The 288,358-nt window shown below is 40.6% G+C and overlaps 2 protein-coding genes and 1 pseudogene across 9 annotated transcripts; 2 read left to right on the forward strand and 1 right to left on the reverse strand.

Moving 5' to 3' along the window:
• Positions 1-39,962: 39,962 nt before the first annotated feature.
• On the forward strand, positions 39,963-147,963 carry ENPP2 (ectonucleotide pyrophosphatase/phosphodiesterase 2). 8 transcript variants are annotated; one of them, XM_047725974.1, is made up of 27 exons: positions 39,963-40,094; positions 68,563-68,665; positions 78,626-78,781; positions 82,860-82,985; positions 84,990-85,050; positions 87,160-87,257; positions 87,481-87,560; positions 88,595-88,714; positions 97,445-97,500; positions 103,318-103,383; positions 104,068-104,140; positions 108,574-108,729; positions 110,740-110,848; positions 113,599-113,724; positions 117,313-117,344; positions 118,047-118,174; positions 120,272-120,359; positions 120,526-120,613; positions 121,739-121,923; positions 124,616-124,667; positions 134,121-134,195; positions 135,488-135,624; positions 136,710-136,845; positions 137,509-137,586; positions 140,571-140,703; positions 142,425-142,581; positions 147,363-147,963. In XM_047725974.1, exons 1-27 carry the CDS (start codon positions 40,089-40,091, stop codon positions 147,531-147,533), a joined length of 2,796 nt encoding a protein of 931 aa, XP_047581930.1. In that variant the 5' UTR covers positions 39,963-40,088; the 3' UTR covers positions 147,534-147,963. The 8 variants fall into 8 exon arrangements, with proteins under 8 accessions (XP_047581930.1, XP_047581924.1, XP_047581922.1 ...); XM_047725968.1 differs by lacking the exon at positions 39,963-40,094 and adding an exon at positions 41,205-41,474 and having other exon boundaries at positions 121,739-121,911; XM_047725966.1 differs by lacking the exon at positions 39,963-40,094 and adding an exon at positions 41,206-41,474.
• Positions 95,338-97,320, forward strand: LOC125097852 (U6 snRNA-associated Sm-like protein LSm3; annotated as a pseudogene).
• Positions 147,964-220,986: 73,023 nt separating the features above from the next.
• On the reverse strand, positions 220,987-228,694 carry CCN3 (cellular communication network factor 3). Its single transcript, XM_047728108.1, has 5 exons — positions 228,456-228,694; positions 228,099-228,324; positions 226,734-226,985; positions 225,540-225,754; positions 220,987-222,493 (listed from the first exon to the last, which is right to left on the reverse strand). Exons 1-5 carry the CDS (start codon positions 228,525-228,527, stop codon positions 222,197-222,199), a joined length of 1,062 nt encoding a protein of 353 aa, XP_047584064.1. The 5' UTR covers positions 228,528-228,694; the 3' UTR covers positions 220,987-222,196.
• Between the last annotated feature and the right edge of the window lie 59,664 nt (positions 228,695-288,358).

The raw sequence follows: 288,358 nt of genomic DNA on the forward strand, positions 1-288,358 counted from the left end.
GGGAGCAGGCTCCCCGCTGAGCAAAGAGCCCAACGTGGGACTCGATCCTAGGACACTGAGATCATGACCTGAGCCAAAGGCAGAAGCTTAACCCACTGAGCCAACCAGGTGCCCCGATAAATTTAGTTTTCTAATTTATTTTTTTGTCTGACTTCTTTCTCTTGCTGAAGTGGCCTGAGAGTTGCCAGGATGGCATAGTCTCTGATGATCTCACGTCCCACTTCGCGTTCTCTGCTTCATGGGTTGTGGATTGTGTTTCACACTTCTTCACCTTCTTTGAAGTTGAAGTTTATGATATTTGTTTCCTTTGGGTGATTATCAAGGAGAGAATGGAGAAACTACCTTACTACTGAAGTCTTAGAAAATCCTGAAAAAGACATTTTGATCAAAGTATCATTGTTCCATTGAAATCCTTGTCTGGTAAATAGTTGGAAAGCTACTTCATTTCCCCATCCTCCTCTCCTAACTCATCTCTCCTGTTTGCAACCTTTTACTCTATAAAGAAATGAAATCTCAACATATCTCATGTGCTCCAACCCAGGTGGAACTGTCCTTTCAAAACTTTCAACTTCTGGCAACCCTGCCTTTGAGTGCAAGCAGGACTGAGTGACTCACTTCCAAAGGATAGAGTATGGAAGGGGAAAATAGTAACTTTCCAGTTAAAGCTGACAGACACATCATTAGCCAAGTGACCATGGTAAATAGCAGTAGCGGTAAGTCATGTTAATATGTCCTCATTAGTATGATGTGGTGAGAAGGACACCTCTGTGGATATAAAATCCTACAGTGCCAGTCTGTCTGGTCTAATCATGAGAAAAACATCAGACAAACCCAACAGAGGGACACTACAAAATTCCTGACCGTTATTCCTCAAAGCCCTTAAATTTGGGGTTGGGAGAGGGTGGTGGGGTTATGGACATTGGGGAGGGTATGTGCTATGGTGAGTGCTGTGAAGTGTGTAAACCTGGAGATTCACAGACCTGTACCCCTGGGGATAAAAATATATGTTTATAAAAAATAAAAAATTTAAAAAAAAAAAAACAAAAACAAATGACAGAGAGACTGTCCCACCAGAGGCGATGAGGGAGACATGACAAGGCAGTGAGTTTTCTTGGATCGGATCCTACAACAGAAGAAGAACATTTGTGAAAAAACTAGTGAAATCCAAGTACATTCTGGAGTTTCATTAATGCACCAGTATTCGTTCCTTAGTTTGGACAAATGAGCTATGGTGATGTTCGACCTTAATGGGAAACTGGGGGAAGGGTATGTGGGAATACTTGCGAGGAAGGAATTGTAATCTTGGAATTGTATTCCTTCTAGGGTATGAGTGTGTATTTTGATCATTTTTATAACCTAAATTATTTACTTTTTGAAGAGCTAAAAATTCATTCTCCTCACCTCAGCATTTTACAAGAGAGGAATATTTGGAAAGAGGTCAAAGGGAGCAAGGATAAAAGACCCAAAGGTGACAGCTGGAAAGCTTAAGAGCAGAAATATAAAAGAAGTTCTTACAAGAAGAGAAGAACAGGGTGAGGGCCTAACCATAAAAAAGGAAAAAAATTTTTTCCCTAATTAGATACTGTAAAAAAAAAAAGAATTTTGTGATTGGAGATAATTGAGAAAATGCATATGCCCTCTTAGAGTTTCACAAGTTCCAAGAAGTTCTGTAGTAAAGAGACCTGTTTAACACAGTATTTTCCCAAACTTACCTGACTGTGGAACTTTCTTCTGTCACATCTGTGAAAATCTAAGGAACATCTACTATAATCTTGGAAAAAGCTGTTCCATAAGTCTGATTTTTTTAATGTTTCCCTGGTATTTATACTATTTGGACTATATTATCACTGAAATAGAGGTTTCTCAACCAATTATTCTAGAGCATTTATTGTCCCTTAATGGTCAGACCTTACTTAAGAATATCCTTACTGTTTAATAAAACAAAGTGTAATTATTGAGAGCATCCTCTGTTCATCACAGACTTAAAGTTCTTGGCAATGATCCTTTAAAAAAATTTTTTTAACTCTATCTACATGACTTAAACATAGTAATTGAATGGTAATAGACCCAGCACTGTTTTTTGTTTTGTTTTGCTTTGCTAAAATAAACATTTCTCTTGGTTTAGCCCAGTAATCTCTAAACAGTTTTGGTTGTTTACTCCATTAGTTAAAAAAAAAGGTACATGTATCTAATGTGTATATATTTATAAGTATATATTAGTGTATAACATAGTTTGGTTTTGGGTGGTGGTTTTTAAAATCTGTGCTGACGATCTTTGTCTTTTCATTGGTGTATTTAATGTCATTCACATTTAAAGTAATTACATTGTTTATATAGTTGGATTAATAGCTACAATATTCATCATAAAATTATACAAGGGGGGAGCCTGGGTGGTTCAGTGGGTTAAGCCTCTACCTTCGGCTCGGGTCGTGATCTCAGGGTCCTGAAATGGAGCCCTGCATTGGGCTCTCTTCTCGGCAGGGAGTCTGCTTCCCCCTCTCTCTCTGCCTGACTCATGATCTCTGTCAGATAAGTAAATAAAATCTTTAAAAAAATTATACAAGGAAGGATAAAGATGAGATAAATTATTTGTAAATGTCCTGAAGTTTGTGATATCTTCATACTATTTAATAACTTACAGCCCACTATAAACTTTGTTCAAGGTTCATTAGTACTAAGCATTTGTCAGTTTGTATTTCAAGTGAATTTCTTTTTTTCTTCTCCAGTCTGATTAAGGGCCAATAAAAATGTCCTATATATGACGCAATATTCTAAGTACTATGCATTAACTAACTTAATCTTAATAACAACTATATGACATAGGCAGTATGATTATGATGAAGAAATTGAAGCATGGACAAGTTAAGGTAAAGGTCACACAGCTTGTAAGTGGCAGCATTTGGATTCAAATCTAAGAACTTGGCCCTATTTATTACCTCTTAGACTTGCACTGTCCAGGATAGTAGCCACTAGACATTTAAATAGCCATTTAAATAGTGGCTATTTAAGTTTGAAAAATAAAAATTTTTAGTTTTTCAGTGTCATGAGGTATATTTGAAAAGTTTAATAACTTTTTTTTTAAGTTTAATAACTTTATCTGGGTGGTGGCTACCATGTTGGACAGCACCACTCTAGAACATTTTGTCATCAGTCCTATTAGGCAGCACCGACGTGGGCAACCGGTTATCACGTTTCTGTCTTGTGGTGTGGCTTTGGTAGAACTCATGCTATGAAGCAAGCATTGGTTTAGCTCTTTCTCCTTTGTTTGCATGTGCTTGCCTGATTGGTATGGTCTTCAATCTGGTGTGATTTGTAGAAATCTTTGAAAGACCATTGTCTACTTCGCGGTGTTTGGTTTAGTTAAAACAGGTAACATAACCCATAAGTCCATTTAACTGGACACAATAAAATGCGATATGTCAAAATAGAGGAATGGGTGAAGCGCCCCTGTCCCCAGTCCCTTGATGCTATGAAATACCTCACAATATTGTCTGACACAGGGTTCAGGAGATGATCTCACTGTCCATTTATATGTAGAGAGATACATATAAGTAGAGCTCGAGTACAGTCTTCTATCTCTTGTATGCTCTTTGGAATACACAAACCCTCTACTTGGAAGGTCCCTATTCTAGATCTCCGACCTCACGTTTTCGAGCTGTTTCTCCCTCTTCCATGCCTTGCTCTTGTATCATCGCTCCTCAATCTTCCTCTTTTCAAAAGAATAAGCAAAACTTAGGCTTGAGACTGGCAAGACTGTTGCTCAGCAGGGGAACTAAAATCTTAACGGGACACAGATGTTCTCTCTATGGAATACAGGGCCAGAAGGAGGGAAGTAAGAGTTCTTCAAAGTGGTTTTCTTTGACTCTTATGAAAAGTCTCAGTTGCTTCTTTGACAAGATAAAATCCTTAATATCTTTTGCAAACACATTCTCTGCTTTTAGTGCCGTGTTCTTTGACTAACTATTTCACGAGAACTTTTTTCCTTGGTGCAATCATAAAAAATGATTATGACATTTTAACTGAATTTGTCGTATAGTGTGATAGAACCTGATACGTCTTTGTGTACATGTGAGACAACAAAATAGGGATAAATGTAATTTCACTTGCAAATATTTTCATAAAGTTGTATACATTTTTTTTAAGATTTTACTTATTTATTTGACAGAGTAGCATGGTGTACAATTGTACAAAATTGCATAAAGGATATTATTTTGTGCCTACTTTCCAACACTGAGAAGTAAACACTGGAGGATTTTTTGTTTTGAGGTTTTTGAGGGAACACAAGAGGGGACGTGGGAGAGGGAGAAGCAGGCACCCTGCTGAGCAGGGAGTCCGATGCGGGGCTCAATCCCAGGACTCTGGGATCATGACCTGAGCCGAAGGCAGACCCTTAATGACTGAGCCTCCCAGGCACCCCTACACTGTGTTTTAAAGTGAAAGGTGGCAGGAAACGAGTAACTGCATTACCTCTCAAGATTACACCGTGCTTCTTAGTAGAAGCACGATGGGGACCGTTGGGGTATTTTGTGCCGGACTGTCCCACCTGTTACTGGACATCTGACACTCTGGTCCCAGCATGCTAACCAGGCCCAGTCACTGCGACAATCAATCTCCTGGCCTATCTCCAGTGCTGCCCTGGAAGTGGGTAGTACCCCGGTTGAGAATTCTCGGGCTAACTATTCGCTCCAGACTCTCACTACTGTCTCTCATCTTACAAGAGAGAATATTATTATAAATCTCTAATTAAAATTAGATGAAAATCCCCATTCAAGAAAGTACAAAGCCTTATTGTCTCTAATCACAGCTGCTCATTAAGCATTTCCCACGAGCCTGGCACCGTACTACCTACCACGTGTGCATTTGCCCATTCCAGACTCATTACACCCTGTGAAATGAGTGGCAGTATCCTTTTTTGACAGGTAGAGAAACTCTAAAGTGCCTACCGTGATTAAAATCTATCATCCATGATTTTGTAGGAACATTCTGCGTCTCGGCACTGAGATAAATTCATGAAGAAGAGGGACACAGTTTTTGCCCTCGCTGAGCTTGCATTTTAGTTTATGCAGCTAAGTAAGCAGAAGCAACAAAGTTTTAACCCCAATCCGTCATTTCTAGAACTGCCTCTCTTTTCTACCACTACCTCTACCCAAATTATCTCCTGAAAGAAGAATTTAGTCCACCAAGCTAATCCTAGTCGATGAGCTGCATATATATGGACAGACGTCCAGCAGGATGCAATGCATTTTATGGCCTTTCTCCTCCTAGGGGCTGCTAGAATTTTTCATATAGTTTTTGAGGTTCTGTTGTCTCTCTCTCTTCTGTATCTCTCTTCAGGGCTTTTACTGTGATGGTATTCGTTTGGAACATGGATGTGCATTCACTTGAGTGACAGTCTTATTTTGATTGGTGTTACAGTTTTAAGTCTGCATGCCAGAGGATAGATCAATGTGCAGAGTTTTGTACAAAATTGCATAAAGGATATTATTTTGTGCCTACTTTCCAACACTGAGAAGTAAACACTGGAGGATTTTCTTTTCAACAGGGCTACCTGGTTGCCTCTACCAGATAGTCTGTGTAACACGCACATGTTAGATATTAGGAATATAGTAGGAAAGAGGAAAGGAGTCAGCAAACTGGGTGGTTTGAAAAATTCAACAATTTTATTATTTCTCAAGATAAACTTTTACCCCAAAAACATGTTACTTGGGTGTGTGAAGTCCTTCCCGTTTAATTGTGACTCACTGAGGGTGGAGGTCATGTCATTATCCTGTTTATGATGCTTATTGTCCCTTAACTATCTACTGCCACTGCGAGTCACTCTTGGCACTCACCATGGGCTGTTTTGATTGAATTGAATATGAAAGCAGAAGGTGTTTTTATCACCCAGAGAGTCGGTAATACTGTAGAAAGATCATCGTTCTGGAAAACAGGAAACTAGAGTTTTATGTCCCAACTTCTTCATGAGAGTCTCTTGTGATGGCCTCAGATAAATCAACCAACCTCACTGGGGTCCGTTTCCTTGAAAAATGAGAAGACTGGTTAAGACGGTCTCAAAGTTTCCTGCCTGCACCAATCTCCTGTGATTATTCTGTTACCATCACACAATAAATACCTGGAGAAGGTCACACGTGTCTAAGAAAATGTAGCTTATAAGCTTATAAAGTCCTTATTTCGGCTTTTTAATGTGGATAGCCTGGAACAGTTTTATTTGAATTTTCTAGAGAGAACTTCTTTGTCAGCCTCAGACCATCTGCATATGCTCGGTCTATGCATGAGACACCATGGAGCTGGGTGTGTGAACATGAAAGTTTTCCATGGACAGTAAACAGTTTTCTCTTTCCTTAGCTCTTTGGACAGACCTGTATTTACCCCAGACCCACTTACAGGGACATTCATCAGCTGCTATGATGAGCTTTTAGAATTTCTGCAGAACGCACAGTCATCAAGCTCACACCAAGTCAGTAAGTAGATATCATTGCATGTATATAAGTCCGCTGCCTCAAAGGGTCTAGGTTCTAGGCATAGAATTAAAATGAATATATAAGGAACTTGAACCCAGAGTCTAAACAAAGTATGGCACTACTTTAAGGCAGACCCTGAGGCGCATGGGGGAGCCTTGCCAAATTCTCTGCTCCGGTTATGGATAAACACTGTCAAAATTTCCTAGTACAGAATTTTAATTGCTTGCATCCTGAAACTCCTGGGCCCTGCCTATAATCCTACCCCAGAGATTGTCCTTGAAACCCAGTATCCCGATAGTCCATCCGAGAAAACAATGCCAGGACGGACTCTGTGACCTAAATGTTGATGTGTGGCCTATCAAGAAAAATTTGGAGGAGGCAGTAAGACTTCAGTAAAACTCATTCCACGTGAAGTACTGCCTTCTGCTTGGCACATAAGTATGTCCACCCTAATAGCATGGTGTTCAAAACGACCTTTTATGAAATGTGATGGCGGTGGTCAGTGGTTTGTTGTGTGGGTGGTTGATTGTTGCTATGATTGTCAGTTTCATGTTCCTACTTGGCAAGGTCAAAGTTGATGGTCCTTGAACTTCTTGAGAATAATAAATGTTGCCATTGGTGCCCTGTGGACATAGATTGTGTCTTCGAGAAATTTATCTTCTGCTCTTTCTCCCTATGGGAAGAAGTCGAGTCAGCAAGACTCTGCTCATTTTATGGTTAAGCAAACAGACTTGGAACCATGTGTTCTACATTTTCTATTAATGCAATGCAGGCTTTTCCTGGCATTGATTAAAAATCTGCTCTCCAGACACCTCTGTACACAGTAATTATATGTGTGGGGTTATTATATATGAGGTCACTAGACCTCACGTTCTCCTTACACCTTGCAAAGACGGAACCAAGTCTTTCATGCGGTAGGGGAGGCATCGACTTCAATATTGTGGTTTTAATTAGTAATGGTAAGTTTCTGTAACTGAAAAATGGAGATGTCTGTTTTCCTGGCTAAAGCTTCTAACATCTTTCGAATATCTTGCTTTGAGGGGACACTTTACACATCAGGTTTTGATTCTCATGTAGTTGTTTTCCATTCGGAGAGAAGCCAACTCTTATCCTAAAAGGTCAGTGTTTGGCTTCCATGCTTAATCAAACAATCGAGCTTCATGGCAATTTTTCTATTAAATACAAGAGTTTTTTGTTAAATGCAGATGTCTTTCTGCTTCATCTTAGGTAGTTGTCTGGTGATTCAAAGACTTAGGACAAGAGCTGGCTACACTGCTTCTTTTTCCACTAATGACTACAGGGGCTCTGGCTGAGCTGTACCTTAGCCCCTCTACGGAGGAAAAAAAAACATGACTGTTAAGTAGAGCACAAAAAGGAGTTCGGGAGGGAAATAACTCTTTATTTTTTATTAATTTTTTATTATGTTTGGTTAGCCACTATATGGTACCTAATTTGCTTTTGATGTAGTGATCAGCGATTCATTAAGCGTAACACCCAGTGCTCGTCACAGCACCTGCCCTCCTCAATACCCATCACCCTGCAAGGGCTTCTACGCAGTTGCCCAATGACTTTTTTTTTAAATTGAGGTATCATTACCATACAATGCTATGCTAGTTTCAGGCATGTAACATAGTGATTCAACAATCCTATACATTTCCCAGTGCTCATCACGCTAAGGGCACGGTAGACACCCTTTACCTACTTGTTACTGCATAGGCTTTGGCGTCCACAAGGCTGCCTTTAAATCTTGTCTCTGTTGTAGAGAAACTGTGACTTGAAGTAAGCTGTTCAACCTCTTCATTTGCAAATAAAATAGCTAACCTCTATTGGCCCTGGATGAGGACCCCAGATTGCCTTAAGTTTGCCCCATGAATTCTCTCAGTCCTCCGTGAAATGGTGTGGTGGACGCTTGTTTGGGCGCTCCTCCCATAGTACTCATTCTCCCCTCCCTTGCTTCTAGAACCCCGATGTTGTGGGGGTGACAATGTGTCTCTTAGGTATTTGCTTTTCAGGCTTCACTTGTGGCTCGAGTAACCATATAGGACAGGGTTCTGGCCATGCAGATGTAGCAGAAATCTGCTGGTTCTGCCTTAGTTTTATGGGTCAAAGAGAACCGTCATGGCTGGTCCCCTCTTCTGTTCTCATTCTGCCCTAAATACTGACATGATGTCTGGAACTGAAACAGCTAGCCTGTGCTCCCAAGAAAAGGCTGAAAAACATTGCAGATGCCAGCCCTGACATTGTGGAAATGCTAAGCCAACACCTATAGTCTCTGTTTCTCAGGCTTTCTGTTACGTGGAGTAGACCCTTATTTGTTTAGGCCACTATTATCAGATATTTCTTTTTTTTTTTTTTTTTAAGATTTTATTTATTTATTTGACAGACAGAGATCACAAGTAGGCAGAGAGGCAGGAAGAGAGAGAGAGAGAGGGAAACAGGCTCCCTGCTGAGCAGAGAGCCCGATGCGGGGTTTGATCCCAGGACCCTGAGATCATGACCTGAGCTGAAGGCAGAGGCTTAACCTACTGAGCCACCCAGGTGCCCCTATTATCAGATATTTCTTTACTTGCAGTTGAAATACAATCCTACCTGCTACAAAGTATTATTATCTTCAGTCTCCAGAAAAAGAAACAGGCCCGGAGGTGTTAAATAATGTATCTGATTTGCACAGCTAGTCTCTGATGGAATAGGAATTCAGACCCACCCCCAAGGCTGACTTACAGTCTGAGCTCTTAACTACTTGTGGTTTTTGGAGGAAGGACATGAAATTACTTACATAAAGCATTTTAGCTTAACATGGTGCCTGGCTTGTAGTACACGCTCATTAAAATCTTAAGACCTTTTCCACAATCCCAGCTATTGCTTCACAGTGTGACTTCTGGGTTTTGATTCTCATGAAGTTATTTTCCATTCTGAGGAGTCAACTTTTCTTCCAAAAGGTTGGTATTTAGTTTCCGTGCTTAATTGAACAATCCAGGTTCTTGGCTGTAATAGGTGCTCAGAAAAGTTTATTGAATAAGTGAATATTTGTTGAATAATTTCTCTCTTAGAGAAATTTTCCTAAGCACCACTTTTAGGAGATTACTATATCCCTCTTTGGTAGTGAAACATTTTTTTTTTAAGTATTAGTATAGTCCAAAGCTTCAGTAAAGTTCTAGAAACTAGTCTGTCTTGTTTCAGATCTAGCCTCACCACTAACTGATAAACTGTGTGATATTAAGCAAGTAACAACCTCTCTGTGCCTTAGTTGCTTCATCTATGAGATGGGAACAGAATAATCTAAACTCCCTCATAGTAATGTTATCAGAATTGATTGGAATAATAAATTTAAAACAGTTTTTAAAGGATTTGGCATATGCACTCAACAAATGTTTGCTTTTACAACAGTAACATTTTTTTTAAAGATTTTATTTATTTATTTGACAGAGAGAGATCACAAGTAGGCAGAGAGGCAGGCAGAGAGAGAGGAGGAAGCAGGCTCCCTGCTGAGCAGAGAGCCCGATGTGGGGCTTGATTCCCGGATCCTGAGATTATGACCTGAGCTGAAGGCAAAGGCTTAACCCACTGAGCCACCCAGGTGCCCCACAACAGTAACATTTTTATTAATGCACATGTACCCTATTCAAAGTGGTTCCAGTTAGTGAAACCATGTTGAAAACAAGATCATCATGGAGTAGATGCAGCAATTCATATGTGGATTCATAGTGATTGGCTCACATTAAAATGGATTAGGGTCAGAATAAAAACGGGGGTCTCCTCTTGGTAGCCGGTACCTAAATGCTTGATTTCCTTCATAAATTGTAAGTTCACTTTAGTCTTGGTGTTTGCCTTTTAAAACCAGAAAGGAAAACAGAAAAAAACATTGTATACTTTTTTTTAGATTTATAGAAATTTTATTTATATATATATATTATAATATATATTACAGAGAATTTCCATCTAAGTCCCCCATTGTTAATATTTTCCATAGTCGTAATATATTTGTCAAAACTAACAAATTAACACTGATAAACTCTTATTATCATTAACTGAACTATAGACCATATTCAGATTTTACTAGTTTTTTTCGTAAATGTCCCTTTTAATTTTTTTAAAATTTTTTACTTTTTCAGCATAACAGTATTCATTATTTTTGCACCATACCCAGTGCTCCATGCAATGTATACTTTTAATAACAGATTATAAAATGTTGTTCCCACTTGCTTCCCTTCCCCCACTACCCCTTTCCTGTTTCAGATTTGCATGTAAGTTAGTTCGTTTGAAAGGAATCAAGTCCACTTGATCAGGAAAAAATAGCATCTCTCTATCTTACTAGCCGTTATTATTACAACTTGAAATCAAAGTCAGCAAAGAGAACCAAAACTAGCAATTATAATGTTAGCTTATGGAATTCTGTGTTTTAAAAGGGGCTAAGACTTTTGGAAGGTGTTAAGAGATTGACAGACGTATTCTCCAGGGCTACAAAATAACTAGTGAAAGTGATTTAAAAAAAAAAAACAACACCAAAACACAACTCTTTAGAGTTTCTGGAAATTGTCCTGAGAACATACAGCAAAGGGAGAAATATTTATTCAGCAAAATCTACTAAATATGTAAGATCAGTGAGACTCGGTGGTCCTTGAATCATCACCCTCTTCCTCCCTGTCTCTTCTTACTAGCTGAGCTTGGTAGAAGCTCTGCTCTAGGCAGGTGTGGCCAGAAAGAGCTGCCATTCTGCTCCGTTCCCAATCAAAGGGTACAGTATTTTACCAGGAGCAACAGGCCAACATTTCTAATCACGTACAACTTCAAGTTACAGACACTAAGTTCTTGGTGGGTGCTTCAATGAGGCTGGGTACTCCTCTCCTCCATCCAGCCCCTACTCATAGGTTGGAGGCTTTACTCCAAACATGGTAGTCTGAGAATAATGGGTCCCTGATTACCCTCACCCCAGCTGACACAGGGTGAAGATTCCATGCCAGCGGAGGCAAACTGAGAAGGATAGAGGCTACTACCTCTCCCCAGGTCTCTGCTTATAAAGCAGAGGTGTCTCTCTAAGAGAAGCAGGCCCCTGTCACTGTCTAACACCTGGTTCAGTGGCTCAGAGATTTTGCCCAGGGGGTGGGATGCAGCCAGTAAAAACATAGAGCTCTGAAGCTCACCTCCCAAAGGAACTGACTTTATTTGAAACAGAAGAAGGGGAAGTTCAAACCTAAGGGCATTGTCTAAAGCAATGAAGATCTGGTAGAAAGAAATTAAGAGGGGGTGGTAGTTCTGAGCATCAAACTAAACCTAAGCCAGCTAGTTTACAAGAAAGAATCAGGAAAACACGTAGCTTCTATGAGCCCCCTGATGTGAGAAAAAAGTTTCAAAGGTTGGACCCCAACTACCCCAGCCTGCATTTAATTAGATCAACCCGAGGAGCAATTTATGGTGAAGAGAGAAAGAAGAGAAAAATCACACGCAGTCAATGGAGTCTAATAGCTGAGTGGGATATAAAAGAGGCAGACAACTAAACAGAGAAGTCAGGGAATGAGAAGGTAAAAAAAAAAACCTGCTAAAACCCCTGCCTTTCCAGGATGACTGGGTATATGCTGGGGCTTCATACTGTCAGATGCAGGAGGAGGAAATTACATTTCATTAAAATAATATATGCAAATGACTAAACAAATATATGCTGCATGCTCACACAAAAGCCCAGAAAGGGAGGAGAGAAACATTACCCAGAATTGCTGCTATACATTACCTAAAATGTCCCATTGGAAGAAAAAAAAAAAAAGACAGAAACAGGAAAGTCTGACTCATACATAGAAGAAAAACAGGCAACAGAAACTATGAGGGGGGTTAGTTGTCAAATTAGTGGGCAAAGACTTCAAAGCAGCTGTTTTAAGTATGTTCAAAGAATTGAAGAAACCACGCTTAAGGAAATAAAGGAAATTATGGTGACACTATCTCAGCAAAGAATATCGATTAAGAGAAATTACTTCAAAAATAACCAAATGGAAACTCTGGAGTTGAAAAGTCTAGCTGAAATGAAAAATTCACTAGAGGAACCAACAAATTTAAAAGAATCAGTGAAGTGGAAGTTAGATGGATAGAGACTTTGCAAACCAGAGGACAGAAAACAAAAAGAATGATGAAAAATGAACAGAACCTCAGAGAAATGAGGAACACCATTACCCATACCAATAGAAGTGTCATGTGAGTGCCAGAAGAGGTAAAGAGAGGCAGAAAGGAGCAGAAAGGAAAGGGCCCCCTGCCACAAAGAAGCTGAAAACATTACAAATTTGATGAAAATCAATCTATGAATCTCAAAAACTCAGTGAATTGCAAGCAGGATAAACACAAAGAGATCTACTAAGAGACACATCACAGTAGAAATATTGATATACAAAGGCAAAGAGAAAATTTTGAAACCATCAGAAGAAATGGGGCCTACACACACACATACATATATGAATCCTGCTAAGAGTGATAGCTGACTTCTCAGAAACAATGGAGGAAAGAAGGCAGTGGAATGACATATTTGGAGTGTTGAAGGAAAAAACCCGCCAACCAAGAATCTTGTGTCTTACAAAGCTATCCTTCACAAATGAAGGCCAAATACAGACATTTCCAGATAAAATCTGAGAGAATTTGTTGCTAGCAGACCCACCTTACTAAAAATAATAAAGGAAATTCTTTAGGATAAAGGCACATGACTGCAGATGGTAATATGAATCCTTGAGAAAAAACAGTGAGCACTGGGAATGGTAATTACATTATCATAAAAGGCAATATAAATGTATATTTCTTTTCCTTTCTGTTCCCTAGTTTAAAAATCAATGGTATAAAACAATATCTATACAATTATACTTTGGGGCCTAAAACATATAGAAGTGTGATATATCTTACATGACAGCACAATGGGAGTTGGTGGGAACAAAGTTGTATGGAAGTAAGGAAATGACACTGGGTAGTAAAAAGAGAGGTGAGGGGTGGGAGGGAGCATAATGGATATTAAGATTTGCGGAAATGCAAAATAGTCCCCTACAGGACCTACAGATGCTTGCAGTCACAATGCTTTAAATTGCATGTTTTCCTCTTTTGTAAACTGGAAAAATTCATAGTTGATTTAATATCTACTTGTGTCCCAAAAGGCACACTTATTTTTTGACACTGAAATGCGGCCAGTTGGAATAATTGGTTGCTTAGGCTCTGTGATTGCATCAGACCTTGCTTTTCAACTCAAGGAGAGAAACTACTGGAAATTTACTGACCTCAAACCATTTTTTTTTTTTTTTTGCAAAAATGAATTAGAATATTTTAAAAATCCTTCAATGCGTTATGAATTTCACAATTATCAAGCTTTACCTGTCAAAATATATTCCTATGATTTGATCCTTGTTGAGATTTATTTAAAATTAAAGGCATTGGTTGGCTATTTTTGGGTGGTTTTGCTTAGAAACCTTTCAGCAATTCCATTTTCGAGAATTTTATTCTCACTGAGTCAGCTGAACAGTGATTGTGATATAATTTATTACTTGAGTTTCGTAGTTTCCACTTTCAAGGTGACTTGATTTATTTGACTGATACCTTCTAAAGGAAATGGAAGAGTAATTTAGACCCTCTACCACAAGGTCATGAGAGTGAGTTGTGGGTACATATTTGCAGCATCAGGTTTAATGTAAGCATAACTATATGCCCAGTAGTGAGGTAAGTTCTGGGCAAATGAAGATATGAAGGTGAATAAGATAGGATAGTCCCTTGTCTTCAAGGAAATGGTCATCTCAAGGGACAGTTTGTGCTGGAAACAAGTAATTTCAGTGCAGTGTGGTATTGTGTTGAATGGAATCCCAGGTGCTCTGTGACAAAGTAGAGAGCATCAGGCAGGCAGGGGTGGGCAGAGAGAGTGGAAAGGAAAGCTCAGTCAGGGGGAGTTTTCAAAGGAGGCAACCCAGACTTCAAAAATGTGTGTTTGAGGTAGAAATATATACACTTTCCTTTTCAGAAATTAATCATTATTAGATAGTAAATAACATTTTAGAATAATTTTAAAGAAATCATGTCAATGATAGACATTTCAGTCAGGAATTTCAAATGAAAGGGACAGATACCCAACAAAAACCAACTTAAGCTGAAGAGGGAATGAGACATTAGGCTTCAGGCACACTTGGATCAAAGAATTCAAATGATGCCATCTCTCTACCCTGTGGATCTGCTGCCTTTTGTATGGTGGCTTCATTTCCTCCTATTGCCGATAAGAGCTTATATGTAGCTGAGGTGAAATGGAGGTGAGTAGACCCAGGTTCACTAATTCCCAGGTTAGGAATCCCAGGGCGTAAGAGCTTTTCCACTATTTGTATATACGTCTTAAAGAACCTTCTATCTGGCCACGTTTTGCCCATCCCAGACCTTGCATGGGTCATGTGCTCATCTCTTGACCAATCAATGAGGTGAGGATAGACGGTCATGACTCATCCAACCTGAGTCACATTCCCACATCTGGTAGAGAAAGTACTGGATAGACCATATTTCCAGGGCCACAAGAAATGGTATAGGCTGAGGCAGTTTCTTAATAAAAAAGGAGCTCCTTTCCCAGGCAGGCTCCAACAATAGCTACTGTAATAGAGCCTGCTAATGGTCCCTCCATATCTATTCCTCTCTTTCTCTTTAAGTGGCAACCCCCAGTGGTACCCATGTAGTGTCCACCTAGAATACAGGCATATTTCTTAGACTCACCTGCAACCGGGTGTGGCCATTTGATGAAATCTGGCAACTGAATGTATGTAAAGTTGCTGTGTAACATCTTCTGGAAATCCTTCTTTAAATATAGCTATGCACCCTTTGCTTCACTTTTCTTGTTAGTCTTTTCCCTCCTCTCTTTTGGAATTAAGATGGGACGGCTAGCGCTCAACCTGCCAAATTGGGCCAAGAAGAAAGGTCCGTGAGTTAGAGTCTCTGGGGGCTTTGTCAAGCAGATCTGCCACACTTCACTGAACTGCCTAGTTCCAAACTTTGAGGTGAAAGAGAAATAATGATCTCCCTTGCTTAAAGCAACATGTTTGATACAAACACATCACAATCCACTTCAGGGCAAGTCAGTACTTCCTCCCTGATAACTGCTTTCTCAAACGTTAATTATGATCTTTTTAAAAAAACATATTTTATTTATGTATTTATTTGTCAGAGAGAGAGAGAGAGCACAAGCAGTGGGGTGGGCAGCAGGCAGAGGGACAAGTAGGCTCCCACCGAGCAGGGAGGCTGATGTGGGGGTCAATCCCAGGACCCTGAGATCATGACCTGCACTGAAGGCAGGCACTTAACCAACTGAGCCACCCCGGCGTCCCAACCTTAATTATGATCTTAAGTCTATCCAGAGAGTGTGATGTAGTTATTCATCTAGTCAACAAATATTTACTGAGACCTACTATGTGTCAGTTCTAGGCAGTGAGGCTGCAACAGGGAACCAAAATGTTCAACAGACTAAGAAGCTTACATTGTAGTTGGACAAGGAGAAATAAAAGAATAGGTATATCATTTATAAGGGGTAAGACATGCTAAGAAAACATGAAGAAGAAGCATGGTTAAAGAGATAGAAGGGATATTGGAGTGCTAATACTATTTTACATAGGGTGGTATAGAGGAACCTCTTTCTGATAAAATAATGTTTGAGTAGTGATTCAAATCAATGGAAAGTGTGATGGTTCATTTTATATGTCAACTGGATTGGGCCAGATGTCTGCGTGTATTTGTGGTGGTGTTTCTGGTTGGGATTAACATTTGAATCAGTAGATGGAGTAGAGCAGATTGTCTTCCCTAATGTGGGTAGGCCTCACCCAATCTGTTGAAGAAAGACCTGAATAAAATAAAAGGCTGACTAAGAAAGAACTCTTTTTGCCTGGCTGTCTTCTAGCTGGGACATCAGTTTTCTCTTGCCTTTAGTCTCAGACTGGAACATACTCCATCATCTCTCCTGGGTCTCCAGGTTGTTGACTACAGATCTTGAACTTGGAATTCATGTGAACCAATTCCTTAGAGCAAATCTCTTTTTGGCACAGGAAGGAACAGTGGGAGATCCAGTGAGTTTAGAGCAATGGTTCTCAAACGTTTTGGTCTCAGGACCCCACTGCATTCCTAAAAATCATTGAGGATCCTTGAGAGTTTTGGTTACATGGATTCTATCTATATTCGACATATTAGAAGTTGAAACAGAAAATCTGAAAATATGTATTAATTCATTTAAAATTACAATAATAAACCTATCACATGCTGATATAAAAATTTCATGAAAAATAACTATTTTCCAAAACAAAAACTAATGAGAAGGGTAACATTGTTTTGCATTTTTGCTACTCTCTTCAATGTCTGGCTTGCTAGAAGACAGCTAGATTCTCATAGCTGCTTCTGCATTCAATCTGTTGTAGTATGTTGTTTTGATTTTAGTGTATGAAGAAAATCTGGCCGCACACAGATACATGGTTGGAAAATGGAAATATTTTAATAACCTTTTAGATGTTTGCAGTTGCTCTTCTTTGCTATGATAGCTGACCCTTGAACAACATGGGTTCAAATTTCATGGGTTCACTTACACATGGATTTTTTTTCCAATAAATACAGTCTAGCTCAGTAAATGCATTTTCTCCTCCTTATGATTTTCTTTTCTTTAAATTTTCATTTTTTATTTTTTAATTTAGTTTAGTAAACTCTAAATGCAACATGGGGCTTAAACTCATGACCCTGAGATCAAGAATCACATGCTCTTCTGACTGAGTCAGCCAGGCACTCTCCCGCCCCCCCTTTTTTAAGTGCATTTATTTATTTGGTTTAGTAACTCCTTATAATCTCCTCAACAACATTTTCTTTTCTCTAGCTTAGTTTATTGTAAGAATACAGTATATTAATATAACATAGAAAATATGTATTAGGGGCGCCTGGGTGGCTCAGTCCATTAAGTAGCTGCCTTCAGGTCAGGTCATGATCCCAGGGTCCTGCGATCGAGCCCTGTATCAGGCTCTCTGCTCAGCAAAGATCCTGCTTCTCCCTCTCCCTCTGCCTACTGCTCCCCCTACTTGTGCTCCTTCTCTTTTTCTCTGTCAATAAATAAAATATTTTTTAAAAAGGAAAATATGTATTAATTGACTATTGGTAAGACTTCTGGTCAACAGTAGGCTATCAGTAGTTAAGTTGTTGGGGAGTCAAAGTTATACACAGGGGCCAGGGCCCCTAAACGATGCATTGTTATAACTGTACATCAAAATTCAACATGTGGTAGTCTTTAGAGGGTAGTTGCAATGTGGAATATGAAACTATATCAAGAAAGTATTTGTTCCGTATACCCCTGTGACAAAATAGGCATGAAAACAACATCTTAGTATTAGAATAAAAGTAACTGTGACCTCCAGACCCCTGGAAGGGTGTCAGGAACTACAATTTGAGCACCGTTGCTCTAAGAGAAGAGTAAGTGAGGAAAAATGGGTGAAGAGGCCATCAGGGAGCACATGTAGGAGCTTGTAGCTCATGGTGAGTGCTTGGAAATTCGTTCTCAGTCAAAGGTGAAGTCCCTGTAAAGTGCTGAGTGGTGAAGTGTGTTGGTCTGACCTTTAGAAGACCTGTTCTCTGTGGAGGACAGACTTCAGGGGCCCAGCGTGAGCAGAGAGGCCAAGGAGGACGCAGGCCCAGTAGGTCCAAGTGAGATAATGACAGCTGGGACCGCACAGGTGGTGGGACTCACCACATAAACATTTGTGGAATGGAGGAAATGGAAACCTGTCTTTGCCTGAGGTCATTTCACCACTCTGTTAAGAATGATTCAATGGATTTCAGCTAAAGCCTCCATTTTTCTTTGTGGATGCTTCTGACGATCTATAAGAGCTCTGGGTGTCTCAGGGAATCACAGTCAGCGCATAAAAGAACCCTGGAGAACAATCTCGTCAATAATTTTTAAATTATTCTTGAAGGAGCCACAGGATCTCTGTGAAAGTAAGATGCCAGTAATTATAGGAATTCAAGGAAGCCAATAGCGTGTGCTTCAGGCTTCTCAACTCTCCTTGGGTCTGAGCAAGTCCACTTTTATCTGTCGTATTAATGGAGTCTTTAAAAGCTTTTGTTCCAAGAAAGGGTTCTGTGGCTAAATAACAAGTTATGAATAAATCTTGGCAAATCTTTGCACAGTGGGGGGAAGCCAGAGTCCTCAACACAATATTCCACTCACGTTCTAATAACAGGTCAGAACTGGCCCTTCCCAAGAACACTCCCTGCCATTCCTCCTGTAAGCCCAAGCTCCCCAGCTCATCACACGGCCATCAGTTACTTGCAGAGCCTCTCCAGCTTCACTGGTTTCTACATCGCACCCACCCTGCCTCCATGGCTGCAGACGGTCAGCCATGTAGAGATCATGCAATGGTCAAGCCAAGGAAATTTTTAGAGATTCTTCAGGGACTCAAAACTCCAATGCCTTCAGAAGACAGACGTGTAGGAGGCTAAGGGCGCGGCCAAAAGTGGGAAGACAGAATGTGGATGTCCTGACTACAGCATTCCGATTCAAAATTTAGAAAAACTTCTGGCAAACAACGATAAAGCACAGGCAAAGTAAAGAAACAAATCACCTCCCACAATGCCTTACAGATTCTGATTTGGCCCTTTAAAATCTCAAATTGGTTTGATTTACCCATTTTTCACACGAGGTTCTCTTGTGGAGGGGCCGTGACTTGGGAGGTTATAGAGGTTGGGAATGGAGAGCTTGGGTTTTGCGTCAGATTCACCCAGCCTGTACCATCGGACCACCACTGGTGAGATGCGTGATCTTGGAAATCACTTCTGTAAGTCTTCCTTCCCTCAACTACACCCCTCCAGGAAGCTCTTGGCCCAGGCGGCCTGGCATTAAGTGCTCAAAAACCATAGCTGTTCATGTTGTTCTCGGATAGGGTCCCATGCAGCAAACTGGGTACAAAACTAGAAGGTTCTGCATCATCTGGAGATTTGCGGTTGAAGAAATCTGCCACTGGGACTTCTGGTCCCTTTGGTGCACCTGCAGACACTGCCTCCAAGCCCTCAAAAAGAAGAGGACTGGAGAAAGAGGGAGACTTGGAGAAGGCGATGAATCAAGGCAGAGCTTGTGGCAGGACACGAGCTCCCCGTGAGCCAGATGGTGATTCTCAGGAGCAGCTGTTTTGCCTTAAGCATGGGGTCCCTTTAGGGGACGTTGTTAATGGAAGATGATCTTTCCCTCAGGTTTCCCCAGCTCTGCCCTGGGCTTTGGCAAAGGCCAGTGGCAGTCAGCTTGTGTGCAGGACACTCTGCCCCCACCCCCGGGAGCCCCAGTTTCCTGAGAGTCCACCGGGACTGCCGAGTGGCTGCCAGGAGGAACCACCTTCGGTCAGGTCAGATCGCGAACAGATTTGAACTGATGCCCTGGGATTAAAGAGCCATCCCGTCTCTGGCTGAAGAGAGACTGAAGTTTGCAAATGCAATTTTAAGCTTGTTGTTTGGATGGGTTTTATGTTGCCACATACCCTTCTCTGGAGTGTTAAACACTTCACGAATGTCTGTTGGGTGTTTGGGCACAGTATGGTTTTGATTATATTATATTCACAGTTCTGGGGAAACGTTGTACCTAACATACCCTCAGAGTATGGGTTTGGGGGACTTAAAGGGACATGATTTTGCAGAGCACCCACTGCCCTGATTCAGGACATTGGAACTTGCAAAGGAACCACTTTTATTCAAGAATTCTCAGTGGTGCCTGGGTGGCTCAGTGGGTTAAGCCTCTGCCTTCAGCTCAGGTCATGATCTCAGGATCCTGGGATGGAGTCCCAAATCAGGATCTCTGCTCAGCGGGGAGCCTGCTTCCCCCTCTCTCTCTGCCTGCCTCTCTGCCTACTTGTGATCTCTGTCAAATAAATAAATAAAATCTTAAAAAAAAAAAAAGAATTCTCAGTTTGCTTAAGGATGCGAAGTCTGAAGAACAAGTTCCAGCTGTCTGCTTTCCAGGCCTTATCAAGGCCACTTGAATCTCCCTGAACTCCTCTTTCTTCATCTGTTAAATGGGCATAATATCTCCCAGTCAGAACAGGGCAGCTAGGAAATTCAGACTGCATCATGGGTGTTTCGTACTTAGCCCAGTGTCTGGGGATTGATTAGTGGATGCGCTGGCACCAGAATCGCCATGCCTTACTCTCCTAATGGCCTTGGTAAGCAAAAACAATGAATCAGATTTGGACCTCCTGCATCAACAATGCATGCATTACGTGTCTTGGGTTCGGGAGGAGCAATCTCCATTTTCTTACCACGTGGCAGGTGCTGGGAGGCAAGTGCCACAGAGAACTGAGGTTATCATTTTCTGCACTTTCCGGGGCTTTCCAGAGATCAGTGACATTCCGCATTGGTAGAGTGCCAGATAAAACACAATCGTGAAAGAAATTGGTTACCGGTGATCCCAATAAAGCAGGTGTGATTCACAACTCTGGCGGGTAGAAGGTGGGATAGGAGTCTGTTGTACTGTGAGCTTAGGTCTCCTGAGAAACTCTGAGAATGAGGAAAGAGAGATTTCAGATTTCGGAACACATAGGTAGAAATGCCAGGCACAAAGGGCCAGGCACAGTGTCTCCCTCGGGGTTACAGTGGATGAGACCGCCGGATAGGATCACCAGCCCTGGGCTCACCCAACAGAGCCAGACATGGGCTTTCTGGGTTCATCTGTTCTGCTAGACAGGGCTGCACCTGCGGTGACTTATGAGCAGGTGTCCCTCTAATTAATCAGCTCAAGCCTAAACTGCCCCCTTCTTTCACCTGCAAAGAAATGCTCCTCATTACCTTGGGTGTCCACCTTTCCTTTATGTGAAGGTGGTTTTTTTTGTGTTGTTCTTTTTAAACCAACCAACCAACCAACCAACCAACCAACTTCTCTCTCTCTCTTAAAATAGATAACATTTCTGGGAGAGGATTTTTCCAGCTATTATGTCCTTAGCTGTGTCAGACTACTGATTTCCAATGAGACAACAAGTTGAGAGTGGGAGTAAGGACTTGGGGCTCATGAATTTTGAAAGAGGAGGACACACTATCCTGGGAAGTCTTTCAGTAAGTACGCTCTAAGCACCTATATCATCATTCTACCTCGGCCACTTACAGAGAATTCAGATTTTTTTTTCTACAGATTTTATTTATTTATCTAAGAGAGAGAGAGAACATGAGTTGGGGGGGAGGGATTGGGTGGAGGGAAGAGGCAGAGGGAGAGGGAGAAGCAGGCTCCCCGCTGAGTAGGGAGCCTGATATGGAGCTCAATCCCAGGACCCGGGAATCACGACCTGATCCAAAGGCAGATGCTTAACCAACTGAGCCATCCAGGTGCCCCAAGAATTCAGATTTCTTTGCCCCACCAAATCAGTCTTCAGGGGCAAGATCTGGACATCTTTGTGTTTAACCAACCCTTAGGATAATTTTATCACAGTTTTGTTTCAGTCCTTGCCCTTTGTGGAGAGTCCATGGGGTGAACCACGTGTTGTTTTAAGCTGCCAAATATATGATAGATCTGCTTATGTGATTGCACCTGAAGACGAAATTCATCTACTGTGCCCCAACCATGTTGCCGGAGTACATCCTGCTGTAGGTCTGTAGTGCTTGGGGGTTCAGTGCACTGACTGGTGGAGATGGAGAGGTGGGAAGAGAGGGGAGGATGCCCTTTCTTGTTCCCTCTGCTCCGACTCCTTATTCTACAACAACTCCCAGGTAGGAAGACACATGTCCTTTGATTTCCATTGTGTTCCTAGGATACCACTGTGAGCATATCTGGATTGTTTTGTTTGGACTTTCAAGGAGGAGAGAAAAAGCATTTAGCGGTTTCTTACGAGATCCTCGGTACATGGCAAAAAGGTCTCCAGTGAGCTTTAATACAATCTGCTCTAACTCAGAAACTCACTCAATCCCTTTCCTGGTATGTGTACTCCTTATGTTCTGCGGCAAACCTTTGCTTTGCTTTGCTTTGTTTTGTTTTGTTTTGGCAGAGCCGAAGGGAAACTGTAATGGGAGTTATTTTCCATACTTTTACCATAAATTTTTATTTCTCCATCAGGAAAGAAAAATAGCAGTAAATCGAATGTTCTACTCTTAAGAAGGACACATGCTAGGGAGGAAGGAAACTCACAAGGCTCTTAATGACATCATCTACAAAAGAAAGTCCTTAGAAACCTCTAGCGCTGGCAGGCAGACTTGCCTGGTTGATGTCTGAAGGAAATTAATTGATTCCTGTTTTTGTATTGAGTGGAAAGGGCATTAGATATGATGAATAATGGCTTTCACCTTAAATGCCTGCCCTCCAATCCTGCAAACACAAACGCCCTCCCTGAAGAATTTTCTGAGAGCACTAGTTTAACTAAGTGACAGGACCTCTCTAGTGGTCTTGGTTTCTGGTTGGAAAGGCAGGATTTTTGTATCTTTAAAAGAATTTGTTTTTAGAAGAGTAGTCCTATATGAATGCTGAGGTTTGAATTGTATAACTGCATACAAAAGGTTTACATGATCATCGTGAGCTTTCTTATCATTTTTATCTCTACTTGTCATGTTCATCAAGTGAAGATTGTATCAAAGGATCTGCATCTGATTTCATAACATTTGTAGATGTAAGGAGCATTTACTTAGTCCTGAGCGTACCAGTGCTTTGGGCATCTGATCTTGTTAAGAGATCAAAAGAGGTAGGTACTGTCATTTTTATTTTATAGAGAGAAAACTGAGACTTGGAGAAGTCCGAAGTTAACAAGAACAACAAAAGGCAGTTGAAAATATGTGATAGGAGCCAAAGACGATCTGATTTCAAAGTCCGTAGGGTTAAACACAACCCTAAGCTTGTAGGCATAGCATTTTGCTATGTGCCCACACAGACGGATGATTATTAGGGACAAAATATTGCTTTATTTCATTTTATAGGGATCAGGTTCAAGAGAGAGAGGATGGTAGAGGAAAGGAACACCCCCCCCCCCCCCCCGCCAATCTGTTGGCCCTTGGAAAAAGTAGTCAGGACTCTCACTCAGCCTCCTAATAACTGTTTCAAATCATTTTGACTTTGCATTTTAGTTTTGTTCTTTCACCAACTCTGTATGTTCATAAGGGCAAGTGTCAGTGTCCTTAACTCTGGGTTCTCTCCCCTGGGAAAGATGGAGTTGGATCAAATAACCATGAAGTTCATTGAGTTTCTAACATTCTACGAGTATACATGGTGCCTGCTTCAGGAAGCTCGCGATCTCCCAGCAAGTGTGAAAAACACAAGTAATGCATGGTGCAAGGTAGAAGTTCAAGTGAATAAGTGAAGTATCTCTCTAGGTGGTCTGAGAGTCAGTGCTAAATCAGTGAGAAAGACTGTAAGGAAGGCAGAGAGATAACATAATCCTGGTGCCATCTAGGATTTCCCCAAGGGGATAAAACTTAAGCTGGGCTTTTTAAAAGTTCAGACAATTGGACTTATAAATATTTCTAAGATGAATCCATGCTCTCTGTAACGAGGCAAATACCAGGGGAGTATTGAAGCTGAAGGACAGCTAGGATAGATAAGGAGCAAGAGGGGAGCCCTTGCCCTTGTATCATCTGGTTTTTCGTTTTGCTGCGTTCCCTTTAACACTGCACACACATTACAGGTCGCTTTGTGTCCCATCAGGACCTTTCACTTAATGGCACTTTCATGAGGTCTGGAGTTCCTCGATGACACTTGTAGATCTCCATATCTGGCACAGTGCCAGCACTGATGACGCACTTAATAGATGATGGGTTGACTGAATGGTTGACATATTTTGGAGATGTTCATTCATTTAAACAACCACTACCACAACAACTCTATCGGTCCCTTTGGGGGCCAGGCACTCCTCACAAAGATGAAAATGATCCTGACTCTGCTTTCACACAACTCCATCATCCCGTAGAGGTGTAATCATAAACAGCGGAAATGCAAAGTGGGAAGGGAAGAATGCCTCAAGAGAAATGTAATTGAGGCCCTCCCAATTTGGGTGGACCGGAAGGAAGAGTACAAGTAAATGCTCAACTCGATAAAACCAAAAGGAAGACATAGAATGGGCAAATATGGCCCCAGAGAGCCAGACGATTTTTTTTCTTTTTTCCCTATCAGCCCCTCAACTCTCAAAGTGGATCATTTTCCTTAGGCCTTGGATGCTGGTTCTTGGAGTTCCTTCACTCCTCTGGCATCTTATCCATTTGAGAGGCTCAGATCACATTCTGACTTTTGGGTAGCCGTGTGTCTAGCCAGCAGAACCCTGAACATGAATGAAAACAATATAGAAAGTGTTGGTTCTCATCACAGACAGAGCAAGAACTCAAGGGCAAGAGCTGGCCAGAGACTGAGGGGAAGGGCGAGGAGGATGAAAGCAGAAACAGCCGGTCTTTTCATTGCCATGTGTCTCCTCACAGAGAAGGAAGCATGGAAGGTCTAGGTGAGTGGGGGTTCTGCTTTAAAATGAGCTAGTTACTTCGTTTGACAAGCAAGTGGAGTATCTGTGATGTCCCAGGCAATGCGCCAAGCTCTGAGAGACCCTAGCGTCTCCCCATTTGTGTAATTAAATCTGAGATAGAGAATGCAAAGTGTATTAATTTATTGGACCGCCATTACAAAGTACCACAGGCCGGGTGGCTTAAACCACAGAAATTTATTTTCTCACAGTTCTATAGGCTTGTAGTCCAAGATCGAGGTGTCATCCGTGTTTTTTGGTTTGTTTTTATTTGTTGTTGTTTTTGTTTTGTTTTTTTCCCTGAAACCTCTCTCCTTGGCTTGCAAATGGCCCCTTCTCGTGGCTTCACAGCTCCCTGTGTGTTGCCTGTGTCCTGATCTCTTCTTATAAGAACACCAGTCAGACTGGACTAGGGCTCCCCCTCATGACCTCATTTTGCTTAATTATGGCCTTAAAAGTCCTGTTTCCACAGTCACCTTCTAAGGCACTAAGGGTTAGGATTTGAACCTGTGAATTTTGAGAAGACACAGTTCAGCCCATAACATGGAACTTCAAACTCACAGCCTCAGTACAGGAAGGGGAGAAGCGTGGGGGTGTTTATTTTATGAAAGTTTACCTTTAATAGGTAAGTAAATCCATGTTCCTCAACAAAATGAAAACCAGCTTGAAAAAGCCAAAGCGTTAAAGTTTTCCATTTACTCAGGATTTTATTGTTTGATGAAGATAGTAATTTTTCAGTTTTTTTGGCACTAAGCTATGTTAACCAGCCCTGTTTTGTTTACTAAGTCCTTAGTTACAGCCTAGAGCTGACGTAGAATGTCTTGCTCTGGCAATGTGTACACAATGTACAAGCTCTGAAAGAGGAAAAAACATACTTTGCTGGCCGTAGGCTGAAATTTACTATAAAGGAGGATTTCAAGGGTGTTAAAAGAAGGGATAAATGATGCTGCATGATTTTCTTCCAGTGGACGGAGACGCATTTTTTGGACTTGGATAAGAGGAAACATTTTGACTTGGGATCAAGGGGAACAACATGACATTAAGATTGTTCGTTATGCTTATCAACAGGAACCTCTATGCTTGTTAAAGTCACTTCTGTTCCCATAGAGGACATTTTCATTTCTGACCTTAGTCATGACCTTTAAGTGCCTGTGTGAAACGATGAAAGATACTGCAAAATTCCATCCCTGAGCCAATTTTGTTATTATCATAGTGTGACAACTTAAAAAAAAAAAAATCCTTATTTTGTGCATGGAAGAGGGTTTGGGGTTATTTTAAATAGTGCCACCTACTGATTTTAAGTCTAATAATATTATCAATTTGGTTTTTTTTTTCCCATGAAGAAAACAACTTTGTATAAAGTATTCCTAGACTAGTTGAATTCTAGGAGATATTATAAAATGCCTATCTTTTTCGTCTTCCTTATCTTACAGGGAAGAACCCGAGGTTCGCAGATGTTGCCTCTCTCTCTTTCTCAGTGAAAGAATCCAGATTCAACCCAATTGAATCCAAGGTTCCCCATCTCCCTACTTAGGGTTTGTTCTAGCCTTAGAGTCACAGAGCATGTGCCAAATGGGGCCTTGGAGACCATTGAGTCAACCCCTCTTGTTACTATTAATTAATTGATTATTATTAATTAAGGGCCTGGTGGCCCAGAAAGGCGAGACAATCCGTTGAGGTCACAGGGAATTGAAGGTAGGAAGTGGGACCCACATCTTTATTCTCCAAGTTCTGAGAACACCCTTCCAGGATTTCTCCTAGCACCTCCTGTGTGTCCCCTATGCACAAAGGTACTGAAAAGGGCCCCGAGTCCTTATCTTACAGTAAGGATAGGAAGCACAGGGTTTGGGACTCCTCTTCTTGTACTATTTATCTTCCTTTTGTACAGAAGAAGGGAGATAGGACAAGGTTAGAGATTCCAACAAGGACACAGACAAAGTTCCAACTTTATTTAAGTGTGGTGGATCCTTTGAAGAATGTGTTTCTCAAGTATAGACTACCTGCTAGGAAGCAAGGATCAAAAACAAAACAAAACAGAAAAATGATTTTGTGCTCTCTTCCTTCTCAGTGTGGGGAAACTAGATTAAAAACATTTCAAAACATACCTAAAAATACACGGTGCATAAAGCTAACTCACATACCAGGTATTTCTTTTATTGTAATGTCGTGGACATGTCTCCTCCCTCCATTCACAAATTGAAGCCTTCTGGAAGCAAGATTGTATCTCAGTCACTTTTATCTATAATACTTAGCATGCCCAATACCAGTTTAACTTAATGAACTCACATTCAACGACAATAAAAGATGTCATAGTGAACAAGATATCATAAGACTCCTACATTGGTTAGAATTAGACCCAACGGGGAGGAACAGGAAATAAAGGCAGTCCTTAAACAAGTAGAAATGTTTTCTACCCCACATTCAAGATGTTCATAGGCGGTAGCCACCACTTCATGGTGCAAGTGATCAAGAGACAATTCTTTCTTATAAACTGTGGAGTATGGCTTCCGCTCCAAAATGGCTGTGAGAACTCTAGTGATTACATGTAAATTCTAGCAAATAGGAAGGGGGGAAGTGATGAAGAATGATGTGCCCTCTCCATTTAAGAATACTTCCAAGAAACTACATACACAACTTCTGCTTATAACACAATAGCCAAAATTCAGTCATGGCCATAGCTAGCTGCAAAGGAGGGTGGGAAATGTAGTCTTTTTCTCCTGAGGGAGTCACAGGCCAACCTTTAGAGGGATTTCATTAGGGAAGGAGAGGGAGGGTCAGGAAGAAAACTGGCAGGATCTGTCACAACTCCAAGCTCTTGAAAGGAAAGTTTCACTGTGGTATTTCAGATTTTTGTTTCTTTGGTTGGTTTTTAGCTTTGGTTTTTTTATTTTTATTTATTTTTATTTTTTATTTATTTGACAGAGAGAGAGAGATCGATCACAAGTAGGCGGAGAGGCAGGCAGAGAGAGAAAGAGAGAGGAGGAAGCAGGCTCCCCACTGAGCAGGGAGCCCGATACGGGGCTCGATCCCAGGACCCTGGGATCATGACCCGAGCCGAAGGCAGAGGCTTTAACCCACTGAGCCACCCAGGTGCCCCGCTTTGGTTTGTTTTTAATGGGGGCCAGTAGTCTTAGGTCTCATGATAAAGATTGTAGGTTTAGTAAGAAACAGATTGAACCCTGGCTCTGCCTATTACTACATGTGTGTGACTTTGGTTAAGGACCTTAACTTGTAGGATTATTGGATGAGTGAAGCCACAGTCCTGGCACATTTGCCATAGGCAATAAATGATGGTGTTTATTGTCATTTTTTCTTATTAATTTCCCCTTTGAGAACATGTATACCCCAAAACACATCTATAAAATATGTGAGGATTTCATCATTCTCCCATCAGCTGGAGGATGCATTACAAACTCACTCACCAAAGTGCCAAAGCAAGGAATTATTCTTTCCTTCTGATGAGCTGGCATGGGGAATTGTTTCTGAGAATATTCTGTATATATGGGTCCTGACCTGTGGCCCCATGGGAAATGTCATTACATGTGGGATTCTGTGTATTTGGGAGCTAGGTGCTCTGGATAGAAATGGCATAGAGGAATTCCAGAACCCTTAAATATGTTCCCCTTATTAAGTATGTCCATTAAACATCTTTTTCCCATAAGGAGAAAAACTATAAAGTTGCTGGTACCCCTTCCAGCCAGTTTTGTTGGTTGGTTGGTTGTGAATTAGTGGAGCAATGAACTTGAGCACCAATTATGTGCCCCAACCTTGATGTTTTTATACTTTTTTAAAAGACAGGCAAATGGGTTAGAGAACCACCTGCAGTGACCTCAGCCTGGAAAAAAAAAAAAAAAAAGAACAAACACACAACCCTCAGGAGAACAAACATTCATTGAACCCTGCTATGTGTCAGGCACTGTATTAAGCCCCAAAGAGCACTGATGTCTTGTAGGAGAGACAGAATCCAAGACAGATGATACCCTGAGAAAGAGGAATTACAACATAAGCTCACGGGTCAAGAAAGTTTACGTACTCATCATTCTATAACATAGCTGGAAATTATACAGAACTCAGGATGGAGAAATTTCTACTAAAGAACGGGCAGGGGAAACATAGAGATATTTGCCTTGTTGCCTTTGTTTGGACACTAATTTTGTGACCTCTATTAGTCTGTTCTCATTTTCTGGGCTCTCCTCATTGCCAGGATGGAAGCCAAGGCAGTCTGCCTGATCAGCAGGGAGCCTGGTGTGCTAGCCTCGTACCAACACAGTGCTGAGCGCCGCGACTGTGTTTTGCATGACAGCCGGAGTCCAGCAATAATTTTCTAATAGAAGTCACTAGGAAACGATGCTCTGAAACACATTTCATGTTTTTAGGCTCAGGTATTCGTTGATTTACCATAATCTGACTTGAAAGATAACATAGTGGAGACAGGATTGTGCTTTGACTGCAGTTTTTGGGTGTAAATCTAGCTGCCTCCTTGGCTTCCTTGTGATGGTGCCAGAGTTACTTACTGTTTGTTAGCTTCTGTTTCCTCTTCTGGGGGATTTTTGTGAAGATTAACTGGAATGACATATGCAAATCAGTGGATTGCCTGGGAGGTATTAGGTCCTTAATACTAGTTTACATCTTCTCCTCCACTTGCCTTCCTTGTCCCCCAGATTGCTCTCGCCAAGGACCAAATTCTGTGGGCGACTTTTAGTGCTTGCCTCCTAAGCCTTCTCAACATTGGACATGGCTGACCATGCATCCTTTCTGGGCACCCTCTTCCATTGTTTTGCACAAGGCCACCATCTCTTGTTTTCTTCTTACCTACCATTCTTTCCGTGGCTGGAGCAGCTTTCTGTACCAGCTCCTGAAAGACTGGTATTCCCCAGTGTCTCTCTTCACCCTCTTACTTCATCCTGTCTTTCTTGGCAAGTTAACCAATTTCATGGTTCCAGCCAGAGCTTTCAATCTGCTGGAGACATCAATCCATACCCACTGCCTTCTTTCCCAAAGCTTGGTTTCCAACAGCCTGCTTTGTATCTTCCTCTGAATGTCCAGCAACTTCGGCATACGAAAGCATGAACTCTTCCCTCTGCTAGATTTCCTCTCTCAATGAATGCATGGCCATCTACTAAGTTACCTTTCTTTAACTGTCCTTTTTAATCAAAGTCCTGCTGATTGACCCACAGGATTTCTCCCAGACTTGTCTTCTTCCCCGTACTACTTTAGCCCAGGTTAGCTTTACCTCTTCCATTTTCAATGACCATGCTAGCTTTCTAACTGGTTTCCCTGCCTCCCTTCTCTTCTCCCCTCTAGTCTGCCTGCCAAAATCATAATTAAATTTAGATCGATATATTCTCTCCTGCCTAATGATCTTCACTAAAGAAGTTCTGGCTAAAACAGGGCAGTAAAGCTGTTTCTACCCCAACTCTGTCTTCTAAAAGCAACTGAAAAAAAGGAAAAGAAAGTTTTCATCTTCAAATAACTTAGAAAATACCCACAACCCCAAGCTCTGAAAAATAATTGCTGAACACAGTCAATAGTTGGATTTAACTGAAGGAAGACACTTAGAGTAAATCCACTTTTCCACAGTGGTCTCAGAAAGAGACAGCACATTGTTGAAGAGACAGTTGTGCCTGGAACAGCATTATGTGGGGTTGTGGGCAGCCTAGGTAAGTGTCCAAATCCCTGTTCTGCCCTGGGAAATGTCATGAGAAGCAGAGCCAGGAGAGAATCCTGCAGACGTGCCATCTTTACAAGAATTCTCAGAGAGAGTACAGTAGAGATGGTAGGTGGCGATCCCATCCGAGCCATTTGTTATATATAAGCAGACACACACAAAACACTTCTCACATATGTGAGGCTTCATATGTGTGCCCAGTCAGACCTTGTTCTTCCATCCCATAGTTCTCCACAAAGAAAAAGAAAAAAAAAAGTAGCTATATCAAAGAAGATAAAAACAGACCATGTAGTAAAAATTAGAAAACAAAGGAAGCATTAAAAATAGAAAACACAACTAAGAGAAGGCAACAAAGAACAAGCCCATCTATTGTCAATAAATTGAAATGGGGCTAAAATCATCTATTAAAAGAAAGACACAGAGAATGAATAACAAAACAAAATCCATATCTGATACCTTGTAGCAAAATGAACTCTTTGTTGATCAAAATCGGAAACATAAAATGGAAGTCCTAGAAGTATGAAAGAAAACATGGGTGGATTTTAAAATAATATTGGAGTGGAAGAGACATTTCTAAGACCTGGATGGGGCCCAGAACCCATAAACAAAATCATGGTCAATTTGCTTATTTTCCCAATATATAAAGAGCTCTTATAAATCAGCAAGGAAAAGACCACAAACTAATAGAAAAATTGGCAAGGAAAATAGAAACCCATTCCCAGAGAAAAAAAACAAAAATGGTTTATGAACATAGAAGCCGTTGCTCATCTTCACTCAGTGAAAGAATTATAAGTCAAAACAGGAAGTTAAAAAAGGTCAACTTACTAGAGTGGCCGAGATTTAAAAGTTTGATAACAGAGTAATGTCAAGGATATGTGGAAACAGATACAGTCATACTCTGGTGATGGGAGTATAAATAGGTACTTTTTCAAATGGGCAAGCTGAAAGTAGCTCTCAGATTTTAAAAGCCACATACCTTTTGATCCAACAATTTTGCTTTTAGTGGGTTTTTTTCCCCCTATAGGAATATTCTCACATACTTCCGAAGATATGAGGATGGATTGCAGCCTTATTGGTAATAAGAAACCATTGGGAACAGCTTAAATATCTACCAGCTGAGAATCAGTTAAATAAAAGATATGCAACAACTAAAGTATGGAATACCTTACTGCTATTCAAAAAAATGAGGTGAGGGGAGTCTGGGGGGCTCAGTCACCCAAGTTGAGTATCTGACTCTTGATTTTGGCCCAGGTCATGATCTCAAGGTCAATCCCAGCATCACCCTCCACACCCAGCCGAGAGTCTGCTTAAGATTTTCTCCCTTTCCTTCTGTCCCTCCCCCTTCCCTGCTTGTGCTCACTCACTCTCTAAATACATACATACATACATACAATCTTTAAAAAAATAATGAGATGGAATTATATATGCTGAATTATAAAGATCTCCACAATACATCACAAAGCAGGAAAAATAAGCACATACAATGAAGTGTGTTTAAGTATTTGCTCACAGGCAAACTTTAAGAGTATTTATATGTATTTATATGAAAGGAGATAGAATAAGGAGTAGACACAGTAATGTGGGATAAGGACAGAGATTCACTTTTTATTATATCCCTCTGTACTGTTTGAATGCTTTCTAATATATCCTTGGTTTTCATAGTGAGAATAGAAAAATGCTAAAAACAAAATACCATGAGATGCAAAAGAGAAAATTTCAGATCCCTTTAATGCACCTGCATTATTTATAGGATTAAGTCCAGAAGCCCCGCCTACCATGGTAAACACTTAACCACCTAACCCAGTGGATCTTGCCCATCTCATCTACTGGCATTTCTTTCCTTTGTCTCTCTTCTAGCCATAACTAACCAGTTATCACTTCTTGAGCACATCATGACCTCAGTGTCTTTATTTTCCACTTTTGTATGAAATCTCTGATTCTATCCCAGGAAATGGTACTCATCCTTTAAAGCCAAGTTCAAATGACGCCTCATCTCTGAGGTCTGACCTGACTGTTCAGATGCTGTAGGAGCTCGTCCATCCTCCTTGCCCTCACAGCACTTTCATCTGAGGGAGGCTAGGTTTGTTGTCATCTCACCTGCTCTGTGAGTCCCAGGAAGACTAGATGAAGCTGATTCTCTACAGAACAGCCTGATCAGGTCTCCAGTTGCTGTGTGCATTGGAACCATTCCTCTGAGACTCCCGTGAGCGAGGTCTGTGTTGAAGGACAGTTTGGACTTCACATTTGCTTGGACAGGTCTTCATACAGAAGGAAGGGGCAGGAAGGCTCCAAAACATGTTTGCTGATACCACACACATGTATGTGTTTTACACAAATTACCTTGTTTGGTCTTGACCCTTCAAAGTCGGTCTTATTAGCCTTGTTTTGTAAATGAAGAAGGCTGAGGCTCAAAGAGGTTGGGTGAATCACCCAATGTAAATGGTAGAGTTTGGTTTCAAATTTGGGACTTTCTGGCTGCAAAGTTTTTGCCTGTTCCTTTCTGGAATCTGTGTTCTGTGGAGGGAGGGGGATTCAGGATGAAGTAACAGTGTTCTCATTGAGAGGCTATATCCCAAAGTCTCTCTTCGTTTGTCATATGGAGGTGAGCATAGACTGGGCTGAGGGCAGAGGTGTGGAGGATAACATAAGGAGTAACATTACGGCAGATGGAGAAAGTTCAATATGGCATTTATTTGCTAATTCCTTCCCTCTGGAAGTCCCAGATTTGTGGATGTTCTCCTGACCCAGGTCCTGTCCTTCGAAAAGGCCAGCTGGAGCGATTCTGTTTTCTGGAATAACACAGGGAAGATGATGATTAATACTTGGCCAACTTCAGAGTAGGAAATGTGAAACACGTGCCTGTTCGGGGTTCCTTCACATGTTTCTAATCAACCAACCAGATTTTACTTGAATCTTTTATGGCTTCTCTGAAATTTGTAGTGAAATTGCAAGCCAAGTGTAGCCCGGGACCTATTTGCGGTTGCTATAATATCCCCTTTCCTGACTCCTTCCACCACTTAGTGAAAATTATTATTGCAGTAAAATCTCTTAGTCATACTTTCCAGGGGGTTGAAATTTCTTCGCTTGTCATATGGATAAATGTTATATTATGTTAATATAGAGCAGTACGGTTAGATGGGTCTTTGCTTGGAATTTGACAAAACACACAGTTGAAGTTAGATATTGAGAATTCTGTATGTAGGATGTATTATAACTTAAAGAAATGTTATGTGTACCTACCATATATAAGGTATGTGGGAAAATGGGGATACAGAGATGGTTTCTACCTTGATTTTGTATAAAAGTCCATCACTTAACCCGGACACATCTGACAGTGAACTCACTATCTTTACCGACCTGAGTTTCGATGAGGACACCAGTAGGAACCCAGTTGCTGAAGCTCAAACCATGGGAATCATCTGTTATTCTTCTCCCTCATTTATAACCATAATAATAGAGCAAATCCAAGCGATACATTTTCTCCTAAAGATTTCTTGATTTTGCATCCTCATCTCCATTGCCATGGTCTTTTCTCTGGTTCAGGACTTCATCTCTTACCTTGAATGTTCTAGTAGCTTTCTCTCTCAGCTCCCTGCCCCCCAAGCTCTTGTCTTCCTTATCCCTGCTTGAGCAGTTACTCAAAACACAAATAGGATATGTCACTCCCCTGCTTAAAACACTTCATGAACTCACTATCGCCCCGAAAAGATTTTTTTTTAAAACAACAACAAAAATGTTAAATATATTTCAGTTTATAACTGATGTAAAAAACCTGCCTGTAGGGGCGCCTGGGTGGCTCAGTGGGTTAAAGCCTCTGCCTTCGGCTCAGGTCATGATCCCAGGGTCCTGGGATCGAGCCCCACATCAGGCTCTCTGTTCAGTGGGGAGCCTGCTTCCTCGTCTCTCTCTGCCTGCCTCTCCGCCTGCTTGTGATCTCTCTCTCTCTGTCAAATAAATAAATAAAATAAAATCTTAAAACAAACAAACAAACAAAAAACCCCTGTCCGTATCTAATGAATGGGATTTGGGAAGTTTGGACATATGCATACACCAGTTGAATAAATCTATCCATCACCCCAAAACAATTCTTAACAATTAAAATTCAACGAAGGAGTAGGAGGAAAAGCAGAATGAGATTCTATTTGTCTCCCAAGCTGGCCCCAAATCAGTGCCCCCTACATCTTTTAATAGGAGAATAACCTCACCAGAGCCTGACAGGGACATTTATGTTTGTGACAACGTGTTCTATATTTCCTCCCACTGGAAACCTTTTCACGAGGCAATTAGAGAATCTCATTCATTACCTCAAAAAGCAACTTGGGCTTTCACGGTTGTGCAATCACATCAAGTTAAATTTTTACAGGCCCTCAGTTGGCCTGGCGTGGGTGAGATGTGAGCCTGCAGGGCGGGGGTGTGAGAAACACGGAGAGTCAGACCCTAGTGCCATTAGCTATATGGCAGTTTGGGTTGGTCTGTGTTAATATCCTTAGTCACCAACTTGGGGTGCTTTGAGGGCTAATTCTTGAGTTTAAAAAACCATTAATGAGGGGTGCCTGGGTGGCTCAGTGGGTTAAAGCCTCTGCCTTCGGCTCAGGTCATGATCCCAGGGTCCTGGGATCGAGCCCCACATCGGGCTCTCTGCTCTGCAGGGAGCCTGCTTCCTCCTCTCTCTCTCTCTCTCTCTGCCTGCCTCTCTGCCTACTTGTGATCTCTATCTCTCAAATAAATAAATAAAATCTTAAAAAAAAGCCATTAATGAACAAAATAATCATTCATATTTTCTCTGGTTTCCTAAACGCATTAAAAATCTGTTATTTTAACCAAAGGGGGAAAAACTATCATACAAGAACAAGGTGTCAGGAGAGCTAATTCTATCTCCAACATCGTCCTTACTCAGGCACCAGGATGCTTGATAAGACACGACCTTTCCCGGGCCTCATGGCCTTGTCTCAGAATTCCTTTCAGAGTGAAAATTCCATGGGTCTGTGAATGTTGGCATTTTGAAGTATCAGCACCGAGTAGGCTCTCAATGTAATATCTTTAAAATGAAAGGAATGTCCGTTGTGTGCTTGGCCCAGGGCTATGCATGGGGGACACAAAGATAAGTGAAAAAATGTTCTTGTGTTGTAATTGTTCATAGTCATTTGTCCAGGTGATAACTGGAATTAGAGAGCTGTCCCACAGGCACATACAGAGAACTGTGAGATCACAGAGGGGAGGAAGGCAAGAAAGAGACAGTTGAGTAGAATCTGAATGGAGGCTGGCCAGATGTAAAGGAAAGACCATGCAAAGCAGTGGAATCAGAGAAGGATCTAAGACCCTTAATGCTTCCATGAAAGGACAACTGCCCTTAGAGCCAGAAGGATAAGTGTCAGATCAGCTGGTAGTAAATTCGGTACAGCCTGTGTCTACTTGCTACCAATGATTGTGTCTGTCTGGTCATGAGCTTGGCCACCGAGGGTCAGCCACCAAGTGCTGATTTGAGGTGTACTGAAGAGACACGCCAGGAGGGCTTAGCAGAGGATGCCACAGGCAGGCCCATATGTAAGAACAGTAGAAGGAAAAGAAAGAAATCACTACAGAGTGTAGTCCCTCAGGTCCATGAAGCCTATAACCCCTGCTTGCTAGAGGAACTGATATACATTTGGTGGGAAGAACGAGGTTATTTCTGTCAGCTTCTTATGCCAAGAATGGACCTAACCTGCTACCCACCCCCCCTCGCTATTTGTAATTCCTCTTCGGCTTCAGCTAAATCTTGCCACTGTCCCCCACTCTCACCAAGCAGAACGCAGATGACCATCTGGGATTGGGTATATGCATGGTGTATGAAACTATCCTGGAAGAGTGACTTGCATTATTTTTTACAGCAGTAGAACCATCTTTCTACATTAAATTTTACTTAGAAGAACAGTATATAAACAGCTAGGGCCAAACTTCAAGAGCTACAGCAGCATAAATATTTATGAGGCACTGATAATGTCTCAGGCTCAGTGCTATGCACTTGATCTTCATCCCCTCATTTACTCTTATAACAATACTATGATGTGTGGCTTTAAGACAGGAATTATTTTTATCGTCTTTTTTAGAGATGAGGAGGCAGGGAATGAAGAGTTATAGCTAATGTATCACAAAACTCAAGTCTGACCTAGGCCATTGGCCCTCAGTGGGGACTCTCTATGGCACAGAAGGTCCTGCCCCAATGGGGGAGCTCAGACAGGGCTGGTGAGGCACAGCTGAGCCATCCCAGGATCTGTCCCCTTTCACTTTCTTCTGTGGTAGCAGGTGTAGCTAAGCTTCTATATCTCCTTTCTCCCAGCTCAGGAACGGTTAATTGGCCAGACTGCTGTGTAGTAGGGTCTAAGAAATACTGCCTTGATTTGTCCTCTAAGATCTCTTCCAGAGTCTGTATTCTGTCATAGCAACTCAATGTGAAAGGAATGCCTGAGGTTAAAAAGGTCTTCAGAAGTGGAAGTAGATGCCAATCTCTCTCTCTCTCTCTCTCTCTCTCTCTCACACACACACACACACACACCCCAAACAGTTATTACATGATTCCATTTATATGAAGTGTCCAGAGTAGGCAAATCTACAGAGACAGAAAGTAGGTTAGTGGTTACCTGGGGTTGAAAAGCTGGGGAGACAATAGGGGTGGGGTTGGTGACTGTTAATGGATATGAGGTTTCATCCTGAAGTAATAAAAATATTCTAGAAATATCAATTCTAGAATGGATTATTCTAGAGCTCTAGAACCTAGACTCTGTAGATAGAGATCTATATATAGATTCTAGAATCTAGACTCTAGAATTCTAGAATCTAGAGATAGATTGTTCTGGAATATTCTAGAATTCTGTAAATATCTGGAAAACCACTGAGTTGTATGATCTAAATTGAGGAATTGTGATGTTATCTGATTTATAACTCAATATAGCTCTTAAAAAACAAAAATCAACAAAAAATAAAAAGTAAGCCTAGGGCTTATCTCTCTAAAAATTCATCCATGTGTGATCTGTTCATCTGCGAATTTATTCTGCAGTGTTTGTGGAGAGCCATCTCTGGCTGAGGAATCTGCTACACAGGTGTAGACACGGAGGCCTGTCACCCCTCCCCGGTCAAGAAGGGTCCTCACACAACAGCAGGCAGTGGTAAGCCTTGCCTCACAGACATATATGCAAGAAGAGAGGAGGCTCAGAGCTCTGTGGGTGCACTGGGATGACCTGGGAGAAGGGTAGTATTGAACCCAAACCTAGACCTTACCAGGGAGACCAGCAGCAGGTAGCCAAGATGGCATCTGGGTGTTCTAGGTAGAAATAGCTGCATGCGAAAGCTTGGAGAAATGAGAGCACAGGTGAGTATCTGGTGGTTTATGTGCCTGGATAACAGCCCATTGTGTGGGAAGACCGGCAAGAAGGAGATTGCAAGACAAGCAGGAGCTAAGTGACTCCATTCCTTCAATATTCATTCATCCATTCATTTCTTTATTGATCAACACCTGCGTCTAAGACAGAGGTTAGGTCATAGTGGTGTTAAAGTTGGCTCTGGGAATTGCCTGGAAAGCTTACAAAAACTGATAGCTGGGTCTCACCCTAGGAGTAACTGGTGTTAGGGTGCTTTGGACATCAGAATTTTTAAAGCTGCTCAGGGAATTCTGTTCGCAATCAGCCCTGGAAACCAGTAGCGTGTACAAGGGAGATGAAACAAAAACAAAAACTAAAGATCAGAGCAACGATGGTCCTGGCACTTGCGAGTTTACACTCAACAGATGTTTTCTGAGAACCTATCAGGTACATCCTGGACACTGGGAATACAGCAGTGAATAAGAGCACCAGACCTCATAGAGGTCAGACTAGTGGAAGGAACAGAAAATAGGCAAGCCAGCAAACAGAGGAGTCTCTCATCACAATGTGAAATAAATGATACAAAGTAAATAAAGATTAACAGCCAACCCTGAGGGAGAGGATGGTTCATTAGATCAGCCAGTCAAGGGTGGTCTCTTTGCGGTGACTTTCAGATGGGTTCTAAAAGAAAAAACTGGCCTTAGAAGATTCATGAGAAGTATGTTCCAGGCAGTGGGCACGCGTGCGTGCACGCGCGTGTGTGTGTATGTGTGTGTGTTTATGTGTGTTATGTTCATTGTTGTTTTCATTATAAGGAACAGGCACATATTCAAATCCCATTAGGAGAAAAAGGAGTTCATTGTATGGAAGAGACTTGAATGTGTTTATAGGTTATGGTGTTTTATTTATCCTTTTATGCCCAGAATCAAAGGTGCTGACTGCATGTTATAGTTGTTTTGTAAATATTTATCGAATAAATGAACTAATGAAATCAGTAGAGAAGAAACTGAAAGATAGGGTGATGGTTGATCAAAGAATGTTCCAGAGGAAATGAGAAGAGGGGGATTCCAAAGCATACAGCGGGAGGGGTGCCCCTGAGACGGGAGTGAAGGAGCCAGGGCAGGAAACACGATTCCTGGTGCAGAGACAGGAAGTGGCATTCCCTCCTGAGATCTAGTGTTCTGCTGGGGGAGAGGAGGGTGTTTGCTCAAAGGGAGCCAGGTGGACGTGAGCTCAGAGTTCTAAGGAGGTGGGAAGAGTGACTTTGTGTAACTGGGGAGGTGGGATGGTCAGGGACATTTGGAAAGATCACAAGCATGGGTGTGTGTGCCCAGCCGAGGCTGCGGACCACACGCAGATGGTGGTAGCAGTGGACATGACCGTGGGACAACGTGCCGTGTTAGCAGATAACTGCCTCTTGGGGGTTGCTGGTGGATGGGTGTGACAGTTGTGTAGGACAAGGAAATGAACAAACTCTGAGTTTGGAGTGAGAGAAAGATTGAAACTGTTATTAAGGAAGTCATGTAGAAGAGCTGAGAGATAACAAGAGGAGGGAACAAAGGGCAAATCTTCATGAGTCAAAGGCCAAAGTGCGGTGGAGAGAAGGGAATGAGAGAACTGGAAGGGACAGAGATCCTTGCTTTCTCCTCGTTTCTCCACGGGAGGCACTGCACACAGCCAAGTACTATAAAATACAACAAGAGCTACTTTTTATTGAGTGTGTGTATCATAAGAAAAGGGAAGATTTCATTCTCATAGCAGATACCATAATCCCCATTTTACTGATGAGAAAACTGAGGCATGGTGAGGTTGAATAGCTTGCTCCCGTTCTTGTAGCTGGGAAGAGGAAACCATGTGTGTCTGATGACGCTAAGGCCCCTAACTTCCAAGCTGGGTTGATAGAGATTGTTTTCTTATTGTAGAACACCTCTATGGCTCCTGCATCCTTTTCATGTGAGCTGATCACCCAGGCTGGCTGTATTTATCCATTCGGCACGCAGGATGATGTCCAGATTCCCTGGAGTGATACAGGTGCCTGGCCAGAGTCCAAACCCACACCCTCCTCTCGAGGCTTGGCCTCCCACACCCAATGCGTGTGCCTGCAGGAATTATTTTCAGTCTCCCAAGGCACTGGGACAGCTTTTGTAGGTGTTGGTGTCTGGCTCAAGTGATGTCCTTCTCCTTCTTCTCCTCCTGGCTGACTTCTTAGAGTCCTTCCAAAATGAGTGTGAGTATCACCCGCTTTCCCCTCCCCTAAGCTGAAAAAAAAAAAAAAAAAATGAGAGCGATACCACCTGTCTCCAGGCCATCGCTATAGACCATCACAGCATCACAGCTCTTTTCTGCACAGTAAAATTGTGGGATGCTGACTCCTTGTTCAGGGCTCTGCTCACAATCCCACACACCCATCCCCTTTCATCATCTAGAAGGACCCAGAAAAGAGAGGGGGAACAGGCTCTGATCATCACCAGTGATGGCCTCTGGTAGCAGCCTCAGGAACCCCTGGTTTGTACCCAGACCTCAAAGTGGCCAGGCTGGTCCCTTAGCCTCCTTTTAGCAGCTGCTAAAGGGGGGCAGGGGGAACCAGACAATTAAAAAAAAAATGTACTCAATAAATTTGAGACATCTGTGGGTATCATGATATGGGTATGATATCACAGCTATTATACTAAAGCAATTTCCAACCCTTTCGTAATTCAAAAACGAAAATAGTTGAGGCCACGACTATATAGTACATGCTACAATTATGTGTTCCAGTGTGAGTGTTTGTGCCGTAACTGACTTCCGGCTCTGGGCCACCCGCAGGGAGGTGGGTGCTTTGTGGAAGTGGCCAGGCCGCCAATTCAGAGGACGGAGATTTCACTTTCTGGTTGGGTGATTGGGGTAAAGATCTTATTTCTCTGGAGCTCTTGTTTCTCTCTGTGTGTAAAATGGCAGGCATGGGAGAGCCTCCCCGGCATTGTTTGAGGCCAAATGACAGCACGATTGTGAAAAGCGCTTTGTAAACCGTAGCATGCTCTAAAGGAGAGGGGGGTTAATGGTATTATTCCGGACACCGTTAGAGGCGCTTCTCCAGCAAACCGCCCCCCAGGTTTCACCTGGAGAGGCTAATTCTGGGAACTCAGCAGCAGCACGGCAGGAAACTCATGCAGCAAAATCCTTTTGGAAGCAGGGGAAGAATCCCACCGAACGAGATAGAATCGCAAATCAAACCTCGTGGAGACTCTCCTTGAAAGATTATGGGATGAAAAATTAACTTGGCACTGTTGGGGGCGGGAATGTGGACGGCTGCCCTGGATGCCCCCATCTTCAGCCTCCGGACACTTTTCCTTCCCCAAAGCCATTTTAGTCAAAGGTCATGTGTGAGTCTTGTCAAAGGCCAGCTTCCAATGGAATCATTGTCCCCCGGGACAGCGGCCCCCTGACTACATCTGCATTGGAGAAATCCCAAAAGCAAACGGCCCAGTGCAAACAAGAGCAGCCCGGGGCAGCCGTCCTGGGGCAGAGCTCACAGGTCCGCCGGCCCCGCAGCAGAGGCCGCGTCCGCAGCGCGGGGGCCCGGACCAGGCGCCCAGACGCCCGCAGCATGGCCCGCCGCGCGGATCGGGTACGGTAGGCGCCCCGCTCTCTCTCCCCGTCCTCCATTGCTGGGGCTCCCGAGTCCAAGCCGCTGTTCCGTCCGCCCGGGAAACCTTGCAAAGGGCCTCCAGATTTGCCGGAAAACGGTCCCTGTTGGGCTGCTTTCCCGTGCGCTCAGCTGGAGCAATTTCCAGGCGCACAAGATGCAGAACTTAACTCGGTCGAGTTCTCGTGGCCAGGGAATGTTTGGGTTTGTAAACACTGTATCTCGTTTCTGGAAAAAGAGCCGGTGGAACTTGCGGAGAGGGGTCGTGGACGAGTCTCCGTTCACCCAAGTGCTCGAACCGGTGTCGGATGGAAGCTCCCCGGGCCGCAGCCCGGCTCAGGGTGCTGTGAGCCGTGTGCTCCCGGGGCCGCGGGACGCTCCGCGTTTTGTTTATTACCTGTTGCACAAGGGCTTTGCAGGAAGGATGGGGATTTTTAAAGCCATCTGTTTCGGCAATGTTCTCTGGGATCCCACACTTGTGTCCAGAGGAAAGGGAATCATTCTCGCAGCTGGAGGGAGCCCCTTCCGCAGGGCCGGGGCCCCTCCCGGGCTCCACAAAGGAAAGATTTGATTGGCGTGCACGCAGCCGGGCAAGCCAGTCTCTGGGCCCTTTGAACTTAACTATTTGAACAGGTCTTTCAAATGGATCCGGCTAATTTGGGATAGGAGTTGAGGGAACCTGGGGTCTCCACGGAGCAGGCGTGCTTTTGATCCGGACTTGGCCATCTCCCAGGGCAGACAGAGCAGGTGGGCACAGCCCGTGTGCTGGCGCGAGCGCTGGGTCAAAGGGTTGCCGTTGCTGCCCTGCCACGCTCTGGTTTCATTTTAACAGGTTAAGCCCAGAGCCATTTCTCCCTGATAAAGGGAATGAAAACAAAAGCCTTTCTCGCGCTCAGCAGGAGCTCAGCAGGACGGAGAGGGAAGCGGCCGTGGTGTTTGTTGGTGTGTTTATCGCCAGTGCCACAGAGGCGGGGAGGTTCTCCACTCTTCAGTCCCTTAGATGTTACTGGAACTTCTGCTCCTCGCCATCTCCATTTTGTCCTCCACCTTCCACACCAAACTTCTTGAGAGTGGGTGACACCGGCTGTCTCCATTCCCTCACCGCCCAGTGACGGCTTTGCTTTGTCGGCTTTGTCAGCAGGCCGGCCTCTATCATGGCTTTGAAGGCGCAAAGCTTGGGCAGGGCCACCCAAGACCTCTGTGAGCCCTAGAGCAAGTTCAGCTTTCTTGGGGCTTCTCTGCGTGGTTTTGAACCATTGGTTATCCTCTCCCCCGCCCCTTCTCTATCTCATGACTCTGTCCTGGATCCCCTCTGACTTTCCCAGTGAAAACTGAAGACCTTGAAAGGTCTCCCCTTCAGCAGTGCTGGTGCACCCCTAGAATTCTTCATTCTCTTCCCCTTTCCTCCCTTGGGAAATCTCATTGGTTCCCAAGGCTGCAACCATTAGGTACAAACCCATGGCTTAGTCTGAGCTTTCTCCTAAGTAGCAATCTTTTATAAGGAGCATCTTCACTTTAACCGGGGCGGGGGGGGGGGGCTCCGTGTGTGGGGTCTCAGATCAAGGTGTTCTAAACTGAGTTTGTCTTCTCCCTCCCCCTTCTGGGCCTGCTCCTCCTCTTCCATTCGCCCCTACTCAAATGGCCTGCCCAGGGTCCAAGTGGGGCATCCCAATCTCATCCTGAGTGACTGCCTCTGTTTCATTCAACCCGATCAGTCTCCAAGTCCCTACTGTACCAAGTCTCTCTTCTACCCACGTCATACAATTCATATCCGTCCCTGTGTCTCCATCTTACTGGGCCTTGTCTTAGTTGAAGTCAGTACCTCCCCGATTCCATTTGGGTCACAGTTTCCCACTCGGGAGCCAGTCCTACCTATCCTATCTTACCCACCACACTACGTCCAATGATCTTGCTAAAATATAAATATCATCATACTTTTTTGCAGTCTTCAGTAGGTTCCTCTTTTTTCCTGTTGAGTCCGTGTGCACAGGTTTTTCCAGGCCTTGCCTTTTACCCTGCCCCACAATCTCATCTCTTATCCTTTACTTCCTCTCCACATTTTATGCACGTTGCTTGCAAATTGAGACATACTAAACTATTTAGGAAACGTGACTTTCCTCCTTGCCCTTCTCTTGGGTCTGTGTCTATATTTTTCCTTGAAGAATCAGCTGAGAGCAACTTTCTCTTGGAAACCACCCAGACCATCTGCTCCCCATCCTCCAGAATGGATGAGGTGGCCCTCCCATATTCTTCCAGATCTTACTCTAGTCCTTCTGTCAGTGCATTTACCAGTCCTCTTTCACATATCTCTTTATCTGTCTGTTTCCTACCTGCCTGGGAACTCCTCAAGGGCAGGGATCAGCACTTTTTGCCTTAGCGTCCTCGGAGCTGATAACCTGGACCCGACTGGGTTGCTGAGTGAATTTGTTTGAATTCTGGGGCAGTTCTTTTCATGACTATTATGTTCAGGCCTTGAATAGAATGAGAGAGATACAATCTACAAATACAGTATGGTAGAGGATGAAGAGCGAAGGTCAACTGTGATTATCAGGAAAAGGCATGGTCTTCACCTTTTTAACAAAGGAAGGGTTTAGACTTTCTGGGTATTTGAGATAATCCCCCAAGTCTCCCAGATCACTCTCCAATCCACATCTCAACTTCTGAGTTTTTCTGATTATTCCCTGCATCTATCCTAACCTTGTTCAAGACCGGGAAGAGCTGCAGGAAAACCCTTTTGCAGGTTTGCTTTGGCTTTGTGAAGGCGAAGGAATCCTTTTCAGCTGGAACCTGGCATGGCAAGAGGGTCCTGAAGGCCAAGACGGGCGGGCTTTTAGGAGAGCCTTCTGTTAAGCTGCTTCTGATACCAGGTCTGCAAGGCCTTGGGAGGGACCAGAAGATAAGTTAAGTGTGGCTCGAGTGTGGTAGAAGTTTGGGGAGACTAGAGAGCAGAAAATGCAGCTTTGGTTTTCCAAAGAGAGAAATATGTGCGGCTGAACCTCTAGACAGAGGTGAGTGATGAATGGGTTCTATAAAGAATTATTGAAACTGCAAGTTGTTTTTGTTAGAGCTGTGGTACTTTCGAGATCTGGATGGACCCGACTCTTCTTAGCAAAAATGACAAGATGCAGCACAGGCCACTTTCTGTAAACTCTAAGAAAGTTCGTGCAAGTCCACACTCTTGGATTCCTTTGAGTTGACATGAACCTCAGGTTAAGAATCTCTAGTCAAAGGTTAAAAAAAAAAAAAAAAAGAAAAAAGCATCTCTACTCAAAGGGTTAATTCATTGGATATTTGGGAGGGTAGGTGGTGATTAGCAGGAAACAGCATACGTCCAATTAAGCATATTTTCTCTTTTGAGAGGACCCCAGTGTAATGTGTGGTATTGAACCTGAGTCACAGGACCTGGGCTCACATTCCTGCGCTGGCACTCACTAGTTGTGTGACTTTCTCTCTGGATCGTGGTCATATTTTGTATTAAGGAAGGATAATAGGTTTCGGAAATTTTTATTAAAATAAGGCACCTGGAATATGGCTATACCTAATGATCACCAGTCAGTTCAAAACCTTGATTTCAGGAAGGGCCCAGATCTTACCTCTTCTTCTGGATTAGAAGGAGGCATGTGGGCTAAATGACAACCTGGTTGAGTGTGTTTGTTAAAGGCTACTGGATTAACAGGTGGATGTCTTTGCTGGTATGCTCTGGGCTCTGTCCTTATCCCTCTTTTAATTCAATATCACATAAAGGCATAATACATTGATCACATTTGCTTAGGAAAAGGCATCAGGATTAGGAGTCCAAAAACTAATAATCAGTTAGAGTCTATTTTGGCTTTTTACATTGTGGGGATGTACGCAGAAATCGATATAAAATGTATTGTGCATGAGTCCTAAAAGTCAATTGCAAAGGATTGGGTGTATCTGTGTGAGAGGAAGAGGGGTGGGGGAGTGAGAAGTAGAGAGAGGAAGAGGAAGAGGGACAATGAGAGGGAAAGAAAGGAGGGGCTAGAGAGGCAGGGGGCAGGAAGTGACAGAGAGGTAAAGTTCAAGATAAAAGTCATGGCTTTGTGCAATTAAGGTTTAGGAATTTGACAACAGAATCAATAGTGAGATGTAGCCTCTAAAATAATGTTAGGTTTTATTTAAAAAGGTATAGAATATAGAACAAGGAAGGTGACAGTCATTCTCCTTTGTATTGTGCAGACCATATCAGAACTATTGTTTCTAGTTCTGGTTGATACATATTAATCCATTAGCATTTTTAAAGCATTTATTATGCACCAATCATTGTGCCAGATGCTGATAATGGTGCTAAAAAATACAGACTTGCTTTCATGGAGTTCAGAATATAGCAAAGGTACTAGAAGAATAAGCAGCTAATTCAAGTCCAGTGTGATACTTGCTTTAATAGGGGAAACTTAGGTCCCTGTGGAACCACCTAACAAGGGATATTTAGTTCAGACTTTGTGGGACCAGGGTAGACTTTTTAGAGGAAGTGGTATTTAGGGTGAGTCAGGGTTCTCAAGGTGCAAGTGATGGAGGGAAGAGATTTCCAAACATAGGAGACACTGCCTTCGGTAGGCTGAACTGAGACAGGGGGAACAGAGAGATGAGGGGATGAGAGAGAGAAGAGATAGAGGGGTGGGAGGGGCTGGGCCTTCATGTAGCGCAGCTTTAGTTGATCCCTGGGAGGGATTCATTAAGGGAATCATTAACACTGTGAGCAAGGCGCAGTCTCGATCAGTTTTAAGTTTCGGAAAGATCATTCAGGCTGCAGAATGGACAATGGGCTGGAGGGATGGTTGAGGAGGGGAGGTGTTGTGATAACATAAACAAGAGAGGATGATGGCCCCAACCCCATGGTAGAGAGAAGAGGACAAGAGTGGAACGATTCAGAAGCTCGCAAGGAGATATTAAGCAGAGTGACCACCTGCGGGAATGCTGTAAGAAGGTGGCCCAGGACCTCTGCCTGACAAAGGGAAGACTTAGAGGGGTCTGATGTCTGTCCTTCCATCTTTCATTCTCATGTGGAAGGGCGATTAGCATTGTGCTTGTCTCTCTGAGATGGCAGAGCTGGGCCAAATGGGTGGGAGATACAGGGAGATAAATTTCAGCTCCATTCAAGGAGGAATTTTCTAACAGACCTCTTCCAAGGCAATGCGCATTTTTGTCACAGAGGTATTTGAACAAAAACAAACACTAGGTAACTATTCTTGTGAACTATATTGTCAAGAGGAGGCCGGGCTGGGTGGGCACTGACATTTCTTTCCAACCCCGAGATTCCAGGGTTCTGTGTGTGAAGTTCCACTATCTCAGCCTGGCATTTAAGGGCCGGTGTGATCCGGGCCTTTGTGTGGCACCCGTAGGTCCTGGTTTCCCTGAGCAGTCCTAGTGCTGGCCTGCTGTCTCCTGGTAGCTCTTGAGAATTCCCACATTCACTGTCCAAGGGTCTTAGCTGGAACAATAAATTTTCTGACCATTCATCCCCCTGATTTAATATTCCTGCCTGGTCCCCTGGCATCCTGTTAGAAACCCTAGAAATGAAGCATACTGAACTATTTGTTACTCTCCGAGGAGACTCAGCATTTTGCTGCATGTTTGTTTACTTTCGCCCTTTCCTATGTCAGGAACACCCCTCCTCTGCCCAACCCCTTTACCTCATTGAGAAGATACTTTTTTCATCAAGGCTTGACCTAAATCAAATGCTGAGTCCTTCATCAAGGCTTCCTTTAGCATCCTAGGCTGAATTATAGTGTTGAGTACCTAATTATTTTTATACGTACCTGGGCTCCTTCTGTTATCCCCTAAAAGTCCAGTACTGACATCTATGAAACATCCAGTAACCCTGTGGTATGTACGGTGCTAGGTCTAAGGCAAGAACCTTTCAGAAGGAAATTTCCACTTGTTGAAAAAGTCCTATTTTCATTCTATAAGGGATGCATGCATTTTGTAGGAAAAAGCGAAATAAGGAAAGTATCCAGAAGAAACAAAAAATTGTCTACAGTCTCAGTACCTGGAGATAAGCATATGAACACATGGGTAAACACCCACCTATGCTTTTATGCACATTTAGTCTTAAAATCCTGCGAATCCTTCTGTAGCCTGTTTTTCACTTAATAATATACCAAGAGTATTATCCCATCACACTATATATTTTTCAAAAATGTGATTTTCAATGGGTGCATTGTGTTCCATTCTGCTGTCTCATGATTTGTTTAACAAACTTCTCTTGGTGGACATCAGGCTGTTTCTACTTTTTTGATAGCACAAATGATGTTATGATTACCCCCTAGACAGGTCCCCATGCACCCACATATCTGTTCTATATGGGATGTTTATAATTTCTCTAATGACAAGACATTTTATGACTAAAATAAGGATACTGAGTTGCTAAGAAAGTAAGAATTTTTAAAAAAGTTTACTTTAATTTTAAAAAAATTTTATAAAGATTTACATACTTATTTTAGAGATAGAGACAGAGAAAGCACAAGTACAGGGAGAGGGGCAGAGGGAGAAGGAGAGAGAGAATCTCCATCAGACTCCCCACAGGGGCCAACTGACATGGGTTGTGATCTCATAAACCTGAGATCATGACCTTGAGATCATGACCTGCGCCCATATCAAGAGTCAAGCACTCAACCGATGTAGCTACCCAGGCTCCCCTAATTTTAATTTAAAAAACTTCTTTCCTATTCCATGCTATATAGATATATAATATATGACATTTTAATTAATTAATTTATTTATTTTTAAGATTTTATTTATTTATTTGTCAGAGAGAGAGAGAGAAGAGAGAGAGAGCACAGGTAGGCAGAATGGCAGGCAGAGGTAGAGAGAGAAGCAGGCTCCCCGCTGAGCAACAAGCCTGATGTGGGACTCGATCCCCAGGACCCTGGGATCATGACCTGAGCCGAAGGCAGTGGCTTAACCAACTGAGCCACCCTGGCATCCCAAGATTTTTAAATTTTTATGTGAGTATATATTTACTAACGTTTTAGAAAGATTTAATGAAAGCTTCTGATTTGGAGAGGTGGTAACAGTAAGCTTGATGCAGAAGTGAGAGATAACCAATAAATACATTTTTTAAAGAACTGAGTTTGAAATCTAAAAACTTCAACATCTCTGTGAGTATCAGTGTGACTAATTTTTATTTCTATGCTAAATATAAGGAAAAATGATAACAAGTATGTTACAGGATAAAGATAATTCTCTAAAACGAAGGACACTACCTAATATTTTGTTGTCTAGAGAAGGTATATGGCCATGGCTTTAGATCCTTATTCTGAAGTAAATAATTTATCATCTTAGACATTCAGCAAACAGGTAGGTCTCCACTGTAGAGTGAAATGTGTTCATCTGAAAAGCAGGCCTTGATTAGGAAACACTGTGAATCGGTTTGGTACTTCTTAACAAAATAAATGAAAGATGTTTTCATGGGTTGAATTGTGCCTTTCCTTTACCTCCCATGTGAAATTCTAACCCTTGAGTACCTCAGAATTTGACCTTATTTGGAGGTAAGAAATGGCTCACATGATTATGGAGGCCAAAAGTCCCAAGATCTGTTGTCTGCAAGCTGGAGAATCAGGAAAACTGGCGGTGTAATTTAGTTTGAGTACAAAGAATGGGAGGCTGAGGGTGTAAGTCCCAGTCTAAGTCCAAAGTGTGAGAATCAGGAGCATAGATGCATGAGGGCAGAAAAAGAAGATGGATGTCCCCGCTTAAGCAAAAAGGGCAAATTTGCCCTTCCTCCACCTTTTTTTATTCTATTCAGGACCTCAGTGGATTGGGTGATGCATTGGTGAGGGTGATCTTTATTCGATTAGATCCAAATGCTAATCTCTTCCAAAAACATCCTCATAGACATACCCAGAAATGTTTTACCAAGTATTGGGTCATCCCTTAGCCCAATCCAATTGTCACATAAGACTAACCATCACAGGGTGTTCACAGAGGTAATCAAAGTAAAGTGAGATCAACAGGGTGAGTCCTAACCCAACAGGACTGGTGTCCTTACATAAAGGGGAAATTTGACACAGAGATACACATAGAGAGAAGAGGAAGGGAAGAAACACAGGGAGAATATGGCCATCTACAAAGCCAAGAAGAGAGTCCTGGAACAGATCCCTCCCTCACAGCCCGTAGAGGGAACCTACCCTGCCAACACCTTGATTTTGGACTTCCAGCCTCCAGCACTGGGAGTTAGTAAATTTCCATTACTCAAGCCATTTGGTATGTGATACTTTGTTATGGCTTAATACAGACTTAAATTAGTACAGATTTCATGAGTGCTTAATTCCCCGGCATGGTTTCAGCTAGTAACACTCATTATTATTATTTTGCTCTTCAGTCACTATTATTTATTTATTTATTACTGAGATTCTGCTGTTATTTGCAGGAATGATAGATGACAGTGTATTGCTGTTCTTAGTTAGCAAAGCATTTCCATATTCACAATCTCCTTTGACCCCAACCAAAGCATAAGAGATGATAAATCTTATATTTCTGTTTTAGGAATAGGAATTGGAGGTTCAGAGAGATTCAAGGTTACACAGGTTAGATGTGGTAGAGCTGAAACTCAAACATAGAACTTTTGATACTAAATACTAAATACTTTGTTGCTTTCACCTTCATGGGCATGTCAAATACCATCTTTTGTCTTAAAGTTTGAAAAGACATGGGTTGTGGCATGCTGAGTCACATTTCTCTCTCTCTCCCTCTTTTTTATTTCTAAATCCCCTGAGAAAGATTTTATAATCCCACTTGTTAGACCATATCTGATGCCTAAAGGCACCTACTCCTCCCACATCTTCATTATCAAATATTTATCAGGACTTGAGGCGCCTGTGTTTATGCGTGCAGAATATTTCTTCTCCACTCAGAAGCTTTGTTTGCTGACAAACTGGGCTTTCTTAGTGCACAGTTTGATTGCTGACAAATCCAGTTGCAAAATTTGGACATGTTGGATATAATTGGGTTTTTCCATCATTAATATCACTCAGATATTAATTCAACAGATTGTCGTGAGGGGTGCCTCACAGTTTCCAGAAGCTGCTTGACTTTAATCAACAGGAACAAATGCAAGATTATTACACTTTTTCCTTGGGTGACCTAAGCTTGTTCTTGGCACCCGTGAGCGCAGAGCACTGGTTGTCTCATAGTGTTTCAGTGGCTTCTACCCAGGGGACTTATTAGTTTTGAACCTTGGGGATAATTCCATAAGAATGTAATTCTTTTCCTCCCTGAAGGAACAAAATGTTGCTTGTGTTGGGTTATTCTTGTTATGGGACAAGACCAGTAGCTTCCAAATTGTGGAATCATAGAGGTCCATAGGTAAGTTTGTCAGATTTAGAAAAAAACAAACCAAAACAGGCCACAATAACAACAGAAAACCCCAAGATTCTCTGGTTAAACTTCAATTTTAAATAATCAATGAATACCTTTTTACTGTGAACGTGTCCTCAAAATTGAAAATCCTAAAAGATGATGGTCTCCAGCAGCCCTACTTATAAAGTGATGTTAGGGGTAGAGTATTGGTAATTTTTCAAAAAAGTCTATGAAAGTTATCCATTTACCCAAGTAAGACTTCAGAAGTTCCTAACAATGTTAAATTTACTTGATTTTGAGGTTGGGATTTTTTTTGACCCAAGTTGAAAGCACTGGTCATCTCATGCTGAAACCATAATTATACTATCTTTTTTGATGACTTGTTGTATGCTGGAGATCATGCAGAGCACATACATTATCTCGTGTAATCTTCAAAACCAGAGGCTGGCAAATTATAGCCTGTAGGCCAAATCTGGCTGCTGCCTGTTTGGTAAATAAAATTTTCTTGGGACACAGCCAAACCCCTTTGTTTCTGGAGAGTCTGTGTGTGCTTTCACGCTATAAAAGCAAGTTGGGTAGTTATAAGAAGGATCACTGCGTGGCCTGCAAGACTGAAGATATTATGATCTGGCCCTTTACAGACAAAGATTGCCTGCACCTGCTCAAAACCACCCTTTGATGGACTTACTGATATTCTCATTTTTAGAATGAGAAAAAATGAAGGCCTCAAGAGGTTCAATAACTCAGCAAGGTCTCTCAGCTCTTAGGAGTGCCTTCGACATGAAGCGATGGGGGCTTCTCACAGCTCTTCGAATTCGAACAAAGGTCTGCTGAATTCCAAAACTTCTACTCTTTCTATGGCTGATCCGAAGGCTGATTTTAGATTGCATCTGTCTTAAGTGGGCGTAGCAATGCAGAATATGATTTATGATTTGATAACAATTAAAGGCCATCCATCTCTGAGACCAGGAAGACGGGATGGGTAGTGGTTCAAGCACTCAGGCTCTCATTTTACGCCCTCATTTCTCTATACCCCTGTTTCTGTCCTTGTAATTTACAGATGATAATAGTACCTATAGGTGTGATTGTTACCCAGATTCAATGAGATGATGTCTAAAAAGAAATTAGCAGAGTGCGTATAGTCCACACAACATCTGTTATTTTGAGTTCCAATGACTATTATTTCAAACTCGGGGTTAAAAAGAGTTTGGGAAAGTTGGGAACATTTGCCATGGTTGAGAACACCTCAACCAGGAAGCCTGCCTAGCATAGCTACCCCTGAGGGCTGGATAACAGCTAGGAAGGATGCTCTTCCAGCTTCACTGGCACAGACGTCTTTGGTCCATGCATGTCTTTTAGTTCTTGGCTGGCCATGTTTGCCTTGGGAATGCGTGTTGTGAGATGTTACAGGATGTTCATCCCGAGCTCGCTGGATCCTAAACCCCTTATTACTATTACCCCCGATTATTTATAGTCTTACCATCCACTCCCAGTGGCTCTAAACTGACTAAAAATGTAGTCAGCCTGCCAGGGAATGACCTTCCTAAATAACACAAGACAAGCAATTTTCCTAAGAAACACCTCAATCTATAATTTGATCCTTAGGCAAAAACAAGGAAAAAAAAAACCAGTTTTTACCAGTATTCTCACCCTCCAAAGCAAATTTTCTGTGTGGAATCACTAGGAATAAAATTTGTAGGTAGGATGTATTGAGCGTCTTAGAATAGCCTTTATCTGTTGAGGAGATGAGTGGATGAAGTTGTTCCCTGAGAGGGATGGGAGTGGCAGGCTTGAAAAGCCTAGAAAAATTTTTGATGCAGTGTACAGACACTTGATGGCTAGTCAGTTTGAAGTAACTGAAGACACAGCTGAGGCTCCTGGAGGCCTTGTTCCAGTGAAGAGGCGTACGTGTGTGCGGACATCAGCAACATGGGTTTGGAGTTTCCCCAGCCTGTCTTGGGTGTGGGGACAGGGACAAGAAAGTGGCCGTATTTTCTAAGGTTGAGCCTTAGCGCTCCCCTGGGATCTAGAGAATTCTTGAGAACTCCAGCCTTGGGGACCAGGCTGGGGAAGGACAGAAGGAGAAGGCCCCGGCCAACCCTGCTGCCATTTCACAGAAAGGGGCAGTGCTGAAGGTTGAACCTAGGTTCATGCCTGACTCTAAGAACTCTCTACTTTTCCCTAAATTATAACCAAAAGAAGAATCATACTTGCTCTCAGAGTGTTTCCGTTTGGCTGTGTTGGACTGCCACAAAGCAGCTTGAACCGCACGAAGGAAATCATTCATTCACCCAGTGTGATCATCGACGAGGGGTGAGCCACACGGCGCGTGGAAGTACAAATTGCAGCTGTGAGCACCACGACCTCAGGTGCTGAGGAAAGCCTTGTCAGGCTGGAGCTGACGTGATGCTGCCAGTCGGCATGCCCTTCGAATTCTTCACAATGCGTCCTTGACTCCATAGGATCGGCCCTCATTAAAATGCAGGCCATGTGCCTCCCACTTGTGTATTCCTTTCATTCCTAAACAAACACCAGTCTAATAAAGAGGCAAGCGAGGCAATGCAGGACACAAGTCCGCCTGGGAATGCAGGTGTTTCCAAGATGTTAGGCTGAGCCTAGCCAGCTGCCGTTGCACCATGAGCTCTGAATGTCCCCCGGCACTCTGGGGTTCAAGGGTAGCATTGCCCGCCATGCTAATTACACACGGGGACCCGCTACCAAGCGAGGTTGCGTGGGCAGCTAACTTTCTATCTGTCTGGGGAATGCGGCCGGTCTAGAGGCAGGAGCTTCAGCTCAATGCTGGCGAACTTTCAGGAGGTGGTGGAGATGCAGTCCCCGTCCTCAAGACACTTTTGGTTCAGGGAGAATTTTGGACAGAACGAACACAACAGAGAGGGCAAGGTGCGGTGGAGAGATCGGGGACTTTGAGCCATTCAGACGAGGTGCAAATCCTTTCCCCACCACTTCCTGTGTAGCTGTTCTTGGTTCTTCGCTCGTAAAATAGGACTCGATGATAGAAGGTCATGCGATTATATAAGGTCATTATATAGTACCTTCACAGGTGGTTAATTATAATCATTGTTATATCTATTATTGTCATTATCAGAATATGGCAGATCCTTGTTTTAACAAGGATGACTTTTGGATGACTTTTGGCAAATTACTCAAACTCTTCATCTGTAAAATCGGATAATCTGAACGGCTTTATTTGTGCAGTTCCGGGGCTGGCTGTGGTCTTGCATCATTCCCACCATCCTGGTTTATCCTTTACTCAGAGCTCTTAACACTAATTGACATATTTGTATATTTTATGTCTTTTCCATCCAACAAAATATAAGCTCCACGAGCAGGCTTTCGGGTTCTTTTCTTAATTGCTGGTGCCTTTTCTGCCTAAAAGAGTATTTGCTGCCTAAATGGAAGAACGAGCGAGAGCGTGCTGACCCCTATGTTAAATGTTTGGCCCATGGTTTGCTCCCGGTAACGGTGACTGCACTTGGGGCCATTATTATGATTAGAATGTGTTGTGTGCAGTGAGAGGAACCAATACACAGAGTTTGCTCCCAGCTCCGTCAGGCGGCGATCTTTGGCCTTACCGCTGGCATCTCATCAACGGTGTTGTCATTGGGTAAAACAACTGGGTCATTGTCAATAGTAAGGTCATATGAGATTAACTGCAAAAATAAGAGTTAGAGCATTTTGGTCAATTCTCAGGAAGCAGGGGAAGCAGCAGCCAAAAGGGAGAGCAGACTGGGAAAAGGAGAAAACGGCATCTTTTGCAAAGTGCTCTGTGACCTGAGGCCATCAGCTACATAGCTGTGACTGAGCTCAGCCAGCTCCAAACCTTGAAGGCATGCAAAACCAGCTGCCTCAGTCAGGGGACACAAAAAGAAAGCATCGGTAGAATCGTTCCAACCAGCAGTTGGTGCCAAAATGAGAAACTTCTTTACAGAGTCTGTTCTGTATCTGAACTTTAAAAAAAAAAAAAAAAAGATTTATTTATTTTAGAGAGAGATAGAGAGAGTGGCAGGGAAGGGGCAGAGGGAGAGAGAGAATCTCAAGCAGACTCCCCACTGAGTACAGAGCCAGATGCGGGGCTCAATCCCACAACCTTGAGATCATGACCTGAGCTGAAATCAAGAGTCCAATGCTTAACTGACTGAGCCACCCAGGCGCCCCTGTATCTGAACTCTTAAAGGTACCAAGAGAAAAACCCCTCAACTGCCCTCTACATGTGAGATTGGATGACTTTTTTTTTTTTTAAGTAATAAACTCAATGTATCAAAGCATAGTGGACTATGTTCTATATTAACTAGATGGTTAATAGAAGTTCTTAGAAGCTAGACTCTGGTTAGGCAGACCTGAGTTTGAGTGAATTTGCATGAACTTGGGCAAATTCCTTCAACTTCTGTGAGCCTCTGTCAAAAAGAGAAACCAATATGTACTTTGCAAGACTGTTGAGAGAATCTCTGAGCCATGTCTGGCATATTCTAAGTGTTCAATAGATGGTAGCTGTTATAATTAACAATTAATGTCACAAGGACCTTTTTTCTTAATCCCCACAACAACTCTGTGAGGGAGGTGTTAGTATCACTCCCATTTTACATATTTGGAAGCAGAGGTCTAGTGAGGTTTCCTAACTCAGGCCACACAGCTAGTGAACATCTGAGTTATGACCTTAACTAAGCCTGACAGCCCAGTATTTTAGAAATTACCATGTTGTATAACATCTCTCATTAGAGCCTCTGAAGTTTAGTGGGATGCTATAAGGTTCAGAACGCCTGCATTCTCTTGCATAATGCTCTATTGGCAAGCTGAGGTCATTGTATTTCAACTTTGCAGTGGCCCTCTGTTTACAGAGTATTATAAGAGACCTGTAAGGCTAGGAGAAGAGGTATAAGGTCAGCTCATTTTATGCCTATATTTTAGATCTACCCAGAGTGGATTGCTTTATCTCTTAAGTCCATCAAATGGTTCTTCCCTCACTTTATCTAGATTTTTGTTCAGATGTCTTCTTTGCAGAGAGGCCTCATTACCATCCAGTTGAAAATAGCTGCCCCCTTTCCTCTTTGTTCTTTAGCTCAGCTTTGTTTTCCTTATCACTTATCAACTATCTGGCATTATGACACATTTCTTCTCCCACTGGAGTGTGGGATCTTGGGGAAGAGGCTTTGTCCTGTTCCTTTTGTGTCCTTAATGCCTGATGCATACTAAGGGCTCAATTAAAGTTTAAATAAGCTAATGAGTGAGTGAATTAATGAGGGGATTGGGTAACATGGACTCCTCATCATCCTACTAAAGCCTTTCTCAAGTACTGAAACAAGACATCCAAAGTAAACCCAATCCAGATGGGAGTCCAGGCTGTGCCAGGCTCAGCTGAACTTCTCTCTCCTGGACTGGGCAGTAATTGCCTTTGAAAGGAACCCAAGGTATAATGAGGTCATTGAGAGCTGTGGTCAAGCATCAACTTCCACAGAACCTGCAGGTAGCAAAAACTCCCAGCTCTCTTTTACAAAAATTGTTATCGGAGGAAGAGCTAAAAGGGCAGGAAGATGGATCGTGTCCCATTCTGGTGTTCAGATATCCTGTGCAGAAAGACAATCTCAGGAGTATAATTAGCAGAATATGTAAATTGCTTCTATAATGCCTCCAACAAAAAATCTGCAAGACGAGAGGGCTCCCTGGGAGTGGAGTGGATCAGAGATGGGGTGTCCCCATCTCATTTCTCAGTGTCAATTCTCAGTGTCCCCCTCACATACCCGTTGCATACCTCTATGACAGAACTCCTCAGAGTGTGCTTAACAAACTGTTGACTTCCACATCTCCCAGTAAAAACATGCTTTTTATGTCAATATCTCCATAGCCCTGGCATAGCGTACACTTGCGATAACCGTTAGCTTATGTTGTAGTGAGTGCTTATGAAATCTGCCTTGAATCAATATTATATGAATTTGCAAAACTCTGGATTCTCAAAGTTGAGGGCAATTGTCTGACAATGAAGGGCCTTCTCTCTGATCTCCTGGGAACCTTGAAATGACATGGTTTTGACGCCCACAGTTATGGTCAGTCACTTCCTCACTTCCAACCAATTCTTTTTTTTGGGTGAGAACTAAGTCAGCCCAGAATAGAAGTTAATCTGTGGCTTCTGATATGTTCTGAATCTGGAGACATTATCAAGTGTTAAGACTTACCAAACATTCATCAGATTCTCTACTTGAATAGACTCATGTTTCTCCCAGCAAATAGTTAACGTTCCCATTCCTTCTAGATTTTGCCAGTTTTATAATCCTCATTAGGAAATCATGGAGAACAGAGGAGTCCCCCACTTAACTGGTACTTGAACTCGGGCAGGTCTCCTGATATACTTGAGCTTGTTTTCTCCTATACTGACAATACCAATACCGTGAAAGTTTTAAAGAAGGCTAAAGAAGGCAATACATATGTATATAAATGTCTCTAGTACGTTGTCTGGCAAAGAGCAGACCTAGGAAATTACTAGCTATCATTTAAGGAGCGTCTGGTCCATGCCAGGTGTGGTATCATGCATACATGCTTGCTTTCCCCTTTCCCTCCACCCTGTCTGAGCTGCCGTGATCTCTCCCAGTCAAAGGTATGTTAGCTCTGTGATCTTGCCTATGAGTAGACTTCCGGTTTTCCTGATCACAAAGTAGGAAGAGTGAGCGGTTCTTGGTTCTTCTTATAGGGCTTTTTTTTTTTTTTTAATTTTTAAAGTTAAAAATTTAATTAATTTTTAAATTTAAAAAATGCAAGGCATTTTTAAAAATTGAAGTGTAATTGACATATAACATTATATAGTTTCAGGTGTCCAACAGAATGATTCTCTATTGGTATGCATTGCAAAATGATCACCCCAATACATTTAGTTAATGTCTGTCAGCAAACATAGCTAGAGAATTCTTTTCGTTGAGATGAGAACTTTTAAGGTCTACCTTTTTGTTGACTTTCAGATATGCAATACAGTATTATTATTGTCACTATGCTGTGTATTATATTCCTATGACTTACGTGTTTTGTATCTAGAAGTTTGTACTTTTTGACCCCCTTTACCCATTTTGCCTACTCCTTGTCCCCTGCCTCTGGGTGTATGAGCTTTTTTTAGATTCCAGCCATTAAGTGAGTTCATTCCGTGTTTGTCTTTTCTGTCTGACTTATTTCACTGAGCATAACGTCCTCAAGGGCCGTCCATGTTGTTCCAAGACGTTGTTCCAAGACATTGTTCTTGAATTCCCACAACTGTCCCACAAACTCTGATTACAGTGTGTTGCCATTAAGATCCAAGCCCCTTGAGATCTGTAGGCGAGAACTGGGTTTTCATTTTATTTTAAAGTAAAAAGGAAACAGGGAACTTGATTAAAGTATTATGACCGAGACTGAAGTAGTCCGAAAGAGATCCTCCTATTTTTAGGAATGTGAAGGGTTTCATCACACACAGGGTCTGGTTTAAATAGGTCCATACCACGACTCAAATGCTTGTCCCTGTTAATTGAAAGGTTTGGAGGGTAACTGAGGTGACTCTGTACACAGCTTGGAAGGCACTGACCTGAGAGCTGAAGGTCAGGGTTAATGTTCCTTTCCTGTGGGTCCAGATGCTTTGGAATTTGCTTCACTGCAGGGATAATCTCACTAGCTCTCTCTGTCTCTCTCTCTTTTTTTTAAGCAGCATTTTTTGAGATATAATTCATAAACCATCCAAACCAATCCTTTTGAACTGTACATTTCAGTGGTTTTTATTACTTTCATGGAGATATGCAAACATCACCACTGTGTAATTTTAGAATATTTTCATCACCCCCAAACAAAACTTCGTACCCAAAGCAGTCACTCCCACATCACCGGACAACCACTAATCTACTTTCTTTCTTTATGGGCTTGTCTATTCTAGATGTTTTATATAATTGAAACAATACAATATGTGGCCATTGTGTTTAGGTTTTTTGCCTGATTTTTTTTCAAAGTTCATTCATATTATAATGTGTTTTGGGACTTCATTCCCTTCTATTGCTAAATAATATTTAATTGTATTGATATACTTAGTTTAGTTATCCATTCATGAGTTGATAATTCTGCTATGAACATTTGTCTACAAGGTTTTATATGAGCATATGTTTTCATTTCTCTAGGGTATACCTAGGAGTGGAATTGCTGGGACATATGGGCACTCCATGTTTAACATTTTGAGGAACTACCAAATTGTTTTCCAAAGTGGCTGCACTATTTTATAATCTTATCAATAATATATGAGGGTTCCGATTATTATCACATCCTTTCCAACACTTGTTATTGTATGTTTTTAATTTTAGCCATCCTAATGGGTGTGAAGTGGTATTTTTTTTTTAAATTTTATTTATTTATTCGACAGAGAGAGAGAGAGAGAGAGAGATCACAAGTAGGCAGAGAGGCAGGCAGAGAAAGGAGGAAGCAGGCTCACTGCTGAGCAGAGAGCCCGATGCGGGGCTCGATCCCAGGACCCTGAGATCATGACCTGAGCCGAAGGCAGAGGCTTAACCCACTGAGCCACCCAGGTGCCCCATGAAGTGGTATTTTATTGTTGTTTTAACTTGCATTTCCCTAATGACTAATGTTGTTGAGCATCTTTTCTTGTACTCATTGTCCATTTATATGTCTTCTTTCTAGAAATGTCTATTCCAGTCCATTAAAAAATGTGGGTTATGTGTTTTTTTTAACTGCTGAGTTGCAAGAGTTCTTTGTGTATTCTGGGTATTAGCCCTTTAGTAGATGTATGATTTGCAAATATTTTCTCCCATGCTGTGGACCACCTTTTCCATGTTCTTGCTATCTTGACAATAATGTCATCCAATCTATGAACATGGATGTCTTCCCATTTATTTAGGTCTTCCACAATGTATTACAGTGATATTCTCTAGTTTTCAGTTTACAAATCTAATACTTCTTCTGTTAAATTGATTCATAGTAGTTTATACCTTCTGATACTGTTATGAGTGCAATTGTCTTCTTAACTTTATTTTATATTGTCCATTGCTAGTGTACAGAAACACAAGTGATTTTTAAAAGTATTTAGTTTGTCTTGTGCAACTTTCCATAATTTAGCTATTTGAAGAGTTTTTAAAATAAATTCATTGGGGTGGGAGGTAGGGGGCACCAGGTGGTGGGTATTGTAGAGGGCACGGATTGCATGGAGCACTGGGTGTGGTGCAAAAATAATGAATACTGTTATGCTGAAAAAAAAATAAAAAAAATAAATAAAATAAATTCATTAAGATTTCTACATACAAGTTCATGTTGTCTTGTGGATAGAGATAGCTATATTTGTTCCTTTCCAAGTGGAATGCCTTTTGTTTGTTTTCTTGCCTAATTGCTCTGGCTAGAAGTGCAGTGTTGACTAGAAGTGGTGAGAAAAGACATCCTTGTCTTGTTCTGGGTCTTAGAGGGAAAGCATTGAGTCTTTCAGCATTAAGTATGATGTTGGCTGTAAGTTTTCACAGAAATCTTTTCTCGGGTTGAGGAAATTCCCTTCTGTTCCAAGTTTGTTGGATGTTACCAGCTCTTGTTTGTTTGCAGGGGGAATCACAGAAAGAGCAGTTTTGCTTCCTCTCCAAGAGGGTACCATTGCGCTGCTAAGCATGTGATGATACCATTCCAGTAGCAAGCATAAACTTCCTTTGGGGTCTGTGTTCAAACAAATTTCTTGAGTTGAAGCTCAAATTCTTGGGGCTTTCCAATCGGAGTGGAGGCTCTTTGTTATTGTAATTCAAACTCATGCCTTCAAGGCTGTCCCCAGGGTCACCCCACCCTCTGCCAAATAAAAGCCGCTCATTTTCTCTTGAGGTCAGAGAGAATGTGACAAGGCTGGTTTGTAACATTTCCAACTTTAAGCTACATATCATCTCTCGAAAAGTAAAGGAATTTTCCTAGAACCTGTGTCACAACTAAGCACCTATTATGTGCTTGGATCTTTGCTGAATGCTGAGAATATGATAACAGATGTACTCGTTAGCCTCCTGTATGTAATAATAGCTAACATTTGTACATTTTCTATGTTTCAAGCAATGTTTCAAACTTACTTGCTTAATATGCATTCTTATCAGTTCGTCTTCACATCAGCTCAGTGTTATAAGAACTCACATTATTTTTGTTAATAACCCATAGCCTTGGGAAAGTCTACGAGTTGACTGAGATTTGGGTGAGCACCATGGAAAGAGGAGGATTTCAAAGCTGAAAAACAGCACGAGGAGTTGTGTGGAAATTAGCTTGAACTTGGAGAAGGGGAGGTGGCTGGTGGGACAGGATCCTGGCTCCCCCCACTTAAAGCGGAGCAGCTCCCAATTTAGATGTTACTATTCAATTTGAGATTTTATTTGAAAATAAGGTTTTAATGCTTAAAAATGTTACAAACCACTACATTCACCCAAGAGTTCTGCTTTATAGATGCAGAAACCTGGGCTTGAAGCGACCCAGGTAGTAGTTAGTAAGAGAGCAAGGGTTGAAGTTCAGTTGAAGTTCCAATTCAAAGTTCTTGACACCAAGTACTTCCTTCAACAAACGTTTATTGTCTGCCTGTTATATCCCAGGAAAGAGGCAAAGCTCTGTGGAGTGCAAGGATGACTGGTCCCTGAATTCAAAGAGATCCCAAGGGACAGAGAGGCCTCAAAAGGGAGCAGAGCTGAAGAGTCCATTGGTCTGTATAGGAGAGGCAAAATCAGGGAGGGTTTTGCAGAGGAGTGACCCCTGACCTGATTTTTCATGAATAGGTTGGAGTTTGCCAGGGAGATTTGGTGGAGAAGAGCACTCTAGGCCAAAGCAACAATCTATATTAAAGAATGGATGTGTGAGAGGGCATACCTTAATCGAGGAACAACAAATATTTCTCTAGTTAAAAAAACTTAACATTTACTAAACATTCTTCTGTGCCGGGCATTGAGCTAGGCAATTTACCCAGATTATTCCAGGTAATTCTCTTAGGAATCCTATGAGCTGGACACAGATGAGAAAACAGTCTTACAGTGGAGAAGCAGTTTGCCAAAGGTAATGTAAGGTCTCACAGTTAAACAGTAGTAGAGCTGGATGTGATTCCAGGGAACTTAATTTTGGATTTAGAATCCTATTTGCCGTGCTCGCTTCGGCAGCTCATATACTAGAATCCTATTTGCCTTGCCAAGGACTTTGGATTTTATGCTTTAGGTCAGTGGTTCTCAAATTTGCAGCAGAATCGCATGCGGGGGGGGCCTGTTAACACAGAGTGGTGGTTCTACCCACCGCAACCCCCTGAGTTTCTGATTAGGTAGACGTGAGGTAGGACCTAAGGATTTGCATTTGTGACACATTTCCAGGTGACCCCGACTCTGCTGGCCCAGGGATTGCACTTGGAGAACTGATGCAGATTTTGAGACTGGGAGGAAAATCAACAGATCTGCATTTTATGCCAGCCTCTCTGGGCACTTAATGGGAATGAATTATGAGAGGCTTAATTAATGACCACGACTCGGGTCACCTGGGTGGTGCAGTGGGTTAAGCGGCAGACTCTAGGCTTCAGCTCACGTGGTGATCTCAGGGTCAAAACCTCCCTGCGGCTTTGCACTCAACAGGGAGTCCACTTGAGATTCTCTCCCTCTCCCTCGGCTCCTCCTGCTCATGCTCTCTTTTTCAAATAAATAAATAAATCTTATATATAAAAGAAGAGAGGTCTCAAAGAAAGGGTGTTTGGAGGGGACAGAAGATGCAAACAGGTAGAACCATTTGCATGAGACAAACTGCCCATGTGTGTCCCAAAGAATGAAGATGAGGGGAGCATCTAAAATATTCACATGGGAAGACCATTTAGATATTAGTAACACTCAGCCAGCTCTGAGAAAGGATGGTAATAGCTGGAATCAATATCTAGAACCCATAGACTTGGTGTCTGATGATAAGGAACAAGGGACGGAGGGATTGCAGGAGGTTTTCATGAGAAGGAGTGAACTTGGGAGGTGAGCCCGTTGTCTGGGTGGCTGCATTCTGCATGTGTAGAGTCGAGGCCCTCATGTGGTGTAACAGAGGGACGTCATGCTAGGGTGGGAGAGGGAATGAAGCTGGCTTAGGTGACCTGGGTTCTAGACCTGTCTTGGAGATGTCACTTAATTTTGGATCTTCCACTTCTTCATCTGCAAGTGGAATGGGCAGCAGCTTCGCAGCCAGCTGGGGTGGGACATGGGAAGGCAAAGGATGAGCCTTTAGCTCGGGGGTGGACGTCTTTTCTGCAGTTGCACACACAGCCGTATGTGCAGTGCGTTCCACAGCGCTCCGTACAGAGCCGACACACCCACAGAACCTTGCTCGAGCTCCTGCACGCGCAGGGGAGCCATCTCGCCCACCTGTTAAGTCCTTCCTCCACGCACCTGGAAATTGAGCATGCGGTTTTGAGAGTAGCTGAGAATTGAGCATGCGGTTTTGAGAGTAGACAAACTGACTTCTACGTTTTAAAATGTTCGTATTATGAGCTAGAGCTAGCAAGGGAGTGGAGTTTTCCTGGCAACAGTTCCTTTTGAACCTCAACCATGAATGCGTGTGTCTTCAGTATTTAAAGTCCAAGGTAACTTTAATGCAACTGCCTTAGCTGATTTTTTACAATTACAGACAAATGTGTTAAAGCTATTAGCCATATCCCTTGCCCTTCATTTGAACTAATTCTGGAGTGTTAGCAAGCGGGTGCGTATCTCCACATCTGTTTTCTAATCTAGTTAGCACCAAAGGAGTGACTTTCCTGAGCGCTCTGTGTACTTGGTCATCATCACCCAATTTCAGCTTCATTCGCTCGGGAGTCACACTTCACACCTTCCTGCGCCTTGTTCCTTGTACCCAGTTCATTGACAGGTCTTTCCCCGACTCTCTCAGTGTTCTCTGTCCCCACCGCTACGGCCTGGCTTGGTGCCAGTTGTCACTAGCTCCGTCACTCCCAGCTGATTGATTGGATCTGCCCTTGACTCCCTCCACTTCCTGTCTACACTGTACAGAGATTTGTCCTTCAAATCTGAGTAAATCACCTGCATAAGCCCTTCTATGGTTTTCCATTGCTCGAGGGCCAGGCAATAACACCCCAAATGACAGATGTAGCCCCACCTGAGCTGGCCCCTGCTAACCCCTCGGTCCTTGTGCACTACGCTCACTTTTGCTTTGCTGCTCTAGTCGACCAGCTAGCTGTCTTTCCGTATCATGGGTGCGCTGGCGCTCTACCCTACACAGAAGCTTTGCCCGTGCTGTATGCTCTGTCTAGTATCTTCTCCTCTCTTACCTCATTGGTCCCACTTACCCTGCACATCTCCACCCCACTGATACCCCACAAAGTCTTCCATGAGCCTCCTAACTAGATCAATGCAAAATTGTATGCTCTCATAGCCACATTTACCTCTGCATTTCTACACGTAGCCAGGTGCAACTTTGCTTTTATTTCTGTGTCTGTTTGATTGATTTTAGGGGGCTCAGGGGGCTATGCTTGGTTCAGCTCCCCATATACTCCTAGTGCCCAGAACAGTGCTTGGCATGCAGTGGAAGCTAATGAATATTTGTGCAATGAATGAAGATTCTTAGAGGAAAGAGATTGTTCTGGTGTGTGTGTGGTGGTGGTGGGGCATATGCTTAGATTCCATTGGAAGTAAGTGTCATGCATAGAGATTTACTATATAAATTGTGGTCATTGAAAGATGTGCCAGTGTTGATTTCAGCTTTCAATGGTGTAATAACTAATGACATAAGTCCTGTTCGCATTTGAATAGATGTATGTTATTTCTCCACTGGAGAACCCCCTGGGGCCATAGATTACCCATAAAACCTTGCATCGGTGGTTTAGAATCTTAAGTGGTGTCTGCTTTGTACACATCTGCTGTCCCGACTTGTGGGAGCAATTGTGCCCGCTCACTCCTCCATTAGCCACCATAATTTTTTGCTCAATTTAGATTGGTAAACCCCTTTTGCAAAGACTGCTATCCTGTTTTTCTCCTGAATTTTCTAACAGCCGGCAACCGCAGCAGAATTTAAAAGCAAGACTCAGCTCAGAGAGTTTTAAATTAAAATAGGGAGAAGACATGTGGCTGCTCTTTTCGTACTTTCTGAGCATATGTGCTGTATTTATGCCAAGAGATAACCGCTGAAAAATCAGGTGGTCAGTAACTGCCCAACACCGACCTCTAAGGGAATTCCAGGAATAGGGTCAAGTCGCAGTCAAGACGCCATGATGCAGTTAATTCTGCATCACAAGAAAGTGGATGTCGATAAAGGCTGAATCAGTTCATGAACATTCCATAATTACCGCAGGAGGCAAGAATGACAACCTTCAATTATGTATCTTTCGAATCTCACTACGAACCTCAAGCCCTCTTACCTTCATCAGGGCTCGGGAACAAGGATTCACAGAATCATTTCATGAAAGATAGACTGTGCGTTAGTTAGTATAAATGCAACTACTGTATCGTGATCAGGCAACACACACACTGCCGCTTTGTGCCACCAGCAAAGTAAATAAAATTCTGTTCTGCTGCTTACAGTTTGGAGATGATTCCCATCGAGGAACAGCCACGGTGTGTCATGAAGAACTCTCGACTTTTATGTCCACTTAATAGGGAATAAATGCTCTTCATCATGTATGAAAATGACATTAGGAAGGAGACCAAGCAATTCAACACACAGGACATAAACCAATTATCTCAGAATAATTTATTCCAATGCTCTGTTCTCTCAATGTGTTTCTGACATTACTTGTGTCAGAAAAACCTACTGCAAAGTTCTTGTCTGACCTCGTTTCTTCGCCTTGCTTCCTACACCCATAAGGGTGAATCCAAATCTTGGGGAGCAGGCCACAAATCCTGGCCTGATTCTAATGCCCAATAAAGCTTGAGAACCACAGAGTGATTACTAAGGCCTGAGTCTGTCGCAAGATTTGTTATAGTTCTGGGTTTTTTTTTTGTTGTTTTTTTTTTTTTTTTTTTCTGCCAGGGGGCAGTGTTCTCTGACATATGGCTGGATTGATAAACCATTCTGGAAGTTAATTTGAATCTTTCTCCTACACTTTCTTGTTTACTGACCCAGCCACGGAGGGCGTTATTCCAGAATCTTAAACTACCAGATTAGGTAGACTTTCTTGATTGGGTTGTGTTAACAGAAGGTTTGGGACCACATTCCAGTCACTTGGTTGAGTTTCTAGACCTATGGTACATGTTTCCAGATTTTTTTGGTTTTCTGTTTTTGATAATGAAAGGTAATTGTATTTTGTAGTCGATTTGATGCCCGAGGTGGGGACTTCGGTCATCCCCCGAGAGGTAATTCATCATGAAGTCTTGTAATAAAATTCTGTTTAACTCTGTATGGTTAGATGGTGTGGGTGTGGGTGTGTGTGCGCGCGCGCGCACGTGCGTGCACACATGCACATGTGAATATGTGTGTTTTAATGGGTTCCGTGTGCACAACGACCTGAAGACAAAACTCCTTGACAGGACGGTTGATGGAAATAATGCCTGAGCTCAGTCCTCTTGGATAATTGGTAACAAGTGCTGTACAGAAGCCAATTATGGATCGACTATTACACTTAAGGCTTTTTTCTCTGCACAGCTTCACTGTATGTCAAAAAAAATTAATGGATGATGCTCAGCTTCTGAGTCTTTTTCCCCCCCCAAGGGGAGGCTTCATTATCCTCAAGCTGGGTTTCTATAATCAAATGTCAGACAGAATCTGAAGTTGTTGGCAAGGGCCAGAGAGGTTAGAGAGAAGGGGAAGCAGGGTTTTGGGGGAACATTCGGAACACCGTTGGCATACAATGCGAGGCAATCACAGGTTTGCCTTGAGCTTTTCCTTTTCCGTGTATCGTTTTCTGCTGTAAAAAGCAAGGCTGCACCTTGAACTTGAACCTGAGGAGCAGAGGACTCTTACACAGGGCGAACATCCTTCGTAAGACTTGCCAAATACCCGACTCCAAATCATTTCAGTACGGCACCGAAAATAAAGCTAGGGACTTCTGGAGAAACATCCACAAGCCTGCCCTCTCTGCGAGAGTACAAAGCTGAACGGATTCTAGAAAGGCAACTTGAAGTTTGGCCGTGCGTTTTCCTTTTCTCAATTAGCTGTTACTGAATTCTAGAATATATAATGAAACCCGGGCCTACTGTGCAACCCGTTGTAAACAAGGTCTTGCTTTTGTGCTCTCGTGTTTGATTTGAGCAGAGCTACTGCCCGGTTCACAATCTGTTACACGCTAAGTGCTGTATTTGTTAAAGTACACACATACCCTCAGCCGAGATTGATGGTTCCCCCCTCCCCCGCCCCGCCCCCCGGGCACAAGGGAAACCGAAGTCAAGTCTTCTTCCCTCCTCTGAATCTTAAAAGCAGACAATATTTAAATAACTTTCAGATTTAGAGACCTTGATTTCTTTCAGAAGCCTCCTGGTTGCCAAATGCTTCCTAAAGAAACTTAACATTTTAACATTTACGACGGCCTTAGAGGACAGCATTCGGGGGTGGGGGGGCGCCACTAGAGGACAGCATAACTGGGGAATAATCAGGGAAACAATTTTAAAGCTAACTTCTTGCTGCCATTGGGATTTCCTTCCTAAATTCAATCACTAATAAAGCTTCCCCATCCAGCCCCTTCCCCTTCATCCTCCCCTTCTCTCCCCTCCCCCTCCAAATATAAACCAAGCTGACAGTATTTTTTCAGGAAGAAGAGACAGGCTGAAGTTATTTTGTCCTTCCTCACAGGGCAGAAGGACTCTCTGCTGCTTAGCTGGCATTCCCAGCATTTTGATAAAAGTTACTTCTTTAAATGCTAACAATACCACGAGGAAAAATAATGCTATCTCTGGTGTTTCGTTACAATCTTGGGAGATTTTATCGTGAGAAATATTTGAGTAGTCGGGAGTAGCTGAGAATGTGGCAGCAGGGACAGGGTCATTTAAACTGCCAGAGAAAATAAATAAATGGGAAAGACAGGGAAAGTTGTTAGGTTCATAAATTATAAAACTTTCCTTGTGTGTGTGTGTGTGTGTGTGTGTGTGTGTTTTAAATAAAGCCGTGAGGTTGACTACATTGAATAACGACATTGTAAACCTTAAAAGCTTAAAGCTGGTGGAAACCCTTTTGCAGCTCTGTTTCATTTTGATCGGATCAAATACATTTGGTTTCTTTTTTAAAAACCATGTTTTTGTGAGGGAAGGAAAATGAACATGCACTGTTATTAACCACAGCAACATAAGAAACCCTCATGTTACCAGAGGAAACCACATGAAAGTGTGTGTGTGTGTGTTAGGGGCGGGACCGATAAGGGGGTGGAGAGAAGGAGACGGATGTTTCAAGCCTCTCGGGCTCAGAGCTGCCATTTGTGAACCAATCGTGATGAAATCAAGCTCCGGACAAATCAGAGGAGGCTGTCAACCTCCCAGGTGGGATTACTTGTAGTTAATAGACTGGACTCAGAGCCCCAAAAAGCAGTGCATTCAGTGTAGGCAAAAGAGAACGCACTGCAGAAGGCTTTCCAAGAACCCTCGGCCATGGCCAGGAGAAGCCCGGGCCGGCCCTATCAGGTAGGAGAGATTACGGCATCGCTGGGGAAGGACTGGAGGGGAGAACTGGTCCGTGATTTGGGATTTTTTTCTTTTTGTTTTTAAAACTGAAGACAGCGCTTTGTGGTGCATTTCGGAAGTCATAGGGTAGGGTGGTGATGTTGAAGTCCTTTCAGTTGCCTTCGTGACATCCGACTCATTGGTTTGACACCTCAATCTCCTTATTCCTTTAGGTCATATCCCTGTTCACTTTTGCTGTCGGAGTCAATATCTGCTTAGGATTCACAGCAAATCGAATAAAGAGGGCAGAAGGTTGGGATGAAGGCCCTCCTACAGGTAAGTGTGACCACTGCTCGTGCTGTCAGTCCTTCTAAAATACTAGGCACTGGATAGTCCATGTGAGCTGCTCACAAAATGCATCTTTAAGCTAACCTTTCAGTGTAACTAATTGAGTCCTAGATTTCTTCGGAGTAAAAGAGCTCTGTGTTTAATTCAGGTGAGAGAATGTGGTTTCGATTACAAGAACATGTAGGCTCTCTCCGTGATAACAGGCTATTTCAATCTTTGTACTCTGAAACTCACACATCTTAAGATAAAATTAAAACTCTCGTTAGCAGACAAGGCTGAGAGAGAAGTGGTGGGAACAGGTGCTGGTTTAATATGGGAGATACATGACTTTGATTTATTGTCACATGACATAGGATGTAGAATTTGTCTCCAGAAACTTCTGATCTACCAAAAAAAATTTATAAAGGGGGTGTCAGTGAGCAAAAGCAGTGAACTGTCTTTCTGAGACTTCAGAATTTAGGACTATGAGATTATGATTTACCTAGAATAGGAAAAATATAAGAGAGAGGAGATGCTTTGAAGAGCTCCCAGGATTGACTTGCACCCAGTTTTCTCTTTTGGCATAAGGGCAGGTAAGTTTTAATAGTGTACCTTGACTTAACTAATAGAACCAAAGAGAAAGAGTTTCCTTTTACAATACGCTGTGCCGTAAGCAGTGTGGGAATTCTTATAAAGGAGCTCCTTGTGCAGGCCGAGGGGGCTTAACTACCGGGTCTTAAGTAATGAGTTGGTTAATTTCCTGGAAATTGGAGCTGCTGATGGTTTTATAAATAAAAATTACATATTAAGTAATGGGTACTCTAGGGGGCAATATTTTCTTGACTTTCTCTGACATCTCAGCATGTTTGTCTGCCTTCCTGCGGATTTTGAATTTCTCTGTATGTTTTGACCTGACTGATCTCAAAGACCATCACCTGTCTCTACTGAGCCAGCATGAACTTTTATTAACCAAGTCATTGTATATATATATAGAAGGAATAGTAGGTCTTCCTTGCCTCAAGTAAGTTGCTCTTTGTGTCATACCAGAAGATTGAAAGAATAATATGAGAAGTAGTTTAGTGAGTCCAAGTGGGGTGTGGTTGGGGTGCAAAGTGAGAAAATAGATCATAAAAAAATGCACCCCCAGGGAGCCAAATGGACAAAATGAGTTGTCTTCTGTTGGGGAGAAAGAGGAGAGGAGATCACTGGGCTGGAGAATCCCGTTTTTATTAGTAACAAACGCTGTCTTCAAAGACCTCTTTTTCTTGTTCTAGACAAGTATAATTCCCATTAGCACTGACGGTAACTGCACAGACTGACAGGGGGATTGGAGCCTTAGTGTTATCCTCTGGGCAAACGAGCAGCTTGAGAGCCCACTGCTGGTTCTTTCTAGTGCATCCTAGAAGGAACCTCTTTTCTGCCTCAGAGTCCTATATTACGCCAAAACCAAGAGGACAAGCTGTTTTCTTAATAAATGTGTAAAATGAAGTAATTCATTATTTTCATAGTTGATTTTTTTTTTTTTGGCAAACAGTCATGAGGCCCTGGACTGACCACTCGGATCCTTAGAATCTGCGGTGTGGCCTTGGGCAAGTCACTTGGGATGTCTGTGTCCTTAGCTATATAACGAGAAGCAGGCCTAGATGATTTCTAATTTTCCTTCTGGATTTAAAAAAAAAAAGCTCATGATTCTATCCCTTCTGTTTCATTGATCCTTGAATTTGGATGTGCTCTACTGGAGAACGTGGAAAGTATAGAACAGATTTATTAATCCTGAAATATATTTTGTGCATAATTACTCCCATACATTCTAAGAAGCAGCTCTAAGAACTACTTAGTCTATGTTACGTCTGTAAAAATAATGTAATCTATATTGTAACGTGTACATCTAAGTGATCTTAAATGTAGTACAGAATATTTGCTTCTTGAATTATTTAATTAAATTGTGGATTATTTTATTTATGGTATCTTCTAAAATAATCTTAGTGGAAATCCTACCTCTTTGAATCTTAGTGGGGATATGATGACGTTTACGTCTGAGTTTTAGGATTTTGGTATGCCTGAACACTTCTTATTTTTAATTTATCTGTTTTGATAGTTTACCAGGGTTTGGGGCACTAATGGTTGATTTCTCCTGAATAAAGCCCTGAGATGTACTTTGGAAACCAGGATGAGTGCGTCATGCAGAGAGTTTAATCATGTTCATCTTTTTAAAATGTTCTATGTGCCCTGAAAGGGCCTCCCTCAAATAATGTATGAGGCCGGTTACTCTGTAAGCAAGGCCTTCACATCAGAAAACACTGGGAGAACTTTTATATATGTATTAGGACAAGATACTAAAAAGGAAAGGCAGCCATTCCAATTTTCAGCAATGCTTTCATGTTCCAGAGAAATCCAGAGAAGCTCAGTGCTCCAAGACAGTGTGACCAAATGGAACTCAAAGGGTATTAATTTATGGCTAGCTTCAGACTGTCCAGAGTAAGAGCTCCCATTCAAAAGCATGCACCTTCTTGCTTCGTAAACGTAGTTTCTCAGAGTCCTCAGGAATAGGTGAGAAAGTTCTACACATGGGGCAGACCCTCACTGCTGTACTCTGGACTGGGATGTTAGTTTCAAGGCTGTGGCTGTGCAAACAGACTGTTATAATTAACTAACTAGCACACTTGTTGGCTGGTTTATTGTTAGGGCCTAGTGACCCATCGGAAGTAATGGTAGAATGGGATTTCTTCTACCAGATGGTAAGAGATCCATGGATTTCTTAGGAGATATGAAACGAGCAGAGCTAAGTATAATTCTCTTGGATAAATATAATGGGCAATCAGGTGCACGGGATGGACGGAATATGTTTTCAAAGAAAACGTAAATAGGAAGTGCACATCCGTTTGACATCTTTGTTGCATATGTCTGGGGGTAGCCAGCTTGATTTACCTTTAAGGTTGTGAGGGAATTTGTATGCATACGTGTGTGTGTGTGTGTGTGTGTGTGTGCAGTCACAGACATATGTGTATGTGTATGTTTGTGGTGCGGAGTGGAGGCGATTTCATTGAAATCTGTGATGGATTCCCTTTTAGTCTCCAGATGGAAATGGGCTATCCTCTGAAACACAAGACACTTAATACTTGCAAGGCACAGGGAAGTTTGTGAGCTTGTGAGTAACTGGCAAAGAGATACTCGAAAGCCCACCCAAATCGTCATCATTTTTAGTGACTCCAAAGCTTAAAAGTATGTGAGTGTGAATGAAATTCGTGGGCAGATAGACAAGGAGGAGTGTCTCTCACAGCTTTATGAGGAAAGTGAGTCTTTGTGAATCGCAGAGAAGACAACCATGGTAAGAGGGACGAGAAGGTTCGTGTTCGTCCATTAAGTCTGAGAATCACCTTCTACAATAAAAAAACTGTCTCGATGATGGCAGAGCAGCATGTAGGAAACTGCAAAGCAGACAGATACAACAGCCATGATTCTGGAAGGAAGACCCTGTCATGACTAAGATCATGTTTTGGGACTTGATGTTAAATAAAATGTGGAGTCAGGGGTGTTTGTTTATTGAGAGAAAGACAGACAGAGAAAGACAAGGAGGGGAGGGACAGTGGAAGAGGGAGAGAGAGAATCTTAAGCAAACTCTGTACCCAGGATGGAGCCCGACACAGGGCTTGATCTCACAACAATGAGATCATGACCTAAGCCGAAATCAAGAGTTTGTCGCTTAACCGACTGAGCCACCCAGGCACCTCAAGTCATGGGGTGATTTAAGTAAATGGAATAAAACTTTGCAGAGTAGAGTCTAAGGAGAGCACAGGTCATTCAGGGCTTTGTTAAACGAAGCTCTGGAATAGGGTTTTTTCATTTATCTTAAAACTATACAGAATTCTCTATCTTGTTGGTATACACAGAAATCTTAGTCCCCCATAGTTACCACACAGATTCTCAAACCAAAAACCTTTCCAAATCATGTCTTCATCAGAGTCATAGACTGTGTACAGAATTTGAAAAATCCTTTGTGAACAAAAACAGTGCTATAGCTGTATTCAGATGATCTAAAATTTTAACCAGGCCCTTTTTAGCTCAGATTAGCCTGAGGGTTCGGATTTTCCAATCAGGTAAACAGGGATAATGTTGCCTTTTTATCGGAAAAGGTTTTTGAAAACAAAATGCCATATTAGGGGTGATGAGAATATAAGGTGTTAAGTATATGATGATACATTTAATTTATCTTCACTTATGTTTGAAGGCCAGTGTCTAAACTTTTACCTTTTCAAGTTGCTAGTACCTGTGATTTCAACGACAATATTTCCTTGTTTGGGGGCAGATTTGCAAACCATTCAGACATACTCTACTGACTACCATCCTAAATGCTACCTGAGGGGTTCAAAAGTTGAGCTAAAGTTTTTAATCTATTTTATTTATGTCGCATAAATCAGTTTTCTTCTAGTATATGAGAACTTTCTACATGAGAATGTTATGTTTATAAATTCTTTAAAAGTGCAGGTGTCTGAAAACTTCCCAGGTAGGCCCATTTACTGAGAAAGTTGGTCCAGAATCTGACAAGGAGGAGAGAATAGTGGTGCCGCCAGAGTGGGCATCTATAGGAACTGATGTCTTTAGGAAGCAGAGATACTGACATGGAGACTTGTCTGTAAGGGCTACTCCCTGTGGGATAAGGTCAGTCATATCAGGAACACATGGCCACGGCAGTATGAGAGAGTATGACCAGAAAGGATGAATCATATACTCCAGAAGAGGCGTAAGACAACATGAAATGCTAGAGTTGGTCAGCATCTTGAATGTCGTCCATGTTGACAGCCTCCTTTCCCTGTGGTTTCTACTTCAGACACGGCAGGCAGACAGAGGAGAACCAGTTCTGTGTCAGTGCCCTTAAACAGGAGGCCGCATAACCACAGCCCACAGCCCCTTGTAAGGCTTCCCTCTCACTTTCAGGAAGCACTCGGGCTGAGGACCTCAGAGAACGGGAGGAAGAGACAGGGCGCCATCTCTCAGACCCTGGACACAGGGCCACCGCACAAAGCTTGAAGAAAGAGTCTTCCAGCTTTAGGAAATGAAAGGTTTTCAAACTTCTCTACTGCTTCCCTCACTGATCAACATCCAAATCTGAAAATTTCTGTTTTGCAGAGGGATTTAGAGGATTGATGGGGATTAGAGGATGATAGGATTGGTCGTCTGGGATGAACTCATGGGTAGGTCACCACTCTTGTCATGGATTACGTCCTTTCCCAATGGCCTATTAAATTATCGGTAGTTTTTCCCCATATAAATGGCACCAGAATTCTATGACACTGCCTCTGTGTGGTAAGATGCCTATGTATGGTAAGATGGAACATTGTATTTGTTTTTAAAAGATTTTATTTATTTATTTGACAGACAGAGATCAGAAGTAGGCAGAGAGGCAGGCAGAGAGAGAGGGAGGCAGTCTCCCTGCTGAGCAGAGAGCCCGATGCAGGGCTCGATCCCAGGACCCTGGGATCATGACCCGAGTCAAAGGCAGAGACTTTAACCCACTGAGCCACCCAGGCGCCCCCATTGTATTTTTTATTTTACCCTTTTAGAAAGACTTCATTTATTTATTTATTTAGAGAGTAGGTGGAGGGGAGGGGTAGAGGGAAGAGGAAGACAGAGAATCTCAAACAGACTCTTGCTGACGGTGGAGCCCAGTGTGGAACCCAATGACCCCAAGGTCATGACCTGAGTTGAAAACAAGAGTCAGATGTTCAACTGACTGAGTCACCCAGGTGTCCCAATGGAATGTTTTAGAAATAAGATTTTACTTACCTAAATGAAAACAATTTCACTTGGGTCTATCAGAATTATGAATTTGAGTGTAATAAATCACATTTTTACATTGGTATTTTTTAAATCACGAAATGCTTTTGTGAAAAATAAGGAACGTGTAACACGTTTATGCCTCTCATATATGTACATATATACCTGACTTAAAATTTGAAGTCCCTATTTTAAGAAAAGGGTCTGTAGAGACTGTAAGAGTTATTTTTTAAGATTCTGGAACTGAGTTGCAACTTTAAGCAAAATAGCATTATTTAAATATGTAACAAGGAAGGCAGCAATAGAATTTAATCTCACAAAAGCACCGGCAGATGTCTCGTATGAAATTCTAAACCTCCGTACTTCTCCCACATTTTCGACTTGATCCTTTCTAGGTGTTTGTTTTTGTCATTTGTCTTCCTTGTTGGTTCTGAACTTTTATGGGCGTCTCGGTAATTATGAGACACCACAAGTCCTCATCACACTGATCCTGCAGTTTTTATCACCCCATTCAATAAGGTATGGAACCTGAGCGCTCAGACTGATGTACTCCTGATTTAGGTCACGTAAAGGAAAGCCTTACAGATTTTAGAATTTAGACATATAATAAGTCAGAGAATCTTTCTGTGTGGGACCGGGTTAACATTTTCCAATAAAAAGCCAAGACCTAAGATCTGTCCTTAGGCTGGTGTGGGGCGGAGGGAAAGACATGAGACATGGGTATGGAAGGAAAAAGCCAGAAAAAAAGAGCATGGGGATCAGAGCTTGTTATGGAAGATGGCGGGGATGGGATGGGCCCTGGAAAGGCAAAGTGAATGTGGCTCTACTCTATCACCTGATTTGACTAACAGAGGTGCGGAAGTTCAAATTCTTCAGATTATTGGACTGGAAGGACTACATGGATCCATTCATCTTCCCACTTCTCTTGCTGCCATTGTCAGCAGAGTCCAAGCCAGCCAAGAGTGAATTTGGCATGTGTGTCCCCAGTTTGTACTGGCCCCCGAACTTAGCCTTACTTGCAAGCTGTTGGTAAACCTTGAGTCCAACACTTTTTACCATTTGTATATTTGCATGATGAACACAAGAGCAACGCTTCCTTCACAAAGCTGTCTTCCATTTAAGGCTTGGCAAAGAAGATTATCATTGGGGGAAGTGACTGAGAGAGAATCAATTATTTTCAAAAACAAAGTGGGGGATACAGTCAGAGAATAATCAATCCGGTAGGGATACAGTAAAAAATCACGTGACTGACATGGATGGAGAAAGGCTTAAAATGGCTAAAATTCCACACAGATGTTTTAAAAGTAAAGAGAGAAACAGGGAAGAGATTGTGATGCAGGAAAAGCAAAGGGCATGCCCAGAGGAATATTTCAAATGTGGGCTGGACGCCATAAAGAAGAGAAGACGGGATGAGTCAGCAACTACGAACAATGTGCCTTTGGACCTTGTAGCATCATCTCAGTGATAAGCCTAGCTGAGAGTATTTGTGTATGTAGCTTGTGGGAGTGAATTCTGCTCAGAATTTATTAAATGGCCACAGGGTCTGTCTAAGCGGTACCCCTAAATAAAAGAATAATTCAATTATAAGTGTTTTTCTTATCTTTATTTTTATTATAGGGCTTTCTCTATTTTTACTTTTTGCACATCTCAACCTCTCCTCCCCCTGCAGTTTCTTATGGCCCAGCATGCACTGTTGCTAGGTTGGCCAAAGTCAATAGAAAAGTGTGGTTTTTGAACCAGAGGTACGGCACTGCATTGGAAACCCGACATTATTTCCTAAACTGAGCTGGTGCGGTTTGTACGTGTTTCAACATCCCAGAATCAACCATGCACAAGCGTTTCACATCTCATGGTCTAGTGAATCTGTTTGCTTTACTTGAACTGATCTGATGCCATAAAGGCTAGGATTGGGTGACTCTGACTTTTAAAAGGACAAACGACTGAGGGATGGGCGGGATGTTCAGATAAATGGCTTCAGTGAACCTGGAAATGTTATTTAACTTCTGTTCTCTGCCTGCTTCTTCTGTTTGCTTGTTTTCAAAAGTAATACATGCCAATTGTAAAAAAATGAAAAATTCAGACACAGAAATAAGGAAGTAAGAGTATACATAGCCTGTCATCAATAACAATTGTTAAGCTATTTCTATATAATATATATTATATAATATATACTTTATACATAAATACGTACACAGGGATATAAATATACATGTTATATGTATAAGAGGGATAGAAATAAGCAAACAAAAGACATTTTTAAAATCCTAGAAGTTTCAAACTACAGAAAGGAAAAAAAAATCCCTCCGCTTCTCTCTTTCTCAGTCATTTTGCTCAAATATAATTCCTGTAAAGAGCTTCTTATGAGGAGAGTGGTGGGGGGAGGGAGGAAGGTTATTGACACCTGTACCTTTCCTCAATGCCTCCGCACCCCCTTCTCTGGCTCTGTTTTTATTTTTATATTTATTTATATCCTTATTGCTCTCCTTACCTCTATTTATGACACAAAATATGATGTTTAATACTATCATACTGTTCTGTTGCTTTGCTCTTAAAAAAAACACATTAATATAATTTTATAGCTCTTTCCATAGTACCCTACACAGCTCTAACTCATTCTTTTTAAGGGCTGGGCAATATTCCATTAATGGATACGGTGATTCTTTTACATATATCTTGGTAAACTTGTACAAATATACATGAGAGGTGAATTCCTAGTAATGGAATTTCTGGGTGAAAGATTCATATGCATTTCCAAAATGTGTTCTATTTTACAAAAAATTTCATTCCTAGCAACAGGTAGGGCACTGCTTACACTTTCCATTCATCAGAAATTAATTATTTTGTAAGCTATGATGACAACAGAGTTGAATTTTTTCCAGTCGGCCAGTTATTCCAGCACTACTTACTAATTAATCCTTCTTTTACCTCCTGATTAATGCCTCTTTCTCTCTCCAATTGCTTCCATTATAAATAAATTCTCATATATTTGACTCTATTTCCCATTCCCACCTTCAGCATTGATCTACTTATTTCCTGGTATAAACTGTTTTAATTATTTAACTCCAGAATATACTTTACTATCTAGTCTTCACCAAATTACTCTTACTTTCAATTACTTTTCATTTCATTTATTCATTTTTTATAAATTTTTAATATCCTCTCCAGTTTAAAAAACTCCTCTTTATATTTTTATTGTGGTTGCATTGAACCTTTAGGTTCATTTAGGAAAAACTGATATTTTTATAATATTATTTTTATCTCCAAGATGTTATATCTTTCCATTTAATGAAATCTTTTGAAATACCTTTTTGTAGAGTTTTAATGTGTTCTTCAGGTACGTCCTATGCGTCTGATGAAATTTATACCTAATATCATATCTTTTAAGAACTATGAGGAATGGAACTTCCATTGAATTTTTGAACTTAATTCCTTATATAATACAAACATGTAGAATTTTTGTCTCACCTATTTTTTCCCTAAAATTTTAGTTGATCCTGAGATTTCTAGATATATAGTCATATCATAGAAAATAAAAAGGATTTATTTTTGACAAGCTGAGATTATGGTGTTCATGTTTGTGTAACTCCAGTTATAAGTGTAGATTTAATGGCTGGAAGAGGTCTTACAAGTCTTCTATTTCAGTTCTGTATGTTCAGACTGTTCTTCGATCATTTAGGCTCAAATCTCTCTTACAAAAAGTTACAGCTTTTCAAAGAGGGACATGAACTCTTGTTTCTAAGTGTGTACATCAATGTTCTCTTCTCTGTTGGCATCATTAACATCCGCAGAGACACTAACCCTCCCAGATTTGTAGTAATAATAATTGTAAACAGTAAAACAAACAGTAAAAAATAATAATTGTAAACAGTAAAACATCAGCCAACATTCATTGCACTTACTGTGTTTGACAGACTGCTAAGTGTTCTGCATGGATTGTTTCCTTGAATTCTCATTATAATCTCCATTTACTTTCGTTAATCCCCCCACTTTACAGATGAGGAAAACTGGCAGGAGGTTTGGCGACCTGCCAAGGGTCCACAGTGACCTGCCCAGGGTTCACAGCTAGAAGGTGATGGTGCCAGGCTGCTCAGCTAGAGCCTGTGTCACCATGCTGTGCTCCTTCCCACTGCCACTTCTCCATGATGACAGGACCCATTTCCCAATCCCATTGCCGTTGCCTCTTGTATCTTGCAGTGTTATCGGACTCCCCCTGGACCAACACTTCTGGATCATGCAAGGGCAGATGCTTTGAACTTCAAGAGGTTGGGCCCCCTGACTGTCGTTGTGATAACCTATGTAAAAGCTACAGCAGTTGCTGCTATGACTTCGATGAGCTTTGTCTGAAGACAGGTGGGTAAATTTTGGGTCCTCTGGAGACTTGGTTGGAGAGCTTAAATGCCCTCACTGTTATTCTCCCTGGCATTTGCACCTTGCTTTAGTCAAACCAAACTGTGTGCATTAGTTTTGTTTCTTGGATGATTATTGATTGTGACTGTTGTTTGCATACCAAGCCTACCCAAAGAACGTTCTTTGCAACTGCGGTCATTATTTACTGATTTTGGAAATATTTACGGCCAGGCTTTTTTTCCCCCCAATCTCCATCATCTGTCTCTTGCTATCAATTCCCACATTCACTGCTAGGGTACATGGACTGAAACTAACAGATTCTTGTTTTTAATTTCCTGTTTTAATTTTAATTTTTAAAATTTTTGCTTTCCTGCTCAGTGTACAACATTTGCGTTATTTCGTCTTATCACGTAGTAACTATTGGCCTGCTCTGATGTAATTCCCCATTCTCTGTGCAGGTGGAAAGTTGTTATGGAGTTCTACTTGGGGTCTCATGCTCAGGGTAGCTCCGAAATATTCCTCTCAGTCATCCTGGCCTTTCTTGCCATGTCTGCTCTACTGGAACCATCAGTAGAATATACGGACTTCAGAATGAATACACTTGAGTTGAGAAGAAGCAGTTTGGAGACATTTGCCACCCCACCTGCTCTGTTTCCAAAGCCCAACCTTTTAAGTAGGACCCCAGAGAAACCTTGTAGGCTATCCAGCACGCCTCTGGGCAGCACTGTACGTAAACTCTGAGAAAGATGACCGTCAACAGTGCCAAGATCTCTAGACACAGCTTCCTTGACAAGTTATGACTTGTTTTTGGACTTTTATGGTTTAAATGATTCTTTCAAAAATCTGACTCATATTATCATTGATATTAGTCTTATATTTCTAATGATATCGTTAGAAACAGAGATGTTATTCTTCTTTACTAAAGAAATAGCCCTTGATTTATATAAAAACCAATGCCAACTCCCTTACCAGTTCTGGTTTGTTTGCTTTTCCCCCACCAAACAAGAAGAGTTTTATTAGGCTGTTTTCTGTATAATACATTTTCCAAACATGTAGCCATTTTTTTTTCTTGTTACTTTCCTTTGGAACTTCTCCCAGGTTCCTTAGCCGTGGGTCTGCAAACTTAAATGCTGAGAACCTTGTAAACTGAACATATGGATGGAACAGATGTTCTAGTAGAGCTCTTTGGCTCCGAAACATTATTTCAAACCAGCAGCCTATGATTGCTTGGCACCGGGGACCTAACCAATGCTCGTTTCCTTTGCGCCACGAGCATCTGGCCTCTGACATGTCCTCTCAGAGGTCCGGATTCTTGATCTTAGAGCTCCTTGCAAAGTTTAGTGGATGTCCCCACTCTACCTTAGCTCTTTCCGAATGTCGTTCATGCCTCTCTTTCCAGATGTAATAAATACAGATGATAACAACATTTTTGAAGTAGTTTATTTTCCTGTGTACCAAGATAACATATGCCAAATGTGGAAGAATCAAATATCAAATAATAACAAAAGGTTGAAGGAAAAAATAAAAGTCTCTGAGATCCTACAGGCCTCAGAGATGGCCTACAGGCCACTTTCCAGAGATAAGCACAATGTTTCAGTGTAGACCTTGACTACTATGTGTGTGTGTGTGTACATGTATTTATATGAGTGTATATATGGATATGTCTGGGAGGGGATGTGTCTATACTCATATATCTCTTTACACACCATCCTTTTGAATGTCTAAATAGTATTCCATTGAACAGATGCAACCTGCTTCTTGAGTAACTGATCATTATTTAGATTTCCCCCACTTGTTGCTATTATGAAGAATATATCAGTGAATGTGGTTCATGATTATTCAAATTTTGTCTGTTTTCCATAAGACAAATTCCTAGGAGCGGGATTTTGAAGCAAAGTGTACATTTAAAAAATATAAATATATGATACAAAATTAATACTTCTCAAAGTTTATATTCCTCTCAAAAGGCACAGAGCCTTTCAGCACTCCCTTTTCAACATATTCTCACTTTTAAAAATACATATTTTCACTAAAAAATTGCTTTTTCTGATCTAATAGGTAACTTTCTTATTATTCCATAAGGTTAATTTTTTTTCTATTTATTTCCATGTTTGTTTTCAAAAATTATACAACTGACTGACTCCTACCTTGCTTGTGGTTCACTCTGAGCCCTGGCTTTTAAAAATTCCATTTTTACACAAAGCCAGTAGCTCCTCAATAAATTCAGCTTGTTAATAGTGATTTTTTTTGTAAACAAAGGGATTTTCTTATGAAACTAGAGCAGCAATAAAAGTATATGTGTTATATGAATTATCCTTGAATTGGGAAAAAAAATCAGTCCAAGTAACCTTGGAAAATTGCTAACCATTGGGAATAGCAGGTCCTGGATAAAGGAATTTTAAGCATTTCATCTGCTTGGGAAGCAAAGGCAGAGGAAGAGGGGATATCAAAAAATCAGAGAAAATTTGGATATAAATGTAATTCTAAAAGAAGGGAAATTAAACAGTAGTTGTATGGTTTTCTAGCATGGCAAATAGTACTTCTTTATTCATTTATTCATTTAGCAAAGTGTCTGTTGGTAGAATATTCCTAAGTAGCAACATAGCTTCCTAAAACCATTGCCTTCCACTTACAATATATAATAAGGGATGAAGACCTCAAGTGTCCTTAGCTCAGAGAGGGTTTTCTTGACCATTCTATGTCAAGTAGCATCCCCTTTCCACCCTGTCACTCTCTATCAGTACCATCATATTATTTCCTTCATAGCACTTGACATGAACTGAAATTATCTTGTTTCTCCTGGTCTGCTTGCCGATGGTCTGTCTTTCCCAATTGGAATAGAAGCTCCATGAAGATGTCCTGTCTTGTCTTTCTTGTTCTTCATGACCCCCTCCCCCAGCACCTGGAACATGGAAAACATAATAGAAATATGTATTGAATAAATGAATTCACTATGAAATTTCTTAGTACATCAACCCTGAATTTCAAGAGTTGTGTTTTATTTTCATGATAATTTGCAAGTAGATGGAATGCATGTTCATGGAACACCTAGCATGTGCCAGGCACACTCTCAGATACTGGAGACATAATGGGGAAGAGAGATGTGTTTTTCTTTTTCCCCCTGCTGTGGAACTTCCAGTCTAGTAGATGAAAATGCAAGCAAAAAAATATAGCACTCTCTTTTTTTTTTTTTAAAGATTTTATTTATTTATTTGACAGAGATCACAAGTAGGCAGACAGGCAGGCAAAGAGAGAGGGGGAAACAGGCTCCCTGCTGAGCAGAGAGCCTGATGCGGGGCTCGATCCCAGGACCCTGGGATCATGACCTGAGCCAAAGGCAGAGGCCTTAACCCACTGAGCCACCCAGGTGCTCCTAGCACTCTCTTTTAAATGAAAATGTTAATTTTCTTAAATATTTACTGTTGATAGAATTAAACCATGAGCTCTGAATCAAGTATGTTCAGACAGAAATCTGTAACCCATCTATTGGCCTCCTGGAGAGGAGGGGCTATGACCCCTCATTGTAGATGGGGCCATATTTTGGTTGATGGTTGGCACTATGAGTGTTTTTTCATATCCCTTTAAACTCTACAGCTCTCTGTTTAGGACTGGACCCTCCAGCTGCAACTTAGAGCAGGAGAGGATTTGGTTGCACTATCGTTTGTAATTAAATCAAACTCATTAATGTCAAGTAAAGCTACTTTGGGAAATAAAAGAGCCCAGCTGTAGTTACTCTGCCTAAGATGGTGGAAACACCTATCACAGGCTTACACACCATACATTTTCCTGTTTTTTTGTTTTTGTTTTTGTTTTTTAGTACAGTGTACAAATGGTAAGGGTTCCATTTTTCCAGAGGAGCCCAATTATGTTTGGCTTCGTACTCTGATTTGAAAAATTAGGAATTCAACCTATTTGTAAGTCCTCCAAATATCATCTAGGCCTCAGGCCAACTCTAATTTCACAAGCAGATTAAATGATGTGGGATTTTAGCTCTTTTTGTTGGCAACACTTGTGAGCAATTGTGGCCTCTTTCATTTGGTTTGTGAGAAGCAGTGACAGTGTTTTATTGTGCCGATTTCAGCGGGCGGCTGGGAGTGTACTAAGGACAGATGCGGAGAAGTAAGAAACGAAGACAATGCTTGTCACTGCTCAGAAGACTGCCTGGCCAGGGGAGACTGCTGTACTAATTACCAAGTGGTTTGCAAAGGTACATGTTTCCGTGGGTTGGCTAGAGATTTAAAAGAATAAAAACTGGAGATGCTCCAAGGAATCTTGGATGTTGGGGCTGTAACACCTTGGATATGGGTTTGGAAGGAGGGAAGGGGTTGTGTTTTTAAATTTCTCATGCTTTTTTCTTAATTTTGCTTCCCTGCATTTCACAGATCTGAAATAACAAGGAAATCGCCCCAAATACCAGAATGTAGTAGAATCCTAATAATGAAGAGTTTACTAAAGTTCCTGTCTTGGTCTTAGATCAGGTTGTCTGAAAGCAGAACCTGAGATGGAATTCCATGCGTAAAATGTATTGAGGGAATGCTCTGTGGGAAAACCACATAAGGGAGCAAGAAGGAGGTCAGGGCAGGGGGGCAGCCAGCAAGGATGTGGTTTTAGGGGAAGTCTCACCTTGGCGTGATTTACTGCAAGGTCTGGAAGGTAAATAATAGAATTATTACCCTTTGAGGCCGGGGGAACATGGCTTTTGTACCCATTGGATGTAAGCTATAAACTGAGGCACTAGCAGCAGCCTGAAGATGTGTGTACCAGCTGGTAAAGAGGGTCGGGGCACACACAGTTCCTGTTGTACCCCAAAGCTCTGCATGCATATCTGTTCTCTTGGTATGGTCTATTGTGGAATATGATGGTTTTATTCTAATAGTAAATACCAGTCGGTGAACTAACAAAAATATAAAAGATGACGTTTCTGTCTCTAAGGATTTGAAGTTACCATAGCACCCAATTACAGAGATTAATGGAAAGATCCAAGAATCTTTATGTAAACTTTGCAAGCCCCTTTATTGTCAAAATTAAGTCCTTCTTCCTAGCTGTGCCATGGAACATTTAAGAAGAGTTTCTGTGAAAAGATTTCAGGGAAAAAGCAAATCCGTTCTGAATGTGTTTCATGTTCAGTTTGTGGTGGGAAGGTATTCCATAAATCCTGAATTTGGAAACTTTCCCCTGCCCAAACAGTTATTGTAACTTTTGATAAATCATACAATCAACTGAGACTCTTATTCCTTTTCCTTCCCCACCCACCGTGTAGTAAATGTAACAATAAACGACAGAGGCTATTAGAAGAGAAAAGACCAGAAAAAGTCCTAGGTGTGGCTGGTCATTGAACCATTCAACATTGGGTTTTGCTGGTTAAAACTTCTAGTTGTAGTACTTTTGTGAGAGCCCTGGGTGAGTAGACATGTGGTAAAACTCCCCCCAGTTTAAGGACCATGTTACTAACCTACCCAGCTGTCAGGAGTCAGATTCTTATTGACCAGGGCGATTTCCGATTTCCGATGGTCAAAATACATGATGTTTATTTGCCTTAGGGCCATTTAAAGTAAATGCTTTTTGATAATTTTCATTTTCTCCTAAGGAAGCCTCGTTGTTAATGTTTCTTTGGTTTTAAACCTGAACTCTTTTCTGTTCTCCATTCTTGACGGGGTAACTCTGGAAAGCTCTTGGACCCTGGAGGAAGAGAAAAGTGAAAGAGCATTGATTTTTTTTTCCAGGCTGAATGCCCACCCAGGGGCAAATCATCTTTCTCTTGCAATCTTCCAATCTATCATTCCTGAGTATTCTAAGCCTTTCCCCACAACTGAAGGGAAGTTGTGCCATAGTTTCTATGGCTCTGAGATGTTCAGTGGTGGAGAAAAGAATGTTCCGTCTAATGACCAAATAGTTTATTTCTGGAGGGAAACAAACATGAAATTTTGTTCACTGACGCCACTGGTGTTTTTATCTACAAACCATTTAGACTTAGGAGGCTCTCATAAACACCACTTGGGGCTATTAAATATTAGCTTTTCCATTATGTATGGGTGTACTTTAGTAAGCCAAACCAACACTGGACTTTATTTCAGAGTTTCTGTTTAGATGGTGTTCCATAAGCAAGGAGTATCCAGCAAGACACGGACGGGGCCTGGGGTTGCGGTCTTTAGGGCTCTGGCTGGCATTGACCATGAGATTCACAAGTGAATTTACCCACTTTCCCTTATAGGAGAGACACACTGGGTAGATGACAACTGTGAGGAAATAAAGACCCCAGAATGCCCTGCAGGGTAAGTGCCTTTTATAAACATGATGAAGTTTTACATATTAGTTGATAAAACATCCCAGGATCCAGATAGGTAAATGATGACAAACAATGTAAAAGCTGAGATCATCTTATACAGGCAAACTTATACTCAAGTACTTGTAAGTGATTAATTCATCGAAAGCTAGAATGCACATCTTGAAGTATTGAGTTTTTTTTTTTTTTTTAAGATTTCATTTATTTATTTGAGAGAGGGGTAGGAGCCGAGGAAAAGGGAGAAGTAGTCTCCTTGCTGAGTAGAGAGCCTGACGCAGGGCTCGATCCCAGGATGCTGGGATCATGACCTGAGCCGAAGGCAGAGGCTTAACCACTGAGCCCCAAAGTAGGGAGTTTTTAAAACATTTTCTTCTATTGCCTCTGCACATATTAAAGACTGAATATCCTCTATACTTCACTGTAGCTGAAGATTTTACAAAATGTATGTAAATACCACCAGAGAAGGAAAGATACATTTCTGGCATTGATTTGTTATTTGTTATTTATTTTTTGGTGTTTTTTTTTTTTTGTTTTTTTTTTTTTTGAGTTTTTTCTGGGAAGGCTGCTTCTGCCTTTTTTGGCAGGGGGGTGGGGAGGACTACAGAACTTCTCAAAAATATCATCCAAGCTGGTAACTCCTACTGGACGCTGCAGGAACTTGACAACTACTGAACGCTGGGGTGTAGCCAGGCTTGAGTGACCCCCACAGCTCAAGTGCGACCGGCGTGAGACACTATGCCTTCCAGGAAACTGCTGAAAATTCATGGACCCTTAAAATGCCTGGCAGAAAATAAATCATCAAGTGTGTTTTCATGAATGTATTTGTTCAAGTGGATTTTTGTTTCTCAGCAGCATAGCCTGCAACGCAAAATCTGAGTATTTCGATATTGTCTTGATTTTCATCTCCTCCTTTGGCTTTAATGAGCCACTTGTACCTCTTTGGACTTTCTGAATGGAATGGCCGTCGTTTCTGACTGTTTAACATATGTTCAGTTATTTTTGGGGACAAAGCAATCTAGCAGTAGAAGCCCGTTAATGGAGAATAGTCACAACTATAATGAACTCATCGAAAGTTTCATACTATGTGCTTTATCTGTGACACATCTGAAATACGCCTTATTTGTTATGTGGCTTCAGTAAACTCAAGTCAAACTACCAGGAAAAAGTGTTTTTCTGCAATTTAGTATTCTCAAGTCTGACCGGCCAATTCTGTCCTCAGACTATAACAGAGGACCTATTTTATTAGATCCTGCTCTAGTTAAATGAATCATCTGGTCCTTTATTGATGAACTTTTTTTTTTTCTCTTTTATAAATTTTTTTATTTTTTTCAGCATAACAGGATTCATTATTTTTGCACCACACCCAGTGCTCCATGCAATCCGTGCCCTCTACAATACCCACCACCTGGTGCCCCCAACCTCCCAATTGATGAACTTTTTAAAGGTCTTTATTAATTTTGATTATTTTTAAAGTTATTTTATGATTAAGCCTAAAAGAATTCTTCTGTAAGTTTTAGGGACAAGGGTGCCACTGCTATAAAATTTCATGCTCATTTACCCATTCATTCATATATTTGATAAGCATTTATTGAAGCCCTACTAAAGTTCTATGAAATAGAAAGATGGATAAGACATAAACTATGCATCAAAATAATGTAGTATGTATGTGAATGAGAAAAGAGGTATGAATTAATATCTTAAAGGAATTCAGAAGTGTGAGCAGTAAAGTTATAGAAAAGGAAACCTTGAGGTGGGTTTTAAGGAATGAATAGGAGTTTTATGGGTAGCAAATGGGAGAACACCTGTTCTAGGCAAATAAAACAACTTTATACAGTGTGAAAAACCTTGTTTGTAGTGTGAGAGGCGGCAAGGGAAATCTGGAGTCCAGTTCCTTCCCTGGCCATTTTATGGCCTTGGTCACTTAACTCTGGACTTTGGTCATCACAAATGCCATGTGGCTGGCAGCCCAGGCCTTAACCAATAGCCTCACTTGAAGTTTCATCTTGGAAACTCCTGGTCTCAATTGTGCATAATGAGAAGGCACAATGGAAACTTTGTAGCAGGATGTTTTCTAAAGCTTAATATGTTATTCTTGAAGGTTTGTTCGCCCTCCGTTAATCATCTTTTCGGTCGATGGTTTCCGTGCATCATATATGAAGAAAGGCAGCAAGGTCATGCCTAACATTGAAAAGCTAAGTAAGTCCTTTTCATACTATATTCTCATCAGTATCCATGATCTGCCCAGTGCATGCTCAGCTATGAGCTTTGAGAGCTATGGACAAGTAGATGTAGTCTATTATTTGAAATACAGAAGTGATTGTAACTGAAGTCTTTGGTGGTTTCTGAAGTGGATGGAGTCCCCTACGTGAAGTGACTCCTGCTGGGTCTCTCGTCCTAATGTCTGAAATTCTGTCCCTAGGGTCTTGTGGCACACACTCTCCCTACATGAGGCCCGTGTACCCAACAAAAACTTTCCCTAACTTATACACTTTGGCCACTGTAAGTATTTTTTCTCTCTTTTCTTTCTTTTTTTTTTAATTTTAATTTTATGTATTTATTTATTTGAGAGAGAGAGAGAGAGAGAGCGCACGAGCGGGGTGGGGAGGGGAAGAGGGAGAGAGAGAAACAGACTCCCTGCTGAGCAGGGAGGGAAGTCCCCATGTGGGACTGCATCCCAAGACCTCGAGATCATCACCTGAGCCAAGGGCAGATGCTTAACTGCCTGAGCCACCAGGGTGTCTCCTAAGTATTTTTTCAAAGGATGTAGATTCAAAGGGTGTGGGTGTAGATTTCATCCTGAAATTAATTAATTAATCCTGAGATTAAAAAAAAACATGTTTCTCAGTGGTCCAAGAAAATCTGTCTGTTTTCTATCTCGTCTGCCTGAGCTGTTCACGGTAAGTGTCTTTTACAACTTTGTCGGGGACCAAATCTCACGGTCGCTTCAAAACGGAAAACTTTTTTTCAGGTACCGTTCTGTTTGAACATATACATTAAGCTTCTGTCAGATACCACAGGATCTGTTGTTTATTTTCTGGGTTTTCAAATAAAAATATTGACTTCAGAACACTTTGTTTTCGTTTTCAGATACTCCCAGTCCTACCTTCTTTTCTTCTTTAAAAACACAATTTGTTTATTTATTTTGTTATTATGATGAATTCGAGGGGTTCTGAGGTAGAAGTAGAACTTAGGGAAAAGAAAAAGTGTATTTATAAATAGAAGCACATAAGTAAATTTCAATCTGCAGGTTAACTTATTGCAATAAAAGTTATTGTCATCTTACTAAATAGCAACAGTTAAAAAACCCCAAATATTAGCTTTCTTATCATCATGTTAAGTCTCTCAGATCGCTTATGATTAATAAGACAACATTCATGTTTGCTCAGACACACACAGAGTCTACATGTATCTTATATAAATTTGGAAATTAAATATTGCTATACAACTTCCTATGATAAGAAAATATATGATTGAACTCATTTGTACAGATGATCATATTGGTAGTTTAACAATAAATTTTCTTTTACACAAAGGGACTATATCCAGAATCACATGGAATTGTTGGCAATTCAATGTATGATCCTGTATTTGATGCCACTTTCCACCTTCGAGGACGAGAGAAGTTCAATCACAGATGGTGGGGAGGTCAACCGGTAAGTTCTGCGTTTTGTGTGTATGTGTGTCTGTGCACTGAACCATTTCATCCCCAAATTTTTACCTGCATAAAAGATGCATATAATTTCCTCAGACTTGGCAATGTTTCTGCCCTTTAGTGTTGTGTATATATATCTGTGCACATAATACCTATATATATGTGTAAATAGTGTGTATATTTCTATGTCCATGTGTGTCTCTATATATGTGTGTGTATGTGTAGGTGAGGTTATGATTATAAATGTGCCAGAGGATAAATGTCTTCATTAGATGCTCGTGATGGAAATGGTGACAGAAAGGCAAATTTCAGAGACATTTTGAGGAAGGAATATATAGTCAGATCTTGCTGATTTACTAGGTTTAAGGGTACGATGAAAAAGAGAAGTGGATGATTAGGTCTACCCCCAAATTTTGGCCCAGGTACCATATGAAGAGAGACAGAGAAACTTGCTGATAAGAAGGAGCTCAATGAACCCACCGGAAATTCGTGAATTCTTTTGTTTAATCCATTTTTTGAAATTCTTGGAAGTTACATGTAAGTGGAACCCTATCTTCATTTTGGACCAGCAAATTAATACTTTGAAAGAACTCATCCTGTTTACTTCGGATCTAATGGATGGGCAGAAAGTAAAATAAGGATGTAGGTGGCTTTCTACATTATATTTTTCCTATGACTGTATGCGAGGTTAGGCAACTTGATTTGGTCAGACATGAGCAAAAGGGCAACGTGAGACAAGGTTGTTGAATGTGCAGAATTGAACCAAGAGCACATGCCCCAGGGTAAAAGGGCCAAGATCCCCACAGGAACACAACCCAGTGTACACAGCCAATGAAAAACATGTAGAAGAAAGACAGCAAATGGTCCCACCTTATGTCAACTCTGACTGGAGGCCATTATCCCCCCGGAGCTCTGGTTAGGACAGAGAGCTGAGACCCTTGTGTATTGGCCATGACATAGCCAGTGTCTGCACACATCCGTGAATCTACCATCCCTGAGCAGTTCCATACCCAGAAATCTTTGCTCCAATCTACGGGCAAGCTAGAGAACAAAAAGTCAGAAGAAAATGGTATTGCTTTGATTAAAGGTCATTCATGATTACAAAAATAGATGCATGCCTAACAAAACCATATGCAAAGCTAAACATGGTCTTCTCATTTAAAAAAAAAATAAATATTGGAAGACTCCTTGTATGTCTGTAGAAGTGTTTCTTTATAGTAGAGGTTCTGATTCTGCTGTCCTTGTTCAGGCTGGACTCCCAGAAGTCTGTGATGACCTGAGCTGTGAGCTTAGTGAAATTGGTTTACAGGATGGATTTCACAAAGTTTATGATAGAGGAACATTTTATGTGTAAATAAAATTATTAACATTAGATTTCTGTCAAGTATTGCTCATCGGTTTTTTATATTCATTTTGTCATGGAAGCAAAGTTGCCTGAGGAACCACACAGGAGATAGACAGAAATAGTAATTTTATCAAATTGGATCACCTTACCCAAGCATTGACATTAATTTCCCTCTGGATTGGCATAGCTCAGAAGATCCGTCCACATCTTCACTAACTTCTGCAAAAACAGAGCAGAGGGAATGCTGCTAAGTTGCCCAATGGAATGAAGTAGTTTTCAATTCTGTTTGCCTATTTCCTGATTCTCAGTGTTGACAGATTTGACCAAGTTTAGTGTTTTCCTAGTGTTGACAACGATTTACAGTGAAATCTGTACTTCTGATTTAAGCGGACACCATAAAAATTTCAAGGAACATAGTAGCTATAATTTAAACACGTATTTATTATTGAAATTAAGCATATACAAAGAATATAATGACAGAAACGGTAAGGAACTGCAGAATAAGAATATAAGAAACTAGAAATATTAGAAGAAGAGATGAGCCTTAATAAATATTTCTCAGGCTTTTATCCCATCTTCTCAGAGGCTTATGCATTTCACAAAATCACCAGTGGAAAAAAATAACTGGAGTTGAGAAAATATTTATAAAAATCTTAGGTAATGAAATTAAACTCAGTTTATTTTTACTGAATGATGAAACCATGAAAGACATTCGGCTAAATAAGAAAGGAGTCAGAGTAAATGGTAAATAAGAACCACTCTAATCCTACTTTAAAATTTAATAGATGGGATGAGGCATTTGTATATCATGCATCTGAAAATTTGAATCTTACATTAGGCTTCCAAAAATAATTTCTTTAATTTAATTTAATTTCACTTTGTTTTGTGATTTTCACTTTTTCACTTTTTTTTTTTTAATTTTCCCTTTTTTTTGTAGCACAGATATAGCCATTTTAGCCAACTCAGGTCTGCTTTTAATCTGTTAGTCCTCACAATGGGCTATTAAAAGCTGTCATTCACTTTATGATGCTACAGTTCTCATACATATTTTAATGGGATTCTTTTGTTGTCGTCATTGCTTTAAAATTATACTTGGTTCTTATTATGACAGTACGCTCCGTACTTTTACTGAAATTCCTTAAGCGTGTTCATTTCTTTGAAAAATCTCTCCGCTCTAATCCTGCAATTTCTGAAGATATCTCAGTGGGAAATTCCCTGTTTGGTTTAAATCTGGACTCAGCAAAGGGCACAATGAATGAGACTCCCTACGAGACTCCAACTCCACAAAAGATGGGGATTTGAGAAGCCCCCCCCCCCGCCCCCCCAACAATGCAAGTCCTCCGAAGCCACAGTTTCCAGAGCAAGGCGTTTCCAGGAAGAGCAGGTGCTTTCTTACCACTCCTCAAGAGGCTTGGTCTGCTGCTGCATCTGCCAGCAGGAGTCATGCAGTGAGTTGGTCCAGAGACCACCCTCGTGAATTACTGTAGTGGGAAAATGCAAGAACGACGGCAAAGAGAAGCAGGATGACATTAGAGCAGGCATGAAATTCCGGCCTTAAAGGGTTGGCTTGATGGAAAGTGCCAGTCATTGTTTACCTCTCTTTCTGCCTATCTTATTATCCTGCTTTTGGGCAGTTTTGCTGTCTTTTCAGGAAAATTTTATTTTTCATTTATTCTGTTGTTTCTTTCCTATAGATTGCTATAAATCTGGGCTTCCCTCCCCTTCTTTTTACTGTATCCTAAGGTACTTAGGTTGGACTCCGCTCTGCTCTGAGGGGTCTCTAATGCTCACTTAGCTGCTTTGCTCCTAGACTCCTAGCTATCTTTCAAATTTCTTTCTTTTTTTTTTAAAGATTTTATTTATTTATTTGACAGAGAGAAATCACAAGTAGGCAGAGAGGCAGGCAGAGAGAGAGGAGGAAGCAGGCTCCCCACTGAGCAGAAAGCCCGATGTGGGGCTCGAACCCAGGACCTGGGATCATGACCTGAGCCGAAGGCAGCGGCTTAACCCACTGAGCCACCCAGGCGCCCCTATCTTTCAAATTTCAATTGAAATATCTGTCCCCAGGTGGTCGCTAAGCTCGTCCAGCCCTGGCTAAGCTCAGGACCCTCCTTTGGGTTTTCACATTATTTCTGTCATAAATTTGACCATATATTTTTGAACTTATTCACATATCTGCTTTAGACTATGGACCCCATGGGAGTATAATCTCTTTATTCTCAGGCTGTAATCCACAGCCTGATGCATTCAGGGGCCCCACTACTGTGTCTTGGAATGAACTTGAACTGGACCATATCTGAGGCATGTTTGCCTGTACTTTTTCCTTGTAGTTTATCAGTCACTGTCGTCAGGCCCTAAGCACTTCCAAAGGGCCACACGGGCCCACAGTCTGCTCTGCTGCAACCCCAGTCCTCATATGGTAGCTTGGTCTGATCTGAATCTCAGTAAGTGATTTCCTACAGCAGATGCTACAGCCCCAGCCATCCCTCTGGTGTCTGGGAATTCCATTCATCCTGGCTCTGTGCTTTTGAATGCAAAGGAATCATTTCCCTGCAAAGCACTGCTAGAAACACTACAATAGTAGCTCATGTCTTTGAAAAACTTCTTTGCTTATTTTCTTTTTCAAAACTTCTCCCCTTCTTCTATTCACATTTAATTTAATGTGATCGTGTGTTGGATTTCACATTTAAATTCTCTGATTCCAGTGAGAAAGCATTTTTTAAAAAATTCCTAATAACCTATCAAGTAGGTGCAAAAATTTTTCCCACTTGTTCCGTCTTCAAAATGTCGTAACTAAGACATAAATGTTGAAAACTGTCTCTAGATAAAGCAGAGCAGTGGAGAATTGTTGGCATTAAAGGTGGGAAAACCAAACCAGTGTCCTGTCAGGTTATTTTTGTTGTGCTGTTTTTCCAGTCTTGGGGGAAATTTATATTCATTCAAATTCAGAGAAATACTGATTCCCTTTTCTCTGAATTAACAAGGAACTTGAAACTTCTCTCTCTCTCTCTTTCTCTAATGGCCCCAGAGGCTCAGTTTCAATATATATTTTTTTTAACCAACATTTTAGTGAGTTTTTTTCCTCTGTAATTACTAGAATTAATTTCTGTGTTCAGAAATATGATGTATACATATGACCTACAAAGGAACTTTTAGAGCTACTTATGATCTGATTTAACTTAAGAATGTCATGCTTCAATCTCCTACCATTTGCTAAACCTTGACAGAATGGCTGCATTACCACTAGGATCCCTTGGTTTGAGGTTTTTAAATGTTTTTAAATTTTAGATATTCTTCCATTTGTTCACTTTTTGCACTTTTCTGACCATGCTCCCACTTTTCTTTTGGAAAATATGGCCAATGTGATTTGTACTGAAAAGCAGGAAGAATATTTTTGCTTCCTTTTTTTTTTTTTGAGAAGGAATAAATTTTTTAAAAATGTTTTATTTATTTATTTGAGAGCGACAGAGTGTTGGGGGGGCTGGGGAGATGAGCAGAGGGAGAGGGAGAAAGAGTCCTCAAGCAGACTCCCCGCTGATCACAGAGCCTGCCATGGGTTCAGTCCCAGGACTCGGAGATCATGACCTGAGCCAAAATCAAGAGTCAGATGCTCCACCAATTGAGCCATCCAGGTGCACCAGGAAAAAAAATAAAAAAATAAATAAATAAATGAATGAATAAACACACACACACACACACACACACGCACAAAATTATATATATAAACAATTATATACAAATATATATAAATAAACAATTACCATTTTTTAAAATTTTTATTTTATTTTATTTTATTTTATTTTTAAAGATTTTATTTATTTATTTGACAGAGAGAGATCACAAGTAGACAGAGAGGCAGGCAGAGAGAGAGAGAGAGGGAAGCAGGCTCCCTGCTGAGCAGAGAGCCCGATGCGGGACTCGATCCCAGGACCCCGAGATCATGACCCGAGCCGAAGGCAGCGGCTTAACCCACTGAGCCACCCAGGCGCCCCTATTTTATTTTTTTTAAGATTTTATTTATTTATTTGACAGACAGAGATCACAAGTAGGCAGAGAGGAAGGCAGAGAGAGAGGAGGAAGCAGGCTCCCTGCTGAGCAGAGAGCCCGATGCGGGGCTCGATCCCAGGACCGTGGGATCATGACCTGAGCCGAAGGCAGAGGCTTTAACCCACTGAGCCACCCAGGCGCCCCAACAATTACCATTTAATTGTCTTCATGGTTTGTTTGCTTCTTACAGTTGGCCAATTTTTTTTTCTAATTACAAAGATGTTAATTGTCACTGTAAAAATCTGGGGAAGTGCACAAAAGTATAAAGGGCATATGACCCTAACTTTGCCCTTGGGAACATTTTAGCACACTCCCTTCTGCCACTCTCTCTCCCCGTGCTCTTTCCTTATACCATTGCAAAGATCCCTTCTGGTGCTCTTTTCCCGCATTGCTGAGCTAAAGGTTACCCATAGGGCTTCCTGTTACCCAGATAATGCCAACATCAGCATAATTCTACAACATAACTTTTGAAAGTGCGAGCTCATCATTTGGCAAAATTGCATTAAAAAATTTCCGTTAGAAAACCCCAGATTAATCTTATATTTCGCAACTGCAGGATAATGCCTAGTAAAACTTATTCGTAAATATGAAGGCACTGGATTTTGTATGCAGTTGTTTGGATAGGAAAACACTAGCGTGAGTCTCTGAAATTAAAGTAAGTTTGGAAATAGATCATTTAATGTAAGAAACTGGTTGGGGCACCTGGGTGACTCAATTCATTAAGCATCGGACTTTTGATTTAGTTCAGGTCATGATCTCATGGTCGTGGGATCCAGAAGGCAGGTGATCCAGAAGGCAGGTGAGGGCTTCAAGCTGAGACGGGAGTCTGCCTGAAATTCTCTCTGTCCTTCTGAACCCCTCCTTCTCTCTCTCTCTCTCTTTATGTGTTTTGTGTGTGTGTGTGTGTGTGTGTGTGTGTGTGAAATGGTCTCTCTGGGATCTGATGTGTTTTTGAGTCACTTGGTGGATGCCCCGCACTGAGTTTTGACTGAATCTTGACAGTAAGGGTGCTGCCAATGAGAAAGAATGGACGTGCCCAGGCCTGGACATGACCTTTCCTTATGGGTCCAGTTTCAAATGACCAATGCAAACTCTACAAAGCAAAAGGGTGCATGGCAAATTTCTTTCTACTTCCCAGACATTGCATTTTCTCAGTTTCCAGAGGCAGTTGGTGTGGGTAGAGGGTGGGCTCATGTTCTCTTGCCAGAGGTGGGATAGAGCGCAGGGTTTGAAACTTGGCAGACCATGTGGACCAGCAGCAGACCACCTACACTCTAGAAGAGTCCCTGGGTGTCATGAGGCTTGGTCTGGATGAACGAATTTATACAGAAATGAGAAAGGACAGAGAGATTTGAGGCAGATTACATGCTTATGATCAACATTTAAATATGATACTGGGGACTGTGGAAGAAACTGTGACTACTATAGAAATCGATGAGAAAACACACGGAGATATATAGATCAATAAACTGGAATATTCCCGATGCTCTTTGTCTGGGGAGATGGTGTTGTACTAGTTGCCCTCTGTGAAGAGTTAGCTGAAACAAAGAATTTACCGTGTATGGAAAATGGGAGATTTGCATGATCGCATCTTCAAGTGTAGAAGACATTCAAAAGAGAACCCTGCCCAGATTTTGAGATTAAGAAATAATGACCAAGGGTTGTTCCACTCCCAAAATGAATTGGCTTGCAGATAACTCAAAAATTCATAAACTAAAGGGCATCTTTTTTTTTCCTAACCCTTTCAGAAACATGATCGCCAAGAAAAAAAAAAAAAGAATGAATTCTGGTTGAAACAAAATGAATTTTGAATCCTGGTTGGCCTGCGGACCCCCAGCATGCCAGAGTTTGTCTGTAAAGCAGAAGGATGCTCTGAACCAAAGTCTGGAAGGGCAGTCAGAGCCATCAGAGATCCTTATCTCTATGACCTATCCCTATGGGATGAGGGCACCACCTCCCCCATGCTGGCATTCCCAAGGCAGCTCACACCTCCTCCAGTCTGAGAGAGTTCTCCAAGCTCTCCTGCCCATCTCTTACTTGCCAACTGCAAGAGCTATGATTCTTCCAGGCTGGAGATCTCCAGTCCTTCCTCAGGGGTTTGGGAATCTGAAGAATTCCCCAAGGCCAGATGTCCCAGACCCTTCTGAAGACATAGCCAACCTCACCGAAACACCACACCTCCCAATTTCCCCCTTTTCTCAAGCCCCAGAGGTTTCTCCTGGAGTCTGTAAGACCCTCTGGAAGTCTGGATACAAGGAAACCAGAAAAGGGGCTTGCTGCAATTCCTAGACCATTTCTGCTTGGGTCTTATAACAAAGCAGCCACATTTCCTGCTTGCCTCTTGAGGAGTGGGGGGAAGGTTCTTTGTACACACTTATGTTCAGTGGGACACTGGCCATCCTAAGCTGTTTTTAATGTTCCTAGAATAACTGGATTATATTTCTTTCCATTGCATCATAATTAAGATTAAAATTGATCCAGCGGTCACCAAATGCTAAGACACTGCTTTAAGGACTTTAAAAGTATTAACTCATTAAAGCTTAGAATAATCCCACGCACTTGGTAATACTATCTACCTTTTAAAGGAAACCAAAGCCCAGAGAGCTTAAGGAACTCACTAGAGGACTGCACCATTGGTGAGTGACAGAGGCAAGGCTTAAAACCCAGCGATCTGGTTACAGAGCTCAGGTTCTTAACCACGGAATCTTCTGTCTCCTACAACATTTGCTGGAAAGAATATTTTAAAAGCCTCAATGAAATGCTTGGTTCCCCTAACTTATCCCAGGAGCTTATTCCTTAAATTCTATTTATTGAAAGGCTAAATAAAAGATACATGAGAAAATCCAGAATAAAAAATATATATATTTTTTCTTTTCGCCCTTTTCATTCACCTTGTTTAAAACAAGACGAAACTAAGTTCCAAGATTCTGGCATCTGTGTACCATTGGGGTTCTCCTCTGTTGGCTTTCAATAGTACAGGAAACATATGGTCCACTCCTGGGTCCTTTGATGAGCAGAATTCCGCCATATAAGTGAAATGTTCAAAACAATGATCAGAAAAGACAGGTACAGAGAGACTTTTGAGATGAAATAAGAGTTAAAAATGCCACTAGGGTCACAGAAGAGTTTTTGAAAGCTTTTGCAGAGAATGTATTAAATGACATTTATGGAAATAATGATTCTGACTTCCAGATGTGAAAAGTGAATGATTACAAATAATGTGAAATTTATGGTGGGATGTGGGTAAAGTATAAGATATCTGACCTAATATATTTTAAAAACTTCTTCTTTGACCAAAACTCAGAACAATTTATAAGCCTCTTATATTTTCCTCATTAGCTATGGATTACAGCCACCAAGCAAGGGGTGAAAGCTGGGACATTCTTCTGGTCGGTGTAAGTTATCTTTATTTTGTCAATGTTTGTAAAATTGCAGTCATGATTTAGCTTACGAAACAGGAACTCAGTTTGGTTTTACTTCAGTTAAATATAAAAGAACTCGAGCTGTTAAATATTTTCTGATTAGAATGATCTTCCAAGTATTTTTTTAGATGTCTTCTCTCTCTTTTTCCCCCCATCGTTTCTTAACAGAATGTAAAGAATATTTTCTCATCTTCTTGCCATCCTAAAGATTTTTCTGTCCCTGTTGATTTTGGTAACTTACCACATAGGGAATGTATGTTTCTCTTAGACTATTTATTGCTGGGGTTTGCATTATCATTTTCTTTAAATATATTATAACTTGCTATATTTATTTTGGCTCACAACATTAAAAGTCTAGTGTGGTCTCAGACAGCTGATGTAGAGGACTAGAGATTGGAAATTCCAGATAGGAGACAAGGGGAAGCCTCTGTTTCCATTCCATTTTCTACCGAACACTAGGATTTCCCTAATAAGAAAAATGGAACTACTTCTCTTCCCCACAGAGGCAATGGGGTATTAGTAGTTAATGTTCATAAAATAGTCTTATGATGAAACTTACCTAATAAAAGTGTCAATGTGTTGATTTTTTTTTAAAAAGATTTTATTTATTTTATTTGACAGATAGAGATCACAAGTAGGCAGAGAGGCAGGCAGAGAGAGAGGGGGAAGCAGGCTCCCTGCTGAGCAGAGAGCCCGATGCGGGGCTTGATCTCAGGACCCTGGGATCATGACCTGAGTTGAAGGCAGAGGCTTTAACCCACTGAGCCACCCAGGCGCCCCATGTTGATTATTTTTAAGGCTCCTTAGTAAGAAAAGGAATCTGTTTCAACTTTCATGGGGATTTTGTTCCCACTGAGATGTTCTTTCCATTTTTTTTTTAACCACCTAAAGCTCTTTCCATATTTGCCTCTTATGCCTTAACAAAAATCTGACTATTCTATAATAGTAGTGTGCTGAAAGCAATCACAGGTTCACATTAATCCAGAATGGGACCATCTATATTCTCCAAATTCGGGAATAAAAGTAGCTTTTTCAGATTTGAAGGACTAAATTGAAATTGAGTGTGGTGATTTGAAAGTAAGACAGTGACCCTGTAAAAGTCTCCTTTTCCTGCTTACTTTTTTTTAAAGAGGTTTTTTGAGTTGAGAATAAGTGTGGGTATGTTAGAAATGACACGTAAATGACATGTTGCTCTACCAATTTAACCCTGGACTGTCATAGAATCTTACAGAAATGATTTCTTCTGCCCCACAACATACTTGTTTGGCAGAATGGAGAGGGGCCAATAACATAATTAATACCTAGTCCCCACCCTGGCCCCCCGAAACTGTTGCAGAGCTTCATTGAAAAGGCCCAGTGTTCTGATTTTGAATGGTAATTTTCTCCACCCATTTCAAGCCACTTCTAAGAAGGTAGCTTTTGTGTGCTCTAAACATGTCTTTAGTTTTGCTTTGCTTTCCAGGCTATTGTTCTTTTTTCTCTGTATTCTGGGAGTGACTTGGAGTCAGTTTTTTCCTTTCCTTTTTTTTTTTTAAAATCTTTTTATAACTAAACAAAAAAAAAAAACAAAACAAACCAGGGTTTTACTTTCAGTTATTTAATGAAATATACATCCGGGGAATTGACACATGGTACATTCTGAAAATTCCTAAATTTAAAACCAGATTGAGACCGCAGACTTAAACTCTGAAGGCCATCTTTTTTAACGTGGCTCTGGACTGCAACCTAGAATTATTCTTGCTTTTTATATAATAACATTTTATTTTTTAAAAATTTTTAAAGGTTTTATTTCTTTATTCGACAGACAGAGATCACAAGTAGGCAGAGAGGCAGGCAGAGAGCGGGGGCGAGGGGGGAGGGGGAAGCAGGCTCCCCGCTGAGCAGAGAGCCCGATGTGGGGCTCCATCCCAGGACCTTGAGATCATGACCTGAGCCGAAGGCAGAGGCTTTAACCCACTGAGCCACCCAGGTGTCCCTACATGATAACATTTTATTCCAAAGTCATCCTCAGCTGATGCCCCATTGCACGCACGTGCGTGCGCGTGTGTGTGTGTGTGTGTGTGTGTGTGAATTCATGTTCAAAGGCAGTAATTCCCTGAATGTACACGTATTTACATTGGTTCTAATCCCCACCTTGCCAGTTCATAGTCTGCTGACTGTGGACAAGTAGTTAAATCTCTCAATATATTAATGTCCTCATCTTTAAATGGCAATGAGAACATCTTCATCATAGGGTGTTGTGAAGATGGCATGGGCTAACTTATCGAAAGAGTGTAGGAGGGTACTTAGTACATAGAGAGTAACCGATAAATGGTATTTGTTTTCTAATTCACATCATCTCTTCCGACATTGACTGGGCAATGATGATACGTGTCCTAAGGTAATTTGTTCCCCTCGAACACTAAATAGCTCATCTAGCCCTTCATTTTCCATTCCTCCTTTTTTAAAAAGTTTTTTTAAAAAAATTTAATTTATTTATTTGAGAGTGAGAAAGAGCATGCACGTGAGAGAGAGAGAGAACAGGCAGGGGGAACGGCAGGAAGAGGGAGAAGCAGATTTTCTGCTGAGCAGGGAGACCCATGTGGGACTCAATCCCAGGACCCCAGGATCATGACCTGAGCTGGAGGCAGACACTTAACTGACTGAGCCACCCAGTCAGTTTTATCTTTTCCGACCATGTCTGACGTACTTGGTCTCATAACAACTTCTCTATCAAACAGTGATGGTGAAGACAACAGCATGAGCTCCATTTTCCCTTCTGTTTGGGTTCACAGTCTTCCTTTGCCATGTCTGTTTGCACTGTCTCTGTGTTGTATTTTAAACACTAATGGCGGGGCACCTTGTTGGCTCAGGGGGTTAAGCCTCTGCCTTCAGCTCAGGTCATGATCTCAGGGTCTTGGGATTGGGCTCTCTGCTCTCTGCGGGGAGCCTGCTTCCCCCGCCGCCCACCCCGCCTGCTGCTCTGCCTACTTGTGATCTCTCTCTGTGTCAAATAAATAAATAAACTCTTTAAAAAAAAAAAAACCACTAATGGCTAGGGCCCATGTCTTTTTGGTTCCTGGGATAATCTCATAGAGATAATCTAGAACTCCTAGGAAAGTTCAAGACACTCTGTCCTCCTCCTCATTGGAGAGATCACACTGTGGCTGAGAGAGGTAAAGTGTTGTGCCCAGGATCATACTTAGGAAGGATACTCAGTCCTCTACAGTGTCCCTCTCCGGGTCTTACCACGCACACACACTCAGCCCCTGCCCAGAAGTGACAATCCCGTCCTTGTCTTCCTTAAGCAGAGGACTGTGACTCCTCTGTAAGGGTCTTTTCGTAGCAGTATTTTGTATCTTTATTCACATTCACACAAAAACCTTGAACATCATATACGTTTAACAAGTATGTCGCGAATGAGTGTGTCGTCTCTGTGGACCAGTAAAGCCAGTACATGAAGACAAAAGCTAACGTTCTCTAAACTCAATGTCCTGGGCACTATCCGAAGTGATTTACATGTGTTCTCTCTGTGAATCCTTACAACAAACTTATGAGATAGGAATTATTTTTATCCTCATTTTATAGAGGCCCTGAAAGGTTAAGTAACTCGGCGAAGTCTCATCACCAACATACATTGGAGTCAGGATTCAACCCCACACCTTCTGGCCTTGGGGTGGACACTTTTATTCCTTGCTCACCACTGGACAAACCCCGTATCTAGCAGAGGTGTGAGCAGGTGTGTGTTGTGAGCACCACACTAGTTCCATTAGCTTGTGTTTTTCCACTGGCATCAAGCAAGTCCGTCAGAGTCCACGTTTGTGACTTAACACTGATTACACAATATGAAGCAGCTTGTAGGTAGGTAGGGAAGCGAGGTAAAATGGAAGGGCAACAGCATTTGCTTTTTTCTAAGTTAGGAAAGAATTCCAAATATGTAATTATTTTGTCCAGATACAGGGGATTTCTGAGGCTGCTGAATTAAATACCTGAAGTGATTAACGCGGCTTTGCTGTGCCTAGTTCTAATTCAATTATAGGATATAATAAACAGGGGCCCATTTATTCAAGGGCATTGGATTTTGTTTAAATTAGGACTCTTTTTCTGGGCTGGTGGAATAGTCCTAGTCTGAGAGGGGGCCAGAGGAATGACAAATCTCCTATCTAGGAGTTGGCGAGCGTGGCTAGCGGAGGGTGGACGTAGGGAAAGAGCTCCAGGATTAGAGCTCCTGCCAGCTGGAGGCTTCTGCCTTGGAGAAAGATGTGTCTTTCTCGTGGCCTGCCCTTGTTCACATCCACCAAGAGTAGAAGTGTAGATCGCTCACCAGCATCCCACAGTAAGTTTTCAGGAGAGTTAATTTTTTAGAGTAGTTTTGGTTTCGTAGCAAATTGAGCAGATGGTACGGAGAATCCTCATAGACCGTCAGTCCCCACGACACATGCTCACCATTATAGTGTCCCCCACCAGAGTCGTGTGTGTGTTACAACCCATGAACCCACACTGACACATCATTACCCCCTGGGGAACGTAATTTATCCTAGGGCTCACTCTTGGCCGCAGCCATTTTTAGTAACCACGATTAAACTTGGGCTTTAGTTTGAGTTTGTCATAAACAAGTTCTAACTCCCGGTCTCAGATGGGGAAGCAGAAAAGCCCGTGGTGCTCCTTGTTAGGAAACAGTAAGCCAATCTCCCCCATAAATAAAAACATTGCTCTGCTCATGAGCGTCTTAATGAAACTCAGCCCCAGCTACGGTGCTGTCATGTTAGCGGAGAGCTCTTAAAGCTGGTGCCAGATCTTGGGTAATTATATTTCAACAGAGGAATGAGACTTAAACACAAAAGTCATTGTGGATGAAGATTATACCCTTTTTGTCAGTCTTATAATTATATGGGCCTGTTCTTGATAGATTTTTATAGAGCTAGGAGAGAATTTTAAGACTACCTTTCCTAACCCCTTATTTTATAGAGGAAGAGTGGAGTTTCAGATTAACATTTCTAAAGTCATATAGGTCTTTAGAGATAGAATGATAACTCATGATCATTAATAAAAATTAAAGATTTTTTGGAACACACTATGTGCTAGGTACTGTACGTGCCCTTTTGCCTGGGTTGTCTCATTTTTTAAAAGACTTTATTTACTTATTTGAGAGAGAGGGTGTGCGTTTGTGCATGAGGTGTGGAGGGGCAGAGGAAGAGGGAGAAGCAGACTCCCTGCTTAGCAGGGAACCCCTTGTGGGTTCCATCCCAGGACCCTGAGATCATGACCTGAGCTGAAGGAGGGCACTTAACTGACTGAGCCACCCAGGTGCCTCTGTCTTGTCTTGTTTTATCTTCACAATCATCTTTCTTTTACCAATAAGTAAACTAAGGCCCGGAGAGGTCAAAGGGGTATAGAGGTCAAGAGCGGTGACAGCCCCAGTAAGATGCTGATTGGGGATGAAGGTTCTGGTCCCTCTGTGGCCACAGCTAATGGCTTTACTCACTCAATGGTGATGTTTCTGAGCCTGGGGTCCTTTCCACCTGTAGCAGAGTCTCTGATCAACAGGGCAGGTTCTGCATTTGACTGTGAACCAGAGTTTCTGGTCTCTCTAATGTGACAGAGGTTGAGCCATACAGTATGTTGCAGATGGATTGGAAGTTTAAACACGAATTCGAAAGAGGGCCTTTTGCAACAAGGAAGTGAAAACAGGTGGTGGTAAATAGAGAGCCCTTGGCCTGGGTACCAGAGCAAGGACTAAGCAGGCTGGAGGGTGTAGAACTGTGACCTCACATCATGTTTGCTTGTTATGATCCCCCCCCCCCCCACCAGGGTCATCCCTCATGAGCGGAGAATATTAACCATTCTGCAGTGGCTCACCCTGCCAGACGACGAAAGGTATTTATTGCTGCCCCCTGACTTGCCCTCTTTCTTCTTTCTAGCACATTTCCATCCTAGGTCAGAACAGGATGAGGACTAGATGGGCACGGTCGAGGTGTGGAATTCCTAAGTTTTGTGGTTCTCAACCTTGAGCCTTAGTTCCCTAAGAAAGATATGGTGACATAGACCATAGGGGACCCCTTAATTATGGGGGTTAGTACAACTGTTCGTCCTGGCCACTAGAGCAGAGCTCCGGGGTGGTTCCTGGCTTTGATAAATGAGCCAGCAGCAGCCTTCGGAGGACTAGGGAAGCAGTAAGACTGAGTTCTCCCTCTAATGGAGATGTTCATCCAGGCCACTGGCCCTGTGGTCCATGTGACTTTCCACTGGGCTCTATTATCTTGAGGATCAAAGACCTGAGTATGCGTTCAGATAATCCTTTGTGACATTTGCTCCCCGAAGGTGGTACCAGGCAGTTAGCACAGTGGGGGTACTGTAGGGGGTGGTAGATGCGGAAAGAATGGAATCCCCTCCCCCCGCCCGGCAAGAAACAAAAGAGATCTTTTCCGTGTCAAGATTAACAGTGGTTGGGAGATTACTTAACTAGATCTGAGAGGAGTTTTTCTCAGTGTGGAGGGATACTTGATATTCTTTGTTATCTGTGGTTTGGGGGAGATTCTGAACCTTCCAATTTCCCCGCAGGCCTTCCGTCTATGCCTTCTATTCCGAACAACCTGATTTCTCCGGACACAAATATGGCCCTTTTGGCCCTGAGGTTAGTAGCTTATCATCTTCCTGAGGAGAACCTGGGCCCCCGGGCTACTGACTGGATTTCTGGATTTGTATAAAGTCTCTTGGGTATTTGCATCTGCAGGTTTATATATAGTCAAAGAAGTACAAGATTAAAAACATTTAAAAAATATCTTAAACACACCTACTTCTTAAGCAGGAATTTCAGTTCTGATTGATTTGCTATTCAAACCTCACCTAAAGTTGGTGTTCATACGAGGGGTATATGCCATCCCTGAAGGCATCGGAAGGCAGGGGATCAGGAAAGGTTGGCATTTGCCATCCCTGAGTTAGGAATGGAAAGGCATCAGAGGTTGACACCTGCAGTACAAAACACTCAAGCTGAATTTCACTTCTCTTAAAAGGACTATGCATTTCAGAGAAGCTGGGTGAGCTAAGTAGCTCTAATAGCCTTAGCAGGTACAATCAACCTGGCATCTGTTCTAGCATTGGACAGTTTTTTTTGTTTGATAAATTTTGACACAGGGATATATACACCTGTGAAGCCATCACCACAATCAAAACTGTGAACATATCCATCACTCCCCCAAATGAAATTGATTCTTAATTAAGGGAAATGCACTACTGAACGAATCTATTTAGCAGAGCAATGTAATGCCCTTTTCTCAAACAGTCAGGAATCTCAGTTGAAAACCATCTGTTTGTTAGACGCTAACCAGTCAAATTTCAAATTCAGAGATGGGAAAAAGAGGAGGGCTGTAATTTATGATGTCTCTCAGTCATCTGGAGATGGAAATCTTCCTGGTGTTGCAGTATAGATCATTTTAAGACAGGATGGGATTTGCAAATCTAAAATGCTTTCCATCTCTCATTCTAACTAGAGTGGTGAGGTCTACATCAATGCTTGAACTTGATTGGGGAGGAGAAATCATTTAAAAAACTCTGCTGATGGAAACTGCCTCCCATTCTCTAATAGCCTATGATAGCACCATTGATGATAATTAAGTTCACTGTGTTCAGCATAAGATTGAGTAAGAAACATAGAGAAGTGTGTCTTGGTTTAAATATTTTTGAGCAAAATGCAGCATATCTAGCTAAAGGCAGTAAATACTGCATATACCAGAAATACCTAAGTATTTTTGAATGTTTGAACATCAATTCTGTGGTGATTTTTTTCAAACACTGCAAAGTAATGGCTATGCGAAAGCATTCTTGGTTTGCCTTAAATCATTGCAGCTCTGTAAGTCTGATGCTCTTTTTCCTCTCCCTTTGATGTTTAACGAGTGTCACATGATTATGAAACACAAATGATAAAATGAGATAAACATCTGTATGAAACGCAAATCTTACTCTTGCCAGTGCAAGCGTGGCTGTTTTATCTTTAGGATAACTTTCTTTGAGATTAATCTAAAGTGAACCAAAGGAACCACATTTTATTAAAATGTGAAAAAAAAAAAATCCTAAGCAGTTCCATGTGCCTTATTTAAAAGTTGAACTTTGCTTGGATAATAATGTCCCCTAGAAGATGCTATGGCTTCGTTAAGCCAGAGGTTGGTATTACCACTCTCTTAAAAGCCGGAGGTTGGTACCTAAAGAGATAGGGGGTGGCTCGGGTCACCTGGCCTTTAAGTGGACTTAGAGGCAGAATCTCAGAGCTCCTGGGTTCTTCCCATGGAATCCTTTAAACCTCCAAGAGATAAGCAGAGCAATCAGGTAAACAGCCATGTTCGATTCAGACGGAAGATATTCTTTATGTCAAAAGTTGGCTTTTTACTTTATGAACAGGTGGAACTCTCACAGTCCTCAGTTCTTTGAAAGTTATACAGCTCAGCAATGAGCATTCTTGACCCACAGACATCCCTGGATTTCTCATACACGTAGTTCAGTTGTATATAACATACTTGAAAGTGTATGTGTGTGTGTGTTTTAATCAAGAAATAAAGAGAAAATCTTATTTTTTTTTTTAAGTGCTGAGCAGTAATAATAGAACACAGTATAGAATGCTTGAATTTGTTGTAATGATGGCACTGTGCTCAGGGTTGCTCAGAAATATACAGAGATTTTTGTTCCCCTCCTCTAGAAGTTTCGAATTAAGACTTGGAAATAGTCATGCTATGTTCTTTCTAATATTAATACGTCTTGTAAGCTGGAATATTCTCATATATCCACTGGGTAAAACACTCTTAATTAGATATTTTGGAATGTATCTTCAGTTCTGGTTAACCTGGAAACCTGGCCACTTTCTTCTGGTAAGGCAAGGAATATTTTCAGATTTCAACTCTTTTTCGTTTGGTTCTAGGAATCTTATTTTTACTGAATGAAAAGCAAAACTGTTTACACTTTAAAAACATGAAACCAAAACAAGCCAGCAAAACCTCTCTTCTGTAGTCAACTAATTGGTTTCTGTCAATTATATACATGTGGTATGTGAATAAAGACTTTACGAGCCAAAATATTATTTATAAAATCAGTGACATGTCATCATTTACATCTAAGGAGAAAATACCTTGTATTTGAAGTTGAACTGAAGAAATTTAGTCTGGCAGAATGTTACGTGCTATGATGCAGTTAAAAATCTGTGCTTTATTTGCTTACTATCTGAGTATACTTTTTTCAGGACGATTCTCAAAAGCTATTAAATGAGATGACCAAACAGTGAGCTAATAGCCGCAAGAAATGGTGTATTGCTCCTGGTTTCATAGTGTAATGGTGAATGTTCAGAAACATGCTTGCTTTTGATTATTGGCGCAATCTTTTTCTCCTTGACCTTCTATGCTTTCTCTATGACTCCTCGTTCGGCTGCTGTTCCAAGCCTAGAGGCAGAGCTTTGGCTGGCTAGTTTCTACCTTCAGATGGCAAAGTATCCTTCTGAAAAGCAGGGAAATTTGCCCCTCTACCTTCCATCCTCCTAATAACCTCAGGCTAAATCTTCTAAGTCAGACTAAAGTACGGCTGGTCAGTGAAGACTTAGCTTTCGTCTACCTCTAACATTCAAAGAAGAAACTACCTGAGATGTAATCCTTGGATGAAAACTCATTTTGACTAAATTCTGTTTCTCCCACTGCTCCTCTAACCTGCTGCAACCACACGGGCCCGCTTGCGGAGTCTTTGGAATGTTGAGGTCTCTTGTCTTGCGAATGGCCGAGTGTCTGATGGGCGGACGAGTGCTAGCTGAAATGGGTTCGGTGACCATGAACTGGGAAACCCTCTTTTTCTTTTGCTTCTCTTCTCATGGAGAACTGCCTGAATACTAGATGCATTTAAAAAAAAAAACAAACCAAACTGGAGTCTGTGGGGCTGGGTCTTTCCATCCCTCTGCGGGAGAGAGAGGATGAGGTAGAAAAGCCTTTGCAGTCGCTTGCTCTAGAATCAGTGACCTGGCATGGCGGATGGCCTCCTCCTTGGATTCACTAACATTGTTCCTCCTCCTGCCCCTTCCTGCATCTGAATGGTTCTTGGAGCAGTCCCAGCGAGAGAGAGGCTCAATTAGGGAGACCCTAGGGCTTGCTGCTTTAATTCACCTTTGCACCATCAACAAATCAGGGGCCTGTTTTTCTCCAGCGTTTGGAAATCCCAAAAAGTTATCTTCCTTATTCAGCTTCTGTGTCATCTTCACTGCTCTCTAGATTTTCAAAATAGGATGCCAAGTACTGTCCTCACTCCCCACAAGAAGGGGATTTCTGATAGGAAGAGTATCAGCCCGCTGATTCTTTCTTCATATGTAAGACCAAGATGAAGAGATCTTGATGACTTTTTATATTTTACCTAATTTTACAAGATAATTTTTTAAAAGACAGTCTTATTTATGGTTATCTTGGGGTTAAAGTTCCCCTGTGCTGAAAACCCAAATTATCAGTGAGAAGTTCTCTCTCCTGCTGAAAGTCTCAATTTGTGTAAGTCCATAGCCATGACCAAGGAGGATTGCTTATTATTTATGTGTCACTCCACCCTTGGTTTAAAAAATATTTTTTCCTAATCCTCACCAATGAAGGTGACTCTTGTTTTGATATATATCGGTGGTGTGAACAGATATCCATCGGATTCTGAACTGGAGTCACCTATCTGTATCCCGCTGTCACCTTGAGATGACCAAATGGCTAGTGTTATATTTGGTTTTCTTCTAGTACTTTAAAAATGGAGAGTTTGGATAATGAAGGACCAGTCTCTCCCCAAGGCAGGAGTTATGGAATGCTGAACAGTATGTCACCCACATAACTAGATTCTCTTAGACTGTCTTGCTCTCGGGAAGAGACTGACGGCTGTGTCAAGGTGGATTGAGGAGGTTTCTCTCTATAGAGTTCCCGGAATCACTCCTCATACCCACTTTTTCTCACTTAAGGAGCCTTAGTTTTTCTAACTAAGGCTCTGCTGACCCCAGATGGCAAAGTGTGAGCTTTATTATCTGACCCAGAAGGACAGACGACTTCTGAGTCCAGACATCTCTATCCGCCAGTACAGGAGAGTAGTTATGGCTCACCTCTTACTCCGGCTAAGAGACCTAAGAGGAAGGTTATCCCTAAGAGGAGACAGGAAAGACCAGTTGCTCCTCCAAAGAAAAGAAGAAGAAAATTACATAGGATGGATCATTATGCTGCGGAAACTCGTCAGGACAAAGTAAGTTTATCTATTGTTCCAAAGCTTTGTGGCGGGCAGGTCTGAGTCAAAGGTTTCCTTCAGCGCCTTGGTTTGAAAATCAGCTGAATAAGTTTCAGAAAAACTCAGGTTGCATCATCCTTGGCTTGGAGTCCAGAAGAATCTGATACTTCAGAGGTTAACATTAAGGTGAAAACCTCCTGAGCTTTCAGCAAGATAGGAAAAAAGAACCTTCTAGAATTAGCTGCCCTAAAACTGGTATTAACATTTAGGCCTGAATGAATGTTAAGAAGGCTATTGGATTTGCTTGCACTTACTCATGGAATCTGTTACGATGCTTTGTAGCCTTGGTTCTTGAGAACAATCCAGAAAAGCAGTGAGGGGAGTCTTCAAAGACAATGTAAATTAGAACTCAACAGAAAATTGGCTTAGATTAATGGCCTGTACCTTTCAGAAAAGGTCCTAGTTTATAGATAAGAGAATGGCTAAGACAGAAGGAAAGAGAAAACAATGGAAAGTTGGCATTGTGTGTATTTTCTCATAGAGACATGAGTGATGTTTGCTCTTTTCAGTACATTCAGAATAGGCTATAGGTTGTCACTTCTCTTGAAACCTTCAGATATCTCCAAGGCACTGTCTTGCTTATGACTATCTGAGCTAATCACTGGAAGGAGGTCCTGGATTTCAGCTGGTTGTCTGGTGAGAACAAGTCATCGCCAAGGACTGATATATATGGCACTTTTTTTGTTGAGGTGAAGGTCTTAGAGGAGAGCCTGCTTTTCTCAGAAGCAAATACCAGTTAGTCCCACACGTATCAACGCTTCAGATGCTCCTTGCACGTATCATCCTGAGACTTGCACTTGTGGCTTACTCTTTGGGACAGAGTTTGAAACACTGACCCCTGTCATGAAGAAAAACAAGTTTACACCTAATTTTTACTGAGGACATGATCTGAGGAAAGGTCTTGGGTCATCTGAGAAGATGCTTATGGAAGATAATATTGTATGTCTGAAATTTAAGAAAATGATACACAGACCCCGCTGTTCTGACCAGTGTCCTGTGTGTATGTGTGTGGCTGCAGCTAAGTTGTAGCATTCATCCAAAGTACTGTCAAGTGTTTGTCTGATGAGGTGTTTCCTGGAAACCTTTCCATTGCACAGAGATGCCATGAGAGGGGAAGCCTTTATTGTGCGGGAGCATTCATGCTCTTAGATGCTTCCACTGGAAGCAAGAATATGAGAGACGGATTATGTTTCTTCAGCTTTGGAAATGTTCCTCAGGGAACTGAGTTCTTGTGTTTCCTTAGGTTGAATAAGAAATCTAGAACAAGCTCAGTGGTTCCCTTCTTGTGAAGTTAGGACTCTTATAGAATCTTTTTTTTTTTTTTTTTTTTTTTTTTTTTTACTCAAAATCAGCTTGAAAGGGACTAAATTGAGAAATAGCAGCTTGTTTCTTGGAAGAGGTTCTTCTATCAAGAATCAATTGTTCTCAGACATTGACAGTTCAATTCTTTGAAACATTAGATGGATTCTGTTGTAGTAATAAGATTCTGTTTTAGCATCCAATGGAAGGGTACCATTTTACCTCAGAACTGCTTTTGATTCACTTAGCCTCCATCTTCTCCCCATGATTCAAAACCTGATGTGATTTCACCTAATGAACAAGAGGCTTTAACTATCCATCTGACTTTCTTCTTACTCTCAAAATTCTTGGATTTAAATAACATTGTTTCATTTTAGAAAGGTCATTTTATCTCTAAAAAAGAAAAGAATTACCCTTCATATTTCTGATATTTTTGTATCACAGAATTTTGAAAGGGATTGGATGAGGAGAGGTTTTATGTTCCTGAAATAATACAAATAAAAGTGCTCAGAACAGGTTTCCATTAAGAGTGGCAGGCAAATCTCCCTAGACAAAGCTCTGCCTCTGGGCCTGAAGTTTTCTTTCCAGAATGTTCTAGGGATAGAAGAACTATGAGAAACTGGAAGGATAAAAAAATACCTGCAGGGACTAATTTGCTCCTTTTTCCAGATGACAAATCCTCTGAGGGAAATTGACAAAACAGTGGGGCAGTTAATGGATGGACTGAAACAGCTGAAGCTGCATCGCTGTGTCAATGTCATCTTTGTTGGAGACCATGGTAAAGCTTTGTTTTCTCTTTGCTAATAGGGCAGCCACATAGATCATGTTTCTGATGGTGTTTGGGGGAGGAACTCGTGCCCTCAGAATCCCAGATTGCATTCTTCACCACCTTCCCCCTTTCTTCAGGGTAGGGAAAGAAATCAGGCCATGACTCAAGGTATGAGATGATCCAACCATTTTGATCAAAATCAGGGACTTCCTGTGTCTTCCTTTCCTTTGCAGGAAAGGAAGTCTTTCTACAAAATTCTGTCTCTTACTAAAGTGTGTGTCTTACTAAAGATTTGCTTGTGGTGTTAATCACTTCCTCCATGAATGTGACATATCGAGTCCTCCTACCTCATCTCTGTTAGTCACCTCTCCCCAAAGGATCCTTTGAGTTTATGTGGCTAAAAAAATGAATCTAATTATGATAAGGAAGAAGAGACATGGGTTCTTAGCAAAGAAGAGGTGTATAAGTCAAATGATAGCCCCGTATTCACTGAGGGAATTTGAGACCTAAACCAGAGGGCCCTACTTCAGTTACAGAAACTGTTAAAGAGAGGAAGAAGCAGAGTTTTTCTAAAGCATTGTATAAAGGAGAAGAATTCATGACCACTTTTTTGAACATCCTAAACATTAGATATTAGAGAGCTGGAAGGGGGTCCTCAGAGAGCATTCGTATCTCCTAGCTGTGCATCTTGAGTTCTGGAGAGTACCTCCTGCATTCTAGAATTCTCAGTTTGAAAGAGTGACCCTGGAATGTGGTCTCACGTTCCCTTCTAGGAGAGCGTTTGGGGGAAAAAATTGGCAGACTTTTTGATATTAAGAAAGGCAGACAAGTCTCCCTAGTCAAAGGTCTGCTTTGGGCATGTAATTTTCTTCCCAGAATGTTCTAGAACATTTAGGAGAAATTTTTTAAAAAGTTGTGGGACTAACTTGCTCTTTGGCAGGGGCTAAATGCAACCCTCTGTGAAATCATGCTCTGCAAATTTGACTTGGTGGAGAGCTACAGATAAGACAGAGAATCTGGAGCATGGGACATGGCTGATTCAATTTAAGTTGCCCAGACGTGTCAAGAGCATTTGCTCACAGGCTGAAGCTTGATGTCTAAGACGTGGATGGGTCCCAGTCATATACTAGAGCATTTAAAGGTCTTAGATTAAAACCTTGTCTTACCAGGAGCAGGCTTCTGAGCTGAGTAGATCGCGTTGGCTTTGGGAACCATAAGGAAGCCATGGCATCCCTTTCTTGAAAGGTAGTGTGGTTTAGTGTTTCAGAGCCTGGGATTTGGAGTAAGAGTGGATTTCAATGGAGTTCAAATTGCACTGTGCCACTCAAGAGCCGTGAGATGTGGCCTCTTCCTATGCAGAATGAGAACACTTAACATTATCTACACAGAGTTAGTCAGGAGGATGAGAGGGGATGATGCTTGAGAAGCCCTTTGCATATGGTCTTTGAGAGCAAGAGGGATGGTTCACCCCGGGGCAGCAGAAGTGATTTCCTAGACATATAACCAACGGAAGATCTTTCCAGTCTTCCACTAATATGGATTTGGGACATCCTTTTCCTGAGTTAACAGTGTACTAAAACAGTCGCTGTTCATTGTTTTACTTTTTCTTTCTGGGAGTTTAAATGTTAAAAGACAAATTCTATACCCTTTATGCTATGTTGGAATAAGGTTTTGTCTTTTTTCATTCCAATTTGTATTGAAGAAAGAGGTAGGGGTGTCTTGATCTGGGACTCTCAAGAGGGAATAATTTGGATTTATCAGGTCTGTGCCACTCTGGGTTATATTTCTTTATTTCAAAACCTTAGGTTGTCCTTTACAGAATCCCTTATTTCTCTGCTCTTAGAGAATATCTATCTATTGGATTGTGCCAAGCAGGATATTAAATCTTCACAGTTCCATGTCACCTCAGAAATTTCAAAATGACCAGCCTCCCTAGTCTGTTATTCTGAGATTTGAGTTTGTGTTGTTATTTATTTATTTATTTTTAACATTGATCAAGACATTTTTTTGTAGGGGGGCAGGAAACAAATCTTGTATGAGGGAGGAATACTTTTTGGTTAAAAAAATTTCCTACCTAGACCCTTTTGTATTCTACTTGCTAGCCTTTAGTTTTGACTGATTACATTGTTTACAACTTGTTTTCAGCAATATTTTGTTTTTCAGTTTGGGTGGTCATTAGGGCTGACATTTTTTTTTCTCATCTCTTATTGCCAGTATTGTTTTGTCAGTAACATCCAAGGTCACCAGTGGAGACAGAGTGAGGACTGGTGATTATGTACTCAAGTCAGGAGATATATTGGAGAGAAAGAAAATTGAAAAATTACATTTTATAAAAGAGACACAGGACTATATATTCTGGTCATTTACACCACCCCCAGTGGGAAGAGTTTGAAGAAATCTAGGATTCTTTGTGTTTTGTTTTGTTTTGTTTTTTAGAGTAGATCTTTTTCATAATGGCTATGTAAGTAGCTTAAAAGAAAGATCATTATTACTTCCTTTGTCTTGCTGTTTTTGCTGAATGACTTTAGATGATCATTGAGATGATGCATTTTCAGTCTTCGAGCACTGCGAAATGATGTGACTAAATCAAAACCTGGTGAAAAGTGATATAAAGAAGCATTAAAAAATTTAAAGCCAAGAGGGGTCCTCACATTAAGTTGTGACAAATGAACTAAGGAGATGCCTGGATGATATTTTTAGTGTCTGTGTTAGGATTTTAAATTTATAATGGCCTGAAAACACTTCTTTTTCTCCCTTAGGAATGGAAGATGTCACATGCGACAGAACGGAGTTCTTGAGCAATTATCTGACTAATGTGGATGACATTACATTAGTGCCCGGAACTCTAGGAAGAATTCGGCCCAAATTTAACAATAATGCAAAATGTAAGTTGAGTCTTAAAATACTAAGTTGTGAGAATGGTAATATAGTAGAGTATGTAAGGGCTTTTTCTCTGAAGCTGGACTACTTGGGTAAAAATCCTAATTTTGCTACTTCTTAGCTAGGTGGCCTTGAATAAGTCATGTAAAGTCTAAGCCTCATTTTTTTCATCTGAAAAATGGGAAGCTTTGAGTTATTGTGAAAATGAATCTGTGCACATCCCTTAGAGTGCGTCCTGGCACATGGTAGCATTATGTAAATATTTGCTCTTGTTTTCTTTATGTGGAAAATACACTTAATTTGAGACATGCATACAACCATAAGCTTTTACAGGAGAGGACTGTTTCAACAAGAGGCGCAGGCTTGCTCTCTCGCTGAAGCTGGGGAGTCTAGGACAGGGTTGGCAGAACCACACTCAGACCCTGGATGTCCCTAGGAGCCCAGTTGAAGGGGACTCTTCACCTTTATGAAAGTGATTGACAGAATGCAGGAGAATGATGACGCCCTCGGGAAATCATGGCCGTTCTACAAGATATGAACAGGAACAATCTGGTTCAGGTTACATATGCTACTGATGAGAACTTTTATTTATAGACTAAGGTGTTTTAGGTGGTGCCCATCTAGCTTCTGAAAAGTCCACAGTTTTGTTGGAGACATGCTGCATTTTGGGGGGAAGAAAATCTTTTAGAGGTTTTAGCCTTGGAAATAAGAAACCATTGGCACAAGTGCAAAGCTTTGGAAAATTAAGTTTTTCCCGAACTGCGTTCCTGAGTCAACACGAAAGGGAACTATTCCAAGGTCAGCTCCAGGCAACGTTGTAAAATAAACAAATGATCAGTGTTTCTGCAGCTTCTCTCCATGCCCTTTCTGTCCTCTGTGTCCTCCCCAGTTCTCTGCTTACTTGAGACAGGCTGGCCCTGGCCAGAGACAGGACACAAGTCACTAGGGTACCTCTTGATTTAGTACTTCTATATTAGGGCTTAGGCAAGACAGGCTTTGTCTATTTTGAAAGGTCCTTCACACATCAGTAAATGTAATGGGAAAGCCATTTTAGGGGAAAAGGAAAACTTTCTTGGGGCCAATGAAATAATAAGCACCAATAATTAAATGTTTCATACCGTACAAACACTTGCAGATATGTGATTTCCTTTGGTGAGGATCAGTAGAGGGGGTGGTGAACAGTATAGACATTGGTGGCAGGATGTCTGGGTTCAAATCCCAACTCTGCCAGGTGGTCCCTCTTTGACCTTGGATGAGCTACTTATACGCTTCATGCCTTGGTTTCCTCATCTACAAAGTAAGGATTGTTGGAAAGATTAATGAGGGATTATCTGCATGTCACATGAATTAGTGTTTAGCACATAGAGTTGTATAAATGTTAGCTACAGTGATGACGTCTTGGTCATATCACTATTTCAGCTAAACATGCACAGTCTTCTTTAATCCTTCTAATAACCTTGTGGGCCAAGTGTTACTGTCCCATTTTGCAGAGTAGAAATCAAGGCCCAGAGAGAGGTGGCGTCACCGACTAGGAGGATGAGAGCTAGGAAGTGGCAGAGCTGGGATGTGAAACCAGACTCCAGGTCTTCAAGCACCAGCCTGTTCTGGGGGACCTCTTCCCCGCAGGCAAAGTGGGAGCTGTCAGCAAGAGAGGCCTGAGAACTTCAGGACTGAAGGGTTGGTGTCCTAAACATGGGCTTGGGCATTTGTTATTTTCCAGTCATTCTCTGGGATTTATCTGAGCACAAGATTGCCCCATGCTATTTATTTTTCTTCATTATCAAAGAACGTGAACTTGCCCACTGTGGTCCCTTTGAGGACTGTGGTTTATGAGCTCACGGAGTGCAGAGCTTTGAAGCATGGTATTGTGTTTGCTAGAGTCCCTGTGGGCAAGCCCCTCTCTTCTAAATGCCCATTGGCTTTGTGAAGATTCTAATAGCACCTGCCTCCCAGAGTAGCTGGGAGACCAGAGAAAAAGTATCTGTAAAGCTTGCACATGATTGGGACACAATTTGGGAAATCATTTTGCTACCATGATTCCTTACTTGCTTTCCATTAAAAGATGCAGCTAAGAGATGCCTGGATGGCTCAGTCGGTTAAACGTCTGCCTTCAGCTCAGGTCCTGATCCTGGGGTCCTGGGAGGGAGTCCATCTCACCTCAGGGTACCTGCTCAGTGAGGAGTCTGCTTCTTCCCTTCCCTCTGCCCACCCAGCACCCACTTGGGTTCTCTCTCTCTCTCGAATAAATAAATAAAATCTTTTTTTAAAAAGATGCACCTAAAATTGAACCCCAATTTAAGTAGAAATTTAAGTAGAATGGGATACACATTTTAGCTTCGGATTTCATAGCTTTAGAACCAAGATTCTGAAAACTGTCATTGACAAGTGTGTACTTACACTGCAAGGCAAGCTTAGTCATGCATTTTCAACAAAATACAAATATTTATTTGTATTTATTAACATGTTTATTGAGCGCCTAGTATGAATGAGGCCCTGGGGTATAGACATGACCTACTCTACTGACATGTAAATTTCAGGGAGGACTGCTTCTTGAAAGTTGCTATCTCTTCTGTATGCTGCTTTCCTTTTCTGCTGATTCTATAATGACACACTAAAGCAAATTTTTTGGAAACAAAACGAAATCCAACCAACCTACAATCTGCTGTTTCTCTCCACACCCACCCCCCAAAAGGGGCCTTCAGATAATATAATCCTGTCCACAGTTTATACATAGCCATCATTTACATAGTTTTGCTTTTAGCTCTTCCAGGGTACTGACTAAAATATCTTTTGTCCACTGGTAGTGAAAATAAAGGAGGTTTGTGTGTGTGTGTGTGTGTGTGTGTGTGTTTGTGTCTGGAGAGGGACAACTACCTGTGGAATTAGGTCCATGGTGTTACTGAGGAAACCAAACTCTCTGTAGAGAAAAATAACTCAATGGATTAAAGTTTCATCTTAAAGTTGATAACTTGTTTCCTAGATCTGCAGATAAATAGGAAGTTATGCTAAAAGCCCCAAATGCCCAGTTGGGTTCCTGACGTCAAATTGCAAATAAACTAAAGCCAAGATCTGGAGCAACCATTTGGGGGTAACTTAATGATGTTTATCTTCCATTATCCTTGTGCTCTGGGAGGAGGAATTCCCTTCCAGAAGAGGAGAACCAGATCTAGCAGGGAAATTTACCACTGGAGTATTTCTGCTCCATTTCACTGGCCAAAATTTTAAAATACCAACACACAATTTTGTGTGTGTGTGTGTGTGTGTGTGTTTTAGAGATTCATTTATTTATTTAAGAGAGAGAGAGCAGGGGGAGGGAGAGGGAGACAAGTAGATTCCCTGCTGAGTGGGGAGCCTGACGCAGGGCTGGGTCCCGGGACCCTGAGATCATGACCTGAACTGAAACCAAGAGTCGGATTCTTAACTGACTCAGCCACCCAGGTGCCCCAATTTTACATATATTTTAAACAAATCTTAAAGTGATCACTCTTCGGGGAGGGGAGAAAGAGAAAGAATTTAGTCTTGCTGTAAAAATTATTTCTCTTAGTGATTATTGTCATCTCTTTTGAAATTGTTCTCCTTCTCTCTTTGAACAGATGACCCCAAAGCCATTATTGCTAATCTCACGGTAAGTATTGAAGGTCACCTGGCCTCTGCCCTCAGAGTAGCTTCCACACGCTCACTTCCTAGGATCCCTTACCCTGTGGGGCAGGAGGAACATTTTCCTTACTGCCCAGTGATCCCATATATTTGTTTCTCTAAGAGTTTTCAAAACTTCAAAACTGTGGACAGCTGCAGGCTCCCTAATGGTCTTGGCAGTGATACAAACAGAATATTTGATCTTTCCATTAGAACTGAAAAATACTCATTCATGAGTAAACAAATCCTTGCTCTCTCTGAACCAGATCTGCCCATCACCCTATTCCATTGTCCTCCCCCAATGCCCCATACAGGATGTAATCACACAGGCCCAGGTCAGCATCCTCCTCCCTCCACCCAACCTCCCATCCCTTGACTTAAAGTAGTTGGAAAAGGCTTTAGAGTTTGAGTTGCTCTTAGTGACAGTCTCACAAGTCAAGAATGTATCTTAAAAAATTCCTAACTCCCTCTGATAACCTTCCATGTCATCTACCAAGCTGTCAAATCCCCTTTAAACCTAATTGTTTCCAGCTTGTGTTATTTGATGGGGGGTAACAAATTCCATTTATTCACTAACAGACCTTTTGTTTGACTTAAAAAACCTCCTTTGACTTTCTAGAGAGAGACAGACTATCTAGGACTTTTCCTAGAAAATACTCCATATAAAGTCCAATTTGCATTTCTGTTTCAGTGTAAGAAACCAGATCAGCACTTTAAGCCTTACATGAAACAGCACCTTCCCAAACGCTTGCACTATGCCAACAACAGAAGAATTGAGGACATCCATTTATTGGTGGACCGCAGATGGCACGTCGCAAGGTAACTTGGGGATTGGCAGGGACTGTTTTTGATCTTCGTAACCACCTCTTTGATAACTGGAGTGCTATAAGGTCCTTAGCCATTCAGAAGAAAAAATAAAAGAAAAAGAAAAAAAAATCTCTGTTGGAAATCCCACCATTTGCAAAGACTTTTTATGCTAGATAAACACTTAGTGCTGAGCCAACACATCTCTGTTTTCTGGATCCCAGCCTCTTGGTGTCTCTTTGAAGTCTCTCAGTGCATCTCTGTGTGGTGTCTCTCTCTCTTTCTCTCTCCTTTTACTTTTTAAATTTACAACCTAGTCTCTATTCTTATTACCTATCAGGTCGAAAGTGTGCCTGGGACATTGACTTACCACAACTGGACTGATTTGGTCTGGGTTGACAAGACTTACCCTGTAGCAGCATTTGTAGAAGAGTTTAGAAAATGTTGTTCATCTTAAAACTTCTGTTACTGTGGGCATGTTTTATATTGCCTTAAATATTTCAGATGTTTGCCTTCTTTTGAACTATAAAAGACTTTCCAATATTTAAAAGACTATTTCTTGCCCTTGAATCTGGTATAGGATGTGTCTGGAAATTCTAAGCACTTCCGCAGAATTAATCATTAAAAGTTTATCCATTCTCAAACAGACCTGGCAGAAGCCCTTTTCCACTCAGTCTTGCTCTGACTTTCTCCTTAAGAAAAGCTTTGTGAGCTGGTCTGTGGTAATAATTGAAGTACTATATACACTCTCGTTAGGAACTTCAATGAGTTTATAAGGGAGCGAAGATGATGAGAAGATGGTGGTCCTCTAGAAACTGACATTAGTATGAAACACCTGGTGGGACACATGTGACAAATACATAAATATCCTACGGCAATTGTCAGGGGGCTACACAGAATTAAATAGAAGGGTTATGAGGAGAGACATCTGAAGACCAGAAATTATTGAAATCATTTATAATGGATATAGAGCATCTTCATGGAATAGTTAGGAAGATGTGGAAGACATGGGCTTGGCTGAGTGTGTCCTCTGCAGAGCCTTTTACATACGGGGTGGCTTGGAAAAGAGAGCAACTTCAGTGCAATTGGTAGGCTGATAATGATGAAAAACTGGGAGTTGAGCAGAAGTAAGAGATGATAGCAGTTGACCAAATTAGAGGAGACCAAAGCCAGGTATTTTAATCATCAGCAAATCTTTTTAATTCTTGCATTGCAAACTCTTGCATTGTTGTGTTATCATATGCACATATCTCATTATCCCAAGTGGAAAGTTCTTTTTCTAAGAGTGGGGTCCCAAATGTTCAATTTGTTTCCCACCAAGCACTTTAGCTCCATGCAATAGACCCAGTAAATGCTTACAAGGATCCATAGAAATGGGACCCATGAGAAAATTGGTATTAATAAACATTAAAGTGTTTTTGGAAAAGTGCTTTGTGACACAAAGCAAAAGGCATCTTCCTGTCAGGGAGGAAGGTCAAGTGGTTTTGATGCCTAGAGAGCAATGTTTTCACTTGCTCTTTCTAAATAGAGATGTTTTCTAGGTGAGTCTGGGCTTTGGTGAAATATGTCACTATTATATGTTAGGTTTACCACTCAGTTATACTCAAGTATACTCTGTAGTTGTAGTCTACTGATAGGTAAATTTATGTGAAATATTTTTATAAAATACAGACCTCCATTCATTGATGAAGCATCCCATGTTGTAATAGCAAGACTATTATGGCCTTGGCATTGTTCACTCCTATATCTCTATCACGAGGGACAAACGTGGCTCCAGAGGGGAGAATCTTACAGTTTTGGAGCTAGAGAAGCACATAGGCAGACAGAACATGACCTTTGACAATCACTTTGCTCGGTGCAAGCATGAGGTAAGAGGAGGGTACCTGATTTCTGTTCAGGGTTCCCATTTGTTGGGGACCAATTGTCAAAATAAAGCCACTTAGGGAAAATAAATAGCATCATTTTTTCAACACTGCAAGAATGATACAATTAAAATAGAGACAAATATGCCTATAAAATCTGCTTCTGAGGGATATTTTGTGTGCCTAAATGGGCTTTTTCTGAGGGCTTTCATGAGAAATCCTGGCTAATCCTACAATTATTTCAATGTAGGAAACCTTTGGATGTATATAAGAAACCATCAGGAAAATGCTTTTTCCAGGGAGACCATGGATTTGATAACAAGGTCAACAGCATGCAGGTACGACCACAGACCTATGCATTGAAAATGTATTTTGGTGATTCTCAGGAGGGCTGGAGAAGAGGGGCATGAATGAAGTTATACAGTATTCATGAACAGGGGAGGGGTGGCTACTAGATAGTAGCAATGTCTAACTGTTTTTGTTTGTTTTCTTTTCTTTTGGAAGACTGTTTTTGTAGGCTATGGCCCAACGTTTAAGTACAAGACTAAAGTGCCTCCATTTGAAAACATTGAACTTTACAATGTTATGTGTGGTAAGTCACTTATTTAATCAAGGCCAATGAAGCAATCTGAGTTATCGTATGAACTTCCTCAAGGTCAGAGAAAGAACTGAGGTGTCTGTTTTCTAGGACCACTTCACCTCCCTGCCAAAAAAAAAAAAAGAAAAGAAAAAAAAATGGTGGTAACATGTCCATTGGTTCAAAGGACAGAATCTCATCCCCTTCTAAGGCTCCTTTGTCTTCCTTTAACAGTTGACTAATGGGGAGTTTTCATAGTGTTGCTGTTGGCAGCCTCTGGTTGATCTCACATCACATTACAATCTGACACCACTGGTCAGAGACCTGGTGAAGCAAGAAGAGTTCTTCACAGAGCTTCCCCACCTCCATCTCTCGTGCTGTAGCCCAGTTAAACTGTTGCCAGCTCGCATCCTGGCCAGCTATTTATGTGATGCTAATTATTTTTCTTCCTTGAGCTTCTAGTCGCTGAGTGAGGACAACTTTTCCTATTTAGTAAGGGAGTGCCAGTCTGGTGGTTAGAGGGGGAGTCTGAAAGTCGGGTCTCCTGGGTTCTTTTCCCATCTTGGCTGCTAGCTCTCCCCTGTCCTGCCTCTGAGCTTAGGCAAGTCACTGTGTGCCCGCTTGGCAACTGTTCACTTGCTATGAAATCAGCCTGTTCATTTCACAGCAGCCTTTCAAGGCACCGGGCCAAAGCCTCCTCTTCTCCCCATACTTCTGTGGAGTGCATTAGAGGGCAGGCTCCAGATTACTTATTGATTATAAGTCTCATTTCAAAAGCTGGGATAAAAAGTCTCAGTGCCGTAGAAAGGCATTGACCCTGACGCTGGTAGTCCCTGTAGAGGTCACAGACATAGCCATAACTAGGCAGGGCCCCGTTCCTTCCTTTTTTCTTTTTGGGGATGTCTCTCTCTATGGTCAGGCAATGACCGTGGCTATTTCAGAAAGCTGTGGCAAGACATGATCAGGCTAGCGTGGTTTGGGAACTAAGAAGAGAGTGCCTACAACTAATTTTGGCTTTATCCAATTGGGATTTGTGTTCAGAGTTTTCACATCCTTGGAATATAAGTGTTTTCTACGCTTACTGAATCTCATCAAAAAATGTTTGTAAAGCACCTGCCTTTATTTCTTTCTTCTCACCAGATCTCCTGGGCTTGAAGCCAGCTCCTAATAATGGGACCCACGGAAGTTTGAATCATCTCCTGCGCACTAACACCTTCAGGCCAACCATGCCAGAGGAAGTTACCAGGCCTAACTACCCAGGGATTATGTACCTTCAATCTGATTTTGACCTGGGCTGTAACTGTGACGATAAGGTAGAGCCAAAGGTAGAAATCATCTTTATGTTTATCATGGAAGAACTTATTGGGTGTAGAGCAGTGTTGTCCACTAGAATTTTCTGTAATGATGTAAATGGTCTGTATCTGTGCTGGCCACTGGGCAGATATGGTTTTTAAGCTCTTGGAACAAAAATTTACATTTTGTTTAATTACTTTAAATTGAAAGAGCCGTATATGGCCTGTGGCCACCATTTTGGGCTCATAGGTATAGAGAACAAAGGGAAAAAGTAGAATTCATGATGCTGTTCTGTAGAGTCACAATTCCTAACCAAAGATGCTTTCTTTTTTTAAAGCTGGATCGTGTGTCTATCTGTCATGGTCCCAATAGGAAACAGATGGCCTATTCACAAAGGATTTAAAGAGCATTTAAAGAGATTATGTGAATTATGTTTAACTGAAGGGGTTATTTACACAGGCTGGGCCGGGTAGAGGCAAGGTAGTGAGGGATGGTATAGCACCCGGGAGGCTAGTGGGGTGTCAATCCTGACCTTGAACAATAAAGGGACTAGAACATGGAGAGAGAACTATATAGGGAGTAGTTACGGGATAGATGGGTGCTTCTAGTACACCGCAAACTGGTGGGAGGGACCTGGCATTATTCACTCCTATATCCCTATCATGAGGGACAAATATGGCTCCAGAGTGGAGAATCTTACAGTTTTGGAGCTAACGAAGCACAGAGGAAGACAGAACATGACCTGTGACAAATGCTTTGCTTGGTGTAAGCATGAGATAAGAGGAGGGTACCTGATTTCCTTTTAGGTAGGAAATTGTTTCTCTGTAGTTCCTCCCCTAATGCCCCGCTGGTGCCTTGTGTGGGTGGAGGCTGACAGGGAGCTGGAGAGCAAGCTGGCTTTTTGGTGCAAGGTCAGTCTCCCGGGGTGCAGAGCAGGGTAGAGGTGGGTGCAGCATAGATGGGAAGGAGGATGGTGCAAATAGAAAACCACCCAGCACATTGTGTTTGGATAGTTTTTGAACACCAAACTGCAAATGTTAAGCAACAATTTGCTTATTGAATTTTATATTGATCAAAGACCTTTATAGTTACCAATCCGTGCTTTGACAGCAAGAAATAATCAGCGTTACCACACTGAGTTGATGTGATTCCAACGCAAAGCAAAAAAAAAAAAAAAAAGAAAGAAAAAAAATCTGTTATTTTTGCATGTGTAGTTTTATTATGGATAAATGTGTGAACCTTCTCTTAGACCTTGGAAAAATGGAACATAGTTCTCCTGCCTGCCCTATCCCCTCCTACTATTTCCTACCTTCCAGGATTCCTAGGGACCTGGGAGCCACAGGATGGGAAAAGCTCACCACTGGAGGAATTCAGTTTGCTCTTCTTCCCCCATCCCCTTTTATCTCTCCTTCCTACTTTTGCTCCTGACAAGAACCAACAAAGCTAATTACTGTAAGGCAGGTAATTTCTTAGACCTGAGCTGCAGGTGTTGCATTGCCAAAGGCAATAGGAAGTGGCCTTTGAGTTGGATTCCAAATATAACTTTAGAGGAATCTTGTAGTTGTATCTTGCTTTCTGAATTACCTTTCTTCTGGAAAACAAGAAATATTTTGCATTTGTTATCTGAAACCATTTTAGACAAATTCTGGATTGTCTTTATGTTGGTCTCTGGGTTTTTCCAAGACACTTCATTCTTTTTCTTTAAAAAAAAAAAAATCCAGACATCCTGAGAAGGTATACAGATTAATAAAATAAATACCACAATACACAATTCATGAGAAAGAAAATGTCACAGATTCTGGGGAAGCTCTATGTGTATACCCTTCCTGCCATTCCTACTTTGTTCCTGCCCCAAAGGTAATTAGCATCTTGAATATAGTGTATATAACTGCCAGGCAGGTCTCTATACTTCTACTCCATACATATAAATCTCTTAAATAATATATTAATTAATCTTTAACATAGTTCCCTAAAATAATTTATACTGTAGTTTTGTATGTTATACATTTGTATGTAAACACTATTATATGTGTCCTGCAATTATTTTGTTCATGTTTTGAGATTTATGCACATTAATACATAATTTTAGCTCATTCATTTTTACCTCTAATAGTTAACATTTAATTGTGTAAATATACCATAATGATTTTATTCATTTTCCTATTTGAGAACATTTGGTAATTTCCAGTTAGATCCTCCAAACAAGGCCGTGGTAGACATTATGGCCCATGTTCTCATACACGTATGCTAGAGTGTCTCTAGGACATATAACGAAGGATAGAGTTGTTGAGCCATTACTTTCCAATCTTAGAAAAAGTGATTTTGTTCATTAGTTTGGGAATCACCTTAGTGTACCTAGGATTAATCTGAAATGTTGAGGTAATATTCTAATCAGTTTACATATCTAAGTGCCCAGATAACCACTCTTACCAGGTAGTTTGGAACTTGCTTCCATGATTATCCACAGCCTTAGGGAAAGGAAACAAAGTCATGGAGAGATTAAAGAAGGTGCTCGTGATCATAGATCTCCTAGGAGGTGGAACCTGGAATGTCAGCTTGAGATGCCCATAGTAATTCCTCCACAGAATTTACGGAATTTAGGGTCTTCTTTTGAATTTAGCAAGATGCGAAGTAGAAAGAAGCCTGCAGGAAAGACAGGACATTTCTGATTTGCCTTTTTTTTTTTTTTTTCCTCCTTTCCTTTTCTGGTTTTCACACATGAAGAACAAATTGGATGAACTCAGCAGACGCCTTCATATAAAAGGGTCTACAGAAGGTGAGGAGTGGATGGGGGAAAACAATCAGATAAGTTTTCGTTTTAGTTTTCAGAGATTGAAGAGACTTCTTATTTATTTCATAGTGTAAGCATCACATTTTTGAAAAGTAAAGTTTGGGTTGTGACGTGATTTTCATATACATCTGGCAAAGGGTATTGGTTTATTCTGCGTATGCGGGATGCCGGTTTTTTATAGCCGGAAAAATGCCGTTTGCTTTTTTTGTTTCTCAGTCGCTTCTAGGCTCTCTGAACAAACAGGCATAGCACTGTGATCTGGTTGGCCGTAAGTGAAGGTGCTGATGGGGACATCTACGTAGGGACTGGAAGTCACAGTAACACGTAATTGCAGCTGGTACCTATGAGGGAGCTGAGGTACCAGAGAGGCAATGATATGTCATGGGGAAAGACATGCAGAACGAACCAAATCAGAACTCCCCCTTTCCAGAAGGATCCTCTTGAGGCCTCTAACTCATTCTCCTCTTATTTTATGTACAAAAATACAATATACAATGATAACATGTGGGTATTAGTCAACTTTTGCAAGCTTATGACTAAAGAAGAAAGTCTCAGTGGTTTGTACCAAGAAAGCTGTATTTCTTGCCGGCATTTCGGGAGGCCGACCCTAGGCCCGGTATGGCTGTGGGTACACTTTATTCTGGAATCCAGGCTGAGGGAACAGCCCCCCCCGCTGGGGCACGCCCTTCTTCCAGAAGAGGGAAGAGAGGAAGAGCAGGCCCATGAAGTGATCCTCAGTGCTTTTGCTTTTATGAGGCGTTTGTCATGACGGTTCCTGGTGCACTGGTAAAACCAGAGCCCTTGAGACCAAGGGAGCAGGGAAGTCTTCTTTCCACACGGATGCTGTCCTGTAAGACACGTGCCTATGGGTGGTCATACGTAGTCCTTTCCAGAAGGGCAGTCAATAAGAAGGAACAATAATGCAGGCTACCTTGCAGGCTCTTCCTTCTGGTATCGAAATTCCAAAAAATGAGGTTAACATAGAAAGGGAGGGAAGGGCTTCAGTGTAGGTTACTACAGGACGTGGCGTAGCTTCTTGCAACAGCAAAGGAATGACAAGAAGTATATTACAAAGCAGACAGAACTCACACACTGTGGCTCCAAGTCAGGCAGTGAAGAGAGACACATTGTCGAATTCTCCTGAGAGCATTATTTGGGTTATTAGCTTAGGTGGGGCCTTGTTTATCATATGTGTTGTTTTCAGTCTGATTAAGTGAAGGACAAGGAAACCAGTAGATTTTATTTACTTGACTCACTTTCCATTTTTTTTTTTTTTAAAGATTTTATTTATTTATTTGACAGAGAGAGAGATCCCAAGTAGGCAGAGAGGCAGGGGGAAGCAGGCTCCCTGCTGAGCAGAGAGCCCGATGCGGGGCTCGATCCCAGGACCGTGGGATCATGACCTGAGCCGAAGGCGGAGGCTTTAACCCACTGAGCCACCCAGGCGCCCCCCCATTTTTTTTTTTAAAGAGAGTGTGAGAGAGCTTGGGGGAGGGGCAGAGGGAGAGAGAGAATCTTATGCAGACTCCACGCCCAACACAGAGCCTCACTCTGGGCTTTGACCTCAGAACCCTGAGATCATGATCTGAGAGGAAATGAAGAGTCGGGCGTTAAACCGACTGAGCCACCCAGGTGCCCCTTACTTTCCCCCCCCTTTTTTTTTTTAAAGGATTTTATTTATTTATTTGAGAGAAAGACAGAGGCACAGAGAAAACACAAGCAAGGAGGGGGCAGAGGGAGAGAGATGGGCAAACTCTCTGGCAAGGTGGAGAGCCCAAGATGGGGCTCACCTCAGGCTCCATCCCAGGACCCTGAGATTATGACCTGAGCTGAAGTCAGACACTTAGCAGACTGGGCCCCCAGGAACCACCACCCCCCTCCCGCTTTATTTGCCCTTTTGATGAAGATTTTCATCTTCTTCTTCCTTCCCTTTCTGCCTCACGGAGCCCACAGACTCTTGGGTATGTAATTGGATAAACAGCTTTGAAAATAGGATTCAGTTGGTAGAAGGTATGCACATCCTTCACAAACTAAAAGTGATTTGAAATGTTTGACACCTAGCTGCAAGTGAACTACACTGTCATTATACTTAGAAAAACGGAAACGTTGCCAGGGTCAAAGGGTACAGAGTCTCATGATCAGAGTTTTTCAAATATTCAGTCACCAAGGCAGAGCAATAATACTAGATGTTTCTCCTCTAGAAGGCACTCACAAAATAGTTAAATATGATAACTTAATGGACTCTTATGTTTTTGCTGGTTCAGGCTCTGGCTATTCATGATACTAAGTCATTTCCATTTTGGGGGGAAAAAAATCCTGCATTTAACTTGGTGGCAGTGTGCTCATGTGACAAAACCAGTCTCATGACTCAGCATAAACAGTAGTCTCAAATTTCTGAGCATGAATATAAGTACCTTCTAGGTGAAGCTCAGACTTTCAGGGCTGAAAGGAGCTATAGTTAGTGACTTTTCCTCCTCATTGCTCCACTCAGAAGTCAATGTAAGTGTCTTATTTCAAGATGATTTCACATCCCTGAAGCTTAAAGCTGATATGCTTTCATGGAACTAGACCTTCCCAGGTGTGAGTTGAGTGCCAGCCTGGGACTGGAAACTGATTTCTCTGAGAAAATTTGGTTCTGTCAGCTGTGACACTGATAGTTTCGTGCATATGGACATCACACTGGTGACAGAAAATTTTAAGGGAGAATCATGGTAGCCTATCTCTTTGGTCTGCCTCTGACCTAGCTGGATAGTCTTTAATGGTACAAGAGAGACTTTAGCACTAGTACATGGAATAAAAATAATTATATACCATTATCTTATTATGTGCAAAGCATTTCCTTGTTTAGACTCTGGATAATGTGTAAGTCTCTGTAGTCTCTCCCTTGTCTTCCTGTATCTCTGCCTCTTGGTCATTGGCTGTCTCCTCATGCGGGTCCTATCTCAGTCATTTATGAAGCTACAACATGACATTTTCTTTGTCAGAATTCTCTCCAGTCTTTATGGTGTTTCTTGGGTCATAAATCTAGTCTCCCACTTGAAATCTTGGATGTGTCCTCTGCTAGAGGAGATCTTCATGAGGTTGAGTCCTTGTGTGTGTGAGCACATGCCGATGTCATGTTCAGAATATCACCTCTCCCTTCTGGATATCTTTGAATATATGTCGAGACTTTTAAAGGATTTCGTAGACCTAAAGTCCCATACAAATTTAAAGTTGTATTATTTTTATTCCTAGTTTTTTTCCTTAATACACCTATAGGTAGCTAATTTTTTTTTCATAAGAAATCATGTAGTTTGCACATTCTGTTCGTAACCTTCATATGTGGCTATTTTAATGTCATATGCTACAGACTTCCTCACACATAATACATGTGTACAAGCTGTACATCACAGTAGTGAAACAACCCAAGGGATACTTGAGGTCTATTAAATTAATCTCAGGCAGTATTTTGCTGTAAATATTTAAACTGTTACAGGATCTAGTCTTTCACTAAAATGTAGAGGAAAAAACATAGATAACCTTCAAAGGCTGTGATATAAACTGCTTGCTAAAGCCTTAATATTTTTAGATTTGTGGAGATTTCTGGATTTTAATTGCATGACTACTTTTGTTTCCAAATCACACGTATGTCATGTCTTAACAAATTTGCTGTGCAATGAAAACTTATTTGTTTGAGCCATTGAGTCAATAGATGAATGAATGAATAAAATGGAAAATTATAAATTTCTTATAGCAAGCAATTTGGGCACCATAGCCAGGTATAATTTTCACTTTCAGAATAATTATACTATTTATCATTACCTTAGTCTTTCCTCTATTTACATTGGTATAAAAATGTTTTATAATTTGTTAGATTAACATTCACTATCATCTTCATGAAGAAAGGAATTAAAAATCATTTTAACACCAAATATATTGGACCCTTTATCACATACAATGAGAAGGTAGTTTAGATACAAAATGACTGAAACACTAATAACTCTTGTGAATTTTAAAGCAGAAAGGGACTAGACTAGCAGGGAATCTTCTGTGTAGCTCTTTTTGATGCTGAGATCTTTTAATTTTTGTTATTTCTGGAGATGTTATCTATGCTAGAGAAAGGAGATATATTTGTGTTCTCTGTGTGTTTATCCTTCTGTGTGGGTTGTGGAAGATTTGGGAGAAATAAATAAATAGTATAATTCTTTATGATTTATAGTAAGATTCAAGATGAATTAGATGGAACATACACTGAATTTTAATAGCCTCTGCCTACCAGTATTCCTGGTGCTGTTGAAGTTAAGCATATGCCTTTTACAAAATCACTGCAGTTACAACTACAACCACCTTTTGGGTCAAGAGTGAGCTAGGTGCTTTACCTCCTTCATCTCTAAATAGTGCAATGTCCCAGGGAGATATGAAGCTTTGGGAGGTTAACGGAATCGCAGAGCTTTCAAGAGGTGAGATGAGATTTGACTTCAGTTCTATGTGGCACTAAAGCCCTTGTGCTTTTCTCTGTAAATGCTTCCCATTCTAAGGGCTGATATGAAGAGAAAACATCAAGAGAATCTCAGTGCTTCTCAGGGTCTGGAAGTGGTTTCTGATGTACTAGATGCTTTGATACAAATTGCTCTTCTTTCTTTAAAAATTAATAGATTTACTTAAATTCCAGTTAATTAACAGATAGTGTGATATTAGTTTCAGGTGTAAAATTTAGTGATTCAGTACTTCCATACAACACCCGGTGCTCATCACAAATTCTCTCCTCAATTCCCATCACCTACTCAGCCCATCTCCCACCCACCTCCCCTCTGGTAACCATCAATCTGTTCTCTATACTTAAGAGTCTGTTTCTTGGTTTGCCTCTCTCTTTTTTTGCCCTATGATCCTTTGTTTTGTTCCTCAAATTCCACATATGAATGAAATCATATGGCATTTATCTTTCTCTGGTGACTTATTTTGTTTAGCATAATACTCTCTAGCTCTATCCATGTGGCTGCAAATGGCAAGATTTCATTATTTTTCATGGCTGAGTGATGTTTCATTTTATATATATTATTATATATATATTTCATTATATCTTTTTTTTATCTATTCATCAGTCAATGGACATTTGGGCTCTTCCCATAATTTAGCTATTATAGATATGCTGCTATAAACATTGGGTGCATGTATCCCTTTGAATCGGTATTTTTCTATTCTTTGGGTAAATACCTAGTAGTGCAATTTTTGGGTCTTAGGGTAGTTCTATTTTTAACTTGTTGAGGAAACTCAGTAATGTTTTCCAGAGTTGCTGTGCCAGTTTGCATTCCTACCAAAAATGCATGAGGGTTTCTTTTTCTATACCTCCTCACCAACACCTGTTTCTTGTGTTGTTGATTTTAGCCACTTTGATAGGTACGAGGTGATATATTGTTGTAGTTTTGATTTGCATTTCCCTGATGATCAGCAACGTTGAATATCTTTTCATGTGTCTCTTGTCTGTATGTATTCTTTGGAAAAATGTCTCTTCATGTCTTGTTCCCATTTTTAAATGGAATTATTTATTTTTGGGGTATGGAGTTGTTTAAGTTCTTTATATATTTTGGATACTAGCCCTTTATCAGATATATCATTTGCAGGTATCTTCTCCCATTCCTTTGAGTTTTGTTGATTATTTCCTTTGTTGTACAGAAGCTTTTTATTTTGATGAAGTCCCAATAATTTATTTTTGCTTTTGTTTCCCTTGCCTCAGGAGACATATCTAGAAAAATGTTGCAATAGCAGATGTCAAAGAGGTTACTGCCTGTGTTCTCTTCTAGGATTTTAATGGTTTCTTGTCTCATATTTAGATCTTTAATCCATTTCAAATTTATTTTTGTGTATGGTGACAGAACGTGGTCCACTTTCATTCTTTTGTGAGTTGCTGTCCAGTTTTCCCAACACCATTTGTTAAAGAGACTGTCTTTTTCCATTGGATGTTCTTCCCAGCTTTGTTGAAGATTAATTGACCATATAGTTGTGGGTTCATTTCTGGGTTTTCTATTCTGGTCCATTGTCTATTTTTGTGGCAGTACCATACTGTTTTAATTACTACAGCTTTGTAGTATAACTTGAAGTCCAGAATTGTGATGCCTCCATGTTTGTTTTTCTTTCTCAAGGCCCATAGCTGTTCTTATTAGCTTCTCACCAAGCATGACTCAGGCAGAACTCATGCCTGGGAGTAGCCAGATCTTCATTCCAGTATGCCTATGCCTTCCTTAGATAACCCAGGAGTTAGCATCGATTTGGAGGCTGCCCAAAAAGCTAAAGAGGAATAATGGACCAGGAGGATAGAGGCCTACATTCTGGGTACTGCTTTGTAGCTGAATTATCTTGGACAAATCATGAACCTCCAGTTCCTTCATTAGTAAAATGAAGATGATATTGATCTGGCTAGTGTATCTTTCAGGGTTTTATTAGGCAGGTCATATATAAAAAGTTAGTTCTTAAGAGTCATAAAGAACAGTGCTTAAAAAAAAAATAATACAATCATGCATGTCTTCAACAAGTATTTACCAGGTAGATATTATGCATTTGGTATTGTTAGAGGTAGAGATACAATGATGAACAAAACAGAGAAAATCTTTATCCTATTAAATTATTATTTTATCATGAGATTTAGCTGGTTGATGAATTACAGCATAGTATATTAAGGGTTAAGATAAGAAAGAACAGGACATTAACAGGCATTGGATCAAATCTCAGAGGAGGTTGACATGGCAATAAATGATAGCAGGCCCTTCAAGGGAAAGGAGGAGAAAGGATGTAGGAAAAGGAAAAACTTTGGATAGAGATTATGCGGTAAAATCCAACAGCATATTACGTGGGAGTGAATGTTTTTTTTTTTTGTTTTGTTTTGTTTTGTTTTTTAAAAAAAAAGAGACTAAAAAAGAGAGATTTTCATGTGGCTCTCAAGTCAGCCTCCTAATCTGTGGGAATATGAATCAGGAAGCTGAGGAGGGAAAAGAAATATAAACTCAACGTCTGGATGACCAAATTTTGGAAGACAAAAGAATGAGCCCTGAGGAAGTCCACACCACTTAAAAAGATTTGCCTCACAGTATTTTGCCAAATGTGGTATCTGGAGGAGAACCTTAGCAAGTACCCAAAATGCCAGAGACTACTGTAAGCAGGGAACTGGGGTATAGAATGAAGACTCTGTCTGGAATCTCATGGAACAGGAACCCAGCCTGAGAAGACATGGAGTCTAGACCCATATCAAGAAATAACGAGGAACGTATTTCACAAGTGGAGACTTGCAGTCTCCTCTCTGGGATGACTGGTCTCAAGATGAAGAGCTTATGTGTCCAGAGACTGAGACTCAAGTACAGTTTTATGGCTCAAGCAGGAACTCTTTGCTAAACAGAAATGCCATGGATGGTTTGTCCAAGATGTCTCAAAGAGTAGCAGAGTCAGGCTGAGACCAAGAATCAGTGGTTCTTTTCTACTCTGACAAACTGAAAAAGGAAAAATCTAAATTTTGACTCTGGACCATAAAACTTGTGTTTCTTTCTGCAAAGATTATTTCACCTCTTTCTTAGATGAAACAATTATACTTTAGGAAGACAATTATGCTTTGGGTTAATCAGGGAAATTGGTTAGATTTTAGGAAACTGTCAAAACCACTGTATTGTTTTTCCTTCATGCTGTATATACCAGTTAATAGTTAAGAAATAGTCACATAAAGATATGTTTGTGCTCAGCTATGTGCCCAAAACAGCAGTTGTGCTTAGCTTGGGAGCTATGATGAAGTGCACATTTCTTTTTTTAATTTTTTTTTCAAGATTTTATTTAATTATCTGAGAGAGAGAGAGAGAGTGCACACAAGTTGGGGGAGGGGCAGTGGCAGAGGGAGAGGCACACTCAGCAGTGAGCTGACATAGGGCTGGATCCCAGGACCCTGAGATCATGACCTGAGCCAAAGGCAGACCGTTAACCAACTGAGCCACCCAGGCAGAACTGAAGTGCACATTTCTCTAAATTCAGAACAGAAGAGTGAATAGAGATGGAGAAGCTCAACTGGGGAAATCTTTCAGAAGAAAGTGAATCTTAACGTATCACTTTCCCTTTTGTCCCTCTCTTCCTCGCTCCTTCATTTCTCTTCCATGGGGCTCTGGACAATGTGAGTGTGTTATTTGTCATCCACATTTGAGTATGGAAAGGGGCACTGCTAACAATTATGCTAGGGAAGCAGGCTTAGCTTTCTACCTTCTGTAAGGACTGTACTGATGCCACGTCTCCCCCATCCATGGCAGTCATGATGCTCTGGGTTCCGATCACACTTTGTAAATATCTCTGATGAAGTTCATACATTATTGCACTTGATTTATTTATGCTATGTTGGTCTCTCCCATTGAACTGTGAGATTTTCAAAGGTAATGTTGTAAGAAACAGAGGCAAAAGAAAAATTAAATTTCCTGACCACTTATAGCCCATTGACAAGTCCTTGAAACAGGCAGAGTGACATTCCTCTAGGAACACAGCTGCTTCGAAGTTGATACTTTGCTAAAGGCAAAAGGCAATCTTAGCCTGATCCCCCAGGATCCTGCAAGTCTACTTTAACATGCAAAAATTCCTTTGGAAATTTCCTTTATCTCTACCCCCCCAAGATACATGTTGGCAATCATCCCCCAAGCATATGACCCAATGATACACATCTAAAGGGTCTCATGACTAAGGTTTTATTAGATAAATGACCTTTTCCTAACAACAGCTAGCCCCCTCAAGGTCCTGGAAACCTTGCTTTCAAATTCCTTAGAGACTTATGCTATCCCTAACAGCTCTCCCAACTTGAAAGTAGATAATTGGAGCTACTCTTCACAACCCCAGGGCAGCTCTTTCTGCCAACAGGTCCTGCCCCTGTGCTTTAATAAAACTACCTTTTTGCACCAAAGATGTTTCAAGAATCTTTTCTTGGCCTTCAGCTCTGAACCCTAACATCTTTCCTACATCAGTAAGAACTCTCTCATCATTATCTTGGCCCAGTATCTCTCTACTATAGCCCAAGGCCTGGCACAAAAAAAGGTGCTCAGTAAATGTTTGATGAGAGAGAATACATTAATGAAAAATTTGAAGGGAGATCGGTGATAGGACTGCTGGAGAAGCCATTCCTGGTAGAAAGAAAAGGAATCAGCATGGAATTGCTAAGGATGATAATGACCAGATTATTATAAATAAACCAGGCTTCGCAGAAGTAAATGAGGACTGGAGAGGAAGCCAGATTTGGTGGAACCTAGATTGCCCAAGACTATTGTTGGTGGCTGTTCTTAGGAGGGGTGTTGCAAGGAAAAACATGGCTGCTGTTTTGTTGTCTCTTAATGGGATAGATTGGATGCTAGCCCTGCATTTGAATTTGGAGGAATGTGTTTGGTAAGCATTAAAACTTGAATGATAAAAAGAGAATAGCTTCTCAAAGAATTTTGATACTTCTGCTTCCAGCTGAAACCAGGAAGTTCAGAGGCAGCAAAAATGAAAACAAGGAAAACGTTAATGGAAATTTTGAACCTAGAAAAGGTTTGGTTTGAGTTTTGAAGGAAAGTCTGACTTGGTTAACTGTCCCCAAGTACTACTGTTATGATTTGCTGGCTTCTTATTTCTTCATTATATTTCATTTATATAAGGTTATCCTATTATGTCCTAATTCTTAGGGTGGGTCCCCAAATTTGGCAGCTTGAACAAGGCTTCTCCATTTACTGCAATGCTGAAGAAGCCAGGCTTTTGTGATAGCAGTGTGGGTCACTTTGCCTCAAATCAGCAGTTCTACTTGGGAAAGTCTTGCAAAACATTCTACAAAGAGTTTTCTCTGTTACTTGCATAGAATGGTAATACTTTAATTAAAGCAACATGTATACATAATTTAATAAGTGATTGCCAGAATTGATTTCCTGTAATAAAAATAATCATAAAAATTTTTTTGATGATCACTTAGGGAATTGTGAATTGCCTAAGCCTCAATCTCTAAACATTTTGGTCCGTTCAATTTCCAAGAATCTATGGAAGTTCTGACTTTAGCCTATCCAAAACGGGCAGCTCACACTCCAGGCATTTATTGTGGGTGTGGAATAAAGGTTTGCACACTAAAGTCCCTTCTCTTCTTCTTAAAAGAGTAAGGTTTTAGACCCCCCCACCCCCAAGAGGAGAGCTTTCTCTTGGAGGTCCCCATTCTTGGGTCTTAACTGAATTCTTTGGTCCGTGATGATGTTCCCTCTTCTGTATTTAAAGGACCCTCCTGAATGCCCACTTAATTTATCTATACATGTTCCTTTAAGTTCTTACCTAAAGAGTTCTCCTCCATATGACAAAGCTGCTTACTTTAAATGCTCATTACTACTCACCGTTTATGCTGAAATAATGCATCATTTGAGTTGTAGTTTGCAAATAATGATCAAAGAGTGCCTTCCTCTTAATTAAATCATTGGTTAATTTGATGAGCCTTTTCAGGGGTCAAATGAATGAATTCTATAAAAATCAATCCTATCGACTTTGCATTCAGCTGAATCATTTCAATATTTACTATCATGTTTCCTTCCTCTACAGATTAAAATTCTTTATAACTAAAAAAAGCATTCAAAACAAATATGGCATTTACATAATACTTTTGGTAACAGTGAGCTTTGACCCATGCTTAGGTGGTCAGATAAACCACAAAGTGTTAGGAAAACTAACTTGATTAAATTAAGAAGAAGGAACCACACTATTAATAAGTAAGCAAGCAAATTTTGGACAACTTGACTCTTCCAATATTTCTTTCACATTTGTTGTAAAGTTTAATGTGTGTTTAACACAGTCTACTTTCTTTTTCCTAGAGAGACACCTCCTCTACGGTCGGCCTGCAGTGCTTTATCGGACGAGATATGATATCTTATATCACACTGACTTTGAAAGTGGTTATAGTGAAATATTCCTAATGCCACTCTGGACATCATACACTATTTCCAAACAGGTCATTGAAAAAGTTGGGTTTTATATTCATCTTGCGATTACGTGCCTTGCACTCACATAATGATTGCTTGCTTAACAGAAATTTGTCTTTGAAAAGATTTTAATTTTTCTTGATGAAAGAAATCTGGCATCGAATCTATTGCAAGATATTTTGAATTAAGCTCTATTCAATGTTCTAATAACTTCACGGGAATATGTTCAATTATCGACACATCGAAGGGAGGATACTAATGCTTGTCATCGCTTTAACTCTGCTTTCTGTTGCCCAGTAGTTACGAAGACACCCAGATTTTGCTGTTTGTTTTAATAGCCTTTATTTATGTATTTATTTTTTATAGCAGTTTTAGGCTCACAGCAAAATTGCATCGGGACACAGAGTTCCCATATACCCCTGGCCTCCCCCTGCACGGCCTCCTTGACTGCCAACATCTTCTTTTTTAATAAAGATTTAATTTAATTAAAGATTAATAAGATTAATTAATAAAGATTAAAAATATTTAATAAAGATTTAATTTAATAAAGATGTTGGGAGTCTCAGTTTTGGTGAGGATGAGATAGGTAAATTTATATCTGGAATAAAAAAATGTATTTGGCAATTGAGGCATGTTTTTGATTTTTGATTAGAAAGTGAATACTCCAGTGCTGCAAGCCCAACTTCCTGTTCATTTGTGCCCCTGGTACAGCTGTATGTACAGTATCTCTTTGTATAGATGATATGTCTATATTATTTCTTAGAGTCTTATTTTTTAAGCTATCTTCAGTGGAATCCTACCCATTTTTTTCAACAGTGCAATTTCTGCTTTTTTTTTTCCCCAATTTCTGCTTTTATATTGTTGTTTTACTTAGGATTTTGATAAAAGAGTTCTGTCACTAAATAATACAGGAGTTTGAAAATTCCTGGCTTACTGTATTTGAAACTGAGGCTTTGGTTTTGGAGTCAGGATATCAGAGTATGAGCTCTAGGGAAAGCTAGAGGGGTTTTGGTTCTGGCTGGTCATGACAGGGCAGCCTGGCTTCCATAGTTCCCCACTGCTTTAGCAAAGTCTTTGTGATGGCATTCCTAACTACCTCTGACTCACCATACAGGCAGAGGTCTCAGGCGTCCCTGAGTACCTGACCAGCTGTGTTCGGCCTGATGTCCGTGTGTCTCCGAGTTTCAGTCAAAGCTGTTTGGCCTACAAAAATGATAAACAGATGTCCTATGGATTCCTCTTCCCTCCTTGTAAGTTATAGAACATCAGGATCTGACCATTCTAGAGGGATGTTATTTTCTGGAATTTGGACTGTTAAGATTTCAGTGGTCTTCAGGTTTTCTTCTGGAGAGACACTGAAGAGATTGAAGAGGTGAACTTCTGTGGGAACCTTCCAAAAATCAGTCAGAAGAGAAACCACCTTTCATAAATCCTGTTCTCTAGAAGCATTTTGAAGTACGAGGGAATATACATTGTACCCCCTCGCATCATTAAGTGGGAACCTGAAAGTGAAATAGTATATCGTTAAGACTTTAATGTTTTAAATTCTATACAGGTGATCGCTTAAGAATATGGAAAGTGTTTTTATTATTTCTCAATAGCTTGATGACATTTTAAAGTCCAAATTAGACTAGTGAAATCAAGGAATTCTTTTACATAATACTTAGTTGACCCAAAACCCGGTAGGAAGAAGAAACATTGTAAAAATTTTGAGGAGAGAGCTCTTGGTGAAGAAAAGAGATTGGGTGGGAGGGGAAGCAGGGAATGCTATATCAAGTAGGGAATGAGTAGAAATAAAGGAGTGGATCCATTCACCATTCACTTCATGCTGTTTGGACCATTTTAGAAAATTGATTTTTTATTGATGTAGATTTTGGTAAATAATGGACACTGTTTGTTTGCCTACTGTTTAGATCTGAGCTCTTCACCGGAAGCTAAGTATGATGCATTCCTTGTAACCAATATGGTTCCAATGTACCCTGCTTTCAAACGTAAGTCTGATATTTATCTAGTAAACTACTACTTATGAAAAGAAATATTTCTAAATTTACTGCTTGCATTTTCTACCTCTATATTAATTTTGATAATAATAGTATCTTTCATGTGTTTATATTTTCTATTTTTTAAAAAACTTTCCTTTTTTTTTTTTAAGATTTTGGTTATTTATTTGAGAGCGAGAGAGGGAGAGCAGGAGTCGGGGGGAGGGGCAGAGGGAGAGGAAGAAGCAGACTCCCCACTGAGCAGGGGGCCAGATGCGGGGCTCAATCCCAGGACCCTGAGATCATAACCTGAGCTAAAGACAGATGCTTAACTAACTGTTTTGGAGGTCACTTGACATTTAACAATACCTACATTTATTTACTGACTGTTAGAAGCTACTAGCACTTCTCTCCTTTAGGGTTGCTGGTGATGATGTGTTCAGTCAGAATACATTTGACTGTGAAATTCAGAAAGAGCTTTGAAAATTATTCTAGTTTCATTGAACACTCATAATTTCTTTATATGTGACATGATGGTAGATGATAGTGATGCTATGAATGGCATAGCGAGCCCTGCCCCCAAAACCAAGTTCTAGTCCCCCGAGTATGACCACTTATGTAATCATAAAAATGTCATTTAACCTCTCATTTATAAAATTATGAGATTTGATTGCATGATCTCTATGGCTTATATGGATTTATGACTTAATTGTCCAATGACCAGAATAATCCATTTCCTATTTCTGATTACAAAGAATTTACTCATTTGCCCATCCATCCATCCATCCATCCATCCATCCATCCATGTATCCAAAGATAGAAAAAACATTCTGGAATAACCTTTACCTCCCTTTCCAGTGAAGAGACTTATATGCTTATAGAAAAGATAGGAAAGGGAAGCACCTCTATCAGCTTCCATTTGGCAAAGGAGCACTGACTGTGTTACAGGACTCTTGGGGCTAAAACAAAGTCTCAGAATCCAAACATGTGATTGTGGAGTGCCATCAACAGTGACAAGCTCCACCAACTTGACATCGGTGAAATGGTCAATGTCATTAAGAGAAAAAAAAAATGTTTATTTGATGTCCTAGCTAGTAAGTGAAGGTTTATTCAAGGGTGTAGAATCCATGGCTTATGAGTAAAAATTAAACTAAGCTTTTAAAAGGAGATTTCCTGGGTTTTATTTTTTAGCCCCCCCGAGAAATGTTTTAGAAACCCACATAGATACATTTGTTATCATATTACATGAAATGCATCTTCATTTAATTTCCACAAATCACGGTTTCCTGGATTTCATTATTCTTTGCTGATGCTTTTTTGACCAAGTATAATAAAGGAAACACACAGTACCACCCCGAGGCTGGCATGGCAAGAGGCCTTTCACAGAGGGCTCCCTGTTCTTCCCTAGAGGAATGGTTTTTTCACATGCCACATGTCTGTGGGTTTGGTTTTTTGACTGTTCTCATTGTTATTTCTTTCCCTCTCTGCCTTTCCAGTTTTTCTGCTTAACATTCAAACTGCTCTCCCACTGGTCTCCTTTCTCTCTTACAAACATCTAGGGCATCTGGGCTCTAGTGGGCTGCTCTGTCTTTCTCACTCAGAGTAGAGTATCAGGAGGTATAAAGAACAGTAGAAGCACCTTGAGAAAAACAGCCAAGTGCTTTTTAATAAGGGGAGATAAGAAGTGATAACGGCCAGAACCTCACCATCCCCATCCCCATGGAGAGCAGAGTGTAGTTAAGTTATACCTAACATCGCAGAACCAACTCACTATGTGCCTTTCCTGTTCTCTTGCCATTCCGACTGACCATACTATCAACTGGAGCTAAGGTGGGCAGAGAAGTCCTCTCCAGGGGTGACCTTGAAAATGAGAAATGATGAAGGAGGACGAAGCAGACATGCACAGATCAGGGAGGTTTCCCAGCAAAAGGAAGAGCAAACGCAAAAGCTTAGTCTGAAACAAGTTTGGCAAATAGGAAGGCAAGAAGAAAGCCATGTACCTGAGGGAGGAAGAAGTAGGAAGTAAAGTTATGCAGGTAGGCAGGGGCCACAGTGGAAAGTTGGGACTTTATTCTAATTGCAGTGATACCTCATCTGGAATGTTAGGAACAGGAAGTTGGGAAGAACATGAAACAATCTGATTATGGTGCAAAATGATCCCAATGGCTATTACGAAATGGGCTGTGGAGAAGTAAGGGTTTCTAACTGGGAAGTTGTCTTCTGCGGTAGTTCTTTGCTGAGAAGGGAGTAACTGAGACGGGTGGATGCCGTGAAGATGGTGAGAGGTCATCAGGTTTGGATGATGGGAGAGTATTACAGAGGTAAACCTGGAGGGCTTGTTCACGTGTATGTGAAAGGAGCCACTTGACAATGACTCCTAGGATTTGGACCTGATCACGTGAGTGAGTGAGGGAGATTAACTGATGGAGAAGCCAAAAGTTCAAGCAGGATTGGGAATGAAGACCAAGAATTCTGTTCTGATAAATTTTTGCTAGCCATGATTATTAGGTATTGCTTGAGTAACGCATCTGGAGCTCCTTCGAAGGGTCAGGGCTAGAGACACAAACTTGGAAATAAGCTTGTGGAAGGAAGGAAGGAAGAAAAGGTAGATGAAGGCCTTTTTTTCAGTTTCTCACAAACACTGTACTTCCTCTTTTGTACACACAGTTCCCCTTGCCTGGTGTGTTTCCACCCCTTTGCCTAGAAAACACCCACTTATCCTTCAGAACTCAGGAGCAATTTCAGTGAGGAAACCTTCCCTGACTTACTGGGCTAGGTGAGCTAAACTCCCCTACCAGTGTCTCCATACCTTTCCCTTTGCTGGCTCATAAATGAAACACACACAGCTGGTACTTCAGGCAAATTCTTTTCAAGAATCACAACAGCTCTGCTGTCTCTTGGTTTGTGACCTTTGGCTTGTAGAATGCATCCTAAAGAGAATTCAACCACAGCAAGGGGTTTTTGTTCATGAATTACAGATTTTTTTCCCCCCACAGGAATCTGGAATTATTTCCAAAGGGTATTGGTGAAGAAATATGCTTCAGAAAGAAATGGAGTTAATGTGATAAGTGGACCAATTTTTGACTATGACTATGATGGTTTACATGACACACAGGATAAAATCAAACAGTAAGTTTGTCATTTCTGCTCAGGGTGTGGTTTTAAATTCTTAAGAGCTCACTTAAGGCTTTTTTTCAAATATTCACACATTCAAGAAGAGCTGATACCCCTGAAATCCTTTGCTCTTTGAATCTCCTTATGACTTCTTTGGTGCTTTTGGACCTTTGATGAAACATGGTAATGGTGGTTGGAATGGAATGGAGTTTTGTGGTGAAAACATAGACTTTTCCATTCCATGAGAGAAATGTACCAAAAGATTTTTTTTTTAATTTGTCATTTATTCTTTAACAACTCTTCAGTGGAAAGATGATAATTTTCCCTTATCTCTATTTTTGGGGGGGGACTTTTGGAATCCCTTAGATTTTCTGGTTCAGTATGTCTTTTTTTTTTTTTTTAAGATTTTATTTATTTGAGAGAGAGAAAGCAAGAGACGGAGAATGAGTGGAGGGGGAGAGGCAGAAGGGGGGGGGTTGTAGACTCTCCACTGAGCAGGGAGTCCACCATGGGGCCCAGTTCCAGGATCCTCAGATATGACCTGAGTGGAAATCAAGAGTCCACTGTTTAACCAACTGAGCCACCCAGCCTCCCCTCTTTAGAAGTCATTTAATTTTATATGTGCATGAAACAGAGAGTGGCACAAAATATGGGAGGGTCTAATTGTGCTTTACAGATAATTAGGAATGAAAAGCTATTTTTTCATATATATAATTAATAAAACAGGAGTTATCCTACTCCCTTTCTCATCATCCATAAGAGAAATTTCATCTTACTTGTACATTTATTTTATTGCTAATCATTGTAACAGTTTTTAGCCAAAATTAAGTTATCATATTTCAATCATATATTTTGAAAATGATTGAAATTAAGGTAATAAAATCCAGGTAAGGAATTGTGAGTTTCTGTACTTCAGTTTACTGGAAAAGGTTTTTTTTTTTTAATTTCTTGGTTCGTCACTAGCTCATCAGTCCTTAGTAATTCCTTGAGTAAATGAGGTCTCTGTACCAAGTTCAGCATCTCATTGTGGTTTGAAAGGGCTTGTTATTCCCCTTTCTCCAGTATCTCCTCCCTCAGGTCCACTTTACACAATTTTGTGCAAGCTATCTTCCTGAAACATGGGATCTCGTGATGACTCTTCCTGGCACAGAAACCTTTGATGAGGTCTTACTCCTTAAACCATAATGCCCAAATCCCACAACTTAGCCCTCAGAAGTCACCAAATTATGACTCTTTTTTTTTAAGATTTTATTTATTTATTTGAGAGAGAGAGAGAGTGAGAGAACGCACAAGTTGGGAGGAGAGGCAGAGTGTGGAGCCCAATGTGGGGCTCGATCCCAGGACCCTCGGATCATGCCCTGAACTGAAGGCAGATGTTTAACAGATTGAGCCCCCCAGGCACCCCAAATTTTGGCTTTTTATTGACTCTTCCAGCCTCATATTTCTACTCTCTTGATATGTTCATCCTGTCCAGCTTCTAAGTCTTGGCTCGTGTTCTTCTCTTTGCCTGGACCATCACTTACTCTCTGCCAAGTCTACAGAAAGAGGGGATTCAGGCAGCAAAAGCATTGGGTTCAAAACACAGAAGAAGGCTAGTTCTTAGAAGTGAAAAATGGTTCTGTTGAATGGGAGTTAATTTTAATGACTTAGGCAATATTCATTGGTCACCATTTAAAAAAGAAAGCTACTACGTCAAACTACATCAGTGGTCATTTTAGTTTTTCTTCTCCCTCCAGGTACGTGGAGGGCAGTTCTATTCCTGTACCCACTCACTACTACAGCATCATCACCAGCTGCCTGGATTTCACTCAGCCGGCTGACAAGTGTGACGGCCCCCTCTCCGTCTCCTCCTTCATCCTCCCTCACCGACCTGACAATGACGAGAGCTGCAATGTGAGTTCAAAAGACCAAGTCCTTTAAAAGGAGTCACCTTTGTTTCTTAATGTAGATTCCCACCAGGGAAACTTACACACTTACTATGAGGCTTTTGGACTATACAGTGTAACCAAGTAGAACGAAGAAAGGATCCAAACAAAACCTGACTTATCACCTGGGAACTTGGTGTTTGTCACCTTCAGTGTAAGGGTGTGGGGAGGAGGAGTGTGAGGTGTGCATTTCCTGTGGTTCTAATTATGTGTTCGATTTTGTTCACTGATCAAATTACCCAAATGTCTTCGCTTTTGCAAGAGACATACTTTGTAAAGGTAGGATGACAGGAACAACATTGTGATACTTGTGGAAACTAGGTAAGAATTCACAGGGGTTCTTTATATTAGTCTCTACTTTTGTGGATGTTTGAAAGTGTCTCTAATAAGAACTTTTTTTTTTTTTTAAAGATTTTATTTATTTATTTGAAACAGAGAGAGTGATCACAAGTATGCAGAGAGGCAGGCATAGAGAGAGAGAGGAGAAAGCAGGCTTCCCGCTGAGCAGAGAGCCCGATGCGGGCCTCGATCCCAGGACCCTGAGATCATGACCTGAGCCGAAGGCAGAGGCTTAACCCACTGAGCCACCCAGGCGCCCAAGAACTTTTTTTAAAGACACATACACACAGGCATAAATACATTATAAATCAGATTTTTCATCTACTGCTAGTTATGAGAACAGTTGTAACAGGTGACCCCATTCTCAAATAGCACAGATGACTTGTCCACAGAGGCAGGAAGGCATCTTGAGGAACACCCTGGCAGGGGATGGAGCCATGCTGTGGGCTCTTGGCTCTGGGCTCATTCTGCCTACACTTGGGGACCTATCACATCACTTCCCCAGATCTCTTTAATGTGACAGAATGGCTGCAGTCCACGATTGATTTTAGAATAGTCCCTATGATTTTGCGTTATAGACTAGAAGGAGCAGGAATGTAATCTAGGGAAGAGGGTTTTAGTCACAAATCCTACTCAGTTCCTAAATTGTGTAAGTTGTGGTGGGAAAAGCAGCAGTCTGCTAAACATACTTACTACTCTAGGGGTCTGTTGTGGGCCAGAGCAAATAAAACAGGGGTAGAAATGGCTACAAAAGGCAAAGAGCTGTAAGAATGAGCACTGGGTGTTATATACAACTAATGAATCACTGAAAACCACATAAAAAATTAATGAGGTACTATATGTTGGCTAATTGAATTAAAAAAATAGCTTCACCACAGATTATCAGCTTCATGGGCAAGGTAGCTATTGGACTATGGCTTCAGCTATGGGTAAAGATGGCGGCTGTGGATATATCCAAAGCCAAGTAAGCAATACGGGAAAAAAATGGAAATTTGAAATATGGCCAAGAAAGCTAATGAAGCTTGACCAGAATATTGAAAATGAGGGTAATGGTGGGACATGAGGTTTGAAAAGTGTTTGGAATCAAACTTAAAATAAAAATAATAGCAATAGTAGTAATAGTGGCAGAGGTAATCATTGCCGCCATTTTCTGAGTCTGTGTTGCCAGCCAAGAATTGTGCAGGTCCTCGTCATAAATTAATTATTTCTAATCATCTCTTTACTCTACCAGGCAGGTGTATATGGTCTTCCCCCCACTCCCATTTTATTCACTGTTTTGAAAGCTCTAGGTAATAAAGGAAAAGTATGATCCAATGTTACCTGGCCAGTCAGTAGGAGAGCAGAACTTCAGATTCAAGTCTTCTGACTTCAGAAGCCCATCCTCTTTCAAGTTTATCAGATTTCTGTAGCAGAACCTTGGGACATTAGAAACTTCTAGTCGCACAGGCATTAGGTAGCCATGGAAAATGCTGACACGTAACAGCAACATTTTAGGCTTTAGGGAGATAAATTGAAGTTGGAATGGGTCAAGCATGGTGCTCAATGTGCTTTGGCAAGATTCACGGGAATGAGGTCATAGAACAGGAAGTGAGGTTATAGTCTTGGGAATTTCAAAAAGAGGGTGGAAGGCAGCAGTATAATACTGAAGGATCGGTAAGATCTTATCGGTAATTTGATGGGAGGTGGAGAAGCGGGGGAACTGAAAGTGAAAGGCGGCCGTCAACTTATTAGCTCAATGTCCTCCATTTTGATTACTCATAACCACAAGAGTAGCCAGCAGTGTACCAGCATGATGTAATGCCTCGGCAAAACGTGATATACTTTCTTTGGACTTGAGTTTTACTACAAACTTATGGGGAGGTGAAAATTTCTGCAAAAAAACTAAACCCATATATTATGGGGTGAAATTCTAAATTGCCATGAATTTTTAAGACAGAAGACTACAAAGACATTCCAGAGTGATAGTGGGCCACTTAAGGTACACCCAGATTCCTGGGGAGTATATATTCCAGTCTCTCTGTTATTAGGAGAATTTGGTGATGGGACTCTCAGTTCAATGGCATTCTTCAGTCACCCCAAATTGCACAACTCCCAAATGAAATCCACAGACATCCTCCCAGGTCTTCCGACCCTTTCTGGCTCTGGACTCTGCTTAGAACTTAGAGATATTTCTTGTAGAGTTCGTGGCAAGCCTGTGTCTTATTCTTATTCTGCCTGCACAGATGCCTGTCCTTGCTTTGAAGATCACCTTACAACTGCTGGGGGTTGAATTCACAAACTTACTTAGGAGAAAGTCAGGGAGAAAAGGCAGGTGAAGAGTAAATGTCTGTAGCAAGAAAGACAATAAGCAAGTTGATGGGTGGGCTTTTTTTTGCATTTATCTTCTTAATTATTTATTTTTAAAGCATTTCTTTCCTTTCCCTTGGTGCACATGAACTTTGATTTGAATGTTCCTAGTTTTGCATTTCACACCAGAGTCTCCCCTAGCAAATATTTCTGTGGATTGCCGGCTCACATCAGGCAGAAGATATTTTCTTCCTGTGTTGTATGGCCAGTATTTCCTAACCACTAGTGGCAGGCGAGATTTCTGCATGTGAGAACCAGAAGAAAATGCCCTTCAAGTGAAATTGGCAAATTACTTCCCAAGGAAAGAAATAGCAAAAGACAGATTTTTTTCTTCTTTGAATTCTTACAATCCCAGCTGGCCACTATTTAAATTAGGAAAAACCTTTCCACCCCTTTGTACAATTGAGTGACTGCATTTACAAAAGAGAAATTAGACCACTGAAAAATCAAATAAAGACTTGAATATGAAAATTCTCCCAAAATATAGCTTCATGCTTACTCTGCTTACTCTGAGGGGGTCCTGATCCATTTGGAGACCTCCTACTTCGTTAATTATATGGTCACAGTGAGGATTGGTCAGTACCGTTGTGGGCAGAGTTATATTTAGGCCTGTCTCTTCCTGTGAATCGTAGAGAACTTGGTTAGCTTGGGTTAGGAGGGTGGGGCACGGAGGGTTAAAATCCTTACTTCCCCAGCCTGCAAAGCAATTTCTTCCTATTTCTTCATTTTGCCTGGGATGGCCAGGCATCAGCTTCCTGAACCAACACCCTCATGGTACATTTTTAGCACTGGCAAAAGCTGCTGGAGCTCTGTGTCCAGGTCTGTGTGGGTTGGAGCTTTCTGAGAAAACCCATTGCAGGTTCTCAGGCTTTGGTGGCGAATTCATTGAGAACACGTGCGGTGAAGGAGTTGGGCGAGGGCATTTTTGAACATGCTCAGCCTTGGGACACACAGCCACCCTTCAAGTTGTAGAATGGCTCTTGGGAGCTATTGCATTTCTGGGCAGCATTTGGGAATGAAATTATTTGCTCAGGTCTACTGATGAAGGTAGGCTTATCCCCCAGAATTCTCAGGGCTCTCAGATCTCATTCTTTCTCTTGACTTCTCACAAAAGTGAAAGAAGATATTTATAAAGTGCAAAGTACTACTCCTCCTGAATTACTTTTTAGTTTCATCATAGATATGAATGAATTATTTGGTGTGGGACATCTGAACATCCGTCATTGGAATTTGTGCCAAGGAGGCCATATTGGCAAATTGCTAAGACAGAAAGAGATTCCCTTCCTTTTTTCTATGATGTTGTTTCCTTACTTTATCTTTGCCCCCCACCTTCCTTTTTCTTCTTCTTCCCACTATCCAAAAAAGCTGATGAAGTAAGCATTATTTTCCATGGGAACCAATGAAGAAAGCCTAGAGAGGTTAAGTAGTTTGGTCAAGGTCTCCTCTTTAGGGAGTCATAAAGCCACAATTCCAACCTTGGTTTCTTGGGCTTTAATGCACCAGATGTAGCTTCTGAGCTGCTTTAAGTTGAACTCATTATTTAAATATCAATTCCTTGCCATTTGATAGACCATGTATGTACTCGATATCACGGGCTCTTCTCAAAGACCAGGAACACACGTGTGAGATTTTGTGCATGGGGCATCAGCTCTTTGCTTTCCTCAGGAGCCAGAAGAGCATTCTAGATTACCCTTGCTCTGTGCTCCCCTGTGTGGTTTGACAATAGTGGGGAAAGAAACACATCGCTGAATCCTCCAGAGCCTTTGGTTTTTGTAATTTTATGTTCTGAAAACCTATTGAGTCAAATGCCCTTTCACACCACATGTCTCATTTCTCTGGTACAGCTAGTTGCTGTTGAAAATGTTCACAGCCAAGGGCACGTATTTGTGGCACATTCCTACCAGGAATGTGGTAGAGCGGCTGCGGAGGCCAGGAAGGAACAAGACACACCGGTTCTGGGTTCAGGAGGATGGAGGGCTCATTTGTGGACTCGCAGCAAATTGACTGCTTGGAGAACCTGCTCTGGAAAAGTTTGGCTCTGATTGTCCTCTGTTTCCACTGCAGAGCTCGGAGGATGAGTCACAATGGGTAGAAGAACTCATGAAGATGCACACCGCTCGGGTGCGGGACATCGAACAGCTCACCAGTCTGGATTTCTTCCGAAAGACAAGCCGCAGCTATCCAGAAATTCTGACACTAAAGACATACCTGCATACGTACGAGAGTGAGATCTAACTATCTGATCACCTGCAGTGCAGTCTTATCAACTGGTGTATATTTTTATATTGTTTTTGTATTTATTAATTTGAAACCAGGACATTAAAAAAAAGTTAGTATTTTAATCCTGTACCAAATCTGACATGTTATGCCTGAATGACTCCACTGTTTTTCTCTAATGCTTGATTTAGGTAGTCTTGTGTTTTGAGTAGAGCTTGTAATAAATACTGCAGCTTGCATTTTTAGTGGAAGCTTCTAAATGGTGCTGCAAATTTGATATCTGCATTGAGGAAATATTAATTTTCCAATGCACAATTGCCACATGTAGTCCTGTACTGTATCAAAATACTGATTTTGTAAAGTTGCATTCATTTACTGTTAATTATGACAGACATATTTAAACCTTATAGACCAATCTTAAATATAATAAATCACACATTCAGTTTTTTTTCTGGTTTATTTGGCCTTTGTTTCACTTATAAATTAGAGGGTTTGCTTCGGGTATATTCATGCATGAAAAGCATCCTTTTTTTTTTTTTTTTTTTTTTTGTATTGAGCCCTCTACCTCACTAATAGAATGCAAATAGTCAAAGGGACATCCATGATATTCAGTCACAGTAGCCTGGATGAAATAATTTAGGTACGCATCTCTGAGAAATCAGGAGGACAGAAGGGGAGGGGAACCAGAAGACTTTCTGAATACCCTCTCTCACCAATCTCTTTCAAAAATATTTTGACTTTTGGAGTAGGTTCTTTTGATAAGTTGGTTCAAAGCTCTAAGTATTAAACTCAACTGAGGCTCTCTTAAGGATATATTTCGCTTAAGGTCAACCTATGAGCTATGGAGGATATAAAGAGAAATAAGATAGTGGGATGGAGGATAGTTATAAAAGTGTAACTAACCCATTTAGGTCGAAAATAATAAATGCCAAGTGAAAAGTGTTAGTAACAATAGAATAGGACAAGGGTCATAATGATAGGTGGGATGATTGTAGATGGACACAGCTTTAAGTAATGAAACACAGAGTGAGGAAGTCATTGAGAGATTTTCAGTCCTTCTGATTGTGTCTTGGAGAAAGGATCACATTAGTGTCCTCATATCTCTAATAGTTGCTAATCCCCCTTTAAAAAAGAGAAGAGGAAAACATATGGCTTTGTTTTCATTGTGTGAATTTTATAGTTGCCCCTTTTATGGTCAGTGAAATGGGGTTTTAATTTTTATAAAGTTTCCTTTAAAAATCAAGAAGGAGAACATTGTGTCAAATAAAAAACACATTACAGCAGAAGTAGGAGAGATTTGACTGGGATATGGGAAACGCGACGACAGTAGTAAGGGAAAAAAGCCATAATTGGAAAGCAGCTGTTGGAATCCCTGGGAAGAAGTGAACACGAAGATACTAAAGACTGTTGTAATTACTGAGCGCCCACTATGTTCCACGCATATCTCTAGCCCTTCGTATGCCTTGTCTCTAAACACTGAAAAATGAGTTCAGGGGAGATTTTACAAAAAGGAGAAAAATGAGGACAGCAATGGGAAAGAATTTTTGCTTTGGGCTTTTTAGTTTGCATGAGGGTGAAAGTATGAAAGAAATGAATTGGAATATGACTCATTCTTCATCTGATAGGCAATAACGATGTATTGATCACTTGATACATGCCGGTACTGATACTTTCTGTTGGGGACAACACTGTAAAATATAGATGTGGTTCCTGATGTCGTGCTTGTGGTACATGCTGTGAAGAAATTAGACAGGTGCAGGGGGACAAGGGGTAGGAAGAGAAGAGCCTTGTAGATGACATGACAGCCAAGACTTGGAGGGTGAGAGGGGCAGGGACCGGAGAGCAGAGTGTGGCCAAGGACTGGGGGTGGGAAAGATCTTGGAATGTGTTAGGACCCAAAAGGAAACAGGTGTACCTGAGCACAGCAGCAAGGTGGATAGGGACCAGGCGACTAGATCCTTAGAGGCCCACTGAGGCATTTGGATGGAAAATGAAGAAATGTCAAGCAAAGGTGAGACAGAATCTGATTTAGTGTTTCATATTATTGACATACATCTGCAACAATGACATGGTATGTTCTAACTATAATTCCACGTAAAATACTCCTGATATCTATTAAGGGCTATGATGCTGTTTCCCAACAGTAACATTACAAGAGAGGGGTCAATTCTGCTTTTTTGTAAATAGCGGCAACCATTGCAACCTCCTTGCTTAGCTGGCTTTCTGTATCACCTCAAGTTGAACTCTTCTCAAAATAGGTTGTATGTGAGGCTTTTGGGGTGAGTGGTGGCAAATTTAGTTGAGTACCGCTGCTCTATTTTTATCCGGAGGTCAAATCTTTCTTTCTCATAAATAAACTTCATCCCCAGAGAGAACATCAACCACTCTGTATTTCAGGTGAGTGGCTTTGCCGATAAACACATGTCATTAATTGTGGGGCTATTTACAAAAGTCCCTGAATGGATAGGGCCTCGATTAAAATGAGTCCTGAAAGACTATTTTAAGTTGGGGTATTTGTTATTTTTTTATATTGAGACCTTAGTCCATTCATGCTTTCATTGAGCAAGTTGCCAGCAGCTCACTAGCATGGTGGTCCTGTGCGAGGGGATGGATTCAGAAACTGCCTCTAAAATGAGCTCATTGTAAATAGTGTAAACCAGGAAAGCAGCCACATAGTTTCCCAAGAGGAAAAACATTCGGAATTGTTTTTAGGAGCGTTGACTTTAAAAAAAAAAAGCTCTGAACAAAAGTAAGGTTTGGGGCCAGTTGGGTTTGTAGAACTGCCCAAGAGCCACAGCCCCCAAATCCAGTGCCCATGATCCCTCGTGGTGGTTGGGAAGAGGTTGGGTGCGGTAGGTCCCGATGACTCCTCCTGTTTGGATTTCTCTCACTTCAACTGTCTCTCACTGTGTCTTTGCTGAGTCAGGACCAGGCTGCCTTGTGGGTGGGAAGTGGTAAAGGCAATGGGAATTCTCCCATGACTGAGCAGAGGGACGGTATGGGACAGTGAGGAACCAGTGTTAGATGTTTGAGTTTGTAGGTTGGGGGTAAATAGAACATTGCCAGAGGTCCCACCAAGAGTGGCGGGAGTTCCTGTTTGGGCTGCATTTCTAGGAAGCACATGTCCTTGACCCCTCTTGGCAGGGATGTTCCATTTTGGCTGGAATATAAAAATGGAAACGATGCCCCTGCCCTTTGAAATTTTGCACTCTGGCTATTGGGAGCAGGCAAAACTCCAGTTCTTGTGTGACACTGGGCCCTGTTCCCTCTAATTCCTTCCTTGCCTTTAGGTAGTTCCTCCCAGAAAACCTCAAGTGGTGATCAGTGTGCCATTGAGCTATTGAATGTTAAAGACCTTCTGCAGCATTCTGGAAAAGGAAGAGCACCAGCATTTCAGGCTAGAGGCAAGGGGACAGGCCATATTCGGCCACGGTTAAAAGCTGAAGATTTGCCAGGGCCCCTGGGTGGCATAGTCAGTTAAGAGTCTGACTCTTGATTTTGGTTTAGGTCATGATCTGAGGGTCGAGAGGTTGAGCCCCGAATGGGCTCTCAGCTCTGATTGAGGAATCTGCTTGAGATTTTTCTCCTTCTCTCTCTGTCCTTTCACCCACTTGCACTCTTTCTCTCAAATAAATTTGCAATTACATGATATTGGGCAACATAAATTCCAATTCAAATTTTTTCATCTGTAAAACACTGATGATAATACCTATATCTCAGAGTTGGTGTAAGAATTATGGTAGGATATCTCATTGAAACCTAATTTGTAAATTTTCTCCTTCACTTTTATCTCTATTTCCCACCAAAGAAGACATACCCTCTTGAAGTATTTTTTTGGCTTTGGGTCTTTTTGCAGAGTAGGGGCGGGAAGCCGAAGTAGTCTGAAATGAATGGATTTCTTGTCTTTTGTGAAACAGAAATCCACTGAATAGGTGAAAAGAAATAGCTTTTAGGAGGGTCCTTTCCTTGGATTCAGAACTGGAGAGCAGTCTGTGGATCTGCGCTTATGGTTACACTCCAGGATGTGCTGTGTGATCCTTTTGGGGAGCTGGAACCTTAGGCCCTGGGGGTCCTGGCCAGGGCTTGAAAACAGGAAATTAACAAACCTCAAGGGACCTAGACACATGCACAGTGAAGATATGCACATCAACTGAACTTCTCATATCATTTTTCCTTTATTAGATTCTGGCATCACCCTGGGGGGGATGAAGGGAACCTGAAGAAAGACTAAACAAAAACATGATGTAAGCCATGTAAGCTGGACACATAGATTAGAAATGAAATTTATTTAAGGGAAATAAATTTTTACTTCCTGTGGAGTGAGATATCTACCAGCTACATTTGGAAAATGCTTAGCGCCATGCTTGCTACATGCCAGGTGTTCAATAAATATTACTGGGACAAAATCAAGCTCAGAAAAAAAAGAAAAAACATGGAAAGAGCAGTCTGAGAGGTAGGAAACAGTGGGTATTATGAAACTCAAGGATAAAGACACTTTCAACATGGAGGTGGTGGTCAGTGACATCAAATGCCAGAGAGAAGTTAGATGGGAATTTGAAAGCATCTGTTGAATTTTGCAATAAGGTGGTCATCTTTGACCATCCTGAAAGGACATTCAGTGAAGAATGGTCAAATTGCACTGGGTTGAGGAGAAAATGGGAGAGTACACTGGAGGCAGTAAGTAGATACAACTCTTTGAAGAAATAAGACATAAGAAATAGGATAAATAGACAAAAATGCAGGCTGAGGATAGAGTTGAGGGAGGATTTGATTCTATCTAGGATGGGAAAAAGCTTGTACAGGCTGTTGAGATTTGACAACCCTGCAAAGGCACTACTGGGTAAAGCAGTTGCACAGCAAACACATTTGAAATTGAAAGCAATTGATGAAGTCAGTGGTAATAGATCTGCCTTCAAATTAAGGAACTCATAGAATTACCTCTTGGGGTAAGTGTTAGCATAGCACACATTGTGACATCACACTTTGCAAAATAGTAGCCTGAAGTCTGGATACAAAGCACAGATTGCTTTGTTGTGCCCATGGGATATTTTAAAAAAAGGAATTAGATGCCAAATTTGAAAATCAACAGATTTCACATAAAAATCCAGCTTTTTGACTTCTCTTAAAACATTAAGAGTTTTTTGGTTAGTCCCTGAAAGCTATTGTTTCTGTCAACAATCAGTGGAAGCCCATTTGACTGTTCTTAAGGCCATCATTCTCTAGAACAGCGGTTGGCCATAAATATTTTCCATAAAAGGTTTTGCCATCCAGTTTCTAATTACTCATTTCTGCCATTGTAGGTGCAAAAGGAGCCATGGGCACCACGTCAATGAAGGATCTTTGCTTTGTCCCACTAAACTTTATTGTGGACACTGAAATTTCAATTTCATTTCATTTTCATGCATCAAGAAATATCGCTCTTTGGCTTTTTTCCCAACCATGACAAATTTTCACTGTTCTAAGTGTTGTGGCCAGATAGAAACAGGTGGTTGACTGGATAGTTCCTAACTGCTGCTTTGGATCACCACCTGTCCCATTGTTCTTTCCACTCTAGATAGTGTACAATTCCATTTTTAATTGTGTTTTGCATTTTAATTTTCTTTCAATTTGTTTTTCTCCAACTTGCCCTACTACATCAATTTACTTTGCTTGTCTTTAGGCACTTGACTTTGATCGCCATGTAGGGTCACCAGATGCCTTGGATTGAAGGACTGTCAGTACTAAAACGAGGAAAGTTTTGGGCAAACCATGAGGAGCTGGTTTACATTATTTTACATTTCTGTTAGTACTTTGCCTTTGGAAAGGCATTGCATCTTAAATAGCTCATTTTTTAAAAGATTTTATTTATTTATTTCACAGACAGAAATTACAAGTAGGCAGAGAGGCAGGCGGAGAGAGAGAGGAGAAAGCAGGCTCCCTGCTGAGCAAAGAGCCGGATGCAGGGCTCCATCCCAGCACCCTGGGATCATGACCTGAGCAGAAGGCAGAGGCTTTAACCCACTGAGCCACCCAGGAGTCCCCTAAATAGCTCATTTAATAATCTTCCATCATCTTTCATCTCTTTCCTTCCATAGAGCTTTGTTTGCCATCTCTTAGTAACTTTAGCCAGTGTTGTACTTTTATCTCTTTATCTCCCTCATCTCCAAAGTGGCAGATCTTGTCTCATTCATTATCTGTTCAGAGCCCTTTGCATAGTGCCTCCCATGGGTCTCTTATCATCAAGTGATAGATGGTGACTGATGAACCTCATTCTCTCTTCACCTTCTGAGACAGTTAATGTCATTATGGGTGAAAAACTGGGATGAGATGAAGATCTAATGGTAATCTAGAGGCCCCCATCTTACTTACAACTTCTGTCTTACTGAAATGAGAACTCTGTTTCTTCTTTGTGTTGGTGACATCCTCTCTGGGCCTTGAAAATACACCAGCCAGAAACCTGAAGTTTCTTTGTCCTGTTCCCCTCCTTTGCTGAAACCCAGTTTCAGACTTAGTCAAATGAGTACAGCCTCTCCACTGTCCCCTTTCACATAAACAGCCTGAATCAGGGACATGAGGAAAGACCCTATGGCTTTGAAATCGGATATGGGTTCCAGTCTGGACTCCACCATGTGCTGGTTCTCAGACATGTTTCTTACATTGTGACCAGCTCATCCTGTAACATAGGGATGGTCATAGTTATGTCTTCGGATATTGTGAAAAGTAGAGATAATGAATATTCAGCATCTAGTATTATGTCTGATTCAATGACTCATCAGCTATTCAATGAATCAGCAGTAAGATAAACCCCAGGTTAAATCATGAATTTAAAAACCAGCGTTCTCATCTTAAGCTGCCACTAATTTTTGAAATTATGTGCCTTGTCTCAAACATAAAAGGAGAGCAAGTTGGAGAATCTCTCTAGCTGAAGTCAATGATTAGAAATTTGTAATTTTGAATTTCTGGACTTTACATCCCACTCCACCCCTAAACTCTGGATCTTTGTCTACTCAATTTATTTTTTTTTAACTTTTTTGTCTACTCAATTTAAATGTAGAATTCTTTATATAACTTTCACCAATAGTTTGTTCCAAAGTCAAGATTATTTACTCCCATCTTTGTGTTTCCATCACAATCTATCAAAGAGATGATATTTATCTTGACAATTTTTGGTGAGTTGTTTGCCACTGCTTCCTCCCTGGCTGGGGCTATTTGGATCATAATCTCCATTACTAGTGATGTACTATCGGTTGGCTAATTGAATTTAAATTTAAAAAAAGTCTCCATTATGCATCAGTGTATTCTTGCTATCCACTAAGAACTTGATAAATGTCCCAGGAATGGATGAATGCCTAAGAACAAGGAGTTTTAAGTGATTTTCATAGGGAGAAAAGAACATCAAATTACCTTACTTAACCAAATATGTATAACATAAATTGCTTTTAGATTTTTGCTGCCCAGGGACATTGCCAATGGCTGGGCATTTCAATACCCATCTCTTCTCACACTTCCCTCTTGATCTTTACTCCTTTTGTATTTCTTCTTCCCTAGTCAGCTGCTTAGAGAAACTTGACTCACCCAGCAAGATGGACTGAATTCTAGAACCCAGTGACATTTTGTCTTTGTAGTCAAGTTTTTGCCTTCCTTTAACTTTGAGACAAAATAAATTCAAGGGATTCTTAGCAGTGATCTGGGCACTCTAGCTCTTTTATGTGATTTTAAATTATATAGGTTTTTTTACACATATTCCCTACCTGACTATTGGCAAGACATCTTGTCCCCCAGGGATTATGAAGAGAAAATCCCTGTGAAAACTCTGGACCAGATTTTACGATTCTTAATTTTCAAACACAATCTCTAGCTTAGGTTGGGCTGGTTGAGAATATTGACTCATTCACTTATTAGCAATGAAAAGTTGCAACAGTCGCTTAACTTCACCAAAGCTCACTTTCCTATCTGTAATATGGGGTTAATAAAGCACCTACCTCAAGGGAGCATTATGAAAATTCTATTAGATAATTGCGATAAAGCTGGCATGAAGATTGGCCAACACACACGCACACACACTTAAACTGTCACATAAGTCAGACTATTTAGTTGACTCTTGTTTATCTTCATTGAAGCTATCAGAATATATAGATTATAAAAAAGACTCAGTAAACTGTGAGGGGAATTTACAGTGTCTTTGGCTGCTGGGATCCACCCCTATGCTCTTGGGTAGAAGAACTCCAATCTCCTCCTAAGATACCACCTTCCCTTATCACTCTGAATTCACACAATTTGAGTGATAAGGATCCACTCCAGTTTTATGGGCATGTTACTCAGATCTGACCAATTTTGATTTGTTTCTCCCTGGGCACAGTGAGTGGTTCTGAATGGCATGGGACCTAATCAGGACCAGAGACACAGTGGGATTTTGGCTCGAACATCCAGAGAAATTCTCTTTCCCACTAGACTTGAACCCAGGAGGATGTAAAGCTGGAACGAGATATTCTTCTTCCTGGAGAAAAGACCACTCCAAGTATGGTGTATTATAGTGGGCACAGAACAAGGTAAAGAGAAACAACCTGGTTCCCTGCCTAAGCCAAGCATTACCACTAACCCTTTCATGGGCCAACAAATGTCTTTTTTACTTCAGCTAGTTTGGGCTTGAATTTGACACATAATTGAAAGAGTTCAGACTCACACAGGAGCTGGTCATTTTGTCCATTTGTCCTTCTCCAGATTAAGGTACAAGAATCAATCCCAGACTGAGAAAGCAGTCATAGTGACACAGCCCCCTTTCACCTCTACCATCATTAACTGCTTCATCTCAAAGCTCTTGCTTCAACTTCTTTTTGCCACACTCCCACCTCCATTAATTCAACTTGTCTATGACCTTCCTGGGCACAGTCATATCCTCTTATGAGCTCCCTCCCAATGCCATCAGTAGCTACTGGTCTTTGACTGACTCTAACCTGGCCTCCCACACCCTTCAAGGGCAACAGTGAACAAACACATAACCAATACTAATCTAGCAACTGGTCCCATCACATTCCTCCTGAGATTTATCAGTTATAAGGATAAACCTGAGTGTCCAGATTTTGCATGAGGCTGGTGAGAGCCTTAGTTCCTTTCTTTCTTGCAAACCCACAGACCAGCTCAGCTTATTCAGTTGAATTAGATCAGAGGAGCTCCAGAGGCTTCCACTGTGAAGCTCGCAGATTCCTCGCTTGTAGAGGCTGGAGAAGAAGGGGAGGCAAAGGAGAGCCAGAGTGTGGTGTGATCACAGTATAATTTTCCTCCCTCTGGGAGCAGTTCAAGTGTATTCTACAAATGTCAGGGAACTGATGACTCATCAAATAGTCAAGTGTTGGTTTTGGAAAAGGCAGAGGAAGTCACTGCTTTGGAGCTCAGTGATGGATTTGCACTAAGGTGAGATCTCATCACACCAGTGGGACTGAAATATTGGCAGTAATCCCTTGCTCTTTTCTGAGCCCGGGAGAGGTGCCATGTCCCCCAGATCCAGGAGTGGGGTGACGTACTGGCCATCAGAAAATATTGAGCGTAAGCCTTCCAAAGGTAACGCCTCCTGTGCCTCCAAGGACCAAGCTGCTGTCTGCAAAGTGAAGCTTCAATTCCCTTAAGACAGAAAGGGGACCAGCCTCACCTTCTGTCCCACGGCACTTGCCAAGAGGAAGATGGGGAGGGCATCTCTCACTTGGTTCATCTAGGCAAATGTGAGCTGCAGATGAAATGCAGCTGTAAGAGAGAATCTTGCTAGACATTTCCACCCTTGGCCCATATGTCTGCTCCACTTGCTGAGTTTGGTAAGTGAGAAAGCACAACTATTGACTCAGAAGCATGAGAGAGGACACAAGCCCAAGAAAGGGAAAAACAACAATGGACGGGACTATTCAGCAAAGCCCCCAGTTCCTTACGTAACCCTTGCTTCATGTGAACTCAAGCTACCCGCGTGTTACAGGTCATATGTAGTGCTGATGTGACTGATGTGTTGAAGTGGAGATAACTCATGCGGGGGGGCAGTGAAGTCATGTTCTATGACACTCCTTCTTCTTCTTTTTTTTTAATGGCCTTGAGCAAAGACTGTAACTTCCTGACCATTTCTACATGCTCCAGAAAGTGTACACCTCTCCTGTTCAGTCTTTTCTTTTTTAAAATGATGAGGTGTGTGTAGATCCTTGTGTACGTTTGGTGGTAGTGATGAGAGTTAGGGAGGAAGTCCCATGGTCATTGGGCCTGTTCCATCTCCTCTTAATAAGTCCTGGTGGTAGAAGTAGGGAAAGGGAGGGAGACAAGAACCTGGCCCCAGTTGCTGGCAGCCTATGGTGGACACTCCCTTTTGAATGTGGCTTACACATGGTAATTATGTCCCTAGCTTTTGGCCTTCATTGCAACTCTGGGATGCTGGGAAAAGGGCTACTCAGTAGCCTGTAACACCTACATGTAAAAAGAGAGCTTCAGTGACAGTCCTCATACTTGCTCTTCTCCCTTTCCTACTTTCTTGATCACCGCCATTGTCTCACATTGCTATGGCAAAATCCTAACTTACATCTGCTTTTCCAGGTCTGTGTCTGAGCAGTGTGGTGATCCTGGAGAAAGCCACATGGGAGGGACATAGTGGAGTCACAGCATTCATGATCATCCCTCAAATGGGCTCTCCATCTGGCCCATCAGCTCTCTTAATGACTTTCTAGAATGCCCACCATCACTCTGTCCCAACAGTTGACCGTGTTTCAAGGCTCTTTGCTCTGAGCTTTTGATTTCTTCTCTTACTTTCAGTGGCTGTTGGAACCATCAGATTAGAAATTTCTTTAAACTCTGTACCTGTCTGTACCTGCCCAATAGCAGAACCCATCTTTACTTCCAGTTATATTATTGAGGTATCTCTCCTCCTAAGGTGAATCCCTCCCCTTGTGCTTAAGTTCTGCATTCTTCCATCTTCCCAGAGACCTTACAGTATCAATGAGTCCCCGCAATGAAATGAAATCTTTTCATAAATAGTAAAACATGCTTAACTCTCTCCAACCTGCAAAAAAAATAAAATTAAATTAAAATTCCTTTTATATTATACATATCTTCTCTTACAGCTTCTTCTTACTATTTTTCTTCCAATAGTCTAATCCTTTCCAATTTTCAGAGCCAAACTTCTCAAAAAAAAAAAAAAATCTGTCTACACTTGGGGCCTCCATTTCCTCTGTACTCTGCACCTGGCTTCTGTCCTCTCACTGCTCCGACAGAACTCGCTAAGTCCGCTAATGGTCTTCATGCTATTTACTCCAATGGCAGCTTGTTAGTTCACATTTTCTTGACCTCTCAGCAGTATTTGATACCACGGCCTCTCTCCTTCACCATCATTCTGAAATGCCACACCTTTTTGAACTGCCTCCTTCATCTTTAGCTGAGTCTTCTTTCTCTTTGTAGCATGTTGCTTTTTTTTTTTTTTTTAAGATTTTACTTATTTTTTGAGAGAGAGAGAGCATGAGTGCGATGGGCAGAGCAGCAGGCAGACGGAAAAGGAGAAGCAGAGTCCCTGCTGAGCGGGGAGTCCAATGTGGGGCTCAATCCCATGGCCCTAGGATCATGACCTGAGCCAAAGGCAGACACTTAACCAACTGAGCCACCCAGGTGCCCTGCATGTTGCTTTTCTAACCTGCCATTAAGTATTAAAATTTCTCAAGGCTTGATCTGAAGTACCCTTCTCTTCCTTTTTTTTTTCTGTGTATCTTTTCTCTCTGGAATCTCTCTGATTATGTGACTGCCTTTAGCATTTAATTAGGGACAACTTCTCACTTAGTCTCTAGTCCAGATCTTACTTCAGATCCTTATGCTTGTGTATCAAAACTTCTTTTTTAAAAATAGACTTTATTTATTTGAGTGAGAGTGAGAGTGCACGGAAGCTGGGGTGGGGCTGGCGGAGGAAGAGGGAGAAGGAGAAGCAGAATCTCCACTGAGCACAAAGTCCAATGTAGGGCTCGATCCCACGATCCTGGAATCATGACCTGAGGTGAAAGCAGACACTTAAACAACTGAACCAGCCAGGCGTCCCCATGTCCAAATTTCTATTGCATATCATCCCCACATGTTTCAAGGCTACCTTAGACTCACGATATCCAAGACAATGTATAAACTTTCCCTAAACCCACTTTTTTGGTTATATGCTATTTCAAAGAATGGCAGAAAGTTGAGTCAATTTTGCTGTTATCTTTGATCTATTCCACCATCACTAAACTTGTCCATTTTACCCCCTTTTCTTTTTCCTTCTGGCACTTTGTCTGCTTCATCCTTTGCTTGTTTAACCCTTACTGCTTCCCAGAGTTACGGTAAATGCTTTCTATTTGGTCTTCCTGCATACGCTGCGGTCGTTTTCCAACCCACAATTCATGCAACAGAATGATCTTTCCACATGCAAACCTAATTATGGGTATCAGTCTTCTCCTTCCTCTTCCCCATGTCAACTATCTACTAAAAGTCCTTAATATTCCATTGCTCTTTGCCAAAAAACAGAGAACTTTAAGATGACCAACAGAATCATTCATTTGTACTGGTCCCTAATACCCTCTCCAGCTCCATCAGCCATCACTTCCTTCCTCACTTTGTGCGCTTCTGTCACATGGGGCCTTCTTTTGTTTCTTGATTAGGTTGGGTTCTACATGGACATAGGACTTTTACACATGCTGTTCCCTGGAATAAACTTCCTTTCTTCTTCTGTCTAGTTTAGTAACATTTACTCTTTAGCTTGCCAGATAAACATCATGTCCTCAAAGCATTTCATGACCTCACAATATCGATCAGAGTCTTTTCTTATGTGGTAGAATAGTATCACAACATTCATCTTTACATGGGATAGCACATTCATCTGGGCTTCATATCTGTCTGTCTGACTAGAGCATAATGGAGAGCAGTGATTTGCTCAGCATTGTTGTCCCAGTATTCAGAACACTATCTCAAACTTGTTAAGCACACAACAAATATTTGTAGAATGAGTGAAACAAAAGTCCTGTTAGGCTCCATTGTCTTCATTGTGTGACTTACAGAATAAGTGATAGTGTTGTATACACTAACATGGGTATCTCTGACTCTAGAACCCAAGAAATACCTGATGTACAATGGCTTGTGCAGTGACCAGTGAAGCAGCTTATTCACAGTACCCTGTGTGTGTGTGTATGTGTGTGTGTGTTTATTGTTAAACAGAGACCATGAAATTTTGCCATAGCTTAAGGAGGCTTAGATGTAAGTTGACCATAAGTCCTGATTTACACTTGTTGTCTGAGTGTAATTATTAACAGTGTGATTGTTCATCATGCCCTCTTTAACTCTCTTTGACATTGAACCACACATGATTTGGACATCCTGTTTATAGGCAAGGCAACAGGGCCAGTGTAAAGAGGTTTAGAGTTAGGAGCCTTCAGTAGTAGTTCCAGCTCTGCTTTTAGAATTGATGGTGGTGAGTTACTTTAGTAAGTTTGAAAGATGAGGTTCTTACTAGCCTGAACTTGGTGATTTTTGTGGGATCTTCTGGCTAAATTATTAAAGGTAGGTTGGGTTTTCAACATGGGTAGGAGGGCCCACTAAGCTTTAGGGACATGAGCAAGGCCAGAGAGATATCAAACATGCATAAATAGTTTAGATCACAAGGAACTTGGTAGGAGAGGGCAGAAATAGGTTGGAGATTGTAAATTAGACCATTTTTTAATTATCTAATTAGTAGAGACTATTAATTGAATGAAGTAAGATGAAACACAACTTTCAATAATTCTGTAGGACAGACATGGATCTGAGGTATGTAAGAAGAGTATATGAGAAACGTTCTTGAAACAGATACAGTAAGAGGTGATAGAGGGCCAAAGCTGGGCACTAACAGCAGTAAAGAAAAAGGACTTGGAAATCAAAACCACCTTGAGGTAGAAATAAATGTTTGGTGACTTGGGAGTAATTGGATTGGGGAATGATTTATTCAACAAATATTTTTAATACCTGTTTTGTGCCAGATATTACATGGTGTCTTGTAGTACAAAGATGAAAAGACTTGATTATTGATTTCAAGGAACTATATAAGTTAACAATCGTAATGAATACAACATAAATATTGAAATGGGCTTATGTTCAAAGAGCAGTTAAATCATAAACAAGGAACTTTCAAGTCTTCCTGGGTGAATAAGGATAAGCATCATAGAAGAGGTATTTGCCTTGAGACTGAAAGAATGAGCATGGGAGGTGGTTGGATGAAAGCAGATCAATGCCAAGACTTATGTCTTAATCATCTTTCTTTTCCTAGAACCCTTATGGTGTCTACAAAATGCTGGGCTCTAGAAAGAGGTGGCTACAAAGGGAAGTAGAGGAGGATGAAGCAATGAAGGAGAGGAAGGAAATCATGACCATTCAGAGGTTGAACTTAAAGACTGCTTTGGTATCTTCCACATCCTGAATGGCACTGTGCTAGCTTGAAAGGGCTGGATCTGCCTTTGAAGTTAGCTAGCCTGCAATTAGGAGAGCTTAGCCATCAGGAGACTCTGACTCAATAAGTAGAATTATAAATTTCTATTCTAATTACGTTCAGAAACCTTAAAAGATTTGATTATATTTTGGTCTAAGGGATGGGCCACAAATTTAAAGGAGTCAGAAGTCCTGATATTTTCTGGAATCTTTCTGCTCATCTTTAATTGAAAGGATATTTACTTTTAAACTCAATTTTCAGGTCAATCCAATTATGCTTCTCCGTAACACATGCTCTCATTTCACCTTGGCAGATTAGTTTCATTAGAAATAATCCACGGTGGGGGTAATGTTAACATAATATTGCTTCTAAACTAAGCACAGTTTGATGAAAGATTTGGATGTACTTGGTGGGTTGCCGTTCCAATTTCAGACGTTTTGCTGGCATTCCCTGAAAGTCTGCCAAGAGCAGGGGATGACAGCTAAATGGGCTTTTCATATTCTGAGTGTGGCGGTGAAGGTTTAGCCTTGTGACTCTTTCTAAAAGCCTTGGGGAATTGATGATCAAGAGGCCCCAAACTCCTCTGAGAAATGTTATTTCAAACGAGTACTTGCCAATTCCAAATTCGCCAGTTAAAATTTGAAGATGAATTAGGTCACCTCTCACATTTATACAGTGTTTAATCCAATTTGCAATGTAATGTCACATGCATTATCCCATTTGATCCTCATAGTAACTCTGGGTTGTAGTCAAGAATGGCCTTGCTTTTTCCATTTTATGGGTTTTACAGATGAGAACTAGGTTTAAAGAGAGTAATTTGTATGTCCATATTTGCACAGATAATTAAATGTTTATGAGGTCTGGGAATCAACTTGGTCTACTCATTCCCAGTCTAGTGCTTATTATACTCAACCATGAGGACTTACATGGTGAAGCTTTAAAATATACTCATTGAATAAATGACAATTCAGTCTTTGCAGCATATAATGTCCATATGACAGATTTAGGCAGGCAGGCCTAATGAGGATAGAAAAAGCACAAAAGACAATGACTTTGCTCTTTAAGGTTTGAGCTTTGGTGTATCTTCTTGTCAGCTCAATGGTGGCCTTACAGATCCACTAGTCCAAATGCATATCAGCTTATCATACATATACCAGGCATCTCCTTCCAAGACAGGAAGGGCTCCATAAAGAATAAGAAGTGACTGTGATGGTAATCTTTTATGGGTAGAAATTTCATTTAACAAAGATGATCTGCCTTACCAGCTTAATGGTATAAATGAAGCTCCTTCTTTGATTTTTTTTATATTCAAATTAATTGCCTCTCAAGTTGCTTTAGCAGAATGGTATTTCTGGTCTAGATTATTGTACCTGCTGCAGTGATTTTTCAAGAGAGAACAGTCTGAACCCTCATTGTTATCTGCTGCTAAAGAATTTACAACTGTTATAGCTTTTTGGTTTATTCTCGTGGGAAGACGTTATTTTCACAGTTGCTCATAATGACTCTTGGATCGGGAAGAATTCAACATCAGCAAAAATCAGTGCTCTTCCTATGAGCAGTAGACCCTGGCTTTGAACCTAAATTTTAAGTCCAGGCTCCACCTTTCTTCATTGTGAACTCCATCTTGAAGGCTTTGGTGGACTTAGATTGACATAATTGTAATCTATCAAAGAGGGTTTAATGTTGAACATTGGAATAGAAGTTGAAGCCTCTACCACCTATGTATCTAAAAGTTCCTTAACCTCTGTGCTAAGTTTCTCATCTAATCACAGCAATGTCTTTGACACAACAGAATATCAGGAGGGGAAGTGTTTTGGTAAATACCCCCAAATGATTCCATTTAAAAATGTCCACTCACCGTATCTTTACCTATCTTAGGCATTTTAAGTGATTCTTCCTGAAATCAAGAAGTCAGGAAGGTACTTCCTCAAATTTTTTACATAGCAAAAACTAAGAATGAATTTATGTTTGTCTGCCAAGGCAACTTGATATAACAGTATTGTAGACTACTGAAAAAGTTGAAAGCCTTAGTGTGACACAAATATTTGAATAAGCCTTCTGTATGGGAACAGACATTTGTTCTGACATTTGAATACTGAATAGATATAAAAAAGAAATCTAAACAATTAGATAAGAATAATGAATTAATGAACATTTGATTTACAAATACCCAGGAAGGCTATATTTTACTCTATTGTCAGGGAAAAGGAATAGAAAGAATTGTGTTCTGTTAGAATGCCTTAAAGGGAAAGAAATAGACAAAAGTGAGGTGACAGGAAAGGCAACAGAGCTCTGAGTCCAAGCAGGGGACCAGGGTTGATCTGTAGCTGATGTGAAAATGTTGGGGCCAATGGACTAGTGAAGGAACTGCCATGAAGTTACAGGTGCAGTGGAGTTGAGTAGCCAATGGCCGAACTGCCATGAAGGACAGCAGATGGCAGAAGGGTTCAAGTCCAGGGGCACTGGTGCCATCTCTGATGACAGTGAGAATTCTATGGCAGTGACATCATTGGTAGTGGTGATGGTGCTCTGATTGTTTTGTCTCATTTTATTTTCTTTGGAACATCATTTTCTAGATTTCCTGTCCATTCAGAGAGCTACCAATTTTATTCCACTAAATTACTATTTTTACTTAAGTTATTCAGGGTTATGTTCTGTCATTTATAAACAAGAAACCTGACCATTGCAGATACTGGTCTGAGTACATGCAGGTATATCTCAGGAAATTGTGAAAAATATGGGGCAATCTGAATCAATTAGAATTAAAAGCAATCGAAGTTCAGTTCAAATTCAGGGATGATAATCTGGAAGTTCATGGCATGCAGTTGGGAATCTGTCAATTAAGGCAAGAATTCAGTACAGTGAGTAGTTTAATGTCCTAAAATGCAATAAGAACCCATAGGAATTTGAGAACTATGGGTTGAGGTGTGTGTTATTTGGGATCTCAGCAGGAAAGAGATAGTACACTCTAGTGGGAGTTTTGAAGAGAATTTAACAGAGGGCTTATTTACAATATTGTGGGCAGGGCTCAGAAAAATCAACAAGTAGTTTAGGGATTTGAGCTACAAGATCCCTTACTGCCCCCTATGCCTGAAAGAGCAAGGTCCAATTACTAGAACTTAGAGAGAACCAGAGCTGCAGCTGTAGCTGTAAGGTTTTCTGATAGGAACTGTGGACTTTGGTTGAAGAATCCAGTCACTGCTAACTCATGCTCTGGCAGGTGGTGGGGAGCGGGGGGGGGGGTCAGGGAAAAAAGTGTACCCTATCTTCATCTAATTTTCCTCACATGCATTTCATTGTCCAGAACCTGAAGTGGTAAAGTTAAGGTCACCTGGTTGATACAGTACATGGCACTTTTTTGGGGCAAAGAACAAGGAGGGGAAAAACGAAGTGTAGATCAGGATGGGCAAATGGAAATTAACATCACAGGACAGCTAATTCTAATGACACTAGATAGCTTTGAAGAGATTGACCAATTCAAATTCTTACATTCTTGGCTCAAGGAAAAACCTGAAAGAGAGGAATTTTCTATGAATAAAGAATGTCTTATGTCTTAGAGGCTTAGGACTGGGATAGGTCAAAAACCAGTTTCATTCTATGGTTTGACAAATTCTAATCAATTCAGTTCAAAATTTTATTAGACTTCTCCTAAAACTGGCACAACGAAATAGGAAGAGACTCCTAGATTAGATTGGAAATACGTGGGAGAATTTGGTGTAGTTGAAGTGAGCCTTCATGTTCACTTGAAACAGCACCTCCCTTTCCAAGCCTCCTGGAAGACTTTGTGACTAACTCCCTAACTCTTGCAAGGGAAAGCCAATTCTTCCTTTGTCCTCTCTCCACCAACCTCATTGACTTTCTGTCTGTAAAGTTTGCCCCTAAAATACTTGGGATAGAAAAACAGATTTAAAAAATTAAATCTGAGAGGAGACATCTTTTACTCCAAAAGTATTACAAGAATTTACTAATTTATGTGGACAAAAAAATCTAAGATGTATATGCAGGAATGTATTCTGAGGGTGTCGTATTAAGGAGAGAAGAAGACAATTTTATTTCAGGCTGAATTCATTGTTATTGGTCTCTTTCCTGGTTACTGTGGGCTCATTGGACAAGACTGAACATCTAGGAGTGGTTCTAATTGTTCACTTTGTTGACTGAAATCTGGGTCTACATGAGAAAGATACCAATACTGGGTCTACATGAGAAAGATACCAATACAATATTCAAAGACTTTCAGAGATAGGAAGGTTGAAACAGATTGATTATATACGACTCATCCACTCATTGCCTAGTCATGGTCTTAAAAAGGGCCCACATTGCAGCTTGACTCTTTCATTTGTTTATTAAGCTTCCTTCCTCACTTTTCCATAGGTGTTGATCACAAGTGCTCTCCTCAATAAAATATCTTGGAAACTAAATGCCATCTCAGAATCTACTTCCTAAAGAACCAACAGGTAGCACCAGTTATAGCCTCATCTGAGGTACAAAAATGAGAGATGTAACCTGAAACCAAATCACTTTCCTTAGTGTGCATGTGTGTGTGTGTGTGTGTGTGTGTGCATGTGTGTGTGTGTGTACTTGTTTTCCCTTTTCTTCTCTCTCACTCTAGCCCATCTTTATATGTATGAATATTTTGTGTGTGTCGGGGGCTGAGTTTTAGTTTAGTCAAAGTGGCAGGATATCAGGAAGAAAAATAGACATCATCCTAAGATTCTGGACCTGGAGCTAATGACAGTACTAGACGAGGCCATGTTCTGCCTCCCATCAGGAAGTGGTGAGAGTTTGGTTGTCATTTGGTTGCCATTGTGTTAGGAGCAATATTTTTGGAAATGTTGAGAAGGGAAGAAGGATCTGGGAAGATGTTAGGCAAAGTGGAGAACTGTGATGAACATTAGTGATTTTGGCTGCCTGGAATCGAAGAATGTCCTTCGTATTTTGAGGGAAAGTCCTGAGAGAGGTGGGAGGTGATTGAGTTCTACAGAACTCAAAGGGGTGGACCATCCTCTCCTTATCTTGGCCATCTAGTTCCTGGGGCAGTGACTTGGGACCCATGTGTAACCAATGAGATTCTCTAGCATCAAACTTTAAATGTTGATACAATGACGCAAATTGCAAGGTCAGTTCATAGTAGTTCCTGCAGACTACAGCAAACTCACAAGTCCAGTGTCATTATCACAAGAATTTGGTGGCTAAGGAGCATTCCACATACAAGGGTGGCATTCTAGGCAGACTATCTCCAGGCAAGACCTTGGCTAGGTTTCCTTTGGTTCCCAGTTGTCTCAACTTCTTGCCAATTCTGTAAAGTTTCTAATGCCTGTGCAGTCAATTCCCTTTCTTGAGTTAGGCAGAATCTGTCTCTGTAATTTGCATTCCAAGCTCTAGCTAGGCGTACAAATATCCCAGGACACTCATAAGTTCTAGGAGTATCGATACCTAATGAGGTTGAGTAGTTCAGGCACTTGAGCTTTAAGGCAGATCAGTGCAAGGTACCTGGAGATAGAAGGGAATGAGCACTTCCACAGTACTGAGATCCTCTTGTGAAAATAGTTCCTTGTTCTTTGACCTAAGAAGCCTGGGACTTTGCAGTGAAGAAAATGACTCAGTGATAGGCCAATGAATATAAGTGATAGGGACTTACTGTTCTGTGGCCTTGACTCTGTTCCTTGTAGTCTTTATTCTCTGTTTTCCCTGATTATAAGTGACACTGGGATATTTTGTGTTGGCAGGAATATACCTTAGATACCCCACTCCCTAAAAATGAAACAAAACAAAACAAAACAAAACTGATTTTATTTACAAGTGATTGCAGTGAACTGAGGAGCAGTTGGATCATAGACTAGGACTGGTCACTAAGTGAGGGACCCAGGGCCATCTTTCCATCTCTGCCATAGCTATAAAACTGGCAGACACAAAGAAATGTGTTGGATCCTCCAGTCAGGAACTTGAGAGCTGTTGACTTTCTCCTCCTCAAAGCAAAACCCCAATTCACTCACTTAGATGCATTCTCAAATTTATAGATCAGATTTATGAAAACCGTAGCAATGGCAAGAAAAGAGGTTGCTTGGCAGACCTCAATCAGGCTGCCAAGACCACAAAGTTTTACACGTACATTTCTTCTTAACTCTTATGACATTCTCATTGGAACAGGTGAGTAACACATCTCCTCTTACATAAATGGCAGAGCATGTTACAGAGTGTTATGTTTGTTTCAGTTAATCCATAAAAGGGGCAAGTTAACTCATAGCACCTTAAAGGTAGGGAATAGTTAATCCCTTAGGATCCAGGACGGGGTTGAGACAGGAAGTCTGAGCTGTAAAGACCATCCTAGGGACCAAGAATGAACAGAGCAGACATTTCTTTGTGGTCTAAAGTTGGGGCACTGCTAGCAAAACACTAATACTCCCTTCCACTATAGACTGAATGTTTGTGTCCCCCTGTCCCCATATTCCCATAGTCAAATCTTCAAGTCCTAATTCCTGGTGGCATTTAGAGCAGGGACCTTTGGGAGGTAACTTGGGTGAAGCCCTCATGAATGAAATTAGTGCCCTTTTAAGAAGAGACATGCGAGAGCTCTCTCTCTCTCTCTCTTCACCATGTGGGACATAGCCAGAGGACGGCCATCTGCATACTGGGGAAGGGCCCTCAATGGGAATCAAACTAGCCAGCCAGCTAGAAAGATCTTGGACTGTCTAGCCTCTAGAACTATGAGAAATAAATAATTGTTGATTAAGCTACAGTCCACCATATTCTGCCATAGCAGCCTGAGCAGACTAAGACCAAGACAACTTTGGACTAAGAAGGCAGCAGGTTTTTCTTGGGAAGGTGGGAAACCATTCACTAAGGGAATATGATTATAGTAATGGCTCGGATCTCATAACCAACTCAACTACCACAAACTGAGAAACCTATAGTCTTAGAGAGTGATAGACAGAACATCCATCTTTTTACTTGTCAAAATTCATTGAGTCCCGGCTATACGCCAGCGACTATGCTCAAGCGTATACATACATTTTCTCATTTCATTCTCTCAGCCGTGCTCTGGAGGAGGTTCAATGGTGTTTATTTTGCAGATGAGGCTCAGAGAAGATAAAGTCACTTGTCAAAGTCTCTTTTTCTGTGTGACAGGGTACGTCAGAACCCAGTTCTGTCTGATTCTGCAGCCCAGGCTGTTTTTAATAGAGATGGAGCAAAACATCCATGAAATGTCTGCCCGCAAGATAGGCGTGTTTGCTCAGAGCTCATCCCTGCCCTTTTGAGGTTAACAACAACTAGTGTTTTGTTTTTAAGTTTTTTTTTTTTTTTTTAACCACTTGTCCCTGGGTACCACTGTCAGATTCAGAACCCCAGGCTGCCCTGAAATTTGATCCTACCCAGTGTGGGATCTTTCATATTCTTCTGTTCTTTGGCCTCACGGTTTACATAAAGCACAACATCAATCCGGTTTACCCTGGACTGAGTTCTAAAAGAAAGCACATTACTTTACATGCATGGGGAAGAGAAGTTCAGGGAGTTAGGTTTAAAACAAACTTTGTTTGTGAGAGTGTTTTGTTTTGTCACAAGGGCCTTTGTCACGTGTACTTTAAAAGAACCCAAACAACCAAACCACTGAGATGAAGAGTGGTTTTAAAGACATACGGTTTGAATAACCCCTGTTCCATAGAATCACAGAAACAAGAGCTGAAAATGACCTGCTTGGCCATCTTGCCCTTCCGGAACCAGTCCAGATGGCTCCCCGGGGATGAGGCTGCCTTAGCTCCATGGGGTTCCATGAGCCAAGCATTGGGGGACTCCTTGCTTCCCTCCTCTGTGAGTCGGACACTGAAGAGTTCTTAGTGCTTGGAGATTTTCCCAACCCCAAGCCAAAGTTTTCCTTTGTTGCGTTTCATTTAATTATTCCTCCTTTATGCTGCTGGGCCTCTGACTCATTCTTTTGTCTCTAGCAGTTTCCACTCTTTCCAAAGTCTCTCAGTCTTGGGGAGTTTCCCCAGGGCCCTTGGCTGTTTGTTTATTTATTTATTTGCGAGAAAGAGAACATGAGAGAGGGGTGGGTCAGAGAGAGGTAGCAGACTCCCCGCTGAGCAGGGAGCCCAGTGTAGGACTGGATCTGGGACTCCATCATCACAGGACTCCAGGATCATGACCTGAGCCCAAGGCCGTTGCTTAACCAACTGAGCCACTCAGGCGCCCCCTGGCTGTTTTGAATGTTCACCAGCACTTCACCTTCTCCAAGCTAGGGAACCTCCAGCATGAAGCCCCGAGACTGACACAAACGAGGGCTTGGGTCGTGGTAGCGAGCCTAGCTGGGTTTTCCCCAGGTGTTCTCTTCATAGTAGTATTTCTTAAAAGTTGCTGTTAATGTGTTCTAAATGACATAGAGGAGCGAACGGTGTTCAAAGAACACCACTGAACCTCCCCCAGAGCACAACTGAGAGAATGAAATGAGAAAATGTATGTATAGCCTCGAGCACAGTTGCTGGTGTATAGCCAGGGCTCAGTGAATTTTGACGAGTAAAATGATGGATGTTCTGTCTATCACTCTCCTAAGACCTGTATCTCAGAGAGATCTTTTTTTTTTTTTAATTTATTTTGACAGAGAGAGATCACAAGCAGGCAGAGAGGCAGGCCGAGAGTGAGGGGGAAGAAGGCTCCCTGCTGAGCAGGGAGCCCGATGTGGGGCCTGATCCCAGGACCCTGAGACCATGACCTGAGCTGAAGACAGAGGCTTCAACCCACTGATCCACCCAGGCACTCCTCTCAGAGAGATCTTCAGGTAGTGCAAGGTACCTTGAGATTTCTTTGACATCATCTATTTTGTCTTAAATGTTTATATAATTTTAAAAAGATTTTATTTATTATTTGAGAGAGAGAGAGAGAGAGAGGAGCACAGATGGGGGGAGGGGCAAAGGGAGAGGGAGAAGCAGACTCCCCATTGAGCAGGGAGCCCAATGTGGACCTTGATCCTGGGACTCAGGGATCATGACATAAGCCAAAGGCAGACCCTGAGCCAGCTGAGCCACGCAGGCACCCCTTAAATATTTATATCTTAAATGCTTCCAGGTTTATTTTAAGGAGAAAATATTTTAAATGCTAACCAATTAAATTACTCAGTCTTCTACTGTCCCCCCAACGTGCAGCCCCAGCCCTGCAAAATCCTCAAATAAAATTGCCATTATAGAATGTGCTTTATGCTAAGTCCACGACCTCAAAAAAACCTTAAACATTGTAAGAATATAAATTCCAGGTTGAGAAGCATGACTCTGAGAAGCACAAAGTGCTATCAAATTCAAATGCAGAATGAAGGATCTGGAATAAAGGAAGAGATGAGAGAGAGTTCAACTGATAGAAAACGAACATGACCTGTCTTCAGGCAGACCAGGTTTGCTTCCTGAATCTATGAGCGTCAGGACGATTATTTAACACTTCTGATATTCAGCCTCTGCATGGGGGGGGGGGGGGGGGGGGGTTGGGAAATGAGGATCACAGACTTCACTGTGAGATTTTAAAGACAGCATATTTGCAAAAACACTTAGACCAGGTTTAGCATCGTTGGCAGTAAAGAAATGTTACTTGCTTTTCATTTGAAGGAGGGCTCTGGAGGAGACGGCCATAAAGAGAAGAAAGCTATTCAAGGCTCTTTCTGGGTCATTTACCTTCCTAAGATTACCATCTACAGCCTCACTCATTGGCTGGAAGAGAACAGTTTCAACTCAAAGACTCAGCCCCTTCTTGGTGTTGGCCAAATGTGGCCGTGTTTTAAGGGTCCTCCCCTTACCATCGAGAAGAACTTGGAATTAGGGCCATTGCCAGTGTTGTGCTGGGGGCGGGGGTGGACCATGGGGGTCTGCCCACCCTCTGAGCTTCAGTTCTCCTCTCCACTCTCCCCCTTCTGCCAAGACCAAGGCCTCCCTTCCTGAGTGCATTTCCATTACTTGGTCGAGAGTGAAGTTTGCTGTTAACACCACATCTATGCAACTGGGCCTGGCATCTGCATAAACCTGGTTAACTCCTCATCAAGACATGGCCTGGAGTCTAGGGTTTCTGACTCTTTGTTGTTTGGTTTGATCAGCCCGTTACCTGTCTCTCTTTCCTCTGTAGTAGGCCTTGACATCTGTATGACTCATTTACCACTTCTCACACGTGCGGAGCCAAGGTGATTGTCAGGTCTTTGTTCTTTGTGTATTTTTTTTCACATCCGTTCAGTATCTGATCCCCTTCTGATTTGGATGATACTTCCCATAAGTTGAGGTGGGAGGCAGGACCTCACCTCCTGATGAGGAAGCTGACAGGTTGGATGCTTCCCAATCCTCAGCCCTCGCAGCTAGAAGATGGGCGCTTGAGTACACTTGCTCAAACAGAAGCTTCTGCCCGGGTCTTTGAATTTGGAGGCAGTGATTCCAAGTAGCAGGGAGAGGTCAGAATTGACTGCAGGGGTGGAAATGGCGGCCTTCATTGTGTCCTGGCATCAGAAGTGGCCCCTGAGTCGAGGCTGTTTCCCTGGCAGAAATGCGGTTGAGATTTTTAGACACTTGCCCACTCTTTGCTATTTCTGCCCATTTTCTTTTAAAGATGTTAACTTATTTATTTATTTGACAGAGAAAGAGAGAGAGAGAGCTAGTGCACAAGCAAGGTGAGCGGCAGGCAGAGGGACAAACAGGCTCCCTACTGAGCTAGGAGCCTGATGTGGGGCTCGATCCCAGGACCCTGGGCTCATGACCTGAGCTACCCAGGTGTCCCAAAATTCCTGCCCATTTTTGAGCTTGTTTGTTGGGGTGACCCATCAATTTCCTGAAGGAATTCATGCCCTTCCATAAATGCTCTTACGCTTTGGGTAATGACCCAGAGTCTGTTTGGGTCATTTGCATCCAAGAACACTGACACAAAATCTTTTAATCCAGGCTAGCCAACCACAGTCATAATGCTGCCATCTGCTGGACCAGTTGTTTCCCTTTTGTACCTCTGGGGAGATCAGGACCTCTAGGAAGCAGAAACTGTACTAGGGTGAGCACTGTGGGGTGTCTCCCCCAATTCTCCATCAATGAAGGATTTGTTCCCTGAGATGCTAGGAGTGCTGTTGGTAGATCACCTTTGGCTGTCAGCCCCTTCAGTGACAGTCTCATCCATAGAGAGTCACCTTGCCAAGTTCACACCCCAGGATGGCTCCCATCAAAGGACTGGTGGATGTGGCCCTGTCAGCCCCACTGGGGACAAGTCTGAAGGGCCATTCTAACTCGAGGACTCCCTGTGAGGTTTGCTGAGGCTGTCACTGGCCATGCATTACAGCCTGACCCCCTCTCTGCCCAACCTTGCTTCTCCCAACCCTCTCCCTTTATCAGGTGTTGATTAATAAACTCCTTAAGAAGCCTCCTACATGCAGATCTCCTTCTCAGGGTCTGCTTCCTGGGAAACACTATATTCTGATAACTAAATTGAAGAACTGGGTTAGGTTAGAGTAAGTGCAAAAATATACTTGCTGAAAAATGGAGTGATTCCTTTTATAAACAAAGATGTTAACCATTTCCCTAAGAGGGATCACCACTTCTGTTCTGGATCCCATCTATTCTCATCTACTCTTGCTTCTCTGCATACCTGTCTTCACCCTCTTCCTCAAGTTTCTTACATATCCCAATCCTTAAATATGGGAGTACCTCAAGGCTTTGTCCCAGGCCATCTTTTCTAGATGGTGTCAACCACCAACTTGAGTTGTCAGCTTCAAGGTCAGTTGACAAGTATGTTTGTTATATCCCCAACATCTATGGCAGTGCTCAGCACTTAGTAGCCACTCAACAAATATTCATTTTATTGACTGCAAGTTCATACCCTTTATATTTATTTCCCTGTTAGGGAAAAGAAAGCTAACCTAGTAGCTGCATGGAAAAATTTTGAAGAGAAGAAGATTTATGTTAAGTTTCTGAAGTGACCTGGTTTTTTTCTCCCCCTTTAAAAGATTTATTTATTTATTTATTTATTTGAGAGAGAGAGAGAGAGAGAGAGAGCATGTGTGCATGTGCACAAGCAGCAGGAGATGCAGAAGGGAAGGAAGAGGGAGGGGAGAAAGAATCTCAGGCAGACTCTGTGCTGAGCACAGAGCCTGATGCAGGGATCTATCTCGAGACCCTGAGATCATGACCTAACTGAAACCAAAAGTCTGTCGCTCAACCAACTGAGCTACCCAGGAATCCTTTTTTTTTTTTTTTTTTTTTTTTTGCTTTTTTGGTGTAGTCTCACGTTTTTGTTTCTTACAGCCCTTCTTCGGTCATCTCTTCACCCCTTACTTTTATTCTTCATTCACATTACAGTGCACAAAGACAGTGTGGCTAAAGCGCTGTTCTCAAAGGGAAAATATTGTTTTAGCTGATATTGGTAATAGAAATGGGAAGTGTACTGCATAATAATCATAACCATCACAGTGTTAGCTGTGCTTATTTTGTTTGGTTCTGTGAAGGAGAATGACTTCCACTCTCTCATTTGATGTCTACAATGCTATGAGGCCATTCTTCTGATTTTCATTTCATAGCTGATGAAACTGACAGAACATAACCTTTTCCAACCCAAATTACACAGCCAGCAAACAGAGGCTCAGGAGTCAAATTCTTGTGTTTCATTCTAAATCGCATGCTCTTTTTTTTTTTAAATATTATATTGATGAAGCAAAAACCTAGAACTGCTGGCACATTTGGGTTGCCCGGTAGGGGAGGACTGGTCAGTTTCTAGCATAAACCACTATGCAGTGAGATCCGTCTTCTTTACCAAATCTGAAACCAAGTTTCTTTCTGTGATGCCCTTGGAAGACTAAGGCTTCTCAGTCCTATTGTCTGGCTATCTAGCTTTTTCTGGAAAAACTCCTATTTGAAATAGAAGCCTATCTTCACATGGACAGTACCTCCAATTCATAGAATTTATGGATATTTGTCACAGGAATCAAATTGTTAACTGAAGTAGGAAAAGCAAAACTAAGTAACAGGGCATAGATGGGCCATCTGCACTGATTCAAATTTGACAATTTTACCCAACTACCATGGGAGCAAAAGCACCATAATGAAGCTATTTCTTTAAAATTGAGGAAGGAGAGAAGAAAGAGTCCTTCTTGAAAAAAGAAACAAATAGTATCCTGATAGTGATCTGGCTAGCCCCAAGCTCAAAACTGATTAATGTCTCCCCAGAGCATGGTCTTACCCACAGAACTCTTCATGCCAGAACACCAGCTGTGACTCTGCTATACTTTTCATTTGGAAACAAATCTTCCTTTCCAGTTTTCCAAGCCTTTCTGTCTAACCATGTTCTTGGCACTCTTTCTGATCACAGCTCAGAGATTTTTAACCTGCCTGAAAAATACCGTGGATGGATTTTCCAGGAATGCTAACCTAGACTGGAAAACAATGTTTGGTCTTAAGTAATAGTTTCTTTTTTCTCTTTACCCACTGTCATGCACAAAATATACCTCAGTAAGTGGCTGATTCTGTGTGGGTGTGTGTGCGCACGCGCACACTGGAAAAACGATTTCAACTTATTGATGGAGGAGGGAAGTGCCTGAAAGGCAAATTCATTATTAATAATGCGGGAGAACTGGCAAAGGATAAGGCAAGATAATGTCAGTATAGTCTCCTTATGAAGTCTGGGTAATACTTCTTAAACATCTGTATTCCCTGCTCCCTATTACTCGTCTGAAAGTCTTACCCCGATTTTTAACCATTTCAGTGGAGCTGGAGATTTCTATTATTATTTCTACTTCCCTACCTTTTGGAAAAGATTTTATTTATTTACTCATGAGAGACAAAGAGAGAGAGAGGGAGAGAGAGAAGCAGAGGCAGAGAGAGAAGCAGGCTGCTGAAGGAGCAGGGAGCCAGATGCAGGACTCGATCCCAGGACCCTAGGATCATGACCTGAGCCGAAGGCAGATGCTTAACTATCTGAACCATCCAGGCACCCCCTACTTTTTATTTTTTTTTTTAAGATTTATTTATTTATTTGAGAGAGAGAGAGAGAGAGAGAACAGGTGCATGTGTGCATGCATGCGAGTCAGGGTGGGAGGGAGATTAAGGCAGAGAGAGAGAGGGTTCTAAGCAGACTCTGCTGAGCACGGAGCCTACTGGGGCTCTGTCTTACCACCCTGAGATCATGACTGGAGCTAAAACTAAGAGGTCGTTTGCTTAACTGGCTGCACCACCCAGGCACACCTCCCCGACTTTCTCATAGCCAATATTTCTTGGGTAATCACCACCTGCTAGACGTGGTGTTAACTGATTTGGGAACGTTGCTTTGCCAAAGCCCTCCAAGCCCAGGAAGTGGGTATTAATTATTATCTCCACGTACACGTGAGCATGTGAAGTAGGCACGGGTTAAGAAACGTGTCCAGGGTCCTAGAACTAGGAAGACCAAAGGTTGTGTTCCAACCCAGGAGTGTCTGACTCCAGAAACCCCACTCATCGCATTAAACCAAACTGTCTCCACCTAGAAGCTGCTGAAGGAGCTTGCTTGCCAAGAAGTTGCTAAACCGTCTCCAGGTTCCAGCCTTCTAGCCGTGGCCTCCAAACCTTCTGGGAGAGCTTGGTAGATGTCTGTGTGCTTTTCAGACCAAACGTGGGGTGAGACTTAGTAACCTGGGAAGCCAAAGAGAAGATGAGTTTAACAAACACAGACTTTCCCTCACACAGAACAGCGTTGCTGGCCGAGGGCTGTGATGTTTATTAGCTGTGGAGACAAGGACCTGCCTGCCGAGCAGTTTTATGGCACACCAAGAACTCTGTCTGTGGCCTTTCCTACTTCTGAGAAAACCAGACGCCAGGAAACAGGATTGCAGTGAGTGAAATATAAAACTGGTGTAGAGTACATCCTAGCTATTGTAATGCCTGCTGAGGATGTCAGCCCTAAACAAACAAACAAACAAAAACCATCATGGTCTTTATGGTCCAGGTTTTGGTTCTTTTTCACTTCCTTCTTCAGTCCAGGTTTTGTTTCTTCATTGCTTCTTCTGAGTGGGACACATTCTTTAAGGTACTTTAGAAAATGCCAGACTTCCTCAACATTATGGAAAGAAATACAACTTTGATGTGTTTTTTTTTAATTTTTTTTAATTAATTTTTTATTTTTTCAGCATAACAGTATTCATTATTTTTGCACCACACCCAGTGCTCCATGCAATCCGTGCCCTCTACCATACCCACCACCTGGTGCCCCCAACCTCCCACCCCCCACCCCTTCAAAATTCTCAGATCGTTTTTCAGAGTCCATAGTCTCTCATGGTTCACCTCCCCTTCCAATTTCCCTCAACTCCCTTCTCCTCTCCATCTCCCCTTGTCCTCCATGCTATTTGTTATGCTCCACAAATAAGTGAAACCGTATGATAATTGACTCTCTCTGCTTGACTTATTTCACTCAGCATCATCTCTTCCAGTCCCGTCCATACAACTTTGATGTTTTTAAAAGATCGGGCGCATATAGATGGTATGTGTGTGTACAGGGGTGGGTAATTTTTAGGATGTTTTTGCTTGCACATAGCAGAAACATAAACTCAAGTTGTAATCATGAAGAAAATATATTAATTTAAATAATGGTGAAGTCCAGCGATCGTGTGTTCTTTAGGCTGGATTTGATCCAGGGGCTCAATGATGGAACCAAGGCATCAGTTTCTTCCCATTCTGCTTCGCCTTCCAAGGGTTTAACCTCATTATAAAGTCCTCTCATGGTTTAAACTGGGTGCTGGCAGCAACTCAAGCCAAAAGATTTCTTGTTTACATCTGGGAAAGAAAAAGGGAGTCTTCTCTCCACCATCTAACCAAAGTCCTTTACTTAACTATGATCAATTTAGACATGACTACGTCTATGAATCAACCATGGTTGCCATGTGAACTGGAAGAGCTTGACTCCAACAGCTCCAGGAATGGGTCCAGACTGGCTTAAGTCAGTGAGTATAATCCCCACTCTGTTCCTGTAGTAATTGGTTCAGGATTGGATGCATAGCTGGTGCCTAAGCCATGCTGAAAATGGGATTCTTTGGCTATAGTGCTTGTTTTGTAGTAAATGGGGGCCGTTCCAATGGAGGCTAAGCCTGGAGCTGCATCATCTACTTCAGAGGTAGGAGCAAAATAGAATCAACCAGTCAGAACTATCTAATTTTTGGTCGTGGGGAGAAATACGTATAAGAAAATTAGTTACATTATTTTAAACAACTTTAATCTTATTTGCATGCTGATTCTGCCTCTACTTAACTGAACAGTTTACAAATTCCTAGTTCACCTTCCACACAATGTTGAGGTAGATAATGTACGTCACTAGAGTCACTATTTCTCGTCAAAAAAGGGTTCAGGAGCAGCTCTAGCTTTGGGGTTCTGTCTTGTTTTTCCTTAAAAAATTTCTTATTATATTACCCTATAAAAATACACATATACAGAAAATGACAAGAAAATATTCATACTGCATTCACTGCATAAGTACAAAGTTATGTAAAGCAAATGTCAATTTTTTTTCTCCATCTTAATTATCCCAGAGATAATTAATATTAACACTTTACTATGTACTTTCCATGTTTTTTACCCACAAAGAGCATAACTGCATGTATAGAGTTGTTTTGGCTCAGTTTTTTAAATAAAAAAATGAAATATACACATTATAAATATCTATTCTCACTTACAAATACATCGTTGCTATATTTCCATATCAATAGCTGTAGATTAAATTGTTTTTTTTAGTAGATCCCAATTTGGAATATGTACTACAAAATTTATCCAACTATTATGTTATTCTATTCTATTATTCATGGGCATTCAAGTTATTTGCATTTATTTGCTACAGAAAACAATGCGATTTCACTTTATTTAATTCAGAATGGGATATAAATTATATTTCAATAAAGCCGTTATAAAGTATGTGAGTGTGTGTGTGTGTGTGTGTGTGTGTGTGTGTGTGTATCTTGTCAATCAATCTTTTCTCAGAGCTTGATCCTATGTGTGGTCCATGGTATCAACTAAGTAAATGTTCGTTCACTTAATTTCCCATGGATTTAGAACATTAACCAAAGTAGTAAGCAACTCATCAGAAGTACATTCCAAGGCATTTACAAACCTTCAAATTCTTAATACCACTTTTATCAGTCAAGGTTTGACAGGAAACAGATTGATATAAGGTGATTGAGGTGAGTTAAATGAATGGACTAATGATGAGGGTGAGGGTCCATTTAAGGGAAACCAACTCAGAAGAGTAAAGTAGCCCGGAGCTAGCAGGAACCCTAACCTGGCCCCTACCTTGAAGACTGAGGAGTCGGAGCCAACATTGGAATCTGGAAAATGGGCTACACCTGGAGGAGAAGGCTGACTGTCTGGAACAGTGGGGTGGCTTCAACAGAGGAACCTGGTCCCTGCCTAACCATGGCCTGCCAGGAAAGAGTTCTAGGGGGCTAACTGTCCCAACATTCTCCTCCTGTCCTTTCCTCTCTGATTGCTGCTTCCCATTGGCCAGTACTAACTGGACAGAAAGGAAACCCAAAGATGCTGTTGACAAAGGTCAGCCTTTTTGGCCCGAGCAAGATTGAATAGTATAGAGCATATATGTTATGGTAGCATATAGTATACCACTTAGAATTCAGGAATTGAGTGAAAAATGTAAATGTTACTGTTGGGTATAATTTTATACACATGGAACTAGAGTAATTTTACAAAGCTGGTTTTTTGTTTTGGTTTTGGTTTTTTTTCTGAGCAATGGCACCACTTTTTTTTTTTTAGCTCTTTATTTTTACTGTCAACATTTGCAATAAGAACAAATAAACATATTACAAGCTCTTCAGTATGGGGTCATATCTGTGCTCCACAGTGACTTGCAAAGGGATGACTGGTTGGTTGCTTCTAGAATTCCTTTCTCATTAGCATCATTATACCCAGATGGGCTAGAAAACAAGTCATCTTGGGAAAGAACTCCATCCTAGCTTGGTGAAACTGAGATTGAGTGATATTGTATGATTCAATTATTACCTCACCAACCCACTCTGTGACAGGATTTGTACCAGACACTGGGAAGAATGTAAAGAGGTATTAGACACAACCCTCAAGGAACTCATCATCTCCTGGAAGAGAGAGGCAAGTAAACAGATGTTTGCAGTGTACTGTGTAAATTTAGTGCCAGAGCCATGCATGGTCAATAGAGTGTAGGGATTATGTGCTTGTGTTTGAAATATGGTTCCATCACCTACAACATCTCTGGCCTTTAGCAAGTCACTTAACTTCTTAAGTATAATAATAACTGTGGCAGATTATAGTTTCTCAAAATGGCAAAACAACAACTCCCTTCCCACATGTAACATGACCTTGCCATCTAAGCCCCCCAACAAAGGGTGGAATTAAGTTTTCTGACCCCTTGAATCTGAGAGTGTCCTGGGACTGCTTTGACCAACAGAATATGGTAGGAGTAACACTGCCAGTTCTAGATATAACCCACATTCATCTGGTCTGGCAAATTTCATGTCTAGCCTTTTGGAACACTGTATGATTGCAGTCAGTGATGGAACATGGAGTTCGTGTTAACCATCTGGCTACCTCAGTAGAGTCTAGATCTATAAAAAAACCCAAGTTGGACAAGGCTGATGATAGAATGCAAAAATATAGGAGTGTAAGAACAGAAGGATTTAGGGGTTCTGCCATAATACCTCCCAGAGCAGCAATCAAATGTGCTGCCTTCCAAATACTTAGTGGAAAATGCAAAGAGAGTCTGCATTTCTGCTCAGACTCTGACATAGATAGGCAGTCAAGGTGGTTGCCATTTACAATGGATTTGTTGCTCCTATTGCTAATTGACATTCCCACTATTTGTTACTTTAGAAAACTCAGTCTCTTTGGGCTTTAGTTTATTCATTGATAAAACTGGGATAATGTTAGAACCTATCTCGTAGGATGACTGAAAATTAATGAAACTTTGTGTGTGGTGGCTTAGCATAATGCTTGGTTGATAGAAATCAGTCAACAAAGCTTTGCCTAATTGCTATAGACTGAACATTATGTCTCCTCAATATTCAGATGTTGAAACCTCATCCCCAGTGTATTTGGAGTAGAGCCTTTAGGAGGTGATTAAGTTATGAGAGTGGAGCTTTTATGAATGGGATTAGTATCCTTAAAAAAGAGGCCACAGAGAGCTTCCTGGGTCCTTCAGCATGTGAGGACATAGCAAAAAGGATGTCTGTGAACCAGGAAGCAGGTTCCCAAGAGATATAGAATCTCCCTCTGCCTCAATCTTGGACTTCCCAGCTTCCAGAATCGTGAGAAATAAATTTCTGTTGTTTATGTTACCCAGTCTATGGTATTTTGTTATGACAGCCTGAATGGACTCAGAAACCATTTGAGGGTTTAATATAATTGTTATATTAATAATTAACAATTGACAATTAACAATTAACAACAATTAGCATAATTGCTGATAGGCATTAAATCAGTTCTTAACTCCCAGGGAAGTCAGCTAATTTTGTAAACTTTGAATTTAAAGGATATTAGCATAAAAATATTCATTCAGGAGAGTTCTCACCTATATTTTGGGACTGTGGCACTCCCATCTCTTTAATGCAGGAAATTTCAGTTACCTCTGAGATGTGAGTTAGGAAAAAAATTGGCTGCTTAAGGATATTTTCATCTTTGCCTACTCAGAGGTCTGCCAATAACTGGGTTGGGTCCTAAAATCTAGAGAAGAGATGCTTCAGGGACTCTCTAGAAGGTCAGTTCAGTTACCCCAACCACTGAAGTAATCTTAGACTATTTACCTAACTCTTCTGAACTTCGGTTTACTTATTTGTGGAACAAGGGTATAGTAGGTTTGGGAAGATTACACAAGACCACATATGGCAGAAGATAATACATACACTTTAATTTTGTTCTCCTCGTTCTCATTCCCAACTACTGTGAGTATGCACTATAAACATCTCACGACTCCCTGCCCTCTTCCCAGGCAAGGAAAAGCCACCTAGACTAGAAGGGTACACACCACTGGACTCAATGACTGATGGATATGGGAGTACAAAAGATTGACCTTGGCTTTAATGAGAGATAACTCTGAGATGCAATTTATGCTTCAGGGGGCCACCGCGGGTAAGGCTAAGTCTAGACTTTATCTCAACATTCTTTCTTCTTGCCTTGCTTTCTTAGAGGTTCTTCCTAAAGAGTGTTCTTTCTATAAATCACATTTATTGGCCACACCAATTCCTGCTTTGAGAGATCCAGACCTTACATACTTAGCGAAGAGCCCAAGATAAAATAATTATCCTTAAAATCTTTTGACAACATTTCCTACAGAAACTGCCTAAATGTCTTTTTCTATCTTGAGTCAACTCAAAAATTCCTCCATTCTGCCATGGCCCCAGGGAACTTGCTTGATTACCAGGGAACTTTGACCCAAAGGAAATCAGTCTTTTATTTGTTTAAAGGAATAACTCTGCAGCGTTGATACCTTTGTGCCTCTCTGTGAATGCCATTTTACTTCTACCCTTCTATAGTTTGTTAGGGAAGTAGAGGCTATCTAAACACCCAGAAAGAACGTGTGAGGTTTCTTGCTGTGGATGAGCCTGTTTTTGAAATTGGTAGGATTCTAGAAGCAAATACGTTCAGACTAAACTGGTTGATATATTTGCATAGATTTTTCTTTCCTTTTTCTTTGGTTTCTCATAAGGCAAGTTCTGGAGGCAGGTAACTTGAAGACGAATGAAGACTTTTGTGAGAAAATATTGAGTTTAAAAACTGTTCCATGTGGTTCAAAATATGTTTTAGATATTCAGTAGGAAAAAGTGTGGACTTAATCACAATAGTTTGATTTGGAAGAATTTTCTATCAGCAGAAAACCCAGTGGATAGCTGGGGATTCTGAAGCATAACTTCAATGTTGATGTGCAAAGATTGTTCTCACCAGGGAACTTCAGAGGAGGGAAGAGGTCTGCTAAAAGAGGGTTGATGGTGGTGGGGAAATGGCATAGGATGGAGGGGTACATAAAAGGGTTGAAACAGCCCCATGGACATTTAATAAGGAATTGGCTTTTGATGAGTACATATATTTTATTTTATTTTATTTATTTTATTTTATTTGACAGAGAGAAACACAGCCAGAGAGGGAACACAAACAGAGGGAATGTGAGAACGAGAAGCAAACTTCCCAACGAGCAGGGAGCCCAATGCGGGGCTCGAACCCAGGACCCTGAGATCATGACTTGAGCTGAAGGCAGACGCTTAATGTCTGAGCCACCCAGGCACCCCGATGAGTACAAATATTATCATCAATCAGGCAATATCTAGCACAGGTCTGGTGGTAGGAATTTTAGTAGGATCAAATTCATTCATCCTGTCGTGTATGTGTTTAATACTATTAAGTACCTTCTATGTATGGTTGTGCAAAGACAAATAAGACTTCTGCACTCAAACGCCAGCTATAAGAACAAAAATAATCTAGCTTATTCCGCTTACCATAATGTCCTTAATATTCACTCATGTTATTGCATGTGGCAGGACTTCCTTCTTTTTTACAGTTGAATAATCCCCCCACCACACACACACACACAAACACACACCACAGTTTCTTTATCCATTCATCCATCAATGGAGTTAGGTTGTTTCAAATTATGTGAGGTATCTAAAAATAGTCAAACTCAGAAGCAGAAAGGAGAATGGTGGTCACCAGGGGCTGAAGGCAGGGAGAAATGGAGAATTTTTGTTCAATGATAAAAATTTCAGTCATGCAAGATGAATAAGTTGTAGAGCTCTGCTGTACATCATTGTGCTTATGAATAACAATATTGTGCTCTATACTTAAACATTTAAGAGGATAGATCTCATATTATGTGTTCTTGCCACAATTTTCTAAAAAAAAAAAAAAAAAGAATGGAGCCTAAGACCATCTCGATCTTGGATAAAATAAGAAAGAGAAATGAAAATTTGAAGAAATAAGGATTCTAAGGTTCTAGGGAGAGGCCAGTTTGGGAGACCAGTGCAGCCAGGAGAAGGTTAAAATATGAGAAAATAGGAAGAAATGAGTGCCTGTGGTCACACTGAACACAGATCAGGAAGAGAAGTCAAGATGGGACATTAGGGACAGAGAGGGCAATTTCACAGTTTGCTACCCTTAAAATGGATAATTAAAGTTTAGGAAGCCCCTCCCTTTGGGCATATACGTTTTCTCCAACTGTTTTTTTTTCTCCACCCCTTACATTTTGTATGAACTCCTCAATACTATGCCCTCACCTGCCCAGCAAAGATTGTTTTATCCTGGTCAATCTGGTGGGTTTTTTTTTTTTAAAGTATTCTTATGAAAATAAGAAGAGACAAAAAGAACCCTGGAGGAGTAGAAGGAAATGGAAAAGACTAATTCCTCAGACTCTCCTTTGTTATGGAGAATCTGAAGGATAGATCATGCAGAGAGTTAAACTTAAAAGAAGTTATCAGTGAAGCTAGGCCAACATACATATCAAAGAGCTAAGAGCAACACAAGAAGTAGAAAAAAATCTGACAAAATGGCAGAAGAGACAGAGAAAAAGGGAGAGACCCCTTTTTGGAACAGTTATAGGTTAGGAGGATAAAAAAAGAGGGAAGGGGACTTAAAATTTTTGCCTTGCATTGTTGACTAAATTTTCTCTAAGAGATGAATGTAATTCACTGAGTTATATTAGTAATGGTTTTTATAACTAACCTGTGGCTTTGGTTACCACATTTAGTTGAAACTGGACTGTATTGAGACTCATTCAAAATACAGAAATTCTATCATTGAATATAACTTCAAGTTGATCTATTAAGGATCAAATATTACCTATAATCATCTCCCAATTTGCATGTGCAAACTGGGGATAGCTACTCTTAACTGATTTGCCCATGTCACAATATTAATAAGTGGTAGACTCAAGGGTTAAACTCAGATGTGTTGGACTTCTTAGGCTCTAAGTTTTCTGCCATTTAAAAATGGAATGACTACAGAAGAGAATTTATTTTAAGAAATAATAGTCTTGAACATGTGTGTGACTACAATGGAGTAACATGCAGTTACCAATTTAGAAGAAATGGACAAATGTCAGGCCTGCAGATGTGTAGATGATGATATCTTGGCAAATGATAGAGTAACAAAGAAATCACAAGCCAGATTCACAGAACATTTGTCCAACCTTCATCACACTATCATCACACACTCAATAAATATTTAGTCCTTAATGAAAATAACTCAAAATTCTGAGGTTGATAGATGCCCTTAGGGAGAAGAGAATGGTATGAAGATGGCATGAATTTACCAATGCGGGGTTTGCTAGATAGTGGTGGAAGAGTAGCAGAACGATCTTCCATTCTATGAAATAAATGTGGTGGATGAGAGGTCAGTGGGAGAAATCATTTATTTATTTTTTTTTAACAGTACAAGACTTGAGACAATTTCTCTCAATCTTCCAAAATTTCTGTAACAATGTCAGATTCTTTTTTGACTTTTATTTTTTTAATCTTTATTTCTTTTTAAAGCGAGAGAATCTTAAGTAGGCTCCACGCCCAGTGCTGGAGACTGGTGCTGGATTCAAGCTCACAACCCTGAGATCATGACCAGAGCAAAAATCAAGAGTCAGAGGCTTAATGGACTAAGCCATCCAGGTTCCCTTATTGTTTGACTTTTATTTTTTTTAAAAGATTTTATTTATTTATTTGACAGACAGAAATCACAAGTAGGCAGAGAGGCAGGCAGAGAGAGAGGTGGAGGCAGGGTCCCCGCTGAGCAGAGAGCCCGATGCGGGGCTCGATGCGGGGCTTGATCCCAGGACCCTGGGATCATGACCTGAGCCGAAGGCAGAGGCCTAACCCACTGAGCCACCCCGGCGCCCCATGACTTTTAAAACTATCTTTAAGATGAAAGCTATTACATGGGTTCCAGAAGTCAAGTCTTAATTCTGTTACTTCGTTAGTGTATGACTCTTAACAAGTTACCTAACTATTGGCAATTTGGGTTTCTTGATCTGTAAAATAAAATTTATGATGGTATCACCTTATTAAGATCAGTGTGTGGTATTATTTATTATCTCATTTAGATCAGCTGTGTGTAAAGGACTTTGTAAGCTAAAAAACATACTATAAATGCTAGTTTTACTAATAATGAGAGAACTTTTGTGGTCATATAGTATTGTAAATATTTTTCCTATTTCATAATTCTCATACTTATTCTAATGCATAATATTCTACAAAATTGACGCATCCTAAGTAATTAGGGATGTGAACTTCAGTGATGTGAATCAGCTCACCCAGGAAATGTTGGCACCAGGGTATGAACGTGGTTCTCCCTGACCTCAAAACTTACGCCATTAATACAATATTGCCTAAAAGAGGAAATACCTGTGTTGTAGTTATCCAAAATCTCTATCTCTGAACACATAAGGAAAACAAAGAAGGAACAGTTACTCTGCAAGGATAGGGCATAAATCTAAAACTGCCAATATTCTCAGCTAGGGTAAGAAAGAAAATGGTTGTGTGTGTTGGGTGTGAGAAAGAATAAAAAGTGTAAAAATAAGTTTTGCTTGGCCCAGCTGACCGAGGGACAAGGGACAAAGAGCAGTCTTCATTTTGGAATCAAGGCTTCAGTGCATTTGCAGCTCAAGGTTGAATGAGCCGCCCCTTAGACAAATAAAGGGATGCGGCTGGCTTGTTCACTCCAGGGCTGGAGTAGAGAGCCATGTGCTCACCTGGGCTGTACAGTTGGTCATGTGGAAACCCTTTGAAATAACATTTGTTCCCCTTCAACTGTTATTCTGTTATTCTTAGGAATTGGGTTTTTTTTTTCCCCTCTCCCAGAAAGCCAAAGCCTTGAGTATTACTCTTCAGTAATATGGACTAACTTGGCAATGAAATAAGAAGGATTGCTGTTACAGATTCAATATGAAACAGTTATATATAAAGAAAAAAAAAAAAAAGAAAACAAACCAAAACTTCAGCTCTTTGAGGAACTGATCTTTGAACTTGGTCTGTTCTCCAAAGAGAAAGAAAAATGTCATCTCCTCAGAAAGTTAGATTTATTTTCCTTCTCCAGATTGTGTTTAGAAGTTGTGGGCCAACCTTTCATTCACCAAACACCCAATGTTACCTGGGTAGGATGCCCAAAAAAACAGTAGCAGGAATGTCTTAGCTTGCCACCTTTCTTTCTTACGGTCCTCCAACATGCCCCCTGCCCCACTCCACCCTTTTGCCCATTTGGCCAGTCTGTATGGTGGCCCAGAGCCAGACATCCCAGTCACTTCCATGGTGTGGTGGTTCAAACAATCAGAAGCATTTAGTCAGTGTCCGTTGGATGCCAAGTGCTCTGTTGGGCTCACCGTAGCAAGTGGGGGCAAACCAAGGAAGATTATGATGGTACACTAAGGACAGAAAAAGACATAAAATGCCATCCCTGTTCCTAGGGAGCACACAGTCTCTTGGGAAGATTACACAGTCAAATGTCTACATGGAGCCCAGGCAGGTAAGGTTAGTGAGGGAAGAAAGTCATGTGGAGATTGCGGAGTTTTGGAGAGCAATTCCTCAATAGAAAGGGGCATCCACAACTCAACTCCAGAAAAATTGTTGCTGTTCAGAAGTTTGGAACAGTGTGGCCTGATGTTTAAAGAAATACTAAAAATCCAATTTAAAAAATTGTGGAAAATCTCCAGATTTATAATGTTGTCAACTAAAGTGTTATTTTAGAGCATTGTTTGGCTAAAAATAAAATACATATATAGGTTGGATACAGTGTGAGAAAAATCATTTTGTGATTTCTCCAAAGGGAGAAAGATAAGAAGGATGGTGATCTTTTGTTGTCCAGCCTGCTGCTCCCTTGCAGTGTCTTCAATAAACTTTTATATCTTTAAAAAGAAGAAGAAGATGGGGCACCTGGGTGGCTCAGTGGGTTAAAACCTCTGCCTTCAGCTCAGGTCATGATCCCAGGGTCCTGGGATCGAGCCCCACGTCAGGCTCTCTGCTCAGAGGGGAGCCTGCTCCCTCCTTTCTCTCTGCCTGCTTCTCTGTCTACTGTGATCTCTGTCTGTCAAATGAATAAATAAAAAAATATTTTTAAAAAAGAAGAAGAAGAAAAATCCTATACCATTTTGATGTACATTATGATAGGAAAGGTCTAGATGCTGTGTGAGCAGAGGCAGGCACTCATCCTGGCACAGGAAGTCAAGACAGGGTTTCCAGAGGAGGTGGCATGGGTGTGAACCATGTCTTCACCATCCTGGATGGTTAGAAGGAGGGAGAGTGGATCACGTGTTCTTGACTAAGAAGCCTGCATGTCCAAAGTCAGGGATGTGCCTGAGGCAGGATTTGCTGGGGGATCTGGATATAATTTAGAAGAAACGAAGGCTGCCTACAAGTTACTGAGTACTGAGGCATGAAGCTGGAGAACAAAGTTGGTGCCAGATCACAAAGGGCCTTGAACATCGTGCTAAGGATTTTGCACTTGATTCTGCAGTGTTAGGATTTTTTGAGCATATTTAAGTGGAGGATTAGCATAATCCGATTGTGGTTTAGAAAGACTATGATGATGGAAAAAAGGCAAAAGTGGATAAGTTCATGTTTCTTGAGAGGTTCTTTTAGGGATTTGAGAGAGACATGATTTATATCAGTGACAACAGAAATACAGAAGAGGGATTCAAATGATATTTACCAGGTAACCTCAGGGGGCTTGGTGAGAACAGGGAAGGAGAGGGATGAGTTCGGAAAGAATCCAGGTTCCTGGCTTGGGGGATGGAGTTGATGGTGACCTGAAAGAAGGGAAGAGGTACAAGAGGGGTAGTTTTGTGTTTGAAGCTCAGGGGTTCAGTTTCAAATAGGCTGAGAACAGGCAGAGATCTGCCCTGGCAGTGTTTTCTAGAAGATGGGGAAGGAGGAATGAGCCCCAGGTGGGAGGGGTAGATTTGCGCTCACACAGGCAGCGGAGGGAAGACACAGGATCACACAAAGGATAGAGGATGGAACTTGATGAACACAGAGCTGGGGATGGTGGGTCAAAGCAGAGGCATCTAAAGGAAGTAGCCATAGAGGTAGTAAGATGACCAGGGTTGGGGACACTCGGCTAACCCACTGCAGAGAGACTTAAGGAGGAAGTGCTACACAGAGCCAAATGCTGCTGAAAGACTAACACGTGGAGAAGGGTAAATATTTGTCTATCGGATTCAGCCTCAGGATGGTCATAGTTGATCTTGGCAATGGCAACTTTGGGGATGGCGGGCGAAGAAGCTGGCCGAGCATTGAGGAAAGTAAATGGAGGTGAGGAAGTGGCACAGGGAGTCCCAAATACCCTTTTAAAGGTAGTTTGGATGTAAAGCGAATGAGAGAGAAAGGGTGCTAAAGGAAGGACTATACAGGGTGAAGGGACCTATACTTGGAAGAGGTTTAGAAATGCTGGTGTGTTGACAAAATGCTCATAGGGATGAGCGGCTCAGCTATTGAGGAGAGGAGGAAGACTGACCCAGTGAGTGGCCCAAGATGGACGACCAGATGGTCCTGGAACATGTGTCATCTACTGTCTGTTGTCCATCCCCCCCATTCCCACCCACCCCTGCCCCATGCCTTGGTCATATTGCTTGATGCTTTTCTCTCAGCGCCTGCTTCTTGCCTGCTTTGTTCTTGTGACATATTTGCTGGCATCTTTAGACAATTTCTCTGGCTGTGGGGTGTCTAGGAGAGGCTTGCCAATGACCCGGGGTTCTTACATTTCCATACACAGGACTCTACTTAGGAAATACAAACAAACAGGATCCATACAAAGTTGACTTTGGGGGCGCCCAGGGGGTTCAGTTGATTAAGCGTCTGACTCTTGATTTTGGCTCGGGTCATGATCTCAGGCTGGTGGTATCAAGCCCCATGTCGGGCTCTGTGCTGAGGATGGAACCTGTGTAAGATTCTCTCTCTCCCTCTCCTTCTGCCCCATCCCACTTGTACTCTCTCTAAATAAAACAAAACAAATCAAAGTTGACTTTGTATACCTTTTAATAAAAGAATACTAATAAATGAGTCTTAAGGATGAAAAGTACAGCTTAGGGAACACAGTCAATAATATTGGAATAATGCTGTTCAGAAAACCAGTAGCTACTACACTTAGCATGCTGAGTACCGTGTAATGTAGGGAATTGTTGAATCACTATATTGGACAACAGGAACTAATATAACATTCTATGTCAACTCTATTTCAGCAATAATAATAAAAGAATACTAAGAATTTTCTGTTTTTCCTGGAAGCAAAAGGCCAATACATGCGGTGGGTGGTCTGCTCTTAGACCCCTGACAAAGCCTGGCAAAGAGTAACAGTAAATGTGTCCCTGGGCAGCTATTTTTATTTTAACTGAATTGCAAATTGAAATGTAAATTTTGTGTCCCATTTTGCCAAGTGACCAGTGTTTCCTAAAGGAAGAAGAAAGCAGAGAAGCTCATGATTTGGTCCGGGATTGAGAGTTGAATCAGCAATATCCACCATGATTTTTTTTTTATAGCTGGCGTTTATGTAACTTTGTTTGGGTTGATTTCATGCTAAAAATGTCCACTGCTACAAATGCCAAAACCCCTCTCATCCCTCGCTCCCAACTCCCACCTCCAACCTAACTCAGGCTGGATGCTGAAATCTGAATGAACTTTAGCAAAGGCTGGCCCAGAAAGCTACCATGCAGACAGATAGTGCTGTAGTATGATTGGGTGGAGGCGTCAATCCATGCATGGGGCAGAGTAAGAAGGACATTCCAAGGTGGAGCGAACTATGGGGACTCCAGGTGAGAGGGGCACCCACTTGGATGAGAGAAGCCTAGCGTGGGAAGTCAGAATCCAAATGCATTGAGGAGGGCTTCTACATGGAAGTATAGCCCGATGGGGAATGTTAATGCTTGAGTGGATGGAAGGACATCTATCTGAGGGAAGTGTTGCTGAGAAGATGGAAGATTTTTTACCTAAGTGGGATTAATCATGTCAAAAGGAGTTACAAATATGGAAAGAGAGAATATCCAAGTTAACTTGATGGTGTTGAACTCTACTTGAAGTGTAATTGTGAACTTATGGCATTCAATATATAAGTATATAGAAATACAGTGTGTGTGTGTGTGTGTGTGTGTGTGTGTGTGTGTGGTGTGTATGTGTGTATCTGTTCTCCATTTCTGTTCATTGAGAGGGCCTGAGAATAGAGACATCCTTGTAGTAGGAAGCATACCTAGCACTAAGATCTTGGCTTCTAAAATTTGTTCTCTACTAGAAAGAACCCGGAATCCTCAGAGAAATGGCTGATTCCAAGTCTGGGGCAGGGAAAATGCAACATGAGCCTAGAACTAGAACTTCTTTTGTAAGCAAGCAAGGGGATGCTGAAGCAGTCTGAAGTGCTTCCTGGTGGGAACACAGGGAGGATGATATTAATGGGTGGTAATGTATATATTTGCATAAATAGGTAGTAATAGATAAACCCAAGTAAAACAAGAAGCCAGATTCCATATGTGTGTGTGTGTGTATGAATAAATGAGAGTTTGCTGAGGAATGGAACATTTACACAGTTTTAAAACCACTTTCCCCCATAACATTTATTAATTTCAAGGGAAGAGAATTACTTAACAACAGAGAAGCCTGGAAGACCCCATTCCAAATAAGAGATAAAGGAAACACCATCACTAGGAGGACAAACGGAAATCATGTGCTACTTGATTAGATGCAATGAAAAAATCTCAACATCACATTTGTGATATCCCTGCCTAAGGTGGGTAACTTGAATCTAATCATGAGGATCCATTATTAGACAGACTCAAATTGAGGACTATTATACGAAGTAACTTGCCTGTAATCTTCAAAAGAAACAAGATCATGAAAGCCAAGAAAAAAAGCAGAGAAATTGAGGTCAAGAAAAAAGCAGAGAACTTAAAACTGAAGAGGTCTCAAAGAGACTTGATGACTATTGCAATAAGTAATTTTTTCAGTAGTGATGATCTCACTGGGACAAAAGGTAAAGGTTAAGTGAGGCCAGAAGTGTGAAGGTAGGAGGGTGTCAGTCACTCCTGATTTTGATGGTTGCACTGTGGTCATATAGATGTCCCTGTTTCTAGGATGTGCACCCTTGGGAGGCTGGAACATGCTTGCAGTTGAATCTTAAATGGTTCCTTAAAAATGTTCGTTGTACTGTATTTGCCATTTTTCTGTAAGTTTGTGATTATTCCAAAAATTTTTAAAAAACTATATAAATATATATGGCATTATTTTTTTAGAGTAGTTTTAAGTTCACAGTAAAATTGAGGAGAAGGTACAAAGATTTCCCATATACCCTCTGCCCTACATACACACAATTTTGCCCACTATACTCCCCGCCAGGGCACTACATTTGTTACAATTGATGAACTTGGTGCTGTACATTCCCTGGGTTTGGACAAATGTATAATGGTATGTAGCCATCATTCTGGTTTCATGCAGAGCACTTTCACTGCCCTAAAAATCCTCTATGTCCTGGGCATTCATCTCTCGGAAGAGATTCCAACCTCTGTCAACACTAATAGTTTTACTATCTCTATAGTTTTGTCCTTTACAGGAGGTTGTGTAGTTGGAATCATACAGAATTTAGCCTTTTGGATTGGTTTCCTTCACTTAGTATTATATATTTACATTTCCACCATGTCTTTTCATGGCTTGATAGCCCATTTCTTTTCTTTTCTTTCTTTCTTTTTAAAATTCTAGTTATTTATTTGAGAGAAAGAGAGACAGAGAGCGAGCGCGAGCATAAGCAGGGGGAGGGGCAGAGGTAGAGTGAGAATCTCAAGCAGACTCCCCGCTGAGCTGACACAAGGCTCCATCTCAGGACCCTGAGATCATGACCTGAGCCAAAATCACGAGTCTGAAGCTTAACCGACCCAGGTACCCAGGTGCCCTAGCCAAGTAATAGCGCTGAATGAGAGTCCCTTGTCTGGATGTATCACATCCATTCACTTCATCCATTCACAAACTGAAGAACGTCCTGGTTGCTTCTGAGTTTTGGTGATTACGAATAAGAGTGTCCTAAACAGGGACTCCTGGGTGGCTCAGTTGGTTAAGCGGCTGCCTTCGGCTCAGGTTATGATCTCAGCGTCCTGGGATCGAGTCCCACATCGGGCTCCTTGTTCGGCAGGGAGCCTGCTTCTCCTTCTGCCTCTGCCTGCCACTCTGTCTGCTTGTGCTCACTCTCACTCCTCTCTCTCTCTGACAAATAAATAAATAAAATCTTTTTTAAAAAAAAGTGTCCTAAACATTTATGTGCAGGTTTTTGTGTGTATCAATTAGAGATAGATGTATAGATCGAAATCATTTCAATCCAATCACTGGATTAGGAGGCATGAAAACCCTCGCCTAGATTCACTGTACTCATTAGACTTCCAGGGAGGGTTACTAAAATAATGTGGGTTCACCTTCTGCATAAATATGCTTATTTTTTTCAGATGAGGAAACTAAATCCCGGATAGTTTAAATAATGCATTTTCCAGGGGCGCCTGGGTAGCTCAGTCAGTTGAGTGTCTGTCTACAGCTCAGGTCATGATCTCAGGATCTTGGGATCACCCTGTGTGGTTGGGCTCCCTGCTGAGCAGGAAGTCTGCTTCTCCTTCTCTCTCTCAGCCCTTCCCCCTCCCCCACTGTCTCTCTCTCTCTCTCTCAAACAAATAAAATCTTAAAAAGAAAAAAAAAAAAGAATGTGCTTTGTAGGTTTCTGGCCCCTCTGACACTTAAACCTGGGATCTTTTCTCCATGTCAGATTCATCTCTTCCCCTTTCTGCTCCTATGATGCTAATGGCCCAAGCCAAAGCTCTCAAAGCCAACTTTTTCCAGGTCTTCTCTTCATATTTTCTTTTCTCAGCTAGAATTTTTTCCCTGACAGTGGCTTCCTGGACTTGGCAACTCCCCTGGGGGTACTTGTTTGGTGTTGGAGGCATGGATGATGGCGACACCAGGGTGTGCTTGGATTAACTCTTTGTACCGCCAAGTCTCATTTCAGGTCAGTTTCACAGACTCTTTGGATAAGGCAGCAGTATTTGGCCTCCAGTGCTTCCAAACAAAGACAGGAAATGGCACAAACTTCAAAGTAAGCCCCTGCATGGTGTCAGGGCCATGAGTACTGACCATTTATTTGAGCTTCAATAGTTGTAAATTAATGTCAAATATACATGGAGGCCAGAACTAGCTGGAGGGGTGGGAACAGACTACTTTTACCCTTGCTTCCTGAAAATTTAGAGCATTTTCCATTCTCAGTGTTTAGAAGTTTAGGGTCAATTTGAAGGTTATAGTTATTTTCAAACCTTTAAACAAGCCTAAGCTTATTCTTGGATCTTTTTCTTGATCAAGTTAATGTTATTTTATTTATGCCCCATATATTCTTTTTTTTTTTTTTAATTTTATTTATTATTTGACAGAGAGAGAGATCACAAGTAGGCAGACAGGCAGGCAGAGAGACAGGGTTGGGGGGTGAAGCAGACTCCCTGTTGAGCAGAGAGCTCGATACGAGGCTTGATCCCAGGACCCTGAGATCATGACCTGAGCCGAAGGCAGGGGCTTAACCCACTGAGCCACCTAAGTGCCCCTGCCCCATATATTCTATCAATATTTCTTTTTTATTCATTTTTCATTCTACAATCTTTTTTCAGAAGCAACTTTATTGAGGCATTACTTACATACAATAATTCACCTTTGAAAATATAGTTTGATGAGATTTTCCAAATGTAAACACCCATACAAACATCACTCCAGTTAAGACAGGATATTTTGAGTATCCTAGGAAGTTCCCTCTTATCCTTTTGCAGTCATTTTCTCTCAGTCTAGGGGCACTTGCTGGTAAGGTTTCTATCACCAATACTTTTGTCCATTCTTGAAGCTCATATAACTGGAGTCATACAGTGTGTCCTCTTAGGTCTAGCTTCTTTTGCTTAGCATAATTTCTTGGAGATTCAATGATGTTCTTGCCTCTATCAGTAGTTCATTATTATTTTCCATTGTTAATATAACACTTAATTATAAGTCTTTTTAAAGATTTATTCATTTATTTAGGGAGAGAGAAAGAGGGAGAACATAGGGGAGAGGCAGAAGGCAAGGGAGAGAATCTCACATAGACTCCCAGCTGAACATGGAACTCCACAGGGGCTCAACCTCATGGCTCTGAGATCATGACCTGAGCTGAAATCAAGGGTCGATGCCCAACTGACTGAGCCACCTAGGCAGCCCACATTTAATTGTAAGTTCATGTAATTTATTCTTTAAATTTTTTATTTTGAAATAATCTAGGCTTACAGAAAAGTGGCAATAAGATTACAAAGAGTTCCTATAAACCCTATTAACGTCAGAGAAATACATGTGCTTCTACTAACCCATGTATACACTACATCTATATTTATTTTTGTATCTATCTATTTGTATGTACCTGATACAGGTAATATACGGATCCTAATATAAGCACACACATCAGAACAAACATGAGGTCACACTGTATCTCTGACCCCAATCCAGTGGCATTCCAACAGTGAGAAACCTGGCTTTCATTACCTACACCTTATTTATGAAATTGTTCATACCTATCATACACATAAAGTACTTTTGGAATGGTTATCCATATTTCCAAGAAAAAAAAATTTTCCAACTAGAATAAAATGTTTGCATACAGTTTTTGTCTTTAACCTTATAGCATATAGTCAGAACACTTTTTTTTTTTTTTCTTAATAGCTGTGTCCTCTCAGCCCAAAACGTTTTTTTACAAAGTTATTAAGGCCAGCTCATTTCTTCCCCATCTGCTCCAGTTGGGTAATGTCCTTCATCTATAATAGAGTTAGATTTACTTGTTAAACTCTGCATTTCATCTTGGTTTCTCTTCACTTCTTGGTTGAGTCTTTAAATTTTGCATATGCTAAAATTCACTTCTTGTGAGGTATAGTTTTATGAGTTTTTAAAATCACATAAAATCATGTATGTACTACCAATAACATGCAGAACAGTTCCATTATTTATTAGTATTATCCCACTGAATTAATAGTTCATTTTTAGTACTATGTATAAAGCTTCTATGAACATGTATGTGAAAGTTTTCATGTGAACATATTTTCACATGTCTAGGATAAATGAGAAGGAGTGCAATTACTAGGTTGTATGATTGTTACGTGTTTAATATTTTAGACAAATTTCCACAAGATTTTCCAGATTGACTGTACCATTTTACACTTCCACACAGCAATGTCTGAGTGATCCATTTTCTCCACGTCTCCAGCATTTGGTGTTGTCGCTACTTTTTATGAGTCATTCTGAAAGGAGTGTAGCAATATCCCTCTGTGGTTTTAATTTACATTTCCCTTATGGCTAATGTTGAACATCTGCTTCTTTTCCAACTGTACGCTCTCTTTGACGAAATGTCTTTTCATGTCTTTTGCCTGATTTCTAATTTAATTGCTTGCTTTTTAATGTTAAGTTTTTCCAGTGTCCTTATATATTCTAAATAATACTTCTTGGTCAGATTTGTGGTTTGCTAATATTTTATCCCACACAATAGCTTGTCTTTTCATTCTCTTGACAGGATCTTTTGCAAAGCAAATGTTTTTAATTTGGAAAGAATCCAGTTTATCAGTTTTTCCTTTTATGGGTCATGCTTTTAGTGTCAAGACTAGCTTTTGATCCTGAAGATTTTCTTGTACAGTTTTCTAAAAGTTTCATCATTTCACATTTACATCTTAGTTTGTGATCCATTTTGTGGTAGTTGCTTTTTTTTTTTTTTTTAAGGTGTGAGGTTTAGACCAAGGTTTATCTTTTTTGTCTGTGAATGTCCACTTGGCCCAGTGCCATTGTTAAAAAGGCTATTTTTCCTCCCTTTAATTGCTTTTGCAGTTTTGTAAAAAAATTAGTTCTATAGACCTACTCCTCTGCCAGTACCACCTAGTCTTGATTCCTGGAGCAATATAGTAAATAATATTCTTGTTTTTCAAAATTGGTTAGCTATTTTATTTCCTTTGCTTTCCTATATAACTTTTTGAGTAATCCTGTTTATAGCTACAAAAAAATCTTGCACAGATTTTGATAGCAATTACATTAAAACTTTATATCAATTTGGCGATAATTGACATCTGTACATGTTGAGTCTTTCAATTTTTTGTATGGTTTTCAGCATACAGATCCAGACATATTTTATTGGAGTCACACCAAATTTTAATTTATTTCAACAATTTATATCTAAGCTATTTTATATTCTGGACCTGATAGTTCTGTGCTCCAAAGTCTTAGGAGATCTAAACCGTTGATTGCTGCTGGTAGCCTTCATTCATGGTGGCTTATCTTCTGTACTTGGTGACCTTTGAGTATCATCTCATTTAGGGCTGCTTTGAATTTGTGGAAATGAAGGATGCTACCCTCCAGAGATGATTTATATTTGCTTCTGCTGGACTGCAAAAGTTGATTCCCACTTGGGATCTTCTATGATCATTGGTAAGTGTAGTTTATTGGCAATTTTATCTCTATCCCTGGAACCCTCCTTCTGTTCCAAAGCTAGTTTCTGATTTGCATTGGAAATATATCCTTAAGGCAACCTTAGCTTTTGTCTCTACTTTATTTGTCCCCCAATTAGTTTGAGCCTATTCTGCTATTCTTTTTTTTCTTTTAAGATTTTATTTCTTTATTTGACAGACAGAGATCACAAGTAGGCAGAGAGGCAGGCAGAGAGAGAGGAGGAAGCAGACTCCCTGCGGAGTAGAGAGCCCGATGCAGGCCTCGATCCAAGGACCCTGGGATCATGACCTGAGCCGAAGGCACAGGCTTTACCTTTACTGAGCCACCCAGGCGCCCTGTTATTATTCTTTAAGACAATCTTGGAAATTTCCTTTTCTTCACTCATTTTAAAAGTACATTTTTGTGCAGAATTGATTTGTTTTTCCAAAAAAAAAAAAAATAGGCCTTAAAGAGTAGAAATTCATGCCTATTCATTTAAATTTTAAATTGGTTTTCCCCTCCCCTCAGCTTGTCCAACTCTAATGGACTCAACACAGTTCTTTGCTGCCTTCTTTGCATATATATTCTTCTAATATATTACTGATCTCTTTAAAATGTTCCTTTTTTACTAAAGGTAACTTTGTACCACCTCACGGGGCGCCCAGATGGCTCAGTGGGTTAAGCCTCTGCCTTCAGCTCTGGTCACGATCTCAGGGTCCTGGAATTGAGCCCCACGTCAGGCTCTCTGCTCGGCGGGGAGCCTGCTTCCCCCTCCCTCTCTGCCTCTCTTTCTGCCTACTTGTCATCTCTCTTTCTGCCTACTTGTCATCTCTCTCTCTGTGTCAAATAAACAAATAAAATCTTTAAAAAAAATATGTACCACTTCTTTACACTTCAGCACAGTGCCTTGTCCTTGATAAATGTTGGTTGAAATTTTTCTACCTTCCATATTTTCTGTTTAGGTAGACTGCACATAGTTGGAGATTTGGAGATGTTTATTTAATGAAGAATTTGCTAGAGTTAGAGAAAATTGGAGCTGAATTTTCTTCTTTAGAAATATTCCAAATATGTTTGTGGAGAGATTTCTGAATGGCATGAAGAACGGAGGGAAGGGTCAGGAAGTTCACATGCTGATTTTCTTTGAAAAATCACAAACAGCTAAACAAATTGGGACCTAAAAGAACTTTTCATTATCAAAACTGATTTTGCCCTAAAGAAAATCACCGGAAATTGTACAAAGTATATGTAACTATGATGCTCCCTGGTGGCCATTTTCTGCCAGAGCAAAGAAAAGAATTTCAGAGTTCAGCAAACAGAAGCATTGGGTATTCTGACATGCAAAGACTATAATATTTTCTTTAATGTTTCAAGTTTTTAGTTAACTTCTAGTTAGTTAGCAAATAGTTATAATATTTTTAAATCAAAACTGCCTATACAGAAATCTAAAAAAATTTCCTCTCTCTATAAAACATTCTATTGTTGCAGCAATAAAATCCCTTAAAAAAGCAATTTTACATAATAAAATCTTCTGTCCCCACCCACATATGGACTTCTGCTCTTTGACAGTCAAGAAGTTGAATAACTGATGACCCCTGCTTCCAAAAAGATCAGAATATGGTGAGGATACATACATATGAATAAAAACCCCTGCTCACCGAGACAAATTCAATAATAATTTGTACAAAATCCAAAGAGCGGAAATACAGTAGGTTAAGGATGCTATTGAGATTTAAAGATGAATTGATCTTTGACTTATGCTTTGAAGTGTAGGTATGCTTCTATTAAATAGAGCAGTAGAAGAAGGGGATTCCAGGCAGATGAAGGGCGTGGTACAAAATCTTGAAGAGGCAAAAAAAAAAAAAAAAAAAAAAACACAAAAAACCTTCTCAGGCACTTTCTGGTAGAGGCTTTCACGTGGGCTACATGTGGAACTCTTGCAGAAAATATCAGAAGGAGGTGAGCACAGGAGTCAAATAATGCAAAAACATGCTTATTGCATGAAAGAATTTGAGTTTGTGTGTTAGCAATGGAAAATCACAGATAGATTTTAATCTGGACAGCGATTAGATTTTGTTTTTTATGAAAGATCTCTGGTATTGGTGTGGAGGAGGGGTTGGAGGGGCATTAGTAGTACAAATCTGTTGTAACATTCCAGTAAAGAAATTATAAGGTGGCTATCTAGAATGTTGCAGTAGTGAAGGAGAGCAGGAGAATAATTCTAGAGAGACTTTGGGATCTCCTTGGATGGACTTGGCGACCAACTGAATGTAGGATGTGGGAAGATGGTGAAAGTGGTTAACTGCATGGATAAAATACTGCTAACCTAGATTAAAAATATAAAGACAGCAGCAGACATGGGCAAAGGTCAATGATAATAAGGACAGTAAATTTATCTGGAAGTAGGTTCAGTATGAGACATCTACAATATGTTGAGATAGCTCTTACTAGGCATTTGGAAATATGAGTCTGGAGCTCAAGAAAGAGAGGTCTAGAGCGGTGTTATATCTGTGGGGGAATTCCCCACCCTTTGAGTGTGGTTGATTTAGGGATCACATCCAATGAATGGGAAAGAATGGAATTGATCATTTGTGTCTTCAGAGACTAGGTTATAAAAGGCACTGTGGATTCCTGCTTGCTGTCTTCCTTGGATCATTTGTTCTGGGAGAAGCTGCTGTGTTATGAAGACATTCACTTATGAAGAAAACCACATGGCAAAGAAGTAAATTCTCTGGCCATCAGATAGCAGGGGCTGAGCCTTTCTGCCAACACCACATTAGTGAGACTGGAATAGGGTCTTTCAGTCCCAATCAAACCTTCAGATGGCTGCAGCCCTGTCCAAAATTTGGACTGCAGCTGAGTTATTCCTGAATTCCTGATTCACAGAAACTCTGCAATAATAAAAAATGGGCATGATTTGAAGCCACTAAGTTTGGGGATAATTTGTTATGCCCCATTAGATGACTAACACATAAGACCATGTGCTGGTTGGGTAGCTGCATCTCTGCCACACACCTATAACTCTAAAAGAGGAGAATAGATTTCAGTAGATAGCAAGTTGAATTGTCTTCTCTATCTTATGGTAATTAATTTGGATTGTAGTTAAAATACAATGGGAAGCTTCTAAATGGACAGAGGAGTGGACTATTCACATGCTTTGTTATGAAAACAACGGAGCAGGGTTAGAGAAGAAATGGGAAGATGAGTCAGAAACCGTTTTAAGTAATCCAGGCAAGAGTTGCTTCTGCTATAAACCAGCAAGGAGGCAATGGGGAGACAGGTGACAACTCAAACTGTGTTTAGAAAGTAATAAAGATGATAGGACTAAGGACAGGATTAAAGTTTTTCACCGTCCCCAAAAGTATCCAGGCAAAGGGAAGAGGTCAAAGTATGAAGCCAAACAAGATGAAGAGCTTCTGAAGCCAGTGTATGAAATGCATGGAAAGGACACTGGGCCAGAGTAACTCTCAGATCTACCCAGAGAGGCCTGTGATTGGCTTTGGCCTGGTTCATGAGTGTGCATGTTGGGTGTGCTTAAGACAACCCGAGGCAGCAGATGTAATGTAGATTGTCTCCCCAGAACTATCTAACATCAGGAAGCTAGGTGAGGATGAAAGCTGCTATGTTTTGATCATGGTTCCAACATCACATATATTATCACATTTAATTCTCATAATAAATCTATGAGAGAGGTCTCTTAGATTTTCATTTGGCAGAAAAATAAACTGAGGATCAGAGAGAATAAGGGTCTTGATCAAGCTCACAAAGCCAGAGTAGGATTTGAATACAGGTTTGTTTGACACCAAAGTCCTTACACTTAATCACTAAGTCCACTTCCCAGCCCTGCTCAGGACCCAGCACTTGTCTGACACTTCCAACCTGACTCGTTTGGGAGCTTCCAGAGACAGCTTTTTTGGGTATTATATTCATATTCTCAGGAGAGTTGTTGACAATGACAATGGAAAACCTATCTCAAGCAATTTAATGAACAAGTATTGACTCAAGGAAATCAGAGCCAGGTAGAAAGAATATCGTGGATTTTCAAATGGTTTCCGTAGCTAAAAGATTGAATGTGGGGATACACAAACATTTAATTTGGAGGATTCTCAAAATGCTTGAGGGAAAAATCTGTGTGTGTGTGTGTGTGTGTGTGTGTGTGAAGGATTCTGCAGATGTATTTCAAGGTCAAGAACAGAAACTTTAATTATGAACATAAAGGTCACTTCATTTGTATCTGCAGACAAGAAGGAACCAGTGACTTTGAGTTACAGCGGTGCTCGATCTAGGGAGTAATTTGTGCAGAACTGATAAGCTATCGATTTGAATAAACCTGAGTAGACTTGAATATAGAAGCTTAGAGTTAGAAGGATTCTTAGAGGTTGTATACTTTAGCCCTGTGGCTTAAAGGAGAACACTTTTCTTGGTAGCAAAGGCAATCATTTCCCTCATCCTGGCCTCAGAATGATAAAAAAAAAGATTATATTCTCTGTTTTCCTAAAAATGTAGCCTTCTTACAGAATGCAAATATTTTATGAACATTTCTCACAAGTTTCTCTAACATTAACTGGAATTTGAGATTAATAAACTCAGGTTATAGACCATGGCCTAATATTTTGGAAGCATAATAATGAAAATAATGTATTACAACTATTATCATTACATAATTTCCTAATTTGATTATGAATTAATCATAATACTGTTTTCCATATCTTCTGAATTTTCAACATCACCTATTCTGTTGCTTTATAATAATATTGATGATGATAGTAATTATTGTCTTTATAAAGCAACAGAATTAGGCAATCCTTTGAATTCAAAATACCTTATGAAAAGAAAGGTATCTGATATTTGTGTATACAACCATCTTGTTCATTGGTGAGGTAGGTATGATGATCTGGAAACTTGTTCAAACTTAACATAGGTAATAAATGGAAGAGCTAGGACCCGAATGTATGGCCTATTAAGCTTGTCTTGCTAACTTTCATTCATCTTTATAAGTACTACTTCAGTCCAGTTGTTCTTGGGAAACAGTGCTTTCCCACATGTAGTTCATGGATTGCTTTGAATTGGCTTGACCACACCCCCAATGCAATGGATGGTCCCTTATTGAATCTAACCAATCTTAGTTGGATAGCAACCACTCATCCTATTGTATTACTATGGTCCACCACCCTATGTCTACCTCCTTCTTCTTATTGGCCCCTCCTCACTTTCACCAGGGTGGGAAATTTGGGGCAATGAGAGAAGTTCAACAAATTCTCAACACACTACCCATCCACCTACCTTAATTGGTGCTTACTTTCTCTGCCTTGCCTCCCGTTATTATGGATAAAATGTCTATCTACATATCTAAGGTCAGTTCCTCTGCTTATGTCTTAGATGCCATAGCTCTAGCAATTCTCTTCTTTCCAACCCCTGATTCAGGGAATTTTTTCTCTCCTTCTCTAGTTCATTCCCATTAGCACATTTTATAAATCCTTCCATAGTATAAACAAAACAATACAAAACAAAATAACGTCTTTACCCAATATCATTCTCTTTACTTCATTTTATTGCTAGCTCCCTGAAATGTTTTCTGGAATCACTATTTCTGATTTATCTCCACCCGTTCTCTATTGAACCCAATCCATTCAGGCAATCACCCCATCACACCCATGAAACTGCGCCTGTCAATATTTCCATGATTAGGGTGACTCATGTCTCAGTTTGTACAGACTGTCCTGGCCTCTGCCTGTTCTCCAGGATTAATTTTTCACTCTCATAGTGTCTTGATTTAGATGATAAATTATATGTTCACCCTATTTGTGACCTTCACACTGATAAATCCAGCTAAATACAGCTTCTCAATGCTCATTATACTTGAACTAATAGTGTTTTGTGCATATTATCACATCTTTCTTTCTTCACTTGTCTTCCAGGATCTCACATGGTTCTCCTCTTGTCTTTCTAGTAGCTTCTCCTAAGTGTCCTTAACTGATTCCTCCTCATCTCCCCAGTTAGTAAAGGTTGCAGTGCCCTAGGGATCAATCCTTTGAACCCTGTTCTTCTCTACTCATCTATACTTATTCTCTTGGTAATCTCATCTGGTCTCTTGGCTTTAAACACCTTTTATGTATTAACTACTCCTGCATTTATATTTTTATTCTAGAAGTTTCCCCTGAGCTTCAGACTCATATACTATTTAACTGATAGCATCCCATCATAACATATCCAGAAGTGAACTTCTGACATACTCCCACACAAAAAAATTGCTTACCCCAATCTTCCCCATCATAAGTACCAACTACAGTTTGCAGGAAGTGAACACCTTGGTCTAATCTTTGAGCCTCATTTTCTCTCGTATCTCTCACCCAATATGTCATCTGATCGTATTCTAACAGCAAACCTTATATTCCTCTCCTCCTCCACTACTTCTGCATGTATTTCTCACCGGGATTTCTGTGGTATCCTCACAATAGGCCTTTGCTTCCATAGGATAGTCTCTCAACAGACCAGGCCAAGCAATCCTTTCCACAAATGCGTCATGGCATGTGACACTCTTCTGTTCATAATTCTTTAATATTGTATCTCAGCATAAGCCCCAAACTCCACACAGTGACCTACAGACCCGCTATTATCGTCCTTCTTTACCCCTCTGAGGTGACTGCCTTCTTTTCTCCTCACTGCTCACCCTGCCCACCAGGGCACAAGGGCATTCTTTTTTTTTTTTTTTTTTCCCCACAAGGGCATTCTTGTGTTTTCTCCCACCTCAGGGCCTTCACACTGCTGTTTCCTCTGCTGGGATTCCCATCCCACAGTTATCCGTGTGAGTCACTCCTCCATCTTCTCACTGAAGCTTTTCCTTCCCACCCTTTTTCCAATGGCAATTCCCTTCCTTCCTATATGAGTTTCTTCGGCTATTGTACCAAATTACCACACAATGTGTGGCTTAAAACAACAGAAATGTGTTCTTTCACAGTTCTGGAGGCTAGGTGTCTGAAATGTGGTCGTCAGGAGTAGAGGTCGTCTCTACTCCATCTCTGGGTAGAATCCTTTTCTGCCTCTTCCTTGCTCTGGTCAGGGTAGGCGATCCCTGGCATTCCTTGGCTGGTGGCTGCATCACCCCAGCATCTGCCTCTGTCGTCATTGAGGGTCCTTCCAGTGTATCTCTGTCTTCACATGGCGTTTTGTCTCCTTATAAGGACACCTATTGCATTGGATCAGGGCCCACTCTAAAGACGTCATCTTAACTTGCTGACATGTGCGATGACCTTCTTTCCAAATAAGATCACGTTCACAAGTGCCAGGAGTTAGTACTTTGGTCTATGTTTTGGGGGGCACAATTCACCCTGTAACGCTTCTGCTGCACAATATTTCTTACCTGATTCCCCTTTGGAATTTTCTGCATTCCATTTTACTGTCCTTTCCCTTACCAGACATTGTATTTTATAGATCATATTACTGATTAAATATAAGCTCCATGATGGCAGGGACTTTTTGACTGTCCCGTCTCTTGCTGTTACCCTGGTATTTAGAACAGTGACCAAAACATAGTACACATCCAATAAATAATTGTATCAATGTTATTGGTGAACTGTCAATGTTATTTCTTTTTGCAGTGATTCTCTTAAGTAGTCTTGAAATTGGGGGTGGTGTGGAGGGGACAGTTGCTTGTACAGATTGAGAGAGGATAGAAATACTGTCTTCCTTTGCAGGGGCTGGTAAACTATTGCCTTAAGGCCAAATCTGATCTGCTGCTTGCTTCTGTAAATAAAATTACAATGTAATACAGATATGCTTATTTTGTTTATATATTGTCTAAGGCTGCTTTTGTGCTACGATGTTAGAGTTGAGTAACTGCGACAGGGACCACATCTCTAGCAAAGCCTACAATATTTACTGTTTCGTCTTTTATAGAAAAAGCAAGTAAGTGGTCCAACTTCTGTGCTTCTACTGTTTCCATAAGTTTAACTGTGGGGAGGCGCCTGGATGGGTCAGTGGGTTGAGACCCTGCCTTCGGGTCAGGTTGTGATCCTGGGGTCCTGGGATCGAGCCCAGCATTGGACTCCCTGCTCGGTAAGGAGGTTGCTTCTCCCTCTGCCTCTCCCCCCTGCTCATGCTCTCTCTCTATCAAATAAATAAATAAATAAAAATAAACAAAAGTTTAACTGTGGGGATCGTTGATCATTAAAAGAGGATCAGATTTAAGAATTAATGAACATCTCTCAAGTGAAAATAAAATGAAGCGGGAGATGGTTTTCAGCAGCTTAATTGATTCAGACCACTGGGTGTCTCTCTTCCCTAAACTTTACAAGGAAATGTGGAACCAGACATCAGCCAACTGGGACTGTGACATACCAGACAAATATTGACAGTTACTAAGGCAACTGGGATAAAGTATTGGCCAAAGGATAATATAGGCGCCAATTGTGCGTGCCATGTTTCTCACATAGGGGAGAGACAGAGAGAAAATGAATGAAAAATATATTTCAAGATCCTTCTTTGACTGTGGCCTGAGAACAACTCACAGCTGATGTTTATCTTAACTCCTTTATCGTTTTTTTCTGGAAATTAACACTTTGGGGGCTGGGGGGTGGTCCTTAAGTCAGCTAGCATATGTCACAAGGGGGAAATCTGTTCGGGTATCAATTCTCCCTTCCAGTTATCCCTGGAATTTACTGTTTTACACTGTGTTCTCATGGCCAATTGTAAGGCCAAATGCATTTTTTGGCTTGTTTGCTCTTTTCACAGAAGTGGTTTCTGCAACACCTCCTCTAAGAGATTTCATATTAGTCAACATTGAGATGATTAGACTGCCTTTCTCTTTGCCTCCTGTACCACGGTCTGAGGGAGTTTTTAACCTGTGGTTGAATTTGAGCTTTTGTCACTGATGAAACTTAGGCTTTTGTCATTATGGCAGTGCAAGGCTTCCTAACAGTGGTATTATTGATATTTTGGGATCGATGATTCCTTGTTGTGTGGGATGCTTGTGTGTTGCAGGGTGTTGAGAAGAATCTTTGGCCTTTATCCACTAGATGCCAATAGCAACCCTCCCTCCCCGTCCCCCGTGATTAAGATAAAAAATGTCTTTGGATATTACCAAACATCCTCTGGGGAGCAAAATTATCCTCTGTTGAAAACATTGTGCTAGTCAATGTTTAACTATGTATATGTATTTTTTTTCCAGATTATTCTTAGAGTATTCTCAAGAAGAGCTCAAGTTTCAAAACACTAATGGGAGAAATTCTGGAGATTCTAGATTATTCAAGTTGTAAAAGAGAACTTCAGTTTTTCACAAAGTTAGGAAATTTAGAACATAAAACATTGATGATAAGCCCAGAGATAACATTAAACAAGCACTGCTTTCATTCAGTGAGAAGCAAAGTAGGATCTCCCATAGGAAATTTTAAGGTCTCTTTCTGTATGGCATATTCAGAAGTCCTGCTATTGAGATCTCTTGCTTAATGAGAAGACATTCGGGATGGTCTCAGAACATGCCCCGGCTCTGCTCTCCCCAAAGCCTTGCAAATGACTGAGTTTGGCTGGCTGAGTTCAGAGCAGCTGGGGCTGATAATGGCATGGCATCTAGGAAACTTGTACATCTGATATTTGTCTTCTGGAAAACCATCTGCCTGTCCACAGTCCTGTGAACTGCCCAGTCTTTGAGTCCCTCCTTGCAGGCTGAGTAATCTCATTTCCCCACTGGACAGGAGGGGCTGGCTGAGGTCATTATGACGATTCATTAGCAGCATGTTGGGCTGTAACTCCCTAAAGAGCTTGAAATATTGATTTTATGCATGTCATGCTAAAGATTGAGCAGTTGTAATCCTACTTTGTATATTACTTCTTGCAGATTTAGAAACAAGATGGCTTTGCCACCAGTGTAGCTGACATGCTCTAATTAATCTTTGTGGGAAAAGTTGCACATGTTTAAATGAGCTCATCCCAATAGCATCACTTATTCTTTTCTGATATTGAGGATACATTGGAATGAAGCATGATTTGGGAAGAACAGAAATCTCACCCTTATTTCTTTTTCTTGGCTAGATCTGTCACCTGCAAAATGGGTTATAATTTGTAAAGCCTGTAAAAGTAGTGTTGTAGAACATATTTTGCTATGCCTAACAATACAGAGAAATGGGCATATCCCCAATATGCCTATGTATGACCATGGGGCAATATCCATTTAATGAAGATTGTCTTCTCCAAGTTCTCTAATGGATACTGTTTAAGAGCTTTCTAGAAAAGGCCATAAGCCACAAAACCAGCAGGATTCTTTACTGTTCCTTTGGAAAAGTTAGGCAATTAAAAGTTTACATCATTTGTGGGAAACATGACTGATGGTTCAAATGAACTTATTATAAGTTATTTCTTTAGAGCTTACAGACTGCATATTTTTCTCTCAAATGCCAGCATCATTAAGTAAAATGTGAGAGCACTGGAACTCTAAGGGATCTTAACAAGTAAAATGGGCAGAAAAATCAGTACCTCAGTGAGTAGTTATGAGAATTGAATGAGATAATGTGTGTAAGGAGAATTTGGAATGAGAACCAACCTAATTAAAGTTGGAGCTATCTCATTAGGATGGAAGAGCATATATCAGACCTAAGAATCCAAGGCTCCTTCCTCAATAATTCTGTGGTCATTGTTTCCACAAAGGGTGAGGTCAAAGTCATGCTGAAAGGAAATATATCAGTTTTCATGTATCACAATAGACTTTTTTTTTTTCTTTTTGGTTTGAGCTTGTTTTGTTTTTGAGGAAAAATCAATTCTTGCCCTGAGATACTCTCCCTTCTTAGAGTAACTCCTGAGGATATTAGTTGAATCTCTTGAGGACCAAAGGTGAAACTCAGAACATTCATTTTTTGTCTTATTCACAGGACTCTGATCCAGTTCTATCCTCATAAGTCAAATAGGTCGAGTTGAGTAGAACTTCTATTAGCTTCAGGCTAAATCCTCAGACACTTGAGTTTGTAAAAGTTAAGTAGCCCTAAAGGGACTTTATTGGGGAGTGGTGGAGTTATCTAAGAAACCATACTGGACTTTGGAGTAGAGGGCTTCAGAGAATATTAATATTCTTGTTATATAATGTTAATATAAAGAACTCATTTGGAGCACCCTTTCAAAGTTTCCCTTGCTAATGAGGCACAAAGGAATGCCTAAGTTGGACAAAGCTAACCTCTCCTTTATTACCCTGTACTCTTCTTTTGAGATCTACTCTACCACCCTTTGCATGTTTCCATCATAGCCTGGTAAATATTTGGTATAAGGAAGAAAGGTAAGGTGGTGGCTTTCAAGGAAGAGAAGGTATTAGTTTCCGAGTCATCTTGTGGACACTTGTGGTAATATAATTAGGAGAATGCATTTCCCCTTATGTTATCCCTCACATACATAGATTACCAAATGAAGCTGTTATAACTATTGGCGTGATGGAAGCAGGTCAGAGGCCCAGAATCTGGTTATAGCAGCAGGAAAGTTCCTTCCAGACTGGAGAGAAAATAAAACTGAATTCTTTGAGTACCATATATAGGTTAGCAATGAGTGTCTTCTGCAATAGGAAAGGAGGATCTTGCTGTATTTGAGTTTCATATGTGCTCAGTAAATGTCAGATTAATTAATTCTCACTTAATGATACGACATGTTTTCATAGAATTAAGTTCGGGGATTCCAAACATTAAAATCATAGGGCATTTTACATATCACCTTCTTGAGAATGACCTTACCTACACTGATTGCTTCATAAATATTGTCTTGTTCAACTGCATCAAGATAGAGAGGTGTTATTTGTGACACATCATCTTCTGTCACATAAAGAATATTTGTAACAGGAGTGACACTCTAATACATTTGATACGATCTTCTGCAAAGCACAGAAACATATCCAAAACCAAGATAATTGTATTGTCTGCTAGTGGTCGTTGCTTCTTTTAGCTAAATGACTCACATTGCTTGACCATTTTTGCATATGGTCAAAAATTTTAAAGACTAACTTTAATATTTCCTTTTCTGTTTGCAGCACAGGTAAGGTACTTAAACTTTATAGGAAAATGTCTACAAGATGACAAACATTGACTTTTCCTCCTTATTGATCCATTAACCATCCAGAGTGTTGGGAGTAGAATGCCAAGGGGCTTTTTCAAATATCAAGCATCTGGATGATGAAAAATTTGAATTTATATTCAAATGTCTTGGAGTTGCATAGACAGTTAATGACCCCTAATAATAACTTATGCCAAGTGGGAATTTAGAATTTACAGATTACTTTTACAGACATCTCCCCACCTAGAGTTGAAGAGAGTAGTACCTTTTTTAAGCCACTATGGCCTTAATCCTGATAAAAACTGGGTGGTCAGGTAGCAAAGAAGAACCTTTAAAACACAGTGATGTGAGAGCCTTTTGTTATTCGGCATGGACAAAAGGAATCAACAATATCATTTACGACTGTGTTGGTGTTAAGTCTAACAGTTTAAGGAAACTATCCAATTCCTACGTCTTGCCTTGATGGGTAAGTTGGGGGATAACAGTCCAACCTTGCTGGCTAGGGTCAAAGAGACAGAAAGGGCAAATTTAGGGAGAGCATGTTTGGATGACATATATCAGAAATTGGACCAGGTTAAGTCTAGGGACAAGAATCAACAGGAACAGTCCAAACTAAGACATATAACTAAAAGGAGGTTTGCTGTGAACCAGAAAGGGGAGCATGGAGAAGTAGGTGTGGGCAGGCATGAACACTGGACAGATTCCTGCGATCATCACTGATGGAACTTTCCAGAATTTTAGCATCAATTTTACAATGGTAAACTATTTTTTTTAAAGGGCCAGGGAATGACAGCCATAAAGTTTCAGTTCTATTTGTTTGCTTATCTGTTTGCTCATCAATTAATACCCTTTTCCACTCATATAATCTCTCTAATGATCCTTTCATCCTCTCAATTTATTCTTTTATTTTTTATCCAGCACATATTGAGTACCCATTTTTGTATAGAATTATTGCTTAATGTTTCATAGAGGAGTGAAGAGAGTTAAATACAGCCCATGAGGTGTTATCTATGACCCATAATAATGGCTATGATAATTTCAGATTGAGTATGAGACTGCTCAGTGGACCCTATTATGGATTGATAAAGGTTTTTTCTTAGTTGTGCTTATGTAGAGATTTCTCCTGTGTTTGCTTTCCACCTCTTAAGTTTAGGGATGATGCCAAGATGACTTAATAAAGGCAATTTGATGGTTTAGCCTAGAAAAAATGTCATAAGTGGGCATACAGAGCAAATGTTACAACTCACTGTCATCCCTGAGGACCCATGGACTAGGACTGCTTGCACTTTATGAAAATCTTTTGAAGAAAAGAAAGCAAGAAACTGGTAAGTTGGAGAGAGAAGAGAGGGAGGCAAACATAAAAGCTTGGAAACAAAGCAGCACCTTTTTACTATTCCTCTAAGTGGTTCTTCATGACTCGTGATGTATCAGCTCTCCCTTAAAACCAAATCATGTAACTAGCAGGGGAATCTGAAATAGCAAAGAACACCTAAATAAGCTTTTATTCTATAGAAGTTATAAATCATGAGTAGTTTAAAATTTGGCCACGTGTCTACAGGAGCTCTATGTAACCAATAAAAGCACATTTGCCTCTGGGTTTACTGCCCCTGTACATGCTACATACAACTAGCTAACCAGGGTGGGGGTGAGGCTTATAGAAAAGTCAGGGGGTCTTGACTGTTACTATATATTTCAGAGTGAGACTGCAGAGTTCAGGGAATACTGAAGTCAAATCATGTCACTCCCCTCATCAGAATACAATAAAATATCTTCTATGGACATTTTCAAGCTACTCACTCATCAAAGAAGAGAAAGACACGAAACTAAAAGAGTAGTGGAAGATAATGATGTGCAGCTTATGAAATTTGAGGCCCTTATAAACCCACAGTTAACTTATGTAGGATTGAAGAAGTGTGTAAATCAATACAAAGTCTTGGTAGAAGAAGATGCCCACTAAACAGCAGGGCTTTTAGAAAATTGTACTTGTACTTTAATTGTGCTCCAAGTTTGAGAAATCTGTGTTTCATTCAACCTCCTGGTGTGGTATGGAATTCAGCTCTTTTGTTAAAGAAACTGTGTCCAACATTGTAAGAATAGATCTGTGATGACCAATCTAATATGACAAGAGGTATGTGCTCAGACCTTAGACAATCCAAAGCTTCAGTTAAGTAAGAGTATTAACTAATTAATGCATTTTTCTTGGATATGTAGTGCAGGTTGATTTAAAAAATGTCAGTGAAGGCCTATCAAGTGGATGAATTGTTTTTGATATATTGAATGAGTGATAACTAGCGAGTAACTTGGGTTATAAAGGAATTGTTTGAGTGAAATCATCCATTTTAAAAAATGATCTAATTCAACGATTCTGTCTACAAAGCTTTGTATTTATGGATGCATCTTGATACTTTGTTTGAGAAGCCTGACAAAGCAAGTGGTCCCATTAAAAAAAAGTCAAATTCATTGATTATTTGGTATAGTTTCTTTTTATGGTTATTTATAGAATGAAACTTTTTAAAAATTGAAGTATAATTAAAGTACAATGTTATATTAGTTTCAGGTGTACACGTATTGATTCAACAATTCTTACATTACTCAGTGCTCATCAAGATAAGTACAGTTACCGTCCATCACCATATAGCATTATTACAATATTATTGACTGCATTTCTTATGTTGCACTTTACATGTCCATGACATTCATTCTATTACTGGTAGTTTGTACTTCTTAATCTCTTTTATCTATTTCACTCATTCCCCAGACCCACCTCCCCTCTGACAACTACCAGGTTTTCTCTGCATTTAACAGAGAGAACAGTTTGCTGTTTATTTGCTGTATTTTTTAGATTCCACATATAAGTGAAAGCATATGATATTTGTCTTTCTCCATCTGACTTATTTCAGTTAGCATAATATCTTTCAGATCCATCCATGTTGTTGCAAATGGCAAGAGCTCATCATTTTTCATGGCTGAGTAATACTCCATTGTATATGTGTATATATCACATCTTCTTTATCTGTCAGTGAACATTGGGTGGCTTCTGTATCCTGGCTATTATAAATAATGCTGTGATAAACATAGGGATGCACATATCTGTTCAGATTAGTGTTTTTGTTTTCTTTGGGTAAATAGCCAGTAGTGGAATTAGTGGATCATATGGTAATTCTATTTTTTAATTTTTTGAAGAACCTCCATACTATTTTCCATCAGTGTGCATTACCAACAGTGTACAAGGTTTCCTTTTTCTCTGCATCCTGGCCAATGCTTCTTATCTCTTGTCTTTTTGATTCTATCATCCTGACAGATGTAAGGTGATATCTCATTTTTGTTTTAATTTGCTTTCTCTGATGACAAGTGAAGTTGAGTATCTTTTCATGTGTCTGTTGGCTATCTTTGTTTTTCTTGGAAAAATGTTATTCGGGTTTTCTACCCATTTTCTTAATTGGGTAATTTGTGGTTTTTTGGTGTTAAGTTTTTTTCTATATTTTTAATATTAACCCTTTATCAGATATGTCATTTGCAAATAACTTCCCATTCAGTAGGTTCCCTTTTCATTTTGTCAATAGTTTTCTTTGTTATGCAGAAGCTTTTCATTTTGAAGTCCCAATAGTTTATTTTTGCTTTTGTTTCCTTTGCCTGAGGAGACATATCTAGAAAAATGTTGCTAAAGCCAATATCAAAGAGCTTACTGCTTCTGTTTTCTTCTAAGAGGTCTCCCATTTAGGTTTTTAATTCATTTTGAATTTATTTTTGTATATGGTGTAAGTGGTTCATTTTCATTCTTTTGCATGTAGTTGTCCAGTTTTTCTGACACTGTTTATTAAAAAGATTGTTTTTCCCCATTGTATATTCTTGCCTTCTCTTATAGATTAATTGTCTTATAATGTTGCTCTATCCTGGGCTTTCTATTCTGTTCCATTGATCTATGTGTCTGTTTTGGGGTCAGTACTATGCTCTCTGGATTATATAGCTTTGCAGTATCTCTTGAAATCTGGGATTGTGAAACCTCCAGCTTTGTTCTTCTTGTTCAAGTTTACTTTGGCTGTAAGGTTGGTAGGATGTCATTTTATAGATGGTTTCCTTGGTTGACTTTTTCATATCTCTACCACTTTGAGGGATGTTATGTAGATACAGTTTTTATTAATATTTGCTTTGCTCATTTCATTACCACAGTGCCTATAGAGACCAGAATAAGTCTGAAGTCTATGGTTGTTATTTTCTAATCCAGAAACCAGAAGTGCTTTTATTGTAATGAGTTCAGCCTTCAGAATGCTCATTATAATAAAAGAGAAAAGAAGGAGGAAGGACATTTCAAGCTCTTGGGAGCTGGTGGGAAGTCATGCTGCAGGCAGCCTGGTCTGCCTGGTCAGAGCCGGTGCCCCTGGGTGAGTCCTTACCTATCTTATCTATAAAATACGACAATGGTACTCATCTTGTAACACTGTTATGAAGAAATGTTAGGTTGTAAAGATGATATTTATAAATGCATGGCACATAGTATAGGTAGTCTGTACGTCAATATGGATGGGATCACAGAAGTTGGTGAATTCAGTATCCTTCTTTTGTGTACATAGAAGTCCAGAAGCTACTCAAGTAGAGCATGGCTTTTTCCAAGTTCAGTGTTTTCCAATATGTTCTGCTACTATGTTTTTGCCTTGGCTGAAGAGGCACATGGTAGGAGAGGACTGAAGAGAAACTGGGAAAAATTTAGGGGATAGCATTTTGTGATGGGCCTTGAATGATAGGTTAGATTTCAAAAGGTGAGGCTGATGGAAGAAGGACATCCAGGTAGATGGTATAGCAACAAGAAGAATTTGGACACAATAAAACTTGAGCCCTTCTTCCAAAGGGAATAAAGATCACATGATCTTGCTGAACAAACCATTGGACATTGGTTTGGAGAATAGATTGTTCTTTTAATGAGGGCTTATAGATAGATTTCTGAAACTTACCTTGCTGTGTCATGAAATCGCACATAGTAGGCATGAGAGACTCCATTTTCCCATGGTTGCTTCAGAGAGACCTTTGTTGATAGCTGATCATCAGATGAGAAAATGGCTTCTAAAGAGGCTTCAAATAAGGAACTGGCTTATATAAGAACAGAGGTCTAAACTGCTTCAGATTCAGTTTGGGGACATTAGTTTCTCTGGATCCTTTCTGGAATTTGGGGGGCATCCAATTGGGACTGAGTTCTGGGGAACCCATGGTCATGAAAATGGTCAAAATGGCAAGCAGAAGAGTAAAGGCCAGAAAGACTAAATAATTTAATATGAAAAACTAAGGTCTGAGAGAAAACTTACACAACTCCCCCAGACTATAAGCTTCTTGAGGGCAAGTACTGTATTTGCTTTGTTCTCTGCTTTTTTTTTTTTTTTCAGTTCCAGCACATTCCTTGGAAGGTGGTAGATAATCAATCCACATTTGTTGAATTGATTAATTACTCAATTTACTAACACATTAAAAAAAGAAACTCTTGCCTTCATCCCAGTGGTTGGTGAAAAGCTAAGGAATAGCATGGAGGACATTAGGAGAAGGAAAGGAAAAATGAAGTGGGGAAATAGGAGGGGAAGATGAACCGTGAAAGACTGTGGACTCCAAGAAACAAACTAAGAGTTTTAGAGGGGAGAGGGGTTGGGGTGTGGGTTAGCCTGATGATGGGTATTGCATGGCCATGTATTGCATGGAGCACTGGGTGTTATATGCAAACAATGACTCATGGAACACTACATCAAAAACCAATGATGTACTCTATGGTGGCTAACATAACATTAAAAAAAAAAAGTGGGGGGAAAAAAAAGCAAGCTCAGGACCACATTCCTGACAGTTCTTGGTCTCAGAATTGTTAACAAAATTCAATGTTTGTTTGTTTGGTTGTTTGTTTCAAATTGCTGCATAAAATGCCTCCTGCCAGGGAAGTTCCTTAGGTGGTGACCAGTGTCCAGAGCACAAATTCTCAGAGCTCAGTAATAGCTCTTCATTCACTTGACTCTTTTGAACATGAACTACCTACTTCCTCAACTAGAGGAAGTAACCCTAAGAACATAGACAATAACCCTATGTAACCCTAAGAACATAGACAATAACACAGAGAGATTAAATGCATGAATTCTGGATTCTGAATGTTAGGATTCAGATCCAGGTTTTGCCACATAACAAATTTATGATCCTGTGTAAGGTACTTATCTCCCCAAACCTTTGTTTTCTTCATCTGTAATTTTGAGATGTAACAGTACCCAACTCATAGGATTTTTATAAGGACTAAAGTAAATGTGCTAATCTATGTAAAGTGCTTTGCTTATTGTCTGGTACTTAATAATCTTGTAACTATTATTTCTCTTTTTCCTCTACTTTGTCCCTTTTAAAAATCTTGTATGTTAAATTATATATATTCTAAAATCAACATTTAAAATATTTCACTCTTTATGAAATTAAGATAAATCTCACAATTAAGGGTGTGTCCTAAGTGAATTGGCATAATTTTTATTTCTTTTTGTTCATAAATTAATAATACATCTTATAATTGATGGCATCTAAAATGAGATAAAATTGGAAATTATTGTTACAACTAATTTGACTATGTGAAGTATGCAAGGAGATAGGTGCCTTCAGTGTAGACATTGTACATCATTCTGGGGCATCAGTTTCACCTAAAGATTTGGGTAGGAAAAGTTGAACACACTAACCCATTAGAAATCTTTAATGTTATTTTTTTATATTTAACAAACATGGATATATGTAAAGATAAATCAAGATTTACCTGAGTTTTTCATTGAAAAATGTGGCATTCCATAGACACTTTGGCCTGAAATGCTGGATTTCTGCTGTGAGTGTTCATTACGCTTAGCTGCTTGGAGTAATGTGAGAGAAAAATATGAGACACGTAATGAGAAGCAGTGGTGAGAAAATCAGACAAGGTCTCTGCTCTCATGGAACTTAGAGTCTAGTGAGAGGATGGACTTGAAAACTAATGACAGAGGTGCAGTGTTTTAGCTGCTGTGATAGTAATTGTTATAAGAAGCAATTGAGCAGGAAGGAGGGCATGGTCAGTTCTGTTGTGGGGGGTGGGGGAGGTGCCAGTCAGGAAGTCTTCTCAGAGAAGGTGAACTTAAAAGTAGATTCTTGAGCAAGGATATGGAGTTTGGGGAGATGACGGGGTCCATCCAACAGGATCCTTGTAGTCTTTGTCCCTTTCTTCTGGGGCTGAGATGCTCTGCAAAGTGTCAGGGAAGATTCTCACTGCTGAGATTTAGAAATTTTTAGAGGAACCAGAACTTGGATTTACTGGCATCTCCCCTGCCAAGGTCTTCCAAGGATCTTGTGGGTGGCCTTGCTTCAGCAGGACAAATCTGTGTCCATTAGGAGCATACTGACCCTTATTTAACCCACACAAAGAACTTTGTAACCTCTTCCAGACTTCTGAACCTCTGCTACAGGCAAAGCCTGCTTCTCAGATTTTGCTAATAAAATATAAGTCCAAGCAACATCCTCGTCTTGGATTATAAAACATTTATTTCCAGGCTCCTTCCAGTAGAACTGGTGGTCAGTTCATTGTGTGAAATTCTGCCATTTGAATGGAACTATATCTTCTTTTGTAGTGCTCCCTGGGCTGAAATTCAGATCTTCAATTTCTTGTCCTAAGAAGAGACACACATCTTTAGGAAGAATGGGACAACAGTGACATCCTTACCCTTTGCACGTCCTGATTATCCACAGAACAGCTGGCTTAGTGAAACAGTAATTCACAGTCCTCAGCTGGATAGCTGCAGAGAATTCATCATTATTCAGAGTTCAGAAAGTGCCAGTAGTGTTATTGAAGTGGTAATTGAATTTGGTGGACCCTCTGTGGTCCAGACAGCATAGCACTGCCGGCGAGAGCCATGCGGTGTGGTTAAGATGAATACGTTTCCAACAATAATGAATCTTCAAACCAAGGTCGATAGCACACAGCCAAAAGGACATACTGTTTTGATAATTTGATTTATGATATTGAGCATTTTGGATTGAAACCCATGCAGAAACATGACAATGTGTACCTACAGGAAGATCCTGGAAGAAAAATCCAGTCCTGCCTAGAAATCTCTGTCAAAAGTTCTATTGATAATCTCATCAAGCACAGATACATATGTGACAAATTATTTCCTTGTGTAAAGACGTCCTTGCCACATTCTTGAACTGCATCCTTATGGGTTGGAAGAAAAATTCCCAAATAATTTTCAATGAAGTGTGCCTTATCACTAAAAAGCAATTAAGTGCTTTCAAAATTTCACATTCACAGAATGATCTCAACCATCTCACTACTTTGCAATGCTGTTTCTAAAAGAGAACATTTCTAGTTTGGGAAAATAGCACAAAAATGAAAACTGTTGGAATTGTTTTGGTTGCTGAAAATACACTTGGCCTCATGGCTGCGGCGCTGAAGAAAGGAAAGATCTTTGGCTCTGAGCTCAGGCAGACCCTGAGTTTGAACCCTGGCTCCTTCATTTACTGTGTCCTTAATAGGCAATTAGCTTCCTCTATACTCTCTATATTTCCCTGTAAAAATGAGGTCAGTAATATCTACCTCTGAATATGACAAGCAGAGAATAAGAGGCAAAGCTTGACTCTACTGCATGTTTCTTACGATAATGGCTGTCATTTGCTGGCCTACTATATGTCTGGCACAGTCAAGTGCTTATGAGCACATATTATCTTACAACAATGTGTGGCTGATAATTAGGGTAACCACTTTGGCCCAGTTTTCCTGGGATTGTCTGATCTTACAACCAAAAGTCCTGAGTCCCAGCAACCCTCTCAGTTCGGGACAAACGAAGGTGATTAGTCACTCTATCAATATTATGGTCTCCTCTTACAGGTGTGGAAACTGAGGCTCAGAGTGTATGTGCAAATTACTCAGTATCCCACAGCTGGGAAAGGGTAGGCCTGGTATTCAAATCGAGGCTTGACTAAGTCCCAAACCTGCACTCTTTCTGCAGCCCTCAGCCCTGCTCAGTAAATGTTGCATTCCTTGCCATCTTCCTAGAACATTCTGGACTTCACAGATATTTATAGATCAGATCATATTTTTAAAATGTCTTTAAATTGTCATTTCAGGACTGCATGCATTCATGTATGTGTCTGGGTAGGTCTGAGAGTGGGGGATTGCTCTCCAAGAGACTGTGATAATGAAAATGATAGTTTAAAAGCCTAGCATTTATTTCAAAGAATGTTCTGTCTATTGTCCATTCATTCATTTTGTCCATTCATTCATTTATTCATTCATGTGTTCAATGGGTATATAGTGAAGTCTTGCTGTGTGCCAGATACTGGGGCAGATACAAAGAAGATTAAGATGCTGGCCTCGAGATGCTCAATGTAATGGAATTTAAAGAATGGGTTGTAAAATACTGTGACACGGTGGGGAAAGCCCTCCATCATTCCTACATCCCCTGGCACACTCAAGCCCAGCAGATCTCTAATGAAGCGCCAAGCTTATTCCTGATGCTAGTTTTTTTGTTGCTGTTGTTGCCTTAGCTGCTACTTCTGCAGAGAAGATTCTTTCTCCTAATCTTGGTCATTCAGATCTAGGATGAAATGTGACCTCTTCAGAAAGAGCTTCTTTGACCACCTCCAGATAAAATGGTCACCAAGAAATTCTCTATTAGATTGCCCTGTTTTGATGATCATCCTAGGGTTTATTTATCACTATTTGATATTTCTCTTCATTGATCCTTTACTTGCTTTTTGCCTGCTTCTGCCAACAGAGAAAGAGTGTAAATTCCAGGAAGGAGAGGTGGCTTATTTTATCGTTTGTTTTACTTTCCCAGAGCTTAAAACAATGCTAGGCACCCAGAAGCAGTCAGTGAGTGTTTTTGAATGAACAAAATGAATGAATTAGCAAGTGTTTCAGATGCTGGAAGGGGCAGCCAACTCAACATGAATGAGCAGAGGTATGAGGGGAACTTTGCTTGAAGGGCTATCTGAATGTAGCCTTATCCTTTTATCCCCCCTGCTTTTAACCCACTGAGCCACCCAGGCGCCCCCTCCCCTGCTTTTAAAGTAGTACATTCTAAGTTAGAAAAAAAGGAAAGAAAAAGATAAAGAAATCACAAACAACAACAAAAAGGCCCAACTTGGCATAACACTATCATACTTTATTTTATATTGTCTCCTAGTTCTCTTTACATTTGTGTTCAGAGATACTTTTGAACAAAAACAAATCACTTTTCCCACAGTTCTATACTTTCTGTGGGAGGTTAGTATTTTTTTATATTTTTGTTTTAAAGATAGCTTTTTTTCTTCATTATAATGGCGGTACTGCATTTATCCAGCCAAATCTATATCGTCGGGCCTTCAGATATTCCCATTTTGCCATTGTGGACAATACTGGACTGAACAGCCTCACAGAGAGGTTATTTTTGCATGGATTCATGTGATAGCTTGAAGTAGAAACAAAAGGACTTTGATTTGAGTTCGCGATCCACCAGTTTCTTTTAACCCTTTGTTTAAAAAATTTTAAGTTTCCTCATGTGTAAAATGGGGAGGAGTGTTCTTCACAGGGCCATTGGGCAAATTAGATGCTGTTAATGAAGGTAATGTGTTCTGCAAATAAGTGTGCAATAGTAAGTGTGCAATAAATGTTAACTGTCCTTAATAATGTTCTTTGATTAAACTCTAGAAATCAAATTGGCTTTCCAATTTATCTTAAGGGACAAATACAAACTTGCTAAATATATGGGTCAGGCAGGAAGCTATAGGTAGGAGAAATGAAGTTGGGGATAAGAGGACGAGTTTTTTTTTTTTTTTTTTTTAATGTGGAAGAACTATAGACCCACTGAATGATCAAGAAACTTAAATATAAAGCCTATATTAACTTTGACCCTCACATTGCCCAGATGGCAGCCCTATTCACTGCTGGGCTCTGCATTGCCTCTGGAAATATGCTTTTCTAAGCACATAGTGAAGAGTAGGTTGATCAAGATAATGCTGGCGGTTTAAGCCAGGTAATTGGGAGGATGGAGAGCAATTTGAAACCAGGGAGGCAAGTTTTGCTTGGTCCACATTCAATGTTTAATACATAGATGTGTCTAGCAGGTTGTCTAGAAAAACGTATCAGAGCTCAAGATGTGGGCTTGAGTAAACAGTGTGGGGACTATCTGAGGCCTTGGCAATAGAGATCATCTAACTCAGAACTATCTTTTGTTTCCCTTCTGATAAGAAATTGTAAGCTCATCTAAAAATATCCACCTTGTTTTCAACAGATGCTGTCGCTTGGTGTCTGATTTAATTTGTAAATTTTAATTTTATTTTTATTTCCTTTTTTATATGGAAGTAGAATTAACATAAAGTGTTATATTAGTTTCAGGTGTACAATATAATGAGACAACAATTCTTTACATCACTCACTGCTCATCTCAACAAGTGTACTCTTATTCCCCTCACTCTATTCCATGCGCTTCCTACTCACCTCCCCACTGAAAACCACCAGTTTGTTCTCTATATTTAAGAGTCTGGTTTCTTTTGTTTGTCTTTTTTTTCCTTTGTTTTGTTTCTTAGATTCCCCATATGAGTGAAACTATATGGCATTTGTCTTTCTCTGTCTGATTTATTTCACTTAGCATTATACTCTCTAGATCCATCCGTTATTTATATTTTCAGTAAGCAACGCACAAGCACATAAGTAATGGCAGTCACACTTTGATAAAATCATATTTATTTAGTGAGGTCTGACAAACAGAGAAAGTAAAAAGAATATTTTTTTTAAAAATGTATAACTTATATATAAATACTTTAAAAGAGAAAAGCTGAACACATGTGGTGACAAAAGAATGTATACATTTAAGTTTGCAGCCTATCTTATAGCCTGACAAATTAGATACACATATGTATACACATATATCTTGTTCGTGAGTTTGCGTAATTAGGGCCCAAGGATAAGTTCTGGGTATGTCTACCATCATTCTGAACTCCCATAAAATTTGTGGTATTTTACCACCACAGTCATGTTGATTTTGTCCTTCTTTCTCAGAATCTAAGACCAGCACACTTGAAAGTCATCAAAGGTTGTAATCAGGTGCTTTGGGCCCCAGTTTACTCATCAGTAAGGTAAAGAAAATCTCTGCTGATGTGTTCTGCCTCTTCTGAGTGAAAAAGCAGTGAGTCCCACTAGCCTCCAGCATATAGAAATGTATGAGGGCTGAGAGGCGGGTCATCTCTGTATTAGGGGAGTTTTCTGTTTGGTTTCTTTCTTTGGAGTCAACTATCTCCAATGGAGCAAGTTTATCACACCAGTCCACTTAACTAACAAATATTCCATTCCTGTAGATACATCTCGTTTCCTAGTATGCAACACAACAGAAGACTAACAGTCTCTGGCTTTCAAACTGAAGAGCTACACATTTTCAGATCTTGAACTTGGAAGTTGAGAGTTGAGCCACTCAAAAAGAGAGTTCAACAGTAACCCCATTGAGCCAAACCTCACTACATGGCAAAATATTCATATGACAACATGTTCAGTATGATATTGAACCTCACTGTGATACTCACGACTGACATTTTCTTGATATTGCACTAGTGTATAACAAAATAAGATGAGTGTAATGTGATAGTCTACACAGTAAAACATGTATCTTGTTTCTTAAATTTATACAAATTTTTGTTTGTAGTAAATACCACAGAAAAGTAAGTCATCCCTAAGTACTATCCTGAGCTTACCTTGATTTCAAGTTTACAGTTAATCATATCTTTCATTAAAAAAAAAAAAGACAGATATAACTGACCTCATATGACCACAGAAAATACATAGGATTCAAGGGTAAAATAATAATTCTTCCTAATTTTGCTTATATTCATTTGATGGTGGGTAGCTAGTTTGCCTCTGTAGGTGTGCTTCTCAAGGATTACATGTTACATTTCCCCTCTGCTCGTGTTCGGCTTTAACTCTTGGAGGAAGGCCTCGTGGTTATGAGGACAGTTGCTGTGACAGGTGCACGTCCCAATGACCATCACTGGTTTCCTGATGATCTGCCCTGGGGAGCACTGGAACTCCACCTGGATGGTTTTGGTGTTGTGGGGGGTGCAGCACCTGCCATCACTACAGACCCCACAGAACCTGGGCTTGTAGGTGTGGACGCTGGTGCAGTTCTTGAATTGCAGGTGGATGGCTTTGAGTGACTTCGTGGTGCGGAGACACTTCTTTCCTTTCTAAGAAGAAAAGGTGGATTCATGGAATGGCTACCCTTCCTCCAAGAACTATTTTAGGGATATGGAGTAAATTGCTAGCTGCCTACCCCCATCATTGTTCTTCTTTGCTAACATGACATTATTGTGTTTGGACAATTTGGTCAGCTTTGAGGATTTGCTTCTGCAGAATATCTGAGGGCTTAGGATGGCTTCGTGATCAAGTTCTGGCCAATGATACATAAACCAAGGGATTCTGGGAAATCCTTTGACCTTCAGACAGGTACAGTTCTTTACTGCTTCCTGCATTCACTATCTTCCTGCCTAGAATGTGGAAACCATGCCTACAGGTACATAACCATCTTTTGACATGGTGATAAGCATGAGGGTGAAAGTGTATATGAAGAAATCTATTTTTTCAAGCCACTGAAACAGACTTTGATGTTGTTTTAGCCAATGCATTCTTAGGCATTATAAAAAGAAATGGAATACACCTGGCAGCATTGCATACCTCCTAATGCTTCAAATACTTCAAATACTTTTCAGACATTAACTCACTTAACGTTACTATCATTCAGTCCTACAAGGATCAATTATTCATGTAAGAAACAACTGTGCAAGCTTCACAGATGATTAAATGGAGTCTCAAAGGCCTAAAGTCACCAGAAACATCTAGTTACTGAACGTCTGACACAAGCCCATGTCTTCTATTATACTATAACCTCAGGAACATCTAAGATAATGGGATTTAAGGTTATTTTCCATGTAGGCAGGGTAAGTGTAGAATGTATTCAATTTCTATTAGTAATGGCTGATGAGGAACCCTCATACAGATTCAGCACAGCACTGACTCTATGTTTATTTCCCGCTCAGATTTCTTCACCTACTAAAACTTGCCATAATTCTCTTCTGCTTTTCACTTTCCTAGGCACAGTCCACAGCTGTGGAGGGATGAGGCTTGGGATTCTCTTAAATCTGTGGCTCTCAAACGTTACATCAGAATCTTCTAGAAGGTCTGCTAAAACAGAGAGTGTTGGGCATTACACCCAGAGTTTCTGATTCAATGGGTCTGATGTGGGTCCCAATAATTTGCTTTTCCAACAGGTTCTTAGATGATGCTGCTGGTCTAGGGAGTCACACTTTGAGAAGCACCAACCCATTTTAAAGCATCTCTTGGTGTTAGGAAGTAATCATTATTATGCTGTTATTTCCCTAGCTTCCAAATAGATTTTGGAACCTTTATGAAATGTATGTATCTTAAATATAATATCTCCCAATATAAAACTGGTTGCAAGTTACACAAACAAATATAAAAATTTTGGCAAAAGAAACAATAGAAAAAACAAAGTTTTGGAGGCATGACATGGAAAAGCCTTATTTAATAAAGAAGTGTGTCCTTGACAATGTTAAAGGTCCTTTGTTCCTTCCTTTTTGATATTTAATGTGTAGCCAACATTCTTGCCAATGTCCTCACAAAGGTACAAGGTCAGCCACATCTCTGTGTGTGTGTGTGTGTGAGAGAGAGAGAGAGAGAGAGAGAAGCAGAGACAGGAACAGACACAGGGAGAGAGAGACAGAGAGAGGCAGCTTTGTGGGTGAACCCCCATTACTGTGTCCCATGCATATTGCAATTCCCCTAAGTGGGGGGAGGGGCAGCTTCTAGCATATAATTTTAGGGATGTTTCTATGTGTTCTTTTATTTTTTTATTTTTTTTTTAAAGATTTTATTTATTTATTTGACAGACAGAGATCACAAGTAGGCAGAGAGGCAGGCAGAGAGAGAGGGGGAAGCAGGCTCCCCGCTGAGCAGAGAGCCCGATGCGGGGCTCGATCCCAGGACCCTGGGACCATGACCTGAGCCGAAGGCAGAGGCTTTAACCCACTGAGCCACCCAGGCGCCCCACTATGTGTTCTTTTAAAATTGGTGGAAGAAATATAAATTAGGATGGACCCCCAAAAATCATATAGCCATGTAGTCGTATAACTAATATGATTGCTGGAGACTTCTTTGAGCGATAAACAGAAATGATGCCTAATGCTAACAGAGTCATCTCTGCCCAGCCACTTTGTGAATTCATTCTATTTAATCCTTCATGACAACTTTGAGGTAGGTACTGTCAATGGCCTCATTATATGGGGGAAGGAATTGAGGCTTCGAGGTTAAGAAAATTCATCCAGATCCCACAGCTAGTTCCCGTATAGTGTAAGCCAGGAGTTAGGCTGTCTGGTTCCACAGTTGCACCGTTAGGCATTAGGTGATACGGTGTAGAGATATGTAAATCATTCATTGTTAGACACTTGTTGGCTTTAGGGTTGTACAAATTTCCATATAATGGTCAGTTTGGGTATTGCTCTGATCTATGGCTCCGGGGAGGAAGCCTGTGATGTCATCAGGAACCAATCATGCTTCTGATCCGCATGCCTTATGGTCAGTGTTAACACACTGAGTTGATTCACTTCCAGCAAAAAAGGAAAGAAATGTGCTGTTTTATTTGGCACATATCGCCTTTTGCTGGCAAATGTACTATTCCCCCTAGACTTTTTGAAGCACTGAAAATAATTCCCAGACACCCATTCATTTACCCATCAGCGACTGTTTATCAGGCGCACAGCAGGGACCAGGTAGGATGTTGGGGACAGAGGTTTGAGTGCGGAAGATTCAATTTCTACCCTGTGCTTCCTACAGATGGAGCCTAAGGGGTGTAAAATACGGAGGTCAGAAGCGACCACTTTCAAATCAACTGAGTTTGGCAAGCGAGTGGCCAGTTTTTTTCCAGGAATGGGAGGAGATTTGCCAGACCTTCTCAACTGGGGACACTAATATTGCCGGCTTCTCCCTCTGCCGCTAGACCTGCTGTGAGTTGCTTGGGTATTTCAATACATGAAAGAGGAAAAATAAAAGAAGGTAAACTCCCTCACTGCAGGAACCTCTCCCCCTTTTCTCTGGGCTTCACTCCCAGCTAGAGCTGGCCTCTGTGTCAACTAGTGTCAGGGAAACTTTCTAGAGCCCAAGACACCCAGGAGGCAAAGCTGCTTCCTCTGGGTGGGGAGGCTGCCCCCAGCCTCTTACCTTATCTGCGGGCTGCTTGGGTTCTTGCTCACAGGGTCGCACAATGCAAAGCCGAGTCTGCTTCACCATTTCACACTGCGGGTTCCTGTTGGTGACCCGGGTGGAAAAACCCATGCCACAGCTCTTGGAACATGCGCTCCACTCTGTGGTCTGTTCAATGCAGTTGATGCTGGAGTCGGAGACCGCAACTCCTAGCGTGGCTTCTGTCCTGTAGGCTACGGGAGGGACCAACAGAGGCGGCCATTTTGAGTAAAACATGCGGATTGCGGAAGGATGCTTTCAACCATCCTTGGAAAGGGGGTCTCATTCAATTCCGTACCTACTAAACTCGGGTGCTCTCAGAACCGGATTTCTGTTTATAAACCCTAAAGAGGAGCCACAATGCCGGCACGTTCTGGGCCTTCCAGAAAGGTCTGTGGGATGACTCTCCAACTTGTCCTGAACTAGCTTAGGAGACCCTGTCTTTAAGAAGCCTAGCAGTTTGAAGAACGTAGAACAGGATAGCATCAACAACCATCCCATAAGCTGTGATGTTTTCAGCATGGGATATAGACACTTGGACTTTGATTACAAACATTTCTGTCTCAACACTTAATAGGTATGGCTTGGAGGCACTTCTCCACGGAAGTTTTCCTATCCGCAAGGCACGTTTGATAATTTCTGACCTCAGAAAACCTGCCAAGATTTGTGTACTGTCATCCTAAATCTGGCATTTAGGATGTAAATCTGGCTGATTCAGTATCTGGCTGACATTGGCTCTTGAATTTTTTTTTTCTTCAAAAAACCATTTCCTTTCGAAGATAAAGCACAAAGAAAAGCAAAACAAAGCTCCTTGACCCTTCCTAAAGCATTTGGAAAGGTGGCACTTCTCTGGGACACCTGTCCAGGGAAAAGCAACATTCTTTAGAGAGGCTGGTCATGCATTAAAACAAAATCAGTCCCCTTGCTCAAAAGAACCATTGAACGCAGCAGGTTCTCTTTCGGAGAAACCGTGCACCTACTTCAATAGCTTGGCAAGGATTCACACACACGCGATGTGTTTGATCTCAGTGGGCAATCTGGAATCCACCACTGGATGGCCAGAAACCGAGGCCAGTTTCTCATGGAGGATCCAAAAGAGCTCACATGCTTCCTGCCTGCCTTTCCCCTGTGCGGTGATGAGGTGATGACTTTCAGGTATCCGGAGTTTCTTACCTGGAAGGGCGAGGCCTCCCAACTCCCCCTTCTCATTTGAGTCACAGATCCACTTTTCACAGCACTCCCCCGGCACTTCAACTTTTCTGGGAGCTGGGCAATCAGGCTGGGGCAGGAGCAGGTCCTCTCCGCAGCGGGGCACACAGCCAATCTGCCCATCTCTGCAGGCACACTGGTATTTGCAGCTTGGCTGAAAGGTCTCCCCGCTTTGGTAAATGACCCCATCAAACACACAGTTGTCTCCTTCTACCGCTAGAGCATCGGGGAAGCAAGGCAGAGAGGGAAGGGCAGAGAGAAAAATCAAGAACAGAGTGTGATGGAGAAGCTATACAAGCTACACGCAAACCCAGGTGCCCCTTTTTTTCTCGTTGAAGCTATCTGTTTCTTCTCTCTCTCTCTGGCAGGGATATGTCCCCATGGAGGCCTCCCACAGCTAGAAGAAACCTTGAAGACCATCCAATGCTGCCACTGTTCCCCCCCCCCCCCCCACAGATGAGGCAGGGAGTGCACCACTGAGGAGTGACAGTCCCAAGGTGCCACGGCTGTTGTTCCCAATAATAAAGTCGTTTTGCTAGACCTTCCTTCAACTCTCCTACTCCAGCAGCTTAGAATTAGAAAGAAAAAGGTGCACGTCATACTCTCCAAATAGGTTAACTGGTCAAATCGGGAAGAGAGGTAGGATTCCTTGGCATTCCAGCACAATAAATTATCACTAACTTAGGGAATAAAGTAAAAGCCTATTCCAAGCCCTCTTATAGGGGTGGGGTCGGGGGAGGTGGGGGCAGCCTCCAACTAAATGGTGCACCAGGTGGAAAAATGATCCCCCAATCAGTGTCACCAGCCTGAATTGGTTAGCTGCCTGCGTTTTATTTTATTCACAGCCCAGACTGGGCTGACAGAGTGGTCCCAGGAGACCAAAGGCTGCTTTAGCTCAAATATGGCCATTTCAGGTGTGAAAACAAACCTGCTGGGCGGCAGGTGGGAGAAACTGTGAGCTTGTGAGTCAGCCCAAGATTCCATTGTCCCCAAGCATCCCCTTGGAAATGTCCAAAGGAAATTATTTCACTGGCCCTCAACTCTGCTCTGCTCCCCGCCTAGGATACCTAGATTCCACTGTTAGGAGGCAAGCGATGAATGCTTCTCAACTTTGCGTTCAGTTTTCCCCTCCGGCTTCCCCAGAGCTGGAAGCGCCCCCTTCCCCACCCTTCCGCAGACCTTGCCTAGCGCCCAGTAAGCTCTCCACAAACATCACCCGCAGCAGCATCCCCATTGTTATTTGCAAGTTACCCTCAGGGAAGGGGAGAAGGGGAGGAAAGGGGCCTCGGGCGGGAGCCGACGGCCTTGAGCGCAGGGGACCCGGATTACCCATGCAGATGCCGGTTCCCGCGCTGGGGTCCGCTCTGCGGTCGCAGAAGAGGCCGCGGCTCTCCTCGCACGGCTCCAGCAGGGAGCAGCTCTCGCCGCGCTGGCGGGCGCACACCAGACAGCAGGAGCAGTCGTCCAGAACGGCTCGCACCCCGGGGGCGCAGGTTGGCGGCGTCTTGGGACACCGGGCCGGGCACTGGGTGGGACAGCGCTGGGTGGCAGCGACCTGGCGCGAGCGGGACAAGAAGGAGAAAGCTCTCAGCAGGGACGATCGAAGGCGGAGCGACCCGAGCGCCCGGGCAGGGGCCGCCCTGGAGGGCAAAGTAGCCAGAGGCACTTGAGGGGTGCGCCACTCACCTGCCCCAGGACCTGGAGCAGCAGGAAGGCCAGGCCGACGCACCGCTTGGGCAGACTCTGCACGCTCTGCATGATCAGGCTTTCCCCTCCGGCTTGGACGGAACAAGACCGGGCGCCCCAGATCCGCCCCGCTGGCCCCGCTGCAGGTTGGGCGCCCGCCTCTGCTCCCCGGCGGCACCGGCTTAGGTTTTATAGCGCGCTCGCGGGACGCGCTCAAGCCGGTTGGCTGCAGGGCAGGGGGGTGGGGGTGGGGGGACCGGCTGGGTGGGGAATGGAACGAACCGCGGGGTTGCCATGGCAATTGGCCGTGGGTGCCGCTCTCCTTAGGGCGCGGCCCTGGGGCCTGCGTGTGCCTGTGTGTGGCGACTGGCTTTTCCCGGGGCGCCGGGAGGGGCAGGGTGGAGTCGCGCGGCCGGGACCCGGGGCTCGCTCGAGCGCGTGGGAAGGAAACGCCCGTTTCCTCCTGGAAGCCGCTCGGCCTTCCCCCAGGACCGAGACACCGGCACTCCCCACCGCGCTGCGAGCCGGCCCTTCCAGGCAGGGCTGCAAACGTGGGGCTCGCCTCGAGGGGTGCCTGCAGTCTGGGGCCGTCCGCGGGGGTTGGCGAGAGGCCCAGCGGGTTAGTCATAAGGGAAGCACATGCAAGTTTGTCACCCTTTAGGGCGCTCTTTGAATGTGTGGAGGAGAGGGGAGAGGAGGGAGGAGGAGAGGGAGGGAAGCAGAAAGAGAGAAGAAAGAAAGTGGAGGGGGCAAAGCAAGAAAAGAGAAGAGAAGACAAAGGCAAAGCAAAGCATCCCGGCCTGGTTGGGATGAGCGATGCTATTGGCCCAACAGGGCAAAAAGTTCCTTCGATTCTAATCATTCCAAGATCCCACCGATTCTTAACCCTCGTCCCTCCTCCCCATTCCTCAGGCTTGGAAGAAAAAAATTGAAAACATAATAAAATCAGAGCATAAAGCCCGAGGTAAATACAAGCTTTCTTCCTGATAGAAAAAAGCCTTGAAACACCTGTTGTATCACGCCTACCATAAATCAGCGCGTGTCAAAACCCAAGAGCCCTTGAGAGTTGGTGAGACAGGTTCAGCTCAGCCACTGTCCAAACCTCAGTGAGTTAGGGAAGGAGGAAGGACGGGTTTGGTTTACTTGGCTGACCCCTCCAGCAAATCACGTCTCTCTCCCACCTGGCATCCGCCTTTAAAAAAGGGCTGTTTGGGGCGCCTGGGTGGCTCAGTGGGTTAAGCCACTGCCTTCGGCTCAGGTCATGATCTCAGGGTCCTGGGATCGAGTCCCGCATCGGGCTCTCTGCTCGGCAGGGAGCCTGCTTCCCTCTCTCTCTCTCTCTCTCTGCCTGCCTCTCTGTCTACTTGTGATCTCTCTCTGTCAAATAAATAAATAAAATCTTAAAAAAAAAAAAAAAAAAGGGCTGTTTCCAGGCCCTTGTCATCTCTCACGAGAATGGCTCCAAAGGTGAAATGGCTTGACGGATTAAAAGAAAATTTCTCCCGTACTTCAGCTTCGCCGCTGCCTCTGGGATAACTATGCCCAGCTCCTCTGAGGAGAGCCGCCTTGGAAAGACACTTTATAAGAAAAATTATATGTAACTCTGGACTTGAAAAAGAAAACAGATTTCCTCTACATCATCCATGCCCAGCATGAAGGAAAGCGAAGGCAGCTGGTGGAAGGGGCCAGGCCTGCCCTGGCAATGCCTGTTCCTCGTGCTGAAGTCATCCCAAGTCCCTTGAGGAGAGTTCTCGGAGCACCTTGAAACTGCTATTATGTATTCCCAAGCCCGTGATAATTCTGCTTTCTTTGAGGTAAGCCAGACTCGGCAGTACTCAAAGCTTGACAAGAAATGGAACAGTTAATCTGCGCCCTGTCTAGGACCCTCGTATACTCTGGACAACCTTCCCAGGACATCTGGCCCAGTGATGCTTCTACTCCGCCGAACATCCGAATCAACCAGCGTGTATTTAAAAAAAAAAAAAATACAGATTCTTCTGCCCCACCCTTGACCTACTCAGTTAGAGTCTCTGGTGAGGGCTCTTGGTAGACAGCATTTTGGTGTATTTCAAAATGGGAGCTGGCTTTGGGAAACCTGCAGTCATGGAACAATTGGAAGCATAGCTAATGGGGAGGCAAGGATCTCGGCCAGGTTTTCAAAGTACGAATAGCCACAATAAGGAGAAATCGGCAGCACTGGGGTTGGGATGACTTTTCTTGGGAAGGGGGAAGATGAGAGGAGAAATGTGAATTCCAGATTAAGGATGAAAATGTCAAGAAATCACAGCTAACCTGAGCTTCTTGATTGCACGCAATGGAAACCAAACCGGAACTGGCTTCTGCAAGAGGACTTCTGGAGGAATGCTGTGGTATTTCACAGATAACTAATGGGAAAGGTGCTACTAGGCCTCAGAGGCCACCAGGACAAGGGCCTGGGAGCCAGCAAGACTCCGTCTGTTTTCATTGCTCTTCTGGGTGTCAGCTTTACTCAGTCTCACCGCAGACCAGCTTCTCCCATGTAAGGGAAGTGTCAACCTTAAGATCTCCCTAACCTCTTACCTTGTGACCTGATCACCGCAGAAGGAGTGTCCCTCTCCCTTGGCTCAATTTGGAAAGTTCTAGGAGAGGAGCTGGATGAGCTCACCCTGGGTTAATTGAAGGAGAGAAAGATGAGGCATGGGGATTAGCTGACACCACACAGTTGGAATGGGATGGAAGAGCAGTTCCCTAGGAAAGAAGGGATGATTCTTTAAGAAGAACGCATGTGTGACAGGCAGAAGAGGACATTTCCACTCTACTGTCTGCTGTAAATGCTCCTGGATAAGGAGCTCCACATTACAACAACTGGAAATTGAAAGTGAACCCATCTGATGATAATCAGTTCATGCTTGCTGTCTCTAGGACATCATCTGTCAAACCCCACATGCTGGGATAGATTTTGTCTTCTCCATTGGCCTGGCACCGGTGCTTTTCCCTTCTATCTCTGAACTCACTGAATAACAATGATGTGACTGTTTCTGTGCTCATCACCCTCTCCTGACCAGGAGCCCTTGAGAACAGAGAGTCCGTCATAGTTTCCATAACACTCCCAGGGATGGACAAGCAGTCAGTTTTTCTTGGACCTTCTGAAATACTGCAAACCTCGCTTTGAGTTTTGTCCCTTGTTTCTGGTTGAGGTAAGAAAGAAGTGGACGTGTTTTTCTTCAGCCACAGCTATCCACTATCACCATCTGCTTCTGACATGCTCCTTCTCCCAGTCTTTCTTGGCGTGGAGTCCAAAGGATGGCATACAGGCTGGTGACGTCTTCTTGTTGGAAATAAACCCTGTGTCAGCGGAGATGTCTGAGGAAGTCAGGGAATGTTACCTTAGAAATTCTGCATGAGTTGCTGGTCTTGGCTGCCAACCAAGATGGCAGCTCTGCTTGGTTATGAGGTGCAAGTACCGGTGGATTCATCTCTTCATTCCAGTTCATCTCTTTCTCTCTTCTTTTTCCCTCACTGCAGATGTGACACCAGAAACTTATTGCTCCTTCTCTATCTCAGACAGGTTGTTAACTGATTTATATAGATACATTTTAAAGATTTTATTTATTTTGAGAGAGAGCAAACAGGGAGAGGGGTGGAGGGAGAAAGAGAATCTTAAGCAGTCACCGTGCTGAGTGTGGAACCCCACTTGACTGACTGAGCCATCCAGGCGCCCCTGATTTATATTCTTCTTACTCATTAGTCAATACTCCTACCCAGAGTACATGTAGAGAACTCCTTATATTTTATAAAGGTAAAATTTTATAGAAGTTTCCATTGTTGTCATTCTATTTTTTTCCATTTTAGAAAAGATTTTAAAAATATACTGGCACTGATTTCTGCAGCAGGCAGGAGAAATGTAAAGCACAGAACCCCATATTAAAAATGAAACAAAGAAAAAGCAGTGACTATGATGTTTTCACTTCCGGGACAACTCTATCACTCTTCTCTCCTCGGTGATTACATTCTCCACAAACACATGGAGTTTGCATCTTCATTCAGTCATTATTTAGTGAAGCCACGTGTACTTAGCTCTGGGAATGTGCCTCCTAAATCAACCTCACAGCTCTTTAATGACTTGGTTGCTTTTTTCTAAATTTCCTTTGTATGTCCCTTTCCTGCGGTCCCAGGGAGTTGGTAGAACACAAGGTAATTCCCATTATATGTTAGGCCAGTCAGCTCTACAAGGTATACAGTTCTATGGGTAATTTCAATCACACCTTCTCGCTTCTCTAACAGACCTATTCTGTTCTTGCTTTTCTGGAAATGAGGAGGGACAGAGAAGAAGCAGTGACAGGAGGTGAAATATAAAATATATGATGTTTAGTGTTATCCCCTTTGGAAACATCTGCTCATCGCCCACATTTTTAAAAACTATTTTTTAGTGTATTTCTTAGATAAAACAAAAATCCAGAAGATTAAGTACAAAGAAATTCAAGCTAGAAATCGACTAGAAATGTGAGAAATAAGTTAATTTCTCCCACTGCTAAATGACCTCTTTATAGGGAAATGGGCTTTTTGAAACTGAAAAAAAATTTTTTTTAAAGTTTTTGAACTGGGGGGTGCCTAAGTGGTTTAGTTGGTTAGGCATCCAACTCTTGATCTCAGCTCAGGTCTTGATCTCAGGGGTGTGAGTTCAAGTCCTGCACTGGGCTCCTGCACTGGGGATGGAGCCCACTTAAGAAAAAAAAAAAAGAGTTTTGAACTGGATTGTAGTCTGTCAAGCTTTAGGTACATGCCACATTCCCAGGCTCTAGGCACCAGCATTACTCATGCCCACACCCAGCTGAGCCAAGTGGCTCTAAGCAATTCTTTGTATGTGACTTCTCTATGGCTTATAACAGCCAGGTAGAGTATAACCAGTTCTGCTCCATGGACCAGAATCGTTTGGACCAGGAATTTGTGTCAGAGACAAAGGCACATGCATAAGGATTGGACATCAGTATAGCCAATAGCATTTCAGGAGTGCTCCAGACTGGATGACAATGGATCCAACTCATAATTGCTGGTGGCCAGGAGAGCACAGAGAAGGAAAATGATATCACTTGAATACAGGCAAAGTCCTAAGCAATTTTAAATGACTGTTTCTGAAAAAATAAATGATACTTCTAGGGACAAGTCCCTATTCCCAAATAATATCTCAGAGCCCAAACAAACTTGTGCAGCCTCTCCTACCCAATTTATGAATTCTCAGCAACAAATAATAGAGACTTTTAGGAGAGGTGTGACCACAGAATTGTGTTTCTCTTGACAATGTTCATATGTCTAATTTATTACATGATAATTTCTTATAAAAAATGAATGAGCTGTTTTGTATTTTCAAGGATTTTATTACCTAGTAGGAAAATGAAGTAAAAAAAAAAAAAAAAACAATTCCCACATAAGGCAGAACGTGATCATTTCTGTCCATGAATCTACGAAAAGTAACATGGAGCATAAAGGAAGATGAAATTAACTCCTGGGAGAACATGGGAGTAGTGGAGGTTGGGGAGTGAGTGCTGGGAAAACTAATCATTCCATGTTCATTGTTTGTCTTTTCACTAAGCCTTCTTGCCCTAAAGGCTAAATAACATTGAGTTGGATAATGCATGGGTGGGATTTTGAAACCTGGAGATGTGGGTTGAACAGAGACAATGGAAGAAAAGTATAAGGATAGGAAAATTCAGAACTTGTTCAGGAAATGAAGAGTGGCTTAATTTATCTGGAACAGAGCAAGGTAATGGGAAATAAGGTTGGAAAAGTGGACCACAGCCACCAGCCCTTGGAAGAACATAAATGCCAAACTGTAGAGTTTAGTTTGTTTTTTTTAAAAAATATCTATCCATATATTATCTATCTAATCTATCTATCTACCTGTCTATCTATCACTCTATCTCTTTATCATCTATCTGTTAGCAAGGAACTGCATGATCAGGGCCATATTTAGGAACATTTTCTTCAAAAACTTATGCTTGATTACAGAAGAATGTGACTGGGGATATGTAATGCAGATACAGTGTTTTTACAGCAGTGCAAGGAAAGATGATGACTGGAACAGACAGAGTATCACTGGGCATGGAAAGAGGAGGTTGGAGATAAAAGGTGATTTGCTTTCCATGGAGCTCTGGATGGCTGTGGAAGTATGGGGTAGTGATTATATAAGTATGATTCTAGGTTTTGACCCTAGATGACTATGTATATGTGATAGCATTTAGTAGAAGTTGAATAGCTTCTGTGATGAAACACCTCTCCCAACAGACTACCTGGGCTCCAATTCTGAGATCTTAGACAATTTATCTGGCTGGCCTGGGCCTCAGTTTCTTTCTCTGTTTGTAAAATAAAAATGGTAATAATTGTTTTTTCTTTCTGGGATTGTTGATGGTATAAATAATGTGATAGATGGAAAGTCTTGCAGCCCTTCTCAATGGGGTTCTGTCAAAAAATGAAGCCCTAACTCCATGAGACATCCCATTCAATGAATTGACTTCTCTTTTCTGCATCTTGAACAGTGTTAGCATGTAACACACACTATGGGGAACCACGGGTCATCTTAGAAAGAAGTTAGTAGAGACTTATGACATCCAGGCATGGGTTAGGTGACCTTGAGGACAATTCAAGGAACTTGAGTTCTGTTCTGGATTGGGTGCTAACAGGAAGAAGAAGCAATTTCACAATTGGTTATCTTAGTAATCTTTATTGCAAAGGCAGGATGAACATAGCTTGGATAGAATCGTTTTGGAGGAAGAAATGATAGTTGCCAGGTTAGCTGGATCAAGGAAACCTTGGTCATTTTTGTAGTCGTACAGTGTCTTTAATTTCTGTCACACATGATGATAGAGTGGTCTTGTCATGGAGAGGCCTTATCAAATGTTGATAATTCACAGCAGAGGAAACTCACAACCTAGTTGGTAGCAACAGTTATTAGTCAGGGCTGCTTTTTTTTTTCTTCTTGTGAATAGCTTAGATTTTTTTCTTTGAGATGAGTAGAAGTAGAATTATCAAAGGAAAGGTTTAAGTAATTTATGGGTTTGAACACAAATTCATGATTTGCTTTCAAGGAGGGTGTATCAATGTACTCTTCTGCTAGCAGTGTAGGATAGTGGGCTAAACATTGAACAGTTTCCAGAAAGCCAGTCCCTTGGGTGGTTGGGGTGATTTGTCAGAATAACCCAAATCTTTGGGGTACCTGGGTGGCTCAGTTGGTTAAGGGTCCAACTCTTGATTTCAGCTCAGGTCATGATCTCAAGGTTGTGAGATTAAGCACCGTGTCAGGCTCTGCACTCAACAAGGAGTTTGTTTAGGATTCTCTCTCCCTTTCCCTCTGCCCACCAATACCCCCCAACCCCCCACCAGTTGCACTTGCTATCTCTTTCTCAAAATAAATAAAAATCTTTTTAAAAAAATGACCCAAACTTTGATGCTTTTAGTGGTTCTACATAGTTGGTTCTCTTTCATTAGGTTTTTTGCTGAATTTGCTAGTCACATAAGTCATGCATATTATTCCTTCCCACTATTCTTTCCTCCTCCCTCCATTAGCAGACTCCTTCCTTTCTGTTGATTGAAATCAACAATACCAGCCAACACCATGAACCACTTCTTTCTTGTTACCCAGTCCTGACCATTTATCATCCTCATATCACTAATCAGGAATGGCTATCATTCATTCCTTCAAGTCATGTTTCTTTCAGGTTAACTGAACAACAAGCTGTCACTAATCAAAATTCTCTTTCCATTGTCTTTCTGGACTTCCCAGTGTCCTGCTAGATATTGTGAGTCTCCTTTTAGAAGAATCTCCTCTTGCTCGTGCTAACCTATGTGTGCCAGGTCACCTGTAAACCAACTTGAACGGTGGCTCTCACGTATTTCTGACCATGACACTTAGGGAGAAGTATACCAAAAATTTATATCATGAACAAAAATGCATAAACCCATGTTCACATATACACATACCGGTTTGTATAAATTATTTCACACCCATAACTATATAATTAGAACAAAAGTTTCACCAAAAAGTATGTCTTTACTACATGGCCTGTGTTTGGATATTTACTATTCTAATCTCTTCTATTTAAAGAAAAAGCTTGTCATGATGCTCTAAATTAATGTTTTAGCTTCTTACTGAAAAAAGAGTGTCTCCTTGGTTAGGGGAGGTGAATGGTAACATAATTAATCTGTTCCTGCATTCCTATTTTCTCCATCTTAGAATTTCTTCCTTTTTCTTAGACCAAGAAATTTCAATTTGGTTGGTACAGCTCAGCCCCAATTCTAGATATTCATTATTCACCCCCATCTACCTAAGTTAGAAAACTGAATTCAGAATTTCTGGTAAACTCAACCACAACCATAAATTCAGTCTGCTCTCAAATGGTGCTTCCTTCCTCCTTAATTGGATGTTATCAGCAACCATTTTCATGAATACAATCCCATATTTTTTCCCAAAGCTTGGCAATTATTTTATCCTTGTTTTTAACACTTAAATATTTTAATTTTAATTTAGTAAATATACCATTATTAAACTACAAATGTATATACATCAGATGATAGTCAAAACTTTAATTCTCTGTATCAAGGAGCAGTTTACTTGGTGATAATATTTAAAATATATGAACATGACACAAAATAATGGGTTCATTCTCAAATGGAAGGAAGAGGCCATTTTAAATGCTATTCCACATGATAACTCCAGTAGACAATGACAAGTGTAATGGTCTAAGGGGATATTATCAAAGGATGGTGTTAACGTTGAAAACTTCCATCTTGAATACCACGAGAAGAAGAATTAAATGTATACTAGTCTTCTTCTTACCCATTGCAAGAATATCCTCAAGAGAAAGCTTATAGGTTTTGTTTTGTTTTGTTTTGTGTGATATTAACTACTGTGAACCTTAGCATCATTCTGTTTGACATTGGTCACCCATTTGACAATTATTTTAGTAATTGTAAGTCTGTTCTTCCTTCTTCTGGATTCTGAAGAATGGGAGTTTAGGACAGAAAGAGAACCAGATCACATGGGCAAGGTTAGAGTCTGAGGGAAAGAGGAGGCCTACCTTTAAGGAGGACAGAAAACATCTCTATTAGACAAGGAAGGAGGAGTTCTGTCAGTTGCTAAGCTATTCTTGGAGGGATCTGTAGCCTCTAAGCTCACAGGTCTTCCCATTTCAATTCCATTTATCAGCATCCAGCATTTTCCTTCTCCGGGATACTGCTAGGGCTCTAATATTGATTCCACTGACATTTCTCCATTGTGAAAATACTGGGTTTGGTTTTGTTTATTTCAGTCTTTTTTTTTTTTAAGATTTTATTTATTTATTTATTTGTCAGAAAGAGAGAGAGAGAAAGCACACAAGCAGGCAGAGGCGGAGAGAGAGGCAGACTCCCTGCCGAGCTAGGAGCCCAATGCGGGACTTGATCCCAGCATCCTGGGATCATGACCTGAGCCCAAGGCGGCTTAATCCACTGAGCCACCCAGGCATCCCTGTTTATTTCAGTCTTACAGCTAAAAGAGAGGAGATTCTTTTAGCTTTGTGAAGAGGTTGCCCCTTCATCCTCTGCTATCCCATCAGTACTACCCAAAGTGGGAACTTTCCCCCAGAATGGATAGAAAGGTTCAATGTTAAAATAAATGCTAACTGTCCATATATGATGAATGATTTTCTAGCTTTTCCTGTATCTTTAAATTTAATTTTCATGATTTTTGATGTACAGAGTTTTATGAATTTAAGTCAATACATTCATAGATATTCCCTTTGTGTTTTTTTCCATTCAAGTAGCTCTTTTAATAATTTTTTTAAAAATTTCAATCTTTTAAGTGAAAAATCTAATGGCTTTTTAAAGTTAGTATTTATGAAAATTTTACTTAGTCTAAAAATGTTGACAAGTACTATGTAATTGTAAGGAACAATAGTCTTCTGCCCTATGCTTACATTAATTTTCATTCTTTATAGTCAAACATTTAAAAATCTTTTAGCCATATTCATCTTCAAATATTTGCCCATGTATCTTCCCATACTATATCTCCATATTAGCTTAAACTGATTTTTTTTTTTTGCATTTTCAGATTTTCCTGTCACTCACTGACTTTCTTCTTTGCAAGATGAGGGTTTAGCTTTCTTACATCACAACCACAACTTCCCTCTTCCCATTGATTCTCTCTTCCTCCTTTTTTCCAATTGTCATAATTTTTGTTTAAATAAATGCTGTTTTATAAAATTATTATTTTTTTAATTAAAAAAATACATACTGTCTTCCTTATCTGACTATTGTAATATGAGTTACAGGTGACAATGTACTGTACCTACATTTCCTTTTTAAAATTTTCTTTTAGAGGGAGAATGTGAATGGGGGGCAGAGAGAGAAGGAAGAATCTTAAGCACACTCCCTCCAAGCTGAGTGGAGAGCCCAATATGGGGCTCAATCTTGACTTGGAAATCATGACCCATGCCGAAATCAAGAGTCAAATCCTAACTGCCTAAAGCACCCAGGAGGCTGCTACATTTCCTTTCTTGTAAAACCTTTTGTTTCTCCTAGAGTTATTGTTTCATTTTTTTTTTAAAGATTTTATTTATTTATTTGACAGAGAGAGATCACAAGTAGACGGAGAGGCAGGCAGAGAGAGAGAGAGAGGGAAGCAGGCCTCCTGCTGAGCAGAGAGCCCGATGCGGGACTCAATTGTTTCATTTTTTAATTTGCTTTTCTTTGTACTTATTAGTAATTAAACTTTAAATTTCACGAAATAATTCATCAACACATGGCCAAGTACTTCAGATAAATCACTAGTTGCCTTTTCTTTTCTCTTGGCTACATCTTACTTTGGACTCTACAAACTTTTATTTCAAATAAAAATGGTACGTTCCGGGGCACCTGGGTGGCTCAGTGGGTTGGGCCGCTGCCTTCGGCTCAGGTCATGATCCCAGGTCCTGGGTTCAAGCCCCGTGTCGGGCTTTCTGCTCAGCAGGGAGCCTGCTTCCTCCTCTCTCTCTGCCTGCCTCTCTGCCTACTTGTGATTTCTCTCTGTCAAATAAATAAATAAAATCTTTAAAAAAAAATGGTACGTTCCAAATCTGCTTACTCGTTCTTGTACTGAGAGCTCCTTATATCCAGGACCTCCTTTCATTACATTACCGTGCCGAATCTTCTATTTTTTAAATCCCAGATACCATGTTACACTTTAGATAATAACTTATATTTAGGTAGAGCTGTATCAATAATAGTCAAGTAGTCAAATGAAATGATCTACAAATACAGTAGTCCCTTTGTCTGCAGGGGATAAGTTTACAGACACCTGTGGATGTCTGAAACTGCTAATAGTTCTGAACCCTCTGTATATTGTGTTTTTCTTATACGTACATATCTATGGTGAAATTTAATTTATAAATTAGACATAGTAAGAGATTAATGACAACTAATAACAGAATAAAACAACAGTCACAATATGCTGTTATAAAAGTTATGTAAATGTGGACTTTCTCTCAAATATCTCAAAATATCTCACTCTACTGTACTCACCCTTCTACTTATGATGATGTGAGAAGGCAAAATGCCTCTGTAATGAGAGGAAGTGAGATGAATGATGTAAGCCTTGTGACATAGCGTTAGGCTAGTATTGACCTTCTGATGCTACATCAGAAGGAGCGTCATCTACTTCCATGGCTCTTGACTGTAGATAATTGAAATCATGAAAAGTGAAACCACAGGTAAGTAAGGGGACTTTTGTAATCCAACTTACAAGATGACTGGGTGGAACAAGAGGGTGTGTCAGGAGACCAGTTAGAAGACCACTGCAGCTGACCAGCTGAGAGATGATGGATGGCCTGGACCAGCGTCTGGCAATAGAGATGGGGAGAAGAGAAAACGTTTCACACAATTATAAAGCAAATGCATTGGATTTATGATTTTTAGCAGAAGTGACAGAAACCAAGCAAAACTGAAGAACAAGCCTAATTATAAGATTATGGGGATGCCTCCAAGGAAATGAAGTATATAACTGAGACTTAGAAAGTGCCTGGAACCAAGAAATGGAAAGTCTTAGGAAACTTATGCAGTAACTTGTTTTTATCTCTCATTTCTGTTTCTAAATTGTCACTGCTTTCTGTATCTAAGCACACTGGCTGAATCTACTCCATGTATATATGGTGGAAGATGGCCATAGCACATCGCCCACATTTCTACATCTCCTCTATTAAAAAGGAAGCCTGCAAAACTGTGTTTTTAATTTTTTAGTTTCAATTCAAATTCTTCAAGAGTGTGAACCAGGATGGCTGGTCCACTTTGAATCTTTTTAAGTGGATTCAGGGAGAAGCTTTATGGTAAAAATAAGATTCTGAGCATGCACCATATTGAATGGGGCTAACGTTAAGGTTAAAAATCTAATGACTTTGGGGGTACCTGGATAACTCAGTTGGTTGAGCCTCTGACTCTTGGTTTCAGCTTGCATCATGATCTCAGGGTTGTGGGGTTGGGCACAGAGTCTTCTTGAGATTCTTTCCCTTTCCCTCTTTATCCCCCCTGCCCCACCTCTTTCTCTAAAATAAATAAATAAAATCTTGACCAAAAATAATCTTATGATTCTTATTTCCTCATGAAGAGGTAGATGTGGTAATTGTTGGGAATAAGAGAACGTCATCGAGTCAAAGATTTCAGAAGGCAGGTTAAGGTTAGAAATTATAATCTCAAAAAGAGAGAGACTGAGTAGAGAGACTTCTTATGACCCTAGGTAACATTGAGAGCCCAGCTGGGATAACAAATTTCAATTTATGGTAGTACTAATCTGCAAATTGACAGGGGCACAAAGAGTTTAGGTATTAGATAGTGATGGACCATTCATATTAAGGATAAGAAGGTAGGGGAGACTTATGGGTAGAGAGAAAATAGAAAGAGCAGCATGTGTAAAGGCCCTGAGGCAGGAGAGATTTGGTGGGTTTGAGGCACCATGAGAAGTCTAGATTGGGAACACCATTTGCAGGCTGCAGTCACAAGTTGGCTTTTCTTCATCATTCAGCAGAGTGACTCCAGTGTCCAACCCAGTACCTATTTGTAGTAGGTGCTCAATAAATATTCGTTGAATGAATCTAGACATATCTCTATCCAGCAATTTTCCTTCAAATTTTCTGTCCTCTAGATGGCACCCTTCCATAATTTACAGAGGTAATTCTGGCTATCTACTTTTATGTTGGAAAAATTACTTAAAAATTTTGGGTCTCAATTTCCTCATAGATATAATAACACCCTTCCCCCCACTTCATAGGTAGTTGTGAGGTTTCAATTGAGTACAATATATGAAATGCTTACCTTTTGATTTGGGAGGCCATCAATACTTATTACCTAATGTAATTATTATTTTTATTGTTGTTATGGGTATTATTTCAGCCTATGAGATTATTTATACTCATGTCATTGTCCCGTACAAAAATCTTTCAATTTTTACTAGACATTTGTAAGTTGAAGGACACTAAACACCCTTTCCCATCTTAATTATATCCTGAGTTTTCCTCTGAGATACTAGCTTTTCCTAATTCTGAGTCCAAGGGTTGGGTTTTTTATTTGGTTGTTTTTGCTTTTTTTTTAGTCCAAGTGTTTTGAGCGAGATGTCTACTCCCAGTTACAGGGTACAACTCTGGAGACTTACTGTCAAAGCCTGTATTCTATATTTCATCCCCCCTATCTTAGGGATTCTGGGAGTCCCACCAGAGTTGAAATGAAATATGCAATAATTTGGGACTTTTTTCTCTCTATGGAAACACTGAGAATAGATCATCACTTTTCCCCACAAATCATAAGAGGTTAAGTCGTGAGTTTGGTATCTGTGAAACCATTGCTGCTAGAAGGATGGCTAAGAGAGTCCTGAAGGAGAACCTGAGGGTCAAGCAAAGAACAGAGCAGAGAGAGGCTTAAGAATGAAGTTCAAGGTGATATTTTTTTGAGCCCCTGGGTTCAGTCCTGCCTGAAACTAGTTGTGTTTCTGATCTTTTGCAATATGTGAGCTAATACATGTCACATATTGTTTAAACTAATTTAAGTTGGGATTATATAATCTTAATTTATACATAGTTTTTATTGAGAATACAATCTGTCCACTTCATATCAAATATATACTGACAGAAATACAATATTCTTTTAATAATTTTTTCTAGAAATTCCATTAATATAAGAATCAATGGATGTTATGTCACTAAGTTAAAATTTAAAAAAATTAAAAATTTTTAAAATTTAATTTAAATTAAATTAATTTTTAATTAAAAATTTTAATTAAAAAATTTAAAAAAATTAAAAATAATTTTTTTCAGTATAAACCAAACTCGAGGAGAATGTGGTCTTTCAAAAATTAGTGACTCTTTTAGTAATTACACGGCAGTTCTCAGGGCCGATCACTGGGTAAAAATATTCCTACACATGTTAGTTTTTCTTTTATAGTTTATTTCACTTTTTAACGTAAACAAGAACATGAGTGTTCACTTACTATAAAGCTGAATTCAACTTTTTGCTATTTAAATCCATTATTTAATTTCTACATTTCCTTTATATCCAAATTTTGAGAGACCATGGTTTTTATTACTCACAGAGAGAACATTTGAAGTGGAAGGAATTTTGGAAACAGACTGAACTGGGTTCCAATTTAGCTCCACTACTTGCTAGCTCAGTGAGCTTGAACTAGTTATTTAACTCTGAGCCTCAACTGTTTGCTTTTCAAATTGGGAGTGATAACAGAAACTTTCAGAGAGAGAGATGTAGTGAGGAATACTGAGACAGCACACGCAAAACTCCTAAAGTACATTGTGATACCTAAAGGCTCATAACATGTGTTATTGCCCTTTTTCTAATTAGTACATTTAGCTTTGTCTCCAAAAATTTTAGTGAGAAATCATGCCAAGCAGATATATTGTTCTGTGAATTAAAAGTATTAAATCTTCTTCTTTATTTACCAGTTTCTAAATGCTCAGTGAGAAACTAATGTGTATGTAGATTAGATCTTGTTCATTGCTAATTTGACGTCAGGTTTACAAATTACTTGCAGTAGTGTATCTAAGGATGATGATAAGAATACCCGTATTCCTTAGCACAGTATATATTTAGAATTATAGGGAGCTTAGAAAGCCATTAAATCCCTCTCTTATTATAATGGCCATACATCAATTTTTCTGTATATTGTTTCAGTTCCACTGGAGAATTTTGGCTTCATGTTTTTTTCATTTATTGTTCAACTTTATATTATTTTATGTTGCTAGCTGTGTAGCTCATAATAAGGAAATTGGAAAAATGTGTGTGCAATCATCCTACAAACTGTGACCTATGCATTTAATATGAGCTGGGAGAGAAGTAGCTCCTTCTTTGTTTTATTTGTATTATTGAAACACTCTCAACATTTGGATTTCAAGTCCAAAGGAAGAGTTTTGTTCTTCGTAGTGCTTTTTGTACAAATGTCTTGAATGGATTTCATGTGAAATAAATTTTGCTTTCCCCCTGGACCTCAGTTCTAACTCTGACAATCAGAAATCATTTTTAAAATCTCCCAATTACATACCCTGCCCAATGGTCTAACGGCCATGACCTTTTCATGCCAATTGGATCCTTCCTCTCTTCCCAGCTAGAGACTGAGCTAGAGTAGCTAAGGAACCTTCTTAAACAGAGGGATAAACATATCCAAGTTTAAATTTGTCTGAATACTAGTATAATTACACGAATGACTTAGCTATCCTTTTTTATTGTTCGACATGAAGTCAGGAGGGAGAAATAAGCTCCTGAAAGTTAATGAAGACAGAAGTCAGAGAACAAGGAGGTATCGCCAGAGATGTCTCTTTATACATAATGATACTTAACAACTTATGACCAAGACGCAAGATAGTATGATGGTTAGAAGCAAGAGCTCTGGTGCTGCTGGCTGTGAACCCAAATCTGCCACAAGTACGCAATGCGGGGAAGGAAGGGAGCCTCCCAGTGTGCTTCTATGAAATGGAGATAAAAAAACAGGGCCTACTTCATGGATTCTAAGGAGAAGAGGTAAAGGTAAATTAAATAAGTACACTTAGAACAGTACCTGGAATGCTGTAAATGCTCAAAAAATATTACTTTTGGTTATTGTTGTGTTTCTAGGTATTTAATTTAATAATACTCTACAGAAATTTCATATAAATAAATACATGCTGACTAAATAAAAATATAATTTTAGGATTCCAGGAAATTTGATCCTGTAGAAAACAGTCAGAAGATATTTTATATTAATTTACATTAATTGAAATGATGAGCATTGGCTGTCATATAAATTTTACAGAAATCTTCATAATTTTCTTCATATGCACAAAAATAGCACTTTACAAACAGACCCTAAAGGGAAAAAAGAGACAAAAGCTTTTGACTTCCAAGCAGTGTTTCTTCTGGAAATGGAATCCTGTTCCCTCTTTGAGCTATTCCCGTTCTCCCCTTACCTCCTTTCTTAACCAAAATTATTAAAAGAATCCTCTCTACTTGAGCTTTCAATTTATTACCTGCAGTTTTCTCCTGTCCTCAACTAACCTCACTTTGCTGTTCCTTTGCAGCTGCATTTTCAAAAACCATTGGAAAACCTGAAACTTCTAAAACACAACAATCCTTTTAGTCATTATTGATGGATGCTTCAAAGCATCAGAGCATGTTTGTTTTTCTTTTTTTCTCAAAACTCTTACCCCCTTGACTTTCTTATGCCTGTTTCCCTCCTCAATCTCTATGCACTTCTTATTCTTCTCAGATACCTATGTTTGCAGCAATTTTGCCAATTATTGTATCCTTAGGATTTTTATCTCAGACATATCACTCTTAGACTCTCCTGGGTTGATTTGACCCAAGCCAATAATTTCTGGTTACCTCCCAAATTGTCCCAATTTATATTTCTCAATTTCTGTTTCAGTTGTTTATCTTTCTGTCTCTTAGATACTGGGGTGCCCCATAAATATTTCAAGGTCACTGTGACCTCAATTAAAACTAAGTATTTTCCTTCCCACTCTGAAGTTGCTTCTACATTAATTTTTGTTTAGATGAGTGATTCTATCATCAACATGCTTATTTAAGTTAGAAACCTTGAAAGCAGAGAAGATTGTTTCCTTCATATTTTCTGATATTTCCCATTGGTCCCCAAGGCAAATTGAACTTATCTTTGAAATTATTTGACCTATCCTTCTCTTTACATCTACAGTCCTACTATTTAGTTTTGGTCTTCCTCATCTTTGGTTACATTATTACAATGTCAACTTTGGCAAGGAAAGACTATAAATGTAACTGAAGAACATTGAATTCTCAGAAAAGAAGAACTCTAGATAAGTAGAACCTTTAGAATAAAGTGGAGAAAAGGTGTGGTTAGTTGGCATTTGATGGAGAAATTTTGCAATAAGATGAACTCTTGAGCTGCTATCACTGAAATGTGTTATTCCACGGGTCAAATAATAATTTAAGGGTGATAGTGGTGTTTGAAGACTACTGAAGGATTGTCTACTCTGATGATCAGCCATGCCAATCAATTTAATTAATTTTAGAAGTATTTATCAGTTGTGTAATAAAAATTTGGCAAGCACAAATACAGAGCTAAACCTATGACCTTACCCCCAAATCATCCTTCTTTCTGTTTTCCTTCTTTTAGTAGCTGGTACCCATGGATGGCCATTCTCCCACTCTAGAAACTTCAAGAATTTCCCTGCTCCCCATCCCAGAGTCCTCACCCTGATTCCTGACTTCTCATGGCTTAGTGCAAAGCTCATCATTCATTTTCTTAAGAAGGGTAGTTCATATTGGATCTTTAGCACTCTACTGAACATTGACTTTTTAAATAAGTATTTGTTGATTCTCATTTCAAAATCATAGACATTGTCATCTATGATGTGGACTATTCCAATAACCTTCTAACTTGATTTTCTAACTTTTTTTTTCCCAGTTCAACTTAACCTCCATATTGCCAACACAGTTATCTGCCTAAAAACTGAGATCAAATCTGTCCTTTCTTCTGGCTTTCAAGGGCCTCAAGCACAAGTTCAATGCCCTCTACTTGCCAGCCTAGGCCTTTTACCAGTTGACTCCATTTTCCCCCTATAGTCACATTCCTGACACTTCCCTTCCTTCATCCTATGCTGTTGTTACTTCTTGTGGTTCCTCACATAAGCTAGGCCTTCCTCCTTGTCTTTTCCCACATGTTGTTCCCTTTGCAAAGAAGCCCAACTCCCTTTGTGGACACCCAACCAATTTCTCTTGTGCTCACAGGACATTCAGACAGGTAGCCTTTCCTCCACCATCCTCACCACCCTCCTAACTCTCCATTATACCTTTCGGTATTTTTAACAACTCATTCTTGTCTCTTTACCCCACTTCGTGAACACCCAGAAGGCATGAATTTTGATTTGGATATGCCTCAGAACTCTCAGAATTTCTTACTCAGTGAATACATAGTTGTCTCTAGTAAAGATTTTTTTTAAATGAATAATCAAATTCTAGGATGACATTCTATTTTCAATTATGTACATATTTTAATATCTTACACACCATAAGCAGGCACATTTTTAATGTCATGTTCTAATATTTGACCAAAGAGATATTTTTATGTATGTACTAAGGAAAAAAAAAAGGGAATCATTGTAATTGTATAAGATTTCAATTGAAGTGTTTAGTGGTCTTGTTAGCTAGGTACCCTAGGCTCTTGAAAGAAAGAGAAAGAGAGAGACAAAAGAAAGGAAGGAAAGAAAGAAAGAAAAGAAAGAAAAAAAGAGAAAGAAAGGAAGAAAGAGAAAGAAAGGAAGAAAGAGAAAGAAAGGAAGAAAGAGGAAGGAAGGGAGAAAGGAAGGAGAGAGAGAGAAAGAAAGAAAGAAAGATTGATTAAATACAAATGCTAGAAAGGTGATAGACTAGCATCAGTCTAAATGTGACCTGGTCTCAGTAAATGAGAGGTTTTATCCAAAAAGTTCTGAGTTGTTATCTCCCTGGCAGTCATTCCACAGTGGCCCAACCCACTTTTCCACCCGTATCTTCAACTTCCTCCAACCAATCAGCAGGATTGATTCATTACCAAGAACATGTCTTGGGTTCCCACTCTATTTTTTAACTCCACTGTTTCCCTTGTCAGAATGCCTTTAATCCTCTATTCCTTCTCTCCTCTAAAGATCCTACCTAGTACTCAAGAGACTTCAAGATGTCACCTCTTCCAGGAAGATTTTTTCTGATCCTTGCCCTAAATGAAAACTTTCTTTTTCCTCTTAACTTCTTCAATACTTTGTACCTTTTTAATGGCACTTACCACAACCTGCTCTATATGGTGATTATTTGTGTACTTGGTTTATCTTTCCTATTAGAGTTTAAGCTTCTTCAGGTCAAGAGAGTTATTTTCATCCTTCTGTCACTCTAAAGTAGTGATCTCTAGACTTCTTAGCCCCGAGACAGCATCATGTTGAGGAGGGAATAAGGTGGATTGTCAGGAGCACAGACTCTGGATCTTGAGTTGCTTCGGTCTGAATCCTGGCTCTGCCATTTATAAGCAGAGTGACCCGAGTAAGCTACTTAACCCATCTGTGCCCCACTTTTAGTATCCATAAAACATGTATTTTAACAGTACCTACCTCAAGGGGATTGTGTGAGAATGAAATGAGTTAATATATATAAAGTGCTTAGAAAAGTATCTGGCACATGGTAAGCACTCAGCTGGTTTTATTTTTTTACTTTAGTATTACTATTATGTGCTCTTAGTGTCTACGCTTGCCCCTCCTTTGAAAGCATGAGCTTCTACATGATTGATACTGTATTTTCTTGGCCTTTGTATTTCAAGTGACTGGTACAGTACCTCATACAGAGGTAACACTGAAGGAGAAGAACCTGGAAGAAAATTCCTCTTTGTCCTAGAGGTGAACCTGAACTTGCTTGCTCCCTGTCATGGATATTAAAAGAACTTCCTTTTTATGCTCTCAGTAACCTCATATTTAACCCTGCTGGTTTTCATTTACTCTATAATTCAATCATATTGAATTTTAAAATCCATTCTAACTTCCAAAGGTCTCTAGAGATTTGCTTCATCAGTCTGACATCACGTTCATTTACATTTCTTATTTTTTCATTTCTTTGTATGAGGTCTAAGAATTGTTCCAATAAAACACTTTTAAGATTGTATTACATATACTATGTGCTATTTATTCCTGGCTACATGTTCAAATTAACAAGCACGAAATTGCTAATGCTCTGATCAACTATTATAAACTGTAATGCTAGATATGTCATAATTGAAAAAAAATTGGAACTGGACTATTCTTTTGTAACCATCTAAGCTAATAGTTTACGTGGAAAATATTTATACAAAAAAACATAGCCAATTGAAGTTTGGGGAGTTGTTAGAAGCCATCTAGCTTGGTCACTCTCCCAAGAGGATAAGATCCTTAGTAGTCCCCATAATAAATAATTGTCTTTTGCCTAGATTGTTCCAGGAAGAAAGAATACATTTATTCTAAAGTCATCTTTTGCCTTTGATGGGCAATTTTAACTGGTGGGAAATTATTTCTCCTGTTGAATAAAACTCATTGCTCTCAAAAACAATATAGGTTAGAGTAGATGAACAGCTTCATGATGGCCTTCAAATAGTTGGAAACAGATACTTCATTTCCCCAATATGTTATAAGTCAACAGATTGTACTGATGGAACTCAAGAGTTTTTAGATCTAGAAGGCATATAAGTATGATTTCACCCTATTATTTTGCAGATGAATACATTAAAAAGAAGAGAGGTTGAGTAGTATGAATGAACAAATGAACACTTGTTCATTCAATCATTGTGTCCTCAGCCACCAGCTTAATAAATTTACAATTTTGTAAGTTAAAATAACATATAGTTTTATAATTTAGTATAACACAAAATTTTACAGTTTATTATAATAAGTAAATTATGAAGAAATTTATAGGTTATTACAAACATAATGCTGAAGACCTTGGTGAATTACAGACAATCCATTTTCCTCCCTCTTTCCCCAAAGGCTATCACTAACCTGCATTTATTATTTAAGATTCAAATACATTCTTACTGCTCCAGTGGAGAAACAGAATGACTATGAGTGATGTAGAATATGAGATTTGTGATGGGGATTTGATTTTATGTGGTTTGTAGGTGCTCTGGAAGAAGTGGGAGCCTACTGCCTCTGCATCTGGGCCTGAAGTCATTGTTGGTTAGTAGAGCTGGCAGTTAAGAACACAAACCAGATGTAAAGTGGGGTGAAATGAGAACAAAAAGGAATGTACGTCCATCCTTCACTGCCTCCAACCTTGACAATGATGGTAAAATGGAAGGAGCTGCTGCCCCTTGCTATGGAACTGCACACATGCCTGCCATTGGACTGAGGAGTTGAAGGAGGACTTGTGGGCCTGGACACTGTTCCCTGCCAACAAGATGAGCACCAGTCAGACCACCGTATGCATGGATGTGGTGGCCCCTGGCACTCATGCTGACCTTTGGAGCAAAACAGCTGCCCCACAGACTTGTCAGAAGCCACAAACTACAGATCTCTTCTCTTACCCTATTTACTCCAGCAACTTTCTCAGTGTGGCCCATTTTTTTATGACATCATACCGGTCAATCTCAATATCTGAAACATTTGCTCCTTTAATCACTTGCAAACGGAAAATGGTGATGAAAAATGAGAATCAATATATTGCTGACATCGTCTTGAGGGTGAAATGAGATGTTTATGGCGTACTTAATTTAGCGAGATTCAACAAACCACTGTAAATATTAATACCTAAAATCTCTTGCTGTTTCCACTTGATGTGTCTCACCATTAAACTATGTACTTCTTGAAAATAGGATCTGTACCTGATTCAGTCCTATATCCTTAGAAGCTTAGGTAGTAAAGCCATCAAATTTGGGGGGGAGGGGAATAAGTAAGAATGAACATGAAACCTTGGAGCAACATTTTCAAAGCATGTTGCCAAAGAAAGATTTGATAAAATATTTAATATTATAAAAATAAGAAAAATTGTCTATTTAAAAATCTCAGTGAACTAAAGAAGAAAAAACAAATTGTAATGATATTTGCAAACTATTTGACTAAATGTTAATGTTCTTAACATGCAAGAGACTCCAATAAACAAGAATGAAAAATATAAACAAGTCAGTAGAAAAATGAGAAAGAGGATGGACATTTTTCCCCATATATTTTAAAGATTTATTTATTTATTTTAAGGAGAGAGAGAACATGCAGGCAGCAGGGAGAGGCAGAGGAAGAGAGACAATCTCAGACAGACTCCCCAGTGAGCAGGGAGCCCACCACAGTCAGGATCCTATGACCCTGAGATCATGATCTGAGCTGAAATCAAGAGTTGGTCACTGAACCCACTGAGCCACCCAGGGACCCCACAAAGAAACATTTTAACACAAACATATTCTTTTACAGTTCTAGAGGTCAGAAGTTCAAAATGAGTCTTCCGGGGTTAAAATCAAGGTGTAGGCTGGACTGCTTGGTTTTAAGGGCTCTCAAAGAGACTCCATTCCTTGCCTGGCCCAGCCAGAGGCTGCCATCATTTCTTGGCCCACGGCTACATCGCTCCAATCCCTGCTTCTGTGGGTGAGTTCTCTCTTATCGACTTTGATCTTCCTGCTTCCTTCTTATAAGGACCACTGTGATTACACTGGGCCTTTTGGATAGCCCAAAATAATCTCCCCATCTTAACTTAAAAATTTCTTCAAAGTCCTTTTTGTCATATATATAAAATAATATGTTTGTAAGATTCTGGGAAGCATGATGTAAACGCTTTGGGGGTGCCATTATTGAGCCTACAAGAATGAGTTAAGAATCATTGACTGTTATCTAAATTTGTTATACTCTTCTGCCCTGGATGGATAACACCAATACCCAGAGCAGTAGGAAAAGTAGACTAGATAGCAAGTGGCTATGTCAGTTTTCCTGGCATTTGAGCGGTCTGGGTATGGCCACATGACTTCAACTTTCTCCATTTATTTTTTATAGCTTAAACACAAGTGATTCTTTCAAGATGTCGGTTGTGAACCTAAAAATACATTTTTTAATCAATAAAAATTAACTAACCATAAGTATTGTTTTTACTTCTTCATCTCTCATTCCTCAGCTTTATGGTATGTATGTTGAATATTATGTAAACCCAAGACCATTTTTTTTTTTTTTTTGGTATTAAATTGAAGGCTGAAATGAAGGTCACACCTCACCAAGGAGTAAAGATATTCTCTAGCATCATAACGAGGAAATCACCACTCCTCCACCTTCCCACTCTGGACCCATCTTGTAATTCTCATGGAACACATGACTGAATTAATTCCTTTCTAGGCTTTCACACTAAGAATACCGTGATGACATCCAGACCCACTGACCCCCAATACATCATTCAAAACAGCCTGGTAATGGGTATTAAGGAGAGCATGGATTACATGGAGCACTACATCAAAAACGAGAGATGTACTATATGCGGACTAACATAACACAATAAAAAATTAAAAAAAATAAAAACCCTTCTAAAACAAGCAAACAAAAATACAGCCATGAAGTCTGTAAAAGGAAATTATAGCAATTCTTACTTTGAACTTAGTTGCTTGTTTATTTGTCCAGCATTGGTAGGAGACCAAGTTTTCTGAGAGCATTGGTTAATACTTTATTCAGGACATAACACAATGCCTGGCATGCAGTAATTACCAAAAAAAATTTTTTTTTGTTAAATATATGAGTGAATGGAAGAACGAATGACTTCATTTTGCTGCAGCCTGTCTATCAAGTGGTCCCTGACATAAGGGTAAGGATATTACTATGTCATTTTAGTGCTTTCGGTTTAAGCAAGAAGGGAAATACTTCAGGAAAAAAGTGTTCATTCTTCTTGGGTACTTAAACATATATCTGCCTGTCATTGGTAGTGGAAGAACAGCCCTCAGGGGTCCGGAAAGGCATCTCTTAGGCATTTCCCAGAAATATTCAGAAACTGAAATTCCTGGGGAGAAAGGTTGAGCTCAATGTTGCCCAGAGCAGGTGCTGAGGCTGCCTATTGGGTAATCAATTTCCACTATGCATCAAGCATTTTCTTGCTTCAAGCATCACCTTGGGGCGGCTGGAGCAAAACTGTGAAAAGGAAATGAACATTCTTAGAAGTGGTTTGGATTTTGAGAAGAGGTTCTTTAAGGGGTGCCTAAGATTTTTAGGAATCCTAAAATTCCTTAAGAAGGTCACGTGATCAAGGAAGAAAACAATCGAGTTCTCAGTAGGAGAAAAAGAGTCAGACCAGAAGCATTCATCTTAGGGTACAAAGTCTCATGTTATGTGTAGAAACACACACAGAAAATTACATTTAGAAGACTAGAGCTGGCTGTAAACTTTGGGAAGAGCTGATTCTGAGCTCTGAGTTCTACACATCAGGGGCCTATGGCCAGGGTGTTTAAGCAAATTGTCCAGAGTGACACAAGGAATCTGCCAGGATTATAAAGTGGGGTGCCCGGTTCTAACTCCTTTCCATTCTCTTCAGCTGGCGGCCCAGCCCCGGTGCAGCAAGAGAAACCACTCCTGGGGTTATTTGGAAGAGCATCTGTCATCTGGCTGCCACACTCATGGAAGAGCCAGACCACTTGACGGTGGAAAAAGAGGATGGAAATGCAAAAGGCGAAGATGGAACTGCAGTTTTTATATGGAAAACATGAACCAACTATGGTTTGAAATATTAAAAATAGGTTAAATTCAATTTACATTCTATTGGACACTGACTTCAGGGCTATAAACAAAATGTCTGGAAAAATTTATGCAGCTATCTCTCTTTTTGCCGCATTAGGTAGATTAATAGGACTGTGCCCCTCCTCTAGGAACTTATTTAAAGGTTGAAAACATTAACCGTAATAAAGAAAAGGGAATGAAACACAGAACAAAGATGACTCCTATGATCTCTTAGCCTTGCCCTCTGTGATGTAGAACCAACAGCCCTGGGTTGGAATGCAAGAACCGGATCCTAATCCTGTTTAAGCTATGACTTTATTCAACTTGCTAACAGTGCTCTGGGGTTCAGTTTATTTACCTGTAAAATGAGGAAATTAGGTTAGATGGAGTGTCTCTAACAGTCCTTCATATTTAACATTCTAAGACTGAACTTTTTTTTTATGAGCACACATGTTCATTCATTAACTACTCTCTATGCATCAGGTATCATGCGTGATGTTGTACACACAAGCATGAAGAAGAAAAATATGATCTCTGACCTCGTGGAATTTAGAGAGACAAAGAGTAAACAGAAAACACTAGTAGATAACTTATTACATTTTATCCATAAAAAGTAGATAATATAACTAGTGATAGGAGCTAAGCTAGGTTGGAGAGTAGAGTCAATGTCAAGAGAGGAAGGCCTCCTTTGAGTCTCATCCATGGAAGACCTCAAGCCTCAAGGAAAACATTTAAATAGACATAGGAACAACGTGCCTAGCAGAAAAGGCATCATATGCAAAGGCACTGTGGTCAGAAAAAGTTTGCTATAATTGACTACCTGACAGAAGGTGACAGTGGCTGGGAGATAGGGATCAAAGGAAAAGAGGCATAAAATGAGGACAGAGCAGGTCTTGCAAGATACTGCAGATCAGGGGAGGCAGTTTGGATTTTTCCCATGGGCAATGAGAAGCCAAAGAAAACTTTAAAACAAAACATTACCTTCAATTCTGTGTAGAGAGAATGTAGCAAGGCCAAGGCACAGAAGGCAGACTGGGAAAAAGTAGTTGCAGAAATTTTGTTAAGTGAGGTGGTGGCTTGGGTGAGAGTTACACAGTGGAAATGAAAAGCACTGAGTAGATTTAAGAGAAATTTTAGAGGTGGTGTTGACAGGACTTAATAGCACATGGTAGGTCCAGCGGGGGGGGGGGGGGGATGGAAGAGCAAAGTCAAGGTTAGAGATGATTTGAATAAGTAGATGGTGGAGCCATATATTGGGGAAGGTTGGAGGAGGAAGAGGAGTCAGGTGGGGACAGAAATCAGTGATTCAGTTTGATCTTGTCAAGTTTGAGATGTCCCTTAGACATGTGCAGGGACACACTAAGTAGATAATTGGTTAGAGGAGTCTGGAGATCAAAGGAGTGGTCTGGGCAGAAGAGGTAAACATTTTTGGAATTGCTGGAATACAGGTTGTAGATAAGACTCTGAGGATACTGATAGAGGGTGAAAATAGGGAAGAAGACCCAGAAATTGGGGCATAAGTGGGAGAGTCAGCTGCAAAGGCTGAGAAGGGATGACCAGTGGGATAGTTGGGCTAAAAGTCACATAAGCAAGAACAGAGTTTTTCTTTCTTTCTTTCTTTCTTTCTTTTTTTGAGTAGGATAAAAACACTGAAGTTTTATTGCATGTGCACAAAGTCCCACTGATGAAATTGAGACAAAAAGAATGATCAGGGAAGGCAGATTTTGTATATTTTAGACAAAGAAGTATAAATCTTTGATGATTTATGAGACAATTATGTTTTTCATCTTCAGGTGCTAAAATTAGTAAGGAATTCTAAAGATGATTTGATCTGGGGTTACAAATTGATAAAAGTAACAAAATTTACTTATATAGAATTCTTGGACCTGAATTCTTTGACAATGAGAATGTCTCTCTACTTCCTGGTGTTTGAGGTGGTACCTTTCAAATGGGAGATTTACTTCCTTCTTTCTGGAGACAAAGGAAGGTCATAGTATTCTTCTTGCCGTGGACATTTCTTAAGTAACTTAAGGCAAAATAATCAATATGCCACTGGGAAACATTTTGTGGTGGACTGCCCAAAGGCTCTAGAGTTTCTTCCTCTAAAACTCCCCTGGAATATTCACATCCTAAAAGCTGTTTGTTCTGTTGCATAGAACGAGTTCTAAGTCCTGACAATGGGTTGGTTGGATTCAGCTTAGTTCAGGAGGTGGTGATGCTGGTGTGTTCCCAAAGTTAGGCCTTAGGCTCAAGGAATCATGTAATAAATTACAGGTATTTCTATTCAGATAAATAAGAAACAATGGTTAACAAATGTAGTAAATTATAAACCAGTTTCTCCGTTCTGGGTGTAGCCAGTTGAGAAGGTTTCTGACATCAGGGTCCAAGGATCTTTCCCTGAAGTGAAAGCAGGCAGTGACAATCAAAGAATTTTTCCTGGTTTGCTGGTATATCTCTGGTGACTTATTTTTTTCTTCTTTAAATCTTTTTTTTTTTTTAATTTTATTTTTTATAAACATATATTTTTATCCCCAGGGGTACAGGTCTGCGAATCGCCAGGTTTACACACTTCATAGCACTCACCATAGGACATACCCTCCCCAATATCCATAACCCCATCCCCCCTCTCCCAACCCCCCTCCCCCCATCAACCCTCAGTTTGTTTTGTGAGATTAAGAGTCACTTATGGTTTGTCTCCCTCCCAATCCCATCTTGTTTCATTTATTCTTCTCCTACCCCCTTAACCCCCCATGTTGCATCTCCTCTCCCTCATATCAGGGAGATCATATGATAGTTGTCTTTCTCCGATTGACTTATTTCGCTAAGCATGATACCCTCTAGTTCCATCCACGTCGTCGCAAATGGTAAGATTTCATTTCTTTTGATGGCTGCATAGTATTCCATTGTGTATATATACCACATCTTCTTTATCCATTCGTCTGTTGATGGACATCTAGGTTCTTTCCATAGTTTGGCTATTGTAGACATTGCTGCTATAAACATTCGGGTGCACGTGCCCCTTCGGATCACTGCGTTTGTATCTTTAGGGTAAATACCCAGCAGTGCAATTGCAGGGTCATAGGGTAGTTCTATTTTCAACATTTTGAGGAACCTCCATGCTGTTTTCCAGAGTGGTTGCACCAGCCTGCATTCCCACCAACAGTGTAGGAGGGTTCCCCTTTCTCCGCATCCTCGCCAGCATCTGTCATTTCCTGACTTGTTAATTTTAGCCCTTCTGACTGGTGTGAGGTGATAAACCACAATGAGATATCATCTTCTTTAAATCTTAATGAAGGAACATGTTAGTTGAAAGACGCATTACACACAGTATAATTTCAATGATTTAAGCATACAGTTATTTTCATATGTAAGAAGAGAGTGTTTCAAGGAGGGAGTGGTCAGCTGTGTTGAAAACCGCTAAGAAATGAAATAAAATGTAAACTGAAAAGTACCATTATATTGGAAAACATAGAGGTAATTGATGATCTTTGCAAGAGAAGTTGTGTTTTTTTGTGTTTTTTTTTTAATAGTGGCAGGATGAAAACCACATTAGGATGATAGGAAAAATAATTGAGGGAGGAATAAGTGGAAGAATGTGTAGAAAAAAATTTAAGAAATTTTGCTGAGAAGATCAACAGAGATAATATAGTAGCTAGAAAGACATGAAGATTCAAGAGGACACATTTTTTTTTAAAGAATTTAAGACACTACAGCATGTAAAATAATTGTCACTAGTCTGCTAAGTACTAAGAGAGAAATAATGAAGAGCAGAGACTGGCAAACTATGGCCCACAGGCCAAATTTGGCTTTTTCCCTATTTTTGTAGACTATTAATGGTCCATGAGCAAGGAATCGTTTTTATGTTTGTAAATAGTTTAAACATTTTTTTAAAATGGATACTACTTAGTGATGTGTGGAAATTATAAAAAATCAGATTTTAGTGTTCATCAGTAAAATTTTATTAGAACACAGTTATACCAATTAGTTTCTGTATTGTCTTTTAGGCTTTTGGGTTAAGATGGCACAGTTTGGATGTCAAGACAGAGACTGTATGGCCAGCACAGCTTAAAGTATTTACTCTCTGGGACTTCAGAGAAAACGTGTAGAAGAAAATAAGTGAGCATAACTTGGGAAGGGAATTCATCTGAGTCCCAGAGGGACTGGCTTCTCATAGGGTCGGGAAGCTTAATCAGTAGACCTGGAAGACGTTAAGCATTGCACTTAAGTGTCTTGAGTTTGGTGACTGTAGGACAATATCGCTCTCCATTATGCCTCTTTTCTCAATGACAGGTAAGTTACCTAATATAGGCATAGAGTGATCCTGGAAGTGTGACCTAAGCCTTCTTTCTCTCAAGAAAGAAATGTCACAATGAAACAGACATACAATTCATGACTTTCAAGTCTCAAAAGTGAAGTATAATGAAATATCTTAAACTTGAAACAATTCTCTGAGCTAGGGAAGGAAAGAGATACTCTGCAGGAAAGCCAATTAGCGTGATGCTAAGGGTTCTCTGAGGGGCTCTGCCCTTTCCCTTCTCCTAGGATTAGTCATAAAGGGAGGGAAGATACACCTCCCAAGCAATCTGAGGTAAATTCAAATAAATGGAACACGGCTTTGATCTTCTCCTTTGAAGCCTGGGAACCATGTGGCTTGGAAACAGTAGAGGAGATGGCTACATGGGGGCCAGAACAGAGACAGGTGAGGCCGTCCTGCTTTAGCTACAGAGAATTGGGTTAGACAATCCAGCCATACCATGGGACCCCTGCAATCAAGACACCAGCAGTGGATGGGCGTATGGAAGTGGGTGACACAGACAATAAAAGCCAAGGACCAAACATGAATGATAGAAATGAAGACAACGGAAGTCTAAGGAAAACCCCAAAACAAATGGGGCTTTATAAGCCTCAGTGGAAGTCAGCAAGGATAACTGAGGACCGAGAACCATGTCTTACTCTGGATGCTAAGTAACTTTGAAGAGCCTTTGATTGTTGGAGGCTACCACAAATGGGGCAGGTGTTGAACCATACATTTTATTTTATTATTTTATTTTTTCAGTGTGAACTATACATTGACTGAGTTTACTTTGAATTAGAGTGACTGAATTTTCCTTGAAATTGCAAAATCCAATTTCTGCTCTAGGTGCCATAGGAGTTTTGGACAGAAACTAGGAAAAACACTTACATTTTTTGCATACTTGAGTTTTGTGGTTTGAAAATTTAAAAATCTTAACAGGAGTTGAAAGAGAAAGGGGAGAGTTTGAAATTTTCAGTTATGCCCTCTGGAAGGAGAAAAATGTTTTTACCACATAAGTCATTTCTTTTTCCTGATACACTAAGTTTACTTTTTTAATCAAAATTGTCGTGCATAACCACTTACTATATGTGGAACATGATATAAAACACTTCATGTGCATATTTCGTTCAATTCCTACATTAGCCTATGAACCTCACATGAACCTCATAATTCCTTATGGTATAAGGCATTTTTAATTCTCATTAATGAAAAAACAAAGGTCTAGAATATCTTAAATACTTTGCCAAATGTATTTGAGAGCAGAATCCACTTAATCCCAAAGCCTTTCTTTCTCATCTTTCTTCCTAGCTTCCATTTCTCCCAGTCAATAGCTATTAATAATGACTTCCATTTGGTAAAACCGCTTTTTGATGAGTATTGAGCTAATTGCTTTTAAATATTTAATTTCCCTTAGACCTTGCAAAAAAGTCCATGCCATATTATTATCCTGACTGAAGCTCATGGATGCCAAGTGATTTATTCCAAATCACCCAAACAGTAAGCAGCAGAGCCAAGATTTAAACTAGTCTGTCTCAGAAACCCACATTCTTAATACTCTTCCCCTTCTGCCACTTGGAAACATTTTCTAACAAAAAGCAAGAGTGATGACAAATCGTCTTCTCTCTGCTTTAACTTAAAGGACATATACAGGTCATCTGCAAAAAATTCATGCCCCTTTCTTCTTGGGCACTTAACTAGGCTCCTTTGCTGTTGGCCAGGGTGTGTATGATATGAGTAGAAACCATAGGTGTCATTTCCAGGCATGGTCCATTAATCCTCCTGTACCATCCACCAGGATCTGTCCCCTCGATCCAGCTGGATGCAAATGTGAGGGGGACCCTAGGAGTTGGTAGAGTCACAAGATGGAAGCAACTGGGGTCCCTGAATAACAGCTTTAACAGAATCATCCCAAGAGAACTGATACTTCCTCAGGACTGTTATCTGGCAGGTGATACAGAAGAGAGGAATGGGTTTTATTTGCCTATTTAATATTTGCTATGATATCTTAGCTTATTCTAACAAATACAAATGGAGAAGGACATTGTGGGTAGCACATAACCAGAAGGAAGCAAGGGAGCCATGCTGAAATCAGACAAAAAGCATTCTGTGGGATTGTAGGAGGCACGCTGCAGGTATCCTAGAGAGAGCATTCTGGCCAGAATGCCGTTTGGATGGGAACAAGCCCAGAACAACATTAGGAGGGAGAAGGTCAATTAAGAAGCTATAGTAGTAACTCAGGAGGTAAATAGTGGTGGAGTGACCTGGAACGATAGGAGAGGGGTGAGCAGATTTAAACTATTTTAAGATTGTAGCATCAGTAGGGCCTGTAGTTGAATATATGTGGACTAAGAAAGGGGGAGCCTTCAAGGGTAACACCTAGGTTTCTGGCTGGATGATGGTGTCATGTGCCAGGTGCACTCGAGGATGCATGTAACATGGGAGAAAGAGCAGGCTGGTGGGGTGGTGGTGGGACATTTATTATAACTAGATAAGGACTCTAGGCCTGTGAAGGTTTAATATCTTCTCCGAGATCAAAGAAGCCATCCTTCTGCCTTCCAAACCCAGGTTGTTTTCACTAGTACAGATTGCAAGGAAATTTAGAGCTTCTGATTTCTAGTACCTTTATCTTTCGACCACTTTTTTATAAAAGAGAGTTACCTTTATCAGGTGTGGTCACTGGAGTGTTCAGGAGAGTTATGTACAACGATGACACTTCTGTGGCTAGAAGAAATCCCAAGGAGGACTCCTTTTGAATGAAAAAGGATTCCTTTCTCTAGGGTTTTCTTTCTGATCCACAATACTGCTGTGTGACAAAATTAGCTTCCCCTACTCTTGCCTCCTTCTTGGTATCCTTAATGCCTAATTTATTTCAGCTCAATGCCCAGTATCTGTACTGATCTGAGTGACTCATGAAGCTTAAAGCACAGCTGTATTCAAAGGTGTCCTGGGTGACCTGCCATTTCATGGGCTGCTGCCTTAGAGCTGAGCATGGTTCCCTGGGTTTCTGTGATGCTCTCATCTGCCAGAGACTGATTGGAATGTGCAGTTGCTCACGGTGGAAGGGGAAACATGTTTCTCATTCAGCAAGAATGTGGTCCCATCCACAGAGTTTACAGCACGGTTACATTTGAAGTTCAGCCCTAGAACTCTGTGGCAGTAAAAATGGTCGTGATTTATAGAAAAATGTCACTCGGCTGTATCCTCTATAAAAGCCTTTTACAACTCTCATTGAATATAAATCAGAATGTATGCGGCCAGCAAAATGATGATTTTGGCATAACATTTTCAAGACAAAAAGAAATGGACTAGAATTGTCTTGGCTTTTTACTGAAGACAGATATTACAGGAATGTATTGCTGGTCCAAAATCCATATTCTTGTTTTTAAAAATAGGTACGAGTAAATTTATGTCTTGGTGAAATTCCAGACTAATTAAAGCTGTCATTATAAAGTTTACCCATGGATACTGAGGGTGCCATGCTTTTGTAGTTTGAAATTTAGCTGAATGTGTTTTTCTTTTAGTTTTTGTCTTGTTAAGCCATATTCTTAGATACATAACTCAAGCTGGAAGCTGTATTTCATTCTACTGGGGAGAAAAGAGTTGGCCTCCAAAGGATTGATTTGCTAAATTCGTTTTGGAGATACATAAGAAGCCTCACAGTATATTTTTTCTCCAAGTTTCAAAAAGATGTTAAAAATGAATGATCAAACAATTAAGATCTGTATTTGAAACTGCATTCCCCATTTCCTTGGGTACTTTTACATCATAGGACACTCAAAGGAAAGATTAGGGTAAGGAATTGAGGGATGGGGGGAGCTCATGGTTCTGTGAGAATATGGAAAGAACATCCAATAATGTGGTAGGGGAAGGGCAGAAGATAAAAGGTCTTCATGTGACTGCTTTGGGAGTAGAAAAAGAATGTTGAGAATGCTTGTGGAGAATGATACTATGAAAGACTATCAGGAGGTTTTGAGAGGGCAAGTCAGGCAAATGGCAGAAAGATTTGGCTTCTCTTCATGGCAACCATCCTTACCCTCCCCTCCCGCATACCTACCTTGGCCAGATCCCACCTAGAATATTGCTTTGTGAGTGCTACAACTGGGGGATGGAAATAAATGAAAAGGGTCAATAAAATGCATTATCTTAGGAACTGTTAAAGGACTCAGAATAGCTCATTCCCAACAAAGAAAGCCCTCAGAGAACATGGTACCTGTTGTGTGGAAGAGTAAATCCACCTGTTGTGTGAAGTCTCAGGGATCTGATGTCGTATCAACAGGAAGATCTTACATTCATTCATTCACTCCATGAAATGTTTGTTGAATGTCATGTGGTGAGTGGAGATTTAGACACTGGATTCCAGTGCAGTGAGATATAGTTTAAAATAAAGAAAACCATTCTTCCTCTTCCATAATTAACATTGTTTATTCTAGATAGGATTCTTAAAGTCATTTGATATATGGTTCCCCTGTTCTTTTCATTGGTCCCTGTTCACTCTGAGTCTTACTTAATATGGACATGTAATCTCTATGGTGATTATAAGGACCGGAGACAATTCTATATTTTACTTTCTAAATTTAACAATAAATCAACAGCTTCCTACGAGAATGAGGTATGAACTTTTCAGTGATGGGCTGAGCTGACTTAAAATCTGTGAGTTTCCTACCCTGGGATCTTCTAAGCAGAATCTAGATGATTACTTGGAAGAGATAATGTAGAAGTTACTCAAACATTTATGACAGAGAGGTGGGGCTTGTTTTGAGATGACATAAAAAGTAGTATAGTGTTGTGGAAAGAGGCCTAGTGACTCAGAGGTCTGGTATTAATCTTTACAAAGAGATTTAATATTAAAGCAGTATTAGAAGCATACTTAGAGAAGCTCATATTTCTCTCTCCTCCCACTGTCTAGTTCATTCTTCAACATTTTTGGATAATAGCGTTTTCTATTTTTTCCTAGTTATTTTCTTAACAATACTATGACTTTGTCTTCCTAATATCTCTCCGATAAGGAAAAACTCTTCTCATCTAGAAAATTCAGTTACCTTGGGATCATTTAAATATACTAGAATCTCCAAGGAAGAGACAGAGTTCCTGGGTGAGATAGTGGTAGGTTTCTATTTCCCTGCCTTTACTTTAAGTGAACAACCATGGTAAACAGAGGACAAAATTGAGCTCAGAATTAACAATAGGTTATAGTAATAAGACATATAAAATCTTTGTAAACATTTTTCCGAGTTGCATTTGAGCCCTGTGACCCCCATGCCATGGTTGGAACCATGAGCCTAAGAGTAATATTGTATAAAATCTGTAAAATTCTCCTAGCTACATGATTTCTTTGACTCTTCTATGTTACCCTAGGATTATGAAGTATTATGACATAGGTCCTAGTACTTATAAAATTAGCAAATGGAAGATATTATCCATTGAGTCATGTTAAACTTTTCAAATGGGTAAAAAATAATGTATATAAAGAAACAGGGTTAAAAAAAATCAGAAAAGAAAAAACCAGGTTGAATAGTAGAACAATGGCAATCTCAGTACGTTTGGAGTTTGATATAATGACGCAAAAAGCTAAAGTCATTTAGTTTGCTTTATTAAAGGACCTGTTTGCAGAAGAGAGCCATAAGGGTATCATTGAATTTGCTCAGGTAAGAACACCTCTGGGGCCTAGTTCCCCTTCTGCACACTACACATTTGTGAGCAACACTGGCAAATGAAATGTATCCCAAATTGGTTCCTGGTATGTATAACAAATCATCTGCAAATGATTGAAAGAACTGAACACGGCTTAATAGAATATGGCTTAAATAGTGACATGAGAGTTGTCATCAGATAATTAAGGACAGTGGAGGAAGAACACCTATGCCAGAACTAATCTAGGACCAGAAGTGAAATTTAGGCTCAGTATGAGGAAATGCTTTCTGATGGTTCATGTTATCCAAAGATAGAATTTCCTTAGGAAATGTCCTTATCATTGGATGTGTTCACGAAGATGAATAACAATCCCACTGGGGCTATTGGAAAAAGGATTCTTGCAATCATTGGAAGGTAAAGTTAGGTATTTCTGTTTCCTTCCAATCTATTATTATTGTTATAATCAGGGTTCTCTCAGCTTGGTGGCCAGAATATAGTGTTTAGAGCCCGTAGGAGAAGAAACACTATGCAGAGAGTCTACTTCCAGGCATTCTGGAGAAAGGGATGATTTGAATGACCTTTTGCAAAGGGGCAATATCTTATGCAATGAGAGTACCATTGATAGTGGACAGCACAACATTTGACTGAACTTCCAATTTCCTGGACCATGGATCCTCAGCTTTTTTCTAAGGAGATTCTCTTAATTTCCTTACGTTTATTTTCATGTAAAAGGACACAGGAGAGCTGATGGGAAAATCAACAGAAATAGCAGGTGTGTGGGAAAGGAATTTTGGTCCTATTTTCCAATCTCAGCCATGTGTCAGAGCTTTTGAAAGGGCATGATGTCAGTAACTTTCTAAACATGTCCTCTACTAACATGACTCTGGTGGTCAGAAGGAACTGATATCATGACAATAGAATCTAGCTGGTCAGGTATAATTCAGGAGTGTGATTTCCTTGACATTTACATAAACTAACTCATTCCCTCTTCCACATCCAGGGGATGCACAATGACCTCTTACAGTCACATGGACATTTCTACTTCTAATTCCCTGTGCCTTCTGACCCCAATGTTTTCCTCTTCTCTCACCAACCTCTTCTGATGCAGACATGGAAATGCATCTCTTTTGCTTTTTAGACACTTTTTATACAAGGGTTGTGAGTGGAGTTGATTTTACTGGAGATTTGGGAAGATAAAAAATGCTTTTGTAATGACACATTGCAAATAACATGGCACTCAGCTCACGTAATCTCTTGTTATGAAAAATCTTCTGAACAATTGGCTGCTGGAGATTTCTCATAGACAGCATTGCTTTATAGGCAATAGACCATGGCCATGTCATCCAGCTCCTCTCTCTCTTTTGTTCTTTCCCTTTCATGTTCATTACTTATTCCAAATCCAGATTCCTGTTTTCCTCTCAAACAGAGCAGTCAAGCTTCTTCTCACTCAAATCATCATGTTCTCACCTTCCCCTGCTTAAGTGACTAGACATTGCAACTTTCTGACATAATTCTTTCTTCAAAAGAATTCAAGGTACCAACTGTAAAAATATTTTTTTCTACCAATTTTTCCTTTTGATTTTCTGAATGGGGACCTCTGGCCATTCTATCCTTGAACCTGGACTATTGGTCATTGAAGGTAGAGGGTTAGGTGGAAGGAATGTGAGATCCGAAGTAAAAAGGCCGATGTTTTGAACACCTCCTTTGCCACTTCATGGCTACATGACCTTGGAGAGTTGACACAGACTCTTTGAGTCCCTTTCGTCACAATAAAAGGCAGATGACTTATACCTTAGAGAGTAATTATGAGGATTATTTGAGCATGTGTAGACAAATCATCCAATTAAGTGCTTAGCATTTGCTAACCTCTAGATAAATGTTTATTTCTATCATCTCAGAATCCATTTCAGTTCTTTTCCAGCCTTTTCTCAATATCTTAGAACCATGTCTTGACCTATAGCTTGGAATATTGGGAAATATTTGTGCTAAATTGAACAAGGAGACACAGATGAAAAGAAATAAGTGTGTTTTATAGACAAATTCTAGCTTTCCTTTATATATTCTCAAACCAAACTCCTACTTTATTATACATCCAAACAATGAAGTTGAGAAACTAGATTCTAACAAAGCTGTAAAGACAATAAACTGTTGACAGACGATTTACTCTGGAGCTTGGAATTCTAAACTTTTCTTGGAATTTACCCTGGAAGTTCTTAAATGTTGTGATTGTGTGGAAATATTCCATACGTTGTTATTAATACGTTTCCCTCATTTGTGGTAGCTGATGCAATCAGAGGGGGTGCTGGGGAGGGCAGAGCATCGCTCAGAGAATGATGTCAAGCTGGGTGAAAGGTTGGAGTCCAAGCTGGACACAGGTCTGGCCTTAGGCAGTTCTTTGGAAACTCTAATGACAATCTGATAATGGAAAAAGAGTGTTGTTTACAGCAAAAACTAAAAAATTATGTCTGTCTCCCCTTTGGCAATTTTTATCTTTAGCAGATCTTTTCTGCCTTCTATTTGTTAAGTGGCGGGACCTCAACATCGATCAATTTGGATTTTCATGCAAATAAAATACACTAACTTAATGGGATGTGAAAGAGCCAACTTCAAAGTAAATCTCTGTTGAAAGGCACTTGAATTACATTTGAAATGGAAGTGAAACAAAGTTGAGTTTTATGGTATTGGCTTATAGGCACTGTCTGACACCATTTATAGATTGACCCGGATAAGATAGAGATCAGAATGGATCAATTCCCCCCATATACATTTCAACTGTTTGATGACAGATTGATTCCATTTTAATATATGTGTTTTCTTTTTTCTTTCCTTATTTTTATTTTTTCCAATAAGAATGTTTTTTCTCAAAATCCTAACATGAGTTAGCCTTTAAATATGCAATTATGAGTTTAAAATAGATTGTGTTGGAATCGACACAATATAAAATATCCTAATCGTTACCATCTTGTTTCATTTAATTTGTAAGTGTTCCGCGCAGTTTTCAAATCTGTCCTCCAAAATCTCATTTGCCTCAATTGTCAATCTAATATCGATCCAGTATCATCCCTAAACTGCAATTTAAGATACCATAACTCAGAAAGATGAAGAGATTCCCCTAATCCATGTATCTAAAAGCAACATAGGTACATTCTTATGGACCTAATTTCCTGCCAAACCTCGGGTTTGGGGGGTAGTAAGTAAACACATATTGTTTTGGTATTAGAATGTAGATTTTAATCTCCAGTGAGCTGTATTCTCTCTCCTAGACCCTAAGCCTCACCATCACTTCCATGCTGCTGTCAGAAGTAGTGCTAGTGGGCACCCTTTCCACTTCTCCTTAACACCCTCTGGCCCCACCAGGGCCTTCATGGTTTCATGCTGACAGTTGATGATAAAATCATGGGGGATTTTACCTCATTTTGTTTAGACCAGATTTTGCAAGGGGGATTATTGATGAAGAGTGTCTTGTGTTTTCTCCATACTAGTAGAGACTTGCAGAAAATGAATGCCTACAGGATTCCGATTCTTACAATTATACGATACCACCAAGAAAGGAGTATTATAGAATAGGACACACTGTCAGGGACTACCATGCTTGTTGAATTTGTAAGTAAGCAACTGGATTATTCTCTTGTCTTTCCTTCATCTTCTTGGGGACATGGGTAGGAGAGGCCTGGTGTGATTTTGAAGTAGATCTTGGAGGGTAGGGGAAGAACTTCTGTCACCAAAGGTAGCTACCCTAGAATTGTATTTAAGAGCAACAGCTATTAGAACGCTTAGTATCCATCTCTCAAAGAGGTGCTATGATTTTGGGGAGGTTTTGAATATGCAGAAATTATAAACTATTTAGGGTATGAATGGTCTTTTGCTATACAACAAAGGATTATAAAGTAAGTAATTTCCATACTCATGGATCTGCAGGTTGACTATGGATTGCTGATTAGAGAAATAAATGCTAAGGAAACTCAGAGAAGAAAGGCAAGAATGTTACTTGGTATTGCTTCCTGGACCCAAAGAATATGGAGTTCCTAGAAGAGCACATAGCTCATCTGGAGAGACAGAAATGTCTTCTCAAAACAGACCTAATATGTGCTTGGACCTACTGTGTGCTGCCTGTCTCTCTTTGGATGGAATACTGATTCCAAGTATTAGTGAAGTTGGATTGTACACAGAGCAATACCTCAAAAAGATTCTAACTAAAGATTTTATGAAGATAACGTGAGTATTTGTTGAGAAGTCCTGACCTAACACCTGAAAAAGACAGCAGTAAACTGTTTACACTGTGTATATAAGAAACTAACAAGGACACCTACTGAGAAATAAATTCCAGTCACACATTCCAGTCACACTGAGAAAAAATTCCGGTCACACATTCCTCTTCACTTAGCAGCTAAGGCCCACAGGGACGTGTAGGTGACCATCTCCCAAGATAGCCAGTACCATTGATATCTAGTTCTGAAGTTGATACATCTCCCAAAGGAATATTTTCCATTCTGGTATGCATTCTTTGACTTTCATGTCCTGAGGCTTTTCCAGTAGCTCCCACACCAGTGAGATGGAAAGAGCTATACAAAGTTGGACAGTGTGACTTCACTCAGAATCCTGTGAAGCAGTATCTGTGTTAGTCTGTGGTCTTCAAGCATGTAACACACCACCATGGGACCATGGAATCTCCATGCTTGAAGGGACTCAAAAGAGACCTGTAGTCCAGAAAGGCTCACTGAGTCATAAATACCCTCCATACCATCTATAACCCTTCAAAATATCTCATTCTGTCAGAAAAGTATACAGTATAGGAACCCAACTGTATCCCATGGTTGCAAATTTCATGTTGCCTGTTCCAGTTGTTAAGGATTTTTTTTTGGTCTTCCTCATTTTGAGCAGGATATCTTCTCTTTACAAAATCCTCTCTGGAGTCCTAATTAAACCTCACTGGATTAAAATCAGCTGTAAAAATTAATTTTTTGTGGCTATCTGCACACCAACCCGGGGATTCATGGGACAGAACATTTGCTCACCGACTCTATGTTTTTAACATACCTGTCTATTATTTTAGTTCACTCCTTAACTAAACTGAAAACACCAAGAGGCCTCCAGGGTAGAATATGAAGCCCTAAACAATTAACAGATGCTGAGGGTTATAGGAACACTGAGAATTACTATAATTGTTGTTTGGGGAGTCATAGCCAGGGCTTGGAGCCCAGAGACAGATGATTCTGATTTCCCACCTCCCTTTGATGTCCTTGTTGACAGATAATGTGAAACTAGCTCCCTTGAGCCTAGTTTGCCTGAATTTACTGGATTTGCAGGTGTTTGGCTTCATCCCATTAATGGAAAATGATACAAATCGTCTCTCAAGGCTTACGCACTACAGAAGGATCTCATGTATCATAGAAAACCAAACCATTAGAATGAGCAGTGACTCTCAAAATCTAGCCTTCCCCCTGATTTTATCTAGTTTTTTAATTAAAACTTTTTTCTTCATTTTTTCTTCTCTTTCTTCTAGAGCGCCAGTATATAAAAAAAATCAGGTTAATCTTATTTTCTAGTAATTAATATTATCATTAGAGACAATGCCCTCCTCTTATTTTATCTCCTTTCAGTATTTTCTCCTTAATCACCTATCTCTCTCTGTTCTCCTCTTGCTGTCATGGGCATGGGTATAGGCTGAAGTCTTTAAAGTTGTATGGTTCTTTGGAAAACGAATGTTATTATTTTGTGTATATAGGTGTTTTGAATTTGCATGAAGACAAGGTAAATTATATCTTATGATTCTTAGTTTTTTTTTCCCATCAACACTTGTTTTGTACATTTGTATTTAGTGTTGCTTCTGATAGCTGCTAGGTAAGCCACTGAACACACCACTTTCTATTTATCTGTCCATCCATAGATGCATACCTCGGTTGTCATCAATTCCCCAGGTCCATACACAGTGCTCAGCTGATCATTCTTAGATAAGCCTGCTTATGGATCTGTGGACAGTTCTCTCTAGGATATATACAAAAGAGAGGCTTACCAGGATTTATTAATATTTCATTGCATTAAATGCTTCAAATTGCTCTCCAGATGACTGTATTAGCCTCCAATTCCACCTGCAGGTGCATTTCAAATGTGGTATTACCCTCGTTTTGGGTAGGTCTCAGCCTATCTACAGGGATGCCAGGAACTGGGAATGCCTGGGGGCACTCACCTGAGCCTCCACTACTGTAGCAAGTCCCTATTGACATTTGCCTAACAGAGCCAGTGTTGTGGCTGGACCTGCTCTTGTGTGCTTATTATGATTGTGGGACTTACCTCAGCAACACAACCAGGGACACACAGCCAGGTCACAGAGGGAGAGACAAAGTGTGCATGGACCAGGGACTCTCTTTATTGATCGAGAGTGGGGTGCCTAGGATTTCACAGGATCACTCTTGACTGGTGAATTTAGAACAAAGAGTAAGAATTAAAGCACGAGAAGGGGAACAGGGTCACTCAAGTGGTCAGTTATCTAACTCACTTGGAGCTTTCTAAAATGGGAACTTAAGGGGTGGAGGGACCTGGCTCTATCCAGATGTGTTCATTCAAGACAGATATCTTTGAAAGGGATGCCTCAGCGATCAATGGCTTAATGTCCAGTACTTCTATTACATTCAAAAAAGCTAATTGTCAGGCACTTACACTACAACACTCTTTTTGATTTTTGCCAAATTATTGGGTATAAAGTAATCAAATGTTATTTTGTGTTACATTTCTCTAATTTCAAGAATCTCATCTTACACTTGTTAGCTTTTTTGAATTCATTGTGAATTGCCTGTTGATAAACTTGCCCATTTTTCAGTTCAGCACACTAGTTTTTAATGTATATTTGTAAGAATTCTTTCAGTATTATAGATATTAACCTATGTCAGCTTTTCACATTGTAGGTGTTTATCCTAGTTAGGCTGCACGAGCATGAGAAATCACTTCCCCATATTACATAGATCTATTTTTTGACCCGCTATTATGTTTTTTTGGTTAATTTACTTGTTCTTATGTACTAGACCCAAACTATTTCTAGGACTTTATTGTAAATCATGTGTAACTGAGATGAACTTCTCTCTTTCCTTTTCATTTTAAAACTGACAAGTATTCCTGTATCTGTATATCTCATCTAAGTTTTAGAATAAATCTGTATTGAATTTTGATTGGAATAGCATTAGATTTATAAAATAATTTGAGAAAAAGTAACATGTTTATGATGCTAATTAGTCTCATTCATGAACATGGTATATTTCCATCTTTTGTAAGTGTTCTTTTACATATTGTAATGGAGTTTAAAATGTTTCTCCATAAAAGCTTGATCAACATTTATAAAGCTGTTGAGAGGATTTGTTGCTATTTGTAGAGTATTTAAATTTCTAACATATTTTTCTTTTTTAAGATTTTATTTATTTATTTATTTATTTATTTATTTGTCAGAGAGAGAGAGCACACCAGCAGACTGAGTGACAAGCAGAAGCAGAGAGAGAAGCAGGCTGCCAGCTGAGCAGGGAGCCTGATGCGGGACTTGATCCCAGGACCCTGGGATCATGACCTAAGCCGAAGGGAGCCACTTAACCGACTGAGCACCCACTTGTCCCTCTATTATATTTTCTAATTGATCATTGCTGGTAAAGGAAACTTGATTTTTTTATACTAAATTTATTGATTTCTTTGGATACAGCTGATATCGTTAAATATTAAATCCTTAACTTAAGCTTCAACTCAACTTTTTCCAATCTTGTTTATGTTTTTAATAAACTTTAAAATTGTTTTCCATAAAAACTATAGACATTTTTGTTCATTTAGTGCCTAGACAATGTACAGATCTCTTTGTTTGCTCTTATAAATCACATGTTGTTGTTCTACAATATTTTCTTATTGATGCTTTTGTCATGGAGGAACACTGTTGGTTTCACAAATTGACCTCAAATCCAGCAACCCTGCTCATCTCTAATTTTTCCAACATATTTTCTGTTTACTTTTTTTCAGGTTTTCTATGTGAATTTTATCATCTGCAAATAATGACAAATTTATCTCACTCTTTTATATCCTTATTCTTTTTTTTTCCTTTTTTAAGTTGTAATTAGAGTATTCCTCATCTCAACACCCCACAGTGGCTGCCCATCTTACTCAGATCAAAGCCAACCACTTGCAATGGCCTGGAGGCATCTCTGTGGTTGCCTTACATCTCTGACCCAGCGAGCTGCTGTCCACATGGGTCCCTTTGCATCAGGCACACTGAGCATCTCACTGATTCTGAAATTTTCTGCAGGAAGTCTGTCTCCCAGCCTTTTCAGGATCAACTGTATTTACATGAAGTGAGAGTGGGGTCTTCCTTAAATTTTACAGGTAAGGCCCCTCACTTACCGTGCTCTAGTCCAAGCTCTGCTTTTCACTTAGTTAAGTTTGGCTATAGAGCTCTTATCCCAAATATCTGCATGGCTTATCCCCTCATGTTTTTCTAGTCTTTTCTTCAACAGCCCCTTCTCAGGACATTTAAAATGGATGTCTGCAAGCACTTTCTATCCTTCTTTCTTGCTTTATTGTTCTCTGCAGCTTTTTAAACTGCTTAGCACACCCCATGACATGTATATATTTATGTATATGTACATAATGTCCATGAGGCAGAATTTTTTGTCTCTGTAGCTTACTAGAATATCCTCAATGCATGTAACTGTGTCTGGCATTTAGAAGGAGTCTTATAACCATTTGTTGATAAGTAAAGAAATGAAGGAATAAATGAAACTACTGATGTTTTCATCTTGTTGTAGATGAAAAAAGAGACTTGATCTAACATTTGCCCAGTAATAGGAGGTTCACAGTAGGTTTTTGACATTTAGCCTTTTTCAAATTAAAGAGGTAGATCTGGTATATCCAATATTATTTCTTAAGATAAATAATAGAAAATAAATTCAGTTAAAAAAACACTATAGCAAATGGAAAAGGATATTAATAGCTAAGTAAAAAAATATCAAAATATTAGAATGGGGACGCCTGGGTGGCTCAGTTGGTTGAGCGGCTGCCTTCGGCTCAGGTCATGATCCCGGCGTCTTGGGATAGAGTCCCGCATCGGGCTCCTTGCTCTGCAAGGATCCTGCTTCTCCCTCTGACACTCTGTCTGCCTGTGCTCTCTCTCTCTCTGACAAATAAATAAATAAAATCTTAAAAAATATATATATTAGAATGAAATGCAAAAGAAGTGAAAACAGTGGCTATCTCTGGATAATGGCATTATCATCTCTGTTGTATTTACAATTTTTCTATATTAAAAATAATTTACTCAAAAAGAAAACGTCAAACAATAACCTCATTGCTAGGCAATTAAAGTATTCATGAATTTCCAAGGACATTATGTTCCATTTTATTTTATTTATTTCCATTTACCAACCCTTTACTGAGCAAAACATTGTGCCAGGTACTAGGAAAGATACAAAGATGAATAAAACACAAGCCATGTCCTTAAAAGAGTTTATAAACCGATGTGCACCAATAACACAAGGGAGCAAAGTGCTGAGTGTGCACCAGCTATGGAACTCCTGACCCTCTGGGTTCCAAATTGGAATGCTGGCATTACATTTGAGCCTTTGCAATTTCCATCCTAGGAGTATGCTTGACGTTATTCTTCCCTGGACTAAACCAGAGCTACTGTCTAGGAAGACGAGAAAAACCTCAAACACCCGAGGAGGCATGGAAAATTTTTTGGAATGGGAGAAAGAAAAGAAATAAGGTGGGTTGATGAGAAGGTGACCTGACCAGATGGGCTGATTGATGGTAGAGGATGGCGGCAGAGGAGAGCATGAGTCAGTGATGGTTCCCATACGCCGCTAAGAGCATTCCTCTCCACGGACAGTGAGGAAAAGGGTGAGGTAGGAAGGCCAGGGAAACTTTCAGGACTGGGCAAATTCAGCAACTTTCAAACCACAGAATCTTTGAACGTCTGCATTAAAAGAGACTATAAGAGGCCATTTAGGGGAGCCTGCGTGGCTCAGTTGGTTACTCATCTGCCTTCCGCACGGGTCATGGTTTCAGTGTTCTGGTACTGAGCCTCACATCGCGCTCCCTGCTCAGTGGGAAGTCTGATTCTCCCTCTCCTTCTGCCCCCACCTTCATGCTCTTTTTTCTATCTATCTCAAATAAACAAATAAAATCTTAAAAAAAAAAAAAAAAGAGGTCATTTGGTCATTCTCTTGCCTGCAAACATAACCACAAACTGTCCTCAAGATGGGAATAATCACAACCAAACTTACAGAATGTTCACTATATGCTAGCACTGAGCTACTCGAACATGTTTATTCTTTCTGTTATTATTTATGAAATAGGTACATTATTATCTCTATTTTAGGAAAAAAGGAGAGTGAGACGCCAAGAAGCTAAGCGACTGGCAGAATGCCACAAGCTAGTGAGCAGAGATAAGATCGAACCCTAACAATCTGGCTTGTGAGTCCACGCTTTTTAACCACTATTCTCTCCTGACTCTCTTTAAGATGTGAAATTTATTTAACTTCTACAAAGAAAATCTATAACTCTCTCATCAAAAGACAAATCACTTTTTTTTGCCTGGGTCAACTTCCTTTTTTTTCCCTCGTTGGTACTCATATCATACTTAAAGATTGTTATAAAGTCAGCCGCCAGCAATTATTATTGCTTTAACTTGGAAGTTTAACTTGTTGGACAACAAGGCTGGTATAAATGCCTGGTTGACATGGGATAGACCATGGTCTTTCGTTAACTTGGCCTCATACCCACCTCTTTGTAAGGTCTCTCTGCATCACAGAAGAAAAGGTAGGAACTGTATGTCCTGAATTCTCTGCCTTAACTGGTTCCTGGATCATTTTCCAAAGAAAGGCATGCTTTTGAGATTTGGAAACAGGAAGAGAAATAGAGGGTATTATTCTCATGAGAGAGAAGCAGCCAGATACATAGCAGACATGGGGTTTTCAGGGATCCAATATAATCCTCTTGCCACCAAGTGGCGGGGCAGTCTCCTCAAGGAATAGGCCTATACTGGGGATATACTTTTGGGCTCTGTTGTTAAGAGTTAGATATTCAGAGGCATTGGCAAGGGTGAGCCCATGATTAAGCTTCATTTCTGTTGCTGTAAACACTCTATTCAAGGAGCCATCATGCCAGTTCAAGGGTGGCTGATGGCAAAAACTGCCTAATGTCACCTGGCTCAGGCAATTTTTTTCGGCCTGTTTATTCAAAGCCTTTTCAATTATGGATACTTTCTGGAAGTTACTAACATGTGATGAGAATATATTTCAAATACAGAATGCTCACTCCCATATATGCTTCTTTACCCTTCTACACTGAAATTTTGTCTCTAAGTCTTTTTTTCAAGGACTTGTCTCCAACCTTCTAACTTCTCTTCCTTCAGACTCCTGACCAACTTGCCAGGCTTACAGGACACTAATGTCGATTCCACATATAGTCTCACCGTAGGCCACTTACCTTTCCATTAAAAGTAGATAAGCCAGTTTTACTGGCTAAGATTCTGCCCAGCTGAAAGATTTTCCTCTCTACTGTCTTTCAAAATCATTTCTGAGTGTGGTTATAGTGTAGTTACCATTTAATTTTGGCTTGCACCCATATACTGAACTATTCATAAACCAAGTTCAGGCTGGTTTTTTTTTGTTTGTTTGTTTGTTTTTTTTTTTTTGCTTCTGATGGTTTTGTAGATACCCTCCCCCATAGGGTCATTAGTGTGGGCTGATGGAGGGTCATGCAGCCAGCAAGATAACATGGGGGTCTGCTATGTTTGATCAGATAGCTTATTTGTACCCTCTGATCTTGCTAGAGCTTAATACTGGATGTACCTACCATTTTTATCTTAGAGTGAATTGCTCCTGGGACTATTTGATTTTATGACTTGATAGTTCCTATAGAACTCAGCTCTTGATGGGAAATTCAGGTGTGGTTTTTGGTGTCCCATGGTCAAATATTCCATCTCTACCAGGGCCCACTAACTCTCTAAGAGCTTTCTTCAAAAGGCAAATAACTCTCCCCTGCATATGATATGGCCTTGCTGTTGAATCTCAGGACACTGCTTTGTAGTACACCCAATGGTCCCTGCCATGAACTCCTCTCACCTTCTTCAACTACAGAAGAGATTAGGATAGGCTAGAAAGTTAGGTTGAGATCAGGTTATGGCATGGTCATGATTCAGAATTTTTTTTCATATTTGTGAAAAAAATGGTTTAACTAGGGAAATTTTTTTTAAAGATTTTATTTATTTATTTGACAGACAGAGATCACAAGTAGGCAGAGAGGCAGGCAGGGAGAGAAAGAGAGAGAGAGGAGGAAGCATGCTCCCTGCTGAGCAGAGAGCCCGATGTGGGGCTCGATCCCAGGACCCTGGGATCATGACCTGAGCTGAAGGCAGAGGCTTTAACCCACTGAGCCATCCTGGTGCCTCAACTAGGGAAATTTATTAAATAGAATAGCATTTACATTGGAAACATAAATTTTTCGGCAGCTCAGAAAGTACACATCAGAGAGAAGTAGAGGTTTCCCTTACTGTGTGAATGCTCACTATCCAAATATTCCCTTAACTTCTTATAAAATATTTATCCAAGCCTATCACTTTAGTTGAAATCCATGCTAGTGTATCTACATACATGTACTAGCAAATATCGTTTGGGTTGGAATCCGCACTGGAGGATTCAGAGAACACTGCTCCCGTATCTTCGCTGTTCTGTTAGGTTGGTGTCTCATGCTCCTGCTTTTAAACCGTTGTGTGTATCCATTGCGTGCACACCATTATTAAGTAAAAAGGCTTTTAAAGAGAATTAGAAAAAGAAATCTAAAGAAAATAATTGTCTAGAAAAGCTCATATACTTAAAAGACAGGCTGGAGGTGATAAACTATATTGAGCAAAATAAATGCATTAAATGTATAAAGCTCGTCCATGGGCATGTATATACCCATTGTGCACATGATAAGAAAATAAATGTTGTGAGAAAATAACTGGGGTTTTGTAAGCTTTGTATCATGCAGGAATCCTTGAAGTGGTACTGTATAGATGTTGATGCTGGAGAGCTTCACTGTGTTACTTGATTCCAGGATAATATTTTTTAATAACTAAAGAAATGCCTTATGTAATGGATTGAGAAAGGATATCAGCACGGGATATCCTTTAACACCATGTTGAAATAGCAGAAGGCTCTAGACATCCCTAAAGATCTGAAGAAGGTAGTAGAGAAAGGGAGTGATTAGGTGGGGGAACTGAGTTTCAAACCAAGTGAAGAATGGTTTGAGAAATCTGAGAAGCTGCAAGATTTTATAATTTGAGGACCATTGGCAGACCCACCCCTAATAACTACAGAGCCTGCGGTAGAGTAAAAAGGAGGGTCCAGACCACCGCTCATCCAAACTTCCCCCCACCAGTTGCAACCTACACTGTGAGGGATCTTGCACACACAGATGTGGATGCTCCAGCCCCTACTTCAAAGCTCCATCTACAGGCTCTCTTCCAACCCTGGGCTTAACAAAGAACCCTGGCATCTCCACCCCTCATGAGACACCCAACTTGTGCAGGCCCTAGCAGGGGGGCTCGTGTCCATTTGGGCAGGGAATTCCTCTTTCCCTAACTGTGATCTAAAGGAGAGACAGAGACACTGGGATGTTCATGGTCTCTTGATTTCTAGGACTGTTTGCTCTGTGGGGAGGGTTCTGGCAGGAGGAAGGTCAAAGCTAAGCCCAGGGAAGGTTTGCTGAAACCTAAGAGCAATGCTGATTATGGTCAAAGTAGTTTCTACTTAAGGTGAAGATGAACGAATCTTTCCCAGTGGAGTAGATGTAACCATTGATGAAAAAGGAGCAGAGCCATGAAGAGTGATGACAAACCTTTAAAAGAAAATTCAGATGATGCAGACAAAATTATTTTTATTGCTTGTGAATGTGATCATGACCTGAATAGCAACATCATATTTTAAAAGGGGATGACATACACCATCTCATATTATCAGGATCTATATAATTGCAACTGAAGGACTTTAAAGAAATTATTAATGAGACTTCCATCCCAATACCTTGTCTATGGTTTCTCATGGTGGTCTGTTTTTGAAGTACTCCAATACTTGAAGTATTGGCACTATTGAGTGCCAATAAATGAGATCTTTATATCTCAGGCATTTATTTTTTCACTTTTTTTTTCCCCCACCAGCTCACTCTTAGCTAAACTTCACTCATTACCAAGGGGCTCCTGTGACTATCAACTCCCTCTCCCTCTTCTCATTCAAGCAACTCTTTAAGTAGTTCTGAACTGTTTCTCTTTGGTTTTCTTAACTGAAGTATTATTTGCTTTCATTGTGTACCCTGAACATAATACTGTATTTTGCAGTTTATTTACATTATAGCTCATATTCATTGAGGTATGAAAGAAAAAAACATAATTTGTCTGAAATTCTCATAGCTTCATTGTGTATTGCAGACAAACATATGCACAGTGCACATTAAATGTTAGATAATTAGGTAACTGGGGTTTTGTAAGCTTTGTATCGTGCAGGAATTCTTGAAGCGGTACTGTATGGAAATCTACAACAGTGTCTCTGAAGCCAGCTGAGAAGAAACATCCACTTATCTTGAAATTTCCAACCTTACACAGACAATATAGAAAATATAATACAATGAAATTATAAACATATCAGGTGGGGCACCTGGGTGGCTCAGTGGGTTAAAGCCTCTGCCTTCGGCTCAGGTCATGATCTCAGGGTCCTGGGATTGAGCCCCGCATCTGGCTCTCTGCTCAGCAGGGAGCCTGCTTCCCTTCCTCTCTCTTTGCCTGCCTCTCTGCCTACTTGTAATCTCTGTCTGTCAAATAAATAAATAAAATCTTAAAAAAAAAAGCATATCAGGTAGGGTTACATTAATTGAATTCAGGGAGCCCTGCTGGATGGCGGCACTTCCTACTGTCATTCCTATGCTGCAGAGAAGAGCCACCCTCTAGAGCTTCTGAGATGCCAGAGCCCGCTCAGGTACATATTTCTCATAGCTTCGGGGAAGGGAGTGTACTCTGAAGCTACTGGAAGAAGAGTGTTGGAAGTTGGGTGAGCAGATTGTACTCAAAAAAATCCATTCTATATATAGCTGTCCAGTTATCCCAGCACCATTTATTGAAGAGATAGTCTTTTTTCCACTGTATATTTTTTCCTGTTTTGTTGAAGATTATTTGACCATAGAGTTGAGGGTCCATATCTGGGCTCTCTACTCTGTTCCACTGGTCTATGTGTCTGTTTTTATGCCAGTACCATGCTGTCTTGGTGATCACAGCTTTGTAGTAAAGTTTGAAATCAGATAACGTGATGCCCCCAGTTTTATTTTTGTTTTTCAATATTTCCTTAGCGATTCAGGCTCTCTTCTGATTCCATACAAATTTTAGGATTATTTGCTCCAGCTCTTTGAAAAATACTGGTGGAATTTTGATCAGAATGGTATTAAAAGTATAGATTGCTCTAGGCAGTATAGACATTTTAACAATGTTTATTCTTCTGATCCAAGAGCATGGAATGGTCTTCCATCTTTTTGTGTCTTCTTCAATTTCTTTCATGAGTGTTCTGTAGTTCCTCAGTACAGTTCCTTTACCTCTTTGGTTAGGTTTATTCCCAGGTATTTTATGGTTCTTGGTGCTATAGTAAATGGAATCGAATCTCTAATTTCCCTTTCTGTATTTTCATTGTTAGTGTATAAGAAAGCCACTGATTTCTGTATATTGACTTTGTATCCTGCCACTTTACTGAATTGCTGTATGAGTTCTATTAGTTTGGGGGTGGAGTCTTTTGGGTTTTCCATATAAAGAATCATGTCATCTGCGAAGAGAGAGAGTTTGACTTCTTCATTGCCAATTTGGATACCTTTTATTTCTCTTTGTTGTCTGATTGCTGTTGCTAGGACTTCTAATACTATGTTGAACAAGAGTGGTGAGAGTGGGCATCCTTGTCATGTTCCTGATCTCAACAGGAAGGCTGCAAGCTTTTTCCCATTGAGGATGATATTTGCTGTGGGCCTTTCATAGATAGATTTTATGAAGTTCAGGAATGTTCCCTCTATCCCCATACTTTGAAGCATTTTAATCAGGAATGGATGCTGGATTTTGTCAAATGCTTTTTATGCATCAATTGAGAGGATGATGTGGTTCTTCTCTCTTCTCTTATTAATTTGTTCTATCACATTGATTTGCGAATGTTGAACCATCCTTGTAGCCCAGGGATGAATCCCACCTGGTCATGGTGGATAATCTTTTTAATGTGCTGTTGGATCCTATTTGCTAGGATCTTGTTGAGAATCTTAGCATCCATATTCATCAGTGATATTGGTCTGAAATTCTCCTTTTTGGTAGGGTCTTTGCCTGGTTTGGGGATCAGGGTAATACTGGCTTCATAGAAAGAGTCTGGAAGTTTTCCTTCTGCTTCAATTTTTTGAAACATCTTCAGGAGAATAGGTGTTATTTCTTCTTTGAAAGTTTGGTAGAATTCCCCAGGGAATCCATTAGGTCCTGGGCTCTTGTTTTTTGGGAGGTTTTTGATCACTGCTTCAATCTCGTTACTAGATATCAGTCTATTCAGGTTGTCAGTTTCTTCCAGGTTCAATTTTGGGAGTTTATAGTTTTCCAGGAATGCATCCATTTCATCTAGGTTGCTTAGCTTATTGGCATATAGCTATTCATAATAACTTCTGATGATTGTTTCTACTTCCTTGGTGTTAGTTGTGATCTCTCCCTTTTCATTCATAATTTTATTAATTTGGGCTTTCTCTCTTTTCTTTTGGATTAGTGTGGCCAATGGTTTATCGATCTTATTGATTCTTTCAAAAAACCAGCTTCTAGTTTCATTGGTAACGTTCTACTATATCTCTGGTTTCTACCTCATTAATCTCTGCTCTAATCTTGATTATTTCCCTTCTTATGTGTGGAGTTGGTTTGATTTGTTGTTGATTCTCCAGTTCTTTAAGGTGTAGAGACAGCTGGTGTATTCTGGATTTTTCAATTTTTTTGAGGGAGGCTTGGATGGCTATGTATTTCCCCCTTAGGACCACCTTTGCTGTATCCCATAGGTTTTGGACCAAAGGGTCTTCATTCTCTCTGGTTTCCATGAATTGTTTAAGTTCTTCTTTGATCTCCTGGTTGAAACTCAACCATTCTCTTACACTGTACACAAAGATAAACTCAAAATGGATAAAAGACCTCAACATGAGACAGGAATCCATCAGAATCCTAGAGGAGAACATAGGCAGTAACCTCTTCGATATCAGCCACAGCAACTTCTTTCAAGATATGTCTCCAAAGGCAAAGGAAACAAAAGCGAAGATGAACTTTTGGGACTTCATCAAAATCAAAAGCTTCTGCACAGCAAAGGAAACAGTCAAAAAAACAAAGAGGCAACCCATGGAATGGGAGAAGATATTTGCAAATGACAGTACAGACAAAAGATTGATATCCAGGATCTATAAAGAACTCCTCAAACTCAACACACACAAAACAGATAATCATATCAAAAAATGGGCAGAAGATATGAACAGACACTTCTCCAATGAAGACATACAAATGGCTATCAGACACATGAAAAAATGTTCATCATCACTAGCCATCAGGGAGATTCAAATTAAAACCACATTGAGATACCACCTTACACCCATTAGAATGGCTAAAATTAGCAAGACAGGAAACAACATGTGTTGGAAAGGATGTGGAGAAAGGGGAACCCTCTTACACTGTTGGTGGGAATGCAAGTTGGTCAGACACTTTGGAGAACAGTGTGGAGATTCCTCAAGAAATTAAAAATAGAGCTTCCCTATGACCCTGCCATTGCACTACTGGGTATTTACCCCAAAGATACAGATGTAGTGAAAAGAAGGACCATCTGTACCCCAATGTTTATAGCAGCAATGGCCACAGTCGCCAAACTGTGGAAAGAACCAAGATGCCCTTCAACAAACGAATGGTTAAGGAAGATGTGGTCCATATACACTATGGAGTATTATGCCTCCATCAGAAAGGATGAATACCCAACTTTTGTAGCAACATGGACAGGACTGGAAGAGATTATGCTGAGTGAAATAAGTCAAGCAGAGAGAGTCAATTATCATATGGTTTCACTTATTTGTGGAGCATAACAAATAGCATAGAGGGCAAGGGGAGATGGAGAGGAGAAGGGAGTTGAGGGAAATTGGAAGGGGAGGTGAACCATGAGAGACTATGGACTCTGAAAAACAATCTGAGGGTTTTGAGGGGGCAGGGGGTGGGAGGTTGGGGGAGCCAGGTGGTGGATATTGGGGAGGGCACAGATTGCATGGAGCATTGGGTGTGGTACAAAAACAATGAATACTGTTATGCTGAAAAGAAATTAAAAATTTAAAAAAAATCCATTCCAGCCTTCCAAAGTCATTCTAAGTCTTTGGGTGCCTTATTCTACAACATACAAGAACATTATGGCATTTAAATATTACTTAGTGTTGTCAACTTTGGGTCCAAGTTTGAGTGAACAAACAAAACACAATGTTAAGCCAGATCATGACCTTTGAGATAGGCACAGAATCTGGACTCCGCTTAGTGCACTTATATCAACGAATGATAGCAACATCCTTTCACCCTGGTTCAATAGCATTAGGATCCATTCCCATACATATTCTTTGTCTGGCAATTTCCAGCAAGGACACAAACAGGGAGCAGTAGTAACTTCACATTGTTATGATGGTCAGTTTTTTGTGTCATCTTGGCTAGGCTGTAGGCCCCATTTATTCACTCAAATACAAATCTAGGAGTTGCTATGAAGACATTTTGTAGGTGTGATTAATATTCATAATCAGTTGACTTTAAGTAAAGATTATCCTAGATAATCGGGCTGGGCCTGGTTCAATCAATTAAAAGTTTGCCAAACTATGGAAAGAGCCAAGATGCCCTTCAACAGACGAATGGATAAAGAAGATATGATCCACATATACAATGGTGAATTATGCCCCCATTGGAAAGAATGAATACCCAACTTTTGTATCAATATGGACAGGACTGGAGGAGATTATGCTGAGTGAAGTAAGTCAAGCAGAAAGAGTCAATTATCATATGGTTTCACTTACTTGTGGAGCATAAGGAATAACACAGAGGACATTGGTGAAGGAGAGGAGAAGTGAGTTGGGGGAAACAGGAGGGGGAGATGAACCATGAGAGACTGTGGACTCTGAGAAACAAACTAGGGTTTTGGAGGGGAGGAGGATAGAGGGTTCGGTGAACCTGGTAGTGGGTACTAAGAAGGGCACATATTGCATGGAGCACTGGGTGTGGTGCATAAACAATGAACCTTGGAACACTGAAAAAATCAGATAAAATCTTAAATAAATAAATAAATAAAAGTTCTTAAGAGTAGAGCTGAGATTCTCCTGAGAAAAAAAGAAGAAATTCTACCTGTCTACTGCACTTTAGCTTCTACCCAAGAATTTCAGGTTTCCCTCACTGATGGCCTGGACTTGCCAGACCCCACAGGAGCATAAGCCTATTAGTTGCAACAAATTCCTTAATATACATGAACTACTGCTCTGTGTCTCTTGTTGAACACTGACTTACTGCTTTTGATGCTACTTAATTTGTGTCTCAGTTGGCAATTTGGAAAGTTGAATGTATGCTCACTTTAAATCCAAGTTTAGTTTAAATGTTTAAACATTTATTTTAGACATATAGTTTGAAAATACTTAGTTTCAAACCTTAAGGAAACTCTCTTTCATTTGTGTAAAAGAAATACTTATTTAAGTATTTTTATTGTAATATTGTTTACAAGGTAACTACAGAGAAACTAATTGTCCATCCACTAGAGAATAAGTAGAAAGATAGGCAGATAGATAAAGTACCTTGTAGGAACAAGAAGCAAGAACTCAAATCCACTGTATCCATATACATAAACATAATAGTATATAATATGATATGATATAATGTCATATAACATCACACTATATTGTATATAAGAAGAGAGGTGGTGGTGTCAGGGGAGTAGTATTTCATTATCCTTGAATTAAATCAAAATGATCTAAACAACTACCACAAAAAAAAACCCAAACAAACAAAACCCGGAAAATATCTTCAATCAAATTAGGTAACAAAATATTCTCATGAATTTGAAAATAGAAGTGAGTGGGGACAAGTAATCAAAACCCAAAACACTCTATGTAATAAAAATAAAACAAAGCAGGGCATAAAACAAAACAAAAAACAGGTTGATTATAATGGGGCAGTCTAGTCTTGGAAAAGGAGCTCTTTGTTCTTACTGAAAGAGCCACTTACTCTGGATTGGGATTTTTCTTTCCTGCATGCACAGCTCTGTCACCATTGGCATCCATGTCCTTTCAGTTACCGTATCCACCATCATTGTGTTCTACACACCCCATTCCTTGTCACTGCTGTCAGGATCCTCAAGCTTTTCTCCCAGACATGCTTTCTCATTTCTTGCTGGTACACAGTAGCCAGGTTCTGTAGCTCTTTTGGCGAATAATCTCTTTCCCCCCAACTTCTTTTACAAAAGATTTTATTTATTTGGCACACAGAGAGAGACAGAGACAGCAAGAAAGGGAATACAAGTAGAGAGAGTGGGAAAGGGAGAAGCAGGCTTCCCACTGAGCAGGGAGCCTGATGCGGGACTCAATCCCAGGACCCTGAGCCAAAGGCAGACGCTTTAATGACTGAGCCACCCAGGCGCCCCTCTCTTTCTCCCATTAACAGGACAGCACTACACCCAGACATGCAATGCTGATACTTGAACTTGGTTATTGGTCTAGTGGCAGCAGGGGAGGTCGAGACGGATCTTGAAAGGCATACACGCTAGTTGAGGTCGGTGTACATCCTTCAGGCAGGAAGGTTGAGGGGGAGGGTAGGAGGATCTGGGTGCTATCTTCCAGCAGGGGGAAATAGGCCACTTATGCAACAAAGAGGGCTCTGGGGCATATGGAGATTCAATAACTTCAGTTGCATCTACCCCGTGACCCCATACTGACCTAAGCCTTTGGGCTTTACTCTTCTGATGTGGCCTCTTGACTTTGGTTAGGAGGCTTTGCTGCGACTGCTAATTCAGGCTTCTTTGAAGTTTTCCTTCTGTTAAATGCCATTAAAGATGACTTCTGATTTCACAGCATGCTCTAAGTTGTTAATTGGCTTACCTGAGACCATCATTTAGTTTTCTCTTCAAACAGTGGTGCCCAGAGTACAAAACTGTCTGAGTATCAAAATGAAAAATTTCTGAAGTTGATGGAAGCACCAAATATACTATCTTCCAAGAGATTATAAAGGTATTTTTTTAAAAAATCCCACTAGTCACTTTTGGAGGTTGCAAGGGAACCAATTCATTATTCTGAAAACTGATAAAGGAAAAGAATAGTATATAAATTTTTCCAAAATGATATAATGGGGAAATTATAATATGAAATATAAAAAATGGTTGAAAGATAGGTATGGTATGATGTCTTTTGCAGAACATGCAAAGGAATAATGTATTTTATTTATAGAAACAAATGTATGTAGCAAAGTTTAAAAAATATACAAAGTGATAAACAACATTTCAGGATAGTAATTATCTCAGAGAAGACAAGAAGAGAATGAGATCAGGGAGGTGTTTTTTTTTTTTTTTTTTTTTTAAGATTTTTATTTATTTATTTGACAGAGGGAGAGAGTGCAGGAGCAGGGGGGAGAGGCAGAGGAAGAGGGAGAAGCAGGCTCTCCACTGAGCAAGGAGCCAGACGCTGAGCTTGATCCCAGGACCACAGGATCAGAGCTGAAGCTGAAGACCTGAGCTGAAGGTAGATGCTTAACTGACTGAGATGCTTAACAGACTGAGCCACCCAGGCGCCCTGAGATCAGGGAGTTTTACACAGAAAACTTTATAGTATCTATAATGTCCTTCTTTGAAAACAACTAGAAAATATATCTGAAGCAAATATCGCAAAATGTTCCTATCTGACAAACTTGGGAGATGATACACAGTATTTCTTGATTATTCTCTGCTTATAATTATGCTTGAAGTTTTTTCATTATTTTTAAAACAATAAAATCAATAAAATAAATAACAGACATTATGACTTCGTGTCTAGTCCAAATGCCTGAATGACGGTGATATCACCCAATGTCCCACAGAAGATAAGAGCAATGGGTTTCTCAGCGAGATCAGGGGTTAAGATTTGGTTCTATCTGTTTAGAGAAACCTAAAGTGTATTTGCATCTTAAGACAAAACAAACTATCCTCATGTTTTTCTTTTTTTTTTTTCTCTTTATTTTTAAATGAACTTTCTAGACTGGGAGGCATGTCCTGAAAGTGAATGGCCTTGACTATGTCTAGATTTTGATAAGAACATAACATAATGAAGTTTTCCATGTTGCCTGAAGACCTGATGGAGAAACATGGGCAACATAGAAGGCCAGTTAGATGTGCTCAAGGTTTCTCATAGGATTAGCTACAGCTTGGCCCTGAGTGGATTAGTATCGATCAATAAAGATATCTCTCCAAACCATAAGAGACTCTTAATGTCACAAAACAAACTGAGGGGGGCCAGGGGGAGGGTGGTAGGGAGAGGGTGGTTGGGTTATGGACATTGGGGAGGGTATGTGCTATGGTGAGTGCTGTGAAGTGTAAACCTGGCGATTCACAGACCTGTACCCCTGGGGCTAAATAGACATCATATGTTTATAAAAAAATTTAAAAAATTAAAAAAAATAAGGATGTCTCTCACACTTAAAATGCATTTTCTGGAGTTGTTAAATTGTAAGCAGTAAGAACCGTAATGAGTTAATCTTCACAGCAAATAATAGACTGGCATTCATTCAGCATCCTGAGGACTAGGCTCTCTCAGAATTACTTAGCGTGCATTACTGCCTTTTAATGATGACTACAGCCCTTGTAAGCAAGACTTGTTGCTGTGCCGACTTCACAACCAAGGGAACTTCGGCTCAGACAGGTTACGTAGCTTGCCAGGGTCCTTCGGCAGCTCACACATCTGCTTACTGTCTCACCGGAAACTTCCCAGGGGCCATGGGAAAAGACAGTGTCACAAGATGGTTATAAGCATGGGGTGTAGGCGTCAGGCCAGACCTGAGTTTGAGTCTGAGGTTGTGTTTTCCTAACCCTGTGGCTTTGGGCAGGTACTTAATTTCTCTCCTTCTCAATTTGCTCACCTAAAGCTGGCCAACATACCAAGTGGTTGATTTCACAGGGCTTCTGTGAAGACAAATGAGGTAGTGCCTGCAAGGTCCTCCTTACGTATTCAAGACCTTGTGCTGTTGAGTGTGAGCTTGGAGTTGCTTCAAAGTAATACAAAGGAAGGACTAATGTGAATGATAAGCTATTGGGAAGATAGCTTTGCCTGGTGCCCTTGGGATTACATTGTTCCGTTGGCTCCTCCGTAGAGATGGCTCCGGGTTAATCCCACTATGGGTCATAGGCACGTGGATCATTTTAGAAGGAGCTCTTTTCTACCATGATGACAAAGCAGAAACATGCCTTCTTCTTTTTCTTGTTCAAAGTCCAGGAGTCCAGAAGCCAAGTTCATTTCTACTTTGAGATGAGAAAGAGTAAACCTTCTGATGGGTGAGGTTATCACGTATTTCTAGATTTTGGACAAGCAAGGAAATCCCAGTGGATGTCCTGTCAGTGCTGAGTGGGGTATGGTGGAACTGCTTCAAATGATAACACCGTGATCAATGTTGCTGTCAGTCAACCTGCCAGGCTCACTCGCACCCAACAGGAACTGTTAGCAAGACCCTAAGGGGACCGGCTCAAAGCTTTGGAAGGCTTTTAAACATCATTTTTCTAATTATCAGTGGAAAACTCTGTTTATTGTAGAAAATTGGGAAATAGAGATTTTCTATGCGTATTATAAAAGGAAGGACATTTTCCTGCAACCATCAGTTCCAGTTACAGCCGTGTCCTCTTCAACCTTTCTCTTGAAATATGCAGTTTTGTGATAAAATAGGAATTATTTTGAAAGACAATTTCACAGATATTTTTCATGGCTGCTGTGTATGTTAGTCTTTCTGTTGAAAAGGCTTCTTTCTGTGTGGTGCTATAAAATTTAAGTCAACATGAAATAATTTTTTTTTTCCCCTAGAAAAGCAGGCTTACCTCCTCCAATGCAGCAATTGGCTAATTTAAACCTCAAAGAAAGGTCCTGGGGTGGTCGCCTTTCATCTGAGATTTCATTCTAGGAGGTGGTGTTTCACACGCCAATCATAATACAGGAGCTGAACTGAGCGCCCCTCCCTCCTTGCCCCCAAATAGCATTGTTCTTTAGAGAAATGATTGCTTTGCTCTGCCTTGTTCTTAGCTTCTTGAGTCCAGACAGGAATTCTCCAGGTGTAGGGATCAGGAGAGTACAAGTATTTATTTTTTATAAGGCTCAAGGGATTTTCTCAAAAGTATATTAAAAGCATGTTTTTCCATAATTCTTTTGTACTTGCTCAGAAAAATTTTGGAAAGCTAGAAATTATCATCTTTATCTTTCAGATGAAAGGCTTATCTTCTTATTAAGTAATTGGCCCTCTGCCTCTTCCTCCGACCATGACCTCACTTTCTGGACAATGGAGAGAGGCATTCCGAGTCATCTATCAGGTGCCGTGGGAGAACTAGGTGGCTTCAGACTTGGTGACGCCTGAAGCATCATTTGTTCCTTTGGCGTGAGCCATGCCATGGGCTGTTTCTTGTGATTTGAATTTACCAAAATGCTTCTCTGAGCAGAACGGACTGCTACCTCCACTGGTGACGGGAGCTTTCGATGGGCTTCCTTTTTTCTTCCCCAGATTTTCTTAAACCTATTTCAGGAACAATAGAGAATTTATTATGTTCATTAAACATTTTACTTCCTTGTCAAGAATCTTATTCTTTCCTAGTTATTTGTCACAGTGTCAACCATGTTACATGGCAGGCCCTCCCGGATAAGCCCATGAAACACAAAATACACATTTTGGCTGAATGTTGGAGGACCAGGGGTTAAAATGAGTATTCAGCCAAAACTGAGGTTGAAGACTAATATCACCTCCTGGAATGACTTCCCAGGATCTAAGAATAAGTATTAAATTTTCCAAATTTTAACTTTATCATTAAAAATGCTGGTAATCAAATTTTTTCAAGTTTGACATTATTGTGCAGGACAATAATTTCCTTAGACCTCACAGCTGAGGTCAATATACTCAACCTTTGTTATGCCAATAGATGCTCACCTTCAGTTCAAGTCAAGAAAGGGTGAAGCTATTGTCTGTTAAGCTTTGCCATTGTAAGTGCTGAGATGACCCCCAAGTCACTGAGTTTTCCTTCTGGACAGAATTGCAACATGCAGAGCACATAAGAGGATGATTTTTTACTCAAAGTCAATTTTGA

Source organism: Lutra lutra, chromosome 4 (genome assembly GCF_902655055.1).
Source record: "Lutra lutra chromosome 4, mLutLut1.2, whole genome shotgun sequence".
NCBI classification, from domain to species: Eukaryota; Metazoa; Chordata; class Mammalia; order Carnivora; family Mustelidae; genus Lutra; species Lutra lutra.

Coding starts and splice junctions, on each gene's coding strand:
- ENPP2 (XM_047725966.1), top strand. CDS start 41,226: ATGTGTGAGTCTTGTCAAAGGCCAGCTTCCAATGGAATCATTGTCCCC. Junction 85,051..87,159: donor ACCCCAGAATGCCCTGCAGG/GTAAGTGCCTTT, acceptor TTATTCTTGAAG/GTTTGTTCGCCCTCCGTTAA. Junction 121,924..124,615: donor ACGATAAGGTAGAGCCAAAG/GTAGAAATCATC, acceptor TCACACATGAAG/AACAAATTGGATGAACTCAG.
- CCN3 (XM_047728108.1), bottom strand. CDS start 228,527: ATGCAGAGCGTGCAGAGTCTGCCCAAGCGGTGCGTCGGCCTGGCCTTC. Junction 225,755..226,733: donor GGGAGGCCTCGCCCTTCCAG/GTAAGAAACTCC, acceptor TCCCTCCCGTAG/CCTACAGGACAGAAGCCACG. Junction 222,494..225,539: donor CCAAGCAGCCCGCAGATAAG/GTAAGAGGCTGG, acceptor TTTTCTTCTTAG/AAAGGAAAGAAGTGTCTCCG.